Source organism: Cervus canadensis, chromosome 10 (genome assembly GCF_019320065.1).
Source record: "Cervus canadensis isolate Bull #8, Minnesota chromosome 10, ASM1932006v1, whole genome shotgun sequence".
NCBI lineage: Eukaryota > Metazoa > Chordata > Mammalia > Artiodactyla > Cervidae > Cervus > Cervus canadensis.
Window position 1 is genome coordinate 49,692,983 of NC_057395.1, and position 264,037 is coordinate 49,957,019.

The 264,037-nt window shown below is 41.2% G+C and overlaps 3 protein-coding genes and 1 long non-coding RNA gene across 12 annotated transcripts; all 4 read right to left on the reverse strand.

Moving 5' to 3' along the window:
- Positions 1-20,748: 20,748 nt before the first annotated feature.
- CHGB (chromogranin B) lies at positions 20,749-35,958 on the reverse strand. Its single transcript, XM_043480259.1, has 5 exons — positions 35,724-35,958; positions 30,762-30,808; positions 30,218-30,311; positions 22,114-23,780; positions 20,749-21,232 (listed from the first exon to the last, which is right to left on the reverse strand). Exons 1-5 carry the CDS (start codon positions 35,770-35,772, stop codon positions 21,149-21,151), a joined length of 1,941 nt encoding a protein of 646 aa, XP_043336194.1. The 5' UTR covers positions 35,773-35,958; the 3' UTR covers positions 20,749-21,148.
- Positions 35,959-68,377: 32,419 nt separating this feature from the next.
- On the reverse strand, positions 68,378-69,589 carry LOC122448753. Its single transcript, XR_006271736.1, has 2 exons — positions 69,441-69,589; positions 68,378-69,409 (listed from the first exon to the last, which is right to left on the reverse strand). It is a non-coding gene; the product is annotated as an uncharacterized LOC122448753 (long non-coding RNA).
- A 3,978-nt stretch (positions 69,590-73,567) lies between these two features.
- On the reverse strand, positions 73,568-199,278 carry SHLD1 (shieldin complex subunit 1). Of its 9 annotated transcripts, XM_043479398.1 has the most exons (4): positions 179,715-179,844; positions 168,681-168,862; positions 81,811-81,867; positions 74,344-74,482 (listed from the first exon to the last, which is right to left on the reverse strand). In XM_043479398.1, exons 2-3 carry the CDS (start codon positions 168,856-168,858, stop codon positions 81,842-81,844), a joined length of 204 nt encoding a protein of 67 aa, XP_043335333.1. In that variant the 5' UTR covers positions 168,859-168,862; positions 179,715-179,844; the 3' UTR covers positions 74,344-74,482; positions 81,811-81,841. The 9 variants fall into 9 exon arrangements, with proteins under 9 accessions (XP_043335328.1, XP_043335326.1, XP_043335327.1 ...); XM_043479393.1 differs by lacking the exons at positions 81,811-81,867; positions 179,715-179,844 and adding an exon at positions 199,260-199,278 and having other exon boundaries at positions 73,568-74,482; XM_043479391.1 differs by lacking the exon at positions 81,811-81,867 and having other exon boundaries at positions 73,568-74,482; positions 179,715-179,843.
- On the reverse strand, positions 146,677-148,424 carry LOC122448228 (keratin, type II cytoskeletal 8-like). The gene has a single exon (XM_043479390.1). It carries the CDS (start codon positions 148,355-148,357, stop codon positions 146,903-146,905), a length of 1,455 nt encoding a protein of 484 aa, XP_043335325.1. The 5' UTR covers positions 148,358-148,424; the 3' UTR covers positions 146,677-146,902.
- Positions 199,279-264,037: the final 64,759 nt, after the last annotated feature.

Here is a 264,037-nt window from a genome sequence, read left to right on the forward strand (position 1 = left end):
CAGTCTAGGGGTCTGCACTGCCAAGGCCCTGTGTGCCCATATAGCTACCCTGGAGTTGACTTGTGAACTTAACACAGAAGGTTAAAAGTTAACTTTTACCTATTACTTCTTCTCATTCATGTAACTTACTTAATCTTTGGGTACTGATGATTTAATTCAGTGGTTCAAAGATTTAGTGTGCACCAGAATCCCCTTGTGGGCTTATTAAAACAGATTGCTGGGCTCCACTGAGTTTCTAAGTAAGTCTGGGATGGGGCAGAAAATTCACATTTCTAACTTTCCAGATGACACTGGTGCTGCTGGACCATAACCAACTGTTTGAGAAACATTTATGTGTGGACACCTAAATCACACATGTCTTGTTTGTAAAATGGACATCACCTTTGGAGCAGATAAGTGGGTAATTCTATGGCTACTGGACATCTAGTCACCAGGAGAGTTATGTGAAATAGCACTTCAATGAGTGGCCATCAAAAAGTAAAGACAATCATTAATAATGTCCATCATACTCTTCATTTGATTAGGTTACTTGGAAATACAATGTGTTAATTAGATTTTTTAGCTTAAAGGTATATCAAAATTGTATGAAGCAATTTTTTTCAGCTTTGTTGAGTTGTAATTGACATAATATTTTGTAAGCCTAAGGTGTTAGTATGTTGATTTAATACACTTATATATTGCAGAGTTATTATCACCACAGCATTAACTAACACCTCCACCTGTGACGTAATTACCATTTTGGTGGGGGTGGGGGAAGAACATTAAAAATTTACTCTCAGAGCCTGTACAGGGCTGGCCAAAGCACGTCGGGAGCGGGCTCTGAGGCTGCTGGGCCCCAGCTGCCCCCTTGGACATCAAATTTTTAGAGGTTATCAAACTTCTGTGCAGTTATACCAGAAATTCAGAAACCTGAAAGGAAAATCCAGTTTAGAGAGAAGGTTCTATGGCTTGCTATAACTCTCTTCATATTCTTAGTATGTTGTCAGATACCACTCTATGGAATCATGTCATCAGATTCTGTAGATCCTTTCTACTGGATGAGAGTTGTTATTGCATCCAAAGAGGAACCCTAATGGAATTGGGTATCTCCCCAATTGTTATATCTGTTTGATTATGCAGTTGTTCAGTTCAGTCACTCAGTTGTGTCTGACTCTTTGCGACCCCTCGCAGCACACCAGGCCTCCCTGTCCATCACAAACTCCTGGAGTTTACTCAAACTCACGTCCATCGAGTTGGTGATGCCATCCAGCCATCTCATCCGCTGTCGTCCCCTTCTCCTCCTGCCCCCAATCCCTCCCAGCATCAGGGTCTTTTTCAATGAATCAACTCTTCGCATGAGGTGGCCAAAGTACTGGAGTTTCAGCTTCAGCATCAGTCCTTCCAATGAACACCCAGGACTGATACTCCTTTAGGATGGACTGGTTGGCTCTCCTTGCACTCCAAGGGACTCTCAAGAGTCTTCTTCAACACCACAGTTCAAAAGCATCAATTTTCGGCTCTCAGCTTTCTTCACAGTCCAACTCTCACATCCATACATGACCACTGGAAAAACCATAGCCTTGACCATATGGTCCTTTGTTGGCAAAGTAATGTCTCTGCTTTTTAATATGCTGTCTAGGTTGTTAGCTGGAGCCAAAATCATTGAAATTAGAGTACACAAGACAGAGCCTTGTTCAGTGGAGCTCAGAAATTTGTATGATCATTACCATCAGGCAAGCCATGGTGCATGTATGTCATGATGGGCATGTATGGGGATCCTGCTAAAATGGGTGCTGAAATCTGTCTCATCATTCAGGATGTTTTCTCAGACTTGGTCTCTTACCTGTGCTGTCAGCCAGGCGGCTGTCGTGATGGTAGTCACTGCCTGCATGTGTATGTCAGTTTGGTCATGGTTATTTATATTGTTCCTTATGTCACTGGGTTACGTCCATTGTTGGTACAACATGCTATTGAGTTTAATTGCTATTTAAAATGTCTTCCAACAGTCTGCTGTGATTTGTCATTGAAATAAAGTTACTGTGTGTAAACAGAGGCACAGAGCAAGCCAGATGATAAAGATCTATGTCTAAGGCTAAGCTTTTTTACAAGCAGACAATAAAAATTCTTTGTAATAGGTTAAAAAAAGTTTACTCTGAACAACTTTTAGGTATATGATTATGATTAACTATAATCACCATTTTGTTGTCCAGTCACTGAGTCGTGTCCAACTTTTTTCAACCCCATGGACTGTGGCATGCCAGGCTTCCCTGTCCCCCACTATCTCCCAGAGTTTGCATCCATGTCTGTTGAGTCAGTGGATGCTGTCTAACCATCTCATCCTCTGCTGCCCTCTTTTCCTTTTGCTCTCGTTCTTTTCCAGCATCAGGGTCTTTTCCAGCAAGTTAGCTGTTCGCATCAGGTGGCCAAAGTATTGGAGCTTCAGCATCAGTCTTTCCAATGAATATTCAGGGTTGATTTCCTTTAGGATTGACTGGTTTGATCTTGCAGTCCAAGGGACTGTCAAGAATCTTCTCCAGCACCACAATTCTAAAGCATCAATTATTTATTCTTCTTTGTGGTCCACCTCTCACATCTGTACATGACTACTGGAAAAACCATAGCTTTGACTACACAGATCTTTGTCAGCAAAGTGATGTCTTTGCTTTCTAATATGCTGTCTAGATTTATCAAAGCCTTCCTTCCAAGGAACAAGTGTCTTAATTTTATGACTGCAGCCACTGTGTGAAGTGATTTTGGACCCCAAGAAAATAAAATCTGTCACTGCTGCCACTTTTTCTCCTATTTGCTATGAAGTGATGGGACCAGATGCCATGATCTTAGTTTTTTGAATCTTGAGTTTTAAGCCAGCTTTTTCACTCTCTTCTTTCACCTTCATCAAGAGGCTGTTTAATTCCTCTTCACTTTCTGCCATTAGAGTGGTATGGTCTGCATATCTGAGGTTGTTGCTATTTCTTCCAGTGATCTTGACAGTCACCATGCTCTACATTAATTCCCCAGAATTTATTCATCTTAGAACTAAAAGTTTGTGCCTTTTGTCCAGTATCTCCCCATCTCCTGCACCTGCCAGCTCCTGCAACCACCTTTTTTAAAGGGAAGTTTATTGAATTTGTTACATTATTGCTTCTGTTGTTTTTATGTTCTGGTTTTTGGGGTTTTTTTGGTTCTTTTTTTTTTTTTGGCCACTAGGCATAGGATCTTAGCTCCTTCACCAGAGTTTGAACCCACACCCTCTGCGTTGGAAGGTGAAGTCTTAACCACTGCATCACCAGGGTCCCCAGCAAACACCATTTTACTTTGTTTCTATGAGTTTGATATTTTTAGATCCCACCTAAAAGTGACAGTATTCACTTTAACTTATTTCAGTTAGCATAACACCCTCGAGGTCTATCCCTGTTGTCACAAATGGCAGTATTTCTCTCCTCATGGCTGAATGATACACCATTGTATGTACATACCATGTCTACCCATTCATCTGTTGGCAGACATGTAGGTTGTTTCTGTATCTTGTCTATTGCAAATAATGCTGCAATGAACATGGGAGTGCAAATACCTCTTCAAGATACTAATTTCATTTTCTTCAGATACATATTCAGGTACAAAAAGTCTGCATTTTCACACTCCCCCTACATTTTGTGTTTTTGATATTTTGTCTTTTTCATGTGCTATTTCTAGTTTCACTTTCAAGTACTGAAGCATGTCCTAAAAATCTGATTACTAAGACTTACCTTGTTCTAACTGCTCCTGATTTTGGACTCTATAGAAGGAATCTGATTGCATCTGCTATTTTTTACTTCTGGGCTAGTGATTTGGACCTTTCATTTTCCAACTGCCAGAAAGTTAACAAGGCACTAAAGAAACTTTGTTTCAAAATGTGGGTGGGCTCAATGTGTTGTTTGTTTGGTCTGCTTTGTGTTATCACTCTAAAGCAGCACACTTGGAAAAGTAGAGAAATCAATCCAGAGGGTGGAAGTGAGAGTGGAAAGTCCTTTGCCTTCTGGGAGTACTTTCCCCAAACAAATAAGGGTAAGTAATGTGTCCTCTCTTAGTTCTTTTTCATCACCTGCAAGTGACAGACCAAGGCAAAGAGGAGGCAAAAATAAGAAAGTATATGATTGCTTTAAACTAACAAATCGTACCCAGTCTGGTGCATGCCTTTTTTTTTTTTTTTTTTTTTTTTTTGCTAAAATAGTTTTTTAAAGTTGGGGGGGAGCAAAAGAACAATAATTTTGTGATATGTGAAAATTACATGAAGTTCAAATTGTGGCACCCATAAATGAAGTTTTATTAGAACACAAGTAGACTAATTTGCTCAAGTATTATCTGTCCATGGCTGCTTCTGTGCTATGGCCACGTTGAATAGTTGTGACAGAGACCATATGGCCCTTGAAGCCTAAAATATGTGCCATCTGGCCCTTTCAGGAAGACTGTACTGACCACAAATTTAAATGAAGTGATGAATACAACAGGAGCACAGCATTTCGGAGCGTGGTGGGAACTGGTTTGGAGCAAGTAAAGCAGTGGTGCTCGGGCCCCAGACACGATCTGAGGGGGCAGTCCAGAGGGGATAGCTTTGCCCCAACAACTGGGGACCTACGAGCACTAGGATGCTATCTGGAGAGAACTGCAAACATTCCAAGAACATAGAGATACAGGATTAATCTGGTTTGGAGAAGAGGGTATGACTCAACCAATGTAGATGTAAAAATAAGATTCCATTGGATGCTTCAGTGCTTTTTTTAAATTAATTTATCTTAATTAGAGGCTAATTACTTTACAATGATGTTTTTGCCATACATCGACATCAATCAGTCACAGGTGTACTTGTGTCCTCCATCCTGAACCCTTCTTCCACCTCCCTCCCCACCCCATCCCTCTGAGTTGTTCCAGACCACCACAGCTTTGAGTGCCCTGCTTCATACATCAAACTTGCACTGGTCATCTATTTTACATATGGTAATATACATGTTTCAATGCTGTTCTCTCTTATTGTCCCACCCTTACCTTCTCCCACATAGTCCAAAAGTCTGCTATTTATATCTGTGTCTCTTTTGCTCTCTTGCATATAGGGTTGTCGATACCGTCTTTCTAAATTCCATATATATGTGTTAATATACTGCATTGGTGTTTCTCTTTCTGACTTACTTCACTCTGTATAATAGGCTCCAGTTTCATCCACCTCATTAGAACTGACTCATGTATACACATGGCTGATTCATGTCAATGTATGGCAAAAACCACCACAATATTGTAAAGTAATTAGGCTCCAATTAAAATTAATTTTAAAAAATAAAAAGAACCAACTCAAATGCATTCTTTTTATAGCTGAGTAATATTCCATTGTGTATATGTACCACAATTTCCTTATCCATTTGTCTGCCCATGAACATCTAGGTTGCTTCCATGTCCTAGCTATTGTAAACAGTGCTGCAGTGAACACTGGGGTACATGTGTCTCTTTCAGTTCTGGTTTCCTCAGTGTGTATGCCCAGCAGTGGGATTGCTGGGTTGTATGGCAGTTGTATTTCCAGTTTTTTAATGAATCTCCACACTGTTCTCCATAGTGGCTGTACTAGTTTGCATTCACACCAACAGTATAAGAGGGTTCTTTTTACTCCACACCCTCTCCAGAATTTATTGTTTGCAGACTTTTTGATGGTAGCCATTCTGACCAGCATGAGATGGTACATTTTGGTTTTGATTTGCATTTCTCTGATAATGAGTGGTGTTGAGCATCTTTTCATGTGTTTGTTAGCCATCTGCATGTCTTCTTTGGAGAAACATCTTGTGTAGTTCTTTGGCCCATTTTTTTTCTTGGGTCATTTATTTTTCTGGTATTGAACTGCATGAGCTGCTTGTATATTTTGGAGATTATCAGTTATTTCATTTGCTATTATTTTCTCCCATTCTGAAGGCTGCCTTTTCACCTTGCTTATAGTTTCCTTTGTTGTGCAAAGGCTTTGAAGTTTAATTAGGTATCATTTGGGCTTTTTTGTTTTTGTTTCCATTACTCTGGGAGGTGGGTCATAGAGGATCTTGCTGTGATTTATGTCAGAGAGTGTTCTCCCTATGTTTTCTAAAGAGTTTTATAGTTTTTGATCTTACATTTAGATCTTTAATCTATTTTTAGTTTATTTTTGTGTATGGTGTTATAAAGTGTTCTAGTTTCATTATTTTACAAGTGGTTGACCAGTTTTCCCACCACCACTTATAAAAGAGATTATCTTTTCTTCATTGTATATTTTTGCCCCTTCTGTCAAAGATAAGGTGCCCATAGGTGCCTGATTTATTTCTGGGCTTTCTATTTTGTTCCATTGATTTGTATTTCTGTCTTTGTGCCAGAACCTTATTGTCTTGATGACTACAGCTTTGTATTATAGTCTGAAGTCAGGAAGGTTGATTCCTCCAGTTCCATTTTTCTTTCTCAAGATAGCTTTGTCTATTTGATATTTTTTTTGTATTTCCATACAAATTGTGAAATTATTTGTTCCAGTTCTGTGAAAAATACCATTGGTAGCTTGATAGGAATTGCATTGAATCTATAGATTACTTTGGGTAATATACTCATTTTCACTATATTGATTTTTCCAATCCATGAACATGGTATATTTCTCCATCTATTTGTGTCCTCTTTGATTTCTTTCATCAGTGTTTTATAGTTTTCTGTATGTAGGTCTTTTGTTTCTTTAGGTAAATTTACCCCTAAGTATTTTATTCTTTTCATTGCAATGATGAATGGAATTGATTCCTTAATTTCTCTTTCTGTTTTCTCATTGTTTGTGTATAGGAATGCAAGGAATTTCTGTGTATTAATTTTATATTCTGAAACTTTACTATATTCATTGATTAGCTCTAGTAATTTTCTGGAGGTGTCTTTAAGGTTTTCTATGTAGAGGATCATGTCATCTGTAAACAGTGACAGTTTTACTTCTTTTCCAATCTGGATTCCTTTTATTTCTTTTTCTTCTATGATAACTCTGGTTAGGACTTCCAAAACTATGTTGAATAGTAATGGTGAGAGTGGGCACCTTTGTCTTGTTCCTGATTTTAGAGGAAATATTTTCAGTTTTTTGCCATTGAGGATAATGTTTGCTGGGGGATTGTCATATATGACTTTTATTATGTTGAGGTATGTTTTTGTATGCTTGCTTTCTGGAGAGTTTTTATTGTAAATGGGTGTTGAATTTTGTCAAAGGCTTTCTCTGCATCTATTGAGATAATCATATGATTTTTATCTTTCAATTTGTTAATATGGTATATCACATTGATTGATTTGCGAATATTGAAGAATCCTTGCATCCCTGGGATGAAGCCCTCTTGGTCATGATGCATTATCTTTTTAATATGTTGTTGCATTCTGTTTGCTATAATTTTGTTGAGGATTTTTGCATCTATGTTCATCAGTGATAATGGCCTGTAGTTTTCTTTTTTTGTGGCATCTTTGTTTGATTTTGGTATTAGGGTGATGTGGCCTCATAGAATGAGTTTAGGAGTTTACCTTCCTCTGCAATTTTCTGGAAGAGCTTGAGTAGGATAGGTGTTAGCTCTTCTCTGAATTTTTGGTAGAATTCTCCTATAAAGCCATCTGGTTCTGCGCTTTCGTTTTTTGAAAGATTTTTGATTACAGCTTCAATTTCTGTGCTCGTGATGGGTCTGTTAAGATTTTCTGTTTCTTCTTGGTTCAGTTTTGGAAGGTTATAGTTTTCTAAGAATTTGTCCATTTCTTCCAGGTTGTCCATTTTATTGGCATATAATTGCTCACAGTAGTCTCTTATGATCTTTTGTACTTCTGTGTTGTCTGTTGTGATTTCTCCATTTTCATTTCTAATTTTATTGATTTGATTCTTCTCTCTTTTTTTCTTGATGAGTCTGGCTAATGGTTTGTCTATTTTATTTATTTTCTCAAAGAACCAGCTTTTAGTTTTGTTGATTTTTGCTATAGTCTCCTTTGTTTCTTTTTCATTTTTATCTGCTCTGATATTTATGATTTCTTTCCTTCTGCTAGCTTAGGGATTCTTCTTTTCTTTTTCTAGTTGCTTTAGGTGTAAAGTTAGGTTGTTTATTTCATGTTTCTTTTGATTCTTGAGGTCAGTTTGTATTGCTGTGAATCTCCCTCTTAGCACTGCTTTTACTGAATCCCATAGGTTTGGGGTTGTCATGTTTTCATTTTCATTTGTTTCTTTGCATGTTTTGATTTCCTTTTTGATTTCTTCCATGATCTGTTGATTATTCAGAAGTGTGTTATTTAGCCTCCATATATTTGTATTTTTAGTAGTTTTTTCCCTGTGGTTGACATCTAATCTTAACCTCATTGTGATCAGAAAAGATGCTTGAAATGATTTCAATTTTTTTTAATTTACCAAGGCTAGATTTATGGCCCAGAATGTGATCTATCCTGAAGAATATACCATGTGTGCTTAGAAAAAGGTAAATTTCATTGTTTTGGGGTGATGTGCCCTGTAGATATCAATTAGGTCTAACTGGTCCATTGTATCATTTAGAGCTTGTGTTTTCTTGCTAATTTTCTGTTTGGTTGATCTATTCATAGGTGTGAATGGGGTATTAAAGTCCCCCACTATTATTGTGTTACTGTTAATTTCCCATTTCATACTTGTTAGCATTTGCCTTATGTATTGAGGTGCTCCTATGTTGAGTGCATATATATTTATAATTGTTATATCTTTGTCTTGGATTGATCCTTTGATCATTATGTAGTGTCCTTTGTCTCTGATCATGATCTTTATTTCAAAGTCTGTTTTATCTAATATGAGTAATGCTACTACTGCTTTCTTTTGGTCCCCATTTGCATGTGGGATCTTAGTTCCCTGACCAGGGATTGAACCTGCACCCCCTGCCTTGGAAGCCCAGAGGCTTAACCACTGGACAGCCAGGGAAATCCCAAAGGCAAAAGACTTTTTGAAACTTTTTACAAAGCTGTCTCAGTTTCATATTAGTATTGCCAGAGGGATATTGATGCCATAAACCTTAATCCTGACAGTGCAATTGAGAAGATGAAGCATGATCTTTCCAGAATGTTGAAAAGTGATTGACTTTTTTCCTAATAACCTCATATAATTTAATCAAGGAATTGTTGCTAAGTGAATTCAGTGAAGGAATTGAACTTTCAAAGAACCACTGACAGCTAAATTCAGCTTTGGAGGCAGATCTGGAAACTGTTGCAGCACTGGTTTTCTAAAATATGTGAGACTTTTTATTGGACAAATTCAGTTAACTCACATCAAAGTAAGCCTGACACAAAATCCAAGTGCAAATAAATGCTTAGTAAGCACACAAGATGCACATGTTGAATATAGAATGGGTTGGTAAAAAAAATCATGAGCATGTAAGTGGTTGGGTTTTTAGAGATAAACCAAGAATAATTTAAATTTTTCTTTTGTATTTAAAAGGTAAATATTTTTCTTTCTGAGTGAAAAGTAATTCCTGTAACTACTGAAATAGTTTAAAACTTTAAAGCAGTAAATGAATGTACAGGGGGGAAAAAGATATAAAGTGAAATCTAAAGCCCTTTCTCAGTCCTCTGAACCTGTTGGCAGCATTTGACCCCCATCTGTGACAGTTTTCCTCTCCTGGTTCCCTGCTTCCTTTTTAGCCTTTCTTCCTCCATCTCTGTTTCTGGTCCTTCTTCATCTCTGTCATGAATGTTTAGGAGAACATTAGTGTGCCCCAAGGCAAAGCACTGCACCTTTTCCCTTTTTTGTCTACACTCACTCCTTGGTTGTAGAAAGTTCAAGGGATTTGATATAAGAAAAAGATAGACCTTTGCTCCATCAGAGCTTTGGTCCCCGTGTCTGTCTTTCTTTCTTTCTCTTTCTTTCCTTCTTTCTTTCTTTCTCGTTTCTCTTCTTTCTTTCTTTCTTTCTCTTTACTTTTCTTTCTTTCTTTTCTATTCTTCCTGTCTTTCTCTCTCTCTCTATTTCTGGCTAATTCCTTGGAACACAGAGGCCTGCTGAGCTCACTTTCTTGCCCAGGCTTCTAAGACCCTCTCGAGAAGGCGCACTGTGCCTTCACCCACTCAAGAGGGCGCCTGGTGCCTACGTGCAGCAGCGCGAGCCCTAAGAACAGGATTCTATTGGCTTTCCGCGTAAACCAAGGGATGTCAGCCTCTTTCTCTCTCTTACTCTCGGAACCACCAGGTTCCAGTCCATTAAAGGACCAACAAGTGGCGCCCGAACAGGGACTCTGGTACACGTGGCAAGATTCGGAGGGAGTGACCCCCAGGGCCTATTGAGGCCGGTGGATCCAACAAACTTTTTCCTCTGAAAATTCGACCCAAGGGGGCCCCCGACATTCAAAATGGAAACAACAAGAACCCCGGGAGGAAGAAATTCCAATACAGGCCATGGCTGCTCTAAAGATCTCCAGAAAGCACCGCCCTCAGCGACATCAACCCTATGATCTCCCCACTTGGGGACAAATAAAAACCCTCACTAATCAAGTTAAAAATCTGATTTCTCAACAGGGAATGCCTCAGAGTCCTGAAACCTTATCGCTATGCTCCGTTGGCCTGCCATCCCCCGCTCAAGCCGGATTACTAATTTACTTACCCAACCCCCCTTTATTTCAGGTCATAAAATGGACGAGAAAAGACCCAGCATATCAACCAATGACTCCATGCACATGCCCCCCTCCCTGGAACCCTCACACCCTGGGGAGGAGAGAAAACTAATTAACATTTCTTTAGGTTATGAAGTCCTTCCTTTGTGTATGGGCCCAGCAAAATTATGCATAAACGTCGGCCAACAAACTTGGGCTTTCATCCTGCCTCCAAAAAAAAGACTTGCGGACATTGCTGACCTTTTTCTGTCTGTGAACCATGTTTACTACTGAAACTTTAGGGAAAGAGTTATGGAAAGAGCAAAAAACATTATGTAAAAGGTTACTAACACAACGTTGAAACATTACCATGACAAAGAACTTCTTGGCTGACACCCTCCTCCTCCTCCTCAAATCATCCTCGATAAGCAAATTGGGCCTGAACTATAGACATATAAAACATATGGAAACTTGCTGCCAGCACCAAAGAACTTGGGACTCGGACCGGACATTTCACAGAGACCAGTCGTGGTCCTAGTAACTATTTCTTTCACTATAATCAGTCATATTTTATACAGGCCTGTGTCCCACTTACAATTTAATCTATAACTTGTATTAATTGCCAATTTTGTGTTACTCCTGTTCATTTCAATCATAGTACCTACAACTGGAAACAAATCAAATTTCATTTACATGATAATGACTCTCTGAATGTACAATTACTGCCAAAGAAAATCTTTGAAACTTTTTCTAAACGTCTGCCCTCTTCCACTAATTTGGAAACTTTAGCTGAACAAATTATCTGGGCTAGACCCACAAGGATGGTTTCAAAGTACTACCCACAGCATCTGGAACTGTAACTTTGATGATTGTCTTGATAATTGTATTTGTTGTTTATCGTTGCCTTTCTATAAGGTTGGTTAATACTAACAAAACTCATTTGGTCAAGACCTTATTTTTTTACAAATATAATAAAATAGGGGGAATTGTCAGGAAGCATTTAACAAGAGGCTTCCTGTGTGCTGTTTTGGATCTGTCAGGAACCCTCTGGCCCTTATTGATTCCTGAATATTCAGGAATTAAGAGGAGAGGCACGCCTTTCCAGGGGCTGAGGAATCCAGGCATTTCTCATTACAGTGATAAGTACCCTCTTCCTTTTTATGAGCCAAATGGTAAAAGGTGATTGTTTGCAACTCTCTCTCTTTGATAGGGGTCATCTTATGTTTTGTAAGTCTGGAATTTTAATCTTTGTCTTTGCTGAGAATAACCACCTTGTAAGACAGTATATACGCCCACACCATGTTGATTAAAACACCTTTGCTCCATCAGAACAAAAAAAAAAAAGATAGAACCATGAGGTGGCAGGAGCACACACTTACTGGATGATAATGATACTCTGTTGGGTTTGCAAGGGCAGGGAGGGAGGGGTGTCCCTCACAGCAGGAATCTGTCCAGAAGCTACACCAAGGGGGTTGCTACTGGAGGGGAGGAGGGCAAGGGAAATCCCAGGGAGAGGGGAATCAGAGTGCCTCTGGTGTCTAGGCACTGGTGTCTACATTCAGCAGTGTAGCAGGAAGTCCCTGGGTCAGACAGCTCCAAGGGGCAGGAGTCTCATAGCTTGTAAGGATTGAGATCTGTCTTGTAGTCACATGGCTCTATCTTATCAATGGCCAGCAGATGCCAGGTATAGTTTGGTGTAGGTATGTGAAGCAGATGGGCCTTGAATGTGCAAAAATGTACTTCTTTGGGCTATGTTTAAAATGAACTTTGATGTTCAGTCACTTAGTCATGTCCAACTCTTTGCGACCCCATGGACTGCAGCATGCCAGGCTTCCCTGTCCATCACCAACTCCCGGAGCTTGCTCAAGCTCATATCCACTGAGTTGGTGATGCCATCCAACCATCTCATGCCCTGTCATCCTGTGCTCCTCCTGCATTCAATCTTTCCCAGCATCAAGGTCTTTTCCAATGAGTTGGCTCTTGACATCATGTGACCATAAGTACTGGAGCTTCAGCTTCAGCGTCAGTCCTTCCAATGAATATTTAAGGTTGATTTCCTTTAGGATTGACTGATTTGATCTCCTTGTAGTCCAAGGCACTCTCAAGAGTCTTCTCCAGCTCCAGTTTGAATGCATCAGTTCTTTGGTGCTCAGCCTTTTTTATTGTACAGCTCTCAAATTCGTACACAACTCCTGGAAAAAGCATAGCTTTGACTATGCAGATTTTGTAGGCAAAGTGATGTCTCTGCTTTTTAATATGCTGTCTAGTTTTGTCACTGCTTTTCTTCCAAGGAGCAGTTTCATGGCTGTAGTCATCGTCTGCAGTGATTTTGGAGCCCAAGCAAATAAAGTCTGTCACTGTTTCCATTGTTTCCCCATCGTTTGCCATGAAAAGATGGGACCAATGCCAATGATCTTTATTTTTTGAATGTTGAGTTTTAACCAAACTTTTTCACTCTTCTCTTTCATTTTCATCAAGAAACTCTAATTCCTCTTCGATTTCTGCCATAAGGGTGGTGTCATTGGCATATCTGAGGTTATTGATATTCCTCCCCTCAATTTTGATTACAGCTTGGGCTTCATCCAACCTGGCATTTCCCATGATACACTCTGCATATAAGTTAAATAAGCAGGGTGACAACATACAGCCTTGATGTACTCCTTTTCCAATTTGGAACCAGTCTGTTTTTCCATGTCTGGTTTTAACTGTTGCTTCTTGACCTACGTACAGGTTTCGCAGGAGACAGATGAAGTGGTCTGGTGTTCCCATTTCTTTAAGAATTTACAGTTTGTTGTAATCTACACGGTCAGAGACTTTAGTCAATGAAACAGAAGTACATGTTTTTCTGAAATTCTCAAGCTTTTTATATGATTCAATGGATGGAGGCAATTGATCTCTGGTTCCTCTGTCTTTTCTAAATCCAGCTTGTAAATCTGGAAGTTCTCAGTTCACATACTGTTGAAGCCTAGCTTGAAAGACTTTGAGCATTACTTTGCTAGCATGTGAAGTGAGTGCAATTGTATGGTAGTTTGAACATTCTTTGGCACTGTCTTTCTTTGGGATTGGAATGAAAACTGACCTCTTCCAGTCCTGGGGCCACTGCTGAGTTTCCCAAATTTGATGTCCTATTGAGTGCAGAACTTTAACAGTGTCATCTTTTAGGATTTGAAATAGCTCAGCTAGAATTCCATCACCTCCACTAGCTTTGTTCTTAGTGATGCTTCCTAAGGCCCGATTGGCTTCACATTCCAGGATGTCTGGCCCCAGAGTGTCTCACAGAATCATGATGATCCAAGTCATTAAGACCTTTTCTGTACAGTTCTTCTGTGTATTCTTGCTGGTTCTTCTTAATATCTTCTGCTTCTGTTAGGTCCATACGGTTTCTGTCCTTTATTGTACCTATCTTTGCATGAAATATACCCTAAGTATCTCTAGTTTTCTTTAAGAGATCTCTAGTCTTTCCCATTGTTTTCCTCTATTTCTTTGCATTGTTCACTTGGGCTTTCTTATCTCTACTTGCTATTCTTTGGAACTCTGCATTCACATGGGTATATCTTTCTTTTTCTTCTTTGCCTTTTGCATCTCTTATTTTCTCAGCTATTTGTAAGGTCTCCTCAGACAACTGTTTTGCCTTTTTGCATTTCTTCTTCTTGGGATAGTTTTGATCACTGCCTCCTATACAGTGTTACGAACCTCCATCCATAGTTCTTCAGGCAATCTGTCTATCAATTCTAATCCCTTGAATCTACTTGTCACTTCCACTGTATAATCATAAGGGATTTGATTTAGGTCATACCTAAATGGCCTGGTGATTTTCCCTCCTTTCTTCAATTTAAGTCTGAATTTTGCAATAAGGAGTTCATGATCTGAGCCACAGTCAGCTCCCATTCTTGTTTTTGCAGAGTGTATAACGTTTCCCCATCTTTGGCTACAAGGAATATAATCTATCTGATTTCTGTATTGACCATCTGGTAATGCCCACAAGTAGAGCCGTCTCTTGTGTTGTTGCAAGAGAGCATTTGCTATGACCAGTGTATTCTCTTGGCAAAACTCTGTTAACCTTTGCCTGGCTTCATTTTGTACTCCAAGACCAAACTTGCCTGTTACTCCAGGTATCTCTTGGCTTCCTACCTTTGCATTGTAGTCCCCTGTGGTTAAAAAGACTTTTTTTTTTTTTTTTTGGTGTTAGTTCTAGAAGGTCTTGTAGGTCTTCCTAGAACCATTCAAATGCAGCTTCTTCAACATTAGTGGTTGGGGCATAGACTTGGATTACTGTGATATTGAATGGTTTGTCTTGGAAACGAACAGAGGTCATACTGTCATTTTTGAGATTGCACCCAAGTATTGCATTTCAGACTCTTTTGTTGACTGTGAGGGCTACTCCATTTCTTCTAAGGGATTCTTGCCCCCAGTAGTAGATATAATGGTATCTGAACTAAATTCGCCCATTCCTGTCCATTTTAGTTCACTGATTCCTAAAATGTCAATGTTCACTCTTGCTATCTCCTGTTTGACTATGTCCAATTTACCTTGATTCATGGATGCAATATTGTTCTTTACAGCACTGGACTTTACTTTCACCACCAGACACATCCACAACTGGGTGTTGTTTCCACTTTGGCTCCCCCTCTTCATTCTATCTGGAACTGTTTCTCTGCTCTTCTCCAGTAGCATATTGGACACCTACTGACCTCGGGGTTTCATCTTTCAGCTTCATATCTTTTTGCCTTTTCATACTATTCATGGGTTTCTCAAGGCAAGAATGAAGTGATTTGCCATTCCCTTCTCTAGTGGACCATGTTTTGTCAGAACTTTCTACCATGACCTGTCTGTCTTGGGTGATACTACATGCCATGGCTCATAGTTTCATTGAGTTATACAAAGCTGTGATCCATGTGATCAGTTTGGTTAGTTTTCTGTGTTTGTGGTTTTCATTCTGTCTGCCCCCTGATGGATGGAGAAGGCAATGGCACCCCACTCCAGTATTCTTGCCTGGAAAATCCCATGGATGGAGGAGCCTGATAGGCTGCGGTCCATGGGGTCGATAAGAGTCGGACATGACTGAGCGATTTCACTTTCACTTTCACACATTGGAGAAGGAAATGGGAACCCACTCCAGTGTTCTTGCCTGGAGAATCCCAGGGACAGGGGAGCCTGGTGGGCTGCCGTCTATGGGGTCACACAGAGTCGGACACGACTGAAGTGACTTAGCAGCAGCAGCAGCCCTCTGATGGATGAGGATAAGAGGCTAGTGGAGGCTTCCTGATGGGAGGGACTGGCTGTGGGGAAAACTGGGTCTTTTTCTGGTTGGCAAGGCCATGCTCAGTAAGTCTTTCATCCAGTATTCTGCTGATGGATGGGATTATGCTCCCTCCCTGAGTTTGGCCTGAGGCAAAACTATGGTAGGGGTAATGGTAGTAATAGCGACCTCCTTCAAAAGGACTTATGCCAGCATGCTGGGCCTCCCCGCACTGTTATAGTCAGTGCCCCTGACCCTGTGGCAGGCCTCTGTTGACCGACGCCTCCACCAAGACTCTCAAGCACACACAGGCAAGTCTGGCTCAGTCTCTTGTTGGGTCACTGCTCCTTTCTCCTGGGTCCTGCCTGGTGTGCACAAGGTTTTGTTTGTGCCCTCCAAGAGTCTCTGTTTCCCCAGTCCTGTGGAAGTTCTGTAATTAAATCCTGCTGACCTTCAAAGTCAGATTCCGTGGTGATAAAATGGATGGATATGTAAAATTTGAGTCTGCCACTGACAGGTCTTTGAGCTAACAGTTATCAACCTATACTGAAGAAATAAACAACTTTGGGGATGATATACAAAGGGCATCTTTGACTCATTTTTATAACACTTGGTGATCTCACCCACTTTGGAGGCTTTATACACCATCTCTGGGAGAAGGCAATGGCACCCCACTCCAGTACCCTTTTGCCTGAAGAATCCCATGGACAGAGGGGCCTGGTAGGTTTCAGTCCCTGGGGTCGCTAAGAGTCAGACACGACTGAGCGACTTCACTTTCACTTTTCACTTTTGTGCATTGGAGAAGGAAATGGCAACCCACTCCAGTATTCTTGCCTGCAGGATCCCAGGGACGGGGGAGGCTGGTGGGCTGCCATCGATGGGGTCGCACAGAGTCAGACATGACTGATGTGACTTAGCAGCAGAAGCAGCAGCAGCAGCAGCATACCATCTCTGTGATGGTGACTCCCACACTGTGACTATAACAGACCTTTTCCTTGAGGCCCAGTCCCATAAACCCAACTCAACCCTTCCTACTTGGTGTCCCGTCCAACCTCAAACCTAACAAATCCCAACCTGAGCTCCACACACCTCCCTTCCAAACCAGTCCCTCCTGCAGCCTTCCCCACCTCCATTCTAAGCCCAGTTGCTCAAGCCTGAAACCTTGGAATCATCCTTGACTCCTCTTTTTCCATCCTGCCACACCAAAGCCATTGGCCCTCCATTATCTGCCTCCAAAATAGATCCTGAGTTAGACTACTTTTCCTCATCCCTAGTGCCACCACCCTGCTGCAAACCATCACAATGTATACCAAACCATGTCAGTCTTCTAGAGAATTCTCCAATAGCTAAAGTAAATGTCCTTACCAGGAGCATGCATGGTAAACCAAAACCCTGCATGATTTGGACCCTGCCACCTCTCTATGCTCATCCTCCATGGCTGTCCCCAAGCTGCCTCATTGTTCTCTAAGTGTTCTAACCATATTCCTGTCTCAGGGCCTTTGCACCTGCTATTCCCTCTGCCTTATATGTTTTTTCTCAGATGTCCACGTGGCTCATTCTGTTTCCTTTTGGTCTTCACTTTCTCACTGAGGCCTTTTATGTGTCCAAGTGACTAATTCCTGAGCGAAAATAGTAATTATTGTATTTAGTTAGTTATTTAGCACCTGAGATCTCCCAATTATATGTTATAATAATATACTATGTTGTGTATTTTCATTTTGTAATAAGAGGATCCTTTCTCCCCTCCTGACCCATCACTTGATAAAATATTAGAAACTGTGATAATTAGAATACTCAACTAAGAAAAAGAAAAAAAACTGTAAAGTAACTACAGGTGGCTGCATCTGCAAAAAGATTTGGGAGGAGGAGGCAAAGGCCATCTGTTTCTCATTGTATCAGGTGCCTACGGTACCCTAACAAAGTACCACACCTGGATTTCTTAAAACAGAAATGCAGTCTCTCACAATTCTAGAGGCCAGAAATCCCAAATGAAGGTGTCAGCAGGGCCACGCTCCTCCTGAGACTTCCAGGCAATAATCTTTCCTTGCCTCTTCTGGTAACCCCAGGCGTTTCTTGGCTGGTGTCAGCATAACTACAGTCTCTGCCACTGTCTTCACATGGCCATCTTCCCTCTATGTCTGTTTTCATAGGGCATTCATTCTCCTCTGTGTCTGTATTTAAATTTCCCTCTTCATATTGGATATGGGGCCCCTAATGACCCCAGTATAACTAGATTGCATCTGTAGAAACTCTTATTTCCAAATAAGGTCACATTCACAGGTGCCAGGAGTTAGGCCTTCAACATAGCATTTTGGGCTTCTCTGGTAGCTCAGATGGTAAAAAATCTGCCTGCAATGTGGGAGACATGGGTTTGATCCCTGGGTAGGGAAGATTCCCACAGAAGGGAATAGCTACCCACTCCAGTATTCTTGCCTGGAGAATTCTATGGACAGAGGAGCCTGGCAGGCTACATACATACAGCCTATGGGGTTGCAAAGAGTAAGACACAACTGAGTGATTAAACACACATAACATTTTGAGGCACATGATTCAACTCGTAACACTCACTGTAAGCCTTTTAGGACTACTTGATGATTTACCATCAACATATATTATTTTGATTAAAGGAGGTGAAAACATGACCTGGGTGGTCCTGGACTTCTTGAAGAAAGAGTGGCCCCACAGAGGTCCTAATTGCACTCTGCTGGGCACCACAGCTCAGGTGGGACTCTCTGGATGTCTCCTGCATCCTTGATAGGGCATTCATGCCTGCACATTCCCCTGCCCTGAAGTGTCTGCAAACTCAGATGAAGGGCTGTGCGCAGGACCTCACCAGGCAGTGGGCCAGAAGGAAGCTGTGTGAACCGTCTCCAAGCCTGAGGCATCATGCATTGCTGTGCTCCATTTACCAGCAGCTTCCCCTCATGAGCAGTGCCCACTGCATGTCTGTGAGAGACTTGCCAGGCTGGAATTTGATGCACTACAGTGTTTCTCTCATCCAATAAGTAAACGTCTATTCATTTTGGGCCCATGAGTTCTCTTTATTTAGGAAGTTATTTTATTTTTTATTGGACTGCACTGGAGAAAGGGAGAGACATATTGCATTTTATATATTGCAATACGTTAAGCATTTCCTAGTATCTTCTACCAAGATGCATTAAGACAGGTGGTTATAACTGCAATGTATTATAACTACGGTTACATTATTTGCCATAAAATAAGCTTGCCTTTGAATTTTCTTATGTTAGGGTTTTCCAGGAGCAATCCCTGAACTAAATAGTTGAGGACAATCAGTTTATCTAGGAGGTGATCCCAGGAAACACCAGTAGGAGAAGGACAGAGAGGTAAACACAGCCCATAATGGATGCATTAGTGAGGTCACCTGTGGCACCTGGAGCTCAATCCCCCGGGAAGTTCTGGGAGGCATAGAATATGTGGCTCAGAGTTAACCCACCTGAGGGGTGTGGGAGCTGGCCTGCTTGTTAAATTGTTTAAATGGGTTAGATTTTGCCCCAAGAAAAAGATATGTTGAAGTTCCAAGCCCTAGTTCCTCCAAGTGTGACTTTATTTGGAAATAGAATTGATGCAGATGTAATCAGTTAAGATGAGTTCATACTGGAGTAGGGTGGGCCCTTAATCCAGTATGACTCACATCCTTATAAAAAGAACATTGTGTGAACAGGAGAGACTCATAGAAAGAAGATGGTTATGTTAAGATGGGGGCAGAGACTGGAGTGATGCTGCTACATGTCACAAAATGCCTGAAACCACCAGAAGCTGGAAGAGGCAAGGAAAGATGTTCTTCTACTGACTGGGAGAAGTGTGGCCCTGCCAGCCCCTTAATTTTGAACTTCTGGCTACAAGAGAAGAAATTTCTGTTGTTTTAAACTACCCAGTTTGTCATACTTTGTTATGGCAGCCCCAGGAAACCAGTACAACATTTCTATATCAACTCCTTGCCTCATGAGGACTGCCTTCAGCAGCCACCAAGCACTCTCATTTGCCTCTGCAAGAAGCCTATCACGATCCCATGGCAAGAAAAAAGGACCCTAAAGAGATAATAAGCAGCCTTTGAAAAGTGTATGCCCAGATTTAGAACAATTTGCTGTCAGTTTCATCACACTGATTGGCTTGCTCTCTGTATGTGTAAAAGTGTTACCGAGAGTTAACCTCAGAATAATCTGGCTGAGTCACAGGCCATTCTTGACTTAGTCAAGAGGAGGATAACCAGGCTTTCCAGATGAATAAAAGTCATGGTTGATGCCCAAAAAACAACTCTTTCCCTCAACTACCAAAACAGTAGTAATAAACCAAGAAGAAGCCAACATATGTGAGGAATGAGATGACAAGTAAAAGGAAGAATAGATCTTGTCTGTCAGTCTTGCTGGGAGAAGCTGCAGCCATAGAAATGCTAGCTGCCAGTGTTTCCTACACCATTGCCTTACACCAGGCACTATGCTGAGTGTTTTGCATAAACTCAGTCGTCCTCATAACAATCCAATGAACAGATATCTTTGTTTTACTGATGTACCTGAGCTCCAGAGAGGGAAAGTAACTTGCCCAAAGTCACACAGCTACAGAGTCAGAGCCTTGTCTTCTTAAAGAGCAGAAAGCAAGCAGGCCCTGAAGTTCCAAGGATCTGTCTGGCCTAGCCCAGATATGATTCCCAGTCGGGAGTTCTTCCCACAATCCAAACTTTCTCCTCAGCCCTGAAAAATGACTCTGGGCCAGCTATTCCCTGAGCTCTCCAGGTAATATGATTTTAAAAGTAATGTCTTATAATCATTTTTGAAACAGGTTCTTTACGCCTATTTAACCTTTCTCCAGCCCAGGGGAATAGATGCCTTTTCCTGATCTCTTTCTCTTTATATCCTCCACAGGATCATTTTATTTCAGATGTTTGCTCGTTTCCTTTTTTTTTTTTTTCTTTTCTACTCTGCATCCAAAGACCAACAAACCAACAAATCTTAGTGCTTTATTTTAGAATTTACTTAAGAATGGATCTGAAAGTCAGACTCCTTCCTATTAGCCCAAGGGAAGCTGAGAACACGACGCTTTTGGCCTCAGGTGAATCTTTTATTACTTCAAACTAAGACATTTTTTCAAGGACAGTAGCACAGTCATTGTCACAAGCATGTTAATATATCTACTTTTTGATCAAGAGTATACTACAAGTCATGCTATTCATATTTTCAATAGCATTCTGGCAAAAATTAAAGACATTTCCAATTGGGTCAAACATTGGATAAGTAAATTCTACTTTCTGCCTTTAGGTAAATAAATGGGGTCTTTCAGTGAAGTGGTGGGTAACAGATCATGTGAAGGCTCTCTTAAAATCTGCCCTTTACTCTAATGACCATTAGCCCCTTCGGTTACCACTGAACTTCTCAGCTATTTTCTGTAGTTCCAAATCCATCGCAGCCAAGTTTTCAAGTTCTTTTTCCTAGAAAATACAGAAAAGTGGAGGCATGAGGTCCCAGATCAAAAAACAACCTACCTTTTTGTAGTTTGAGGGAGTATGAACAGAAAAGGGAGTTTTTGATATGTTAGAGGCTATAGAAGATAGCCTACATCAGTGGTTTTCAAAATGCAGTTCCTTGACCAGCAGCATCAGCATCACTAGGGAACTTATCAGAAATACAGGTTCTAGGGCCCTATCTGGGGCCTATGTATCAAACCAGACACTCTAAGGCTAGAAATCCCATATGATTCTGATACACATTCAACTTTGGGAAGCACCAACCTACATAATCAATACTGGGAGAAAAAAAACAAAAACACTGTTAAGGAAGGTAATGCTCCGGGAATGTTACTTCTCCCAGACGTAGACATCTGCATGTTGTAGGCTAGGAGATAATAAAGAGAGAAAAAAGCAGCTAATTTCTGTACCATCTGTTCTTTCCTACCCTGGGAAATAGTGATGAAAAGTCAAATGACCGAGGAGAATACACTAGGTCAGTGGTTTTCAACCTTGGCTGAATACTGAAACCACCTGGGAGCTTTAAAACATCCTGATGCCGAGGCAGCACCCAGTACCAGACAGAACCTCTGAAGGTGGGTCCCAGAATGTCAGTAATTTTTCAAGCTCTCCAGGTGATGACAGTGTGTGGCTGAGGTTGAGAATCACTGCAGTGGGAGGAAGTTGACAGGGATGTGGACAATGGCTAGATGCCAGGTAGAAATCAAACCTAGATTTCTACCATTCCCTCACTAGGCCTACAGTCTCATGGTAATTAATTCCCATCATTTTCCCCATAACATTAGATAATCTTGTACATAACATACTAACATTAACTATCTGAAGTTAGAAGCCCCACACTATACCTCTTCCTCCGTCAGAACTCCTTGGCCAGCCCTCTCCTCTTCATTTTCTGCTGTGTGTCGTGGGCTCATCTGCTCCTCGGAGTCATAGAAGTCTGGGAACTCTGCTGACTTCTTCCTGTAGTGAAGGAGCTGGTCCAGTTCGGCCACTCGGTCATACTGCCTTTTTAGATCCAGTTTGGGGACCGGGTTTCTCGTCTCATACCCCCAGTTTACATCCTCTTCAAAGGGCTTTTTCTCCCACCAGTCATAGTTGTATTCTGGGAAGAAATGCTTCTCATTCAAGGTCAGCCCATTTTCCTCTTCACCCTCAAGAAAACTGTCATCCATGTGGTCTTTTCTCTCAAAACGGCTGCTCTTCCACTGGGGAGGGTCGTAGGATGGATTGAGTAGCTCCCCTAATCTCTTTTCAGTGATGTGATGGGGAGCATACTGTTTGCCTCGAAGCCTAGCCTCTTCCCTGTTCTCCTCAGCGTCTCGCGGGTCTCCCTGCGGCTGCCACTTCCCTCGGGCTCCTTCCTCACCCTTTTCCTCACCATAGTCGAGGTAATTTCTCAGCTCGCCTGGTAGGCGGCGCCTCGCCTTGTCCCTCTGGCTTTCCTGAAAACGGTGGTGCGTTTCACCCAAGAACCGTTTCTGTTCTGTTTGGCCTAGCGTGGAGTAGGCCTCTGCCTCCCCTCCCCGGGCTCTGTAGCTGGGTCCCCGCGCCGGACCCCTCTCTTCCTCGCTCTCCTCGCTGTATCCCTGCGCCATGTTTAGATCCGGGCTGAAGCCGTGTCTCTTGTTTTCCTGCTCTAGGCTCTCCTCGCTGGGAAGCCTTAGAGCCTGGTGCTCTCCACGTCCTCTGGCCCCGAATCGTGCCCCCTGCAAGTCCCCGGGAGCCTGGGCAGCTGAGTGTCTCCTCACTTCCTCCCCATATTCGGCTCCCTCCTCCAAAGCCTTATAGTGGGCTGGATGGCGGGCTTTCTCTTCCCCTGAGTTGGCCGTGCCCACGTGTGACTCCTCCTCGAGGGGAGGATTCCCCTCCTGAGAGGACCTGTCGGGCCTGCTCCTCCCGTGGTGGTGTCTTGGCCTTGAGCGCCGTTTGTCCACCTCGGGGCTGGCATCCTCTTGGCTTTCTCCGGGTGCTTCCTGGTCCTCCGGGCGGCGTTGCAGCTCTTGGGGCCAGTTCTCCTGGCTCTTGGTCTCCTCTCCGCTCTCCTGGCTGCTCCTCTCCCGGCTGTGCGACTTCTCAAGGCCCCCGGCAGACTGTGTATCATATCTGGACACTAACTCCTCTTTCTTAGCCGGAGTCTGGTTTCTTTGGTTGAGAAAAGCCGTTTGTGCCTCTCCCAGCCCTTCAGACAGTCTCTCCTCACTGCCAACTTCCCCACGTTCCCTTTTCTGATATTTTACCATTTCTTCCTCCCTGTTCTGTCCCTCGCTCTTAGAATAGCGTGTCTTTGCTTCTTTGGCCACTTCACTTCCCCGGGGCTCGCCTGCCCGCTCTCGGCTATGCCCACCGCTCTCCCTGTCTGCTACTGTTGGGATTTGGGCATCCTCCTCCCCTGAGTCCTCCCTACTGGAGAGCCCCGGGGCTTCTGAGGTGTCAGCTGGGTCTCTCAACAATCTCACTTCAAACCTTGTGTTTTCATTTTCACTTTTCTCTTCATCTTTGAGCTCTTTTCCATCTATAATGAAAATAAAAAAGAGTATCACTTCAGAATTGCTTGTGGTTCAGTAAGTACCAGCCTCAGTGATCACTACAAACCCTAAAGATCCTGAAAATCCTTGGGTAATTTTTTAAGTTAATTTTTAAAGATTACTTTGGAAAGAAATGGTATGAAAACTCCTTAGCTGTATTTAAATCTGATAAATACTCTACATATTTATTTTTTCATAACACCCAATAAGCATCTTTTTTTTGGCTGCATTTTTGGGGGGGGGTCTTTGCTACCTGTAGGCTTTCTCTAGTTGCAATGAGTTGGGGGTCTATTCTTCCTTGTGGTGTGCAGGTGTTTCATTGTGGTGGCTTCTTTTGTTGCAGAGCACAAGCTCAGTAGTTGTGGTGTATTGGACTAAGTTGCTCCAAGACAGGTGAGAGCTTCCAGGACCAGGGATCAAACCTGTGTCTTCTGCGTTGTTAGGTGGATTCTTAACCACTGGATCACCTGAGCCTCTTTCAGTGACCAAATTGAAACTCAAATATAGGTTTATAAAATACTATAAAAATTCTATAAAATGTTAGAATTTAGAACCAGAAGAAACCTTAGAATTTGTGTGGTTCAACCTCCTTGTGACTACAGAGACATTGAGGCTCAGAGAGGTGTAACTAAGGACCATTCTTTCCAAATGTACTCTAAGTAAACCTTTAAAAATTAGCATTGTTTAAATATCTCCCACTAGAACCCAGCTGCTGCTGCTGCTGCTGCTGCTGCTGCTAAGTCGCTTCAGTCGTGTCCGACTCTGTGTGATCCCATAGACAGCAGCCCACCAGGTTCCACCGTCCCTGGGATTCTCCAGGCAAGAACACTGGAGTGGGTTGCCATTTCTTTCTCCAGTGCATGAAAGTGAAAAGTGAAAGTGAAAGTGAAGTCATGTCCGACTCTTCCCGACCCCATGGACTGCAGCCTACCAGGCTCCTCCGTCCATGGGATTTTCCAGGCAAGAGTACTGGAATGGGGTGCCATTGCCTCCTCCAGAACCCAGCTAAGTAAAGTTAAATAGCCAAAATGGGAAATATCAGATTCAACAGAGGATTAAATTTCTTTTATTATTAGTTTGTTGTTGTTCAGTCACTCAGACTTGTCTGACTCTTAGTTTATCAGACTTTAATTATCCAATCAACTGTATAAATGCAACTTAGCAGTAAGTGACAATATAACTTAATAATTGGTGATAAGCAGAATGTATATTTCTTCCCTGAGAAAACTGCACAGCAGTGGAAGGGACCATATCCTTCCCTCATTCAGGTCCCATCTGCCCCTCCTATTCTCAAACGTTGAGAATGAACTTCAGTAAACTGAGTTATCTTTGTATGGCACAAGTCAACAGTAACAGTAGATGGTGTAACAAATATTTCAACTGAATATGGTTTTCTCTCATCTTTTCCAAATGTTGACAGCTTCTTGTTTTAAGTTATTTAATTTTAATTGGAGGATAATTGATTTACCATGTTGTGTTGGTTTCTACCACATATCAACATGAATCAGCCACAGGTATACACATGTCCCCTCGCTCTTGAACCTCCCTTCCACCTCTTACCCCATCCCAGCCCTCTAGATTATCAGAGAACACCAGGCTGAGCTCCCTGCTGTAAATGGCAACTTCCCATTAACTATCTATTTTACACTTGGTAATGTATATCTTTCAATGCTCTTCTCTCAATTTGTCCCACCCTCTTCTTCCCCCGCTGTGTCCATAAGTGCATTCTCTATGTCTGAATCTCTATTCCTGCCCTACAAATAGATTCATCAGTACCATTTTTCTAGATTCCATATATATGTTAATATACAATATTTGTTTTTCACTTTCTGACCTACTTCATTCTATATAACATAGCCCTAGGTTCATCCACCTCACTACACTGACTCAAATTCATTATTTGTTGACAGCTTCTTTACTAAGATAAGGTCAGGTAAGGTGAAGTCGCTCAGTCGTGTCCAACTCTCTGCTACCCCACGGACTGTAGCTTACCAGGCTCCTCCGTCTATGGGATTTTCCAGGCAAGAGTACTGGAGTGGGTTGCCATTTCCTTTTCCAGAGGATGTTCTCAACCCAGGGATCAGACCCAGGTCTCCTGCATTGTAGGCAGACACTTTACCGTCTGAGCCACCAGGGAAGTCCCTTAACTCAAGGGCATCCCACGAAAGGAGATAATGCAGTTAACACTGAGTTATTAGCTTAGAGGGCTTGGATTTCAGCTGATGTCACTGAGTTCAGATAGAACAACTGAAGTCAAGGCCGCTCACGGCTCTGGGCTGACCTTTGTGCCATCCATGGTGAGAGCCACCAACCCTTTGTGGCTATTGAGGACTTGAAATGTGGCTGTGACATGCCATAAATGTAAGATGCGACAAAATGTCAGATACTTCAGATTAAAGAAAAGAATGTAAGATGTCTCAAATTTTCATATTGATTATATGTTGAAATGATCATATTTTGGATGTACAGTATAATATATTATAAATATATTGGACATATAAAAATTATATTGACAAAATAAATGGGACAAAATTAAATGTATTATTATTTACTTATTAAATTTATTATTATTTATTCTTTTTACTTTTTTAATGTGGCTACTGGAAAATTTGAAATTATATTTGTGGTTCACATGGTATTTCTACTGAACAACTCTTGATGAGTCATTTTGAATTGACATTTGCAAAACAGAAAAAATTGGTCTGTTTTGTAAAAATGTCCACAAAAGCAGTCTATTTCTCTCTGCTTAAAAGCCTAGTCTGGCATAAACATTCTCATGTTTTATGAGGCAACTGAAATGTCCCTGACCATTCACACCCAGACACCTGAGGGCTAGCTCCTCACCAATGCCTCTGCCTTTTAAGAGCCAGTGATGGTGTGTGCAACACTGAAGCAGGGTTGACCAGGTAGGCACAGATAAGCAGGGAGGATCTGAGCAGATACTGACATCATTCAAACAGGATCTCAGCTTCCCTGGGCACAGGCTGTGTGGCCCATTTCCTACTACCTGCTGGTAAGGAAGAGAATTATTTTTATTTTTTCCTGGTTAAATATATGCTGCCTATAGCAGCTTGCCTGAGACTTAGCACTTCTTCCTAAATTTAGCTTTTAGCCCCTTCAGCTGAGATATGAGGAGGACTGTGATTAGCAGCATACAGTTTTGTCAGTCTGAAAATGAAGGTGTGAAGCTCACTCTTGCCTCAAGTAAAAAGGGGAAAAATGCACTTTCCTTTCCTGACTGTCATGTGGCAAAGAGGACCAGATAAACCAGGTCAAATAGATTTTTATACCTGTTAAATTGGACCATGAATTCCCTAAGTTCTCTTCAAACCATAAAACAATGATTCTCCTCTAGTCCCCAAATGTTCATTTGCTCAGCACATCCAGAGATGTGCTGGAGAGAGTAGGAGTGGAGATGGAGATGGTCTGAGGATGGGAGGGAGGCTACATGAAGGAATTTGTCCATCTAGTTGGCAGAAAACTGCATTAGTTTTCTGATAAGCATAAGACATATCAGTGAGAGAGAAAACCAGAATAGGACAGAAGTGTGGACAAAGAATGTCACCTGCCAAGTCAGTAAACAAAGGATGTTATGGTCATCAAGTCATCAGCCACACCTAATTGTGTACCCAGAGGGGATTTAGGAAGGAAAAAATAAGATAAAAGTACATATCCAAGGGATGACTTCAATAATCCCTGACTCTTGCATCTTCCTATACGTATAAAAGTGCTAAATTCATTAACTTAAGATGTCTAGTTATCTTCAATTAACAGTAATCTTTTGAAGTTCTGATTACCGGGTTTTTGTTGCAAAAACTTCTATATATCCTGTCTCCTCCCTTACCTCTTCAAAATGGTCCCTCAGAGCTATCCCAGAGGCTGTTTCCTGGGCTTAAGTCCTCAATATGTCCATGGAATAAAACATAACTGTCAACTTTTAGGTTGTGCTTTGTTTTTTTTTTCAGTCAACAAAAGTTATGAACTGGTAGCCCAGAGGTGAGTTGTATTTGGCCCAAATAACATTTTCAGTAAATTTGAATTCAGAGGCAATACTTAAATGCCAGGAGATATTGCTCAGAAAAATCCAACTTTTAAATTATTGTGAAAAATCCCAAGATGTCTCAACAGAATCCATATTTCTCTCACAATAGTATTGAAGCTGCAAAAAAGCTACTCCCCTTTAGAAGGGGCATGTATCCTCCAGTTTGTGAGTCACTTCCTGTCCTGTTTTACTCCTTTCTGTTATCTGTCTGTCTGGCCCTGACTGGTGTTTGAGTCTCTGCCACCCTGCTGCTGCTGCTGCTGCTAAGTCGCTTCAGTCGTGTCCGACTCTGTGCGACCCCATAGATGGCAGCCCAGCAGGCACCCCCGTTGCTGGGATTCTCCAGGCAAGAACATTGGAGTGGGTTGCCATTTCCTTCTCCAGTGCATGAAAGTAAAAAGTGAAAGTGAAGTCGCTCAGTCGTATCTGACTCAGCAACCCCATGGACTGCAGACTACCAGGCTCCTCTGTCCATGGGATTTTCCAGGCGAGAGTACTGGAGTGGGGTACCATTGCCTTCTCCTCTCCGCCACCCTGGAGGAGCTCAAATTTTCCTGATCTCAGTATTGAATGGCTCTCTGGCTGTGATGTCTCTAAGGTCCTGATAGACATGGGTCATTTGATTTTTACCAGTTTTCCTGGGGATCTCTCAAGAGACCTCAAAAAAACCCAGGGCACAGTCAATGATGAGCAAAAGCTAGAATCCTACCTGAGGGTTAAGAATCTGATCTTGGCAGTTAACAGCAGTTTGCCCTACAATCAATAACTCTTCTAAGTGACTGAACAACAAAAAGCAATGATGGTTCTTTGATGACCTAGTCTGGCAGACCCAGAACTTCTACATCCATCTGGTAAACAAAGAAAGGGGAAGGGAGAGAGCAAGATGGGTTGGCCCAAAGGAGCAGATTTTAGTCCCTGCCAGGAGACCCACCCTGCTTTCACTCATTCCCTGCAATGGTTAATAAGCTCATTCAAACAAGCTCATTCCTGTAACTGCTGGAAGAGAAAGTTGGGGAGAAATCCATAAAAGTATTAGGCTGGGAGTGGTAGGGAAGCTTCCTTCCGCTGTGCATGGGGCTCCTACGGCCTCAAGCTCCCACACCTCCTATGGTTATCCTGAAGCCCCCAGTGGTGAATAGAGACCCCCAGGTTACTCTTTTGGTTAGTCACTAATATTTTTTTTAATATATTTTATACATGGGGCCTCAAGTGCAGCAATGGAAAGAGAGTATTATCTTGCAATGGGAGATTTTGAAGGTGAAAAGAAAAATAAAATCTCATGTTCATAGCCTGACTCAAAATTTAAAAGCAGAGAAAGGTGTTAAAGAGAGCAAAGCTTTTTGGATTTTTTTGAATCAGTTTGACTTTATGCATAGTTTTGTAAAATTTGTCTCTTCAAGTCAACTCCCAATGGATACTGGTTGTATCACTGTTCAAATTTTGTTTTCAGCATCAGCTGTTTTGCAGAGAAACATCCCAGTCTATACTCAGAAGGCCATCGCTCTGACTTTTTGGATGCTCTAAATCTGTCCCCACACCTTCCAATTCTCAGGCCTGAAACTCCTGACACCATTTGGTAGTACCACTCATTCTAACAATGGGCTTCCCAGGTGGTGCAGTGGTAAAGAATCCACCTGCCAATGCAGGAGACTGAGGTTCTATCCCTGGTTCAGGAATATCCCCTGAAGAAGGAAATGGCAAACCACTTCAGTATTTTTGCCTGGAAAATTCCATGGACAGAAGAGCCTGACAGGAGTTGCCAAGAGTTGCACGTGAGCACGCATGCATGCATGCACACACACGCACACACACACACAAATTCTAATAAACTATGCATTAAAATGGCTTAACCAATCTTTTACATAAACCAGCCAAAATTTTCCCAGTCACCTTTCCAAGCTTCTAACTCCTCATTGTCAGGAGAGTAGAACGCAAAGAGAAGCATAACTTTTGTTTTCTTCTATCCTTTCATCTTTCAACACTTCTCCCCTCTGTCTAATCACAAACAAGCATTCCCCATATGTCCCTCCACTAAATAAAAGCCTGTTTTAAAATTCCAAACTCTCAAAGCAAGGAATTTAAGAACTGATAAACATCTCAGAGACTATCATTGAGTTCAACTCCCTCATTTAATTTGAGGATATAGGCCCAGAGAGGAAAGGGGTCTTCCCCGTGGTAACACTAGCTATTAAGTGGCATAGTAAGGACTAAAAGCCATAGCTTACCTCCCCAGATACTGATTGAGCCTGTACCCGTCCCATTGCATCACAACCCTGGGTCATAGGGAAGTAAAGTGGAAGTTGAAATGGAGGGAGCAGGATAAAGGACAAATCTTTGTCCTTATTCAAAGGACAAAGATTTCCTGCAGTGGAGGATACTTACTCTTCTTCAGGACTTGTCGGCACTCGGGAGTGATGGGTGGAGCGCTGGACTTCAATAGGGCATTTGAGAGGACCTCGATGATGCAGTGAGTCACCTAGGGGGGAACCCAAAAGCAGGTTGGCAAAGCTGGTGTCACTGGAATGGACTACTTAACCCAGAGCTGCTGTTGAGAGAAGCTTGACTGTGTGACTTGTACTTATGCAGAATCCTTGGATCAGGAATGTACATTCACAAGGTCTGTACTGAAACCTCCCAGGCCTCTCCACAGAGCAATGCAAAAAGGCACTGGGTCAAGACTATCCAGAGAAAGAAATAAATACCCATTTCTGAACAGATTAGAAGGAAAATGGTGTGATGACAGCTATCCTCATGGGCACTAAAACATCCAGGAAGAAGGTAAAAAAACGAAGGCAAGAGAGACATCACTTACTCCCGTTTCCACATTGTTGTTTCTTTTTTGTTTTGTTTAGTTTGATGAGCTAATGAGTGGGAGAATCCAGAGTCTAGATAAAAGTCTAGATTTCAGAATTCCATTTCAACTTACCATTTCTTCATTGTGGTTCCTGATGTCCACTGGCATAGAGCTGACGGCTTTGAAGGAGAAAAGGAATGGGAAATGATGTGAGTTGATTTTTGGAAGTTGTGTGTCTGCAAGTTCACAAAATCACCCCACCTCTAGCATGTTACTTGGAAGGCGGAGCAGAGTCAGAGCTGAGCAGGGTGGAGACAGTTGGGGATGTCTGCCTCAGGGACCAGAATCATCCCAGTTGCAAGTATACACACACGCATACACAGACACAGCTGTTTTCCCTTAACATGTTGTAGACAAGATTTGGAAATAAATGCCATCTTATATCCTATATAAATCACATCCACAGAAGGAGACCTTCTGGGATGCTGACAATGTTCTATTTTCCATCTGGGTACTGATTACACAGGTGTGTTCAATGAGTGAAAAATTCAGTAAGAAGTATACTTATTTATTTTTTTGGCCATGTGGCATGTGGGATCTTTCTTTTTTAAAAAAAGTCTTTTTGAAAATAATTTTATTTATTTTTGGTTGTGCTGGGTCTTTGTTGCTGGGTAGGTTTTTCTCCAGTTGCAGTGAGCAGGGACTACTATTTGTGGTACTCAGGCTTCTCATTGTGGTGGCTTCTCTTGTGGAGCATGGGCTCTAGGATGCAAGGACACATTAGTTGTGGCGCACAGGCTTAATATAGTTGCAGAACATGGTCTTCATTGCTCTGAGACATGTGGGATCTTCCTGGATCAGGGATCAAAACCATATCTCCTGCATTAGTAGGTGGAGTCTCTAGCACAGAACCACCAGGGAAGCCCAAACTGTAAACTTATGATTCATGCAGTTTTCTATGTATATATCAATAAAAAAAAGAATTAAAAGCAAACCTAGTTTAAAGGAAACCAAGGTGCCCTCTGCAACTGTTCTGCCTACTCAAAATGGGTAAAGATATGTGATTCCTTCTGCCTCTTCAGTCCCCAAGAAAATATTTTCCCTGAAACTCACTTCCTTTACAAAAACATGGTTGTGATTATTTTATATAATTAATTACCTTGTTTTACCCCAAGTCTTTTCTTAGACAAGCATGCTTATGCGGCTGTATCGGTGTTGCTTCCCTTCCCCCATGTTGTCTGCATCCAGGTAAAGAACATGGAAAGTATCTAATTTTACCAGACAGCACCAAGTCCATGATAGCACATGCAAATAAGTGTTTAACAGAAGTCCATGAGATATTGCAAAAAGATAAATTTTCATTTGTTTAAATTAAATTTTATGAGATTCTGTTTATTTTAAACCCATGATTGAGGTGCTTTTGTCTTCTAGGAAACGCTTCAGGTGTTTTTAATTTTACAATGCCTTCTTCAGTTGCTTTGATTTTTTTATCTTTCACTTTGATTTTGTTCTGTCTAAGCCCTTTCCACTGGAGGAGTTCAAAGCATTTACATATAGGCCCACCTCCATAGTTCTCCTGACACTTCCAGTTATTATGGCTGGAGAAGCTCAGTGCAAAAGATTCTTCCAGGAATTTGAAACAAGTGAAGAGCTATTTGGAGCAAGAGCAAAACTCTCAGACATCAGAGATGTAAGCTATTCAAATGCAGCTGCTTATTACCAGCAACCTGACCTTTCCTTCCCAAATATTTGCTTTCAAAGTCTCTTTGACTGCTTCCCCCTAGTCAAACCATAGCACTCAATTTAGAAATAAAACTGCTATTTCATTACTTACCTTAGTGAATTTTCCTTATCAAAGCACAGCCTGGGATCTACTTCAGTTGTTTCAAGGGACTTAAGTAATGCAATGTGTTAATTAAAATCATGGGTAAAATATTTGAGAGGTGGCTAACAAGGTATGACCCCATGATGTTCCTGAAATGCAGTTCAGACAAGCTCTGGATGGCCACCTTTGACATTCAGAGTCCAATATGCTGGGCCATTATTTTATCCCCCAAATGACTGTTATTTGAGAACATTCCTACTTCAGCACTTACTCTTTCCACCTGATATCTGGAAAATCCCCTGAAAAGAAATAACTGAGAGAATTACTCCTGCAATAAACTAGAAGTTGCCTTTTTAAATTCTAGCTTTACTAAACTTTCTTTGGTAATTCATTTTCTTGCTAATAGCTTTTCTCTTTTTTTCCCCCTACAAATGTATAATAGTTGCTATTATTAACTATTTGGGGCAGAGTAATATTTTTCTTTAGTGACTCTAAACAATTTGTAACTTATGTTTGTTTTTATAGAACAGTCATGTTTCCCTGATTGAGGCTCTTCAGATGTGTTTTTTATGGAACTCAGATCTCCTTATGAAAACATATTATGCATCTAGTGAGATATCTAAGTTCCATTGTATTTCTTTCAGTAGAATCTGTGACAACAAATAACCAAAGATATGTTGATACCCCTGACATAGCTTATTTTATTTCTGTATAAGTTAAGATTTAGGGGGCACAAAAGAAAACCCAATGATTATGATAAAAGTGAAGTAATCAAATAGCAGAAAAACTTTCAAATAATATCACATGGTAAATCTGAGAATAACTCCCAAAATATTAGTATTCCATAAGACTAACTGCTGCATTTTCCACGTTTGCTGGCATATTGAGTGCAGCACTTTCACAACATCATCTTTCAGGATTTGAAATAGCTCAGCTGGAATTCCATCACCTCCACTAGCTTTGGTCATAGTGATGCTTCCTAAAGCCCCCTTGACTTTGCATTCCAGTATGTCTGGCTCTAAGTGAGTGATCACACCATTGTGGTTATCAGGGTCATTAAGATCTTTTTGGTAGGAGAAGGGGATGACAGAAGACAAAATGGTTGGATAGCATCACTGACTCAATGGACATGAGTTTGAGTTAGCTCCGGGAGATGATGAAGGACAGGGAAGCCTGGGGTGCTGCAGTCCATGGGGTTGCAAAAAGTTGGATATGACTGAGTGACTGAACAAGAACAACAAATAAGACTAACAAACTAAGGTTTGATCCCAGAGTGAAAATAAAACAGCTATAAAATAATACAGTAAGCAAGCTCTTTTGAATGCAGAAAACATCTTACCTAGTGTAATATGAATAGCATGTATTCATATTAATGCATATTAATTTTTAGGATGCATAGTAACTACTGTAGAAAGGTATAGATCTCCTTCCAGAAGCTCATAATGGTAGGAAATAAACCAGATGGTTTCTGCAGGATTCCTGTGATTTTGGTAAATAACAAACTCTGCTTGAAGGCTACCATGTCTCATTTCCAAGCATTTGAAGGAGGAAGGAATGGGGAATAGAGTTTTTTTCCCTGGGGTGAGAGAAAATGTTCTGAAATGTTATAATGGTTACACAATCTGTGAGTGTTCTAAAAATCACTGATTTATGCACTTTAAAAAGTATAGATTTTATGGTGTGTGAATTATAGCTCAGCAAAAAACTTTTTCAAAGAATATCTTGATTTTAGTTGATATTAAAATATAAACCCTTCTTAAAATATTATCTTGAAAAAGAGCCATAAATATTTTACCACTATAGGGGCTTCCCTGGTAGCTCAGTGGTAAAGAAACTGCCTACAATGCAAGAGACTGGGTTTGATCCCTGGGTTGGGAAGATCCTCTGGAATAGGGAATGGCAACCCACTCCAGTATTCCTGCCTGGAGAATTCCATGGACAGAGGAACCTGGTGGGCTACAGTCCATGGGGTCACAAAGAGTCAGACACGACTGAGTGACTAATACACACGAAGGTAAATAAGTCTCAGAAATGACATTGTTTTTGTGGTCTATAGCACAGATTTAGCCTATTAAGCAATTCCTTTCTGCAAATATTTTTCACCAGGAAGGACTCTAAATATTTATTTGGCTTTCTTCAATTAAATCATGAACATTTGTAGGCAATTTGTAAGAGTGACAAGAATTTTTTGAAAATTCTGAATTTGCAATAAAAAAATTACCACTGGCTTTTGTCTTCTCTTTACATCTGGGATCCAGTAATTACTGTCAATGAAACCCTCATATTCATGGATGGCAATGCTTCAATTCTAGTTAGAAATCTCAATCTTAGATAAGAACAATATTCTATGAGGTCATTAAGACAGTTTAAAAAAAAAACCCTCCAGTTTAATCTGGTGGCAGCATATTGACTTTTCAGTGGAACTCATAGTGACTTCAGCACACAAATACACACACACACACTTCCCCCTGCCCAAATCTCCAAAGATCATTGAGATTCAGAGCAGTTTGAAAGATTAATCCCACAATTTTCAACACATAAAGAAACTGTCAAATATCTACTGCTTAAAATTGCATCCTCCCAAATTGAATAAAGCAATTTATTTTCACTACTCTAAGAATATTTTTGTGGTTATTTCACACACACTATTTTTCTGGAGCACAAAAGTAAAAATATCTATTGCACTTTTCATTTATAACTTAAAGATATATTGAGTGTGAAATTACCTCTGCCTAGAGACAGAAATATAAAATACAGAAAAATATTACATTAAGCCTGTGGATAAATGAACATATGTATGTGTCATTTCTTAACATATATGTTAAGAAAAAAGATATATACATATATACATAAGAGACTTACCTTTATCTCATTATGTTTAAATAATAACAGTCATAGAAATTATACAGTTGCCAACTAATATAATAGGTGTACTCCTGTCTCTCCGTGGTCATCTGGCTTTAAAAAGCCAAACACTTAATTGCAGATACAGAAAAAGACTATAACAGCATTTCTCTAAATAGATGGAGAGGATGTGACATTTTAGACATGAGCTAGGAAGTCCTCTGGCTTTTTCCAAGTCAGATGTTGGGGCGGGCAGTTGAAGGGAAATACTCAGGGAAGAAATTAAGACCCTCAATCAAGAGGGAGAGACCTTCCACTCAACCCTCCCTCTCTCCCAGTATCCACCAGCCAAGATGCCCAGAACTGCCAAGGAGACAGAGGCTGGCGCTGTCCGCGGTGCTGAACGGCCAGCCGCGCCCACTCACCTGCAACCACCGTGGCTCCCAGAAGGCCGAGAAGGGCGGCCGGCTGCATGGCCTGTCTTGTCCAAATCTGCGGGGAAAAGAGGATAGCAGTTGAAGCGGTGAATGAGAAGGGGACGGAAGCGAGATGAAGATGCTCCGGGCAAACAACCGTGTATCCTGGTTCCCGCGGTGTGGGGCGGTTGGCGCAGGCCCTGCTCTTTTAAAGGGCAAGCCAGGGCCGCAGGGCTGGGAGGGGCTGGCACCCAGGAGGCGGCGCCCCCTCGCTCAGCTCTGACGTCATGAAACGGCCTTCAGGGGCGGTGGCGCAAGTAGGAAGAAATTTACGCCAGTGCAGTCGCCTCGGTGCTCTGAGTCTTCAGGCGGGTGGGGAGTTAGGTAGAAAGGGTGGAAGGGTGAGGGGAGGTAGCTCAAATAGGAGTCCAGAGGGGAGAGGAGCGAGTGCTGCTTAGATTGTCAAAATATATTTCTCATCTTCCCCGCATCCCGCCTTCCCCAAACCCCTCCAAACCCCCCAACGTCCCCCCACCCCAGCCGCCAACCTCCGTATCTAGAAACGTGTTTGAGGCTGTGTATGAAAGTGTTAGTCGCTTCAGTCGTGGCCGACTCTTTGCGACCCCATGGACTGTAGCCCCGCCAGGCTCCTCTGTCCATGGAATTCACCAGGCAAGAATACTGAAGTGGGTTGCCGTTTCCTTCTCCAGGGGATCTTCCCGAGCCAGGGATTGAACCCAGGTCTCCTGCATTGCAGGCAGATTCTTTACCATCTGAGCCACCAGGGAAGCTATGTATCTCTTCATTATTGTAGCTGGCCGATAGCCAGTTCCTATATTCAGACTGAGTTTTCTTTTTTTCTCACTATTTTATAACCTATTAAAATTTTTTATATTTTTATTATTTTTGCTTTTGACATTTAGATTAACATGCACAGGGCAGAGGTGGGGGGCGCGGAAGATTTCTCATGAATTCTCTCAAAGCAGGATGACGGAGGAAATCAGTATTTTCTTCATGAACAAGGGCTTTAGAAACATCCTATGAAATAGGGGAATGGTCACTTTTGGGGCGGGAGGCTGAGCAGGAAGCGCAGAGTCTTAACCTCTAGACCTCCAGGAATTTCCACTTTAAAAAAAAAAAGCATAAGTCTATTTTCTATGTCTGTTTCTCCATTGTTGCCCTGTAAGTAAATTCTTCAGTACCATTTTTCTAGATTCTGTATATATGTGTTAGAATGTGGTATTTATCTTTCTCTTTCTGACTCACTTCACTCTGTATAATAGGTTCTAGGTAGGAGTGGGTGAGATGTATGGAAAGAGTAACACAGAAACTTACATTACCATATGTAAAATAGATAGCCAACGGGAATTTGCTGTATGTCTCAGGAAACTCAAACAGGGGTTTCGTATCAACCTAGAGGAGTGGGATGGGGAAGGAGATGGGAGGGGGTTTCAAAAGGGAAGGGATATATGTATACCTATGGCTGATTCATGTTGAGGTTTGACAGAAAACAGCAAAATTCTGTAAAGCAATTATTCTTCAATAAAAAACAAATTAATTAAAAAAATATCCACACCAAATTTTTCTGGGAATTTGTTTTTTTCTTTTTGCTGAAATGACCATATTTCCCACCTGCTGTGTAGGTGGGGAAAAAAAACTTTGGAAAAAACCCAGAATTCATATGTGCATGTTAATGGGTATGTTTCTGGACTCTTCTAGAATATCAATCTGTCCCATTTCAGGGGTCTATTTGTTTGTTCTTGAAGCGATACCACACTTTCTTTATCATCATATCTTTTTTTTCATTTATTTTTATTAGTTGGAGGCTAATTACTTTACAATATTGTAGTGGTTTTTGCCATACATTGACATGAATCAGCCATGGATTTACATGTGTTCCCCATCCTGAACCCCCCTCCCACCTCCCTCCCCATCTCATCATATCTTTTTAATATGTCTTGATATCTGGTGGAAAAGTTCTTCCCCCCTTATGTTTCTTTACAAAGTTATTAGTTATTCTTGGCCCTTTGCACTTTCATATAAATTTTAGAAGCAGTTTTCAACTTTCATGAAAAAATCTGTTAAGAATTTGATAGGAATTATAGAAAATTTATAGATCAATTTGATTACAACTGACATCTTTAATCTGTGAATTTATTTGGGAACAAATGACAATAGCAGACTGACAGTTTTTTGATTGCTGTTATTGTTCTGGATATAATTTTATCTGAACTTGTAAAAAATACTATCACCATAGGAAAAGAAAAGAAGCTACAGGGAAAAACATTTCTCAGGAATGCTCTCAAAGAAAAATTAAGGAGGAAAACAAACCCCTAGAAACCAGGTTTTAGAAAAAAGCATAGTTTGGTACATGACTCCTGAAATAGGTTACCCATCAGGATCCAGCTAGTAAAATGAAACTACTAGAAGGAATTTAATTTAGGAAAAATAGGGATTAGAAAAGCTGAAAAGCAAATAGGAGAAAATGAGGAAACCCAAAGACTGTTAGCTGCAGGTAGCTGGTATGCCCCTAGGGAATGGTAGAATAAAGAAAGGATGTGTCTTTGCTAGACCCCAAAAACATGGACCACCCAGTAAGAGTGGAAACCTTTACAGGCTATGAAGGCTGCAGAATCACGGAGGAAGGGCAGTCTGGTGGGAGCTAGAATCACAGAAGAGAAGCAGCCACTGCTAGAAATGCATCCTCTCCTCCCAAGAAGAGAAATGGGGAGAAAACCCCTGACTTCTCCTCTCTTTAAGTGCAAGTACCTCTTAGTGGCTGAACATAACTGGGAATGACTGACAACAGAGACTAAAAAATATAATTTGCAAGGAAGGAGTCAGAAAGCAAAGGACAAACAAAAGGCATATACATCAAAATCACAGGTTAGAAGTTCAGGTTCTGAATGTTGATTTTTCTCTCAGAATTTATTAATTCATTTCATTTGCTTATATCAAGCACTGTGGTAGATGCATATTCCATTGGCTACAGCAGATTACAGGGTCAGTCCCAACATTAATGGTGAAAGGAAATACACTCCTCTGCCAGCTCTAGCAGAGTTCACTAGTCAGAGAGTAAAGATGATAGAGGTGGAGGGGAGACTCCAGGTCTACAGAAGACGGGGAGAGAGCATGGCATGCTGTGAAAATAACATTACCATGGAACCTGCTGCCCTGCAGGTATACATCTACAGAATTCCCTGTGTTTGTGGTCAATAAGATAAACATTTATCTCTGTGACTTTAAGGGTTTTTTTTTCCTAATAGAGGGTACCATGTCAATAAGTAGTTTTCCTTAGATAATTTGATCCTACAACACATTTAGTACCCGGTTTCTTATGTCAGGTCAGATTCCTAACACACTTTGACATAATTAAGAAATCACAAACCAAATTCTCATCTTAAGAGAAGAAAGAAACTTTTTTAACCCACTACATTATGGGTAATATAAATCCATATAGCTTGTAAGAAGATACATATTAATAAAAAATTAACACTTCTCTTATTAAATGTTAGTTCATTTTATAGCTATAGAAATTAATGGGTGTGTAGTTGTTTTCTGCTGTGTTTCAGAATGGAGTTAACCATGATTAGTTTTGTAGAAATAAAGGACCAAATTTTTGGAGGACTGTTTAAAAAATTAACATTTCCCAAAAAAGGTCAAGAGACCGAGCTCCAACCATTCAGGTGTGACAGAACAGGGAATGTTCCTCTTGAATTTGGAGTTTGCAGAAAATTGGATGTACTAGATGAACAAGTGTACTTATTTGTCTGTGTACTGAAGAGTATGCAAGAAACAGATATTGAGGACTAGGTGGGAAAACTACAATTTGGGTCTGGTGAGTTGATAAGACCATTAAGCTCTTGACAAATCTATTACAGTTAGTAACATATCACATGGTAGGGATTTAGAATGGAGGGTGCTTGCTGGTCTTCACATGTTCCTCCTCCAAACACACACACATAGCAGCAGCAGACACTACTACTTTTCTGCCCATTTCCTTGATTTCCCTCATTCTTACCATTTTGGAGCACACTTCTTTGATTTCCAGTGGCCAAAATCTGCATTTCTTTGCCTGATGGCTTTCTCTGGTTACCAGAGCCAACAGTTCCATGCAAATGGCAACCTGAAAATGCAGAGGAACTGAGGCCCCCAGGAGCAGCCCTCACCCAAAGGTGAGATATATAAAATCCCCAGACTCACAGCTCCCCGCATAGGCTCTGAGAGCTTCCCAGCAAGACTGAGCTTAGTTACACACAGTGGAAGTTTTTGATAGCAAGCTATATATGGGTGACTTTCTTTTCCTGTTTTGCTTTTCCACTCCCCATTGTTGTTTCATGGAATTATCTACAGAATAAGTTATTTGAAGTCAAGTCTTTATTTCAAGGTCTGCTTTTGGGAAAAGTTGAACAATGACACATATATTCACAAACCTAAATAACATTTTTCTTGTTATGTCTGATTGATTATTGGCTGAAGCCTCAGAGGTAGGTAACGTGGGTTTTAAGTACCCACATGTTTCAAAGAGAGGAGCCAGTCACATTTCTACAAGACTGAACTAGCAGAGTGGGTGTCACTATGTAATGGAAGACTACACGTACAAACTTAGAAATGCAAAACTATAAAGGGACTGGTTAGAGAAAGGGCTTTTTTTGAAGAGAGTTTGCAGGGAGCCTTGTACTGTTTTGTGATGCTTCTTCCTATTTCTGCCAAGTCAGGGGCTGCAAAAAAACAGCTCACATAAAGTGGGGTTTTATGCAGGAAGGGAGACTGACATTGCATTTCCTTGCTAGATGCTTGCTGAACTGCAGAAACCCATAGACTTCCTCCAATGCCACTAGAGGAGAATGGGAAGGAGATCATAGGGCAATTTAATTTGTGGCCCCAAGATTTTGAGAGTGAATGAGCAGGAGGCCAGGTGGCATAGCCTCAATGGTGAGCTGGGGAGAGAGGACAGTGGCTAGAGCATCTGCACATGCAGAGATTTTCCCTGGGCCAAGTGAACTCCGTGAAATGTTACTGGTCTCAAGTTATCCCCCAAAGCTTCTGCTTGAAGGAGCAAGGGGATCCCTGGGATGTGCTGATGATGGTAGCTGAGAGGTGTTGTGAGAGGTCAGAGAGCATCATACCTGTCAGGGACTGGGGGAGTAAGGAGGTTGCCATGGAGGACTCTGAAGAATCAACAAAGGTCCCTTGGGAAAGGATCAGCCGGCATCTGGAGGTGTGCCATGACAGAGGGCACCGAAAACCAAGAGAGGACCACAGATGATGCTGGCCATCTCTGACACCTCCACTATTACAGTCATTTTCCACTTCATTCCAAACCAACAGGAGCTGAAGGGATGGGTATGGTAAGAAAGAAAGAAGCAAGGGCCAGTACTTACCTCTTCCTTATGACTGGTTCTGGGTCAGGCAGCAGCTGGGAGATAGAGAGGCTTTGAATTGGGTGAAAAATAGATGTTTGGACTATTGTAAAGATTCAGAGTTAATGAAAAGCTATTGTTTCTGCCTGAGATATTGTCCAAGGATCAGGAAGGCAGCCTTGACAGAAATGCTTAAAAAAAAGAACGAAGATGTTTTCTCAGTGTACCTTCCAAGTTCATCATGTTCAAATGGTTTATGTGTAACATGGGGTAGAAAAATGCTTGCACATTGTTTACACATATGAGTACTGCAGTATAAAGGGGAATGCTCTGATGGGACCAGAAATCATGAAGAATCGTTGAGATATAAAAACAGATGGGTACAGACTGAAAGAGAAAAATCACAGTTTTTAAGACATGCTTAGTCACTCAGCCGTGTCCAACTCTTTGCGACCCCACGACCAGGCTACCCTGTCCATGGAATTTTTCAGGCAAGAATACTTGAGTGGGTTGCCATTTCCTCCTACAGGGCACCTAAGATTGGACTAATAATTGAAGGAGGTTTGAAGTTCTGTCAAGCCCAAAAGCAGGCAGAAAATGTTGGGGTGAATGTTGAGGAGTTTGAGTGGAGTCCCTAGAGGAAGCATATAGATTGCATGACCTTCCCCCTCCTCCAGTACTTGCACTAAGATGTCAGGACATGCATCCTGTTCTGTTGGGTTCTATCCACCTCTTAAGAGCAACCTCTTTCCATCTCTGATGTCTTAATGTCCAGGAGACTCTTCTCTTTTCCTGAAAATTCCTGCTGTATATGACATTCTTCATAGGGACTTTTTTTAAGTTTGGTTTCATTTGAAAATACGTATTTCAATTTGTGGAATTTCTAGCAACAAACCAGAAATAGTGGTCCTCACAGTAACTTCAGGTCAGCATGTCTGATACTGGAAATCAGATGCAGTCCTGGGCTGACTGTTTTGAAGTCTCCCTCTGGTACTCTCTCTGGCCTTTCTCTCTGTGCTCACCCTTAGGAGTCATGAAATGTAAGTTGGTTTCCCCTTGTGGTTCTAAGAAACCTATTGGACTTAACAAGTTCTCTTTTCTCTGAGAAGAGGCATTCTTTTGCTAATGCTGAATTTTTAATTATTTATGGCAAATATTAGAGCATACCAACTCCCAAGCAGGCCTCTCCTCTACAAAAATGTATTCTCCAGAAAAACTCCATGTAGGCTAATTTCAGTTTTATATCTATGAATATTTTATTTCTCAGTAATTCATAATGGTCCTCAAGGAGCCATTACTATTAAGTAAATACGCATAATCAGAAACTTCGTAAGATGTAATTGACCATGTTTTTGTTCTGGGTAGCATGTATATATACATATAGTAGGCCATTTCTTATTCGTTTTATTAAAGGGTTGTTCTCCATGTTTTTTTCCCACTTTCCTAGCTGCCTTTCTTTTCTTTTGCATTCACTCACAAAGCTAAGAAAACAGCCCTGAACAATGTTATCCTGCCATATAAGCACAATACTGCCTAAAATTGTAAATTACCAATGGATGGGCCAGTCTTAAAATTTTTGTCTTTCAGAAGGCATATTATCCTATCAGGTATGAAAACAAATATTGGAAGACTTACTGTATTTGGTCCTTTCTCTCCAGCAATACAATGAAGAGCTAATTTCAGAGCTAACTTAGGAAAGTACAAAGAAACCTTGTAGACATTTGACCCAAGGGGAAAAGTGATACCTGGGTCCTACAGACTAAAGCAGAAGTCTCAGGGTTCATCAGACTGGAGTCTTGGGCCAGTTCTAGCCTACAGGTCGAAGAGGAGGTAAAAGGAGCATCTAAAAGACCCCGCTGAATTTATAGCCCAAGGAGAGGTTGAAGAAAGGTCAGAGCAGGAGGGCCAGCAGTTGCTTCAAGGGAAATAGTTGAGTCACTGAAAAGTGAACTTGAATGCTTCCCACTCCTGAAATCACCCAAAACAGCATGAAATGGACAGACAATATTTCTTCAAAAGCTAAATCAATGGTTTGTTTGCATAATAAGTCAGTGTTTTATTGTGATACTCTGGACACCATTTTAACAGTGGAAATATGGAGGGAGAAAGAAAACAAGAGTATTTAAGAGACCAAGTGCCATACACACAAGTTCTTACCCTCTGGTCTAGGTAAATTCACACATGGGTGTCCTTGGATGCTGCTACATCTTGATTTGAGGGAAAAAGTCACAAAGGAGTAATGAAAGCCTCAGAGAAGGCATCGAAAAACGAACTCAGTCAATAGCCCCTGAGTCTCTTGTTTCCATAGCCTATTTTCCATTTCTCCCTGCCCCTCTACATGAAAGGGAGGTGCAAAGAGAATTTTGGGAGGCTAGGAGGCAGTAACTTGGGGACCATGTTCTGTCTCCTTTTCATTCTGCTTCAGTTTATGCATCCAGACTATCAGCTTCATCATCATCCTGTCCCAGGACCTGATAATATCCCACGACTCTATCTCTAAAAGTGAAATGATAATTTGCATAAGATGTGCTATTACAAAGCACTAATGAATGTTAGGAGGCTCTAGACTAAACTAATATTACTGCTGGAGCCATTTCAGAGCAGCCTGTCCTAGAGACATCCAAGGGGAGACAATCCATGAATAGAATGTCAGACACGATGAGAGGTTCCCCAGGGACCCACTTCAGGGAAGAGCCTTCTCAGTGTCCCTCACCTCATACCTATGGGTTGTGGCCCACTTGGTGTGCCAACTGTGCTCTTGCTCTACAAGGAAACAATAACTCCCGTAAATATATATTCTTGGAGTGGGGGTGGGGCTGCTGAAGTGGACATTTCTGTGAACACTGCAAAGTGGGTGGTGGGAGGGTCTTCCAGAACTCCTGGGAGGGGCACGGGTCTTTTTTATCTCTGTCTCTTGATAGCATTTGATCCAACTTCAGTGATTAAGGAGGTGTTGATCTTGGGGTGTGACTTGACTGCCTCTGCTGATCTCAACTATCCGCAACTAATATAGTTTACCTGCTCCCATGAGCTCAGCCTTGCCTTAATCTCAGGACCTCTCTCAACCTCTGTTGGGAGAGATTCACAGAGTTCAGCATCAGGCCATGTTTCTTTCTATGTGGTTGGGCTCAACCTGGAGTCTGACTTTTTGCGACTTTTTTATTTCTGACTACTCTGCCACAAGTCTTGGGGTCATCCTCAACTCCTCTATTCTCTTACTCCACTAGTTGACCTTTAGAAAATCCTGAAGACTCTTGATTGAAAATAAGTAGAGACTCTAACTGTGGGTTTCCAGCTCTAACTACTAACGCTGCTGCTACAGGTTACCAGCATCCCTCAGGTAGATAAATGCATGTCCACCTCACTGCTCTTCCTGCCCCTACTCGGGTCTCTTTATAGTCCATCCTCCAAAGAGCAGCCAGAAAGAGACTGAAGTGTGTAGTTGTGTCATATCACAACTCTACTTTGAAAATGTTCAACTGGCTCCCATCTCATTCAGCCAGTCTTTCATGATCTGGCTTCCTTTACCCCTCTGGCTTCTCCACCCATGTGGCCCAGCTGTACAGGCCTCTGTGCTCTTCCTAAAACATGCCACGAACCCTTCTGCCTCACCCTTGGTGCTTTCTGTGGATTCAATACCACCTTTTCAGTGAGGTCTTCCCAGAACTACCCCCTCCCACTTTGCCAGCTTTCCTTATCCTTTCTCCTTATTTTTTCTCCAAAGCTCTTACCACCACCAGTAAAACAGCACACTTGTTTTACTTATTTGTTTACTGCCTACCTCTCCCACCTGAGTACAGGCTCCATGAGATCAGGCGGTTTTGCCCATTGTATTCTATACTTTTCCAGGCACCTAGGAAAAATCCTGGTACCTACTGTCTGCTCAGGGCATGTTGAGTGAATGACTGATGCAATACTAGATGGGGGAATCATTATTAGGGAGGACATTCAACCAATAGGGGGCTGGTCTATTATGATCTATTTTTGAGAACATTAAAACTATGACATTGTGTAGTATTTGCTGGGTTAAATTCAAATGTTAGATTATTTTTTAAAAACTACTCAATTATGTTCAACTTCCCTAGTGGCTCAGATGGTAAAGCATCTGCCTACAATGTGGGAGACCTGGGTTCGATCCCTGGTTTGGAAAGATCCTCTGGAGAAGGAAATGGCAACCCACTCGAGTACTTTTGCCTGGAAAACCCCATGGACGGAGGAGCATGGTAGCTTAAAGTCCATGGTCACAAAGAGTCAGACACGACTGAGGGACTTCACTTTCTTTCCTTCTTTCAATTATGTTTACTGACTTCTCTGGTAGCTCAGCTGGTAAGGAATCCACCTGAAATGCAGGAGACCTGGGTTTGATTCCTGGGTTTGGAAGATCCCCTAGAGAAGGGAACAGCTACCAACTCCAGTATTCTGGCCTGTAGAATTCCATGGGGTCACCAAGAGTCCAGTATTCTGGCCTGGAGAATTCCATGGGGTCGCAAAGAATTGCATGGAGTCTATGGGATCACAGAGTCGGACAGGACTGAGCGACTTTCACTTTCATGTTCACTGGCATTTACAATGTTTGGATATTTGCTAGGCCACAGTTTTTTGTACATACTACTAAGCTGTGTTTCTCATTTATTAGAATATTTAAAGAAATTCATAATAATGAATAAAAAATTTCTAATATTTCACTTTCAAGCCCTAAAGATTAATATTTTTGAAAAATTTAGAAACACTATAATGAGTGAGGATACAAAGAGGTTAGTGAGATCTGTTTCGAAACTTTACCCAGGGTCAGTCTTGTTCCTGGAGGACAAATAATGGTCTCCATGAGGCATGGGTTTCCACAGGAAGTATAGATATTTAGTAAATGTCACAGGCTAAAGAAGCCACAGAAAGTTGCTTTTGTTTTTCTTGTCTCTCATGATTTCAACTTCATTTAAAATATAATTTTACTTTGTCTTGGCTGACAATTCAGCTCATATGCTCACGGAGGCTTAAAATAATGTGGCACCCTGAGCTACTGTTTGGTTGTAGAATTAGCAGTTTCTTAACTACTCTGAGGCTGAAAGTGCCCAGGGCAAAATAGCAAGATCTGCAGCTTCTCTTGCCAATTGCATGTTTTCCAGCCCAGACCAGTTTAGGTGGAACAAGATGTGATCAAACCATATCAAGTTCTCAAAGAACAGTGACTGCTCTCTTAAGAATAAATTATTCTTTATCACTATGTTGGAGACAATTGTGTCTGCAGCAGATGCCCTCTGGTCCTGGGGACTGGCAAGCAAAGAGAAGGCATGAATGAAAATCATCAAGCACATGCTTAACTTCTTGCTTCAATCCAAATCAAAATGGAATCTTCTTTGGCTTCTCCTAGCAGGAACCGAAGTTGTCCTTTGAAGCCAGGGCAAAGCCTGCAAAGAGTTCACAACTCTTATACTTTAGCCAGTGTGATCAACACTGGTCATGCTCTATTCCACTCACATTTTAGTATGTGGCTAGAGGAGAGGAGAATTAAAATTAAATTTTAATTTTAGATTAAATGGACCACTCATTTTGATGTAACAAACATTTTTGTATGTGGCCTGTGATATTATGATTTGTAATAAGAAATGTATATTTTTGTCTCTGTCCCTGTTTCTGGCACAGAGCTCCTAAAACCCTTGAAATTTCCTAAGAGTGATAAAGTTGCTTTGATATTCATAACAAATCTCTTTTGATTTGAATTTGTGTTAAGAAGATGACTTCTGAAAGCACCTAAGGATGGGAGCTGGTTTCTAGGGGAACCAACCATCCACATGATTGGAGAGTCAGAACTTTCAGTCTCATCCCATTTCTGAGGAAGGGACAGAGCCTGGAAGTTAAATTCATCATGACTATGTAATGACTATGTTTGACTCTGTAATTAACTATGACTGTGTAATGAAGCCTCCGTAAAAATCCCAAAGCATGGAGTTTGGATAGCTTCTAGTTGGGTGAACCAAAATGCTTCCATGTGCCACCACGCCAAGCCCCAAACTCCATGAGGACAGACGCCCCTTTGTCTGAGACCTCACCTTGGAAACCCTTCATTCGTAGTCGGTCAGAAGAACAGATACTGTAGCAGAGCAGGATACGCACAGCTCTTAGCAGGCAGCCATTGCTGTGCCTCCTCTGCTCCCTGTTACTAGGCAACAGGTCTTGCTCAGCCATTGCTCAGTGCCTCAGTGCCTCAGTGGGCCCTGCCCACAAGCAACCAACTGTCAGCGAGCGACTGTTAATTGTCCTGCTCAACAATTGTTCAGCACCACAGTGGGCCCTGCCCACTGTTAACTGTCAGTGGGAGGCCACTGGGGGGAAGTGACTGAGTCAAGGGTCAGTGTTGTGGTGGTCATCAGGTGGAGAGTGAGGTTAGAGGCAGATGCAGGCCTTCTCCTGGAGGCCCTCTATCTAACCCAGCCTTGGGTCAGTTAGTGAGCTGGAAGGCCCAGAGAACAGACTGGGGACTATGTCCTGCAGGTCTCCAGAGCCCTCACTAAGGCTCTCCACTAGCCTTGGTCCAGCCCTTGAGGCAGTGGTGAACCTCTCCCCTATCCCTGTCTCTGAGACCTAATAAAAGTGGCCTTCTGCCTGGGTCACCATCTGTGAGAACTAGCCTTCCCGTTTGGGTGGCCTGAGGAGACTGAGGGCCAGTTGGGCTGGGGGCCAGGCTCCCTCAGGGATAACAGTTGGGGGCCGGGCTCCCTCAGGGATAACAGTTGGGCACGTTGTGAGAATCTGGCCCCAAAGGAGCTGCCAACTGAGATCTCCCTCCTCTTAACCAGGACTGGGACCTTGGAGGGTGAAAGTTGTGCCTTGGGACTTTGCCCTTTCTTGTCAGGACAGAGAATAACATTTATCTGGCAGAGATTTACAGGAACATGGTTAGCTGACCATGACCTTACCTCAAGAACAGAGGATCTGACACTGAGAAGTCTACAACAATTAACTACGCCCATCCCTCCCCTTTTGCTTTGACAGGGACTTACAGAAAGCGCTCAGTAACTTTGGAGTTCTTAGGGCTTGAGCCACCCATCCCTTTGTATGAATCTGTGATAAGCCTTTCTCTGTTCCAAACTCTAGTATTGATGGGCCTCACTGTGCGTCAGGCACATGGACTTGCGAATTTGCTAACAATACCTACCTAGGCACCTGAAGTGGAGGGCAGCCTTGTGGAACTGAGCCCTCAACAATGGCATCTGATGCTATCTCTGGGGTTGATAATGTCAGAATTGAGTTGACTTGTAAGACTCCTAGTTGTTGTCTTACCATTGCTTAATGGTGCAACCCCCTTCCCCCGCCAACAAACTCATGAATTGGTTCATCAGAATCTTTATGGTCAGAGAAGAGGAGAATTAAGATTAAATTTTAATTTTAGAGTAAATAAACCACTAATTCCAATGTAACAAACATGCTCTGAGCTGCTAATTAGATGTAAAGGTATATGTAGATGTAAAAGATGTAGGTTATATAGATGCAGGTACTGATATAGATTATGTGGTTTATGTAGATACTGTAGTTGCTGTCAATGACACAGATGTAAATGCACATGTAGATTCTGTAGATATAAATACAGATGTAGATAGATATCAGTTAGAGATGTAAATACAGATGTAGATAGATATCAGTTAGAGATGTGCATGACATAGCTGTAAACATGGATGTAGATTAAAAATTTCAACTGTACCACTATTGATATTTTGGGCTGGATAATTCTTTGCTATGAGGAGCTGTCCTAGATGCCAGGGGCCCCTCTCTCCCCTACTCTCAAGTTGTGACAATCAATGATGTTTCTGGATGCTGTCAAATGCCTTTTGGGTGCAAGTTGCTGGGGTTGCAAACCAGTGATGTAGACAATGTAGATAATTGATATATGCAAATATGGATGTATCAATAGATGATGATATAAAAGTAGATATAAATTATATAACTCTAAACATAGATGTCTATGCTTTTGTACTTTTTAAATTTTTATTTATTTATTTGGCTGTGTCAGGTGTTAATTGTGGCATGTGGGATCTTTGACGCATCATGTGGAGTCTTGTGGCACATTGATTGTCTGGCACACGGGCTCAGTAGTTCTGGGGCATGGGCTTAGCTGTTCTGCAGTCATGTGGAATCTTCCCAAACCAGTGATAGAACCCATATCCCCTGAACTGGCAGGCAGATTTTTACCTGCGGAACCACAGGGAAGTCCCTACGTGACATATTTGATATGGACAATGTAGATGGCATAAATATAAATTTTATGATCAAGACAGGAAAATGTAGATGCTAATGATACAGATGACATAGATTAGGTATAGGTGATGAGACAGATATCTAGATAGATTAAAATAGAAATGTTTCTCAATTTGAATTTAAGTTCTTTGAAGGTGATATTCATATCTCTAAAAGCAATTTGAAGCTGTTCATTAATGATCTGTTGATTGGTTAATTAGCTCTACCACTTCAGAGCCACTAAAGTTCTCTTTAGTATTTCATGTATGCTTTCTATTAAGAAAATATTATCTTCAGGAACATTTATGGGAATTTAAAACCCTGAGTTATAAATAAATGTATGTGAGCAGAGAGTAAATACATTTTAAAAATATCCTTCATGTATTTTTCCCAACATTTTATTATGACAATTTTCAAACATGCAAAAAACTTGATGCAAATTTACAAGGGCTGTATACCCACCACATTTTACCATTAACATTTTGTATTTTACCATTAACACTTACTGTGCTTACTTATTTCATGTCTATCCATCTATCCACCATTTACCCATCCATCACCCCATCTTACTTGTTGATGCATTTCAAGCACATCCTGCACATGTTTTTAATTGATTTCCTAGAAGACTAAATTCCTGAAAACTGCTTTGACTTCATATAATTACATAGTATCATTTTACTTGTGATGGTAATAGGCCACTTGAGAGTTCTGCAGAATAAATATTTGTAATATTGGGAAGGTTGTCATAACGTTTGTTAAAAATTTGAAGCTAAAGGGGATATATGTATGTATGTATGTATGTACATGTATGTATATATGTACATGTGTGGCTGAATCCCTTCCACTATTTACCTGAAACTATCACAACATTGTTAATTGCTATCCCCCAATACAAAATTAAAAGTTCAAAAAAAATTGAAGCTGAAATTTAAGCAAGCATAAGCCCAGAGCCTACTAAGGAGAAACCCTGAGATCAGGGAGGCTGTGGCATTTCTCACACCTCTTTTGGGAGACTTTTCAGACCAAGGGTAAGTAGATTCCTTTCAGGAATGGTTTAGTGTAGTGTTGCCTGAAGTGAAGTGAAAGTTGCTCAGTCGTGTCTGATTCTTTGTGGCCCCATGGACTATACAGTCCATAGAATTCTCCAAGCCAGAATACTGGAGTGGGTAGCCTTTTCCTTCTCCAGGGGATCTTCCCAACCCAGGTATCAAACCTGGATCTCCCACATTGCAGGCAGATTCTTTACCAGCTGAGCCACCGGGGAAGTCTAAGAATATTGGAGTAGGTAGCCTATCCCTTCTCCAGGGGACCTTCCTGACCCAGGAATTGAACTGGGGTCTCCTGCATTGCAGGTGGATTCTTTACCAGCTGAGCCACTGGGGAAGTCTAAGAATATTGGAGTAGGTAGCCTATCCCTTCTCCAGGTGACCTTCCTGACCCAGGAATTGTACTGGGGTCTCCTGCATTGCAGATGGATTCTTTACCAGCTGAGCTACCAAGGAAGCCCAGTATTACCTGAAGGCAGAGAAATTTCCCAGATGATCTATTAAGGTCTTTTTCAATAGAGCTAACTGATTCTGAGATCACTCAGTTTTTAATAAAGGTTAATAATCAGGGTAAAAGAGGGAGAAAAAGGATGAAAATTAGAAAGACATCAGACTCAAGCTATCCCTTTATTAATATAAAATCATATGGCAAGACTCAAATGGCCTTTCAACTCATTTGATAAATCTTGGCAGGATATTCATATACCAGACTACAACTAAGTATATGTTTCTGCTTTTACCAATGTCCCAGCCTTTCTTTCTAGATATTGCCAAGTTGCCAACTCATCACTAGCTGACTCATAGTTTACGCTGATACTATCCATAGTCCTAAAGGAATGTGACCTTTTCCCTTGGAGATGAGAAATACTATATCCCCTCAAGATCACATACCGAAATCATCATGTTTAGCAAATGGTAACTCTCTCCAGAAGATGAAAGCTGACAGTTTAGTTCAGATCAGTAGCTCAGTTGTGTCCGACTCTTTGCGACCTCATGGACGGCAGCACACCAGGCTTCCCCGTCCATCACCAAATTCTGGAGCTTGCTCAAACTCATGCCCATCAAGTCGGTGATGCCATCCAACCATCTCATCCTCTGTTGTCCCCTTCTCCTCCAGTCTTCAATCTTTGCCAGCATCAGGATCTTTTCCAATGAGTCAGTTCCTCACATCAGGTGGCCAAAGTATTGGAATTTCAGCTTCAGCATCAGTCCTTCCAGTGAATATTCAGAACTGATTTCCTTTAGTATGGACTGGTTGGATCTCCTTGCAGTCCAAGGGACTCTCAAGAGTCTTCTCCAACACCATACTTCAAAAGCATCAATTCTTCAGTGCTCAGCTTTCTTTATGGTCCCAACTCTCACATCCATATATGACTACTGGAAAAGCCATAGTTATGACTATACGAACCTTTGTCAGCAAAGTAATGTCTCTGCTTTTTAATATACAGTCTAGGGTTGTCATAACTTTTCTTCCAAGAAGCAAGTGGCTTTTAATTTCATGGCTCTAGTCACCATCTGCAGTGATTTTGGAGCCCAAGAAAATAGTCTCTCACTGTTTCCATTGTTTCCCCATCTATTTGCCATGAAGTGATGGGACCAGATGCCATGATCCATGATCTTGTTTTTTGAATGTTGAGTTTTAAGCCAACTTTTTCACTTTCCTCTTTCACTTTCATCAAGAGGCTCTTTAGTTCTTCTTCATTTTCTCCCATAAGGGTGGTGTCATCTGCATATCTGAGGTTATTGATATTTCTCCCTGCAATCATGACTCCAGCTTGTGCTTCATCCAGCCCAGCATTTTGCATGATGTACTCAGGATAGAAGTTAAATAAGCAAGGTGACAATATACAGCCTTGACGTACTCCTTTCCCAATTTTGAACCAGTCCATTGTTCCATATCTGGTTCTAATTGTTGCTTCTTGACCTGCATACAGATTTCTCAGGAGGCAGGTGAGGTGGTCTGGCATTCCCATCTCTTTAAATTTTCCACAGTTTGTTATGATTCACACAGTCAAAGGCTTTAGGGTAGTCAATGAAGCAGATGTCTTTCTTTAATTCTCTTGCTTTTTCTATGATCCAGTCAGTGTTGGCAATTTGATCTCTGGTTCCTCTGCCTTTTCTAAATCCAGCTTGAACATTTGCAAGTTCTTGGTTTATGTACTGTTGAAACCTAGCTTGGAGAATTTTGAGTATTACTTTGCTAGCGTGTGAGATGAGTGCGACTGTGTGGTAGTTTGAACATTCTTTGGCATTGCCTTTTTTGGGGATTGGAATGAAAACTGACCTTTTCTAGTCCTGTGGCCACTGCTGAGTTTTCCAAATTTGCTGGCATACCAAGTGAAGCACTTTCACAGCATTGTCTTTTAGGATTTTAAATAGCTCAGCGGGAACTCCATCACCTCTACTAGCTTTGTTTGTAGTGATGTTTCCTAAGGCCCACTTGACTTCACACTCCAGGATGTCTGGCTCTAGGTGAATGGTCACACCAAAGCTAACAGGGACCTGTCTAAAATACATTGGCTGTGGACTATGGAGTTTCCAAACACCTAGGTAGTTGCTGAATTGGAAGTGGGAGTGAGTCAGTCAGTGAGACTTACTCAGTATTTCCCGGGCTGTGGTCAGGGTCTGAGCTGCTAACATGTTACCAGGCAGGGCTGAAAGAGGACTAAACCACAGAGTGACCCTGTAACATGGGTGGAGATGCACTGAACAATAAATAGTGAAATAAGTAATTTGTACCAATTAGAAATCTGGTTTGGAGTAGAGAGAAGATGTGCACCTACTGGTTGACTCTGGGAAGACTTACTCTGGGCTGAATGGATGGGGAACAGAAAGTTTATCCATGAGTCTGGAGGATGAGAGAACACAGTGCAGCAGATGCTGAGGATGTCCTGCCTGTATCACCCTGGGCCTTGACATTTTGTGCACAGCAGCCTGATTTCCAACTGCCAGCATCTGCCTGTTTACCAAAGGTCTTCATCTGGTGGTTTGAGTTTGCTCTGTTCAGACATGCAACAGGCCAGAAGTGCTGGAGAATTAGTGCCTTCCCAGCTGTAGCCTTCCACCAAACACTGTGGAGTTGCTGCTCTTATATCCCAACTCCCTAACTCCTTGTGCAGGATAACTGAGGCTTACATTCTGCACTGACCCCTAAAGTTCCCCAGTAGGGTTGAATTCCAACTGTGGTGGCAATTTCCTTAAACATGAGCTTCCTACAGGCTTCTGTCCCTCCTATCTCAGGTACCTACTTCCCTACTCAGGCAAAGTACTTGCACTTGAATTTGTATCTCAGTCTAGTTCTGAGGGAACCCAAACTAAGACACACAAGCAGTGGACAAATGCTCTGAAGGTCCCTCTGGCTTTTTTCTTCTCTCTTGTAATCTGTTGGATAAGGATAAGAGGTTTATGGAAGTGTCCTGATGGGAGAGACTGACTGAGGGGGAAACTGGGTCTTGTTCTGAGGGCATCAGAACAAGAGGGCAGAGAGAATGAAAAACTCTGAGGGCATTAGAGGGCAGACAGAACCAAAATCACAATCACAGACTACTATTCACACTGATCACATGGACCACAGTCTTGTCTAACTCAATGAAACCATGAGCCATGCTGTGTAGGGCCACCCAAGATGGACAAGTCATGGTGGAGAGTTTTGACAAAATGTGGCCCACTGGAGAAGGGAATGGCAAACCAATTCAGTATTCTTGCCTTGAGAACCCCATGAACAGTATGAAAAGGCAAAAAGATATGACACTGAAAGATGAACTCCCCAGGTCAGTAGGTGCTCCATATACTACTGGAGAAGAATGGAGACATAACTCCAGAAAGAATGAACAGATGGAGTCAAAGCAAAAGCAACACCCATTTGTGGATGTGACTGGTGATGGAAGTAAAGTCCGATGCTATAAAGAACAATGGTGCAAGGAACCTGGAATGTTAGGTCCATGAATCAAGGTAAATTGGATGTGGTCAAACAGGAGATGGCAAGAGTGAACATCAACATTTTAGGAATCAGCAAACTAAAATGGACTGGAATGGGTGAATTTAACTCAGATGAGCATTATATCTACTACTCTGGGCAAGAATCCCTTAGAAGAAATGGACTAGTCCTCATAGTAAAAAGAAGAGTCCAAAATGCAGTACTTGGATGCAATCTCAAAAATGACAGAATGGTCTCTATTCGTTTCCAAGGTAAACCATTCAGTATCACAGTAATCCAAGTTTATGCCCCAACCAGTAATGCCAAAGAAACTGAAGTTGAACAGTTCTATGAAGACCTACAAGACCTTCTAGAACTAATACCAAAAAAAAGATGTCCTTTTCATTATAAGGGGCTGGAACGCAAAAGTAGGAAGTCAAGAGATACATGGAGTAACCGGCAAATTTGGCCTTGGAGTACAGAATGAAGCAGGGCAAAGGATAACAGAGTTTTGCCAAGAGAATGCACTGGTCATAGCAAACACCCTCTTCCAACAACACAAGAGGAGACTCTACACATTGGCATCAGCAGATGGTCAATACTGAAATCAGATTGATTACATTCTTTGCAGCTGAAGATGGAGAAGCTCTATACAGTCAGCAAAAACAAGACTGGGACCTGACTGTGGCTCAGATCATGAACTCTTTATTGCCAAATTCAGACTTAAATTGAAGAAAGTAGGGAAAACCACTAGACCATTCAGGTATGACCTGAATCAAATCCCTTACAATCATACAGTGGAAGTGACAAATAGATCCAAGGGATTAGATCTGATAGACAGAGTGCCTGAAGAACTATGGACAGAGGTTTGTGACATTGTACAGGAGGTGGCGATCAAGACCACTGCCAAGAAAAAAAAAATGCAAAAAGGCAAAATGGTTGTCTGAGGAGGCCTTACAAATAGCTGAGAAAAGAAGAGAGGTGAAAGGCAAAGGAGAAAAGGAAAGATATACTCATTTGAATGCAGAGTTCCAAAGAATAGCAAGGAGAGATAAGAAAGCCTTCCTCAGTGATCACTGCAAAGAAATAGAGGAAAACAATAGAATGGAAAAGACTAGAGATCTCTTCAAGAAAATTAGAGATACCAAGGGAACATTTCATGCAAAGATGGACACAATATAGGACAGAAATGGTATGGACCTAACAGAAGCAAAAGATATTAAGAAGAGGTGGCAACAATACACAGAAGAACTATACAAAAAAGATCTTCATGACAGAGATCACCAAGAGGGTGTGATCACTCACCTAGAGCCAGACATCCTGGAATGTGAAGGTAAGTGGGCCTTAGGAAGCATCACTACAAACAAAGTTAGTAGAGGTGATGGAATTCCAGTTGAGCTATCTCAAATTCTAAAAGATGACACTGTTAAAGTGCTGCATTCAATACACCAGCAAATTTGGAAAACTCAGCAGTGGCCACAGGACTGGAAAAGGTCAGTTTTCATTCAAATTCCAAAGAAAGGCAATGCAAAGAATGTTCAAACTACTGCATAATCGCACTCATCTCACACTCTAGCAAAGTAATGCTTAAAATTCTCCAAGCCAGGCTTCAACAGTACATACCATGAACTTCCAAATGTTCAAGCTGGATTTAGAAAGGCAGAGGAATCAGAGATCAAAATGCCAACATCTGTTGGGTCATAGAAAAAGCAAGAGAGTTCCATAAAGACATCTAGTTCTGCTTTATTGACTACACCAAAGCCTTTGACTGTGTGGATCACAACAAACTGTGGAAAATTATTAAAGAGTTGAGAATACAAGACCACCTTACCTGCTTCCTGAGAAACCTGTATGCAGGTCAGGAAGCAACAGTTAGAACTGGACATAGAACAACAGACTGGTTCAAAATTGGGAAAGGAGTACGTCAAGGCTGTATATTGTCACCCTGCTGATTTGACTTATATGCAGAATACATCATGCAAAATGCTGGGCTGGAAGGAGAACAAACTGGAATCAAGACTGCTGGGAGAAATATCAATAACCTCAGATACGCAGATGACACCACCCTTATGGCAGAAAGTGAAGAAGAACTAAAGAGCCTCTTGATGAAAGTGAAAGAGAGAGTGAAAAATTTGGCTTAAAACGCAACATTCAGAAAACAAAGATCAAGGCATCTGGTCCCATCACTTCATGGCAAATAGATGGGGAAACAATGGAAACAATGACAGACTTTATTATCTTGGGCTCCAAAATCACGGAGATGGTGACTACAGCTATGAAATTAAAAGCCACTTGCTTCTTGGAAGAAAGGCTATGACCAACCTAGACAGCATAATTAAAAAGCAGAGACATTACTTTGCCAACAAATGTCCATCTAGTCAAAGCTATGGTTTTTCCAGTAATCATGTATGGATGTGAGAATTGGACCATAAAACTGAGTGCCGAAGAACTGATGCTTTTGAACTGTGGTGTTGGAGAAGAGTCTTGAGAGTCCCTTGGACTATAAGGAGATCCAACCAGTCAATCCTAAAGGAAATCAGTCCTGAATATTCATTGGAAGGACTGATGCTGAAGCTGAAATTCCAATACTTTGGCCACCTGATGTGAAGAACTAATTCACTGGCAAAGACTCTGATGCTGGGAAAGATTGAAGGCAGGAGAAATAGGTGACAACAGAGGATGAGATGGTTGGATGGCATCACCGACTCGATGGACATGAGGTTTGAGTAGGCTCCGGGAGATGGTGATGGACAGGGAAGCCTGGTGTGCTGCCGTACATGGGGTCGCAAAAAGTCGGGATACGACTGAGAACCTGAACTGAACGGTAATCTGTTAAGGCTATCAGAAAGCAGAGAAGACAGGACTGCCCAGCACTCTCTCCAGCCCAGAAAACTCAAAGACATCTTTTCTTGGTAACAAAAAAATTCTTTGCCTTTGTGAACAGCTGTCACAGTGTCAGCTCTGGCTTCATATTACTTAACCACACAGTAGCACCTCCCATTGCAAATTTAAGAGACATCAAAAATACACTGAGAGATAGGTAACAGAATCCTAGCTGTTGCTTTAACAAATCTCCTACGTTCCAGCTCATCTCTGCCCCAATCTGATATGTAAAAACATATGAAGCATATTAATCACTAATGGAATCCTTGTAGAAGAAGTTTTAATGCCCTTGTCAGCCACTGTGTTCACATTGAGCATCTGAGTGAATCAGGTGGATAGATTGATCTTTGGTCTCCCCTGCCCCCCAAATTAGGCCAGGAGACAATCACTGAACCACTAGGACACATACAAAACTGTTTTTCTTTTAGTGAGGTTAAAGTCTTTGCAAAATCAGCTCTTAGAATAATGCTATTTGTCTGGGGATGTAGTCCATTTTTGGAGGTAGGAAATAGCTCCATATTTTGGAGAAATAAAATAACTATTGTTGTCTATGTCCTTATATTAGAAGAAGTTCAATTGCAGAGAGAGTGTTTGCATGGGTGCTCAGTCACTAAGTTGTGTCTGACTCTTTGCAACCCCGTGAACTGAGGCCTGCCAAGCTTCTCTGTCCATGGGATTTTCCAGGCAAGAATACCAGAGTGGGTTGCCATTTCCTCCTCCAGGGAATCTTCCTGACCCAAGAATTGAACCTGAGTCTCCTGCATTAGCAGGCAGATTCTTTACCACGGAGCCACCTGGGAAGGCCCACCACAAAGATAGAGTGGTCATCTGCTATCATGGGAGGATAGTTAGCATCCTAACACTCTTTCCTCTATGATGTGGGTCATATGGTAGAAGCTAGCCAAGCCAGATGGTCTTTTCTCTGATCTCTGTCTACCAGAGGACAGTCATAGGATCCAGCCTCAGCAAGTCAGACATTCTTGCCCTGGACTTTTAACTTAGACTCAGAGACAGCTTAGAATTCCATGGCAGCAGAGGCACTTGGGCTGCTGGCCTCAGCTGTGGTGGTGTCCATCAGCCAGAAAGGCAGCAGGACCAGAGTTGGGGCATTCAAATCAAACTGTCCTTGCAACATGATCTCAGCTGTTTCTCATGCCCAGCCTCTCTCAGATCCTGTCTTTAAAATCTGGTTAACCAGCCTTCCAGTCAATTCTGTTAGCCCCCATTATCCTTCTACTAAAGTTAGCAGGTGTCCACTCCTGTTATGTGCCATCCAGAACCCTGAGGGGCACAGAGAGCAATATGCTCATGTGTATAGTCTTCCCTGTAGGTCAGAGACCTGGCTTTTGTCCAGGGAGCATGTAGATGTCTAGGTAACTAGCAAAGGGGCCTTATCTCCTTCCCTGCAGAGAGCTTGATTGCATAACTGTTGTTTCCTTTCCTGTTCTAAAAGTGTTCCTCTTCATGAAGTGTTGTACAGTGAAAGACTCAAAACTACTTGAATTTCTGCAGCCTTAGTGATAAGGAGAGGGTTTCTGGGGCAGGGGGAAGCCATTATGTGAAGCCCATAGATGGATCTTGTCCAAATCAAATAATCAGAGTATCTCAAATCCATATCGTGCATATGTCCCCAAAGAGGTGATTGTATCTGATAAACAATGTTTGCGGCATATCAAGGCCAAGAAAAGGCACAGTTCAGTTAAAAATGTTCACAGGTGTCTGTTATATGAATGGCCCCATTGGCGACAAAGAATCAGAGATGATAAGACAGGGAGAGTGACTGGCACTTATACATACTCAGTAATCTGAATGATTTTTGTAACCTGTAGAGTGGGCAATGTGGTAATAACATGCATACATCATGGGGTTTGGTGGGGAGAGTAGAGATTGTTTGTTTTTAAGCTGTTCCCATGGTCACATTATAATAGTTTTGGGGAAAACCCATTTGAAACATTATGGATCAGGGAAACTTTCTTAGTTAATGATGAAAGTGAAAGTGAGAGTCAGTCAGTCCTGTCTGACTCTTTGCAACCCCATGGAAAAAGTCCTTGGAATTCTCCATGGAATACTTGAGTGGGTAGCCTTTCTCTTCTCCAGAGGATCTTCCCAACTCAGGGATCAAACTCAGGTCTTCTGCACTGCAGGAAGATTCTTTTTTTTTTTTTGCAGGAAGATTCTTTACCAGCTGAACCATGAGAGAAGCCCAAGAATACTGGAGTGGCTGGTCTGTCCCTTCTCCAGCAGATCTTCCCGACCCAGGAATCAAACTGGGGTCTCCTGCACTGCAGGCAGACTCTTTACCAACTGAGCTACCGGAGAAGCTGTAGTTAATGATAAACCAATCTATTTGGAATGGTTCAAAACAGTTCTTAAAGGAAAGGGAGACTATTATAGATTCAAAGAGGCTTAAGAGATATGCCAACCAAAAGCAATGGTAGATCCTTACTTAAATCCTGATTCAACTAAAACTGTAAGAACATGAACTGAGTACTAGATGATATTAAAGAGTTATTGATGATGATATCGTGGGGGTACTAGGGGTATTGTGCTGTGTTTTTTTCCCAAGTCCTTACCATTAGAGATACATACTGAATTTATGTGTGAAATAAAAGAATGCCTTAGATTTGCTTTGAAATACTCTAGCACAGTATTACTGAAAGTGTGGTCTGCAGATCAGTGCCAGTTTTCAACTGTGTGCTATCAGTTTGTGATAAGTGCAGACATTGACAATGAGTATTTAGAAACTGCGATATACCGGAGTGGGTTGCCATTTCCTGCTCCAGGGGATCATCCCAACCCAGGTATCAAACTATGTCTCCTGTGTCTCCTGCATTAGCTGGAAGATTCTTTACCACTAATGCCATCTGGGAAGACCAAGAACCTGTGATAACACTTTGCATTGTCATGGCATCCAAGCAGCAATGAGTGGACTTGTCTCATTGACCAGCGCAGAGCCCAGTTGGGTATCATTGAACTTGCATGGTGAACGGCCTGTGGTCCGTGATAACTGGAAATTAAACAGAAGGGTTCTTGACCACTGATAGCTTAAGAAGAAATGCTTTAGCACACACAGAGAGGGGTGAGGGTGTAGAGTTAGATGAAAAAGTATTGCAAACATCAGGTGACTATTGAAGCTAGGTGAAAGGCATATAGCACAATTCTATTTTTGGGAAAGTTTGAAAATCTACATAATTTGGTTTATTAAAATTAACCCAACATGCTAATTTTAAACACACACATTGTCAGTAAATATATTTATGTCTAAACATACAGTATGTAAGTATAATACATGTGTATTTCACACACATAAAAATGACACATAATATAGAAAGATACACAGAATTCATAGCTCACATATGTAGTTTCATTTTACAGAAATCTTAGGTAAACAAACAAATTAATTTGCTAGATGATAAGCTTGGTGAGCTTTTATTATATAACTATAATAAACTGATTATATAATAGACGCCTTGAGGCCAAGGATCTTGTGAGATACCATTTCTGTGTCTCCACAGCACTCAACCCAGGGTACTGCAGAGTTAATGGTATCCAATAAACCCTGGCTAACCGGCTAAACTCAGGAAATGAATCGTGATGCAGAGTGGTTTAATTCTCCCTGCAATAAGAACATACCACTCAATTCAAGAATCAGTTTCCTGAATCTGCCCTCATGGAGATGTGTCACAGAACATTTGAGACTGAGGGGAACTTGGAGCTTTATAAAATGTCCTCATTTTGTAAACAGAAATGAGGGCCGGAGAAGTTCCATGAGCCTCGCTGGACATCTCGCTTGTTAATGGCGAAGCTATTGCCTCCAGCGCCTACAATTGGACTGTTCCTTCTGCCATATTGTTTCTCAGAAGATACAAATCCACCTCTCACCCCATGCCCTTTGCTCCTGGCTTAAAATTATCTGGTTTCAGATGTAGGAAAGAGAAAGTTGTCAAGCTGACTGTACCAGGAGGCTGAACAGGAGTTGTGACTACAGAACAAGTCATATCATGATTAGTATTTACCCAGCACTGCTCTGTGCCTCTGGCCTTCAGGAACTTTCTGTCTACTGGGGAAGGCAGGTGTACACGTGTCAAGAGAGAGTGGTTTTTCTGCGTAGGATTAAAGCATAAAGGATTAGCTAGGTAGAGCCCTGGGGGCTGGAGAAGGGGCAGAATATCTTAGAGGCCATAGAGCTTGGGCATGAGGTCAGAGAACCAAGGAGAGGGCAGAACTCTGGGTTAGAATCACACGGACCTGGGTTCATGCTTCACCCTGTTGATACTAAAGAGCTTGAGAGGTTTCTGTGGGGAACCAGGTAAGATCCAATACTGGCTGGATTTAAACAGACCAAGTGTGTGGAAATGTCTGGCAGCAGGGAGAACCATGAAAAGGGCCTAAGGAGATGAAAGTGTGGAGCAGGTGATGGCAGAGGGAATAGTGAGAAAATGCAGGTGTGAGAATTTTGACTTTTAAGCAAAAAAACAAAAAGACAAACAAAAAGCCCCGCCAACCCTCCCACCCCCTGCCCAAGACTATGTGACATGCCAGGTGCTGTTCTAACACCATACAAATCCGAACATCCTGAATTAGGTATTATTGTTATTCTTGCTTTACAGATGAAGAAGCTGAGACAAGGAAGGTTAAGTCACATGCCCGAGGATAAACAGTAAAATCAAGATCACACCCAGCAGGCAGTCTGTCTACTCTCAGCTCTTCACTACCACTGCATACTGTAGTGAAGTAAAGGTATTAGAGGTAAAAGTCAGGATGAATCCATCCTGACCAAGCGGCTTAGAAAATGTTAATGCCATTGACAAGTTAGATACATTAAATGAGAATATTCGCTTGGGGGAAAGCATATACATGTAGCTGGTTTTCTATACATTTTGTTTAAGTTGACAAGGCCACATCTGAGTAAAGTGTCCCATGGGAATTTAGAACTATAGGACAGGAACTTGGGAGAGACGTGGTTGCCAGTTCCCTCCTGGCTGTACTTGAAAAATGTGCCTCTTCATTCTGGCCTCCATGATATCAGATAAGAAATCTGCTATTATTTGAATCGGTTTTGCTTGTAACTAACGCATCATTTATTTCTGGTTGCTGTTAACATTTCTTAGTTTTCAGAAGTTTAATTATGATGTGTTTGATGAGAACTTTTTTAGATTTATTGGGCTTCCCTGGTGGCTCAGAGGGTAAAGCGTCTGCCTGCAATGCAGGAGACCTGCGTTCGATCTCTGGGTCGGGAAGATCCCCTGGAGAAGGCAGTGGCAACCCACTCCAGTACTCTTCTTGCCTGGAAAATCCCATGGACAGAGGAGCCTGGTAGGCTACAGTCCTTGGGGTCGCAAAGATTCGGACTCGACTGAGCGAGTTCACTTTCACTTTCACTTCATCTTATTTCAGGTTCACTTAGCTCTTGTAGGTTTCTGTTTTTCACCATTTATTTCAGCCATTATTTCTTTGAATATCATTTAGTCCAACAGTCTTTCTTGTCTCCTGCTAGGATCCTGATGATATAGGAGTGAGCTTTTGTTAAGAGTGTCTGGCAGCAAGGAGAACCATGAGAGCCTAAGGAGATGAAAGTGTGGAGCAGGTGATGGCAGAGGGAGGAGAGAGAAAAGGCAGATGTGAGAATTTTGACTTTTAAGTAAAAAAAAAAAAAGAAAAAACCCCACTATGCCCCCGCTCACCTGCCCTTTTTGTTAGAGCTTTTGTTACTGTCCACAGATGTCAGAAAACCAAGAGTTTTGTTACTGCCCCACAGGTCCCTTCCCCCACCCCCAGTCTCTTTTAGCTATTCCTCAGATTGAGTGAATTTAATTGAACTGTTCTCAAGTCCAGTGATTCCATCTTTTATCATCTTCACTCTACCACTAAACCTATCCTATGAGTTTTTATTTTAATGGTTGTACTTTTCAGTTCTATAATTTTCATTTGGTTCTTTTTTTGTAATTTCTATTTCTTTGCTGAGGTTTTATATTTTCTCGTGTTTCTAGGGATTTCATAATTGCTTGCTGAAACCATTTGACTGCTTTAACATCTTTGCCAGATAATTCCAGCATCTGATTCATCTCACTATTGATGTCAGCTGATTATCTTTTTTCATTCAAGTTTTTATTTTTCTCCTTCTTGGTATGACACGTGATTTTTTAAATAGCATTCTGGACATTTTGCATATAATGTTAGAAGACCCTTGATCTTATATAAATCTATTTTAGTAGGCACTCTATTTAGTTTTTTTTAAGGCTTACTTTTGTAGGCTATCATTTCAATGACAGTTTAGTTTTCTGAGTCCTTGCAATGTTGTTCTGGTCCACTTTGTGCTTCTGGCTCTGCTTAAGCTCCCACTGGTTTACTACATGTGATACTTGTGTGGGTAAAGGTGTTTCCCTGGGCTGCTGGATGTCATTAGGCAGATGTAGGGAGATGCCCTGGGTTACCTTCTGCTACTGCATGGAGGTCTGGAGACAGCCTGCTGGCACTACTAGTGCAAGTGTAGGGCCCTGCCTGCCAACCTGGTGTTGGGCAGTGTATGAGCTCGGTTCCTGTTTCTCTATTTCCACTGATGTGGGCAGATTGAGTCCACTGCTGCTGGGGGGTTGGGTGGTCTGCAATGGGTTGGCCTGCCTGCATTTTGCTTTTGCCACTGCTATGGGTAGCTCAGTTTGCTGCTGTCTGTGACTGTGGGGTGAGGATGGGTTGGAAATTAACTTTTGCTTCTTGATATTGCTATGAGTGGGTTTGGCCTGCTGTTACCATTGAATATGTATCTCCTTATTGAGGCCCTGCTATGGTATTCTTTTCCTGGTCCTTTATCCAGAGAGAACAGGTTTTTCTTTCTTCCTCCTTTCCTTCCCTTTTCCTTTCTTTTCCTTCCTTCTTTCCATCTTCTTTCTTGCTTGATTGCTTTCTCTTGCTCTTTCTTCCTCTCTTATTGCTTTTGTCTTTTTTTACCTATTATCTGTTGTTGGTTTGAAGTGCAGGCTGGCTGGTACCCAGGATCTATGGAAGATAAAAGAACACCCACGGAATTCTCTGTGGTGTTGTTCCTCAAGTCATGAGGTCCCCAGCCAGTCCACTTTCTTCTTTCCATCTTTAAAAGTCTTTAAGAGTATGATTATCTTTTGAATTCTTTCTGTGACCTTTATTTGCTTTCAGAGGGGAGAAGCCAGGAAAAAGAAATCTGTATCATCTCCTGGAACTGGAAGTTGCTTCAGGATTTTGGGCAAGTGTTTTTAGTTTAAGCCACTGTACTGGCTGCTGACTGCTGCTGTAATAAATTACCTCAAACTTAGTGGCTTAAAACAAGACAAATATGTTATCCGTTGTTCTGGAGATCAGAAATCCAGTAATGAATCCATAGAGAAAATCAAGGTGTTAGCAGGGTTGCCTTCTTTCCAGAGGCTCTGGGGGATAATTTATTCTTTGCCTTTTCAAAGAATGCTATCTGTGGTTTCCTTCCAGCAATGGCATCACTCTGATTTGGGCTTCCATCATCACCTTTCCTTCTCTGACAGTCCTCTGTTACAAACCTAATGGATGTACTTTTGGATACAGATGCCCCAGCCTCCCAGCTCTTCTTCACAGAAGCAGCGAGTGTTATGTTTCTTCTGAATGTCTCCAAAGATATTTCAGGGATCCACAAACATTTATCTTTTGCCTTTGTTTCCCCCATAGAAATGGTAATTGACTACATATAGTCTTTTCCCCAATTAATAATAGAGTTTGGAGGTATTTCCACATTTGAGTGAAAAGAACTTACTCATTCTTTTTACAGCTGCATATTGGTCCATAATGTGTACAGGCCATAATCCATCTAATGGCCCCTTACAATGGGACATTAGAGGCCCTGCTGGGATTTGAGGGGGTGACTGACAGTGGCCTTATTTTCAAGGGAGGTTGGTGCTATTTACAGTCATGGCTGAGAGGAGCTTCAGTTGTGCAGCAGCAGGATAGAGGTCAGATCAGAAAGGGATAATGAACCAGTGAGCCCAGAGCAAAAGGGGCCGTCTCACAATTTCACTGTGCTCTCTAATTTACAAAGGGTTTCAGGGACATTTTATATTAATATTGAATGTTGAATATTCACTAACTTATGAGAGCCTCATAAAGACTCCGAGACATAACAATCACCTATTACCTATAATTGGCATGGGAGTAAATTCAGGCCCAGCGAGGCTGAGTGACATGCTTGGAGGTGAACAGCAGTAGAGCCGTCTCAGTGTCTTCTCTGTTTCCAAATTCCAGCATCTTGTATCTTGGCTATTTCCTGGGTCCCAAAAGGAAGAGAGGAGCTGAACAGAGATACAATGATTAAATAAAGGGGTTTTTTTTGTCATTGTTGTTTGTGCATGGATATGTGTGTGTGTGATTTTTTTTTAAGGTAAAGGAAACTTACAAATATGTGATGGAAGATGGAGAGGACATAGAAGAGGGCTGAGGATACAAGACAGTGGAGAGAGAATGTGAAAAATCAGGGGAGGGTTAGGCACTGCAACCTAGCTCCCAGGCGTTCCTGAACCAGAACATCTGAGATCTCCACACCTTATATCCAAATGGACCACATACCTTCTAGAGAGTCAGCATGGCAAGCATTAATCAGGATCCCAGGGGCATCCCATTGCAAAGTAACCAGAACGCTTTCATAGCTTGAATACACATGAATTACATTCTCATGAAATAATAAAGAATGCTTAAGGCATCTGACATTAAGCTGCAGATGCTGAAGGAGGCCAGGGGAAAATAACAGCCAGGGCAGGATCCTAATTCTTGTGTCTTCTGTGAATGCACCATGCAGTGAGACAGCAGTTGGGAAGGATTCTCTTGGGTGGATTTGGAGACTCCTTGCTTCCGCTGCTGGTAAAACCACTTTCTCCAATGCACAGCTTTCAGGTATTTAAGAAAAAAGCAATGAGAGAATAAGGCTGGTGGGTTGCAAGCAAGTAAACAGGCCTGACTCTGGTTCACAAGTCTGCTTGCTGAGAGAATCATTTATGCCAAAGGGGCTGTCATTTGAGTCTCCTTAATATACTGGATCTAAGCAAGAAACTGGGATAGGTTGCCATGGAAACTACTGTGCAGCGATAGCCCAAGCCCACAGGGACAGTTTGGGTTTTCTGGACTTTGTGTTTTTCTGGAAAGGCCCAAGGACTGATTAGCTCCTGCAGGTCTAAAACCATGGCCTGTGGATCAATAACATTCAGAGATGTGGCCATAGAGTTCTGTCAGCATGAGTGGAAACTTGAGCCTCTTCAGAAGAAATGGTACTGCGATGTGATGATGGAGAAATGTAGTAACTTGGTCTCAGTGGACCCACTGCATTTCTAAGCCAGACATAATTGTGATATTGGAGCTAGGGAAAGAATCCTGGATTATTTTGAGGAAAGAAACAAGAAGCTGGTGAACAGATTTGGATTCAAGCTATAAAATAATCAGAGATAGAAAAGCATTTATATATAGAAAACATTCATCTCTTTTTCTGCATCAGAGAATTCATAGTGTGAGAAACTCTTTGAAGATGAAGAATGTGGGAAGGTCTTTACTCCTCAAACCTTGCTTAATACGGAAGAGTTCATATTGGAGCAAACAGCCAGGACTCCAAGATGGCATTAGTCATCCCCTGAAGGAGAAGGAGCTCCTGGATGTCAAATCAGGGTAGCTGCCACACTGGATACTAATCCAGGATTTCATCCCTAAACACATTACTGGACCATTTTGAAGAGGTTATTTCTGGTATTGCTAGTATTTAAATATGAAGAAAGGGATTGTTGCTGGGCTTTCTATAGTGCTGGCAGCTTAAGGGCTTTTCCTAAGCCCTTAAGAACTGCTGTTCTTACAAGGAACTTAAACATGTGAATTCCCTGGTGGTCCAGTGGTTAGGACTCCACGGTTTCACTGCCAGTTGCCCAGGTTTGATCCCTGAGTGGGGACCCAAGATCCCACAAGCTGGTTATTAAAAAAAAAAAAAAAGGAAAAAAATTAAAAATAAAAAAAGAGAGGGAAATCTTCCATAAACATGAGCAGCTAAGCTAGTACCACTAAAGAGGGTGCACTCTGCTTTCCTGACCATGACGTTTCCCTGGCACCTTTCATATTCTAATGGAGAATTAACAGTAAAAGATTGCAAAAAAAAAAATCTCTCAGAAACTTTTGATTATGTAATACAGTATTATTAACTATACTCACTATGCTGTACATTACATCCCCATGACTTATTTTAGGATTGGACATGTATAGCTTTTGACCACCTTCACACATTTCACCCACTGCCTCTGGCAACCATCAGTCTATTCTTTCTATGGCTTCAGTTTCATTTTTTTTGGAGGGGGATTTCATATACAAGTGAGATTATACAGTGCTGGTATTTGCTTTCTCTGATTTCACTTAGTGTGATGCCCTCAAGATCCATGTTGTCACAAATGACAGGATTTCCTTCTTTTTATGACTGAGTAATATTTGATTGTATATACGCCACATTTTAAAAAATCCATTCATTTCTTTATGAACTCTTGTTGATTCCATGTCTTGGCTTTTGTGGGTGGTGCTGCATTGAGCACTGGGGTGCAGATACATTTCAAGATAGTGTTATTGTTTCCTTTGGATGGATACAGAAGTGGAACTGCTGGGTTACATGGTAGTTCTAGTTGTAATTTTTTGAGGAAGCACCAACTGTTTCCATGGTGGCTACACTAATTTGTATTTCTGCTAGTAGTACATAAGGGTTCCCTTTTATCCACATCCTTTCCACACAGAATTGGTAATCACAATTCTTATAGGTGTGAGGTGATATTTGTTGTAGATTTGACTTGCATTTTACAAATTGTAATGATGAGTGACAGCTGTGATGTCACTGATGACTAGTGATGTTAAGCATCTTTTCCTGTACTTATTGGCCATCTGCATGTCTTCTTTGGAAAAATGTCTACTCATATCCTCTCCCCATTTTTTAATTGGGTTGTACATTTTCTATTAAGCTGTATAAGGTTTTAAAAATATATATACTGTGGATTGTAAATCAACTATACTCCAAGAAAAAACAAAAATTAAAGGAAAAAAAAAAAAGGCTTTCTCTGAATGTAAACGTGCTCATGGAGATTGTGTTCTCTGATAGGTATGGAAAGTGGTTTTCTTCTGTGAGAGAAAGTGCAGTCTGAGAGAGTCAACCACTGCAAAGTGACCTGGGGGAAAGGGAACAGAGAGAGAAAATGGAAAAAAAAAATGTTTTAAGTCAAATGCAGACAAAAGCAAACTGGCTTGTCATTTATTTGGAAGTATATAAAGCAGCATACAAATGAAATTGATCATACCTGCTTCATCTTGCTTCCATTTAGGTATTTAAAAGTAAATTACAACCATTACAACATTTTACTGCTGAATTCTTTAGTACACATCTCTAAGCACTAGAGATGTTCTTCTACATTTTATTTTATAAATATAAATGAGCATCACCATTTGCCAGCCTGGACACACTAGGCATGGGTGAACAAGATAGAGCTCTCATTCCTTTGGTGGGGGTGGGAGATGGAGAGGTGGGAGGAGACTTAAGCCTTGTACTACATTGCACATGATTACGTTCATTTGGAGAAATCAAGCTGTGAAGGTGATGCTCAGTGCTGTAGGACTACATGGAAGGTAGCCCCTCTCAGCTGTGGTGGGAGGTGGAGGGAGTACGAAGGCTTCTCTGAGAAAGGCACACTGTGGATGGCCCTGGGGTGGGGGGAAGGTTAGCGTTTTGGAGCAGGGAGCTGAAAAGGATAGCTCGGGGTTAGGTATGGGCTCTGGTACTTCTTCCACTGTCTATTAGCTTTCTGTGCCTGTTTCCCCATCTGTAAAATGGGGCCAGTAACAGGGGTGTTTGAAATGATGGTTAGCCGTATTGAGGAATCCACGGTCTTACCCAAAAACTGTTGGTTAAGGAGGTGGCCAAGTTTAGGAACTGAGAAGTCACTGTGGCTGTAGCAGAGGTAAAGCGATGGGATGGGCAGGACCAGCTGCTAGTCCAAGGGCAACGAGAAGCATGGAAGGGGCATGTGGCAGGGCTGGGTCTATATTTCTAATTTTTCATTACTTACTCAATTGCAAATTGTGATATGTGTTTTCACTCCAGACTGCCATGTCCCCACATCTTTGTTATCAGGATTGATCTTTTCAGTTTCTTACCAATCATATAGCCTCTAAAACGGCAACATTTTTTAAAAACTGCATTTCTGTGATGACTTACATCAAGCAGCTATTCATACTGACCCCTGGGAAAAAAACACGCAACTCAGTTGTGAGTTGTGTTTTATTCAGGGACCTTACTGAGGACTACAGCCTGGGAAGGCAGCCTCTCAGATAGCTCTGGGGAACTGTTCCAAGAGGTAAGGGAGGAGCCTGGATATACAGGAGTTTCTGCTGAAAAACAAACAAACAAAAAAACATGTAGTTTTGGACTAAAGGGAGATCAAACCAGTTGATCGTAAAGGAAACCAACCCTGAATATTCACTGGAAGGGCTGATGCTGAAGCTGAAGCTCCACTACTTTGGCCACCTGATGTGAAGAGTTGACTCATTGGAAAAGACTCTGGGGCTGGGAAAGATTGAAGGCAAAAGAAGAGGGTGACAGAGGGTGAGATGGTTAGATAGCATCACCAACTCAATGGATGTGAATTTGAGCAAACTCCAGGAGATAGTGGAGGACAGAGGAGCCTGGCGTGCTATAGTCCATGGGGTTGCAAAGAGTCAGACAAGACTTAGTGACTGAACAACAACATGTAATATCTGAAAGTATAGATCTGACATAGTAGTTTTATTTTTCCAACATAAATTGAATAGATAACAACGAAAATAAACATTGTCCATCTAGCAGCACCTAGAGTTCTTTTGTATACTACCAGTAGTTTGAGAAACACTGATCTAAGCAAACCATTCTAATTAGTTCTTTGAAAATCTCCACTCAAGGCTAGCTGGTAATATCTGTTGCTTGAGTGGGATGCTGGTTGACCACTGGGTTCAGTTTGTAAAAATCTTCAAGATGTTCACTTATAAACACTCTTCTGTATGACTAAAACCAATAAAAAATTTAAAAACTGAACTTTGAAAACTTTAAAAAGTATCACTGTATTGTTTCTTGTTAATTACCGGTAATATGATCTATTACATACATACGTCATGCAAAGAAACAGACTTAGTAAAGTGAAAAAGAGTTACACAAATATATTAAAATATGTTTCTCCTCCTTATAGTTCGGAGGTTTCTACAAGCAAATCCATCTTCCCATAGACTTCTGAAATGGACCAAAGATGATATCCTAGATAGAATGTTCAATGGCTAAGATGTCAATGAAGTGATCTGTAGGGCAGAATCAGACAATGATGCCACAGACCAGAGTCTTAATATCCTTATCTCTTAGTCTATATTAAAGGAAAACAGAGATAAATGGAAAATGCCATCCTAACAGCATGAAGATCAAATTAAGGAGTGAGACTGCAGGGAAACAAATATTTTGTACCGACCTGTCACAAGCACTTACTCAGACACAAGAAAGCACACCCCACACTGTTGTTTGTTTTTTTTTTAACCCTGAAGTGGTTCTGGCTTTTAGACTTCTAAATTCTCTGCTTTCAGAGTTAACCTTTTTTTCTGAACACCCACAGCACTGATATTAATCAAGGTTACAAAAGTCACTGATACTAAAATCTCACCACCAAATAGAAGTGGCTACTTCTTAGTATGGAAATTCAAATACCTTATATCTTTTGTCCTTTAAGAACAGTACAAAATAATCTAGTTTCCTTCTGTTGATAGCCATGGAAAGTAATCTCCAATACTTCAGTGACTGAATATGCTTAAAACTACAGCATATTAAAAAGTAGAGACATCACTTTGCTGACAAAGGGCCATATAGTCAAAGCTATGGTTTTTCTAGTAGTCATGTACGTATGTGAGAGCTGAACCATGAAGAAGGCTAAAAAGTGAAAGATGCTCAGTTGTGTCTGACTCTTTGCAACCCCATGGACTATGTAGTCCATGGAACTCTCCAGGCCAGAATACTGGAGTGGGTAGCCTTTCCCTTCTCCAAGGGATCTTCCCAACCCAGGAATCGAACTGAGGTCTCCTGCATTGCAGGTGGATTCTTTACCAACTGAGCTATCAGAGAAGCTCTGAAGAAGGCTGAGCGATGAAGAACGATGCTTTTGAATTGTGGTGTTGGAGAAGACTCTTGGATCCCAAGGAGATCAAACCAGTCAATCCTACAGGAAGCCAAATGCGAATATTCATAGGAAGGACTGATGCTGAAGCTGAAGCTCCAATACTTTGGCCACCTGATGGGAAGAGCCAACTCACTGGAAAAGACCCTGATGCTGGGGAAGATTGAAGGCAAAAGGAGAAGAGGGTGACAGAAGGTGAGATGGTTAGATAGCATCACCAACTCAAAGGATGTGAATTTGAGCAAACTCTGGGAGACACTGAAGGACAGAGGAGCCTGGTGTGCTGCAATCCATGGGGTCGCAAAGAGTCAGATACAACTTAGTGACTGAACAAAAACAACAATAGCAGTCAAGGGCATCTATGGATTAACTTCACATTAAAAAACAATAAAACTAGCAACTTCAAAATTCAACCTGTAGTTTTTCAAATATAAGTCATCATGGTTTGAAAATTATTGGGGGGGCCAGTTGAATCGGAAAAGCCCATGGAGAAAATGTAGATAACTGGTTGTCAGAGAAAGATCTGGAGTCTTGTTTTCTCAAAGGACTGTTCATTTCCTATTTCCTTCCTGTTAGGTCTCGTTCCAGTGGTACTGTATTTTGAGGTGGATACTGTTCCCACATTCGTTTCTCCCAGAACTGGAAGCCATAGTGTGTAATTCCAAACTTTTAAAAGGCTTCTCTCTCCAGTCAAGAATCTGCAAGACATCTGGTTTGAGAGGGCACCCTCATTCACTGTTAACATACACATGTAAGCTGATCTATGTGCATATTCTGCTTTCTGGAGACCTATGGAGTCCTATGCTAATTAAATTTCCCCTAGAGTTTCTCAAAATCTAATTGCTCAGTGTTGCTGGCTTTTCTCATAGTCCCCCTGTCAAGTGATAGAACACTGCAGTGCAATTTGTTCCAAGGACCTTTGAGGGAGGGATTAGCACGAGGCTTCCGATTACAATTTCAGGGAGCTCGGTGCTGGGAGATGTCCTTCTACCAAATGAATCTCAAATAAACCTTAAGGATGCAGCTGAAGAACAGAGAACCTATCAGCACAGGCTTGGTTGGGCTATTTAAAAGCCATTTCCCTTAAAAAGGAACATAATAATGCCATTTGCAGCGACATGGACCTAGAGATTGTAATACTGAGTGAAATAAGTCAGGCAGAGAAAGACAAATATCATATCATATTGCTTATATGTGGAATCTAAAAAAAGGGTACAAATGAACTCATCTATAGAACAGAAATAGAGCACAGACATAGAGAAGGGTGCAGGAGGAGGGACAAATTACAATGATTGAGACTGACATGTATACACTACTATATATAAAATAAATAACTAATATTTGTTATTAGCACAGAGAACTCTACTCAATATTCTGTAATGGCTTACATGGGAAAAGAATTTAAAAAGGAGTGGGTATACGTATATGTGTAACTGCTTCACTTTGGTGTACACTTGAAACTAACACAACACTGTAAATCAACTATACATCAATAAAATTTTTTAATTAAAATTTTAAAAAATGAAGCTGCTCCTGACCAAACAAGGGCAGGACAGGGGTGAGGCACCAGCTGTTCAGAGGGTGACAGAGGGTGTGGGCAACAGGCAAGGGGAAGCAAAAATGAGAGGAAGGAGTCCTCTTGGGCAAAGGATTCCTTTTCCGCTTCCACCACAAGTTGACAAGCCTGCACCCATCAGTCTGGCATATCATAAATGAGTTTACACATACTTTGGTGAGTGGTGCACATTTGTTCTTTTCTCACCTCTCACATTTACAATCTGGTGGAGACGAACAGACTTTTTTTCTTTTAATTTGCGAATCTTAGATCTTATTTTAGATGGTTCAAATGTTCCTTCCATACCCAGTGAGTATAAAACAGGAAACTCTGGCATTGGAGAAGCAAAGGTATGATTAAGATGTGATGGACCTTTTGGAACCATAGTTAAATTACTTGGGGACACACGTTCACAGTCACATGGTCACAGTTTTACAACTTGATTGAATTCTTGTATTTGATTCAGCATAAGGCTTTGTACCCTTCAAAAAACCTAACTCATCAAGGGACTTGTTTGGCAGTCCAGTGGTTAGGAATCCACACTTTCACTGCCGGGAGCCCAAGTTCTATCCCTAGTCAGTGGGGCCAAAAAAAAAAAAAACAACCCAAAAAAAGTCATCAAATGGAAGACTGTTCTCTTAGGTCAGATTCTTCCAGAAGTAGACTCTGAGTCAAGGGTTCAGGTATAGGAGATTTATTATGGAAATACTCCCAGGAGACACCAGTAATTGAATGAGAGAAGGAGGGCGGGGAAACGAAGGAGCCAGGAAAGGATGAGATAGTGAAACCCCAGCTTTGACCTGACCAGGAGGGGAGCTCTTGAACTTGAATCGTGCCTCAGAGCATGTCCTTCCTGGAAAGAAAGAAGGTGGACTTCTGGACTCCCAAACCACTTGGTCACTGGCCTTAGGTCAAAGGGATGGCCTAAAGGCAATAAAACCACCAGACACTGCCGGCTCTCCATCTGGGCTGGACTGGCTCCAGGACCAGATCACAGATGCCAGCCTTGGCCTGCAAAGCACTTAGCTGGGGGCTGGGCACACCAAGCCGGCAAGAGACCTGATGGGTTCTGGGAGATGCACCAATGGTATTGGCCACAGGGATACCCCCCTCCTGCCCCCATACACCTGCCCTCACCACCAGGTACCAGTTACTGGTCTTTCATCAAGTTCTGCTGCAAGAGGAAATGAATAATATCTTTTGAAAGTCCTGGCATCAGCTTTTCATCCTGTAGAGATGTACTTCCTTCTCTGAGTGGGTAGAAGTGGGCATCCCTGGAATGTTTCTGTAAGATGGAGCAGCCATTCTGGTTGAAGATGACCCGAGCCATTTGAAAACTGCGGAGGGTGTACTTTTGGTTCTCCTGGTCCTTCAGTTCATTGATTTTCTGAGACAGGCACTGGCAGACAGATGTAGAGAGTGAATTTCCAGATGCTGGCTGTGGATTGCCAAATACTTCATAGAATTTATCCAGAGATTTCCGAAGTCCATCATCCTCTTCCTTGGTTTCTGGTTGGCCCTTCACAGAAAGGTAAAGCCAGGGGTTCTCAGAGGTCCAGGAATCATTTTGCTCAGTATTTAGGTTACTATTGTCTGCAAGACAAAACACATTCCAATCCTCAAACACATATTTTAAAATAGCAGAAAGCAAGGCAAGAGCAAATGATATTTTTTTTTTTCAGTTAACACACTCACTGTTCCTTGGTGCTGGATGAAGCACAAGCTGGAATCAAGATTGCTGGGAGAAATATCAATAACCTCAGATACGCAAATGACACCACCCTTACGGCAGAAAGCAAAGAGGAACTAAAGAGCTTCTTGATGAAAGTGAAAAAGGAGAGTGAAAAAGCAGGCTTAAAACTCAACATTAAAAAAATGAAGATCACGGCATCCAGTCCCATCACTCTGTGGCAAATAGATGGGGAAACAATGGAAACAGTGGCAGACTTTATTTTCTTGGGCTCCAAAATCACTGCACATGGTGACTGCAGCCACGAAATTAAAAGACGTTTGCTCCTTGGAAGAAAAGTTATGACCAACCTAGATAGCATATTAAAAAGCAGAGACATTACTTTGCCGACAAAGGTCTGTAGAGTCAAAGCTATGGTTTTTCCAGTAGTCATGTATGGATGTGAAAGTTGGACCATAAGGAAAGCTGGGTGCCAAAGAATTGATGCTTTTGAACTGTGGTGTTGGAAAAGACTCTTGAGAGTCCCTTGGACTGCAAGGAGATAGAACCAGCCAGTCCTAAAGGAAATGAGTCCTGAATATTCATTGGAAGGACTGATGCTGAAGCTCTAATACTTTGGCCACCTGATGTGAAGAACTGACTCATTGGAAAAGACCCTGATGCTGGGAAAGGTTGAAGGCAGGGGGAGATGGGGACGACAGTGGATGAGATGGTTGGATGGCATCACCGACTCAGTGCACATGAGTTTGAGCAAGCTCTGGGAGATGGTGATGGACAGGGAAGCCTGGAGTGCTGCAATCCATGGGGTTGCAAAGAGTCGGACATGACTCAGCAACTGAACTGAGCTGTTCTTAGTAACTGGCAATGGGTAGAATCACCTGATTTCAGAATCGGTTCCCACTATCTAGGGATTATGCCACTCGTTTCCTCACAATAAGAATATCTTACTTGCATGTATCAGGCAGGGGTTCTTAACCTGGGAGTCCTTATATAGAAATTCAGGGTGTAAATGAACTAGAATGGGGGAAAAACCTTATTTTCATTAACCTCTACCTGAAATTAAGAATTTCCTTCCATAAAGAATGTAGGCAACAAACTTATTAGCAGTAGCATCTGTGGCTCCGTTACCAACAGATCACAGCTATTTTTATTTCATATTGACCTTTGTTGAAGATGATTTATAATATCACTTATGCTTATCACTATGTATGGACCAAACTGTCCCTCCAAATTCATATATTGAAGGCTTAATCTCTAATGTGACTGTAATTTGAGATGGGACTTTAAGGTTATTAAGGTTAAATTAAGTCATAAGGGTGAGGCCCTAATCAGACAGGACTTGAAGGCCTTATAAGAAGAGGAAGAGATCCTTCTCTCCCTTCCCACCTCCTCCCGCCCCCATGTGCAAGAACCAAGGAAAGGACATGTGAGCATGTAAGCACGCAGTGAAATGGTGATCTTCTGTAAGCAAGAAGGAAAGTCCATGCTGACACCCTGATCTCAGGCTTCCAGCCTCCAGAACTGTGAGAAGATACATGCATTTCTTTTGTGTGAGGCCCCCAGCTGATGGTACTTTGTTATGGCAGCCTGAGTAGTCAAAGACACACCGCTCTGAAATCACCATGGTTATTACTTCTGATACTAGATCTTATTATGTAAGTGTTAATAAAAAGCATCATATATTGAGTACAATATCATATCTTTGTTCTTTAAATATTTTAATAACTATATTTCAGTATTTTTTCCTTAGTAATCCTATATACTTTAATTCATGCATTTAAAAACATTATTCTGAGAAGAAGTTGAGAGACTTACCAGACGCCAAAGGAATTCATGGCACAAACACAGCAATGACCCCTAACATACAGTTCTGGGCCTTTTATACAGTTCAGACATTTTCTTTTCTACTCCCTGTAAGAATCCTTTAGACTCTTTGCCTCTAAATTAAAGCTATCATTTTTGTGCTTTTTAAAGGAGGGGTAACAAATAAACTAAGTGATTTAATAATAAAGAAGAAACCAGATCTAAAGACAAATCTTAGTTCCTGATCTAACCTGCTCCTCTCTGGACACCCTAATTCTTAACATAGGCATCTTTCAGGTCATTTGAATCAATGTTCCTATTGATGTGTTCTAGAAAAGACTTTATACAAAAAATTAATTTGCAAGTTGCAAAATTCCTTATACAGCTAGCAGTTTTATTCTTTAAAATTTCATACTTTAAATCAAGATACATTTTCCTTTTTTCACTATGACATAAGCTTTATTAAATTACTAGCTTTAATTCCACACACACCCTACCCTTGCTAACTCAATTAATAGTTATAATAAAAATATTTGTACTTGCTAATGATGAAAAAAGTTGAATGATGCATTGGGTGAAATTTTAGAAAAGGAGGCAGGATTTGATGCTTTGACTCTAGTTTTCCTACCAGGTAGACATGACATCTTTCTGAGCTTTGGCTTTCTCATCTATAAAACAAGAGTTTTATTAAATGATCTCTCTCCCAGAACTTCTATGGTAATACAGGGAATAGAGAAGTATAATCCAAAGCATTAGAGTATACAAAAAGAAAGTAGACATAAGTTTTGTGAGACACATGCAGGGTCACATGTGGACAAGCATTCACTGATTCAACACACATTTAACAGCAATCTAATGATATCAGTGTAACTCATTACAAGTTGCTATGAAATACACAGAGGATGCTGAAGACCATGGCCTTCACCTGAAACTCACACTTCAACTAGACCTCAATTAGAAAGAGAAGACATACTTCTAGATATCAAACAACTGGAAAATACTCACAGGATATGTGTGTGTGTGTGTGTTGTAACTACACAAAGATGGGATGATATTGACTGGGGACAGTGTGGATACAAAGGATAAATGCAATGTTAGGGAAGGATGAGCATGTAGCAGAAATAGTGAGGGATGCCTCTTTGGAGAAGGTTAATTGCAGTCTTATTATGAAGGGAGCAGCAATCAGAGACCATGGAAACAGAAGGAGGGTTAGTGAACAAGGGCCATGTGGCAAGAAGCAGCAGAAACTAAACAACTCCATGGCTGGTGTCAATATCCTCTTCTACTAGTTGGCTATATTTTCAGCAGCCTGAGAGCCAGCATGGAGGCAGAAGGAGAGAGAATTCATAGATTGGCCAGAGAGATTCCTGGGACAGACAACAGAGACCATGACTTTTTAAAGAATTTAGTGGCAGAGATGGTATATCTATTACACTGGATTTCAGCAAGCCTAAAACTATGGCCCAGGCCCCTCAATCATAAAAAATAAAATACAATTTTTTAAAAAGAAAAAGAAATTTCCTTTGTTGTTGACATGTCCAGAACTTCTGCCTAAATTCCCCACAGTAAGCCCCTTACTTATCTGCAGCCTCCTGGATGGGTGGAGTGTGAGGGAGGCAGAGGCTGGCTTCTTTCTGGTCCTGGTGTCAGAGAAACAGCAGGAGATGACTTCCTAGCCACCTGACTTGGAATGCTAAACACACTTTCCAATAGCAACTTTCTTATCCATATAGGTCAATAGGTTCTATAATGTGGAAGGTGACATGAATAGACAGAGTGGAAAGTTTGGGATCATCTAAAGCAGAGTGATTCATAACACAGTTTCCAAAGTCAAGTAGACCCAAATTAAAATCCCTGCTCTGCCAAGTTCAAATTTTGCAAACACTAAGTAAATTAATTAACATCTCTGAGACTCAGTCTGTTCATGTGAAAAATGGAAATACTACCAGTTATCAGCTCATGATTCTCATGTTGTGAGAATTGACTAAGATAATACATGCAAAGCGCTTAACCCAACTTGAAAAATGGTTGATTCCAGGCTGTGATAGGGAAGTATAAGCCCAGAACATGAATCCATAAAATAATTGAAAGTTTGATGAGACAGGCTATTGACAGCTCATAATACCTCCCCATAAGATACTTATTAGTTATGAAAGGAAAAAGAATAACTTTATATATAGTGGAGAAGCATGGCAGGTATCACCATACACAAGGGATCTAACAGCAACATCAGTAACAGGACAAATCAAAATCATGTGTGACCTGATCCGGTGAACAGGAAGGCCCAGCATCACTTCTCGGAGAGTCCTGCCAAAGGTACAGCACCTGAACCAATTACGACGAAGTGGCGGACAAAACCAAATCAAGAGAAATTCTACAAAATGAATGGCCCGTACTCTTCCGAAGTGCCAAGTTCATGAAAACCAAAAAATGGCTGAGCAACTGTTCCAGACTAAAGGAGGCTACAGAGACAGGACAACTAAATGTAGCATGGGACTTCCTCTGGCTCCTTTTGCAGAACATTCTTGGGCCCCTTGAATGGGGTCTGGGGATTAGACGGCAGTAATGTGTTACTGTTACTTTTCTGATTTTCATGGTTTCATTGGACTTTGTAAAAGAATGTCCTTATTTGTAGGAAAATCAGAGGTGGTAGGCAACAAGTTGGCAACTTACTCTCAAATCATGGAAAAAAAAAAAAAAACCTTTATATCATACTTGCAAATTTCTATGATTTGTTTCAAGAAAAAAAATTAAACCTGTGAAGGAATAATTGTTAAAATTTCTTTGGGTAGCCTACTATAAAATTTAAACAATCATAAAAGCCTTAGTGCAGGGATTGGCAAATACAGTTGCCTAACAAACATACTACCATTAGAGAGGTGAGGGGAAAGGGAAAAGGGAAGGATCCCACCATGGCAGGGCGAGGTGCCCCTTTCCACCTTCTTTCCCACAGATGATCTGGTTCTGGGTGTAAAGGCAGGAAGCCAGGGGCTGGGGAGGGTCAATGGGAAGAAGTGGGGAGAGAAGGAGAGCTATGCAGTGACACTCCAAGTAGTAGGGAGTGTACTTATTAAACAGCTGGTCAATAACTTGGATATGCAGATTTAAAACTTCTCATCTGTGTTTCATTTAACTTTTGAAATTCAGTGTCCATGGAAGAACCTAAAAACCTAGCCTGTCACCTCTATTTTCAGGCAAATGTCAAGCAGCTGGCAACTCATCTTCAAAGAGACCCTCCTTCCCCTTTCCAGAAGAGTAATGGCAATATGGATTGCGTTATTTACTACGTCAGTTCTTTTGAACACTGCTTTTAGTTCATTTCAGACTTTAATTTCCTTTTAAAATTTGCTTTTCCACCGACTACAAAGTCACCTCTTTAATCATGTGGCTGTGGTGAACTTTTGGATATATTACTGTTTCTTCACCAGTATACAAAGCCAGCCACTTCTTTTCCTGATGTACCTACACACAGACAGAAGATGGATATCTGATTACTTGGTCAGTTCCTGCTCCGTGGAGCATCCTCACAGATATACTCAAACCCCACCTTATTCTACCTGTTGCTAGAGCTCTGACTTGTAGGGCTCTCAACTGGGGATAGAAATGTCTACTCTAGGGACAGATTGGGGATGCTTTTGTGAGGGGGACCCAGGATGTAAACATCCTACAACGCATGGAAGAATCCCATATATCAGAGAATCATCCTTTCCCCAAATCCCAGTAGTGCCCCACACCCCCAGGGAGTGACTCTGGCTCAAAGGATTCTGGAAGGAGTGGAACGGAATGCTGAATCCCACAGAGTTGTAACAGATTGATTTGCTGAGCGCAGAAGAATTGATGCTTTTGAACTGTGGTGTTGGAGAAGACTCTTGAGAGTCCCTTGGACTGCAAGGAGATCCAACCAGTCTGTCCTAAAGGAGATCAGTCCTGGGTGTTCATTGGTAGGACTGATGTTGAAGCTGAAACTCCAATACTTTGACCACCTGATGTGAAGAGCTGAGTCATTTGAAAAGACCCTGATGCTGGGAAAGATAGAGGGCAGGAGGAGAAGGGGACAACAGAGGATGAGATGGTTGGATAACATCATCGACTCAATGGACATGGGTTTGGGTGGACTCCGGGAGTTGGTGATGGACAGGGAGGCCTGGCGTGCTGTGGTTCATGGGGTCGCAAAGAGTCGGACACGACTGAGCGACTGAATTGAACTGAACTGAACTAAAGGCATTTTTGCTATTGATACCTGCATAGTGAATGCCCTTCTGGGGGTCACCTGTTTGCACCATGCATTCCTTTTCTCCCAGGCTTTGAGAAGGCTTTTTATTTTCTCAGTGAGGGCCCCAATCCTAATAATTCTGGCATTATGTAAATTGGGTGGAATTTCCCTTTTTATTTCAATATACTTTCCATGGTGAGTAGATTTCCTTAGGATTTGAAAGAAGAAAGCAGGAAGGATGGGGCTTGACATCACAATGCTTTTGCATGCATTGCTTCCAGGGCAACTATCTACCAGAGGTAAACTGTTAAATTTTCTTTGACCAAAGAGAGTAGTGATAATATATAGATATTTAAGATTCTTATAGACCTAAGAACTACTTTTATATCTTTAGTTGTTATAGATGCTATTTGAGTTTAGTAATCCAAGACAATCAATTAGTATGGAGCATTTGAGATTAATTGTTGTATTCTGAGATTAATGCCATTAGCCTTCAGAAAGCCAGATATTTAATGAGAGTTTCTCCCAGTGAATCTTCCAAGGCTACTACTTCCGTGGTTGATAAATGCACAGTGGTATTTTTATCTCTATGAAACATTTTAGCTTTCAACTTTTAAGTTTCTTTTAGATGGATTTGATATTTAGAACTTTGCCTCCTCCATGCAGAAGCATCAATAGCCGCCTACTCTGCCTTATTTGTCCAGAGTTTCTTTTACCAGCAACTGCTAATTGGGAGGATCTGTGGCTTCAAGGCTGTATAGAGCTGACAGAAATCTAACCTAACACTTAATAAAAATATGGAAAATGATTAGGATTTAAAGAAAGAAGGAATATGTGGTTGTATAATCTCCTATGTTGCTTGGGCGGTGGGGAGGGGAGCTGCCCCTTTCTCAAGGTGCTGCATGGCACTCCCAAGGGTAGTTCTGTTGCCTCGGTTTGTCTGTTGGAGGCTCACTGGGTTCTGTGTGGCTCTAAGAAAAAGTCACAGGCATGAGAACAAGGAGAATGGGAGGAGGGGGTCACGTCCTGGTTAGGGGTGGTCACTCACTAGCACACTTTGGATGCACTGACTCATCTCCTTCATGACAGCAGTCAGAGGCCTCCCAACGTCCCTACATGGGTGACCTACCAATTTTAGTATAGCAGGGGCTGTGGCCCAAAGATCTGGGGCACCCCTCTGTTAGGCTGCATCTTCCTGTTCCAAACCTCACTTACTTTTCCTTCCTTTATATCCTCTTCTTTCCTCTCATTCTTGCTGCCTCACTCCATACTCAGTGAAGGAAAAGAAGAGTGAGCAGGATCACTGGATGAACAAGAACAAATCCTACCTCCAGCCCTACAGACCTCAAAGAAATCAAACTGGTGCTGACACCTCTGCATCCTGACTTCTTTCCTGATCCCTGAGCATATCAAGAATGCTCTCCCCTCAAAACCAGGACTTCCCTGGTAGTCCAGTGGCTAAGACTCCATGCTCCCAATGCAGGGGACCCAGATTCAATCCCTGACCAGGGAACTAGATCCCATGTGCTGTAACTAAGAGTTCACATGCTGCAACTAAAGATTCCACAGGCAGCAACAAAGATCCTGCATGCTGCAACTAAGATTGGTGCAGCCAGATAAATAAATAAATATTTTTTAAAAAAGAAAAGAAGGTTCCCTCTTCAAAGTCTTTGCACTTGCTGTTCCTCCCCATGGAACATGCTTATTGCACATATCTGCACAATCGGTTTCCACACCACCATCAAGTCTCTGCTCAGATGTTTGTTACCTTCTCAGTGAGGCCTTCTGTATTAGGATGGCCTAGGTTATGCTACATAACAAGCAAATCCCAAATCTCATAAAACAACAAATGATTATTCCTTACTACTTGCACTCTGTCATACTACTAGCGGATCTATATTATCCTTGCCCTTACCCTAGAATCCAGGCCACTACCTCAACATTGCTTAGTGACTATAGCAGATGGAACAGAGCATGGTAGGGCAGACAGTCACTGGAAGAGCACTGTCATTTCTGTTCACATATCAATGCCAATGTTAAGCTGTATGGCCAAACCTGATTTCAAAAGAATGAGGAAGAAAAATTCTCCTATAGGGAGAAGAAGAGATTACTGGTGAACAGTAATTCAGTCTGCCACACTTTTCTGGAGCACACTATTTAAAACTGTATTTCTTTCACTTCCTAGATCCTGGCTGTCCCTATTTCCCTTGTCTGTCTTATAGTTTCCATATAAACCTAACAGCATCTAATAATACATGATTTGTTTGTTTACTGTCGATCTTCTCCTACTCAAGGTTTTTTTGTCATTCTCATTATCTGTTGTATCACCATGGCCAAGCACATGGTAGATACATTAAAAAAGTTTTGATGTTTTGTTTTATTTGATAAGTTTTACTTTCAAATGTACATGTAAATGTGTGTATTACTATGGTGACCAGTATTCACTAGGGTGACTGGGACGTCTGCCCAGGAAAACCTCAGTTTGTGCCTGTTGTCTCAATTATTTATTAATAGTATCCCTTTTCACTCTCAAAAGGGCCCTGGATTATATCCACTATATGAACATATGAATCATGATATATTACACTTATAAGCTGATGCTGGAGGAAGGGGCAGATATATTTTGGTCAACAGTGAGACATTCCACCACACACACCTGGGGGCAAGATAGGGGAGGATTGAGTTTTGATGCCAGAAATAATCCCAGTCTGTGGTATAAATAATGTACCTATAGATTTTTGTTTGTTGGTTTTTACTAAACCTTCTGTGGATTTGTTCTATTGTATTCCAAGAAAATCCTCTTTTTCTACCCCTGCTTTTTCATACCTGGTATTTTTCCTACCCACTTGCTATCTAAGAAATTTTGATTACTGCCCTGCAAGTGAAGGGCTTCAGTTCACTCTACTCTATCAGCAACTTGCTTAGATTCCTCTTTCTGGTTTCATCTGGCTGTCCCCCACCCCTCAAGGAATAGCATCAGCATTGTTATTCCTCATCTCATTAGTAACATAAAATTAATGACCAGAAAAACATAAGCTTAAGCCTCCTTTTGCCCAATGGCTTATACATTTTAGAATCTGCAAACCATTTCTTTAAGGGACATAAACCACATACTCATAAGGAAAGGCAAGGAGATGCTGGTATTAGGATATTTAATCCAAATTAACACTTCAAAGGATGGACGGTGTGGTCAGGTGCTTTTGAAACCACAGTCTAGGTCTGTACTTACATCTTTTTGAAAGTAAAATCATGGATGAATCACCCAACAGATGCCAAGGGCAGAGAACAGAGTCCTGTAAATGGCAACTGCTGAGAAATAAAATAAATGCTGAAAAAATTAAAAAAATACGTGTCATAGGTGAACAGCCCTAAGAGTAGGTGCCCAGAGCAATTAACAAAGGTCAGTCTCTACTGTCTGATTTATAAACAATCTTACTTTTACCTTGGCATTTTATATTTTTTCTGAAGAGATTAAAATTCAAAAATTTCTGAAGAGATTAAATTCTGAAAATTACAGAGAACAATAAAATCCAAGTTCACACCACTCCAGATTGACAATTACCTAATGACATATTTGCTTCAAATCTTTTTTTCCTATTAAAGAAGAATTAAACAATTCAATTAAAGTTGACATATAAGTAGAAATTCCCACATAGAAACTGATTTCTTCTAGCCCATTTTTATACTTTACATATATAAGTATCCATAAGCAAGACAGAGTGTTGCTTTGTGTGTGGTGGTCTTTTCAATTTTATTTTCAAGATACAAAGTTTTGCTTTATAGTATTCTAATGTAGGAATATACTGCATTATTTTTCATCCATTCTCTTGCTGAAGGCCATGTAGATTGTGTCTAATTTTTCACTATCACAAACATGGCCTTAGTGAGCCCTTGTGTACTTATGAGACTTTCTCTGGAAATACATCCTGGAGTGGAATTGCTGAGTTAAAGGAAACATGCGTTTTCAATTTCATTATATCCTGCCAAATCACTTTCCCAAGTGGTTGCAGCATTTATAGTCCCACCAGCGCTGTCTAGCTTTTCCTGTTTCTCCATAGCTTTGCCAAACCCTGATACTATCAGACGCTTCAAGCTCTATCTCCTTAATGGGTTCACATTTCCCTGATTACTCCTATGCTGAGCTGCTTTTCACATGGGTTTCCTTACTGTAAACTGTCTGTTAATGTTCTTTACCATTTTCCTTTCGAGTTTCTCTTTTCTTTTTTTTTTTAATGGCTTATAAAATTATAAAGAAAACAATATCTTTTCTGACTTTTCTCCAATTAATTTTAAGACCAGATTTTTCCAGACTGAAGGAGATTTAAAAAAAAAAAATGTGAGGATGAAAAAAAGACTACATGAAAAGCCTCAAGTCCTGTTTTTGTTTTAACCGCAAACCTGCTTCCCAAGCAAAACAACCGTCTAGGTGTTAGTTTATCACTACCAAAAAGTGATACTGTGTTTCTACTCCATTTAATAAAAAGTCATGACCCAGGGGACAGGAACAAATCCAGCTTATTGAATCTCATTTTCCAGACAAGAAAATTGAGACAGGACCAAGTCTCCAGAGTCACTTGATGAAGGGACTGGCAAATAGAACACACAAAAAAGGCTAATAGGCTCATTATTTTTCTTAATGAGAATCACTTTCATATAACTACCATTTGCCACAATGAGGACCACTGATGGTGATGATGGGCCAGGTAGGGTGTTCAAGAGTCTCCCTAGATGATTCATAATCAACATTTAGAAACCACAAGCTTAGATACTAGAAATGCTTAACAATTCTCTTCTTTACTATGAGACTGAGGCTTAGCCCGAGGCTTGATTTTAAAAACAACTTGAATTTGGCTCTTCTTCTTTTCTTGTTCAGTCGCTCAGTTGTGTCTGACCCTTTGGAGACCCCAGTGGACCCCAGGTGAAGGCTTCCCTGTCCTTCACCATCTCTCGGAGCTTGCTCAAACTCACATCCATTGAGTGGGTGATGCCACCAACCATCTTGCTCTCTATCGTCTCCTTCTCCTGGCTTCAATCTTTCCCAGCATCAGGGTCTTTTCCAGTGAGTCAGTTCTTCACATCAGGTGGCCAAAGTATTGGAATTTCAGCTTCAGCATCTGTACTTCCAATGAATATTCAGGAATGATTTCTTTTAGGATTGACTGGTTTGATCTCCTCACAGTCCAAGAGACTCTCAAGAATCTTCTCCAACACCACAGTTCAAAAGCATCAATTCTTCAGCACTCAGTCTTCTTTATGGTCCAACTCTTACATCCATACACGACTACTGGAAAAACCATAGCTTTGACTCTACAGACCATTGCCAGCAAAATAATGTCAATGCTTTTTAATATGCTGTCTAGGATGGTCATAGCTTTTCTTCCAAGGAGGAAGCCTCTTTTAATTTCATTGCTGTAGTCACCATCTGCAGTGATTTTGGAGTCCAGTAAAATAAAGTCTGTCACTGTTTCCATTGTTTCCCCATCTATTTGCCATGAAGTGACAGGACTAGATGCTATGATCTTTAGTTTTTGAATGTTAAGTTTTAAGCCAGCTTTTTCACTCTCCTCTTTCACCTTTATCAGAAGGCTCTTTAGTTTCTCTTTACTTTCTGCCATAAGGATGGTGTCATCTGCATATCTGAGGTTATTGATATTTCTCCCAGCAATCTTGGTTCTAGCTTGTGCTTCATCCAGTCCGGCATTTCACATGATGTACTCTGCATGTAAGTTAAATAAGCAAGGTGACAATATACAGCCTTGATGTACTCCTTTTCCAATTTGGAACCAGTCTGTTGTTCCATGTCTGGTTCTAACTGTTGCTTCTTGACCTGCATACAGGTTTCTCAGGAGCCAGGTGAGATGGTCTGGTATTCCCATCTCTTTAAGGATTTCCACAGTTTGTTGTGATCCACACGGTCAAAGGCTTTAACATAGTCAATGGCGCAGGAGTAGATGTTTTTCTGGAATTCTCTTGCTTTTTCTCTGATTCAATGGATAATATTTTGTTAAGTAGCAATTAAGTTACTGGAACAGAGAACCTGACCCTTTCACTATTAGAAAAGCCATGGGGAGTCACCTGGTTCAACTCTCCTCACTTTCTGGATCAGAACATTTTAGCTAGAGCTGGAACAAGAACTGTGGTCCCCACAAACACAGAGAACAGATTTGTGGTTGCCAAAGGGAAGGGCTGGTGGGTGAGGGATGGACTGGAAGCCTGCAGTTAGCAGATGCAAATTATTACATATTGAATGGATAACAACAAGGCTTGCTATATAGCTCAGGGAACTATATTCAATACTTTTTTTTTTTTTTTTGCTTCACTGGGTCTTCATTGCAGCACACAGGCTTCTCTCGTTGTGGTGCATAGCCTTAGCTGCCCCGAGACATGTGGGATCTTAGTTCCCCAACCAGTGACTGAACCCTCGTCCCCTTTATTGGAAGGCAGATTCTTATCCATTGGACCAGCAGAGAAGTCCCTGTACTCAATATCATGAGATAAATCATTATGGAAAAGAATATTTTAAAACATATATGTGTGTGTGTGTGTGTGTGTGTGTGTGTGTGTGTGTGTGTGTGTGTGTAACTGAAACATTTTGCTGTACAATAGAAATTAACACAATATTGTAAACCAACTATACTTCAATTTTCAGTTCAGTTCAGTCACTCAGTTGTGTCCAACTCTTTGTGACCCCATGAACCGCAGCAAGCCAGGCCTCCCTATCCATCACCAACTCCCGGAGTCTGCCCAAACCCATGTCCATTGAGTCGGTGATGCCAGCCAACCATCTCATCCTCTGTCATCCCCTTCTCTTCCTGCCCTCAATCTTTCCCAGCATCAGGGTCTTTTCCAATCAGTCAGCTCTCTGCATCAGGTGGCCAAAGTATTGGGAGTTTCAGCTTCAAAATCAGTCCTATCAATGAACACCCAGGACTGATCTCCTTTAGGATGGACTGGTTGGATCTCCTTGCAGTCCAAGGGACTCTCAAGAGTCTTCTCCAACACCACAGTTCAAAAGCATTAACTTTTCGGCACTCAGCTTTCTTCACAGTCCAACTCTCACATCCATACATGATCACTGGAAAAACCATAGCCTTGACCAGATGGACCTTTGTTGGCAAAGTAATGTCTCTGCTTTTTAATATGCTATCTAAGTTGGTCATAACTTTCCTTCCAAGGAGTATTGTCAAAAAGAAAAAAGAACTGTGACCCCTCGGCCTCGTCCACGTTCTGAGCACCAGGAACCCTGAGATGAGATGACCAGGTGAGGCCATCACACAAAGGACCTAAGCTTCTTCAGGAACCTTTGGGAATTATGAGCTTCAAGGTATCATTTAAGACAATCATTTTAAAGTATTTTTTCCCCCTCCCAAACTATTTTAAAAACCTCATTTACATGGGAATTTTCAGCAAATTTGTTTCATATCCAGGCCTAGCTAGTAAGGAACAATTGTGAACAGAAAGGAAAAGCAAATGATTTGGATTTAGGTTGCTATAGCAACATTACTATTTTGAATATAGCTGTTTATTTCAGCAGAGTTAATTTAAATGTGGGTGGCTAATTAAGAGGATGCTTGAAACTTTAACTTCAACCTTCACTGTAAGAAAGAGTAAGCACTTTAAACATGATGCTTGAAGTGTTGCTGGAGACACACTTAGTAAGAAGATCATGCTCCTCTGCTGGAGAAGCAGAAACCTGATCTGTTTTCTTTGAAGAAGGCAGGCCTACTCACAATCTGTCCAAATCCACGAGTCAGTATTTCCTAATTGTGAGATTTAAAGGGGAACAGAATTCCTACCAAAACCGAGCCAGTTCCACTGTTGACATCACTAGCAAGACTTTCTGAGACTGACAAGGAAAGTCAGTTTCTCTACACACAGCAGTATTTTTGTTAGATGCATGTTTATGTAAAGGGCTTCCCTGGTGGCTCAGCAGTCAAGAATCCATCTGCAATACAGGAGACACGAGTTCGATTCCTGGGTTGGGAAGATCCTGTGTGAAGGAAATGGCAACCCACTCCAGTATTTTTGCCTGGAGAATTCCATGGACAGAGGAGCCTGATAAGCTACAGCTGATGGGGTCGCAAAGATTCGGACACGACTAAACAACAACAAATACTTGTGTAAACATATTTCACTCTATATCAAATCAAAGTCAAGTATATCTATGAAGTGACAGACTGAATTGGAAGCAAACAGACCAGACCATATTTATGTATGTAAATATATCACTGAATGTTCCCTCTTCAAAGTGATCACCTTTGGGGGCAAGGGTAAGCTCTTAATTTAAAAATGTTGATGCTGCTGAGACCATTTTGGAGTTTCTTTAGAAAATGTCTTAAAAAAAAAATATATATATATATATATATATATATATATATATATATAAAAGAAAATGTCTTTACTTGCTCTGGAAACTTCTTCTGTATGTCCTTATTAGTGGCAAATCTCCATTCTTGGAGGACAGAACTAGCTTTTTGGAAAATGTCAAGAGGCATTAGGAACAAAAACTGATAAATTATGTAGGTGATCATGCAAGGTAACAGGGCTTAGGTTAAAAAACAAGGTTTATCTCCAAAAGGAAATTACTTTTCTTATGTCTCACATGCTGGTTCTAAAAGCAGTTCCCACAAGGGAACTTCAAAGTTAGTTCTATGCAACGGCAGGCAGCATGGTTTCAGTGTACATATATTTTCACATCTGCTAAAGGACAGACTAATGTGGTTTTAATTTCTGGCTATTGTAAAAAAACTCTCATAATCATAGACCAGAAATCTGAATGCTTTTGTCCTGACAGACAAGACACTGGCAGACTTTGTATTTAGAAGACTTGAATTTGAATCCTATCGTGGCCACTTACTGGGTATGTGACCATGGGAAAGTTACTTAACATCTCTGAATCTCCATGTCCTCATCTGTAAAATGGAAATAACAGCTCCTGCCTCATAGGACCATTGTAAGAACTAAATAATCTTTCAGTATAAAACCTAGTGTGGGACCTCCCTGGTGGTCCAACGGTTAAGAATTTGCTTGCCAAAGAAGGGGATATGGATTCAACCCTTGGTCTGGGAAGATTTCACATGCTGTGGGGCTACTAATTTTGTGTGCCACAATTACTGAGCCCAAGCGCCCTAGAGCCTGTGCTCTGCAACAAGAGAAGCCATCACAATGAGAAACCTGCACACTGCGAAAAAGAGTAGACCCCATTTGCTGGAAATAGAGAAAGTCTATGCATAGCAACAAAGACCCAGCACAGCCATAAATAAACAAATGTTTAAAAAACCTAGTGTGCAGTAAGTGTCCAACAAATATACACTACTTTATAATTATCACAGTGACAAGAGTAATAGCAGCAGCAGAGTTGTCACATGTAAGTATTAAGCTATGTGTCATTTAGCATCTAGGGTTGTGTTTTATTTTTTCGGCCACTCTGTATGTAGAATCTTATTTTCCTGACCACAGATTGAACCCATGCTCCCTGCATTGAACACACAAAGTCTTAATCACTAGCCCACCAGGGAAGTCCCAGCATCTAGGATTTTAAAAAGTGAATTGTAAATGCTGCTGTAGATCTTCTCTGCAGTGATAAATGAATATCATAAGCAAAGTCCAGATGAACAAGCATTCATTTTGGACTAGAAGGAATATCACTTTTAACTATTGCCGTATCCTGGCATCAGAATTAGTAGGATGCATCAGAGTGAACACTGCCCATCTCACAGCAGCGGGACTATGACTACAGAGAGGTCCCAAGTGCATGCTATGCAAAGCAAACACAATCCCATCGTGGGTGGGAACAGCAGGTGCCTCAGCGTGTGGGCATGTCACACACAGAAGCTCAGGCTGCTGGAACCCTCATCTGTCCCCCAAGGTGCACCAGCCCCAGAGTGTGGGTGGGACTGAAATGACTCAACCTCCAGGGAGTCTCATGGAGGAGGGGGGGTGGTTTTGGAAATAGATGGAGATCAAGTGAAGAACTTCAGGGAAAAGTTTATATTAATAAATACACTGAAGAAAGAGAAACAGGCTGCTGGGGAAAAAAAAAAAAAAAGATTGAGAAACTAGGGAAGAAATGATCTGGGTTCAAAGAATGACCCCCAGCTGACTCAGAAATGTAGTGTGACTTAAATTTTAAAAGGGAAGATGAAACTGGGAAATGCAATGAGAACAATTATAAGAGATATTTCTTAATTTCCTTCTCTCTCCTTCCTTCCCCCACTAACAGCTAAATCTAAGAAGGGCAAAGCTTTGAGCCTTCTCTTCTGTAACAAATAATTTCAGAGAACACAGAAAACTCAGCAGAAGTAGGAAAAAAGCCATAAACAAAATTTTTATATAGTATAATATACAGCCTATGCAGAAGATGCTTATAAACAGAAGAGAAAGCTGCAGAAAGCTGAGGCTGACTGAATGACAGAAAATATGGGATGTGGGGGTTTAGGATGTATTTGTGTAGAAAATGTTTCTAACATGGAAACATGAGCTAGACAAGAACTAGGAGGTACAAATATGGAACTGAATTTCCACCTTTACAAGGACATGGCAAATAGTCGCTGTGACCAAACATCTAAAAATGCTGGGTAAAACTTTAAAAAAAAATTTTCTTATAATGCATGACTGAGTTGGGATAAAATAAAGAAAGTCCTGAGAGACCAAGAGGAAAATAAAAGTGGGTAGTCCAAGAGCAAAGTGAGTCCTGAGCTGGTGCCTAGAACCTAGTATATCAGTTTTAATGTCCACACAGCATTCAGGACAGAAAGCCTAGATCATAGGAAGATGGGGGCCTGAAAGGAAGCTCATCGCACAAGGCTGAGAGTCCTGAAGCTCCACCCTCAGAGAAACGATGAACTAGAAAAAAAATATGCCATGAAAAGGGTTGTAGAAATTTCCCTGGTGGTCCAGTGGTTAAGACTCTGAGCTTCCACTGCAGGGGACATGGGTTCAATCCCTGGTCAGGGAACTAGGATCCCACATGACATGCAGTGAGGCCAAAATAATTTTTTAAATAAAAAATAAAAATAAAGAAAAGGGTTACACTTTAAAAAAAAAAAACAAAAACAAACTTGTCTGTCTTGGCTTTGCTTTAAGTGGAGAGAAAAAAAGAACCATCTCACCAGAGATATAACCGTGAGCCAGACCTCACATATACATGTGGCCTGAGTTGAGATTATTTTGTAGTCAAAATCCTCTAAGCCAGGTATATATTTTAATACGGTTCCAGACTGAAGTGCACTCTTATGTTTGGAGAAAGCAAATGCAAATCCTTTTAGAAGACTGTACTCTCAACTCCAAATCTCAAAAGAAACTTACATAAAGTTCCATGGAATATGAGTTTCCAACAAAAACAACACTCAAAAAATACATATTGAAACAAGGCACCTTTATTGAGAGGGGAAAAACAAAAGAAACAGCACTGGAATGAAACTCATGGAAACAGATCACTGAAATTAGCACAGAATATAAAATAAATATGCTTGTGTTAAATAAAATAGGGAATAGGAAATTTGACTAAAGAACAAGAGACTGAAAAATAAACAGGTAAATCAGAAACAGAAGTTTAAAAGCTTAGGAAAATGTAAAATTATAATAATATTTATTTATACTTCAGTAGCTGGGTAAAAATAGAAGATTAGACACTGCAAAACAGAGAATTACAAAATGGAAATCAGATTTGAAGATATTACTCAGAATTTAGCACAGAGACACAAAGAGAGAAAACAAAACAAAAGAAAATTAAGAGATGTGTAAGTCAAAGTGAGATGTTCTAATTGGAATTTCAGAAAAAGACAATACAGAGAACATAGGAAAGGCAATGCACAATAAGTTAATGGGTGAGAATGTCTTAGAACTGATAAGAGCATGAATTCTCAAATTTAACAATCACAATATTTGCAAGCAGGCTAAATAAAAAAGATACTATTCCACTGCTTTCTTGCTTGCATTGCTGCTATTGAGACATCAACAATCAGCTTAATTATCATTCATTTATAAGCAATCTGTCTTTTCTTTATGGCTAGTTTTAGGATTTTTATTTTTGCCTTTGATAATCTATTATCTTATATCTATTGGGCTCTACATTTTGTTTCCCAAAAATTTCATTCCGTAATGAGTTAATTATGCAAAGTCATTCCACTTCAAAGTTGTTCTAGTTGGTTTTATTAAAAAATGTAGATGCTTTTATTAACAATGTTTTGCAGATGTTATTTTCTCTCTCTCTAATCAACTGTTTTCATATGTTTTTCAAAAATTACTAATTTGATCTTCGTAGGTCAGCTCATGCTGCTACTCTAGTGCCCTCAGCATTACAATACTAATTGTACAGCCACTGACCTACAGACCAAGCACCCTTTTAGAAAAAAAGGAAAATAATTAGTTTTACTGTTTCATGATATTCACTCTCTTTGAAGAGATCATATAAAAGAAGCAATATAGCTTAATTTTAAGAAAGTAAATTTTTGGTGCTTCCCTGGTGGTCTAGTGGTTAACAATTTGCTTGCCAATGCAGAGGACGTGAGTCTGATCCCTGATCAGGGAATTAACATCCAGCACACAGAGGGGCAACTAAGCCCATGCGCCACAACTACTGAGGCTGCCAGCAGCAACTACTGAGGCCTGTGCACCCCACAGCCTGTGCTCTGCAACAAGAGAAGCCACTGCAGTGAGAAGCCCAAGCACACATCGCAACTAGAGAGTAGCCCCTGTTCAACCTAACTAGAGAAGACCTGAGCACAGTGATCATGATCATGATTAAAAATAAAAAATAAAAATTTTTTTAAAGAAAGTAAACTTCCTTTTAGCTAGCCAATGAATTATGCCAACCATAAGAAGATAAACAGAGACAAAGGTTATGACTCACAAGTTATTAGTGGTAACATTTACAGCTTTATTGATCTTTTTGTTACCTAAGGTCCTTCTTAAATTTATTCCATTTCACATATAAATGAAATAATTTTCTTCATAAACCTAGGAAGGGGTATCAATTTGTAGGCGACAATGAAGAAGGAAAAAGAGGAAAATGACCTAGTTATACTGGTCATTCCAGACAATTACTTTTTTGACCTCTGAGTGGCAAAATCTCAACTGTATTTAAAACTTCAGCTCCTTTTAAAAGGAGCCCCACAAATCCCATGCACACAATAAATTTTTCATGCACATTTCTGTTTTCCTATACCTTGACCTAGGTAGTAGCTAATTGGGTATATATATATATATATTTTTTTTTTCTTTTTACGTATGTAAAATCCACCAAGCTGAAACACAAAAGACTCATGTACTTCACTGTATAGAAACTGTATCTCAATTAAAAAAATATTTACACACACACACACACACACACTCCCTGTCTTCAATAAGTCTTGAATGTGGCACAGACATTAAGTTTTTTAAAAAAGATTCACAGATGATTCTAATGTTTTTTTTTTTTTTTTTTGGCTCCATCAATTTATTTTTGGTAGATATTAGTTAATCTCATATATTAAAATCACATATCTGGAATCTGGAAAAATGGTATAGATGATACTATTTGCAAAGCAGAAATAGAGATGTAGATGGAGAGAACAAAGGTATGGATACCGAGGGGGAAAGTGAAAAGTGAAAAGTCAGTTGTGTCTGACTCTTTGCGACCCCGTGGACTGTAGGCTACCAGGCTCCTCAGTCCATGGCATTTTTCAGGCAAGAGTACTGGAGTGGGTTGCCATTTCCTTCTCCGATTCTAATGTTTAACATTTCATGTTTGGTTAGTTTCAGCTGCCCCAAGACACCTAGAACATGTGTTAATTAAAATAGCCACCCAGCAAATAATTGTTTCAATAAACATATGAATGAATGAATGAACCAACAAACTAATAAATATCTACGTTATTCATGGTTGTAGGTATACCATTGATTGAGGTCAGAAAAAGCTCTAAGAATGTCAAAAAGGGGAGGCGGGGCATGCCACATGTTTTGGGCTTCCCTGGCGGCTCAGTGGTAAAGAATTCACCTGCAGTGCAGGAGATGCAGGTTCGATCCCTTGGTAGGGAAGATTTCCTGGAGGTGGAATGGCAACCTGCTCCAGTATTCTTGCCAGGGAAATTCCATGGACAAAGGAGCCTGGGGGGGCTACAATCCATGGGGTCACAAAGAGTCAGATATAACTGAGCAACTTAAGCACGCTACATGCTTTAGGCCCGTTAAATGCCTTATTGCCCCGCATTACAACTCTATAAGGGAAGGTGACTGTTCCTGATCTTTAGTTGCAGCCAACATAAGTCACTTTGGCTACCTTAAACAGAAAGAGAGGTATAATACAGCTCATGACATTGTTGGGAGAATCGCAGAGACAGACTCTAAGATGAACTTTTAGGAATTACTCTTCAAATCACTCAGCAGAACTGGACAGACAAAGGTGCTGCTGAAACCTAAAAAACCAGGAAGCTGCTGCTACAAATGCTGCTCCAATCTCAGTTTCTGCTACAATTTGGAAGTTCTCAATCAGGAAGCTGCCTGTCCAGTCAGGAAGCTATTACTACAGCAGCTGGTTTCGGAACCACACTGCCTCTGCCATTATCCACACCAGCTAGAAACGAAATGAAGGTCCAGGCCCCATCTCCCACATAACCTTCCCACATAACCTAGGCCTGAATTCAGAGGTTTATAGGAATGTATTTGATTAGCAGATCTAACTCCAGAATACTAGCTGTAAGATCTAGAAATGGAAACTTCCAACCCTGTGTAAAGCAAGAGAGAATGCTAGGAGGAGGCTGGAATGGGCATTAAGTGGGCTAATTAATAGATAAGGAAACTGAATGAAGCACAGAGATTAAGAAACTTGGTCAAAGACACACAGCTAGTAAGTGGCAGGGCCAGGATTCAAACCCAGGAAGTGGAACCAAAGACTAATAAGGCATGGGAGGAGGAGGAAGAAATGTTGCTGTTTTGTCTGAGTCTTTGCGGCCCCATGGACTGAAGCCCACCAGGCTCCTCTGTTCATAGGATTCTCCAGGCAAGAATACTGGAGTGGGTAGCCAGTCCCTTCTTCAGGGGTTCTTCCTGATTCAGGGATTGAACATGGGTCTCCTGCATTCTTTACCACTGAGCCACCTGGAAAGCCTGAGACTAAAAACCTGAGACTAAAGCTGGTGGAATATTCTCTGTTATCTGATACTTTATTTCCACACATTCTTAGCATAATTCAGTTTGTTAATCTGCCTCTCTGTCTCTCTCTCTCCATCTAGTCACCCACCTATCCATTTCTCTCTATGAGAATGACCCTGATGGCAGAATAAAAACACTAAACTGTATCCAATATAAATACATCAATAAGTATGGACTAAGGCTGAGAGGAGTGAGAAGGGTCATTTCCAAATTATAGGATGGACATGTTGAAAGTTCCCCACAAAGGAGTGTGTGTCAGCTACTTTTTAAAGACTGTAAATTCAGAAAATTTCTGTAATTCAGAAAACGCTTCATTTGACATGACAAGTTATAAACTACAAATCAGTTTGGGAAGGGTAGATATTTGCTGAAGATTAAGTGCATGGCAAAGGTACATCATTAAATCTGAAGTAATTAAAAAGTTCAGTTTGGTATCATATACATCCACTCCATCTTTAATGAGCACACAGCCTCAACAACCATGAGCCATAGTCCTACCCATGGTAAAGAAAGAAATGATAAATGTCTTCAGCATGACTTCCAATAAAGTGAGCCTGAATTAATTATTTTGTGTGCAAGTGCAAATGGATTTGGTTAAACAAATGAGACTACCCACCAAGGACATCAGCCAGATACTGGACTGAATTCACATTAATCAAATGTACATCAGACTGAATCAGTGACATATGCATAGAAGCAGGGCTGCTTAAAACTCATATTTTGATTCTTAATTTTTATGTTTTTAAAAGTAATATAGGCTCAGAGCTTTTATAAGTCAGATGAGGCTAAAAGTCTGACAACGAGCAACAATACTTCCTGTCTCCTTCAGCATCCTCCCCATTGCTCAGAGTCGACACTCCAATTTGCCATTCCTTCTGGTTTTTAGAATCTTTTTATGTCTAATGAACATGATCCTATATGATAACTTATCAATCTTAAGACACTGTATGTTGACATTAGGCCCCATCACACACATGCCCCTGTGCAGACTTATCTTCCCCTGTTCTCTAAACACAATTATGCCCAGTTTTAAAATTAAATCAACATTTAGTTTTAAGTTATGATAACTATATAAAGTTGTCATTGATTTATTGTACAATATTACTATTTTTGTGCTTGTTATTCCTCTTTTACATTTGCTTGCTTTGCTACCTACACTCCCCAAGAGCCTCTCAGTGTAACTTCCACATGTCCATTTGGCAGAACAGCCTCAGCTCCCCAGCCTGCTGAGCACTTGCCTCAGCAGCTCTCCACCCTCAGGCTCCAGACCTGCTCCATGGCTGTTGACCCAGGTCTCCCCCTTGTTGCTTTCCTAAATTTTTTGTATTATTTCAGTGATGATTTCCTCTACCCCACTTTCTGTTTTATTTTTTGCAGATTTCTTCTGCTCCATCATTATCACTTTCTTCTGAGTTCTTTGTTTCTTATTCATCTTGGTTTCTACATTTTATGATGGAGGATTTCCACAAATATCTGCTAATCATTGGCTGTGAGTTCATAATTTAAGGGTGAGGCATTAAAATACTAACTGGAAGCTCTTGCCATGGGTAGGGCTTATAGACTGGTGGACTTCATGTAGGGTGACTGATATTCATTCAGGTTTTCCAGAGATGGATCCACTCATCTCCAAAGTGGCCATGAGGATGCTGTTTTAGATGGAAAGGCCCAGACAGTCCTTTCTGAGGAGATGGCATTTAACTAAGAAGCCCTACATGCAAAGAGAGAGGAAGTAATGCGAATATCTGGGGCAGATGGGTTTCAGACAGAGGAAATGGCAAATGCAGATTCCCTGAAACAGAGACAGGTTTAATTAGCCAGCATGAGGACCAGCCAGGAGGCCCCTGTGGCTAGAGCAGAGGAAATAATGGGAAGACAGAAAGAACGATGTGCATTTATAGCTTATGGAAACAATTTTCACATAGACTTTGTCAGAGACTATTAAAAAGCCTAGTATCAAAATATTTCATTATAGTTTATAAAAATGAATCTGAATCATTTTTACAGTACTTGACATCAGACAAAAAAAGATCATGGTGACTTGCCTTTGTTTGGTTAATCAGGCAAGCTAACAGATATGTGAAATTATTTATCCCTATTCAACCTTGTGAAGATTATGAAAAATGAGAATCTATACCTCATAAACACTTACACTAGAGACACTGAATAAGATATAAATCTGTTCACACATCTGAGCTAAATCAAAGGAAGCAGCTCACATTGTTGAGAAAAACTGAAAGCGTAAAAAAAAACCCAACCGGTTGCCAAGGCAACAACAACAAAAAACTAGACAGAAAATATATTTCCCATCTTAAGCACAATCACATTCAAAAGCTCAGTATCTTCCTGCCCTGCTTTTGAAGTTTTATTTAACCTTCATTCAGTTATTCCTGGAGATGGGGCAAGAATTGAGAATCCATAGAACTTGAGTCTTTGTCAAAGCTGGGTGGCAGCAATGTACTAGTAAAAAGTATTTTAAGGGAGGGGAATAAACCCTCTGGTTCACAGACTAAGACATAAGAACTACCTTCTTGAAATTATTCTTTGATTTTTCCTGGATGACACGATTTTGCAGAGAACTTCCACTTATGAGCTGGACACCAAATGGTTACTGAGAGACTGGAAGGTCAAATAATGTGCTGGAGAATTTCCAGATCCTTCCCCTTGAACTTGTGCAATTTCAAAGGGTGACTCAGAGCTGACATTAAACACCATCTGTGCTTCTCCACCAGACACCCTGCTAAAAGCCCTGCTGTCCACAGGCTGCCAAACTCGGTCTTGACTCTCCCCTCGCCAGCTTTCTCTATCCAGAGGCTCCATTGCTTCCTGGAGTCCCTGTGCTCCATCCTCTATGAAGCCCACACAGGTTCCCAGGCAGAACTGACCCGCCCACCCCACAGCCCCCGGGTCTAGTATACAGCACCCAGTGGTTCTTCCACATCTGCTGAAAGCCTGTGTGTAGCTCTTTTCTCATCTGACTGTGGCTCTCTAGAGACAGAGACCCTGTCCTAGATACTGTGGTACATGTGCCCCACACAAGCCTGGGGAAAATGGTTTTAGTGAATAAAACAGAATGAATTAATATACTGCTCTAGATTTTAATGCTAAAGAACAATCTCAAAACACCATCAAAACAAGTAGCGGGAAGAATCTGGTAAGCTGGTCATGGGTAGAGGGAGGCAACTGTGTCTGGCTCCAGCTCAGGCCCTGGCCGGCTGTGTGACTAGTTGAACCTTCTTGTTTTTCAAACTGTGTCTGCAGAATGCCACCTGTGTCCAGAGGGTAGCAGGTGTTCATAAAAAAGGGGGCTTGAAGTTCAAGGTGGTAGGGTTGAAAGCATAAGGTAAGTCTTTTTTTTTTTATTTAAGGCAAGTCTTTTTACTGTAGACCTTTGTGCAACAGTGTCTTACCTGGAGGATGGAAGGAAGCAGAACAGGCCAGACACTTGATAAACACTGATTCTCATTTTGTTGCTCTTCTCATCCATCTACATACTGTAGATGGTACATTCTGCACCTCCTGGCAGGTGGTTCTGTTCTGGCCTCCAGAGGGCTTGGGGTTGAATAGTAGCTCTCAATCTGCTTTCCCCAAAACTGAGCACCACCTTCCTGACAATGAGGGCATAAACACCACATGTATGAACTCACCCTTAAGCAGATATCTGCATTCCGTGGGTCATAAAGATGAAGGGAATCAAACGTAAACTCATGAAGTTTTGTCTCCTCAGTGCCAAAAATAGCAGGCACACCTTAGATGAATGGGGTTCCAGGCAAGAGAACAATAGAACCACTCTGGTCAAGGGTTAGACAAAACAGAAATGATAATGGTGCAAATCCAAACTTTAACCTTTTTCTCTTTTCTGTAACTATTTCCATAAGAACTAACTTTTCTATAACGGTGAGTGTGTGTATTTCTCTGTCTCTCTCACACACACACCACAGGACCCATATTAGATGGACTCTGTTCAAGACAATCATTTATAATAACAGGGTGAAGCAGAGGCCCAGAGATGATGCAAATGTCATGAGACCCCCCAGGCAGAGCTGAGCTGAACAAACCATGTTCCCATTAAGTTATTTTAAAGGTCAAAAGAAACTGTCAGAGTTAGAGGCGTGATTTTTCTTACCAATGAACAATCTCATTTAGATGAGTATAATTTAAATACTTTAAGAATCTAAAGAGAAACTTGGGACAAAACTCAGAGGAATCTGGAGGAAAAAAACTGAAGCAGAAGGGTCTATTTTTAGGACTATTTTAAGAGGAAAAAGAAAGTAAAACACTGTATCTTAAGAGTCCCTTGGACAGAAAGGAGATCAAACCAGTCAATCCTACAGGAAATCAACCCTGAATATTCATTGTAAGGACTGATGCTGAAGCTGAAGCTCTAATCCTTTGGCCACCTGATGCAAAGAACTGACTCACTGGAAAAGCCCTGATGCTGGGAAAGACTGCAGGCAGGAGGAGAAGGGGGTGATAGAGAATGAGAAGGTTGGATGGCACCATTGACTCAATGGACCTAAGTTTGAGCAAACTCTTAGAGATAGTGAGGGATAGGGAGGTCTGGTATGCTGCAATCCAGGGGGGTTTCAACAAGTCGGACCTGACTGAGAGATTGAACAACAGACAGCACCGTATGGTGTGTACCCCCAGGGGAGTGACGGGTGGGGAGTGGGAGCTCCAGGTGTGACAGGAGGACAGACCCACCAGCCACACAGCACAAGGGAAGGGAAGGCAATGACCACCTGGTTCCAGAAGCAAAGAACAGCATAGACTGAGACAAGTGCCTAGACACCTCAACCTGGAGAAGCAGACCTTCTCTAGGACTCTTGAGCAGAGAACTAGGATTAATGGGATGGTAAGGTCTAAAAGATGTTAAAGTCTGAAAAATCTAAAAGATCTCATCCTCCTTTCAGGATGAGACTGAGAACAATACTATTAAGTATTTTAGTAAGCAGGATGATGCTATCCTGGAAGAACTCTATGTCTTTTCAGTGATTGGGAGTATAATGTACCCACCAGCAATGCTGACCTCAAAAATAAAGCAGTGGATAAGAAGCAGCTTGAGTTAAATATCATGACATACTCTTCTATGGCCCAGCACTTCATCTAACCTACCCCTTCACACATGGAGAGTAAAGAAAACCAAAACAGAAACACATGCCACTTCTACTCTATCCAAGAATCCTTTAGAAATGTAGAGAAGTCTCTCCTAGACTCATTTCCATTACTCTTAGGAAATTAAAAAAAAAAAAATAGCGGGAGAGGAGGACAGGAAACTTGAAAGCAATGCATTAGAAGAAAAGCAAAAGAAGATAGTATAGCAAAATAGCAAGAGTTTCTCTTGTGTGCTTTTATATTTTCCATCTTCTACAGTAAACATGTAAACAAGAAAATGTTTAAACAGAGAGCGATCAAAGGGATTAGAGAAATCAAATTGAGACAACTCAAAGGAAGCAACACAACTACTGCGACTTAAAAGCAAATGCTTGCTCTGGCTCAGGCATGGTCTCTGTTCATCTTCCTATCTCTTCAATGACAACAGTCATTTGTCAAATATTTACTAAGTGTTCTTTTTTTTGGTGGTACACCGAGACATGTGGGATCTTAGCTCCCCAATCAGGGATGGAACCTAGACCCCCTGCAGTGGAAGCACAGTCTTAACCACTAAACAGCCAGGGAATTCCCCTCAAATATTTATTAAGTGTGCATCAAATGCCTGACCCTAGGTAGAGAAACAAAAGACCCTGGTGGAGCTGTTGTCCTTGACAAACTTGTAGTCAAGAAAGATACAAAAGAAATACAACACCGAGAGCACTATAAAAATATTAAACCACGTTCTTTTGATGACTGCTGTAATCAGAGCTTCCAAGAACAGAGTCAGAGGGGCCATAAAGAATTCACTCAACCAGGACCCCAGACCCAGCTTCTAAAGGAAATGGGGATGTGGATAAACTCCCATGGTTCTCCACAGAATGATCACAGCTAAGTGGTTTCAACTTGGTAGCTCAGTGGTTTCTCTGAATGAATGAGACACACATGTATCTGACAGTGGAACTGCTGGGTTACAGAGTATACAAATGTTCAATTTTTAGAAATCCTCAAAGTAGGTGTTATAGCATATATGAGAGTGAAGGGCCTGACTCTGGTTTGGCCTGTTCCTGGCTATAATGATGGAGTCTTATATCAGGTCTGTCCAAATCTGATCTATCACCAAAGACGGTAAGCCCTCAAACCACTTTATTTTCATCTACCTTAAAAATATTGTCTTCATAGACATTGCCAGCACTTATTTCTTCCTAGAGAAAAGGCTGTTAAAATTAAGAGGGGCAGAAGAAATTGCACTGTTGTTAAAGGCAAATTATATTATAAAGGACAAGCTGTCTAGTAAAACAAACTTGTAATTATAATTATCTTCAAAATAAATCAAATTATCTGTATAAACCCAACCACTCACTGGTAAATTAATGGAAAAACATGACAATGCTGAGCTTTTAACTGCCTCTATTGCAAAACCCCCAAACCTAAACTTCAATTATCAGGCAGAAAAGAGGCAATTAGTTTGCAACAGATGTATCAGTAAAAACCTGTTACAGTGGAGCCCCAGAGTTACTAATTCCCAAATTTATGAAGTCCATCTGTGCAATTTTTACAGGTTTTCACTTTAGACAATCCTACTTAGATAGTCCCTCCTAACTAATTGCTTTTTATTTTGCTTTTGAGTCTTAAAAAAATATTTCCAGTATATATGCTTCATATGAGCTCTGTTATCTCAAACTCCAAGTTTAATTTCTTTTCCAGAACATTTTTTTTTCATTATATTAAACCTCAGGAAAATACCAGACGACAAGATTATTGAGCAATGATAGGGCTTAAACAAATTAAGGCTTCCAGGCTGTGTTGCTACTTCTTGTTTCCAAAAATCAATCTTTTTCTGGTTATCAAACATCACTTGTGACCTTTAAAAAGAACTCCTGAAGTCATTCATTCTTAAGAAAATCTGGTTAGACTATTATAGTAGTGAATAACGTAAAATGATGCCAATGTTCAATTATAAGACCTGCTAATGATTACTACATATTTTCAGTATTACTGAATAGGATTGAAATGGTTCAAATATCAAATATATTTTGCTTGGTACCATCAAATGAAACTACAAATAAACACAATAAGAGAAATGAAAAATAGAATAATTTCAGGGAAATAAATTTCCCCCAGTAACCCCTATGAATATTGAAGGAAAAAATAATTTGTTCTTGGTACAAGACCTGCTCCCATTCAAGTAGAAAGGGTGGTTGCTCTACTGATGGGAGAGTGGAGTCATAAGGAAATAATCCCTTAAAGTAGTGAGGAATGACTTGAAGAGTATGGAAAGGAACTTCATGGATCCTTCCACGGCACCTAGAATCCCTACTCTGCTGGCCTCCTGAGATTACAACATACCACAGAGTACTGTTACCAATATGTTTATTCATTCAACAAATATTTGTGAAGGATCAATTATGTACCATACCCTGTCCTACAGCCTGAAGATTCTGTAATGAACGACACAGATAAAGCCCTGATGGAGCTAAAGATCTAGAAGAGGAGGTAAAACAAGGAATAGGTAACTCCACAGATAAATTCTAACAAGTGACATATAGGGTGCCCCAGAGAATATGACAGCAACTAAATCTGGATACTGTAGGGAGATGGGGTTGGAGATGACTCGGTTATATACGATATGGGATACAGTTAACCAGGTGACAAATATACTAAATCCATTATTCATAACTAATGCCATCTGTATCTAGGTGATATTTGTTGCATCTTTCCCTTAGTCATTTCAGTACAACTAATTTTTTTGAGCACTTTTAAAAAAACTTTTTATTTTGTATTGGGGTATAGCCAATTAACAATGTTGGGATAGTTTCAGGTGAATAGCGAAGGGACTCAGCCACACATAGACGTATACCCATTCTCCCCTAAATTGCCCTCTCATCCAGGCTGCCACATAATATTGAGCAGAGTTCCCTGTGAGCACTTGTTTTTATTTCAACTACTTGGAGGTACCACAAAGGAATGCAGAGTTGAGCATAGTGCGGTCTCTCCTCGAAGAGTGGAAAATCAAGTCTACAGAGCAAGTGGTCCCACAAACAACCCTACACACCACAACATGAACTGCACTTGTAATGAGGCTGTAAGGGAATCTAACTGGAGGCAGGGGAACACTGCAGAGAACAAGCAAGGATATCCAGGCCAGACGCAGGGAAGATGCAGCACTTCTCCAGACCTAGGAGGAGGGAAGAGCAATCCTGGGAAAGCGAATGAGCGTGAAAAGTTTAAAAATGGTACACAGGTCATGGCATGTTTTATGGGCAGCCAGCAGACTGGACAAGTAGCAGGGAAGGGACCAGAGTGTCCATGTTTATGGACAAGTGGCAGGGGAGGGGACCAGAGTGCTGGGCATGAGGGCAGAGACAGGAGGGCTCACGGGTGGAGAGATGGGTGTGGGCCAGACAACAAGGCGCCATGACTCAAGGCCATGTGGGAGCTGCAGAGCAGAGGGGCCAAGGGCTCTATGTGGACATTCTCCACCCACCCTCTGGTCTAGACGCACTCTTTAGCTGGCTCCAGCCTGCTCTGCCTCAGGAGGCTGACCACGAGGACTGCACAGAGGGGCACTCTTGCCCTCTGCCTTGGAGTTGAGAACCAAAGGGAAGCCGAGAAGGAGATGCAAGGAGGGAGAAAGGTGAAATAGGACCACTTCCCTGGCTCCCTTCCTGGGTGGCTGTCATGGGCTGACCACAACCCTCCTCCAAGCTCACAACTCCTATCAGGCACCCCACCTACCACAGCTCTCGGGCCCTGGCCATGCTTCCCCTGTGGTTTCCTCACCCTTGCTCACAGCTTTATTAAGCGCTCCTCAGATTATCTGGTTGGGTTGAGTTATCTGTTCCCCTCCAGGACCTGAACTAGTGCAGTCATGCAGCAAGGAAATCGGAAGGTGACTGAGGAAGGCATCACAGGCAAATGCAGAGAGGGAGAAGCTTGTGGCAGAAGGAGAGGACCAGGGGGTGGAAGGTCATGATGACGGAGAAGAGTCAGTGGTCAGGGAGGTGGGATGCCAGACTAGCCACAGACCACAGCACGTACGTGAACCCTGCCACGTGCCAGGCACGATTTCACAGGCTCTAACAAAACTCACTTCACTCTTACAACTTCCTAATGAGGCATGCCAAACTAGTAAGTGGTGAAGCTCAGATTTAAATCCAGGCAAGTCTAGTACCAGAGTCATGTTCTCAACCTCTGTGCTAGACTGACTGCTCTGGCTGGCAGAGAAGGACATTTCAGAATTCCAAACCATGGAGGAGGCAAGACAATGGTGGTAACAACTCTGAGGAAAGCCATCTGGGTAGACTGCTGAAGTAAGGCTACTGAAGAAAACCTTGCAACCCTATGCGAACTCTGCCTCAGTGACAATGTAGAATCTTGGGCAGAAATCCTAAAAAAATAAAAAATGACCATGTCCAAATAAATTACAGTCAGTTGGAAATTCCCTGGTTGCCTAGTGGCTAGGATCCTGGGCTTTCACTGCCGACGGCCCACGTTCAATCCCCAGTCAGGGAACTGAGATCCTGCAAGCCTTGTGGTGTGGCAAAAAAAAAAAAACAAAAAACAGTTTTCTCATAAAACCATAATTATTTTATGTTCTTAAGAAACCTCACATTATCCAAACATATATCACATAGTTATTTCAGTATGGAAAAAGGAGAATTGTGGTTAGAGTTGGTAAGATTAGGACCTTTAACAATTGAGAGTTTAGTTATATTTTGTTACCATCTAAAAAGAATAAATGACTTGATCAAACACCAACAGAGAACCAAAAGAGAAACCTGAGCAGCACAGAAAAACAACCTGTAGCCAAGTTCACAACCAATGAAGACAAAGAAAAGCCATGGACACCAGCTGGCCTTGGGCCTCTCACAGTGTGGCTGTGAGCCTTGTACCCACAGGCAGCCGCTTCCTTCCTCCAGCCCAGGGGAACCTCCAATGGCAATTACATCTCAACTCCTACTGGCCCAGAAAACGAAAACTACGATTTCAATAACCAGTTTGCAGAACAAACTTATACAGTAAGGAAAATATTAGTCAATAATGTTTGTTTAGGGCTTCCCAGGTTGCCCAGTGGTAAAGAATCGATCTGCCAATGCAGGAGATGTGGGTTCAATCCCTGAGTCAGGAAGATCCCCTGGAGAAGGGAATGGCAACTCATTTCAGTATTCTTGCCTGGGAAATCCCATAGACAGTGGAGCCTGGTGGGCTACAATTCATGGGGTCGCAAGAGTGGGACACAACTCAGCGCCTAGATGAACAACAACAATTTGTTTGTTTTAAGTCTCCTGCAGCAGATAAGGTCATGAAATCAACAGTGCTCTGTGATGTGTAACTATAACAGGGCACATCCCATGACTTCTTTTAAATGGCATCTCACCATCTTAACTCTATCCTTGCTTAAATAACTTCCACAGCAACCACTTTCCTTTCCTTAGGGAGAAAGAAAGGAAAGGAAAATGCTCCCCAACCAGACTTTTCATTTGCCCGGTGGGTGGCGACATAGTAAGGATGAGTGCAATAACAAGCTCTTAGAAATGTTGCCTGGGGGCCTGCAGCCACAAGGTGGGTGTCAGATTATAGCTGCTGACTACACTGATGGGCCTCTCCCTTATTCTGTTCTTCCTGAACATCCTCAGGTGGGGTTCCAGGCACAGGAAAGATGGGGCTGCAGAGAATGATCCGTTTCTGCAGTTGTTTCCTCAACATTAAGGCAGGTTGCCACGACTGTGTGTACACTCAACTTCTTGCAAGACGAGGCAGTTGGCATATGGCACTGGTTAATCAGTAATGTTCCATACATTCATATGAACAGGAGCCAAGAAAACCTATACTACTGTGAATATTTATCCTTTCGGGTTCAATCTGCTAATTTGTTTTAAAGGAGTACACCCTCTCTTTGGGGTATAACAGGAGATTCCATAAAGGACTTCGAGAGGGATGTGGTTTAGCTGAGTGTATTGCCAATTTTTAAACCTTCCTATTTTCCTGATGCCTCAACACCCCCAAGCACAGACCGCAAGCACCTGCCAGGCAACCAGATGCAGTGTGACAAGGCTGGTCCCTTCTTGCCTTCCCTCGACTGTGACCAAGTGACATTCAAACACACCAATAAAATCCCTTCACACCTTTCACTTGTGTGGGGCCCATACCTGACCCTGGGTGCGCGTTCGTTCTCAGCTCCCGACCTGCTTGCTCAGTCTGCTCCCTGAGTGCTCCTCCCACGTGACCCCTGCCCAGCATGCGGGCCTCCCTCCTCTAGCACTGTGAGTATAATAAACCCTCTCATTCCATATGCACCTCAGAGTGTGACAGTGTGGACATCATTCCTAAGACCCCACAAGGGGCGCTGACTCCCCATTTACAACACGCTAAGCAATCTGGTGGTTTTGAAAAGGAAGATAAGGTCTCTGATGACTGCAGCAGTTGTGAAAACACACACTTCAGTCCACATTGTAGAAAACTGGAGATTTCATCATTAAATTCTTTTATAGGAACATATTCCCTTAAAAATCCCAGTTTGGGAAAGAGATTTTTTTTTTTAAGGCTGGATATGGTCAATTTATGGAGAAGGAAATGGCAACCCACTCCAGTATGCTTGCCTGGAAAATCCCATGGACAGAGGAGCCTGGTGGGCTACAGTCCATGGGGTTGCAAAGTCAGGCACGACTAAGCGACTAACACCACTCGGTCAATTTATATACCAAGGTATATAATTTTAACTAAATTTGTTTTTTATGTTTCTGATCTATTTAAAATATTGAATCTGGATTTCTTTTAATTTCTTTTCAATGACTGGTAATATTGCTCTTTCAGTTACCACTTGTTTTCACCTCACTTGATTCCCTAAGCCCTCTCCTTTTCCAAGAAGAAGTTCATTTCACTTAAGCCATGATCATGGGTAAAATTCATGTAAAAATTCCAGTCCACTTTAAACTATATTTGACAGCCACTGTACAGAGCAGCATCTCCAGTTCTCTCGACTAAAGGGCAAAACTAGGCAGTAGATAGCTGTAGGCTTTAGATCCCTGCACAAGATGGTAACTTGGGCTGAATCTTGTAGATTCTACATTGCTACTGCTTCATTTAGGAAATGACACTTTAGATCAAGGCAAAAAGTAGACACACAGGTTAATAATTCATCCCAGATCTCTACTGTAGTGTTTAAAACATACTTCTTCAATTATGGTGGAAGATGGATATTAATCCAATCATCACTTAACACAAATTTCTTGAGCAGCTGCTTTGTGTTGGGCATTAATTCTAGATATTGACAATTCAGCAGTGAATAACAGAAATAAAGTGCTTACTCTCATGGAGCTTATGTTCCCACTGGTAAAACAGAAAATAAATGAGCAGAGACTTTAACTGGAGACAGTGATAAACCCCAAGAAGAAAGATAAAGCAGAGGAACTGGGTAGAGAATGATGTAGATGGGAAGGCCAGGATGGAGGGGATGGGCCAACAAGGCTCCTGGGAAAGTCACATTTGAGCAGAGATCTACAGGAAACAAGGGAACAAAACATGTTCCAATGGAAGAACATTCCAGGCTAAAGGGCCTGAAAATGCAGAATCTCAGAGATGGGGATGAGCTTGTGTATGGCTGTTGAGAAGTGGGTAAGGAGGAGGGGATATAGCCAGGCAGGGACAGGCCAGATCACGTGGAGCCCAGAGGCCAATGGAAGATATTGGGATTACATCCAAAGTGCACTGGAAGCGTTAGGTGGCAGAACTGAGTTTAGGAAAAGGTTGCCCTGGGTGCCAACGGAGAGCAAATCACGGAGGGCAAGAAAGGGACTGGAGATTAGTTAGGAAGCTACTGCAGAGTCAGTGTAAGATGGTGGCTTGGGCATGGGTAGAGTGATAGACGTGGTGAGATACTGCCATACTTGGCACATATTTGGGAGATAGAGCCTGTGGGACTGCTTGTATTGGACACAGAGGATAGGTCTGAGGACTGAGGAACTGGGTGAAGAGAAGAAAATCAGGTGAGAGGTTGAGTTGTTCACCTGTTTGAAAGGGATCAAGAGCTCTATTTGAACTTAAGTTTGAGGTGCTTATTTATTAAATGGCTGTCTAGAGCTATGGAGTAGAGAGCTGAGTGTACGTGTCTTGGGCTCAGGGACAGCTAGCACCACAGGAGTTAAAAGACATCATCATGGGATGAGGCAGATGGTGAAGGGGAGAGGCCTGAAGTCTGAGCCTGAGATACTCCAGGGGTTGGAAGCAGTGAGAAGAGCCAGAACCCAACAAAAGAAGCTGAGAAAGAGCAGCCAATGAAAGGGGAGAAGAAGCAAGAGGAAGGGGTGTCCCAGAAGCCGAGTGAAGAACAAAAGAAGCTGAGAAAGAGCAGCCAATGAGAGGGGAGAAGAAGCAAGAGGAAGGGGTGTCCCAGAAGCCAAGTGAAGAATAGATGTCCAGGAAAGGGATGACCAGCTGCATCAACCATGCTGTTTGGTTAAACACGATGAGGACTGAGAACTGACCGTGGGACTTGAGAGACAAAAGACACCACAAGTCCACAAGAAGAGCAGGGGTGTGGTGTGTGGAGGGAGGGGAGGGGAGGGCTGGTGGGGAGGTGAGGCAAAAGCCCGACTGAGAGGGTTGAAGAGAAATTAGGAAGAATTAAGAGAGTGGGTCAGACAAGCTAGACTCCTCCTTCATAGCCCTTTGCTATAAAGATGAATAGAGAAATGGGAGCAGTAGTTGAGGGCAATAAGGAGTCAAATTAAACATGAGAGATTTTATGCTGCAAAGAATGAACCAGTCAAGAGGGGGAAATAAAAAATGCAGGAGAGAAGAGATAACTGGAGGTGTGATGCCTGTGACCAGGAGAGAGAAGATGGGAACTGCACATGAGTGGAGGGAATAGCCTTAAATAGGAACACAGACAATTAGTCACTGTAACAGACTGGGGCATCTGGGGACAGAGGCAGGTGGTAGGGAATGAGAAAGTTCTTTTTCTCTTTAAATTTTCTCAGTCAAATGAGAAGCAAGACGCAAGGCCACTTTATGACTCATGGGGGTAATCCTTAATAGAGGCCTAAACAAACCTGCTTCCTTTAGACCCAGGCAAACAAGCGGCCTCAGGATGGACCAATGAGGGCTCCAAAGCCCACCGGGCAGCCCAGCTCTCCAGGTGAGAACTGCCAAACCCAATTCTTTTTCTCTGTTTCTTTCTCTCTGTTTTAGTTTTTGTGATTGACTCCCATTGTGGAGTTTGTAAACTGAGCTACAATAAGTTTCAGCAAAACAATATAACGTATAACATTAAATTAATGCTGTTAAGTAAAAAAAATTTTTTTGTTTATTGTTTTGGCTTTATACTTGTATAAGCACAATAAACCTGAATTTTTTTTAATGTTAAGCATTGTTGCCACACACACGAAACTTAAATTAACTCTGTGAGGTACTGAATGTGTTATTTTCATCTTGGTAATCATTTCACAGCATATATCAAATCATCACACTGTACACTTTAAATATATATAATTATATGACTGTCATTTATTCCTCAATAAAGTTGTAAAAAAAAAAAAAAAGCTGCGCCTTTTTTTAAGGAGAGGAAACAGCTGGGAGAACCTGACTTAGCACCCAGAAGAAGGCATAAGAAGGCAAATCTCTGAGGAATCAAAACCAGGCAGAGAAAAGCCCCTAATCCTTCAGCTACACTTTAAAAATTCAGAAGTCTTTGATCCACTTGCTCTCAATTTCCCTAGTGAACCCCTCTTACTTAGTGAGGTGAAATACTCATGTTCCAATAAGGAAAGCAGGTAAGGACATTTACAAACAATTTATAGGTGAAAAATGGGAACTACCAATTCAGACCCCAAAAAATGTTCCATTTCACTGGTGGAGGTAGAAAGTAGACTGGTTGCCAGGTGGGGGTAAGGGAAATAAGGAGTTAGTGTTTAATGGGTAGAGTTTCAGTTTGGGAAGGAGAAAACGTTCTGGATTTGGATGGTGGTGATGACACCACAGGACATGTTGCCACTTAACAGTGCATTTTATTAATAAAAAAAAGGTTAATATGGAAAATTTTTATGTTATGTGTATTTTACCACAAATGAAAAAAATACTGCACTTCATTGGCAAAGAAATGCAAATTAAAACAATGAGACAGAAGTTTGTACCCATATTCTATCAGCAGTGGGCATGGATGGCTGTGGAAGAGGTGGATGTCATCCAGGACGCAGGGAGATCAGCCTCCTCACAGCTTGCTGGGTGGAGGAAAAGCAATGTCATCTTCCCAGAGGGCTAGGGGACTCAAAAGCTTTGACACTGTCATTTGCCTGTCAAGAGCCTATTCTAAAGAAAGCATCAGCACCCAGACTGAGAATATGAAACTAACTGCATACATATGCATTCACTGTATGCTGGAAGGCCAGAAGGGTGTCACCAAGGGATGACAACTTGGAGGAGTATCTGGAAGACAGAAAGCACAGTGGGCAAGACAGAGCATAGAACTCAAGGGTGCCAGGCACCCATACCTGTCCAACTGAAAGAAAATGGCATGCAAAACGGAGTTTTCTAGCAGAAATCAGAAATGATCCTGCAATCAGATGCAGGAGGAACTGGAAGGAGAAAGTGTGAGGCAGGGAGAAGAAGGAGGTCTCTCTGGATATTATTTAAAGGGATCAGGACAGTTGACCCAGCTTTTTCATGCTCCTCTTGCACCCTCATCAAGAGGCTCTTTAGTTTCTCTTCACTTTCTGTCCTTACAGTGGTGTCACTTGCATATCTGAGGCTGTAGATATTTCTCCCAGCTATCTTGATTCTAGCTTGGGATTTATCCAGCCTGGCATTTCACATGATATACTCTGTATATAAGTTAAACAAGAAAGATGACAATATACAGTCCTGGGCTCCTTTCCCAAATTTGAACCAGTCAGTTACCTTGAAATCAACATTAAAAAAATGAAGATCATGGCATCCAGTCCCACTCAGTTCAGTTCAGTTGCTCAGTCACGTCCAACTCTTTGCAACCCCAAGGACTGCAGCATACCAGGCTTCTCTGTCCATCACCAACTCTTGGAACTTACTCACACTCATGTCCATCAAGTCAGCGATGCCATCAACCATCTCATCCTGTCATCCCCTTCTCCTCCTGCTTCAATCTTTCCCAGCATCAGGGTCTTTTTCACTGAGTCAGTTCTTCACATCAGGTCCCCAAAGTATTGGAGTTTCAGCTTCAGCATCAGTCCTTCCAATGAATATTCAGGACTGATTTCCTTTAGAATAGACTGGTTGGATCTCCTTGCAGTCCAAGGGACTTTCAAGACTCTTCTCCAACACCACAGTTCAAAAGCATCAATTCTTCAGTGCTCAGCTTTCTTTATGGTCCAACTCTCACATTCACACAAGACTACTGGAAAAACTATAGCTTTGACTAGACGGACCTTTGTTGGCAAAGTAATGTCTCAGCTTTTTACTATGTTGTCAAGGTTGATCATAGCTTTTATTCCAAGGAGCAAGCATTTTTTAATTTCATGGCTGCAGTCACCATCTGCAGTGATTTTGGAGCCCCCCAAATAAAGTCTGTTACTCTTTCCTTTCCATTGTTTCCCTATCTATTTGCCATGAAGTGATTGAACCAGATGCCATGATCTTTTCTGAATGTTGAGTTTTAAGCCAACTTTTTCACTCTCTCTTTCACTTTCACCAAGAGGCTCTTTAGTTCTTCTTCGCTTTCTGCCATAAGGGTGGTGTCATCTGCATATCTGAGGTTGCTGATATTTCTCCTAGTAATCTTGATTCCAGCTAGGGATTCATCCAGCCTGGCATTTTGCAAGATTGTACTCCTGCATGCAAGTTAAATAAGCAGGGTGACAATATGCAGTCTTGATGTACTCCTTTCCCAATTTGGAACCAGTCTGTTGTTTCATGTCCAGTTCTAACTGTTGCTTCTTGACCTGCATACAGATTTCTCAGGAGGCAGGTCAGGTGGTCTGGTATTCCCATCTCTTTCAGAATTTTCCAGTTTCTTGTGATCCACACAGTCAAGGCTTTGGTGTAGTCAATAAAGCAAAAGAAGATGTGTTTCTGGAACTCTCTTGCTTTTTCGATGATCCAATGGATGTTCACAATTTGATCTCTGGTTCTTCTGCTTTTTCTAAATCCAGCTTGAACATCTGGAAGCTCACGGTTCACATACTCTTGAAGCCTGGCTTGGAGAATTTTGAGCATTACTTTGCTAGCATGTGAGATGAGTGCAATTGTGTAGTATTTGAACATCCTTTGGCATTGTCTTTCTTTTGGACTCGAATACAAACTGACCTTTTCCAGTCCTGTGGCCACTGCTGAGTTTTCCAAATTTGCTAGAATATTGAGTGTAGCACTTTAACAGCATCATCTTTAAGGATCCAGTCCCATCACTTCATGGCAAATAGATGGGGAAAAAGTGGAAGTAGTGACAGATTTTATTTTCTTGGGCTCCAAAATCACTGGATGGTGACTACAGCCATGAAATTAAGACACTTGCTCCTTGGAAGAAAAACTATGACAAACCCAGACAACATATTAAAAAGCAGAGACATAATTTTGCTGGAAAAGGTCCTTATGGTCAAAGATATTGTTTTTCCAGTGGTCACATATGGGATGCGAGAGTTGGACCATAAAGAAGGCTGAGCACCAAAGAATTGATGCTTTCAAATTGTGGTGCTAGAGAAGACTCTTGAGACATGGATAGCAAAAAGATCAAACCCGTCAAACCCGAAATCAACCCTGAATATTCATTGGAAGGACTGATGCTGAAGCTGAAGCTCTAATGCTTTGGCCACCTGATGGAAAGAGCCGACTCACTGGAAAAGACACTCATGCTGGGGAGATTGAGGGCAGGCGGAGAAGGGGGTGACAGAGGATAAGATGGTTAGATGACATCAGTGACTCAATGACATGAATTTGAGCAAACTCCAAGTGACAGTGGAGGACAGAGGAGCCTCGTGTGCTGCAGTCCATGGGGTCACAGAGTCAGACATGACTTAGCGACTTAACAACAATGATGCCAACAGCTGACCCAGTTCTACCCCAACACACACCATAAACATGTTCCTTCTCAGAGCTGCCATCTCTGATGTGAGTCAGCAGGATGCAAGAGAAAACACATGTGACACTGATGTGCTCAATGGCATTATCTGCAAGAGTAAAAATATTAATAATAGCTGGCAAAGATAGCTAATAAATTATAGCATATCTATACAATTCCATGTTTTTCAGTGATTAAAAATTTATTTTTGAATTTAAATGATATCAGAAAAGGCTCATGTCGAAAGGAAATAGACAACTGGCAAAAATTGAATTGGGTCTGTGGAATAATCCACAGTCAAGCTCTGTATTAATGTTGATTTCTCTGACTTTGATAACTGTACTATAGTTATATAAGAGAATGTCCCTTTTTTAGAAAATATACACTGTACTACAGTATTTATGAGTGAAGGAGCATCATATCTACACTTATTCTCAAATGATTAAGAGAAAAAATAATATACAGAAAGAATGATGAAGCAAATGTGGTAAGAATATTTTCAGTGAGAGAATATGGATGAAGGGTATAATTTTTTTGAAAAGCAAATAACCCAATTAAAAAAAATCCAGTGATAAGGACAGATAATTCATAGGAGAATAAAATGTCTAAGAAAATTAAATAGAGTGATGCACAAACCTTACTAGTAATCAAAGAAATGCAAATTAGAACCATGAATTCTTGTTTTTCACCCATGTCAGCAAGGATGTGGGAACACAGTCGCTCTCAGACATTTTTGACAGTTTTTTGGAGCGTTAGCAGCACTTATGTAACAAATTTGGAAAGGTGCCTGCCTTTTGATGCAGTAATTCCACCTTCTAGGCACCTATTCTACAGAATGGAAAAAAAGCTGCATGCAAAATTATACATAGAATGACTCTTATTTGGTTAAAAAAAAGCTACAAGTAAATCACAAAAATGGCAACAATGATTAAGGATTATCTCCAGGTTTTAAAAAGAAGGGTTTCTTCTCAGTATTGCTTTTTATTTTTTTTTTTATTTTTATTTTTTTTCAGTATTGCTTTTTAAAAAATACATGAAATACTCAAGCAAGCAGGAAACATACAAAAGCAAAAATAGCAAACCTTCATGTACCCAGGAACCATAGTTAAGTGATGTGAACAGTTATAAGAAAATAAGTCATTAGATGTGCTTGAAGACCATCCCAACTTCTTTCCACCCTTTTCATCTAGAGTTTCTTCTTTTTAAGCTTTCTTCTTTAAGTTTGTCTGTATTTTACAATGTTAACTTACTACCCTTATAATAAGAACAACCCTTCTGAAAAGCAGCATTGAATGGAAACAGAGAGAATGATGAAGCAAATGTGGTAAGAATATTCCCAGTGGGAGAATATGGATGGAGGGTATAACTTTTATGAAAAGCAAATAAGCACATCATTTGCACACTGCTCAGAATGTCTGGGGGACTTTGGTAACTCCCCCTGACTATTTGTTACTGGAGAAATCAGGGTACTGCCATAAGACTGGCTACTTACAAGTCTCTGAGTGGAAATAAAATGCCACTTAGAAACCAGAAGCTTTCACATTTGAAGGCTCAGTAACTCTTCAGTGGTCAAATACCTGCTGAAACAGCAGCTGCAACATGACTGAACTCAAAGGAAGGCCGGTGCTAATAAATTTTTCTTCTAGCCCAACCATTTTGTAACACTGAGGAATTTAAATCCTAGAGCAAGCATGTAACTTGGCCAATACCAGGCCTGGATCTCATATGGAGGAGACCAGACCAGCAGCCGGACACCGGATCCCTCTTTCCCTTTGTGGAAAACGAGGGCTAAAAGGCACCATGGCTTTGATGTGATCCCAGGATGTTCCACTGACAACAGGTTTCCTCCTTGATTCCCCAGACCTGGAGCCTGGTCAGTGTCCCCTTCAGTGGACAGACAAGAAGGGGTTTTTCCCTTGTACTGGGTCCCTGGTCTTGCCCAGGTTGAGACTGTTCATCCAGTCTCAGAAGTCTGCCAGTGATCAATCCGTGCCTCTCAAGTGTCAGCTCTTTCGCCTGACGGATGATAAGAAACTATAGAATTGGCCTCATGGCTGGGATTCAGGGACACACACATGCACATGCACATTCACAACCTCTCAGATCTGGATTTTCACTTTGTATCTCTCAAGAAGACAAACAACAGAAGCAGTATATATTAACTCACCTGACCCAACATGATGGACTTTTAAACGAAATTTTGTCTGATCAAAGCCGACATGGTAGCCAAGCCTTCAACACGACCCCTAAAGGTCCCTATCTCCTGGGGTTCATGAAATTCTGGAATAGCCTCCTCCCATGCTGTAGCAGGGTAGGCCCGTGTGACACGCAGAATATGGTAGGAGTGATGGTCTGTTGCTTCCAAGATCAGATTATGAAAGGCACTGTGGCTTCTGTTTTGAGCACCCTCCACCTCTCTCTCTCTCAACTCACATGGGGAGAAGTCACCTTCCATGTCTTGAGGACACTCAGCAGCCCTATGCAGGGGCCTGGAGAACTGAAAACTCCAGCCAGGAGTCACACGAGTGAATCTTCTTGGAAGCAGATCCTCTAGTTTCAGCCAAGGCTTGACTGCAACCTCATGAGACCCCTTAAGCCAGAAACCCCTAGCTAAGCCACTCCCAGATTTTTGACCCCCAGAAACTGTGAGATAATGAATGTTTGTTGTTTTAAGCTGTTGAATGTTGGGGGTAATTTGTTATCACTCCCAAACTGAGTGATAACTCAGGTAACTGAGGTAACTGAACTCACTGTCCCTCAATACTCAGTATGCTACAACAAAGTTTTTACCAAGCTATGTTTTAGAGTTTAAAAAATGTTGGTCACATGCAGACATAGAGAACGGACTTGTGGACACAACAGCGGGGAAGGAGTTGGGGGTATAAATTGAGACAGTAGCACTGACATATATACACTACCATATGTAAAGTAGATAACCAGTGGGAATCTGCTATATAACACAGGGAGCTCAGCTCAGTGCTGTGTGATGACCTAGAGAGGTGGGATGCAGGAAAAATGGAAGGGAGTCACAAGAAGGAAAGGATATATGTATACTTACCGCTGATTGATGTTGCTGTACAGTAGAAACTAACATGACATTGTAAAAAAACTAAAATTTTAAAAAAATATATTGGTCACAGACTTCCACATAATTTTAAAGCCCTTTATTTAACATATCCATAACTGATGGACCCATAATTTCTTATTTTCTCAGTTGATTAAACTCTGATAGTGAATGATATTCCAAAGGATTACAAATTGCTGCCATAACCCAATACCCAGGCAAACTGTGCCTTTCCAAGTAGGATGGGGAAACTCTATTTTATGAGGCTTTCAGGTTGATGCCTCCCAGCAGGCCCCCCCCGAGTAGGCTGCAGAAATCCTCTGTGTGGCTCTCAGACAGCTTGATTTGGGACAATATATCGGGCTCTTAGGGATGGCCTGGCTGGCTTTGTCATCCCCAGTCTCTTTCTTCAGAACAATGTAAATCAAAGGCCCAGGCTAAAGCTTATACATCAAACTCAGAGATGAAAAGAAGACAAGACCAAAGGAGACATACATAAAACCTTCCCTGTGAGACAGCATGATAGCAGGCTAAGAGATCATTTAACATCAGCCTAAAGTAACATGTTCCCATCTTTATTTTATGAACTTTACTTGGACTTCCACAACTGTTCCTTTTTAAACCTACCTATGACAAACAATTCTGAGTTTACTGGTAAAAATATCAAGGTGGGAAAATGTCTTCTAATCTGGACGTTTCAGAAATGGATTTTGTGGGTTTTCTATCACTAAAGGGTAAGTCTTTCCAAGACAGGAAAGACTCTTTCTAGCTCACACTTCCTCCCCAGGAGCTAGCACAGAGCTTGTTCAATGAATAGTTGGTGAATAAATGTACCGAATTTACTTTCCATCTCTGAAAGCCTACAGTCAAAAGGTATCAGCTGAGTGCCTATGGATATAGCATGGTGCCCTTGCATTGCTCCTTAGCCGTGAGGGCCATGAAAGTTAACATGGCATAGACCTGAAACTGAAAAAGTATAGCAGGCCCCCATGTGTGTCCACTGGAATTCAGTAGCTCTTTAGGCATAAAAACAAATGTGTGACTTTCTTAGCAAACTAAGTGCTTCTTTAAATATTCTATAGAGTTCTGATGGTGCCTAAAATCAATAAACATTCATCAATAAATACCACATTATATGTGGCGAAGACAAAGCAGTTACAAAGGTGAGCATTACAGTTAAAAACCAAAGTTTGAGATTGAAAATAATGGATAACGGTAAGTGTATAGATGATTTTTGTCCTTCTAATGTTCTGTATTTTCAAAGTCTTCTACAATTAGCATGTATTGGTTTTAAAAATAAGAAGAAAATAAATGGTATTCCTGTAGGGGCAGAATCAGGTGAAAGGGGAAAAAATACTAGGCAAGTCAACAAAAATGAGTCAGGGAAAGGTACCCTCTGCTGGTGAACCATAACGATGACTAGAACAAACTTCAGAGTCTGCTGTGCCCTGTTCAAATCTCAGCATTGCTGAGCATCTTAATCACTCTTGGCAGCTCTATGTCATCTAACCTATAAAGTGGGGACAAGATCTCTGCCTTTACTTAATATGGAAAAATAGTAGAGAAAAAAATCTAAATCACCTCTCACAAAACTTCATGGCAAATAGATGGGGAAAAAGTGGAAACAGTGACAGACTTTATTTTCTTAGGCTCTGAAATCACTGCAGACAGTAACTGAAGCCATGAAATTAAAAAACACTTGCTCCTTGGAAGAAAATCTAGACAAACCTAGACAGCATACTAAAAAGTAGAGACATCACTTTGCTGACAAAGGTCTGTATAGTCAAAGCTATGGTTTTTCCAGCAGTCATGCACAGATGTGAGAGTTGGACATAAAAAAGGCTGAGAACCAAAGAATTGATGCTCTCAAGTTGGTGCTGGAGAAGACTCCTAAGAGTCCCTTGGACTGCAAGGAGTCAAACCAGTCAATCCAAAAGAAAATCATCTCTGAATATTCACTGGAAGGACAGATGTTAAAGCTGAAGCTTCAATGCTTTGGCCACCATATGCGAAGAGCCAACTCACTGGAAAAGACCCTGATTCTGGGAATGGTTGAGGGCAGGAGGAGAAGGGGACAATAGAGGATGAGATGGTTGGATGGCATCATTGACTCAAGGGACATGAGTTTGAGTCAACTCTGGGAGATAGTGAAGGACGGGGTTGCAAAGAGTCAGACAAGACTGAGCAACTGAACAACAAAAACCTCAGGCAGTGATAAAATTATCTGGTACCAAACTTGCCCTTCTGCTGTAAATAACCAGAAAATAGGACAAAATGTATGGAACAACTCTTTTCAAATACTGGACACAGGTGGTATAGGATCCCTGAGAAAAGGGAAACAAAACAAGATGAGCTGGGACTGCCCCAGTTTCCTGCCTGGAGGCATTTTCTGGACCACAGTGCAGGAGTGGGATCTAAGCAGAGCCCAGTAAGGAGGTAGATACGAGTGTAAGGTACTTGGAATTTGTGAGGCTAAGTCCTAGAGAGGAGGGCGCTACACAGGGAAAGAGCTCCAGAGATTGGAATAGGTATTCTTTTTGCATCTTTTACTGAGCACATGATCTTGATTTATTTTGAAGGCAAACCATTCAACATCACAGTAATTCACAGTTTTTGTCCCAACCACTAATGCTGAGAAGCTGAAGAGTCGAACAGTTCTATGAAGACCTATAAGACCTTGTAGAGCTAACAAACAAACCAAAAAAAGATGTTCTTTTCATCGTAGGGGATTAGAATGCAAAAGTAGGAAGTCAAGAGATACCTAGAGTAACAGGCAAGTTTGGCCTTGGAGTACAAAATGAGGCAGGGCAAAGGATAACAGAGTTTTGTCAAGAGAAGACACTGGTCATAGCAAAAACCCACTTCCAACAACACAAGAGATGACACTACACATGGACATCACAAGGTCAATACTGAAATCTGATTGATTATATTCTTTGTACCCAAAGATGGAGAAGCTCTATACAGTCAGCAAAAACAAGACCGGGAGCTGACTATGGCTCAGACCATGAACTCCTTATTGCAAAATTCAGGCTTAAATTTGAAGAAAGGAGGAAAATCACTAGGCTATTCAAGTAAGATCTAATTCAAATCCTTTAAACTTAAATATTGGAGTTGATGAATAGACTCAAGGGATTAGATCTGGCAGACAAGACTGCCTGAAGAACAACGGACAGAGATTCATAACATTGTACAGGAGGCAGTGACCAAAACTATCCCAAAGAAAAAGAAATGCAAAAAGGCAAAATGGTTGTCTGAGGAGGCCTTAAAAATAGCTGAGAAAAGAAGAAAAGCAAAAGGCAAAGGAGAAAGGGAAAGATATACCCAACTGAATGCAGAGTTCCAGAGAATAGGAAGGAGAGATAAGAAGGCCTCCTTAAATAAACAATGCAAAGAAATAGAGGAAAACAATAGAATGGAAAAGACTAGCGATCGCTTCAAGAAAATCAGAGATACCAAAGGAACATTTCATGCAAAGATAGGTATGATAAAGGACAGAAATGGTATGGACCTAACAGAAGCAGAAGATATTAAGAAGAGATGACAAAAATGCACAGAACTATGCAAAAAAGATGTTAATGACCTGGATAACCAGAATGGTATGATCACTCAAGTAGAGCCAGACATCCTGGAGTGTGAAGTCAAGTGGACCTTAGGAAACATCAGGAAGTGATGGAATTCCTGCTAAGCTATTTCAAATCCTAAAAGATGATGCTGTGTAAGTGCTGCACTCAATATGCCAGCAAATTTGGAAAACTCAGCAGTGGCCACAGGACTGGAAAAAGTCAGTTTTCATTCCAATCCCAAAGAAGGGCAATGCCAAAGAATCTTCAAACTACCATAAAATTGCATTCATTTCACATGCCAGCAAAGTAATGCTCAAAATCCTTCAAGTTAGTCTTCAATAGTAGGTGAACCAAGACCTTCCAGATGTACAAGCTGGATTTAGAGGCAGAGGAAAACCAGACAAAGATGCTACAAAAAAAGAAAACTACAGGTCAATATCACTGATGAACATAGATGCAAAAATCCTTAACAAAATTCTAGCAAACAGAATCCAACAACATATTAAAAAAATCATACACCATGACCAAGTGGGCTTTATCCCAGGAATGCAAGGATTCTTTAATATCCGCAAATCAATCAATGTAATACACCACATTAACAAATTGAAAGATAAAAACCATATGATTATCTCAATAGATGCAGAGAAAGCCTTTGACAAAATTCAACACTCATTTATGATTAAAACTCTCCAAAAAGCAGGAATAGAAGGAACATACCTCAACATAATAAAAGCTATATATGACAAAACCCACAGCAAGCATTACCCTCAATGGTGAAAAATTGAAAGCATTTCCCCTAAAATCAGGAACAAGACAAGGGTGCCCACTCTCACCACTACTATTCAACATAGTTTTGGAAGTTTTTGGCCACAGCAATCAGAGCAGAAAAAGAAGTAAAAGGAATCCAGATAGGAAAAGAAGAAGTGAAACTCTCACTGTTTGCAGATGACATGATCCTCTACATAGAAAACCCTAAAGACTCTACCAGAAAATTACTAGAGCTAATCAATGAATATAGTAAAGTTGCAGGATATAAAATTAACACACAGAAATCCCTTGCATTCCTATATACTAACAATGAGAAAACAGAAAGAGAAATTAAGGAAACAATACCATTCACCATTGCAACAAAAAGAATAAAATACTTAGGAGTATATCTACCTAAAGAAACAAAAGACCTATACATAGAAAACTATAAAACACTGATGAAAGAAATCAAAGAGGACACAAACAGATGGAGAAACATACCGTGTTCATGGATTGGAAGAATCAATATTGTCAAAATGGCTATTCTACCCAAAGCAATCTATAGATTCAATGCAATCCCTATCAAGCTACCAACGGTATTTTTCACAGAACTAGACCAAAGAATTTCACAATTTGTATGGAAATACAAAAAACCTCGAATAGCCAAAGTAATCTTGAGAAAGAAGAATGGAACTGGAGGAATCAACCTGCCTGACTTCAGACTCTACTACAAAGCCACAGTCATCAAGACAGTATGGTACTGGCACAAAGACAGAAATATAGATCAATGGAACAGAATAGAAAGCCCAGAGATAAATCCACGAACCTATGGACACCTTATCTTCGACAAAGGAGGCAAGGATATACAATGGAAAAAAGACAACCTCTTTAACAAGTGGTGCTGGGAAAACTGGTCAACCACTTGTAAAAGAATGAAACTAGAACACCTTCTAACACCATACACAAAAATAAACTCAAAATGGATTAAAGATCTAAATGTAAGACCAGAAACTATAAAACTCCTAGAGGAGAACATAGGCAAAACACTCTCCGACATAAATCACAGCAAGATCCTCTATGACCCACCTCCCAGAATATTGGAAATAAAAGCAAAAATAAACAAATGGGACCTAATGAAACTTAAAAGCTTTTGCACAACAAAGGAAACTATAAGTAAGGTGAAAAGACAGCCCTCAGATTGGGAGAAAATAATAGCAAATGAAGAAACAGACAAAGGATTAATCTCAAAAATATACAAGCAACTCCTGCAGCTCAATTCCAGAAAAATAAATGATCCAATCAAAAAATGGGCCAAAGAACTAAACAGACATTTCTCCAAAGAAGACATACAGATGGCTAACAAACACATGAAAAGATGCTCAACATCACTCATTATCAGAGAAATGCAAATCAAAACCACAATGAGGTACCATTACACGCCAGTCAGGATGGCTGCTATCCAAAAGTCTACAAGCAATAAATGCTGGAGAGGGTGTGGAGAAAAGGGAACCCTCTTACACTGTTGGTGGGAATGCAAACTAGTACAGCCGCTATGGAAAACAGTGTGGAGATTTCTTAAAAAACTGGAAATAGAACTGCCATATGACCCAGCAATCCCACTTCTGGGCATACACACTGAGGAAACCAGATCTGAAAGAGACACGTGCACCCCAATGTTCATCGCAGCACTGTTTATAATAGCCAGGACATGGAAGCAACCTAGATGCCCATCAGCAGATGAATGGATAAGGAAGCTGTGGTACATATACACCATGGAATATTACTCAGCCATTAAAAAGAATTCATTTGAATCAGTTCTAATGAGATGGATGAAACTGGAGCCCATTATACAGAGTGAAGTAAGCCAGAAAGATAAAGACCATTACAGTATACTAACACATATATATGGAATTTAGAAAGATGGTAACGATAACCCTATATGCAAAACAGAAAAAGAGACACAGATGTACAGAACAGACTTTTGGACTCTGTGGGAGAAGGCGAGGGTGGGATGTTTCAGGAGAACAGCATCGAAACATGTATATTATCTAGGGTGAAACAGATCACCAGCCCAGGTGGGATGCATGAGACAAGTGCTCGGGCCTGGTGCACTGGGAAGACCCAGAGGGAGCGGGTAGAGAGGGAGGTGGGGGGGTGCGGAATGGGTTGGGGAATACATGTAAATCCATGGCTAATTCAAGTCAATGTATGACAAAAACCACTACAATATTGTAAAGTAATTAGCCTCCAACTAATAAAAATAAATGAAAAAATAAAATGAAATTTTTTGAATAGGCAACTAAAAAAAAAAAAAAAAGAAAAGGCAGAGGAACCAGAGATCAAATTGCCAACACCTGTTGAATCATAGAAAAAGGAAGGGAATTCCATAAAAACATTTACTTCTGCTTCATTGACTACACTAAAGCCTTTGACTGTGTGGATCACAACAAACTGTGGAAAATTCTTAGAGATGGGAATACCAGATCACCTTACCTGCCTCCTAAGAAATCTGTATGCAGGTCAAGAAGCAACAGTTAGAACCAGACATGGAACAATGGACTGGTTCAAAATTGGGAAAGGAGTAGACAAGGCTGTATGTTGTCACCCTGCTTATTTAACTTATATGCAGAGTATGTCATGTAAAATTCTGGGCTGGGATGAATCCCTAGCTGGAATCAAGATTGCTGGGAGAAATATCAACAACCTCAGCTATTCAGATGATATCACTCTAATGGCAGAAAGTGAAGAGAAACTAAACAGCCTCTTGATGAAGGTGAAAGAGCAGAGTGAAAAAGTTGACTTAAAACTCAACATTCAAAAAACTAAGATCATGGCATCCAGTCCCATCTGTTCATGACAAATATATAGGGAAAAAGTGGAAACAAGGGCACATTTTATTTTCTTGGGCTTCAAAATTACTATGGAAAGTAACTGCAGCCATGAAATTAAAAGACATTTGCTCTCTGGAAGAAAAGCTATGACAATCCTAACCACCGTAATTAAAAAGCAGAGACATCACTTTGCTGACAAAGGTCCGTCTAGTCAAAGCTATGGTTTTTTCAGTAGTCATGTACAGAGGTGAGAGTTGGACCATAGTGAAAGCTGAGCACCGAAGAATTGATACTTTTGAATTGTGGTGCTGAGGAAGACTCTCAAGAGTCCTTTGGACAGCAAAAGATCAACCCAGTCAATCCTAAAGGAAATCAACCCTGAATATTCATTGGAAAGATTGATACCGAAGCTGAAACTCCAATAGTTTGCCCACCTGATGTGAAGAGCCAACTCATTGGGAAAGACCCTGATTCTGGGAAAGATTGAGGGCAGGAGGGGAAGGGGCATCAGAGGATGAGATTGTTGGATGGCATCGCCAACTCAATGGACTTGAGTTTAAGCAAATTCCAGGAGACAGTGAAGAACATGGAAGCCTGGTGTGCTGCTGTCCATGGCGTGACAAACAGTCATACAAGACTGAGCAGCTGAACTAAGTTGTGCACATTTATGGTGAAACTCCATAAAGCCAGGCAAAGCCAGGGAAGTTGAGCTGAACAAGTCCAAAACCTTGTCCAGGGCTGGAAGACTGCCGTGTTCTGGCAGCCATAAGGAACTATTGCCATAAGGAACCAGCCATAAGCTGACCATTCAGCAGTGATCCAGTAAGGCCACAACTTGGTAATAACCTAAACTAAGCACTGAGTAAAGGCTACACCAAAATCTCCCTAATGAACTTTAAAAACAAGCCTGAAAAATAGCAAATTGATGAGCAAGTAACTTAACTGTCCACCAAAATGAACTTCAGTACTTTTTAAAGACCGCAAAAAAAAAAAAACATTGATGTCAACAACGTAATATCATGAAGTCCAAGCAGCTAGTAGAACTTAACTAGACATGAGAAGTAGAAAAATGTGACCTATATCCAGAAGAAAAATCAATCAGTAGAACTATATCTTGAAAGGAAAGAGATGATGGAATGAGCAGACAAGAACTTGGAATAGCTATTACAAATATCCTCAAGGTTTTAAAGGAAAGCATGAACACTGTGAGTAAAGAAATAGGAAGATCTGTGATAGTTTTGTTTCTTTATATATATAATTTTATTTATTTTTGGCTGTACTGGGTCTTCATTGCTGCATGGGCTTTTCTCTAGTTGGCATGAGTGGGGACTATTCTCTATTTGTGGTGTGAGGGCTTCTCATTGTGGTAGCTTCTCTGGTGGAGCATGGACCCTTAAGGTATGCGGGCTTCAGTAGTTTTGGCTTCCAGTTTCCAAGCGCAGGCTCAGTAGTTGTGGCACACAGACTTAGTTGTTCTGCAGCATGTGAGATCTTCCCAGATCAGGGATCGAACCTGTCTCCTGCATTGGCAGGCTAATTATTTACCACGGAGCTACGAAGGGATCCCTATGATAGTTTTAAAACTGGCCCTTTTATACTATCAAGCATTTTAGTCACAATACTGGATCTTCAATATGATATCATAGAAAAAGTATGAACCAGGAACCAAATCAGAAGAATAAGTTTCAGATCCACTTCTATCATTATCTTGCTATGGCACTCAGGCCCCGATTTGCATTTTCTGGAGTCTGAGATTCTCATCTGTGAACTGAAGATGTGGACCTAAGTAATATTAGTTGCTCAATTTTTCTGATTTTAAAGTCACAATGCCTCCTGTTTACCCATAGGGAATGGATCCTTAAAGCACAAAATTCATTCATCCAGCATTTCACTTGAAATCAATACTTAAGGTAATTCCACGGCAGAGCAGTGGTTAAGACTCCATACTTTTACTGCCAAGGGTACAGCATCAATCCCTGGCTAAGATCCCACAAGCTGCATAGCACAGCCAAAATATATGTGTTGTTGTTGTTGTCCAATAGCCTAGTTCAGTCTGACTCTGCGACCCCATAGACTGCAATATGCCAGGCCTCCCTGTCCCTCACCATCTCCTGAAGTTTGCCCAAGTTCATGTTCATTGAATTGGTGATGCCATCCAGCCATCTTATCCTCTGACACCCTCTTCTCCTTCTGTCCTCAATCTTTCCTAGCATCAGGAATTTTTCCAATGAGTCAAAAAAATATATATCAACTGTTATCAGTCAGGTTGTATGTGACAAACCTAGGCACAGAACTTTTCTGTTTCTGAAGAGGAATCCTCAGTGGTTCTTGAATCTATCTGCCCAGGAAATCCTTATTTAAAACCAGAATATTGTGATTCAAGGAAAATGTATCTTTTTGGTGCTATAATAAAATCAATTAAGAATTTTTTAAAAAATATAATTAGAGGGCAGAAATTTCTTTTAAAATAGTAATACTCCTATTTGTAGCCAATTCAACACTCAGACGGTAAAGCGTCTGCCTACAATCCCAGAGACCCAGGTTTGATCCCTGGGTCTGGAAGAGCCTCTGGAGAAGGAAATGGCAACCCACTCTAGTACTCTTGCCTGGAAAATCCCATGGATGGAAGAGCATGGTAGGCTACAGTCCACGGGATTGCAAAGAGTCAGACACAACTGAGTGACTTCATTCTTTCTTTCTTTCCCTGACCCGAAACTCATGAGCTTCAAATTCTACTAGTTATGCCATTTTGTTGTTGTTATTCAGCTGCCAAGTCATGTCCAACTCTTTGAGACCACATGGACTGCAGCACGCCAGGCTTCCCTGTCCCTCACCATCTCCTGGAGTTTGTCTAAGTTCATGTCCATTGAATGGGTGATGCCATCCACCCATCTTATCCTCTGTTGCCCTCTTCTCCTTCTGCCTTCAGTCCTTCCCAGCATCAGGGTCTTTTCTAATATGTCAGCTGTTTGCATCAGGTGGCCAAAGTATTAGAGCTTCAGCTTCAGCATCAGTCCTTCCAAAGAGTATTCAGGGTTGATTTCCTTTAAGATTAACTGCTTTGATCTATTAGCTTTCCAAGGGACTCTCAAGAGTTTTCTCCAGCACCACAGTTTGAAAGCGCTAATTCTTTAGCACTCAGCCTTCTTTATGATCCACCTCTCACATCTGTACATAACTATCTGCTAGATCATAGTTTTGACTATATGGACCTTGGCTGGCAAGTGATGTCTTTGCTTTTCAATACACTGTCTAGGTTTGTCATAGTTTTCCTGCCAAGAAGCAATCATCTTCTAATTTCATGGCTGCAGTCACCATCCACAGTGATTTCAGAGCCCAAGAAGAGGAAATCTGTCACTGCTTCCACCTTTTCCCCTTCTATTTGCCATGAAGTGATGGGACTGGATGCCATGATCTTAGTTTTAATATTGAGTCTTAGGCGGGTTTTTTCACTCTCCTCCATCACCCTTATCAAGAGGTTCTTTAGTTCCTCTTGACTTTCTGCCATTAGAGTGGTATCTGTATATCTGAAGTTGTTGGTATCTCTCCCGGCAATCTTGATTCTAGCTTGTAACTCATCCAACCCAGCATTTCGGATGATGTCTTTGTTCTGCGCGTAAGTTAAATAAACAGAGTGACAATAAACAGCCCTGTCGTACTCCTTTCTCAATCCTGAATCAGCCAGTTGTTCCATACAGGGTTCTAAGTGTTGCTTCTTGACCTGCATGTAGGTTTCTCAGGAGACAGGTAAGATGGTCTGGTATTCCCATCTCCTTAAAGAGTTTGTTATGCCATCACTTTTATATAAAAACAAATTCCCAAGAACAGAGAAAGAAGTGCCATAAAGTGAGGAATGCCACTTATGGCATGCCATAAAGTAAGATAATACTGAGAAGGAATTTTCAATGGTTATAAGGAGGTTTATCAAAGGTCTGTCTTCTAGAGCAGAGGTTAGCAAACTTTTCCTGTAAAAGGCCATAAGACGATACAAAAGCAGGCCTTGGGTCAGGCTTGGTCCATAGGCCATAGTCTGCTAACCCTGGCTCTACAGTCTTATTTAGACATCATTGGTCTCTACCTCAGACTTCACTGAATTAGAATCTACATTTTAAAACAGACTGGTGACTGATATGGACATTACATTTAGAGAAGAACTGCTCTAAAGGCAGTGGTTTTTAAGTTTAGCTGCATATTGGAACTACCTGCTGCTGCTAAGTCACTTTAGTCATGTCTGACTCTGCGACCCCATAGATGGCAGCCCACCAGACTCCTCTGTCCCTGGGATTCTCCAGGCAAGAACACTGGAGTGGGTTGTCATTTCCTACCTGAGGAGGTTTTAAAAACTCCTGATTCCCTAGGCTGCCCGCCGTACCAATTCAATCAAAGCTGCTGGCAGCGGGTCCCAAGCATCAGTAATATCATTAAAGTTCCTTCCCAGGTGATGCTAATCATCTCAGTCAATGTTAAGAATCAAGGCTGAAGAGGCTCACTTAGTACAATCAAATCAGCCACCAAGCTCATCTGCTAGCAGACAAAGAAGCCCAATGCCCCACCAGGCCTGCTCCCTGTCAAGAGATGAATGTATTCCAGAACTACAGAAATTCCCAAGGAGCATGAATGGTGACAACCAACCTTAGATCAAACTCGATGTCTCCTCCAATCCTCTGGTGGTGTGTAATTAGAAAGAATTGTCTTGGAAGCGCAGAACTTATTTAAAAGGATGTTACCAATTGCAGCCTCAAAAGTTGAACATTTAGCTAAAAGCAGAAAATTCAATAATCTTTTGTGACTTTGGAATTATGTTAAGGAATTAATTCTATAGGGCTGTGCTCAGAAGCATTTAAAATTCAGGAACATTTACCAGGAAATATACAGATGTTCCTAAATAAACCACCATTGAGTGCTCGGTACTTTTCTTTGAGCTTCTTGGGTCCCACAGATGAGACTTACTTTTTCCAATATTAATAAATAACACCTTTAAAGATGCTTCCTGGATTGATACTCAGGCTGCCATGGATGAGAAGCAGTAATAGGTATTTTGAAAAAAGCTGGCTCAATTCTTGGTATAAAGTCCAAAACAACCATCAGTCCTTTTTATTTGTTTCTTTTTGCTTTGTACTTTGAGGAGACAGTGCTATAAATATATGACTATTTCTCTAATTGCTATTTTCTGATATTTGCATTTTCTCCTCTTCCAAAGAAAAGTATAGAAGAGACTCTTTATCACAGAATTAACTGTATAAGCAAAAAGAAATACAGCATTAATTTACTTCACTAATACTTAAATTCTCCCAGCCTCTACACATGTCACATATCAGAGGCCTTTCCTAGCTGCGGTGTTTAAAATGCACCCCCATGCAGCAAGCCTTTTCTTCATAGCATCAATTGATACAGTACTTATTTCTTTGTTTTATTGTATATCTATCCCTTGTGTACCCCCTCCAACCAGGACCCTAGTGCTAGAATAAAAGCTCCTTGAAGGCTGGGTCTTTATTTTGCTCACTGTGTATGCCCAGTGCCAAGCGCAGGGCCTGACACATAGCAGACACTCAATAAACATTTCTTGACTGGATGAATGAACAACATCTACTGCATTTTAAAGAATCCAGTCATTGGGGGTTCAAGTAAACAACCCAATACAACATGGAGAAAACAGAAAAGAAATCAGCATATTGGTGAGGTATTAACACCTAGTAAGAAAGATATACTTTTTTCACAAAATGATGGGAAATTTGTGGAGTGACTGATATATGCTGTTTTTAAGATCTTTCCTTGGCAAAATAAAGAGATGGCCTGATCTCTGTTGGGCTTCAAAAAAGGAGAAAAAAGGAGGAGGAGGAGAGAGGAAGAGAAACCAAACCACCCAAACACTGCCAAATGTTCCCTGGGGGCAAAAATCACCTCTGGTTGAGAATCACTGCTGCTGCTGCTAAGTCACTTCAGTCGTGTCCGACTCTGTGCGACCCCATAGACGGCAGCCCACCAGGCTCCCCTGTCCCTGGGACTCTCCAGGCAAGAACACTGGAGTGGGTTGCCATTTCCTTCTCCAGTGTGTGAAAGTGAAAAGTGAAAGTGAAGTCGCTCAGTCATGTCCGACTCTTAGCAACCCCATGGACCGCAGCCTACCAGGCTCCTCCATCCATGGGATTTTCCAGGCAAGAGTACTGGAGTGGGGTGCCATTGCCTTCTCCGTGAGAATCACTGGTGTGGAGTAAAAACTTGAGTTACCTAAACAAAAGAGGGAAGACGGATGCATTGTTATAAGACATAGAATTATAGTAGAAGAAAATCTGTCCTGGCCTGGAGCTGGAGCTGCCAAGGGTCATTCTTGGTGGCAGAGTGGCAGTCCATTCAGGAACAAGCTGGACTGTGGCCCTGGGGACCCACCTCATGTGAGGCACACAGCTTTTTGAACACGGGCGCTGCTAATCAGACAGACATCTGACAGTAGGGCTTTGCCCACAAAAGGAAAAAGGGATTTAAGTGCGAACTCAGATTGTTCTGAGTTTATTTGCATGAATCTAATTCTAAGGAATCTGTTTAAGGAGAGCATCTCTGTTAACAATATCAAGATTTACTTTAAACAGTAGTTAGTATTCATTTCATGGAATTAAAATGGGTTGCCCATTTTTGTGCAAACATGTCCATTCAGTTCCTTACTCCTGTTTACTCATACATCTACTTCTTTAGTGAGTTTTTAAATAGCTGTTTTAATCACTTGTGAACACAGTATTAGAAAGAAAAATCCACCCCAACATTTCTCACTTCCTTTTAAGAGAAATTCTTTCAGAGTTCCACCTCTGGAAGAACATTCTAATGATGTATGTGCCACAACTCTGTATCTGCCACTATGGAAACTCATTAAAAAATGTTACTCCCTTAAATTCCTTCATGGCATATTAATTTGATGTTCTAAAACAAATATTTTACCATGAAATAACTCCCAGAAAATATTAAGATCAATCTAACTAAACTGGCTTCTCTAGCCCTTCCACCAATTGTAAATGTGTTTCTTATACTTTCTTAAAGGGATCATTTTTTGGTCATTGTATGTGTGTTAGACACTCTATCATGTCTGACTCTTTTTGCGACCCCATGGACTGTAACCCGCCAGGATCCTCTGTCCATGCAATTCTCCAGGCAAGAATACCAGAGTGTGTTGCCATTTCCTTTTCCAGGGATCCTTCTCAACCCAGGATCGAACCTGGGTCCCATAGGCTTCATTATAAATATTCTTCACTAATACCTACTAAATCACTAATATTTAAAATAAAGAGTGGGGTCTTCCCTGGTGGTATAGTGGATAGAAATCCTCCTGCCAATGCAGGGGATTCAGGTTCGATCCGTGATCCGAGAAGATTCCACAAGCCCAGTAGCAATGGAATCCATGTACCACAACTACTGAGTCTGCACTCTAGAGCCTGCAAGCTGCAAATACTGAGCCTGCATGCCCTCGAGCCTGTGCTCCTCAACAAGAGAAACAACCTCAATGAGAAGCCCGTGTACCTCAATGAAGAGAAAGCCCTCAGGCAGCAATGAAGACCCAGTGCAACCACAAAGTAAAATAGATAAACAAATAATTTTTAAAACTAATAAAATAAAGCATGAGACTTCTCTGATGGTCCAGTGGTTAGGACTTTACCTTCCAATGCAGGAGGTGCAGGTTTGATTCTGGGTTAGGGAGCTAAGTATGCCTCATGACCAAAAAACTAAAACAATTTTTTTTACAAGCAATGTTGTAAAAAATTTAATAAAGACTTTAAAAAATGGTCCACATCAAAAAATTAATTAATTAATTAATTAAATAAATAAAGCAATATAGTTCTCAAGATGTGATTCAACTAACAAGAGTATTCACCCATCAAATACACTGAGTAAGATATGTATGAGGAAACCTATAACAAGACTGTGAGAGTTAAAAAGTGGAGACAACCTAAACATCCACCAACAGACATCACATTCCATAAATTATGGTCCAATCACACAATGGGATACTATGCAGCCACCAAAAATATGAGATCTATGTGTATTAACATGGGAAGTGCTGCAATATGGCATTATGTGAAAACAGTAAGATACAAAATGGTATGTATAATAAAATTCTATTTGCATTTTTTAAAAAAATAGATATATGAGCTATTTGTGTGTGTGTAATACATGTGGTGTATGTGTATTGTGAATACATATGTATAACTATATATATATGTAAGTTTATAATTGCAGAGAAAATGTCTAGAAAGATACATAAAAGTTATTTACAAACACACACACACACACACACACACACACACACAAAGTTATTTATAATCATCTCTAGGGAGAAATATTGAAGAGACACAGGACTTTTCCTTTCATACCCTTCTGTGCTATTTATTTTAATAACTTTGTAAAAAGGATGATTAAAACTTCATCACTAGTATCATAACTATCATACATATTCCAAAGTGGGAACCTCCCTCCAAAGATGAGGGAGTAAGTCTACAAGAAAGACACACTTTGGATTTTCTCTGTTGCTCATTGTCTGAAATCCCTAATGGCTTCTAGGGGGCACAAATCCTGAAGCCTGACAAAGGAAGCCCATATGTCTAAAAAGGAAGTCTTCAGGGCACCACTTTTTCAACAGTGTTCAAGTAATTTTAGGATATCTGGCTTGCCAAATTGGGAACATTCCACAGAAGTAGGACTCTAAATTATGAAACTGCTTTGAATAATGAAGTATCCTATATATTATTTTCAGAAATACTTCCAGAAGTTGGCAGTTACACTATATTTCTGGATTTTAATTTTTCTAAACCAAATTGATATCTTTGTTCCCATTCTAAATCACAATTCAAGCACAACCAAATGTGGCCAAGAGCTGCCCTTGGCCCAGAGTAGGAAAGGGATACGAAGCAAAGGCTGACCAAAAAGAACACAGCCCTGTGATGCTCCAGCTGAAAGCAGGGCGCACAGGCCTGGCATGTGGCTGCCAGCCAGCTGATTTCTAAGCCAGCATGCTCATGCACACAATGAGGAGTCACGGTGGAAAATTACAGGTGATGGTTACAGAACCCCCACTTGCTCCCAGGTACTAAAAACAAGTCTTGCAGTGAAGGACACAATGTGTGGCATTCCAGTGGACAGCAACAGAGGGCTGGCAACCATCACTGCCACTCTGCACCCTCTCCCACCCTCAGGTCACTCAGTTTACATCCCCTGGACGCACAGAAACAAAAGCAGGGACACCAATAAGGAACGCTGGTAGCTTAACTAATCAGCACAGCACAGGCAGACAAGATGGCTAGCTAGGAAAGCCAATTCTACCACCACACTGAAGAGACAGGCTGACGCTCAGTCTCTCCGTCCATGGCCAGAGGCAGATGCCAGTCACCTCACCAGCTCCAGGGACAACGCCGTGTGCCTCTGTTCCATGTCCATCAAGATTACCATTTGATTTCTTTTAGCCCTAAACCCAATTCCTTCAGAACTTGGGAAGTAGTTTATCGAAACTCAGTCCTGACTGGTAAGAGTGGAAATGGCCACAGGCATTTGTGGCGGTTAATCTATTTTCTTACAGTAATATAGGAAAATGATCAATGCTCTTAACCATCACAAGATATGCAATATATGGTTAAGAAAAAGAGACAAGCAGATATCACTTCAATATGGAGGAAGAATGTATAATCCAAAACTCTATACATTATGAACCACTGAGTCTGATGCTTAAACAAGAGTTAAAGTGTGGGGTGGGGCTGCCATTTGTGACACTTATTGAGTCTCAACCCCACTGGTTATGTATTATTATCCCCATAGAACAGATGAAAAACTGAGGCTCAGAAGTTCTTAACATGTCTAAGGACACCCAGTAAAAAGTGATAAAGCCCTTTAAACCCCAACAGCTACACTTCCTTCCCATTCAACAGAGAAAAGGAGGTTGCCAGGCCCAGGTGTCCGTCCTCCCGCAGGAGGCTCATCTCTGTCTGATCACAAATTAAGCAGAGAGTTCAAGTATTTATAGTCCTACTTTGTTGTCTGCCCCAAACTACCTTTTTCACTATCTTAAGAAATTGAAAAATGTTCCACTTGCAGAAAGGTCAAATTTCTTTATTTCAAGAAACTAAAAGGGGGATGGGACATTGATTGAGGGACATTGAGCGAGGGAAACACACCCATGTTACTGCAGCTTTGTGACCGTTAGGCCAAGAGCTGGGCACAAGGTAACAGCTTTCCTAAGTCTGGCAAGACAACACTATCTTCTGCAAGGGAAAGGGGGCATTTAGAGTTAGTGTTATAAGACTTTTGTTTTTCCCTCAGCTGATCACTGTGGAACACTGCCAGGGTTCCTGCTGCCTGGACTTCACAAGAATTCCTGGGCTGAGCAAAGGCCTTATTCACCACCAACACATAACTCTTTTCAGTAAATACACTGCCAAAGAGTCAATATATGGGATCTCTTGGGTTGTCTGGTGATTTTACCCCAACTGCCTTCAAACATTTCATTTCCCAAGTCAACAGGAAACAACTCATAGAAAATCCTGCTTCTAAACATAAATTCCTGTTAGATGCACCAGCACATGTATTCATGTATCCATGCCAGTAGCAAAATGTCAAGTGCACCAGTCTACAGGGTTAGGGGACAGGCACTTCCATCCAGGCTAATGTCTGCGGTGGAACTCCTGTTAGGCCATCACAAAACAGTCTCTGCCAGACCAGCTCCAAGATAGCAGAAGATTATACAGGACGTGGCAGACCCTAAACATACAAAACTAGCCAGCAGCGACCTTAAAGTCAGGTAAAAAACACACAAGAAACTGAGTGGAAGATAGATTATTCTTTCTGGGAACTATATTAATGTTTTGCATTAATTTTAATGATCAAATCATAGGGACAGGCAGCTTTTGCTTTTGACTGAGGAGGCAGGAGATAGGCTCCCACTCCGACCCCCCCCCCCGCAAACAGCAAGCCAACTACCACCTCTTCTTGTCATCATTGTTTTATTCCTTTAAATGTTACATTCAAGGCCTAGGTTCCTAGTGGGGATTCCCCCAGAACCACATATTACACTTGAGGTCCCCCTCTTCCTCTACTGGGAGGAAAGTTTTTATTTGTGTATATATATATATTTACACTTACTGTGTGTGTGTATGTGTGTGTGTGTGTATATACATCTATATATATATATACACATCTATATATTCTTTTTCAGATTCTTTTCCATGGTAGGTTATTACAAGACATTGGATATAGTTCCCTGTGTTATACAGTGGCTTCTTGTTGTTCATCAATTTTATACATAGCAGTTTGTATATGTTAACCCCAGATTCCTAATTTATCTCCCCCTCACCCTTGCTATCCCCTTTGGTAACCATAAATTTGTTTTCCATGTCTGTGAGTCTATTTGCTTTGTAAATGAGTTCACTTGTATCAATTTTTAGATTCTACATTTAAGTGATATCATATGATATTTATCTTTATCTGACTTACTTCACTTAACTCTAGATAAGTTCAAGGTCCATCCACCTATCTGCAAATGGCATTATTTCATTTTTTTAAATGGCTGAGTAATATTCCTTTGTGTGTGTGTGTGTGTACACACACAGCACATCTTTGTAAATCTTTCAGATTCTTGAAGGGATCTTCAATCAAACAAGGTGAAGAACAAGTGTCTTCAAGCCTCTCTGGTCTTTAAGAATGTTGTGTTGAAATTCAGCCCCTCTTGAGTAACAAGTGTTGTGGGCTTATTGAGCACATGCTGAGGATACTTATGGGCTTATTAAGTGTGTGCTGAGGATGAGAGTAAGCCCAGTAAAGTGAGAAGAGAAGGCCAGTGCTGGTGATCAAGCCAGATGGGATTCAAAGCAAAATGTCACCCATTTCCCCTTACCCTGGCCCTGGCTGTGGAGTAAGACAGAGAACTTGATGGTGTAAGTATTGGAGGAAACCCTGAGAAGCACTGCTGCTTGAGGGAGTCACTTGGGCAGTATTGTGTATGTGGTCATTGACAACCATACACAAAGGCGGTCTGGAGTGTTGGTTAAATAACTTAGCTGGGTGTCAGTCTTCTCAGCTCTAAAATGGAGATGAGGTTTTCCCTGGCAGTCCAGAGGTTAGGACTCTGCGCTTCTATTGCAGGGGCACAGGTTCAATCCCTGGTTGGGGAACTAAGATCCCACATGCCAGCTGGCCAAAAAAGACAAATCTCTACAATGGGGATGAAAACAGTATCTCTCCCCTTACTTATTGAAGGATTACCTGAGAAAGGGCCAAGAAAACAATAAATATCAGCTATTGTGATGACTATTTGCAGGTGACTTTATACTCCCTTTGTAAGCATTTTTTTTTGGTGTGACCTTTGCAGTGAGCACTTCCTGAGGGTGAGAGATGTATTATAATGACTATGTTAATTCTTTAAGAACTTCCAGCTACATGTCTCAAAAGTATATTCTTAACTCTGGTACTTAACTATTTCAGAACTCCTATCTTCAAAGAACCAAAGCAAGTTTATCTCTTCCATGTTTTTCTAATATTTTATTTTCTGTAGATAGCACATGAAGTCTATGATAATTTGAACATTTCTAAGCTCAACAGACAAAATGACAAAATGATTTTCCAACCTCTGCCACTGATAACACTTAGTGGCTAAAAATGTCTCATATGTATGATGCTTTGAATTTCTTTCAGTGCTTTCGTAAGTACTCTGTATTTTATTTATGTGGTTCTTTACTTACTTATACCCCTACTTTTCCCCATCAAGTTCTGAAGGTGGCTTAAAGGACACACAAAATCACAAGATAGAATAAAATAAAGACAAAGCTAAGAAAGAAAACAAAGAAGAAAGAAGACCATAATCCCTGGGAGTTAGGAAGAAAAAGGCACTGTTCCAACTTCTCAGAAAAGGAAACCAGGGCACAGAGCCACTAAATGACGTTTGAAACTTTGTGGGTTAAAAGCGAGAAAATATCTGAGACTAAAGCAGTCCTAAAAATGATAACTTGGGACTCTGGAGTATTGGGAAATTAATTCAAAACAAAACAAACTAATGTCAAAGAGACCACCATCCAGGTGAGTGAAACTCTGCAGAGAGTCCTGGGAGTTAGATGTGGATGGAGCTTGGAAGGAAGGTAGTGTAGACAGCCATGATCATAGTCATTGGTAATAACAAAGTGCTGGGCACCATTCTAAGACCTTTCTAACCATCACCTCATTTAATACTCACAGTGACTTATGACATATGTTCTAATATTATTCAGATCTTGTAAATGAGGAAAATGAGACCCAGAAAGACAAAGTAATTTGCCCAACATCACAAAGTGAGTGAGTTCATGGTGGATTTAAACACAGACAATCTGACTAGAGCCCACTCCCAACCTCCCTTCCCTCCACAGACCCAATGCAGACAGAGGCCACCAACAGGGAGGCGTGGCCTGGAGAACCAGGGACATCCCTTCTCAAAGCTGAGAGGGCAAGAAGAGGAGGCATAGTGGGTGGGTCAAGAAAGTTAAGAGAAAATGAGGACTCAGCTAGGAAAAAAGGGAACTCGGGATCTATAGCTGAGAATAGAAGAGAAGCTAAAAGCAAAGGAGAAAAGGAAAGATATACCCATCTGAATGAAGAGTTCTAAAGAATAGCAAGGAGAGATAAGAAAGCCTGCCTCAGTGATCAATGCAAAGAAATAAAGGAAAACAATAGAATGGGAAAGACTAGAGATCTCTTCAAGAAAATTAGAAATACTGTTAGGGGAAGTACACTGACTGAAACTGTACATCCTGGCCAGACACCATAATAACCATCTGCATGAGATGTTTTACGACAGGAAGTCCTGGTAAGGAACATGGAACTAATAAGCCACCACCAACCAGAAGAGTTCAGGAAAAGTCAAAAGGAGACACCACACGTCCGACCAGCTCCCAGAAGCCTTCTCACTGGCATTCATCTTGGGTGAGCAAGGCGTTGCACCACCAGGAAGGACTCTGAGTCAGATCATTGGCTAAAGACAACCCAGAAACTGATCCCATCACCATAAAACCGGAGACTACAAGCCATGAGGCAGAGCAGCTTCCCTGGGTTCCCTTCCTTCCTGCTCTCTGCCCGGGCACTCTTTCCCAATAAAATCTCTTGCTTTGTCAGCACATGTGTCTCCTCGGACAATTCATTTCTGAGTGTTAGACAAGAGCCCACTTTGGGGCCCTGGAAGGGGTCCCCCTTCCTGCAACAATACCAAGGGAACATTTCATGCAAAGATGGGCACAATAAAGGATAGAAACGGTATGGACCTAACAGAAGCAGAAGGTATTAAGAAGAGGTGGGGAGAATACACAGAAGAACTGGACAAAAAAGATCTCAATGACCCAGATAACACTGATGCTGTGATCACTCATCTAGAGCCAGACATCCTGGAGTGTGAAGTCAAGTGGCCCTTAGGAAGCATCACAATGAACAAAGCTAGTGGAGGTGATGGAATTCCAGCTGAGCTCTTTCAAATCCTAAAAGATGACGCTATGACAGTGCTGTACTCAATATGTCAGCAAGTTTGGAAAACTCAGCAGTGGCCACAGGACTGGAAAAGGTCAGTTTTCATTCCAATCCCAAAGAAAGGCAATGCCAAACAATGTTCAAATACTGCACAATTATACTCATTTCACATGGTAGCAAAGTAATGCTCAAAATTCTCCAAGCGAGGCTTCAACAATACATGAACAGAGAACTTCCAGATGGACAAGCTGGATTTAGAAAAGGCAGAGGAACCAGAGATCAAATTGCCAGCATCCACTGGACCATAGAAAAAGCAGAAGAGTTCCAGCAAAACATCTACTTCTGCTTTATTAACTATGCCAAAGCCTTTGACTGTGTGGATCACAAAAAACTGGAAAATTCTTAAAGATATGTGAATACTGGATCACCTTACCTGCCTCCTGAAAAATCTGTATGCAGGTCGAGAAGCAACAGTTAGAACCAGACATGGAACATGGGAAACATGGGGAAAAAAGTACATCAAGGCTGTATATTGTCACCCTTATTTAACTTATATGCAGAGTATATCATGCAAAATGCCAGGCTGGATGAAGCACAAACTGGAATCAAGATTGCTGGGAGAAATAACAATAACCTCAGATATGCAGATGACATCACCCTTATGGCAGAAAGTGAAGAGGAACTAAAGAGGCTCTTGATGGAAGTGAAAGAGAAGAGTGAAAAAGCTTGCTTAAAACTCAACATTCAAAAAACTAAGATCATGGCATCTGGTCCTGAGAGAGTAACAGGCAGGAAGGCTAGGGGTCTCCAAATGGAGGAAATAGGCTGCAAGTGTCAGACATTTTTAATTTCTCTCTTGAGTAGCAGGAGGAAACAAACTACAAGTGTCAGATATTTTCCCCTTCTCTATACAAATTTAAAAGGAGGTTTCTTTTAAAATTCTGTGTTGCCATGAAACATAGGGAAACAATGAAAACAGTGACAGACTTTATTTTCTTGAGCTCCAAAATCACTGCAGATGGTGACTGCAGCCATGAAACTAAAAGATGCTTGCTCCTTGGAAGAAAAGCTATGACCAACCTAGAGAGCATATTAAAAAGCAGAGACATTACTTTGCTGACAAAGGTCCATCTAATCAAAGCTATAGTTCTTCCAGTAGTCATGTATGGATGTGAGAGTTGGACCATAAAGAAAGCTGAGCGCCAAAGAAGTGATGCTTTTGAACTGTGGTGTTGGAAAAGACTCTTGAGAGTCCCTTGTGTGGTGACCCAAGGACGAAAGAGCAGGTAAAACCAAGGAGAGTCTTGGAATTCAGGAACATAAAAACCAGACCCTTATCGTCCTTCCCTCTCCTATGTTGTAACTATTAATGGAACAGTATAACCTGTCTCCCCTCCTATCCCATAGGGAGAAGGTATTTGCCCTACTCTTCCCCCACATTAGCAAATGATCCGCAAGACCCCTATCCCACGCCTTGTACCCTGGGTATAAAAGTGGACTAAGGACCCCTGTTTAATGTTGGTTCTCCCTTGAGCTGGCCCGCTGTTCTAACAGCATCTCCCACTCTAATAAACTTTATTTCCCTCTCATTCTCTCACATCTGGAAATTCTTTTCCAACTCGCACCTGGACCACGACAGCTTGAACTGTAAGGAGCTCAAACCAGCCAATCCTAAAGGAAATCAGTCCTGAATATTCATTGGAAGGACTGATGTTGAAGCTCCAAGACTTTGGCCACCTGATGCAAAGAACTGACTCATTGGAAAAGATCCTGATGCTGGAAAAGATTGAAGGCAGGAGGAGAAGAGGATGACAGAGGATGAGATGACAGAGGTTGGATGGCATCACCAACTTGATGGACAGGAGTCTGAACAAGCTCTGTGAGTTGGTGATGGACACGGAAGCCTGGAGTGCTGCATTTCATGGGGTCACAAAGAGTCAGACACAACTGAGCAACTGCACTGAACTGAGAATCTAAAGCCCTAGGCTTCAACGCCCTTCATTTGGATCCTGCCAGTTGCTGGGTGGGAGAAATTCCTTCAAGTGATTTCACAAGGGGTCAAGACACTGACTTGTTTCCAAAACCAAATTTATCTCTGAGATAGGATAACAGGGTGATGATGACAATAAATAATAACAACAATGATTGCTTTTTTCCTGTGGTAAATTTAGAGCCATCATTTAATCAATTATTATTTATTGAACACATACTATCTACCAGGCACTGTATCAGACACAGTGACTTTGGACACAGGACTTTATAGAGGAGACTTTTTGTCATTTCTTTAGCACATGAACTGTGTCCCCAGGCGGTCCAGTGATTAAGACTCTGCCCTTCCAATGCAGAGGGCACTAGTTCAATCCCCCATCTGGGAACTAAGATCCCATATGCTATACAATATGGCCAAAAAAAAAATTTTTTTTCCCTAAATTTAAAAATAGAACACCCTACTTCTTCCAGCTCTAGGGCATGGGTAGCTAACAATCTCCCAGGCTATCCCTATTACAAGACTCCAATAAACTGCTCTGTTTGTGGCACAGGTCCCCTCCTCCTCCATGTCTACCTCCACAGTTCCGCCCTGTGCCCACTCTGAGCTGTGGTTTCTTCTTTCCATCAGATCTGCTCTACCTTGGCCTTTTAGGGATCAGTAAGGCTATATGTCAAATACATCCGGTTCTCCCCTCTCCAGGCCAATGACAGGACTGCACTTCCTGGCTCCTTTGTGGAAATGGGGCCACATCATTAGTTTGGGGACATGGACTGTGAGTATAATTCTTGATGCTTGTCACTTTCAGCAGGGATCATTTAATTGCCAATGAGAGGCTCTCTGGAGTTCTTTTTTCCCTCTACATAGCAACAGCAGCATGCGAGATGGTGGTTAGCTCCCGGGGTGACGAGCCAGCCTGACTGCCCAAAATGAACATGTGACATGTGTGAGAAACAAATTATAGAGTTTAAAATAACTCAGATTTAGGGATTATTTGCTATCACAGCATAACTGACTGAGTGACACAGCCTTTCAGTGAGGCTCAGTTTCTGGTCCATAGTGATCACTCCTTCGTCTTCTCCAGGAAAGAGACAGAGGTAGAGATATACAGTCATGTATAGATATAGACACAGATATAATTTTTCCTTATTATTTCTCAGATTCCAAAGTGGGAGGAAGAAAATTCAAAAGAAAGAGGAAAGAGGGTGGAAAGAACAGGAAAAGAGTGGAAACCCTACTGGCCACCTTGATCCAATCTCTGTATATAAATTATTTAAATACAAAAGTAAATAGAAGTTGCAGCTTTAAGCGCCCTTAAAGAAATCTTACAATTTGAATCTGGAAATATTCAGGTAAAAGGTTTTACTAATCTATAAAATGAAAGGCACAATAGATGTCTTGGAGAATAAAAAGCAATGCACTCTGGGGATTTCCCTGGTTAAGAATCCACCTTTCAATGCAAGATACCACATGCGTTAGATGCTCAGTTTCATCTCTGCGACTCTGTGGACTGGGGCCCACTAGGCTCCTCCGACCATAGGATTTCCTAGGCAAAAATACTGGAGTGGGTTGCCATTTCCTTCTCCAGGATTTCTTCCCAACTCAGGGATCAAACCTGGGTCTCCTACATTGCAGGCAGATTCTTTACTTTTGATCCACCAGGGAAGCCCAAGATACCGGCCTCGAGCCATAACTATAGAAAGTCTGCATACCACAAGGAAGACCCAACACAACTAAAATTTTTTTCTTTTTTAAAGCAATGTGCTCTGAATGAACTTACAAGACAGTATGGGGGAAATCTTTGCTCTAGTTCAGGGTTTCTCAACCTCTGAACTACTGGCATTTGGGGCTGGAAAATTCTTTACTGTGGAGGTAGGGCTATCCTGTGCATTGTAGGATATTTAGCATCACCTCTGGCCTCTACCCACTAGGTTATAGAAGCACTGCCCCCAAACCATTCTTACAACTAAAAATGACTCTAAGTGTTGCCAAACATCCCCTGAGGGACAATGTTACCTTCAGTTGAGAACTTCTGTGCTAGTTATAGTCACAAACAGGCTTAAGCTTCCCTTTCTGACTGGATCCCTTGAACAGCAAGGAGATCAAACCAGTCCTTTGGAAGGACTGATGCTGAAGCTGAAGCTCCAATCCTTTGGCCACCAGATGCGAAGAACCGACTCACTAGAAAAGCCCTGATGCTGGAAAAGATTGCAGGCAAGAGGAGAAGGGGATGACAGGGGACGAGACGGTTGGATGGCATCACTGACTCAAAGGACATGAGTTTGAGCAAACTCTGGGAGATAGTAAAGTACAGGGAAGCCTGGCGTGCTACAGTCCCAGGGGTCGAAAAAAGTGGACAGGAGTGAGCAAGTAAACAAACAGACTGGATAACAATTTTCTTTCATAAGAGATTACATAGTATCAAGTTTATATATTGACACAACTGGACCCAAAACAAACCAAAACAGGTTCTGATGTTTAGGCCAATGATGTCTTACCACCTTTTTCACAATTACTTCAGGGACCTGAACCTTGAGCCTGTCAGGGTCCTTTTAAAAGACAGGCTCACTGAAGGCAAATTTAAAGCAACGTAATATTTACCCTGTTGCAATATGGCCACTCATCAGCTTCTTCCCTGCCCTGTATACCATTCCCGAATCAAGAGTGGAGTTGACTCCTTCAACCCCTTGAGTATGAGCTGGCCTGTGACTGCTTTGATCAATAACACAACACAGGTGAGTCACGTTTTTGAGAGGACTGGAAGTTTCTGATTTTTTTGTCTTGAAACACTCATTGTTAGGATTCTCCCTGTAGGAACTCAGCTGCCATGCTGTGAGAAGGCCAAGCAACCTGGGCGTGGAGAGGCCACATGCAAGTGCTCCGGCTGACAGCCCACCTGAGCTCCCAGGGGATGGCCATCATCAGCTGTCAGTCATATGGGTAAGCAAACTTGAATATACCAGACCATCCAAGCTCCCATGTAACTGCAGTCCTAGCCAACATCATTTGGAGTGTAAGAATCACCCATCTGAATCAAGTCAACCCACAAAACTATGAGAGATAATAAAAAGGTGGTTTCAAACCACTAAGTTTGGGAGAAGTTGGGCAGCAACACAACCAAAACATGACCTCAGAGCCAACTGCTGTTAGTGACAGAGACCAGAAGTGTCACATATACATGTGAGAAGGACATCAAGTCCAAGGAGTGGCCCAGGAAACAGTGAATGGAAAAGCCTGTGACAATGGCAGAGTCTAGGACTGCAAGGCCAGGAGTATGAAATTTCCCAACTATCTCAGAGATGTCGGTGAAATCAAGTAATTGAATGTACATGAGCGGTAAAGTAGAAAGTGACTTGCTAAACAAATGTAGACAGGTCTTCAGATACTATTCCCTGGAACGTGCAATTTTACACGATCATCATCATGGCAGATACTCTCAATAGTGTGTCCAGCACATGTGAACACTGTACTGTGTACTTTACGTACATTATTCTTAATCCTTGAAACAGTCTTGGAAGATAAGTATGCTTTTCTCTTCCTCCACTCTCTACCTTCCTTTCTGCTTCCTTCTTTTACCAAGAGGGTAGTTTAAAAAAATTTTTAATCACATCATATATTGTCAGATGAAGAAGTTTCCTGCTAATACTTTGAGCAAAAAACCAGAATCCCATCCAGAATTTTGTTTTTGTTCTTCTTCCTAGGCCTTAATATGTTGAAAGACACTCAATAATCCTTCTTTTCCTGGCTAGTTGTAAACAACTTCAACTTCTCGTGCCTGTTGAAGGTTGAGTTAATATTTAAAAAGTCATATGTAAGTTTGTGGTCTAATACTGGAAGGGACCAAGTATCTTTCAACTCACCTCCTTTGTTCTAACTCACCATGCAAATGTTTAATGAGTATCTACTATGTGGGTACACACCATGTTGCCTCTTCACTAGATTAAATCTGGAAACAGATCACAAGTAGGAAGATTCTATCTGGATGGATTTAAACAGCCTCAGGTAGCGGCAAGGGTGGTGGCCACAACTTAGCAGAAGGAAAGACATTTACTTTCTACCATTCTGTAAGTGATAGTCACTCAGTTGTGTCTGATTCTTTGAGATCCCATGCACTGTAGCCCCGAGGCTCCTCTGCCCATGGAATTCTCCAGGCAAGAATACTGGAGTGGGTAGCCATTCTCTCCTCCAGGGGATCTTCCCAACCCAGGGATCGAATCTATGTCTCCTACGTTGCAGGCAGATTCTTTGCCGTCTGAGCCACCAGGGAAGACCATTCTATAAAGCTCCTGGATATTCAACACAAGACACAGTATTCAGTCAGAGCATGCACTTATTCAATGCTTCCTGGATGAATAAAAAGCATTAAATAGACAGAAATATGAATATGTGGAAATGATGTAAAACAACTGTGTTCACTGTGTAGAATAAGTATGATCAGCTGGTATTATTACAGGTCATACTGACTCCACAAAATTAAGCATATTTTTAAAATTCTCATTTATAGCATTATATAGCCAATTCCAAATTTGCTTTCCCAATTTTGGAACCGTGCTAATTTCTACTTTTGCTCAGGCTGCTACTATCTTGGGATGATCGCAGGGAGTTATCACATAATCCACATCCATCAGTTCCAAGTTTGATAAATAGCACATTTCAATCACTCATTCTTTGAAGGTAGAAATCACGATTAGCCATGGACTTGGCCACAAAGATTAATGATCTTCATATTCACAAAATAACTCAAATTCAAATTTAGGAAATTAGCTGAGAGTTTATAGGCAGAGGTAAAGCAGTGGGGAACTATAGGGTACTTCTGAGATGTACCATGAAAGGAAAAACTCAGCTGGAATCACTTTAAATCATAACTGAGAAACTACCAATTGCTTATTATAACTATTTCCATACATTTTTACTAATAATATATTAAAAATAACTATTACCAACAGAGCAATTAAAAAATAATTTAAAACTCCACAGGTAATTTTGAGAGTACTCACATTGAAAAAACTGAGGTCTACTAGTAAAGTTATAAAAAAATTTTCCTCTAAGATCTGATTAATTTGGTTTAATTTACTGTTCTTTTAAATGTAAAATAACATGCTAATTTCTAATGTTTGAGTAATATTTTTTAGTATCTCCAGAATGTAATAGATTCAACAGCTAATCTTTTCATAGAAGATTCTGACATGGGAGAGTAAGAGACATCTGCTCTTTTCTTGAATGAATTTGTTCATTTCTACATGTTCTGTGCAGCCATGAAAGTTATACTGCCTGGTTTTGTTCTCTCTTATTTTAAGTTTTATTTAGAACTTTGCATATTTTATTTTCCCAACTGGACCATCAACCCTTTGTGTATAGGACTCATCTATTCTGAGTATTTTATATCACTCTCAATCTATAGCATAGAACTTGATACAGAGACAGCAATCTGAGAAACTGCTTCATTTGACTGGTTAGACCTATAAAAACCATGCCATATAATATATTCTCACAGACTCAGCTCTGCTAAAAGCCACCCCAAATTAACTGAGAACCTTCATCATGATTATTTGTAAAGGCTACTTAGGAGCATCTGCAAATACTAATCAAAGCACTCTGCAAATGAGAAGGCATCCACTGACAATCACATTAGAAATGAGGAGTTTATATGAGAACAGGATTAGATGATTTGCCTAACAATATGTTCAAAGTTAGTAGAAAACATATATATTAATAGCAAATGCTAGGAAGTAATTCTACAGATACTTTGGGTCAGTGTTAACAACTTCTCTGTAAGGGCTCTGTCCCACTACAAACCACATTTTTGCTCAGTACTGAGCAACATGAAGAAGGGCAAGGCTTGGTCTACTCCTGAAAGGAATTGGGTAAAGAAGACATGGGAGTCCAGAAACACCCCGAGAGGCGGTACTGGTTCTAACAGCAGCAGCAGTAAGGGCGGCAAGCCTTATTCAGTGTGATAAGCTGCAGGTGCCTCACTCAATTCTCAGGACAATAGGAAACAGGCAACCATACTCATTCTACCAGCGAGGAAATCGAGCAAAGCAGAGCAACTTGTCCAAGGTCAGGAAGCTAGGAGGTATAAACTACAAATCAAAGACAAACTACTTCAGCTCCCAAAATAAAAGAATGAAGAATACAGTCTTCTTTTTTTTTTTTTTTTTAGCGGGTTGGCAGAGCCAACTGAAGCTTTATTCTGAAAAAAGATACTCGAATTGGATTTATTCTGAAAAAGACGCTTACGTTGGCTTTTAGTTGGGGTCATGGGCAAAAGGGGCAACCCCAGGCAGTCGACTCCCCCCAGGTGTGGGCGGAGGACAGGGGCGAAACCTCAGGTCTCCCATGCACATGCTCCCCCGCACAACTCTATCTGCAGGAGCCAGTGAGCGGGGGAAGGCTGGGAGGGACCGCAGGAGCCTTTCACTTGGACAGGACATCAGAGGACTCAGACACCAGCTTCCCATCGCGGGTCTCAATCTTCTTCACAACCACAGCCTTGGAACTGGTGCGGCTGAAGGAGCTGGGGCCACCGCCAGACCCCAGGCTCAGGCTGTAGTTGAAGCCAGGGGTCCCGTAGGACGAAGTCAGTCCACCTGCGTAGCCACTGGTGGTCCTGGTGTGGATACTCATGTTCTGCATCCCAGACTCCAGCCGGCTCTCCTCGCCCTCCAGCAGCTTCCGGTAGGTGGCAATTTCCACGTCCAGGGCCAGCTTGACATTCATGAGCTCCTGGTACTCGCGCAGCTGCCGTGCCATGTCCTGCTTGGCGTTCCTCAGAGCGGCCTCCAGCTCAGCCAGCTTGGCCTGAGCATCCTTAACAGCCATCTCACCACGCTGCTCAGCGTCAGCGATGGCAGCCTCCAGGGAAGCCCTCTGGCCTTTGAGGCCCTCGATCTCTGCCTGGAGACGGCTGATGTTCCGGTTCATCTCAGAAATCTCTGTCTTCGTGCGACGGAGGTCATCCCCATGCTTCCCAGCCAGTGTCTGCAGCTCCTCATACTTGATTTGGTACATGGTCTCGGCCTCAGCCCGGCTGCGGTTGGCAATCTCCTCATACTGGGCCCTGACCTCAGCGATGATGCCGTCTAGGTCCAGCTTGCGGTTGTTGTCCATGGACAGGACCACGGACGTGTCAGAAATCTGAGACTGCATCTCACGGATCTCCTCTTCATACAGTTGCCTGTAGAAGTTGATCTCATCAGTCAGCCCCTCCAGGCGGGACTCCAGCTCGACCTTGTTCATGTAAGCTTCATCCACATCCTTCTTGATGATGACAAATTCATTCTCCATGTCTGTGCGCTTTTGGATTTCTTCCTCATACTTGGTCTTGAAGTCCTCCACCAGCCCCTGCATGTTGCCAAGCTCCACTTCCAGCTTCAGCTTCTCCTGGGCCAGAGTTTCCAGCTGCCGACGGAGGTTGTTGATGTAGCTCTCAAACATGTTGTCTATGTTGCTCCGGGCAGTTTTCTGCTGCTGCAGGAGGTTCCATTTGGTCTCCAGAACCTTGTTCTGCTGCTCCAGGTGCCGCACCTTGTCGATGAAGGAGGCAAATTTGTTGTTGAGGGTCTTGATCTGCTCCTTTTCCTGGGTGCGGACGGCCTGGATGTTGGGGTCCACCTCCAGCTTGAGGGGGCTCAGCAGACTCTGGTTCACGGTGACAGCTGTGATGCCCCCCAAACCTGGGGCCCCACCGTAGCTCCCAGCCACACCCATGCCGGTGCCCAGGCCGCCCCGAAAGCTGCTGCCGCTGCCCACTCGGGAAAAGGCCGAGGAGCTGATGCGGGAACCGGGCCCACTGGTGTAGGAGCGGCTGCTGAAGGACCTTGGGGCGGAGGTAGACACCTTGTAGGACTTCTGGGTCACCCTGATGGACATGATGGAGGCTGAAGAGGAGGCGAGGAGGCCGAAGCTGAGTAAGAGTCGAGGAGTTGAGAAGCTGCTTCTCGGTATACAGTCTTCTAAAAAGTCAGGGCAACATTTGAAAGCAGAGGGAAAGGGTAAAAGTAAATAAATAGCAAAAAGACAACTGGCTCCCATTTGGAATTGCCCCATGCCTTTCACCAAAATAAAGATTTCAAAGTAAACAAACAAACAATTCCTTAAAAATGCCAGGAGGGACTTCCCTGGCAGTCCAGTGGTTAAGACTCCAGAATTCCACTGCAGGGGGCACGGGTTCCAGCCCTGAGAGGAGAACTAAGATCCTGCATGCCATGCGGCACAGTCAATAAATATAATAATAATACCAGAAGTCAATAAATATAATAATAATACCATCTAATTATATAATCTTGGGAGTGAGAATGATTTTCTAAATATTATACCAAAGTAGAAGCACTGATCAATAAAACTGACTATATAAGAAGCTAAAATCTTTATACACACACACACACAATGTATTTATCTGTAATTATCAGAATTTGGAGGAACAAATGGCCAATAATAGGGAGATAGTTAATGAACTCCCCTGGTGGTACAGAGGTTAAGAATCCCCCTGTCAATGCAGGGGACATGAGTTCAATCCCTGGGCTGGGAATATTCCACAGACTGTGGGGCAACTAAGCCCGCACGCCAGAACTACTGAAGCCCACTCGCCTAGAGCCCATGCAGACAAGAGAAGCCACCGCAACGAGAAGCCTGTGCACCACGATGAAGCAGCCCCTACTTGCCACGACTAGAGAAAGCCCTTGTGCAGCAACAAACACCCAGCAGAGCCATAAATAAATAAATTTAAAAACTGGGAGATAGTTAATATATTATAGAATATTTGCACTCCAAAACACTATGCAGACCTTAAAAGGACTGCGATATTAACATTTAATAATGGCTGTGATAGAATGTGGTATTTTAAAAGACAAGTTGCAGAACAATGTTTTTGTCAGAGATATTTTGGGTAAAAATAGTACATAAACAACTGCACTAACGTACATACATTCACACGCATAGATTTACCCACACTGAGACATGTTTATGGGTACACCACCAAAAACCAACTACTAGTTGCCACCAGGACATAGAAAGGGGAAGGTGAGACTGTAGAGGATCCCATTTCTACTTCCTTTTGGCCTGCAGTATTTTACTTAAAAAAAAAAACCATATTATTTTGGTCACTTTAGAGAAAACAAACTTTAAATAATCAATACATACATTTAATAACCAATAAAGATATGCAGATGATAACATTCAAATGGCAGGAAGTAAAGAGGAACTAAAAAGCCTCTTGATGAGGGTGAAAGAGGAGAGCGAGAAAGCTGGCTTGAATCTCAACATTCAAAAAACTAAGATCATGGCATTCAGTCCCATCACTTCATGGCAAACAGATGAGGAAAAAGTGGAAGAAGTGACAGATTTTATTTTCTTGGGCTGCAAACTCACTGCAGATGGTGACTGTAGTCATGAAATTAAAAGCTACTTGCTCCTTGGATGGAAAGTTAGGACAAATCTAGACAGCATATTAAAAAAGCAGAGACAATAAAAAAAATAAAATAAAATAAAAAAGCAGAGACAAAGTACTTATGCTTCAACTAAAAATAAACAAATTAAAAGAAAAAAGAAAAAGCAGAGACATCACTTTGCAGACAAAGATCTGTATAGTCAAAGCTATGGTTTTGCCAGTAGTAATGTACAGAGTCCCAATTTTCATTGGAAGGACTGATGCTGAAGCTGAAACTCCAATACTTCGGCCACCTGCTATGAAGAGCCAACTCATTGGAAAAGACCCTGATGCTGGGAAAGTTTGAAAGCAAATGGAGAAGAAGGCAACAGAGGATGAGATGGTTAGATAGTATCACTGACTCAGTGGACATGAATTTGAGCAAACTCCAGGAGATAGTGGAGGACAGAGGAGCCTGGTGTCCATGGGGTCACAAAGAGTCAGGCACGACTTAGCTATTTAACAACAACATTAAAATTAAAAGGTAAAACTGGAAAAAATAACTGCCCTCCTGATGTATAAAGAACTTCCATAAATTAGTAAGAAAAGATGAAAATTCTAATAGAAAACAATTCATAGAAGAAAAAACTTGTCCAAGAAAATGCAGAGAAATGCAAATTAAAACATGAAATCCTCTATGGCCATACCACCCTGAACATGCCAGTCTCATCTGATCTTGGAAGCTAAGTAGCGTTGGGCATGATTAGTACTTGGATGGGAAAACAAGAAATCATTTTTGGCCTGTGACAAAATTATCATAGTATTTTAAAACTGTAATATTAATGTTGATATAAGTCTGGGGGAAAAGTGACTTTTTTGGCCCCAAAAGCACTGTAGATAAGTGGTATCAAACTGTTTGAATCCTTCTGCAACTTGTTTTTTTTGCTCACTATTAATGACCTGGACTTCCCTGGCAGCTCAGACAGTAAAGAATCTGCCTTCAATGCAGGAGACCCAAGTTCGATCCCTGGGTCAGGAAGATCCCCTGGAGAACAGAACGGTTACCCCACTCCAGTATTCTTGCCTGGAGAATCCCCATGGACACACAAGCCTGGCAAGCTACACAACTGAGCAATTAACACTTTCACTTTCAATGATTTATGTAAGTTGACACTGTGTGTGTGTAATAATTACACAGGTAGCTCTTGTTTATTCATCTTAACTGCTTCATCATATGCAGTTATACATTCACCTTAATTTGTTTATCCATTCTCCTCTGGTAGACATTACTTTGTGTTCATTTTTTTTCTTCTGGTTTAAGCAATGTTGCAATAAATGTTGCTGTAAATGTATTCTGGAGTGCAGGTGCTGCCATTTCTTTCTTGAGTATTTACTGAGAAGAGTAAACTGAATGGGTGGCAAAGACTGTGAGCATCTTCTCTTTGCTCTCCAAGGGCTCACAGAAACTGACCCTACCAACAGCTGTAAGAATTTTATTCCTCTGCATCTCCAGCTGTATTAGCAGAAATCAACTTCAGCTTAGCGAACGAATGTAAAATGGTATCTAGTTATTGTTTTATTTTGCAATTTCTTGATTACTAGTGGGGCTGATTTATATGTTTGCTGGTCATTTGGGTTTTTTTCTTCTATGAATTGCCTCTTCTTATTTTTTTTTTCAAGAGATTTTTACCCCTTTTGTTCTGGAGAACAAACAAGCAATATATATATACATACATATAAATATAATTTATTGTGATACAACAATTCTTCTTATAGGAATGTAACTTGAAGAATAATTTAAGGGTAATTTAATATACAAGGGTTTAATAATTAAATTTAAAAATTAAATAATTTCATTTAATATACAAGATTTAATCAGAAGGATGTTGAACACAGCTCTTTATAATAGCAAAACATTAGAAACAGTGAAAATAATCAAGGATAGGGAACTGTTTATTTGTATAATGCTTTTAAAAGTTCTTTCAGAGAAATATAAGGGACAAGGAAAAGGTGATCTGACAAGCATTTTAAAAGAAAAAGGATCAGTGTTTCTTGAGATGTCCAACAAGTTTTTTCCTTTGTAAGTTTTACTGAGATAATTAAAGATTCAAATGAAGTGCTAAGAAATATATAGACAGATTTTGTGAACGTTTACCCTCTTTCACCGAACGTATTTCAAAGGTAGTATATTGACATAGATAAATCTAACCACCTTATTTATAGTTCCCAGTTTTCCTTAAAATCATTTATGTGTATCTACACAGTTTTATCACATGCGTAAGTTCACATATCCGTTCACAGTCAAGATATAGAATACTTCCCTCATCACAAGGATCCCTTATGTTGCCCTGTATAACCAGGCCCACATCCCTCTGTCTACTCCAGCCTCCATGTCATCCACTAATCTGTTCTCCAATTTCTAAAACTAATATTTCTAAAATTCTATATAAATGGAATACAGTATGGGAATTAGCTGTTTTTCCCACACAGCCTAATTCCCTGGCAATTTACCCAAGCTGTCGTGCATATGGCTAGTTCATTCCTCTTTATGCAGAGCAGTGTTCCATGGTGTGAATGCACCACAGTTTAACAATTCTCCTGTAGAAGGACATCTGAGTGATTCAAGTTTTTAGCTATTATGAATAAACCTGCTATGAACATTCCTGTATGGGTTTTTGCACAAATCTAACCTTTCATTTCTTTCAGAATTTTTTAAACGTCCAAGAATGCACATGTGGTAACTGCTAAAACATTTTCCAGAGTGGCTGAACCATTTTACACCCCCACCAGCAATACACGAATGACCCAGTTTCTCTACCTCCTCATCAGCATTTGCAACTGTCATTATTTTCTATCTTAGCATTCAGATAGGTATCATTATGATTTTAATTTATATTTCCCTGTGGCAAATGATGTTGAACATATTTTTCACATCAGAGAAATGTCTCTTTTGTCCATTTTCTAATTGAATTATTTATTTTTTTTCTGTTGAGCTTTCAGAGTTTTTTTAATGTACTCTAAAGATACTACTCCTTTGTCACGTATCAGAATTGCAAATACTTTCTCCCTGTGTGTTTCTTTTCATCCTCTTCATATGGGCTTTCACAGAGCAAAAGTTTTTAACTTTAATGAGGACTCTGTGGGAGAAGGCGAGGGTGGGATGTTTCGAGAGAATAGCATCGAAACATGTATATTATCTATGGTGAAAGAGATCACCAGCCCAGGTTGGATGCATGAGACAAGTGCTCGGGCCTGGTGCACTGGGAAGACCCAGAGGAATCGGGTGGAGAGGGAGGTGGGAGGGGGGACTGGGATGGGGAATACATGTAACTCCATGGCTGATTCATGTCAACGTATAACAAAAATCAACTCATCAATTTTTTTGGCTATTGTATTTTTCATTCTACCATTTACATTTGCTTCTTTTTCTAATTGTTTGCTAAGATTTTCTATTTTTCATTTATCTCCAGAGAACCTGTAATTGATTGTCAAGCATTTTTATGTTGCTTGCTTTAAAGCCCTTGTCATTTAATACCAAATCTGTGATTCATCTCACTGTTGGTGTGTCGTTGTGACTTTTCAGCTCTTGGTATGAAAGGTGATTTGGGGTTGTATCCTGAACATTTTCTCTGTTATGTTTAAAGAATATTTTTTAGAGAAGCCTCCCTTTCCTTCTTTAGGAGATCTTCCTGACCAATGGATTGAACCCTGGTCTCCCGCATTGCAGGCAGATTCTTTACTGTCTGAGCCACCAAGGAAGCCCTAGGGAATCTTGGTCCTATTTCAAAATCCTTCATTTTAGCAGACAACCCTTTTCTTTAGGTTCAGCATGCAGGTTCTGGCCTGCTTTCTGTGGACTGTGATCTGATTTTCAGATCTTGCATTTCATTTTGGTTTGTCTGGTGCTGCTGAGGACACGACAGGTCCCTGCCAGTATTGTCTGAGGGCCTGGTCTGGCCTACAGGTGTTCCTTGGCAGGGGGAGATCTCAGGCCCTGTGGCAGGCTGCTTGTGGAGATAGGTTCCCCTTTCCAGTGCCCCCTTCTTTACTGCTCCCCAGCTGCCCTAGTGAATGTGGGTGAAGGAGGGGAGTCTCAAGCCCATAAAGATAAAGAGACTTCCCAGGCTGGGTCACTTACAGTGCTAGCAGAAGCCCTGTTTATGCCTCCTGGATGCCTAGGCCTGGCTTAGTAGGGGAGGGGCATCTTGTGCCCAGTGGAGGAGAGTGCTTATCTTGGTTATTTACTGTTATGGGTCCCCTATAGATGGCCCCTTGCTGGGAGCTGGGTTTTCCTGACACTCTTGGATGGACAGTCAGTGAGTTATAGGGAGAGAAGATCCTATGTGACCCCTTCCTGTTGCTAGATGTAGGTCAGGGTGAACCAGTCCTGGCACCTTCTCTATGCTGCTCCCTCAGTCCAAGGGCCTCCAGACCAATTCGTCCTCTTCTCATCACTGTAAATGTTCTCCTTCAGTTGTCACTTGTGTTTCCAGGGTCTATAATTACACTCAGCAAAGAAAAGCAGGATGAAATGGATCTACACCATTTTGTCAGATTACAGATTTTAAAATTTCTTACCTTTTATTTCTCCTATAATGTCATCAACAAGGCATACTTAAATCCTTTGATTTTATCATTTTAGAAAAAGACACAACTTTAACTTGGCAAATGTGCAAAATAAATCAAAAAATCAGACAGCATTCTTTGTATTTGTATTCTACCCTGTGAATAATCAAGACATGTGAAAAGATGCTTAACTAGGCCTAATTAACAAGTTAGCTTCTTCTCAGATTTCAAATGAGTAAAATAATCTCTTAACAACTTTAAGTTTCAAGGTGCAAAAAACTGCAAAGAATGAATTACAAAGGCATGCAAAAGACTGCAAAGAATGAATTACAAGGGTTTACAAAGGCTTAACATATCGGTACTATGCGTGCATGCTAAATTGCTCCAGTTATGTCCAACTCTTTGTGAGGCCACGGACTGTAGCCTGCCAGGCTCCTCTGAGACAAGAATACTGGAGTGGGGTGCCCTCTTCCAGGGAATCTTCCCGACCCAGGGATCAAACCCTGGTCTCTTTATGTCTACCTGCATCGACAGGTAGGTTATTTATATATGGTATATTTAAATTCTTTTTCTCTGCAAGGGTCAGAAACATAAAAAAATAGCCACTAGAGGGCAGAAGACTCCAACTCTCCCCCACAGCAAGAGCTTGCTGGGCAAACTGCCACAGCTCCAGAACCAGAGCAACTGCTTAAACCTTACTGGCTAAAACCAAGGGATACTATTTTAATCCATTCTTCCCCAAACTCTACTTCTAAAATGGCATTGGCCATGGATAACCTCCTCATCTTTGTATCTATATTGTGCATAACATGCCGTAATGTTTCCCAAAAAGTTCTTTGTAACTAGACATAACAATTACTGAATATATTGTAGAGAAACACAGCTAAACTTCTTTCCTTTTTTTAGTTTTTAGAATTTAAATTTTCAAAAAAAAAATAGAATTCAAAATTTCCACTCAGTTGTATTATTTTGTAGGCAGGAAAAAACTCACAATACTATAACATACATTTTCTTTTAAAAAAAAAAAAGAATGCAGTTTTCTTAAAAAAAAAAAAAGCTTTAAAAGGCATTCGTTAGGAATATCCTTAAAACTGTAATCTCGTGTAATACAACTAGATCTTTGCTGAAAAATATGAAGGAAACAGCTCTACTTGAAACATACTTCATGATGAGAAAATGTGGTGATAATTCTCTACTCTCAGTAGCATTACATCTCCTCACAGATGTTCATTTCCATGTGGTTTTCTTACCAACAAAGTAAGAAAGAAGGAAAAAAAAAATAAAAGGAAAAAGAAAAAAAACTGAGGGCTTTAGAGAGAGACCAGTTTGGGCTAATCTGAACACTTTCTTTCTTTTTTTTTTTTTGCTATGCCGTGGGGCTTGCAGGGTCTTAGTTCTCTGACGAGGGATTGAACCTGAGCCCTCAGCAGCTAAAGCCCAGAATCCTAACCACTAGGACACCAGGGAATTCCTTGAACACTTTTCAAATCAGAGTTGGGCAAATCTGCAGGACTTACATGAGAATGCATGCTATTTAACATAGACTATTTCTTGTCCTATAGTACCCATAAACTCAATCCCAGCTTAAAGTTGATGGTAAAGTTATAAACTGGTGGTTGAGGTACTGTGATACGTAATATCTATTTTAAAATCTTGTCAAAAAATAAAATAAAATAAAATCTTGTCAAATTTCACTTAATGTGTGTTCATTCATTCAGCCAGCCTCCACTGAGGAGGCTCCACCTACTATGTGCCAGTAACTGTGCTTTAGACCAAGCAGAGAGCTAAACCAGGAACCCAGAGAGGCAAGCATCAGAGTCCCAGAAATGAATTAAAGCACACTTACCCTTAACAGTTATGTTCCAATAAGCTGTGTTCTTATAACTTTGAGCATATTAGCAAAACCCAGCTCTATCAAAATCTCCAAGGAGCTTACAGCTCAGGAAAGGGCAGTCACTTGGCCAAATATATATATATATATATGATATATATATATATATATATGATTTACAGCTTCAAAGGGCAAAGAGCCTAGAATATGAAATGTTCCGTGGCCAGATAAGAAAATTTTTCTGGGCAGAAAGAGCTATCAAGAGTTCCATCCATCCCAGCAAAGTTAAAAATCCCAGCTTTGTTTTCCTTCGGTTTTAACATTAGAAGATGGATCTATCCTTGTGTAAGAAATTTATTCAAAAAGGCAATGCTTTCTTTCCAATTGGTCTACAGATAGTTAGAGCTTCTTCAACAACGGAAAGATGAGACTGACAGGGGAACTCAGCAGGCAGTGGACACAATGCTGGTCAACAAACCAGAGTCCCAGGGGCCTGAGAGTGCTGAGACTGGTGTGAAGATACTTAGAGTTAGCAGAAAGAGGTTCACACGGACTCTGCAGAAGACATAACTGCAAATATTTAAGACAAAATTACTTAGCAGTTATTCACACCTTGATGTTGGCATTTCTTTAAAGTTCTGCCTTAAAGTCAACATGACCCAGCTTTGAGTCTTAGTTTAAAGGCAGAGGAACCAGAGATCAAATTGCCAACATCCACTGGATCATTGAAAAAGTAAGAGAGTTCCAGAAAAACATCTGCTTCTACTTTATTGACTATGCCAAAGCCTTTGACTGTGTGGATCACAGGAAACTGTGGAAAATTCTGAAAGAGATGAAAATACCAGACCACCTGACCTGCCTCTTGAGAAATCTATATGCAGGTCAGGAAGCAACAGTTAGAACTGGACATGGAACAACAGACTGGTTCCAAATAGGAAAAGGAGTATGACAAGGCTGTATATTGTCACCCTGCTTATTTAACTTATATGCAGAGTACATCATGAGAAACGCTGGGCTGGAAGAAGCACAAGTTGGAATCAAGATTGCCGGGAGAAATATCAATAACCTCAGATATGCAGATGACATCACCCTTACGGCAAAAAGTGAGGAAGAACTAAAGAACCTCTTGATGAAAGTGAAAGAGGAGAGTGAAAAAGTTGGCTTAAAGCTCAACATTCAGAAAACTAAGATCATGGCATCCGGTCCCATCACTTCATGGCAAATAGATGGGGAAACAGTGGAAAGAGTGGCTGATTTTATTTCTGGGGGCTCCAAAATCACTGGAGATGGTGACTGCAGCCATGAAAATTAAAAGACAATTACTCCTTGACAGGAAAGTTACGACCAGCCTAGACGGCATATTAAAAAGCAGAGATATTACTTTGCCAACAAAGGTCTGCCTAGTCAAAGCTATGGTTTTTCCAGTGGTCATGTATGGATGTGAGAGTTGGACTATAAAGAAAGCTGAGTGCCGAAGAATTGATGCTTTTGAACTGTGTTGGAGAAGACTCTTGAGAGTCCCTTAGACTGCAAGGCGATACAGCCAGTCCATCCTAAAGGAGATCAGTCCTGAGTGTTCATTCGAAGGACTGATGTTGAAGTTGAAACTCCAATACTTTGGCCACCTGATGTGAAGAGCTGACTCATTTGAAAAGACCCTGATGCTGGGAAAGATTGAAGGTGGGAGAAGGGGATGACAGAGGATAAGATGGTTGAATGGCATCACCGACATAATGGACATGAGTTTGAGTAAACTCTGGGAGTTGGTGATGGACAGGGAAGCCTGGTGTGCTGCAGTCAATGGGGTCACAAAGAGTCGGATACAACTGAGCGACTGAACTCAACTTTCCATATTTTGGGGGGTAACATATTAATATGTTACATACTGACCTTTCTATGGCTCTGTTTTCTTATGGGTAACACAGAGATTATAACAGTTTCTATTTCTTGGGGTAGTTCTGAGAATCAGAAGGAACCAAGCATGTAAAATGCATAGCACAGTGCCTAGAATGCAAGTGTAAATGAATGATAAACTACTGATCTTCCTGTCTCCTTTTAATTGTATACAGTCTTCTCTGTCCTACAAATACATGACGATGAACACAACTAGTGATAGTGTATGTTCGTCTCCACTGAGTTGTTTCCTCAAACTGTAAGAAGACACAGCTGAGTGACAAGTCATGAATGAACATTCACTTGGAAAAGCCCCTGAAGAGAGCTATGCGTCAGACCCTGGGGCCACTTATGTATTGCTGAACTGAAGATATAAATGCATCTCTCAACAGGATCAAGGCCTGTTTTTTAAAACTGTAACTGCAGGCAGAGTGCACAGAAGTAAACAAATCTCTTCTCCCCCTGCAAATGTCCTTGACACTCAAAAGTAAGGAGACTACTGTCTCCAGTCCTGACCTGTAGCTCCCAAAGGGCTGCCTGGAGCATAGTTTGGGTACTCTGGCTCATAAGCTGTACCATTCTCTAACCTTGTGGGGCTTAATCATGTACACTTATGGTTTATCCTTCACTCTCCGGGCCACACAATTAGGACACACTGCTGCCTTCCAACAGGGGCAAGAAGTTCAAAACCCATTTGGAACTTGAAAATTAAGCATAGATGGCTCAATCTGCAAAACTAAATCCAGGAAGTGGTAACAAATGGAGAGATGCATTGCCATGAAGAATACTCAAACCTTCCAAATAAAACCCATCAACTTGACATGTGATAGGAAGTTTCAGATTTTGCTCTATGATTTCTCAGAGAACGGGTTCATCAGTCTCCTTCCTTCCCTCCCTGACTGTATCTTAGATCCAATTTAGAGGATGCTGAGCCATTAGCCACTAGGTTGGGTCCTATTTAAGGCAGCTATAAAGAAAATGTCTTTAACATTATATCCATGTCTGAAATATACCCTGACTCCTGTTTAAAATGATAATACCACATCCAGAATTCTATAATTACTATGTAAATTCTATTTTGAGATTTTAAATTTAAGAGCTTATAATTTCTTATGGAAATAAAATTTGCAAGAATTATAAATGAATTTTGCACACAGGAAAAAGATATACTTATCTACTCTTAATAAATTCCTTGGATGAAATGCCTAACTACAGAGGATATAAAATGGCCTTTGAAGATTGGGATGTTGACAGATTGCAAAAGAAGAATAAGAAGCATCAAACCACTATTTACTTTAAATTTATAGCCACTTGTTAGCAGGGCCTTTAATCATCAAAGACACGGTGTTTAATATTCAACTTGCTGTATACACTCAACCAATTTCCCCAGCAACTGCTCTTGGAAGTTCAAGTTGAGGAAAGGACTGAAGTTTCCCACATCCACACTGCAACGTCAAAGCAACAAATGCAGAGCGCCTTGCATTAGAATGCATTGTGGGTGCTCTCCAGGACAAAGGTTTTCAAGGGCCCTGATGACACAGGCCACATGAGCTACCCAGAGTTTATCAAGCTAGACTGGTAAACACAAGACTGTCTCCAGGAAGTCTTGGTGACCTTGAGTTTGAGAGGTTTCTCCAAGACTATTTGCCATTAGATTTGGGCTTCCATCCTGTTTACTGTATGCCTTCTTTGAGCCCAGTAACAAAAGACAAAGGGAACATGTATCTAAGAGGCAGGGAGCTCAAGTTCATCAACTCTAACTGACAGGTTCAATTCATTAATCTCTGGAGTGGACTGGTGCTGACCAGGGACGCAAGAGTACACTTCACAGAGAGGAACAATGCCGCTGAGGCACTAAGGCCTGACTTAGCATAAAAACAGGCCTGACAGGAATGGCAGACTCGTGTTAATGAGTAGTTAGGCGCCAGCAGGGGCCTGTAGTCAGCTGGTTTGTTCCCGCACAGCCTTGCCACTTGTTAAAATACTGTAACACTGCTGAATTGGTTGTTAAATATTGTGAACAAATATCGCAGACGTCAGATTACACAGTCCTGAAAAGGAGGTACAGAAGCCTTGAGAGGAGCTGGCAGGAAAGTGGACCGGGACATCTCAAGGGGTCTTAAATAGAGGGCATGAAGGAAACTTTATTTCAGGAGGACCTTCGTGACATGTGGGTCTTCTGCCTGATCTCCCCAGGAAGTGCAGAGAGAGGGAGTTTTGTAATCCTGTGCCTGGCAGAGGTGACAAGTTGTTGTTTGCTCCCGGCACTTCATGGGAAGTGGCTCATTGGTCACTTCATGATAGACAATCTCTGTTTATTTAGACAGAGCCAGGCCTCACCTGCCTTAGATACCCAGATGGAAACAACCAAGGCTTTGAGATTTTTCTGACTAATGCTCTAATACTAATTTTTCCTGACTAATACTTCTTGGAAATCTATCTCAGTCCTTTGCCACCAGCCTCCTGCCCCAGGGCACATGCAGTGAGATGGCAGCTGGGCGTAAAGAGATAAGGGCAGAGGACTATCCCTTCTGATTCGTGAGCAGGAGCAGTGGGGGTGCAAGTCACAGCCCAGGAATGAGGAAGAGTCTTGTGTGAGGCGAGGCGGGAGGAGGGAGAGCAGGGCCTCCTCCAGAAGCCGGGTCAGTGACAGGCCCCCAGCAAGGGCAGCTGCACCGGGACGCAGGGTCCTTACGGAAGGAGCCACGCTGGAACCACACAAGCGCAGCTCACAAGGACAGTGAGCGAGTGGCAGGGTGGGTGCGCCCGATGCAGGTGACCCTGGTGACTGTAACTGGAAACCTTTGCCCGTTCACCAGTCCCTGGAAGAACAGTTTCCTAACAACACACAGAAGCAAAATGCAAACCAAGAATGACGTCAGCTTGGGAAGTGGATGTGCTGAGGAGCTGTGACAGGATGACCACCATAAGGATATTCGCAGATACCGGCATGCAGACGGGCCAAGATTCTGACAAGCTGTGGGTCCAGAGGTACTGGGCCAACACATGGACCAGAGTCTCCAGAGGGCTGTGGAACCACAACCAGCAAGAACATGCAGCGAAAGGAGGAACGGGACTCAGTTTATCGGTAGAAAATGCACAGCTCAGGTCAAAGCAGAGCCCATCAGGCTGGGCACTTTCTGAAGCAGTGGCTCCCCCAGAGGTGGGGGCTGTCCACCTCACGTTCATAGCCTGGTAACAGCCAGACTACCAGTGACAACCTAAGTTTACTTTGTAGAAAATCTCACAGTAGGCAGCTCTGGAATGTTTACAACAAAATAACCAGTTTTCCATGTAAGCATCTCTCAGTGATGTTAGAATGAAGTCCTTCTGTGGTGGATAAACCTGAGCTCAATTACTTCCCTTTAGCATAAACTATTAGATGCGGGCTGTTAAGCAAACAGATGGTTGCCTCCCGTTGGACCCCAGCGTACTGTCCCCTGTTTCTTGTAGGCAAGACTCCAGCTTCCATGACTTTCCTTGACTTCCAGAGAGCAGATGTGAACTTTCTCAGAGGAGGAGCAGCCAAGAAACCTGAGGCAAGATTAAAGGGACCAAGGAAGCTCATCAAGATTAGCAGACCTGAGACACTGCATACACCCTAATCTTGTCAGCAACCAAACACTGAAGTACTGTTATAAATACTTTATATTTATATTTATATATTTACCATCTGAGCCACGAGGGAAGCCCACATGGTTATAAAACTCCTCATCAAATCCTCTCCGGTCGGGACATATACTTTTTTGAGGCAGGAGCCTGCTGTGTCCCTCTGTGCCTAGCAAAGAAATAAAGCTTTGCTTTTCTACTTAACCCAAAACAGTCTCTAAAGTTGGATTGGGCACTTGTGTACAGACAGGCTAAGCTATGGCATCAGCTTCACCTAATTCAGTGTTGCCTATGGCTCCCAGCACTCACACTGTCATCCACAATCTTCCAAGTCATCCATGACCAGCCTTAAGCAATGTGTGTGGGGGAAGGGAGGAGGGGAGTGGAGACATTTTATGTTATAATCAACTTCAGTGCCAAATCTACAGGGCCTATCTCATAATGAAATCATAATAATAAAAGTTAGCATTTATTTATCCATTTTGAAAAAAATTTTTGTTTTTGAGGGTTTTCTTGTTAAGAGTGTGCTGTTTTGTTTTTGGTTTTTTGGGGGGGTTTTTTGAGGGTTTTTATTTTTAAAACCTGCCATTCTGAAATTTATGTTCTAGTTGGGGGAGACTAATAAACAACAAAATACATAGGGTGCCCAATGGCACTATGGGCTATGGAAAAGAATAAAGCTCCAAAGGAAGAATAAAGGGAAGGATGTGATGAGGGAGCGCTGGCAGGGAGAGGCAAGGATGGGCCTCTCTGAAGGGTGAGCATGGAGGGCAGCAGCCCAGGCCACTGTGGGGGTGGGTGGGATGGTACAAGGTAAGGTCAGAGAGGCCAGGCCCAGGACCCAGGGGCATGGCTCCAGGTAAGTGTAGTGGTTTTAGTCGCGAGCGAAGTCGCTCAGTCTTGTCTGAATCTTTGCGACCCTGTGGACTGTAGCCTACCAGGCTCCTCCATCCATGGGATTCTCCAGGCAAGAATACTGTAGTGGGTTGCCATTCCCTTCTCTAGGGGATCTTCCCGACCCAGGGATCAAACCCCGGTCTCCTGCACTGCAGGCAGATGCTTTACCCTCTGAGCTACCAGGGAAGCAAGTTGTGTCCAACTCTTTTGCAACCCCATGGACTGTCCCATGAATTACAGCCCACCAGGCTCCTCTGTCCATGGTATTTCCCAGGCAAGAAAACTGGAATGGGTTGCTGTTTCCTTCTCCAGGGGATCTTCCTGACCCAGGGACAGAACCCATGTCTCCTGCATTTCACAGGGATTCTCTACCACTGAGTCACCTGGGAAGCCCAACTCCTGTTAAGTCTGGATTAAGTTCTGAGCCAGATAAGAAGCTACCAGGGACTAACATAATATGATTTACATTTTAAAAGGATCCTCTGGTGTGTTAAGAAGAAACTGTAGGAGGATAGATTAGATGTGGGAAAAGCTAGTTAGGAGATTTAACAATAACCCAGAAGACAGATGACAGTAGAAGGGACCAAGATGTAGCAGTGGAGATGACAAAAAATGTTTAGTCTAGATTTACTCTGAAGGCGAATTGACAGGATTGGCTGATGGACTGGATATGAGATTAAAGAGGAAGAAAGAAGTTGAGGATGACTCCTAGGATTCTGCCTAAGTGAGCAGAAGGATGGAAGCACTTTTCTGAGGTGAGAGAGTCTCAAAGAACAGGTGCATATATGTATATACATAAAGGGGTAGAGGAATCAGGAATTTGGTTCAGGGTATGTATTGTGGCTCAGTAGGTAAAGAATCCGCCTGCAAAGCAATAGACCTGGGTTCGGTCCCAGGGTTGGGAAGATCCCATGGAGAAGGGAAAGCCTGGAGAATTCCATGGACTGTATAGTCCAAGGGGTCACAAAGAGTTACACACGACTGAGCAACTTTCACTTCACTTCATGTCAAATTTGGAAACTCTAACAGAAGTCTAAGCGATGAGGTCAAGTACATAGTGAGTCTAAATGTCAAGCCAGAGATCCAAGCTGGAGAGAGAAATCTGGAACTCAGCAGGGCTCTGAGGGCATTTAAGGCCCTGACACTGGATAAAATCACTCAGGAAGTGTGTGATGACAGAGCAAAGAGCTGACAACTCAGCCCCAGGCTCTCCAACACTAAAGGGCTGGAGAGGAAAGAATCAGGCAAAAGAGACTAAAAACAAATAGACAAGTAAGAAGACGTTGCTTCCCTGAAAATGCAAGGAAGAAAGAATTCAAGAAGGAAAAAAGTCAATGCTGCTGACAGATCAAGAAGGAGAAGGCTTAGGAACTTCCCTGGTGATCCAGTGACTAAGAATCCATACTCCCAATGCCAAGCAGTATGGGTTTGATCCCTGGTCAGGGAACTAGATCCCACATGCTGCAACTAAGGGTCCCATGTGTCAACAGCTAAGACCTGGCGCAGCCAAATAAATAAATATTAAAAAAAGAAGAAGAAGGCTTTTGATCTAACAATGACCTTGATAAGAGCTATTTCCATGGAGTGATGGAGCTAGAAGCCAGGTTGGAGGGTTTTAGGAGAAACAAGGAAAAGAGGAACTAGAAACAGCAAGTGTAGATGACTCTTTTGAGGGTTCTTCTGTAGCAGAGAACAGAGGAATGAGACTATAACTAGAGGGGGATTTGGGGTCGAGGGTGGGTATTTTTTGAAGATGGGAGCTATTAAAACACGTCTGTACAATCATGAGAATGACCAGTAGAGAAGAAACCAATGATGCCAGAGATTACCAGAAGTGCAGATGCTGGGCAGATGAAAGTAGACAGGAAGAGAAGACTAGGCAGGGGTAAATCTCCCACAGAAACAAGAGGGAAGAGGGAAGGAAGCTGATGGGTGTGGGGTGTAAGGGTGTGCTCATCCTCTTCTGAGAGCTTCTGTTTTCTTGATGAAATAGGAAACCAAGAACAGCTGAGAGAAAGGTTGAAGGAGGTAATGGGGATTTGCAAAGAGAGGAGAAAATACTATACAGTGACCCAGGAGGGTGAACATGTTGGGGAAAAATTGTGCGATGGATGGGCAATAAGGAGGCTCCACTTGAGGTAGGAGGTTATGAATTTAAACAGAACTTGTCATGAAGATGTAGAGAAGAGGGAACCCTTATATGTTCTTGATGAGAATGTAAATCAGTGCAGCCACTAATGTGTGGAGTTTAGCCACTCCACACTAAAACAGTATGGAGTTTTCTCAAAAAACTAAAGCAAACTGTCATATGATCCATAAATTCCACTCCTGGGTATACATCTGAAAAAAACAAAATCAGTAATTTGAGAAGATATATGTACTCCAATATTCACAGCAGTACTACTTATAATTGCTAAGATATGGATGCAACTTAAGTGTCCATCAACAGATGAATGAAAAAAGAAGATGCAGTATGTATATACAATGGAATACTACTCAGCCATAAACAAGGACAAAATTTTGCCATTTGCAACAACATGAATGGACTTGGGGAGTATCATGCTAAGTTAAATGTCAGACCACTTATATACATAACATTTGAAAAATAAAACAAACTAGTAAGTATAACAAAAAAGAAAGAGACACACAGATATAGAGAACAAACTAGTGGTTACTAGTGGGGAGAAGAGAAGGAGGGGTAAGATGCAAAGAGGATTAAGTGGTACAAGTTATTATGCACAAAATAAACACACTATAAGGACATACCATATAATGGGGAATATCACCAATATCTTATACCAACTGTAAATGGAGTATAACCTTTAAAAATTTTGAATCACTATGTTGTGTACTTGTAACTTATATAATATTGAATGTCAACTATACTTCAAATTATTAAAAAAAAAAACAAGGAGTCTCGTCACTGTGGCAGTGTGTTAAGAGGCCCAGGAGATAAACGCATGAAGAGCTGGGTTTCCAAAGCCCACCATGTGCCAGGCATTATGCCTCATACACTTCGACTCTCATTATGGCTGCCCCATGACAAGGTAGGCATTACTATCCCCATTTTACAAACGAGGGAACCTACACAGAGAGGCCAAACGATGTACCCAAACCACAGAAAAAAGCAGAACCAGAATTCAAGCCAGGCAGTCTAACGCAGCACCACCACCACCCATGCTATGCAAAACAGTTCTCTCAGATCAGAGTACTCCTTTCCATTTTCAGACCTTTATGATGGCTTCCAAAATAATCTTTTTTCCATGAAATGTCTAGATTTTAAATCCAATATAAACTTTTCAATGGTCACCTCAGTTCACAGTAGTTAACAGTTGTTCTCTTTGGGATGAGAAGTAATGCAGAGGCAGCAGGATAGGAGGGAAAGAGGAAAGGTTAAATGAACCACAATTCTGAGCCTAAAAGAAAAAGGATAAGAAATAAGTTAGTTCTTGCTTAGAACTAAAGGAGGCTGACTGATCCCGATTACTAAGTCCTAAAAATCAGAACAGATCTTCAATAAACGGTGTTGGGAAAACTGGACAGTTAAATGTAAAAGAATGAAATTTTTTAGAACACTTCTTAACACCATACACAAAGATAAACTCAAAATGGATTAAAGACCGAAATGTAAGACCAGAAACTATAAAACTCTTAGAGGAATACATAGGCAGAACACTCGATGACATAAATCAAAGCAAGATCCTCTATGACCCACATCCTACAGTAACAGAAATAAAAACAAAAGTAAATAAGTGGGACCTGATTAAACTTAAAAACTTTTGCACAGCCAAAGAAACTATAAGCAAGGTGAAAAGACAAGCCTCAGAATGGGAGAAAATAATAGCAAATGAAACAACTGACAAAGGATTAATTTCCAAAATATACAAGCAGCTCATACAACTCAATACCAGAAAAACAAACAACCCAATCAAAAAGTGGGGAAAAGACATAAACGGACATTTCTCCAAAGAAGACATACAGATGGCTAACAAACACATGAAAAGATGCTCAACATTGCTCATTATTAGAGAAATGCAAATCAAAACTACAATGAGATATCACCTTACAGCAGTCAGAATGGCCCTCATCAAAAAGTCTACAAACAACAAATGCTGGAGAGGGTGTAGAGGAGAGGGTGTGGAGAAAAGGGAACGTTCTTACACTGTTGATACGAATATAAATTTATATAGCCACTATGGAAGACGTATGGAGATTCCTTAAAAAACTAGGAATGAAACCACCATAGGACCCAGCAATCCCACTCCTAGGCATATACCCTGAGGAAACCAAAATTGAAAGAGACACATGTATCCCATTGTTCATTGCAGCACTATTTATAATAGTGAGAACACGGAAGCAACCTAGATGTCCATCAACAAATGAATGGATAAAGAAGTTGTGGTATATATGCACAATGGAATATTACTCAGCCATAAAAAGGAATGCATTTGAGTCAATTCTAATGAGGTGGATAAACCTAGAACCTATTATACAGAGTGAAGTGAGTCAGATAAAGATAAATACCATATTCTAACACATATATACGGAATCTAGAAAAATGGTACTGAACAATTTATTTACAAGGCAACAGTGGAGAAACAGACATAGAGAATAGACTTATGGACATGGGGAGAGGGGAGGAGAGGGTGAGATGAATGGAAAGAGTAACATGGAAAGTTACATTACCATATGTAAAATAGATAGCCAACAGGAATTTGCTGTCTGGCTCAGGAAACTCAAACAGGGGCTTTGTATCAACTTAGAGGGGTGGGATGGGAAGAGAGATGGGAGGGAGGTTCAAAAGGGAGGGGATAGATGTATACCTATGGCTGATTCATGTTGAGGTTTGACAGAAAACTGCAAAATTCTGTAAAGCAATTATCCTTCAATAAAAAATAAATAAATTAAAAAAAATCAGAACAGAACCATAAGGGAGTTTAAAAGTTTTTTTTTCCCCACAGAATTCTTAAAGACAATGAAAGGTACACAACTTACTTACTGGCAACACTGATGATGTTACCAGATGATGAACTCATCACCTTTACGGCCAACATTTTCTTAGTGCCTGAGTGCTCTTTAAAGATACATATTTGGAAATAAATACAATTTTCCACATTAGAAAAAAATACTATTTGGTTTTCTTAATATTAAGAACAACAGTAATAACAGCACCAGAATAACAGCAACTGACTATCTATGATGGGTCCCTTATACTGTTCCCTGAGTTAAACCTACTCCATGAGGCAAGCATTCTGATTCCCATTCTGTAGACAATTCTAGAGTCAGAGGGGTTAAGAAATATGACCCAAGTCACATAACCAGTAAGTGGTAGAACTCTGAATCTGCGAATATCCGGGCCTGGATTAGGCAATAAACAAGGAAGAGACAGGCTTATAACCAGAAATAGTCACTAGCTAGGTCAAAGAACTGTCAATAAACTTAAATAATAGACTTTTAAGCAATTCAGTCAGGGAAACTTACAGAAGGGTTGTTACCTAATTTCAGAGTATACTTCATAAGAGGAACACTAAAGTCTCCATGACACACAACAGGCTCACATGACTATTTTCTGAAGTTTTTTTTTAATTGGAGGCCATTTACTTTACAATATTGTCGTTGTTTTTGCCATACATTGACATGAATCAGCCATGGGTGCACATGTGTTCCCCATCTTGAACCCCTCTCCCACTTCCCTCTTTCTGAAATTTTAAAAGAACAAAACAAAAAAAAACAATTTCACTCTCTCCCTATTGAACCAAGTGTTCCCTGCCTCTAAATGTATTTGGATGGAGATCAGAAAGAGACGCAGACAAAGGGGCCTCCAGGAAACCACTCCTTGCCCTGGTTTCACCAGGGAGGCTGTCCTTTGAAGTCTCTCCCAACAGTTTCACTTAGATGTTTTTCTCTCTAAGACAAGGAATGATTCCTCAGAGATCCACCACTGGAAGGCAGAGAAACAAACTATCACATACGTGTATGTCAGGAGTTTTTTGTTTGTTTAATATTAGTTTGTTTTAAACTTTGCTTCTTACCTGGATCCACATCAGAAGAGCAAGGAATAGAACAAGCTTCCTCAGAACTAAAAGCCTCACTGTTGGTCTCCTGCCTGGGTCTCTGCAACACATAATCCCTTATGTCATAAGCTGATGGCAGGTCCAAAGCATTGCTCTCCTCTGTCTGGCTACCTGGAGTGGTCTCCTGGGTTGCCATAGTCCTACATGAAAAAAATGAGACAATTCAATATAGACGGCATTGCATGAGAGAAGCCTCCATTACAGCCATGGCTTAAAGCACCTTAAAGGCCAAACAACAGTAGAATCAGAATAATTTACTTTCTTGTTATTAATGGTTTTCCTTGTCTTCATTTTAGACCCAGTATTTGTTCACTATGTCTCTCCATTATGAGAAATAAATAATTCTCAGCACAGAAAGAAACCATGAATAATTTCAGCTAGAAAATGAACTGTGTGTCTGATAAGGATGAAATACTGTGCAGCAGTACAATCCAAGGACTGAATAAATATTTAACAATATGGGAAACTGTCCATGATATATTAAATGGAAAAAGATTTAAAAACTACAGGTAGGGTTTCATCCAGATTTTATAAAATATCGTGTGTGAGACGCCTGTGTATGAAATATACAGACCTACAGCTAGAAAGGGCTTCCCAGGTGGCACTAGTGGTAAAGAACCCACCTTCTAAAGCAGGAGACATAAGAGACTAGAGTTCAACCCCTGGGTTGGGAAGATCCCCTGGAGGAGGGCATGGCAACCCACACCAGTATTCTTGCCTGGAGAATCCCAGGAACAGAGCCTGGAGGGCTACAGTCCATAGGACTGCAAAGAAGAGGACACGACTAAAGCGACTTAGCATGCATGTACACACCTACATAGCTAGAAAAAACAAGTCCGGAAGGGTATGAAAAGTGAAAGTGAAAGTGTTAGTAGCTCAGTCATGTCCAACTCTTTGTGACCCCATGGACTGTAGACTGCCAGGCTCCTCAGTCCATGGAATTCTCCAGTATACTCCATCTTAATTCCAGTGATAATTCATTCAGTGGTTTAATTCCTGGGTAGTGAGATTACAGGTGACTTGCATCTTCTTCTGTAACCTTCAGACAACAGTTAACAAGCCAGACCTCGAGGATACAAAGGTGAGTACAATAGATACTTCCTTTGAGTTGCTTATGCTTGGATGATCCAAACACAGACAGACAATGCTAACACCATGATAAGGTGGAGAGACACTCAGAGAGGGGCAGTAGGCCTTCTGAAGGAGACTGTCCCCAGGCATGGGGCAGGCCATGGCTGGCTCCCAGAGGAACCAGCTTGGGCCACTCCAAGTAGCAAGGGGTGTTGGCAGTGTGAAGTGAGAGTCAAGGACAGTCACACATTGGTTAACTGGGGAGAGACAAACCTGTGGTTGCAGATAGATGGCTGTGGGACCTCTGCTCTTCCTTACCAGCTCTAGGAAGGACTGCAAGGCCTGGGCTTGTCAACAACTTGGATACACACATCCTCTAGCTGAGCTCTGAAGACCTCAAAGGTGGCTTACTGGATTCAGCATTTGGACATTTCTTGTTAAAAACTAGGTGTCCCTTACCCCACCTGGTTGATGTCTACCGAAGGCAAGACAAGGCTAGCCTTGACAAGGTGGAAGGCTCTTTGCCAGCCCTGCCCACCTCTCTGTAAAGTAATTATGGGCCTGGGGAGATCATGGACCCTCTGCTACTCTCTGCCTCATCAGCGGTCATCAGTAAACCTTATTAAGGTCAACATTATGCCTTGTGACTGCCATGGGTCATCAAGCACCAGGAAGAGGAGACACATGGTCAGATCTGCAGATTTGGCAGCTGAACAGCAAAGGATTTGCAGGGCCTAAGTAAGCCCAGTGGCAGGCAATTTCAGAAGCAGCAGGAATTCAATCACCTGCTGTGGTCCCAGGGAGGAAAAGCGTGTGAATGAGGGCAGGACACTAGCAGCCAAGAGCAGGGGGCAGGTTAAGAACATATTTAGGAACAGAGATGAGAGTCAAACTTAATAACTAAATGGATAAAGGGGCTAAAGAGGAACCAGGAGTCAATAAAGAGTGATAGCTTCAGTGATGGGGCTATATTATCAACTGAGTTAGAGCAGACAGGAGAAACACAAGCTTGGGAGGAGGCAGTATTCCAAATTATGGAATACTATCCAGCTGTTAAAATGACAGTCAGAACTTGAAAGATGTATGTCTGAATGACAGAAGCAATTTCAGAATAGCATGAACAGTATACTAATATGAGAAGTTAACATTTATTGAGTGCTTATTGGATGCCAGGCATTGTGCTAAGAGCTTCCTCCACAACAGTCCTATGAGGCAGGTAATCTTATTACATATCACACTCATTTACCGTCAGATAGTCAGTCCCCAAACACAGGAGAAGCAGAGTAACTCGCCCAAGGAAACCTGTGTAGAAAGTACCAACCTAGGATGAACCCAGCTCCAAGACCTGCCAGCCTTCTGTGCCTGCAGAGCCTCCTGACTGCAGCCCAAGCTACCACCTGATCAGGCAAAAATAGGGAGGTATAAAAACAAATCAACAGAGAGACATGGCGAGATCATTCTTGTCTGAGGGCACCTAGTCACATGCCCTTGTGGACATTCCTTCAGGCAGACAGTGAGCCAAGACATCAGCTGATTGTTTCTGAAAGGAGTAATCAAGGTTCCCAAAGAAGTAAGAACATCCTGTCTTTGCACAGGTGCTGAATTAGGCTACCAAGTCTGAAGTTTCAGCAAACATATCTGCTGCAGGCATCTGTGGCTCCTCCTCCTGCTCTCATTTTACCAAACACTGCTCCAGAGGCTTCTGGAAGGGAACACGGAGGTCAGTGAATGACAACCAAGTATCCTGCTTGCCTACAAAGGTGCCTTGGAATCAGCCAAGGGTCTCCTGCATTGCAGGCAGATTCTTAACCAACTGAGCTATCAGGGAAGACACACATATGCAATGTAATATTCTGCCATATAAAAGAATAAATCTTGCCATTTGCAGCAATGTGAATGGACCTAGAGGGCATTATAAATGAAATGATTCAGAGAAAGACAAATACTTTATGATCTCTCTTATACATAGAATCCAAAAAAGCTTTATATGTATATATATAATGTATTCACATGTGACTTCCCTGATAGCTCAGTTGGTTTTGGTTTTGGATTAAAAAAATCACTGCCAAGACCTATGTCACCTCTATTTTCTTATAGGATTTTTACTGTTTTAGGTCTTAAATTCAAGTCTTTAATCCATTCTGAGTTAATTTTTGTGTATGGTGGTCCAGTTTCATTCTTTTGCATCTGGCTGCCAATTTTCCCAGCACTATGTATTGAAAAGACTATCCTTTCCCCATTGAATATGCTTGTCTCTTTTATCATAAACTAACTCATCATATATGTATAGGTTTATTTCTGAACTCTCTATTCTGTTCTACTGACTTATGTGTCTGTTTTTATGCCAATACCATACTGTTTTAATTATTATAGCTTTGTAATATAAATCAGGGAGCATGATACCTGCAGCTTCATTCTCAAGATTGCTATGGCTATTCAGCATCTTTCATAGTTCCATAAATTTTAGTGTTTTGTTGTTGTTGTTTTATTACTGTGAAAAACGTCATTGGGATTTTGATAGATATTGCATTGAATATGCATATTGTTTGGGGTAGCATGGACATTTTAATATTAATTCTTCCAATCCATGAGCACAGAATATCTTTTCATTTATTTGTGTCTTCTTTAATTTCTTTCATTAATATCTTGTAGTTTTCACTATACAGGTGTTTCATTTACTTGATAAAATTTATTCCTAGGTAAAAACATAAAAATTTTAAGAAGAAAATTTATTCCAAGGTATTTTATTCTTTTTGATGCAACTGTAAATGGGATTGTAGTCTTAATTTCTCTTTCCAACAGTTCACTATGTAACAGATTTTTATGTGTTGATTTTGTATCTCACAACTCTGATGAATTTTTTTATTAGTTCTAATAGTTTGTTGATGGAAGTTTTAGGGTTTTCCATACATATCATGTCATTTGCAAATAGTAACAGTTTTACTTCTTTTCCAATTGAGATGCCTTTCACTTCTTTTTTTTTGCCTAATTAATCTCACTATAGCTTCCAATACTACGTTGAATAGAAGTGGCAAGTGTAGCCATCACTTTCTTATTCCTGATCTTAGCTGCGGGCTTGTCACACACGGTCTTTGCCTAGATTGCACAATTACTATGATTCTCTTTTTCAGATAACCAGCTATCCAACCCTCTATTACTCTATCAATTCACCTTATTTTTATACATATTTCCATTTAAAAATTGATAATAATGAAAGCTTCTGAGAGGACGCTTAAGATATAATCAGTTTGCATTTTCAAAGGTTCACTCTGTCAGCTGAGTGAAGCACGAATCAGAGGAGAGTAAATATGAAGTAGGGAACACAGCTAGGAAGATCTACAGAAATGTCCTAAGATGTGCAGGGGCTCTGGAGTTGGAGAGACAGATCTCACTTTTTAGCTGTCATCCTGGGCAAGTCACTTAAACTCAGTTTCCTCATCTATAAAAATAGTTGTCATAAGAATTATACAAAATTTAAGCACATAAAATGCTTAGTATAGTGTCTGCACTCAATAATGGCTAGCTCCAAGAAGTAAAAATAGTAATAATTAAAAAACAAATGATAAGCTCCTCTCTTCCCAGACTATCACCAGCCCATTTGCCCCTCTATTTCCCATTCTGCAGCCATCTTGCTTCTTTCATTCTTTACCAGTATATTCTCTCGTCCACAATCTTATTAATACCCTGATCTTCCCCACCCTGCCCATCCTGTCTTTTCCTCCAACTATCTACCTACTGGACATGAGAGTCATCAAACAGGTGAGGGCAGACAGACTCACTCTAAGTAGCTGAGTACCCACATATAATGGGCTCTCTGGCCAAATAAATCCTGAGATGTTTATCTCATAACTTCCTCTCAGGCCCCTGCTTTTTAAAAATATTTATTTATTTGGATGCCCCAGGTTTCAGATGCAGCATGTGGAATCTAGTTTCCTGACCAGCGATCAAACCCAGGCCCTTTGCATTGGTAGCACAGAACCTTAGCCACTGGACCAAAGGAAAGTCCCTCAACGCCCTCCTTGACACTTTCATATTTTCTCTACTCTTCTTCAATTGGACCCTCCCCATCACTCTCACAACTTCCTCTTCATTTCAATAGATCATGTTACTTCCCAACTGACAAGGAAACAGAATCCAGCAGAGGAACTTCATCTCCATCAAAACATAATAAAGGCTCCCATATCTGCACTCAGTCATGTCCAACTCTTTGCAATCCCATGGACTTACAAGGCTCTTCTGTCCATGGAATTTTTCCGGGCAAGAATACTGGAGCAGGTTGCCATTCCCTTCTCCAGGGAATCTTCCTGACCTAGAAGGATCGAACCTGGGTCTCCTAAATTGCAGACAGATTCTTTACCATCTGAGCCAAGCTGTCCCTTGTGTGGCAAAGGTCAACCACTATACCTGGGCTTTAGATTCAACTCTCTGGACCTTTCCAGAAGCCCATAATGCCATCCAACCATCTCATCCTCTGTTGCCCTCTTCTCCTTCTGCCCTCAATCTTTCCCAGCATCAGTCTTTTCCAATGAGTTGGCTCTTTGCATCAGGTGGCCAAAGTATTGGAGCTTCAGCTTCAGCATCAGTCCTTCCAATGAATATTCAGGGTTCCTTTTCCTTTAGGGTTGACTAGCTTGATCTCCTTTTCCTTTAGGATTGACTGCTTGATCTCCCCCTATCCAAGGGACTCTCAAGAGCCTTACAAATAGCTGAGAAAAGAAGAAAAAGTGAAAAGGCAAAGGATAAAAGAAAAGATATACCCATCTGAATGCAGAGTTCCAAAGAATAGCAAGGAGAGATAAGAAAGCCTTCTTAAGTGAACAATGCAAAGAAATAGAGGAAAGCAACAGAATGGAAAACACTAGCAATCTCTTCAAGAAAATAAGAGATACCAAGGGAACATTTCATGTAGAGATGGGCAAAATAAAGGACAGAAATGGCAAGGACCTAACAGAAGCAGGAGGTATTTAGAAGAGGTAGCAAGAATACACAGAACTATACAAAAAAGATCTTAATGACCTGGATAACCACAATGGTGTGGTCACTCACCTAGAGCCAGATATCCTGGAGTGTGAAGTCAAGTGGGCCTTAAGAAGCATTATTATGAACAAAGTTAGTGGAAGTGATGGAATTCAAGCTGAGCTATTTAAAATCCTAAAAGATTATGTTGTTAAAGTGCTGTACTCAATATGCCAGCAAATTTGGAAAAACTAGCAGTGGCCATAGGACTGGAAAAGTCAGCTTGCATTCCAATCCCGAAGAAAAGCAATGCCAAAGAATGTTCAAACTACCCATAATTAACATTCATTTTGCATGCTAGCAAGGTAATGCTCAAAATCCTTCAAGCTAGGCTTCAACAACATATGAACTGAGAACTTCCAGATATATGTATATGTATAAGAGAGAGAATGATAAAATAAATGGGGCAAGTGTATCTGGTGAATCTGGAAAATGTTATTTGAGAGTTCCTTGTACTAGTCTTGCAATTTTCTGAAAGGGTAAAATTATATCAATATGAAAAGTTGTCAAGAAAGTAAGCAAAAAGAAAACCTTTGACACCTGCCTTCCTTACAGCCAATCTCCTCTCACTTCCACAGACTTCTCAGGAGTCTAGAATTGGCTCATTTCCTCATCTCCACCAGCTCAGTCTCTCCACCATAACCTCTAGAAACTCCTTCTTCTGACATTCTTTCTTTACTTTTCAGGGAGCCACTCATCGGACTGACATCCCATCACTGCCTGCTCTGTGGTTCATCTTCCATCTCCAACTGGACTTCTTCAAGGATCAGTCCAAGGCTTTCTCCGCTTCTTTACACCTCTGAAACATTAATTACCACTCAGAAATGTCTAGTCTAGTTCCCCAACCTCAGAACCCTTTCTTTCTATCAGGTTTTCCAACAAGCCCTGCTTCCTCCCACTGCACCTATCCTTCCTTCTTGTAGATAACTATTCTAAAAAATGGAGGAGGAGGGAACACTTCCAAGTTTACTCTATGAGCCCAGTATTATCCTAACACCAAAACTAGACAAAGACATCACAAGAAAACTATAGACCAATATTGTGAATACAGACAAAACTATCAACATATAAAAAGGATTATACTCTGTGATCAAACAGAACTTACCCCAGAAATGCTAAGTTACTTTAACATCTGCAAATCAATCAATGTAATACACTATAATAGAATAAGGGACAAAAACCACAACAGACACACACACACAATCAATAATTTGACAAAGTCAAATACCCACTCACTATCAAAACACTCAACAAGCTAGGAATAGAGGGGAACTTCCTCAATCTGATAAAGGGCAATCTTTTTTTTCTGGCCACTCCTTGCAGCATGCACAAATTCCCCTAACCAGGGATCAAACCCATTCCCTCTAGCCACTGGACCACCAGGGAAGTCCTAAAGGGCATTTTTTTTTTTTTTTAATGAGAATTTTTGAAAAACCTGTAGCTAGCATGGAACTTCATGGTAAGGCAAAAGCAGTAACTGCTTTCATCATTTCTATACAACATTGTACTGAAGGTTTTAGCTGCACAATTAGGCAAGAAAATGAAATAAAAATTTTCCAGATTGGACAAAGAAAAGTAAAACTATTTCTATTAGTGGAAGACATGACCTTATGTATAGAAAGTCCCAATGACTCCACTTAAAAAAACTAGTAGAATAATGAAACAAGTTAATCAAGGTTGCAGGATATAATATCAATACAGAAAAATCATTTGTATGTATACACACTAACAGTAAACAACCTAAAAATGAAATTAGGACTTCCCTGGTGGTCCAGTGCTTAAGAATTCATCTGCCAATACAGCGATACAGCTTTGGTCCCTGGTCCAAGAAGATCCCACATGCCTCGGGGCAACTAAGCCTTTGTACCACAACTACTGAGCCTCCACAACAAAAGAAGTCACCACAAGGAGAAGCCCATGCACTGCAACTGGAAACTAGCCCCAACTTGTTGCAACTAGAGAAAGCCCACGCGAAGCAACAAAGACCCAGTGCAGCCAAAGATAAATAAAATAAACAAAAATAAATTGTACAAAAAAGATAAAAATAAAATAACAATATAATTCCATTTACAAAAGCATAAAAAGAATAAAATACTGTAGCTCAGTCAGTAAAGAATTTGCCTGCAATGCAGGAGACCTGAGTTCTATTCCTGGGTTGGGAAGAACCCCTGGAGAAGGAAATGGCAACCCACTCCAGTATTCTTGCCTGGAGAATCCCAGGGACAGCGGAGCCTATAGTCCATGAGGTCTCAAGAGTTATACACAACCTCACAACTAAACCACCATACATTTCATGAAAAATATGTAAGGCATGTACATTGAAAACTATTTTAAAATGTTGAAAGAAACTAAAGATCTAAGTGTATGGAAAGACATCCTATGTTCACAGACTAGAACACTTACTATTTTAAAATGACAATATTGCCAAACTTCATGTATGGATCAATACAATTCTTACAAAATCTGTTGGCATTTGCAGATGCTGACAAAACTATTTTAAAAATTCATATGGAAATGCAAGGGGCCCATAAAGCCAAACAATCTTAAAAACAAAGAACACGAAGTTACAGTATCCATACTTTCTTATTTCAAAACCAACTATCAACTATAAGGTTTAGTAATCAAGGCTGTAGTATTGAAATAAGGACAGTCATAGAGGTCAATGTAATAAAATTGACAGTTTTGATGTAAAATTTTATATTTATGGTCAACTGATTTTCTCCAGCAGCCAAGACAATTCCACAGGACAAAAACAGTCTTTTCAACACTGAGACAACTGGATATCCACATACAAAAAAAGGTAAAATAGCTCAAGTACTTTGGAAAACAGTTTAGCAGTTCCTCAATTGTTAGAGTTACACTTGGATCAGGCAATTCCATTCCCAGGTATCAATATATATGTTCAAGAGAAATAAAAACATGTGTCTGCACAAACTGTACACAGATGATCATGTGTGCATGCATGCTCAGTTGCTTAGTCATATTTGACTCTTTTGAGATCCCATGGACTGTAGCCCGCCAGGCTCCTCTACCCATTGGACTTTTCAAGCAAGAATACTGGAATGAGTTGTTATTTCCTCCTCCAAGGGATCTTCCCTACCCAGGGAGCAAACCTGGGTCTCTTAAGTTGTCTGCATTGGCAGGCAATTTCTTTACCAACGAGCCACCTCAGAAGCCCCCACAGATGTTCATAGCAGCTTTATTTATAAGAGCTAAAAAGTGGAAACAATCCAAATATCCATCAACTGGTAAATGGATGAATAAAATGTGGGGGGCACTAGTGGTAAAATGCCTTATGGCAGAAAACAAAGAGGAACTAAAGAGCCTCTTGATGAAGGTGAAAGAGGAGAGTGAAAAAGCTGGCTTAAAACTCAACATTCAAAAACAGAAGGTCATGGCATCTGGTCCCATCACTTTATGGGAAATAGATGGGGAAACAACGGAAACAGTGAAAGACTTTATTTTCTTGGGCTCCAAAATCACTGTGGATGGTGACTGCAGCCATGAAATTAAAATTTCATTCTTCCTTGGAAGAAAAGCTATGACAAACCTAGACAGCATATTAAAAAGTAGAGACATTACTTTGCGGACAAAGGTCCATCTAGTCAAAGCTATGGTTTTTCCAGTATTCATGTATGGATGTGAGAGTTGGACCATAAAGGAAGATGAGCACTGAAGCATTGATGCTTTTGAACTGTGGTGTTGGAGAAGACTCTTGAGAGTTCCTTGGACTGCAAAGAGATCAAATCAGTCAATCCTAAAGGAAATCAACCCTGAATATTCATTGGAAGGACTGATGTTGAAGCTGAAGCTCCAGTACTTTGGCCACCTGATGCAAACAGCCAACTCATTAGAAAAGACCCTGATGCTGGGAAAGATTGATGGCAGGAGGAGAAGGGGATGACAGAGGAGGAGATGGTTGGAAGGTATCACTGACTCAATGGATATGAGTTTGAGCAAACTCTGGGAGATGGTGAAGGACCGGGAAGCCTGGTGTCCTGTGGTTCACGGGGTCGGAAAGAGTCAGACACGACTGACCGACTGAAGGACAACAACTAGTGGTAAAGAACCCGCCTACCAATGCAGGAGATGTAAGAGATGCTGACTCAATCCCTGGGTGGGGAAGATCCCCTGGAGAAGGGCATGGCAAACCACTCCAGCATACTTGCCTAGAGAATCCCATTGATAGAGAAGCCGAGTGGGTTATGGGACACAGGGTGGCACTGAAGCAACTTAGCAAGAACACACACATATGAATATAAGGAATATTTTTCTACAGTAAAGGAATTAAGTTCCAATACATGATAGCACAAGAACAAACTTTTAAAACATTATACTTGGTGAAAGAAGCTACTCAAGAAAGACCACACATTGTAAGATGGCATTTATATCAAATATGCAAACAAACCTATAGAGACAAAAAGTAGACTAGTAATTGCCTAGGACTGGGAGGCCCTTCTGAATAGAGAGTGACTGCTAACTGGTACAGGGTTTTTCTTAGAGGTGATGAAAATATTCTAAAATTAGACTGTGGTGATGCATGCACAATCCTGGGGGTATATGAAAAACCACTGAATTTTACACTTTATAACATGTGAATTATAGTTTGGAAAAGTTATTTTAAAAAAAGAACCGAAGCTCATCTAGACACACTGCACGCAAATTCTGGGGCTTCCGCAAAGGCTTGGCTGCAAAGGCCGTGCCAGGTGGGGGTAGGAGGAGTTTGGGAGCTTGCCAGGGAAAGTGGCCATAACTTCCCAATTAGGAAAGAACGGTTTCCTAATTGCCTAAAGAATCTCCGCGAGGCATCGCGGAGAGCCCCCTCTCTCCCTCCATCCCCACAATCGAAAGCCTTCAAGAGTCCGCAGAGAAAACTGACCCAGAAAAGGTCCCAGTTGTACTCACCGCCCGGCAGTAGCCGCAGTCTGGAACCGGAAGCGGTTGCGCCACGTTTGTTATGGGAAAAGCGAGGTTTGAAAGGAAGTCACAAGAACCATCTTTACTTAGGGCAGGGAAGAAAGGGGAAAGGCAATTACGGGCATCTTGACTGAGGGCATTGACCCTGTCGATGATGCCTTCCTGGAAGAAGTAGTTTGTTCAATTTCTAAAGGTTTATTGATCAATGTACTTGATAGTGAAAGTGAAAGTCGCTCAGTCGTGTCCGACTCTTTGCTACCCCATGGACTATACAGTCCGTGGAATTCTCCAGGCCAGAATACTGAGGTGGGTAGCCTTTCCCTTCTCTAGGGGATCTTCCCAACCCAGGGATCAAACCCGGTTTCCCGCATTGCAGGGGGATTCTTTACCAGCTGAGCTATAAGGGAAGCCCAAGAATACTGGAGTGGGTAGCCTATCCCTTCTCCAGCGGATCTTCCCGACCCAGGAATCGAACTGAGGTCTTCTGCAATGCAAGCAAATTTTTTTACCAAATGAGCTATCAGGAAAGCCTGCTGTGCTTGGTGGATAGGAAATGGCATAGGGAAAATGTTTTAAATGTTTAAAAACCTGAATGTCTACGTTAAAAAAAAGAAAAAAGTAGAGTGAAATTAACAAAAAGAATGTTAATATTTCAACATGTTGCATTCAGGTAGCCGTACACAACTGCTAGAATTGCAGGATCGTGCAAAAGGCAAATGAGTTATTGTTCCATTCTGTCATCTTGAAAGCATTCTGTGCACTCACAGCCTCCTATAGATGCCTACACTGGGATTTGTTGTTTAATAGCAAAGTTGTGTCCAACTTTGGAGACCCCATGGACAGTAGCTAACCAGGCTCCTTTGTCCATGGGATTTCCCAGGAAAGAATACTGGAGTGGGTTGCCATTTCCTTCTCCAGGGGATCTTCCTGACCCAGGCATTGAACCCGAGTGGCAAGAGGATTCTTTCCCACTGTATGTTGGGATAGAACCCTATAAATTAGGAGTCTACACTTGTGAAAAATTTAAATAACACTATCTAATCACTGTCAGATACCTTGAGCTTACCACAAGTAAGCTGACTGATATAGTGACCTTTTGAAGGCAAGTTTAAAGATACAGTTAGAAGTAAAACTAATTGTGAACTTTCCTTCACATTCAGACAAACCTAACACAGCAACTGTAAGTTTTACTTTTACTTCCAGCTTTGTACTTCGATAATCAGTGTACCATTTTGATTTTCACATTTTTCTATGTAATATGGCTCATAAAAACCTCTCTGCCAAAGTAGCATGATAGAGTGTGATTAGAGAAAACCTGGAATGCTCAAAACCCTTCATGAATATGCATGTACCCTTAACTTAAAAAGTCCTTAATTCCTCTCCTCTCCATTTTAGAAATGAGAAACTCAAATATATTTGAATGAAATTAATTGTCTGATTATGCAACCATTAAAAATGATTTTAAAAATAACAAAAGGAAATTCTGGATCATGCACTGCATTGTCATTTTTCATGTCTCTTTAGTCTCCTTTAACCTCTGTTTCTATGTACACAGATGTTTGTGCATCTTCTTTGTATTCTTGGCATTGATTTTTTTTTTTTTTGACCATGCTAGGTCTTCGTCGCTGCGTGTGGACTTTCTCTAATTGTGGAGCTCGGGAGCTACTCCCTAGTTGCGATGTACAGGCTTCTTATAGCGGTGGCTTCTCTTGTTGCAGAGCACAGGCTCTAAGCACGCTGGTTCAGTAGCTGCAGTTTGCCGGCTCTAGAATGCAGGCTCAGTAGTTGTGGCCCAAGTGCTTAGCTGCTCCTCAGTGGGTGGAATCTTCCCAGACCAGAACTTGAACTGGTGTTCTCTACATTGCAAGGTGGACTATTAACCACTGGATCACCAGGGAAGTCCAGCATTGACATTTTTGAAGAGTACAGGTCAGTTGTGTTGTCGACTGTCCCTCAATCTGAGTTTGTCTGATGCTGCCACCCTGTTCTCAATGGCATTAAACATTACTGATCACTCCCATCCTCTGGAAAGTCCTTGTCTGTGAGTGTCCCTGATAACACCTTCTCCCAGTTTTCCTCTTTCCTCTCTCAATCATCTAAATCTCCTTTACAAACTCTCTCTTCAGTGGAACCTCTCTCAGGGTTCTTAAATCTCCTTCTCTTTTCTCTCCTGTGCAGATGACTCCCAAACCTCTAAGCCAGTCTTATTCTGAGATTCGAGTTAACATATTCTCCAGCACCTTTATCTCAGCCTCCAACACCTCCCAAACAACCTGCTCTTGTTACCCGAAAATTGGATTTGTCTCTTGATGGATATCAAACCAAAAGATACAACCAAGCCAAAAATCAGAAGGAAGGATTGATTACTTGCAGTGAATTAGGAAAACACCTGGGGTCTTTCCCAAAGTAGTGTTTCCCTAAGCAGCAAAATTAAGGAATTTTTAAGTTAAGGGTACATGAGTATTCATGAAGGGGTTTGAGCAGAGGAGAATTCAACATAGAATTGAGGAGAAGGTCCCAAGTTGCTTTTTTAAAAAAATATTTATATATTTATTTATTTAGCCACCCCAGGTCTTAGTTGCAGCATGTGGGATCTAGTTCCCTTCTCAGAGATGGAACCTGGGCCCCTTGCATTGGGAGCATGGAGTCTTAGCCAGTGAATCACCAGGAAGTCCCCCAAATTTTCATTGTTTGAAGTCAGGAAGGTCAGTAAAAAGCAATATCTTCATCCATTAGTTTCCAATAGATCTGGTGGTTGAGTGCTGGGGCAGAGGGGTAAATTCTGCAAAATAGCTCAAGAAATTGCTTTAGGCTAATTTTTAACATTGAAACAGAACTAAGAGTCTTTACAACAGATTTATTATCTTTGTTATTATTACTTTTCTTGACTGGTAATAATCATTGTTCCTGCATTCTTTTGTCCCCCTAAGATCATTAATTTCTGAGGCTTGTTCAAGGGTAAGCTTTCATTCAGACTTAGATCACAAAATGGCTTAGGCCAGAAGTGGCTCCTCTTGTGTTAAGAAAGCCCTTCTTGGGTACTGCAACCCACTCCAGTGTTCTTGCCTGGAGAATCCCATGGACAGAGGGGCTACAGTCTATGGGGTTGCAAAGAGTTGGACACGACTAAGCAACTAACACACACACACACACACACACACACCCTATCTGCTTACACTCCTACACCAGAATCTCCTGTTTCAGTGAGTCAAACCATTTAGTTGCCAATAACAGAAAATTTTTCTCCTTCTTTGTCAACATGTTTCATGTCCATCTGTAATCAAAGCATCTTGCAGATTCTTTTTCTTAAAGATCTATTGACTAGATCTTAATTCTCTTCATTCTCACTGCAACTTTCTCAGTACAGCTCACCTGTGTGGGGGTAGCGTTAGTCACTCAGTCATGTCCTACTCTTTGTGATTCCATGGACTCTAGCCCACAAGACTCCTCTGTCCGTGGAATTCTCCAGGCAAGAATACTGGAGTGGGTAGCCATTTCCTTCTCCAGGGGATTTTCCCAACCCAGGCATCAAACCCGGGTCTCCCGAATTGCAGGCGGGTTCTTTACCATCTGAGCCACCAGGGAAGTATCCACTACCTGTATGACAAAAGCTTTCCATCGCCCCTGAAGCTTGTTTTCTTTTTTGTTTTTTCCCTTTTTGGCTGTACTGCACAGCACAAGTCCTCACCACAGGATTGCCAAGGAATTCTTCAGAGTTTTGTTTTTCTTTTTTAAACAATATCTATTTATTTCTGGCTGCTGGGTCTTTGTTGCTGCTCATGGGCTTTCTCTAGTTGTAGCAAGTGGAGAATACTCTCTAGTTGTGGTGTGTAGGCTTCTCATTGCAGTGGCTTCTGTTGTTGCAGAGCACGGGCTCTATCTAGCAAGTGGGCTTAGTTGTGGCACTTAGGCTCAGGTGCAAAGGGCTTAGTTGCCCTGTGGCATATGGGATCTTCCCCAACCAGGGTTCAACCTGTGTCCCCTTCATTGGCAGGCAGATTCTTAACCACTGGACCAGGGAAGCCCAGAATTTTCTTTTTAAAAGCCCAGTTGTTGTTTTTTTTTTTTCTTTTAATCACCTCACTCTCTTCCCCTCAGGCTAACACTCAAACTTCTTAACCAGATTTAGAGGATTCCTTACCTCCTGTTGGTGGTGGTGGTTTAGTCACTAAGTCGTGTCCAACTCATTGCGAGTCCATGGACTGTAGCCTGCCAGCTCCTCTGTCCATGGGGTTTCCCAGCTAAGAAGTGGGTTACCATTTCCTTCTCTAGGGGATCTTCTCGACCCAGGATTGAACTCAGGTCTCTTGCACTGCAGGCGGTCTCCTGCTTGGCAGGTGGATTCTTTTCCAACTCAGCCACCTGGGAAGTCTTACTTCCCATTCAGTTCAGTTCAGTTGCTCAGTCGTGTCCGACTCTTTGCAACCCCATGAATCGCAGCATGCCAGGCCTCCCTGTCCATCACCAACTCCCGGAGTCCACCCAAATCCGTGTCCATCGAGTCAGTGATGCCATCCCACCATCTCATCCTCTGTTGTCCCCTTCTCCTCCTGCCCTCAATCTTTCCCAGCATCAGGGTCTTTTCCAGTGAGTCAACTCTTCACATGAGGTGGCCAAAGTACTGGAGTTTCAGCTTCAGCATCAGTCCTTCCAGTGAACACCCAGGACTGATCTCCTTTAGGATGGACTGGTTGGATCTCCTTGCAGTCCAAGGGACTCTCAAGAGTCTTCTCCAACACCACAGTTCAAAAGCATTAACTTTTCGGCACTCAGCTTTCTTCACAGTCCAACTCTCACATCCATACATGATCACTGGAAAAACCATAGCCTTGACCAGATGGACCTTTGTTGGCAAAGTAATGTCTCTGCTTTTTAATATGCTATCTAGGTTGGTCATAACTTTCCTTCCAAGGAGTAAGCATCTTTTAACCTCCCATTACTATCCCCCAACCCTCCACCTATACACTCTTTTCTTTTCCTTAAATACTCTATGCTTGCTCTCTCTTGTTCTTCAGTGTCCAAGTCCTGTCTGACCTTTTGTGACTCCATGGACACCACTCCTACCTCTGAGCTTTTTATATCCATGCAGTTTCCTCCTTGGAAACACTCTTCTTTCCTTTTGTTTCTGTCATGCTTCTGAGTTCAGGAGAAGGGGGCGACAGAGGATGAGATGGTTGGATGGCATCACCGACTCAATGGAAATGAGTTTGAGCAAATTCCAGGAGATAGTGAAGGACAGGCAAGCCTGGCATGCTGCAGTCCCTGGGGTCACAAAGAGTCAGACCTGACTTAGTGATTGAACAAAAGCAACAATGTTTCTGAGTTCAGCTTTAGGGAGTTCTTTCAGGAAACCTTCTCTAACTTGTCAAATGTGAGTTTGTTATCCCTCTCAGGAAAGCCCACTTTCCTCCATTTACCCTCATGTTTCACTCACTAGACTATAAGTGCCTTGAGGGCAAGTACAGTATTACCATGTCTATTTCATACTTTTGTCCAGACCCCGCCTAATGACTCACATGTAAGTGTTTGAGAAAGTGCTGTTATATGCAGGAATAACTAAGTCTCTTCCCAGGTCTCCTCCATTCCCCTCCCCACACCACCCCCACTCAACCCTTACCTCCTCCAAGAAGTCTAAAAAACATGACTTCTCTCTGACCTTTTATCAGTAAAACAACACTTGGAGCCTCTTGTCACTGTCACTCTTTCCCTGAAAAACAAGTTTGTTCACTTATAAACTAACTCTTATTTATTGCTACTCTCTAGTTGCAGTGTGTAGGCTTCTCATTGCAGTGGTGGAGCACGGGCTGGGCACGTGGGCTTCAGTAATTGTGGCACACAGGCTTAGTTGTTCCAAGGCGTGTGGGATCTCAGTTCCCAGACAAGGATCAAACCCATATCCCCTGCATTGGCAGACATATTCTTTTATCTACTGCGCCACCAGGGAAGTTCAAGATTTATCTTTCTAATGGGAGCGATTTCCTGGAGCAAATTTCTGAAGTCTGGAGTGACTTTCTTTGCCATATAGCATGGCTCAGGCCACCTTTTCTTATCATTTTCAGTTGGTCAGTTCAGTTCAGTCGCTCAGTCACATGTCCGACTCTTTGCGACCCCATGAACCGCAGCATGCCAGGAGTGCACAGGAAATGAAAACTAATCAAAGTCATCATTAAAACAAAATAGTTTATAATTGAGACCTTCAATCTGCACAGGTAGCAAAATAATTTGTTGCATTACAAAAGGTCCAAAAGAGAAAGTTGTTTTGCCATTGACTGTATAATGACTGGGTAAATAGATTCATGTCACAGTCTGATGAAACTCTTATAGTTCATAGTTGATTTTTCTGCCATCAGCTAAGCTACTTCAGCCAAATCTCTTTCAGCAGAAAGTCTTTCAAAGTAGAATAATATTATTTGCAATGACCTTATCTCTCCCTGTCATTCTGAACCTTGATCTAATTGTTCTTCCTTCTGGGGATTTAGCTTTAAGCTAGAGCTCATCTTGCCCTGGAGAAAGAATAAAGGAAACCTTACTTCAAGGGTTAAGTAATTGATGAAATTCATGGTATCTTACTGTTTTTCAGTCATGCAATGTTATAAAGCCATGATTAAGCAGTAAGTTGATAACCAAGAAAAGAATATCAGATAGATAATTCCCTGACTAGATTGGAAGATCCATAAATGTGGAGGTGTGGGTTTTATTTTCCATGAATACCCAGCACCAGACAATGTGTCACTCAGTACCTTTGGGGGAAGTTTATATAAAGAACATAAACTTGGACCTTAAGATCTAAAAATCAGTACTGGCACAATAACAGGCAAATGGTAAAGGCTTTAAAAATACTGCTAACAACTGCTAACTGCCATTCCATGATACTAACAAAAGGCGTCTATTTTTGGCACCTTAAGCCTATGAAAGCTTAATGAATGACATGTGATTTCATGATAAGGTGGACTTATATGACTGACCTAAGGCCTAGAGCCACAGGCACCTAAATGTGCTGTCAGGAGATGGCTTCAATCTTAACTCTCTTACTCATCAATTCTATGACTATAGCCATTAACCTCTGTGAGCCTTAATTTTCCCATCTCTAAAAAGTGAGCAATAAATGCTTTCCAGGACTATTGAAAAAAAAAAAAAAACCGCTTGTTAGGGTAATTGACTGGCTGACGGCCAACAATTCTAAATTCACTTTTCTCTCAAATTAATGGTTTGAGCAATACCAGTATAACCAAGCCAAGGTTCATGTGTGGAGCAAAAAGCCAAACTCTGAAAGTGAGTGTTTGCAGCAAATTAAGGGTTTATTTGCAGCACACAAAGCAAGGGAGTGGGAAATAAACCTCAGATCCACTCCATCTTAGTCTCTGAGTTGGGAATGTTTTAAGGGGAAGAAGACAGAAATTTATATTAATCATAGTCTTGTGATATTTTTGAGACATTTCTTAATTGTAGTTTTGGGAGTCAGGATGTCTCTGATTTAATATTCTCTGGTCAGGTCATCCATAGCTTGGGGGTCTACGAGCTCATTCTGCCCTGGAGAAACAACCTGAGTTTGTACATTAATGATTATGCCTATTATAGCAATTTTAGTACATTAATAATGATAGTGACAGTAATGAGTTTAGTCATCTGACTTTGGTTGATTAGAATCAGTTGCCATAGGACTGAGGTCAGAAGAGACAATAAAGGGATTGAGGTCAGAGAAAATAAGCAAGGGAATAAAGTTGTGGATAGATTACTCATAGGCTGGGAAAGGGAACTTGTCTTTAGGGGGTCTTGGTCTTACCAGATATAATGAATGCTTTTGCATATCAACAGAAAACAAATATAACTTGAAGAAACTGATATGTTTCTGAATACTAAGGAAATAATTTGACCCTTACACATTTATTGGAATGTGAGGCCTCAAGGCTGCTGCTGCTTCTTTTTTTTTCCCCCCACACTGTGTAGTTTGTGGGATCTTAGTTGCCTGACCAGGGATTGAAACTAGGCCCTTGGCAGTGAAAGCGTCGTGACTAACCACTGGACCTCAAGGAATTCCTGGTGAGTGGGATGCCTCAGCTCTTATAAGGAACTACTTACAAGGCTTAGAAATCAGCAGATACTATATGTTAAGGATTTGTATATGCTTAAATTCTGCCAAAGAATGATTAAAGGAAGTGAATAAGTATTTTACTTGGGAACTTCAGAAAACATATAGTATATTCTAATTACTATTGCTGCAACAATAAATTACCCCCAAACTTAGAGGTATAGGGGAGCAGAATTTGTCACTCCAAAACATACCTCTGGCATATTAATTATTTTAAACAGTTTATTTTCTAGAAAACAGTAGACTGGGGAAAACTCTGAAAACCAAGTAGGAGTTACCCTTTTTAAAGAAATATTTAACTCTAGAAACTCTTATCAATGGCACTGATTTAAGGCACTGACTTAAATCTACACAACAACTTTACCCTCATTTGCTGTGCTTTTCCTGTAACTTTCCATAACTGACTCACCCCATCTCAACACTCTCTTTAGTCTTTAGCTGAGGGTAGTATTTAAGGTGAAAGTTTGGGCTGTTTTGGTGAATTACTCAGTTTTCCTGGGTTTATTCCCATGTACACATTTTTACACTTTTATTTGATTTCCTCTTGTTATTCTGTCTCATGTCAGTTCAATTCTAGACCAGCCAGAAGAAAGAACCTAGAAAGAAAGAGGGAAATGTCTTCCTCCCCTACAGAGGCTTATTATCACTTAGGGTTCCCGTGGGCCAGTTATCTGGCGTGTGCTAAGTTGCTTCAGTTGTACCTGATTCTTTGTGACTCTGAGGACCATAGCTCGCCAGGCTCCTCTGTCCATGGGATTCTCCAGGCGAGAATACTGGAGTGGGTTGCAGTGGAATGATTAGATGCAATCATGTCCATACTGGCCTCTCCACAGAGCTGTGTGTGTGTGTGTGTGTGTGTGTGTGTGTGTGTGCTCACTCACAGCAGGGTGCCTGGATTCCTCCAAGCAGGGGTAGTAAACTCTGTAAAGGACCAGGTAGTAAATAGTTTAAACCTTGTGGGTCACCTCCAGGTTCTGCTATATATTCTTCTCTTTTTAAACTATATTTTAAGATTATAAGAACCAATCTTAGCTCAGTTCATACAAAAACTGCCTGCAGGGCTTCCTTGGTAGCTCAGTGATAAAGAATCCATTTGCCAATGCAGGAGATATGGGTTTGATCTCTGATCCAGTGAGATCCCACATGCTGCAGAACAATTAAGCTCATGTTCTACCGCTATTGAGCCTATGCTCTAGAGCCTGGGAGCCACAACTACTGAATCCCACACAGCTAGAGCTGGTATTCCACAATAAGAAAAGCCACCACAATGAGAAGCCCTTGCAGCACGACTAGGGAATAACCCTCAAAGCAACGAAGACCTGACACAGACATAAATAAATAAACAAATAAGATATATGTATATATATATAGACACATATGTATATATATACATACAAAGAATCCAGACCTAACACCAAAAAAAATTTAAAAAAGGAAAAGAAAAAACTGCCTGCAGGCTGAATTTTGCCCATAAACCCCAATTTGCTGGTCCCTGCTCTAGATACAATCCAAGAGACCAAGATGGACACTGCCACCTCTTTAAAGGCCTAGCCTGTGAAGTCACACACTGTCCTTTCCACTGTATTCTATTAGTCACTTATGGCTTGATTTCACTGTGGGAGAGGAACCACACAAGGGTTTGAAGACTGCTGAAGGCAAGGATCATCTGAGGCCATCCTGAAGGCTGACCCACAAAAATGTCTGAGGACGGGACTTCCCAGGCGATCTAGGAGTTAAGACTTCACTCTGCCAATTCAGGGGGCACCAGTTCAATCTGTGGTCAGGGAGCTAAGATCTCACATGCTGCCATGGCATGGCCAAAAGTTTTTTAAAAAGTCAGAGGAGGACTTCCCTGGTGGTACAGTGGATAAGAATCCACCTGCCAAGGAAAGAGACACAGGTTTGGTCCCTGGTTCAGGAAGATTCCACCATGCCAGGAATAGCTGAGTCCATGTCCCACAACTACTGAGCCCATGCTCTAGGGCCCATGAACTGAAGCCCATGTGTCTGGAACCTGTGTTCTGAGACAAGAGAAGCCACTGCAATGAGAAGCCCATGCACCACAACTACAGAGTAGCCCCCACTTGCTGCAACTAGAGAAAGTCCTTGTGCAATAATGAAGACCCAGCACAGCCAAAAATAAATAAATAAAGTCTGAGGTGCATACATTTGACCGAGTCTCCAAATGATTTTGTTATTATCTTTGACAATGACCTTCTGACGTAAGGAGATAACATAATAAACCACACAGAGGATTGTGCTTGCCATAAAATATAAAATAATCTGCTTCTTATTGCTTGATATTCTTCTAAATTATTCCTGAAAAAGTCTAGAAAATAGCAAAAAATATAAATGACTAGATAGTGAATGGAAACTATAATTAAAAAAAAAATTAATTTGGCCATACTCCTCAGTATGTAGAATCTTAATTCCACAACCAGGGATAGAACCCACAGCCCCTGAAGTGGAAACACCAAGTCTTAGTAACTGGACCACCAGGGAAGTACTGAGACTGTAATTTTCTATCTTCAAAAACCCCACAACTCCTAACAAAATTATTTTGAAATAAAAGTCATTAAATAAATGTTTGTTGAATTAAAAAGTATACATCTCTTTCTGCAAAATAGCTCTTATTTTTTTTTAAATTCTACCCAATTATTTGGTACTCTGCAAGTCAAATATTAAAGATTATTTACCTATTTTTCAGCCAGTTATACTGACTTTATACATAGGCAATATGATTTTTTTCTAAGCAAAAAGAAAAATGTAGGGAAAAGCATGTCTTAAAAAAGTAGAAGTACATCATTGTCAAAATATAATGTCACTCATTATTTTTCTTTCTAAATATCCACTTGACTTTTTGACTCTTGAGAGTTCCTTGGACTGCAAGGAGATCAAACCAGTCAATCCTAAAGGAAATCAATCCTGAATATTCATTGGAAGGACTGATGCTGAAGCTGAAGCTCCAGTACTTTGGCAACCTGATGGGAAGAACTGACTCATTTGAAAAGATCCTGATTCTGGGAAAGATTGAAGGCAGGATGAGAAGGAGATGGCATAGAATGAGATGGTTGGATGGCATCACCGACTCAATGGATGTGAGTTTGAGGAAGCTCTGGGAGTTGGTGATGACAGGGAAGCCTGGTGAGCTGCTGTCCATGGTGTAGCAAAGAGTCAGACATGACTGAGCGATTGAACTAAACTGAACTGACTCCTTGACAAATATTTTTGAGTGATGTTCTCAACAGTAGATCTCAGTTCCCAGACATGAGCAAGTATGCAGAGGTCTTGGTGGACCTTTCCAAGAACTTCGGGGGGACTTCCCTGGTGGTTCAGTGGTTAAGAATCCACCTTGCAATGCTGGGGGCATGGGTTCAATCCCTGGTTGGGGAACTGCGATCTCTTGTGCCACAGTGCAACTAAGCCCATGCACCACAACTACTGGGCCCACATGCTACAACTAGAGAATCTGTGTGCAATGAAAGATCCCACGTGATGCAATGAAGATTCTTGAGTGCTGCAACATCCAATGCAGCCTCAAAAATAATTAAGTATAAAAAAAAAAAAAAGAACTCTTGGCTTTAGGTGGCTTTATTAGTAACTTTTGAGTATCCAAAGAGATAAGGTAAAACCACTTTCTTGCACACCATGATGGTTAAGTCACAGGTTCAACTACATCAAGCACCGGAAAGCTGACTTCCTTCTTCCCAACACCATGATGTATAAGAATCCTGTAGGGTGGAATTCAGAGACTTGTGCAAAGTGTGTAGGTGTCCTCAAGCCTGCATTTCTCATTCTTAAATTAGCTGAAGGTAACATTCCCCACAACACCCCAAAGCATAGCAGTCATTTGCTCTCTTCCAGTAAAAAATAAAATACACTCACATTAATGGATCACAAAGTTTTATTTTGAAACTGTTGTCAACCCAAGTTTGGATGCCCAACGGACACACAGGGTACCAAATGAACTGAACCATCAGAGTTCAGAGCAGAGAGAGGTTTAATGCAAGGGCCAAGCAAGGAGTATAGACTGTGCTCAAAAGACCTGAACTCCTTGATTCGCGGAGTTTGGGGAGAAGAGTTTTTAAAGACAAAATTTAGGGTATGACTTTCTTCTGATTGGTTAGCGGCGAGGAAACAAGGTAGATTCTCAGACTCTTGCTCAGCTTGAAATTACCATCCTCCACTTTGGTGGGAGCCTTAGTTCCTATAGAACTAAAATTGCACCAGATTGTTCCATATATCCATTGAGGAGAACCTAGGACTCTGCTTTTTTTTTTTAATTTCTTTTTTAAAAAGTTTATTTATTTTTTAATTGAAGGATAATTGCTTTACCGAATTTTGTTGTTTTCTGTCAAACCTCAACATGGATCAGCCATAGGTATACATACATCCCCTCCCTTTTGAACCTCCCTCCCATCTCCCTCCCCATCCCACCCCCTAGGCTGATACAGAGCCCCTGTTTGAGTTTCCTGAGCCATACAGCAAATTCCTGTTGGCTATCTGTTGCATATGGTCATGTAAATTTCCATGTTACTCTTTTATACATCTCATCCTCTCTTCCCCTCTCCCCATGTCCAAATGTCTATTTCCTCTGTCTGTTTCTCCATTGCTGCCCTGTAAATAAATTCTTTGGTACCATTTTTCTAGATTCTGTATATATGCATTAGAATACAACATTTATCATTCTCTTTCTGACTCACTTCACTCTGTATAATAGGTTCTGGGTTCATCCACCTCATGAGAATGGATTCAAATGGGTTCCTTTTTATGACTGAGTAATATTCCATTGTGTATGTACCACAACTTCTTTATCCATTTATCTGCCGATGGACATGTCTCTGCTTTTTGGGTGCACTATTTTTTCTTGACTACTTTTTCTCTGTTTCCATATTCCCTCACTACCGTAACTAGTAACTGTTTAAATCTGCTTTTTGGAACTCAGGGAAGATCTCGGAAGCGAAGGTGTTTTTCCTACAGATAAAAAATGGGGAACACAGAAAGGCTTTTGTACCTGGGAAGGTCCTGCAGGGCTCAGCTTGGTTTCAAAATCATATCCCTCTAAAGCTAAATTCTATTACCAAGCTTGTGATTAATCTCTTTACCCCAAACTTTATTCCCTTTCTTGTCCCTTCTGAACCTCAGCCCTGTGGCAACTGAACACTAACCAGAGTCAGATGACTAAAATCGCCATTGTCAATAACATTATTAATGTACTAAAATTGCTATAATAGGTAAGATCATTAACATACAAACTCAGGTTGTTTCTTCAGGGCATAGACACCCCTCCCCGCCACTCCCATGGTCTGAGAATTGTAAACTGGAAACATCCTGACTCCTAGAACTGTGATTAAAAAACATCACAGAAACATCAAAAACAGTGATTAATCCCAGCCTTTTTGTTCTCCTTAAAAAAGAAATCACTAAATCAAAGACAAAGATGAAGTGGATCTGAGGTTTATCTCCCACTCTCTTGCTTGGCTCCCTACAGTCAATGCTCTTCACCGAAACCCTCGTCAGTAGATTGACTTTGCTGTGAGTTGGGCAAGTGGACCTGAGTTCAGTATGGTAACAATGTATGTCCCAAAAGTTCTCTATGCTTAGTTGCTCAGTTGTGTCTGACTCTTTGTGACCCCATAGACTGTAGCCCGCCTGGCTCCTCTGTCCATGGGGATTCTCCAGGCAAGAATACTTTACTGTCTGAGGATTTTTTACTGTCTGAGCCACCAGGGAACCCCAAGGTGGTAATAGTCACCTTATTAACCACTGAAAAGTTCTCTGGAGTTGTGTAAGTCTTCATTTTCCAGGGGCTTCCCTGGTGGCTCAGATGGTAAAGCTTCTGCCTGCAATGCGAAAGACCTGGCTTCAATCTCCGGGTCGGGAAGATCCCCTGGAGAAGAAAATGGCAACCCACTCCAGTACTCTTGCCTGGAAAATTCCATGGACTGAGGAGCCTGGTAGGCTGTAGTCCCATGGGGTCGCAAAGAGTCAGATGCAACTGAGTGACTTCACTTTCACTTTCATTTTCCAGTCAGTCCTGAGAAGTGTATTTCTAAGTGCTAAACACTGAGAAGATCTTCCTAAGCATTATATAAATCTCAGAAGGTGTGAGGAAAAGAGTGAGGATTTGACTACATAGAAGCATGAAAGGCACCCTAAAAACATATTGGAAGAAAAAAAAAAATCAGACAAGGAGTTAATATCCATATTATATAAAGAGGTGGCTCCATGGGACCTGTTCAGGAAGAATGTCCATGGTTAGTTGTTAGACATAGAAGCAAAGTTCTAAGGCAGGTACATGAATGTGCATAGAAAATTGCAGTCAATATGGAAGCTATCTCTGAGAAATGTCTCTAGGATGAGGCTGAGTAAAGAGTGAATAATATCAATTTTACTTTGTAAACATCTATATATTTTAGATATTTGTTTACAACAAGCACAAATTACTTTTGTAATTCAATACAACTATAATGTGTTAATAATAACTAAGTTTGGTAGAGAATTCTTAGAGTATTAATGAAATGGATTTCCTCATTTAATCTTTATAACAATGCTGTGAGTAAGGTATTATTATTGTGCCCTTTGTATATATGAGGAAACTGAGGCACAGAGAATGTAGGTAACTTGTGACTGAGCTCATAAGTAGATGGCTAAAAAGACATTAAAATATATAAACTGCAAAGAATACAATTCACTGTCCTAAAAGGAACCAGTTACTATTCTCTGCCTTAGAGAATAACTTAAAAGTAAGTTTTAATTAAACCAAATTGAACTGGAGCACACTGAACTCATAAGTTATTTTTTAAAAGCATTATTAAAATGCTAAAGCAGATACAGTCCTCTACTGGCTATCTGTGACACAAATCCTTTGCGTGTTTTAGAAACGTCCTGGCCTGTGCTATAAAACCCCCATCAGAGTGCCTCTTTGCTAACATGGTCTGTTTAAAGGACAAGAGAGGAAAAATCATTAACCAAGCATAAATGAGGAGAAGTGTGTAATTACAAAGAGTAAATTCTCCAAATCAATTGATGTTGAAAATAAAAATGTAAACACATTCTTTTTATTGGGTTTATTATCTTAAATTAGTTCCCTCCTTTGTTGTGAGAGGCATGGTGCTCAATTCGTGAGTCAGCAAATTGAGTGCTGACTCCAAGTCAGCAATCCCACAGCTCCTGATGATCCTGTTCTATAAAAAGGAGGTAATAAAACCCAACTTCCCCAAGGGCCTCAACGCAATGTGGGAACACTCTTCCTTTGTTTTCAAAGCAATTGTCATGGCTCCCACCCTGTTCTCTGAGAGAAGGTCTTACCTACTGTCTGCTGCTAACATCCAGTTATAAATACCCATTATCGGGAAGTCCTTGGAGCAGACTGACATCCACTACCTCCAAAGAAGACAGTGAGCCAGGCGTTCCTGAAGTTTCAAAGGGCAGAGCCAACATCTCAGGTGAAATGGGAGGCTACCTATTAGGTCATATCTTTTGTCATGCTTTGTAGGTGAAGTTCCACCATTTGAAATACCTTTGAATCCTGTGGAGTTTCTCCTTCAGAATGAAAATACCCTCCCATCAACTCTCCACATGGGGCACATGGGCAGTCAGTTCCAAGTTGAATCATTGGGAATAATGCCCACAAGGCCCCTGGCCCGAGTCCAGAGGTGTGAAGGGCCTGCCCAGGAGAGAGACACAGACCATCTTGCCTTGGGTCACACTAGGATCCCACGGGCTCTAGACGTTCTAGGTCAGTGTGTCCCAACATAAACAAGGTCAGGCTGACAAGCTACTTTCCAACCAAATGGAAACCTCCAGCTTTGACTGGCTTCCCTCTGAAGTCACCTCCCTCCCCACCAGGGAACAACAGTTCCCCAGCAAATAATCACCAAGCAAAGCTGACTGTGACTAACGACATCCTTCCCCTTCTAGTCTGAGGCCCTGGAGAAACACAGCGCTGGGCTTGGGCACTGCTTAGATGCAGGCACAAGCTTTCCAGACAGGACACTTTGTGACTTTTCCTTCCTCTGAATCGAAAGACTGGCTTTTTGTTTTTTCTTTCTTTCTTTTTTTTTTTTTTTAACAAGTCATCTATCAGTCTTTATTTATTATTATTATTTTTTGGTTGTGTTGGGTCTTCGTTGTGATGTGTGGGCTTCTCACTGTGATGGCTTCTCTTCTTGAGGAGCACGGGCTCCAGGGCATGCGGCCTTCATTTGTTGTGACTTGTAGGCTCTAGTGCACTGGCTCAGTAGCTGTGGCACATGGGCTTAGTTTCTCTGAAACATGTGGAATCTTTCTGGACCAGGAATTGAGCCCATGTCCCCTGAATTGGCAGGCAGAATCTCAACCATTGGACCACAGGGAAATCCCAGTTTTTTCTTTCAAAGTATATTGTCATTACAGACTTCCTAATCCTTTCTACAGAGAATGAGTCAATATTCTGCTCTGATGAAGGATCTTTAGGGGACTTCCCTGGTGGTCCAGAGACTAAGACCCTTTTCTCCCAATGCAGGGAGCCTGAGTTCAATCCCTCGTCTGGGAACTAGATCCCACATGCTGCAACTAGATTCTTGCATGCCACAAGGAATATCAAAGATCCCCTATGCAGCAATTAAGACTCAGCAGAGCCAAATAAGTAAATAAAACTAGATTTTTTTTTTTTTAAGTGATCATTAAGTCCTCAACAAACATGCCTTTCCCCCTCTGCAAAAGAACTAACTGCGTCCACATTCTTTCTCTGGGCACGTAGCCTATCATCATCTAAGCTCCAGCACTGCTGAACTAAAGGCCATTCTCCCCAGTTTGGGTGGGAAGAGATTTTCATAGCAGAACATTAATGCACATTTAATCTATAGAGTGCATGGGACTGGGGGGACAGGAAGGCGGGAACTAGCAAATTGCAGATGTTTAGATGTCTACTGTCCCACAGTCAACCAGCCAGCTGAGAGGCAGACACACTCCACGTATCAGCCCTTTCAGAAAATCATCTCAGATATTAATATTAAAAGCAGTAGGAAGCATTAGGACTTTGAGCTCTGAACAAAGGTTTATTCACCCAGCCATGTCACAAAAGGCAGCAAGAGCCTGTTCAGGTTGAAAATTGATAAGATAAACTTGTTGCTAGCCTTCTTCTAACAGTTGTCCCTAACGTTCCTCCCAGAAGCTTCGAGTTTCTCTGCCTCTCTCTGCGGCTGACACCGCTCACCTGTTTTACTTGACAAACAATGAATTAGACATAATATTTTTCATGTAAATTAACTGCTTCCTGCTGACTGGTCCTTCTTTTCCTCCCTCCTTCTGGATTTCCAGGAAAAAAAGGCCCTCTTTTTTTTTTTTTTGCCTCAGGATGTTCTTTCTCCAACCAGGGATTGAACCCAGCCCCAGCAGTGAAAGGACCGAGTCCTAAGCACTTGTCTGCCAGGGAATCCTCCCAAAAAAGTTCTCACAAAGATGGAGTTGAATTAGAAGAACTTCTTTCACCCAGGAGACAATACAAAGTCAAATAACTCAGTTTTCGAGGACTGCCAGGGAAAGGCACTCATGAAGCACAATGGCTCCTTTGTAATTCACCATCACGAACAGCACTCACCCCAAGGGTCTGGTCTTGCCTCACATTTCTCTGGTCAGTGAAGGCTCCTCCCTTTCATTTCATATATCTCTCCTCTTCCTCTCAGCTGCTAACTTGCTTCCTAATCCTATTAAACATTGAACCCCACCAGCTCCTCTTTCCCTCCATTTAACAAGGAAGTTGCTGACAGTCCCTTGTCTATCTTTGCCTGGTCCTCTCTCCACAGGTTCATAAGATATCACCCTAGTGACCTTCCCTCTCCCCTCTTCCTTTCTCGATCAGTTTGCTCCCTCTTGACTGGTCCTTTACATCTATATCTATGTATCCATTCTTTTGCCTGTAATATACATAATATACAGAATACATTTTCTCGAAGTTTGTCACTGGTTTTTGTTTATGATTTTTTTTGTTTGTTTGCTTATGTATTGTTTTTAGCCATGCAAAAGTTTATTTTTAGAAAAATAATCACATTTACAATCTTTTCTTTTATTGCATTTAGATTGCAAGTTAGAAATACATTTCTCTACCCTCAAAATATGAGGGAATTTACACACATTTTCTTCTGGAACTTGTATGCTTTTCTCTTTACATTTAGATATCCAGTCCATTTGGAATTTATTCTTGTATATGATGAAATGTGGATCCAATTTTATAATTTCCACATGACTATTTAGGCATTCTAACATGATTTATTAAAAAGGTATTTTAATATCTTTGTATTAAAAAGATTTGAGAGACTTGAGATGCCCCCTTGTGTGTGTGTGTGTTCAGTGGCTCAGTGATATCTGACTCTGCAGCCCCACGGACTGTAGCCCTCCTCTGTTCATGGAATTTTCCAGGCAAGAGTACTGGAGCAGGTTGCCATTTCCTACTTCAGGGAATCTTCCCAACCCAGGGATCAAACCCTTGTCTCTTGCATCTCCTGCATTGGCAGGCAGATTCTTTACCACTAGTGCCGCTTGGGAAGCTAAAGATGCTCCTTTATTATATTCTAAAATCTCCATGTGTATTTGAGCCTATTTATAGGTTTTGTTTGCTTTGTAAATGGGCTGAATATACAGACTATTCATGTGTCTGCCATAAAAGCAAAGCAAAACCAACCAACCCTCAGTCCTATTTTCTTTTCTAGCTTTTGCCTTAGCTCTCCCTCCCTTTCACAAACTTTTAAAAAGAATTTTCCATACTCTGTTTCCATTTTCTTACCATTCATTCCTCAGTTCCCTCCAAATCTTGCTTTTACCCTCATCATTCCATCAAAACATTTGAGCTTGAGTCACTGCCATGATGCAAAATTCCATGGGGAGTTTTCAAGCCTCACCTTATTTGACACTGTTGAACACTCTTTCTTTGAAGCACTCTCCTGATTGGCTTTCAGGCCTCAACCAGTTCCTGGTTTTCTTCCTTCTTCCTCAGCCAGTTTCTGGTCCAGTTTCTATTGCAGGTTTTGTGCTACCCTATCTGGCCATTCAGAACTGGTGAATCAAAAAAACTCACTCCTTACCCCTTTCTACATACTCTCTCCAGGTGATCCCCTTGCTGCCACAGCTCCAGTTCTAACCAACCCACAGACACCTGTCTCCCCACTTTTCACTTGTAAGTGGATCCAAACACATTTCTCCAACTCCCTTTATGACATTTCGACTTGGATATTTCAAAGTCTTATCAAAGTCATGGAGAAAGATCCATTTCATCTTACTCTTATCTTCAAATCTGGTTTATTTTCTCCCTATCTCACTGAGAAATATCAACATCTGTCAGGTGAAGAAACCCAGGTGTCATCCTTGACACCTCTTTTCTTACATTCCAGATCTGAACCATTGCCAAGTCTCCCTAAAAACTCCTATTTCTCACCACAGCAGGTCTTCCTCTGGGTTATCCTTACCTCAGAGATGAATTCCTCCCATAGGCACCAAACTGGTCTTCCTGCTTCTGACTCTTGCCTCTGTCCCCTGTATTTCACTGTTCATTCAACAGTCAGAGAAATCTGTTTGAAATCACTTCACTTGCTTTCCATTGCCATTAATATAAGCCAAAATTGCAACACAGTTTGGCCCCTCTCTGCCTCTCTTGTCTCCCCTTACGTCACACTGCTTTCGTTTTGCTGCCTGAGTGCCACTGAGCAAGCTGACTTCCTGTGCCTCTCTTGTTTTCCTCTATTGAGGGGCCTTGCCTTTTCCAGGCCACCGCCTGCCTCCCTTCCCCAGCCCAGCTCCTTCCATGCTCTCCCAAACTGGAATCATTACTCCCATTATATCCTCTCTGGATACCATGTACCTTTTCTTGGAAATGTTTTAACCATAGTTAGCCTTTTATGTTTACATGGGAGATTTAGCAACTATAAGGACAGGACCACATCAGTCATTTATTTCCAATTTATCCTAACGTATACCTCTGGGCCTGACATGCAGTAAATAAATGAACGAACTTATACTCCAATTCTTTCAAAGATTTTATTTTCTACACTTTAAAATTTTAAATTGGAAATTCCCTGGTGGTTCAGTGGTTAGGACTCAGTGCTTTCACTATGATCCTACAAGTTGCATGGCATGGCCAAAAGCAAACAAACAACAATAACAACAACAACAACAAAAACAAACTTTTAAATAAGATTTTGTTTTCCAAGATGTTTATATAAAACAAGGGATGGCAGCCAAGTGTGGAATCTGATATTATGGCTAGGATGTTGGGAATCAGAAAACTTGAGTTCTAATTCCAATCTAACAAACTTCTGTGTTGAATTGGGGAAAAAAAAATTTAAATACTGCATACTTCTCCAAAGCATGCAGAATATGGCTTCCTTACTTTTATCTTCATTATGTTAATCACTTTTATATTCCTCTCTCCTACTGGATTGTCAGATTCTTAATGGTATACCTCACGTTTTACTGATTTCTGTGTCTCCATGGTGTCCATCACTTCAGAGCACATAGCAGATGCTCAATCAATGTTGAATAATTTAATTAATAAAATGTAACATAGGATGGCATGATTATTAATAGCACTGTGACAATAATGCAGGACTAAAGATAGTTGAGGAAGAATCAAGGAAATTTCCATTGTAATTTAATCAGAAGCAAAATATAAGCAGAATTGCCCCCAATATGATACGCTGTTGGAAAGAGATTTGAACAAGCAGAGCTGATGTCAGGTCAAACCATGGGTATGTGTTCAAAAAATACATTAGAGGAAGCTGAAACAGAAAGTTGAGGAAGACAGAGGCATATGAAATTGACAGAATATCAATGTAGGTGAGAATCTCCAAGAGAGCAGTGAGTATGGACAATGTAGAATTAGCTTCAGTTATATATATAACAGAAAGTTTACTTAGAATATTTTTCTTCATGCAAATGAAGTCCAGAGGCACTGGTACAGTGCTGACATACTGGCTTTATGATTGCCTGGGACCAAAATTCCTTCTATCTTACTGCTTTGCCATCTAAACATATAGGCTTCCCCCTCACTTTCCAAAATAGTTCTTGGGTACAAGCCATTTTCTCTGCATCCCAGCCAGGGAGAAACAGGAAGAGAGAAAGATAGCAATGCTGAATCCTTTAAGGACACTTGTGTGCATGTGTGCTAAGCCACCATGTATTCCATTAGTCATATAGCCACATCCAGTTGCAAAGGAAGCTTGGAAATGTAATCTTGGAAATCCACATGCTCAGTTTAAAAGTTAGGGAAAAGACATAAAAGGGTCAAAAAATAGTCTCTGTCCCAGCATGTAATCAGAGGAACTAAAAGAGGAGATTGTATTGCAGGGAATGAAATCATGAGAAACTTCATGGATTGAACAAATGTTTGCAATTCTGTTCCCTACACACTGACTGCCAAGTGCTATAGAGCTGCACAAGTAGTGGCCAAATGAGTGATCATGGAGACTTACATGGGTCTCAGCATCCCAGTTAATCCCACACTGAAGCCTGATCAACACCCTCCTTCACTCTAATAGAAGCTATTCCAGACCTTCACCAATCTTTTAACTGTTCTCCCACCTCTCTGACCTTTGTCAACCCAGAAGAAATGAACATTGGGTACATCAGTTTTCCATCCCCATATCTATAGCCTTATCTCTATCATTCATCCCCAAAACACTTATCCTCTAGGTTTCTTGTTTGTTTTCTTTCTTTCTTTATTGTATCGTGCCCTTTCTTCTCGTGAAGATAATTCCTACCCCTCAGGAACCTCTCTCTATATTGCAAAGATCTTGAGATGGAGAGGTTATCCTGGATTATCTTGGTGGAACCAATGTAATCACAAGTTCCTTATAAGGGGGAGGTAGGAGAGTCAGAGAAGGAGACAGAAACAGAGGTGAGAGAGAGACAGAGACAGGGAGAGAGAGTTGAAGGTGCTACTCTGCTGGCTTTGGAGATGGAAGAAGGTGTTACAAACCAAAAAATGCAGGCAGCTCCTTGAAGCTGAAAAAGGCAAAGAAAGAGATTCTTTCCTAGAGCTTCCAGAAGGAATTCTGTCCTGCTGACCCATTTTAGAATTTGACATCCAAAACTGAAAGGTGCTAAGTTTTTTAAACCACTAAATTTGTGGTGATTTGTTAAACAGCAGTTGATGCAAACCACTGTGGTTGCTTGTTTCAGAAACTAAACAAGACTTTTGGTAAAAGCAATTGGGGAAAAATTCTTTCTACAAATATTTACAGATTGAGATTGGGTCAACATGACAGGAGTTTAAATGAAGCCCTGGACAGTGACTTCTGGCAGCAATACATGAAGATACGGAGAAGAACAATCTGAGATTACTGTTGGAAAACCAACTTTCCTTCTGCTTAGGTCACAGCCACTCACATTGAGTTTAACATAAATACACCACATTTGCATGTGAACTGGTTAAGCTTGTTGTGACGGGCCTGGACTGCATTTATGTAAATCAAAATAAGCTTTAAATTTGTCCAGGAGTTTATTGACATTTCTGACCCTAGGTGTATGATGAATACCAAGTTTCAATAGACTATTCAAATCTCCTGAATAATACTGTGAAAATGGGCATGCCTAAATGCTGTAATTCCCTGCAACTAAAAAATTGCATAATTTACTTTTTCATAATCTGTGTTGGGGTATATGAATAACAAGATTCTATTGAGAAATGTCTGAATCACATCTTTCATTTGCTCTTCAGATTAATTTGCCATCCTGCTCCACCCTGCTTTAAGCCCTGGGAGGCTGGCCTAACATAGACTGATTTCACAGGCACCCTGGACTTCCTTGCCTTCTGGCTTGGGAGTTGCAAATGAAGCTTATGGCCAAAGGAAGTAAGAAAGGTGAAGAGTTGTTCTTCCAGTTTCCTCCCAAATCATCTAGTTCTTATTTACAACAGATTTTTAGTTCTTGATTCAGAGTCTGCTTCTGGGGAAATCCAACCTAAGACGGCATGGTATCAGGGAACTGTCCTCATCTTCAGGGTGGGCCCCGATAATTGTGCTTGTACTACTCATAGCTAGCTGGACCCAAGCTGCACCCATCAGATTCTCTTTCCTGTTAAACTGGTATTGGAGAAGAGAGGATGTTGGTCAGTGTCTACAGGAGACTGGGGTGCCTGCATGTGAACTCAGGAGTTTTGCAAAGTCATAGTTTACCAAGTGGATAGAAGAAGCAGAGAAAGGCAGAGTGTAGGGTGGCGTGGGAGGCCAGGAGAGACACAGAGAAGAAAATGCACCTGAGAATCTAAGAGAGATGCTCTCTGTTCCAGGCTCCTTCCCTTCCTAAAGTCTTCCTTTATCCACATCCAGCTCCTGATTGGTAAATTGTGCTGATATAGGTGTAATATGGGTATAAATTCCACTTTGTGTCTTAAGTTAGCTCAATAACTTCTCTTTTTTTCCCTTCTTCTTTTGGCTGTATTGCGCAGCATGCAGGATCTTAATTCCCCAACCAGGGATTGAACCCATATCCCCTGCCTGAATTGCTAGCACAGAGTTTTAACCATTGGACTGCCAGGGAAGTCCCTAGCTCAAGTAACTTCTATACATACTCATACATACTCAAGTAACTGCTATACTTCTATACATACTACAAAGAGTCAGTTAATCCAGAAATCTGTATAAAATTAAACCCACACTCTCAGTGAACCAGAAAGTTCTGCTCCACTACACAGCCTGTTAGAATTTTCTGAAAGCACAATGATTGTTAATCTCCCCACAGGTGAATGAACAAGTCTTCAGCTACCCTCTGGCATTCACAAAACCTGACCTGAAGGCCTGGCTGTTACATAGAGCAAGATGTTTGTGGTCCAAGACAACCTAGAATGGAACAATTTATTCCCTAATTACTCTCACTGGAGCAGCACCAAACTGCCCCAGATTTAGTGATATGTGGCAGGAGGAGGAAGTTGGAAGAGGTCAAACAAGCATAAGCAGGAACAGACTGACACCAATTCTGCAAGTCCCCAGCTTCCACCTGCTGCCTGCCAGGGTTCTGAATCCTCAGCCTCTCTATCTGTACTACTGGGCTACCTGTGTTTGGACGTCACAGGTGTTCTTTTGAGGGAGCAGCAGTACTCTGTTCAGAATGTATCCTCTTTCTAGCAGCCTATCATAGTTCATAAAAGTCTCCTTATTGACTTGTGCTTTGGTTAAGGTATTATTTCCAGGATATCACTGCTAAAGTATGGATATTCTGTAAAAGTACAGAAAAAAGACTGAAAATATAGTCATAACTGATTGCGCTCTGCCATTCTGGGTAGACCATGGAGCAGCTCAGTGATCCCAGGCTTTGTAACCAAGATCCTCACTGCCGCTCCATCCCCCATCCACACAGATCTGTCCCACTGAGGTCCTGCCACCTCTCGGGAAATCTTGCCTGGACGGGGCCTAGCTCTATCTCCTCTTCTTCTCCCAATGAGAAAATGGAGTTGAATGTGGTCAGAGCGGGGAAATCCAACCTCATCCTTCACCTTATCCTGGAAAAAGAAAACCTCTTTTGGGAATTCCCCGGTGGTCCAATGGTTAAGACCCTACACTTCCACTGCAGGGTGCATAGGCTTAATCCTGGTGGGAGAACTAAGATACCATATGCTGTGCAGTGCAACCAAAACAAAACAGAAATAAACAACAACAACAACAAAAACCTCTTTCTCTTCCCTCTCTGGGACAATTGATATAATGCCCCAGTGGACCACCTCTTCTAAACTGGAGCTGGAGACTGGGGAATATCTTCAACCCCTATGTTCCTGGTCAAAGGAACCTAGAAGTGCGTCGCTGCTGTTCAGGTAGGGAGGCAGCAGGAAGATTTCTTTTCATACTTTTTGGTGATCGGGAAAAGGATTGCACAAAAGAAAAAAGCATTAAAGGGTTTTAATTAGATTCATTCATTTGTAGAACAAGGATCTGTTAAGTGCCTACTCTTGGCATTGGGTATACAAGAAACAGGCTCCTGCTTTTGTGAAACTTAGATACTAAAGGAGATGGATATTGATCAAACAGTCACTCCAAGGTAGTGTTTCCAACTGTAGGCAATGTTGCCTTCCAGCAGACACCTGGGAATGTCTGGAGACATTTTTGTCACAACTGGAGGAGCTGCTACTGGCATCCAGTGACTAGAGGCTAGGAATGCTGTTGAACATCCTTTAATACCCGGATCAACCTCTCCATAGTACAGAATTATCTGGCTCAAAACATGAGTTGAAGCAATGATGAGAAACCCTGTACTAAGGCAGTTGTTTTCAAAGTGTGGTCCCTGACAGGCAGCATCAGCATTATGTGAAAACTCTGTTAGAAATGCAAATTCTTAAAGAAAGAAAGAAAAGAAAGTGCAGTCACTCAGTCATGTCTGACTCTTTGCAACCTCATGGACTGTAGCCTATAGCGCTCCTCCATCCATGGGATTTTCCAGTCAAGAGTGCTGGAGTGGGTTGCCGGCCTTACCCTCAACTACTGAATCAGAAATTCTGGGGTAGAAGCCAGCATTATGTTCTTTAAGGAGCCCTTCCAAGGAGTCCGATACACACTGTTTGAGAAACACTGAATTAAGGAATGAGAAAATCTATCATCACAAAATGAGGCAAATTTTGTGATAGAAATAGGAAAAGGAAAAGAACTCTGGACCAGTACAACTCAAAAAGTGGTTTACCCACTACTGGCAGCATTAGCATCATCAGAGAGCTTATTAGAAACACAAAGCCTTAGGCCTCAGCCTAGACCCACTGAATCATGGGAAGATATGTAGGGGCTAAATAAAGAAAATCACTGGAGGCCATTCTAAGTAACTAAGACTTTACATGAGGGAAATTGGGGATCTCTGAAAAATTCAAGTTCAGGCAATAAACACAAATATGTTGGAGAAAAAAGATTAGAGGTGGGGAAGCCAGTTGGGTGGTTAATGTGGTGGCTCCATGGCCATGTGAACCAAGGCAGAGGCAGCCGGGATAGAAGGAAGTACATGAGAGAAAGCCTCAGGAGGCAGAGTGCAGAGGATGTGATGGCTGATTGGGCTAGGGCATGGCGGTGTGTCAGGAATTCTTTTGATTGCAAGTAATAAAAATTCTCAAGATAGAATGGCTTTACAAAAGGAGAGTTTATTCTTCTTTTATAACAAGTCTACACTGAAGCCACTGCTACCTTTGGTTTAGTGATTTAACAACACCAAGGTTGGAGTCCCTGTGATTCTCTTGGTCTTTCCTTAATACGTGTTACCTCATGGTCACAAGATGGTTGCTGCCTCTCCAGATATCTTGTCTGTATTCAAGGACAGAAGGAGGAAATAAGAAAGACAGAGTTTATTCCTTTTAACAAAAAAGCAAAAGTTTTTGCTAAACCACTTGCAGATTTCTATGTATTAGGGTGTTAGAAAGTGTTCATCATCAACATCTTCATAGCAGAGAAAGTTTGGGGGAATTGCTATTAAGCTCTGCAACCTATAGTATCTATAAGGGAGAAAGTGAGGTAGAAGACAGTGGGCTTCTGGGCCAGACACCTGGTGGTCGTCAAGTGGAGTAAAACTGAGCCTTGTTCTCACCCAGTGACTCCAAGGACAAAGCTAGTGGCAAAAGCTGAGCCCTGCTAAAGCTAAGATATAAGGTGCCCACTCCTGAGGTCAAAGAAGACTTTCCTGTCTGCACAGGCACAGGAAGGCTTCTTGGCAGTGAAAAATGAAGGGGGCTCCCACCACATAATAAGTATGGACTTGTACCCATAGGTCACTACAGTGAGATCCATCTTAGCAAAAAGTTACGCATGCATCTTAGGGAGGATCCATGGACCAGTCAGGTGTGAAGAAAGAAACAATTGGCCAAGGGTAAACAAAAACCCGGAAGGACTGTCCTGTGTAAGTGATTTACATCACCTCTGTATTGTACTCTTCCCCACCCAGGAGGCCCAGACTCCTCTCAGGCTGTGTGTCTTTGCCTAATGTCTGACTTACAGCACTCTTCCTCACCATACCCTTTCTCTCTGTGTATGTATCTCTGACCTGCTTCTGAGTTGAATAAACTGTTTTCCTGTGTGCTCTCCCATACACTGTGCTGTCTCTAATAATAAACTTTGTACCTGTTTTTACAGCTTTAACCTCCTTGAAACATTCTTGCTTTCAAACAGGGGCAAGAGCCAGGGCCACTTTGCTTCTAGCCTCTAGGCCCTGGTGGTCTAGTGGCTAGGACTCTTGGTTTTCATCCAGGTTATCCAGGTTTAATTCCTGGGTAAGGAACTAAGATCTCTCTTCAGAAAGATCTCCCCACTCACTGCTCTCCCTCTGTGATCAAAAGGATTAAACTAGAATAACTCTGGCTTGAGTGAACGGAGGGACACTGGCACCATTCCCTAGCCTAAGCAAGACATGAGAAGGAACAAATTTGGAATGAGAAGAAGCAACTCTGCAGATTTCTTTTGCCAGGTAAGAACACATATTCAGGGGTCTCAGGGATAAAGAGATAGATATCTTTGAGGGTCATAACTCCACCTACCACATTGTTATTTATCAAGGAAATAACTTCGATATTACAATTTATAAACATTCCAAACTAATTAAGGAGGAAGGGACTTCCTTGGTGGTCCAGTGGTTAAGAGTCCTCCTGCCAATTCAGGGGACATGTGTTTGATCACTGGTCTGGGAGGATTTTACATAACTTGGAGCAACTAAGCCTGTGTGCCACAACTACTGAGCCCACACTCTAGAGCCCATGGGCTGCAACAACTGAACCTGAATGAATGCTACAACTACTGAAGCCTGCACCCCCTAGAGACTGTGTACCACAACTAGAGAGTAGTCCCTGCTCACTGCAATTAGAGAAAGCCTGCATGCAGCAACAAAGATCCAGCATGGCAAAAATAAATAAATAAACAAACAAATTTTAAAAAGAGAAAAAAAAGAGCTCTATCACTATAAATTTTCTAGTCACTGTAGGAATCCCTTTGGTGTTTGCATCTACCAGCTAAAATTTACAGAGAAGGTAGTGGGCTGAGAAAGCACTGCCTCCCAGCAACTCACCAGAAGTGCTTCTCCTTTTGGAGTTGAGAATGAATCTGGAATAGAGTTGGTGCCAGAGAAAGTAGGAGAAGAAAGTGGAGCAAGAGAAATTGGGGCAGAAAACACTCTTTCAGCCAGATGCGGAGAACACTTGCATTGAGCCTCTAAACAGGTAGAAAATTTGGCTCTGGAAGTGAAAAAAGGATGTTAAGCATTCAGTTCAGTTCAGTTGGTTAGTTGTGTCTGACTCTTTGTGACCCCATCGACTGCAGCATGCAAGGCCTCCCTGTCCATCACCAACTCCCGGAGCCTACTCAAACCCATGTCCATTACGTCGGTGATGCCATCCAAACACCTCATCCTCTGTCGTCCCCTTCTCCTCCTGCCTTCAATCTTTCCCAGCATCAGGATTTTTTCCAATGAGTCGGTTTTTCCCATCAGGTGGCCAAAGTATTGGAGTTTCAGCTTCAGCATCAGTCCTTCCAATGAAGAGGCATTAGTGCTGCATTTAACCCAAGGATTCATTTGTTAGTGTGGGATTGATTCTCCAGATACTTCCTGCTTCAGTGATTTTTGGCTTTGCCAAATTTTGTTTATCCGAAGCTTCTCCCTGAGTCTGCTGTTGATCTGATCAAGTTTCCCATCCCACTCATTCTAATTCCTCTGTTTAGATTTAATATAGTCCCAGGTTTGAAAGAGGACTTATTAATTATTATCAAAGTTTGTGTGCTGTGCTTAGTCACTCAGTCATGTCCGACTGTGACCCCATGGACTATAGCCTACCAGGGGGGATTCTCCAGGCAAGAATACTGGAGTGCGTTGCCATGCCCTCCTCCAAGGGATCTTCCCAGCCCAGAGATAGAATCCAGGTCTCATGCATTGCAGAATTCTTTATCGTCTGAGCCACCAGGGTACTTACCAGTCATTCTCCCTTTTTCTACCTTGGCTCTTTGCAAATAAAAGGTTATATTTTTCCCTTCACCAGTCTACAGGAGAAAAGATATTAATTATTTTAGTTTAAGCAAATAGTCAAAGGCCAGAGATATTTTCAGTCTCTATGCTACCATACAAGAAAACTTAGAATGTATTTTATGCCCTATATGGCACCTTGTATTTTCCAAAGATGGTCACAATTAATAGCTCCCTTCTCTCTTGTTCTTACAAGGCAACTGATACTCCTCCCCTTAAGAAGTGCAGCCTGTCTTCCCTGCCCTTCAATCTGAGTGAGCATGTGACTGTGGTAGAATTGATGCTATGTGTGGCATTTAAGGCTAGATCATGAAAGATAGCCCAGCTCTGCCCAGATTCTCTTGGGATACACATGCGTAGAAGCCAGCCTCCTTGCTGTGAGGAAGCCCAGAGCCATGGACAGACCACATGTTGGTGTCCCAGCCCCAGTCCAGGCCAACTGAGGTCTCAGCCAACAAGCACTGCCAGATATGTGAGTAAGCAAACTTCCAGATAACGTTAGGTTCAAACTAAGTCACTCCCTGACGTCTGAATCTTCCCAGATGAGGCCCTAAGCATTACGGAGCAGAGACAAGATATCCTTCTGGGCGCTTTCTGAATTCCTGATCCCTGGGATCCACAATTATAATAAAATGGTGGTTATTTTCTGCTATTAAGCTTGGAGCAGTCAGTGTTGCAGTGATAGTTATTGGAACACTCAGGTTAGACGCAAATGTAGAAAGATACATTCTTGCCAGCAAACACAAACACAATAATCTTAACAAGATGCCCGAATCTTACCATTTTTCCAACAGTTTATTTCTTAAAAATAACAAATGTCTCAACTTCATTAATCTAATCCAGGCTGGCCTTTCCTTCTTCCTCCAACGCAATTCATCTTTTCCAAGAAATTGATGTGGCTGGAGCTCAATGCTGTAGAGATTTCATGAAGTCTCATAGAACCCAGAAACAAATCTTATTTAAAAGAATACACTTAGTTTTTTTCTTAAAAATTATTTTTGTAAAATGTGGTTAATGAGGCAACAAAGCATGAAAGAAACTCCTTTTGGAGGGGGAGGTTTGAAGGGGAGAGGGAAGGAACAAGATGATAAATGCTGAGAGTGAGGTTTCAAATGATAGTAACTATTCAGTAGAAAAAGATAATCCTTATTATTCCTTTTCTGAGCTTTCCCCATCCTTAGAACGCTGGTGATTACAGATCTGTTGAAACAGAGTCCCTTTCTGAAATAATTTTTGGATCCATTTTGCTAGGTTAAATCTCCCTTCCACTGTCCACCCTTGAAAAATATCCGTAGACTCTGAGTTCAGCGAGTAATTGTTTCCTGATAAAGTGTTTTGTGGGCTTCCCTGGTGGCACATTGGTAAAGAATCCACCAGCCCATGCAGGAGACTTGGATTCATCCCTGGGTGGGGAAGATTCCCTAGAGTAGAAAATGGTTTGTGAGGTTAGTTATAGGGAGGAAGCCCTTCGTTCTTTCATTCAACAAATATTTGTGTTGACTCTGTCCCTGGGAGGGATGATGAGGGGAGATGGTGGCTGAGATGGACATTTAGGGTGAGGCAGATGGATGATTTGATCAACCTTAAACAAAGGGTGTAATTTAATTAAGTGTTTCAATGCTGACGCTAAGGAATTTGCTTATTTCTTAGAATCATTTAAACTTACTTTGTGTTCTTTGAAATTCTTTTAAAGAGTGTGAAGTAGAGAATTGGCTTACTTAATAACGTCTCTTGAATAATTATATTAGATACTTTTTAATGACATTATTTTTAATGTCAACTACTTATTCTTTTGAATGTGACTGCTTTTTTGATGGATAGCTTGAGAAAGCAAAGGCTGGCTTTTGTGTGTGGGTTGATGGATACAGACTGTGATTTCGTAACAGTTTTTTAATGCTTGACTTCACTCAAAAATTCAGCTTATGAACAGAAGAGATTGAGACACTGGATGATGGAAATCTTTGATATTTCCTAAACCACAATACTGACATTGCCACTTCTTGCCTGCAGCCTTACACCGCAGAGAGCTATCTGCAAACATGCAGAGTGCTGGTTCACCACACTTCTCTCCCTGAGCTGCTGGTGCTGCTGCTATTTCAGCAAGACAAAGGTGATGGATGGTCTTTTTGATGATGCCCGGGGACACCAAAAATTGTCCTCATGACACACCAGAGTTTCTAAGAAAGCTCCAGATTGTGTCTCATTGCTTCTATCCCAAGCAGTGGTCAGAATTACAGGAATATTGACTGATTTAGTCCACATAACAATTATTAAGGATAAATTAAATTATTACATCTCATTTAGAGATAAGGAAGCTGAAGCACAGATAGGTTAAGTAACTTGTCCGAGATCGCAGTGAATGGAAAAGTCAGGATTTGAACCCTAAACTCTGGCTCCAGAGTCCAAGCTCTTAGTCATTACACAATGATGCTATTAAGAGTTCATGTCCTTCTTTATTTAAAAACAAAAGCGTACCCCTAAACAAAAATTCTAAGAGGCCAAATAGCTGATGCATTTGGTCTTTCTTCTAGATTCATCCATCCAGTAAGTGATAGGAACAACACTTCTAACCTTTTGCAGTTATTTTTACACAAAGAACATTTTAAAACATACTGTTTGGAGAGTCTATTTTTGGAAAGGATACATTTATGACTAGCAGATAGCAGGATCTGATTTGCACAACATTTTCCAGTGAAACAGTCAGTTTTCAGAAGCTGCCAGGGCTTCTAAAACAAAACCTGGGACAATGTTCATAATGGAAATGTGCAGAGGCCAGGAAATGGCTAACCAACTTCTCACGATCATCTGAGGCAAACTGCGAGGACTCAACCAGTCATTTACACATATGCTCTCATTCCATCATAGCTCTATAACTTTTATACCCCCAACTTAGTGGTTGTACATTTATTGCTAAGGCCAACTGGAAGTTTCAAAATAATTATAGAGAATTCAGTTTATTTATATTATCAACATTAGGTGCCTTGTCTGTGGCATTCCCCTTGAAAATCTCCACCATCACCTCACTCCCCCAACCCCCATCCCCACCAACATACACACACACTCTCTCTCTCACACACACAATGATTTATTGAGAAAAAAATAGTCTTGATGTGCTGTAACTTTTCCCATCAAGAGATGGAGTTTTTTTGTGACTTGATTCTGGACCTAGCTATTTAACTTTCTTTGTCCAATGTTACATGGCAAATAGGATGCAAACAGAGGCTCGAAAAGTACATTGCAGTGGGGCTTATCTCTGGTGCTGGAAGCCTTTTCTGCCATCCAGTAAACAAGCCCAGGCTACCTTGCTGGATGATGAATAACATATGGCAAATCATCCAGTCACCCCAGCTGATACCAAAACAAGTACCAGACATGTGAGTGAACTGCCTTCCCCTGCTCCTCCTTCTACCCACAAACCAATCAGCCTACCAACCAGCAGACAATTGAGTGAGGCCACCCTAGACCATCCAAGCTCGACTTAGCAGGCCCAAGAAGACAAAATGTTCATTTGATTAGCAGAACTGTAAGCAAATAAAATGGTTGCTGTTTGGGAATGATTTATAAAATAGCAAAAGTTAACTGATACCCATCTTTATTGATTCACATGGCTATTTGGGAACCTGCTTTTCCTTAGAAGAGGGAATTAGACTCTACTTTTTGATGATGAGTAGCAAAGGAATTGCAGCCATTTTAACCCATTATGATAACTTTCTGATTTTAGCAGATGTTATTTAAATTACAGCTTCAAGTTGTATGGTATTTGGAGATTCAAGGTAAAGAAAACCTAAATTTAAAGAACATTAATGACCAATAAAAATTCCCCCTCAGCCTCATATTTCCATGATCTATGGATTTTATTCTAAACTGGCACCAGTTTGAAAAGGTCTTTAACAGATCTTCTGTTAGCTATAACTTTCCCCTCAAAGTGCATTGTTCATGTACTTGTATGTCTAAGATTGGACTCCTTCACTAGTCTAGGAAATTTGAGAAAGAAAATGCCGTGTCCCACTGCCACACAGTGTCTCCCTGTAACCTGATAAATGTTCCTTAAATGTTTCTTGAATGGATGAATGCATTGATTCTAAATCAAAGGTGATTTTTCCCCAAGGAGGACAATGGGAAGGTCTGGAGACATTTTTGGTTTTCACAACTAGATGGGGTGTGACTGTTGGCATCTTGCGGTTAGAGGCCAGGGGTGCTGATAAACATCCTACAATGCACAGGCCAGCTCCCCACAACAAATAATCATCTGACTCAAAATATCAGTACCGCTGAGTTTAAGAAACCCTGGATGAACAAATAACAATGAATGAATAGGATATGAAACTGACTGTTGTCATAGCCTAGTCTATTTGGAATCTACCCAATCCATAGATTCCCAGTCTTGTTTGCATTATCCCAGCTGATTACCCCTAGTTTCTAGCTGATAACATTGCTGCCACAATGAGAGAAGAGCTGATACTAGAAGCCTTTACTGGCCGGCCACCTTCTTCAGGGGTCCTCACTGCCCTCATTCTGCTCCAGCCTCAGAGTGTTACTCTAAATTGGATGTGGTCACTCACCTAGAGCCTGACATCCTGGAGTCTGAAGTCAAGTGGGTCTTAGGAAGCATTACTACAAACAAGGCTAGTGGAGGTGATGGAATTCCAGCTGACTATTTAAATCCTAAAAGATGATGCTGTTCAAGTGCTGCACTCAAAATGCCAGCAGATTTGGAAAACTCAGCAGTGGCCACAGGACTGCAAAAGGTCAGTTTTCATTATAATCCCAAAGAAGGGCAGTGCCAAAGAATGTACAAAATACCGTACAGTTTTGTTCATTTCGCATGCTAGTAAGCTTATGCTCAAAATCCTTCAATCTAGGCTTTAGTAGTATGTGTACTAAGAAATTCCAGATGTATAAACTGTGTTTAGAAAAGGCAGAGGAACCAGAGATCAAATTGCCAACTTTCATTAGATCATAGAGAAAGCAAGGGAATTCGAAAAACATCTACTTCTGCTTCATTGACTACACTAAAGCCTTTAACTGTGTGGATCACAGTGAACTGGAAAATGCTTAAAGAAATGGGAATACCAGACCACCTTACCTGCCTCCTGAAAAACCTGTATTCAGGTCAAGAAGCAATAGTTAGACCCTTACATGGAACAACAGGTTGGTTCAAAATTGGGAAAGGACTACAAAGTTGTATGTACAATGTATTGTCACCCTGTTTGTTTAACTTATATGCAGAGTACAACATGAAAATGCCAGGCTGGATGAACCCCAAGCTGAAATTAAGATTGCCAGGAGAAATATCAACAATCTCAGATATACAGGTGATATCACTCTAGTGGCAGGATGTGAAGAGGAACTAAGGAGCCTCTTGATGAGGGTGAAAGAGGAGAGTGAAAAAACTGGCTTAAAACTCAACATTCAGGGGCTTCCCTGGTGGCTCAGTGGTAAAGAATCTGCCTGCCAATGAAGGAGATACAGGTTCGATCCCTGATCTGGGAAGATTCCATGTGTCGTGGGGCAACTCAGTGTGTTTGCCACAATGACTGAGCCCACGTGCTCTAGAGCCTATGCTCCTCAAGAAGACAAGCTACTGCCATGAAAAGCCCATGCACTGCAACTAGAGAAAAGCCCACACAGCAAGGAAGACCCACCATAGCCAAAAACAAATAAATACAACTGTAAAAAAAAATAAAGTGCAGTATGATTAAAGAAAAAGAATTAGCCATCTCTGGATTAGAAAGTCTTTAAAAAAACAACAACAATAACAAAAACTCAACATTAAAAAAACTAAGATCATGGCATCTTATCCCATTACTTCATGGCAAATAGATGGGGAAGAAGTGGAAACAGTGACAGATTTCATTTTCTTGGACTCCAAAGTTATTGCTGATGTTGACTGAAGCCATGAAATTAAAGACGCTTGCTCCTTGGAAGAAAAGCTATGACTAACCTAAATGGTATATTAAAAAGCAGAGACATCATTTTGCCAACAAAGTTCTGTCTAATCAAAGCTGTGGTTTTTCTAGTAGTAATGTATGGATGTGAGAGTTGGACCATAAATAAGGCTGAGTGCCAAAGAATTGAAGCCTTAAAATTCTGGTGCTGGAGAAGACTCTTGAGAATCCCTTGGACTGCAAGGAGATCAAACCAGTCAATCCTAAAGAAAATCAGTCCTGAATTTTCATTGGAAGAACTGATGATGAAGCTGAAGCTTCAATACTTTGGTTACCTGATGCAAACAGCTGACTCACTGGGAAAGACCCTGTTGCTAGGAATGATTGAGGGCAGGAAGAGAAGGGTGCAACAGAGGATGAGATGGTTGGATGGCATCACCGACTCAATGGACATGAATTTGAGCAAACTCTGAGAGATGTGAAGGACAGGGAAGCCTGGCATGCTGCAGTCCATAGGGTCACAAAGAGTCAGGCATGATTGAGCGACTGAACAACAACAAGGACACATACCTTATATTTGCTCCTCCAGGTCCAGTCTCAACCCTTCTCCATTCTGCTCTATGCCCTAGAAGGTGGGCCTTTTTGGACTGCTTCAGTGAGCCCTTTCCCTCTGGCTTCACTTTAGATTCAGCCAACAAGGGAAGTAACAGAAGGTGAGTAAGACTGAAGAACTTATCTTCCTGGATTCCTCCCTGGGGGTTGCTGTAGATGGGCTGCATCCTTCTGCCGAAAGCCAGAGCTTCTCATGGAGTCTGCTGCTCTCTAACTGACTGTAATGTGCCTGTTGACCCTTCAGGCCTAAGGCTGTGAGTGCCTCCTCACTCTTGCTAGCTTCTCTACACTGCACATCCATTTTTACTTCCCTTGACCTGCCCACATCTTTGTAATCATTTGTGAAATTTTCCTCAGTTACCCATTTCCTTCTGGGAAGTACACTGGGGATTGCAAGACCGCCAGATGCTTTACTTCAAAGAAGACTTTCCATCCACAGAGAACTGCTACCCTTTTCACTTGTTGGTTTTGATCACCTTGGATACCAGGAAGTGCCCAAACTGAGCCAACTGCTTCATGCTCCTTTAATAATGCATAGTCTTTGGTGTTTCTCCACCTTGAGTTGAATCTCGAGGTCAGTCCCCCTTTCTTTCCTTACTACACACCATTGCATCTCAGCACTTCAGGTCACAGGACTAAATAAAACCAGATCCTTCCCTTTATCCAAGTGCATTATGCTACTGACCCTGGTGAACACCAGGGACCTGTTCCCTGCTGACTTGTGTTGGCCCTGAATGACCCGTGTTTTCCTCACCGTTTGCCCAGGTCTGAACTCTTAGCACCTGCCTGCTGGCACAAAAGTTGCTGCAGCTTTGCCAGGGATGATTATCTCTGCCTGCTCCCTTGCCTCTCTCTGCAGTTTATACATATGATGTAATATTTGTTATAGTTCCTTTCAAATATGTGGTCCTTATAGATTCCCAATATTATCAGATGCTTTCTCTGGCATCTTAATAAATTATTCAGAGTAATCTCAGAAAGAAAAGAAGAAAAGAACTAATTTCTATAGCTACATGTCATATCTTGCTTTATCAATTATTATTACTACATAAAAAAGTATCTCAACATTTAGCAGTTTAAAACAACCATTCTATTCTGTTTCACAGATTCTATGGGTTGGGATTTCAGGTGGAGCGGGAGTGATTTGTCTCCGCTCTGTGATGTCTGGGGTCTCAGCTGGGAAGACTTGAAGGCCAGTGATGATGCTGTACTTGACAACTCCTGAAATCATCTGGGGTTCCAGTCACTCACCTGTCTGACTTTTGGGTCAGAATAATGAAAGATTGGAATTGCCAACTTGAGGGCTTACATGTGGCCTCATTATGTGCTACACGTGATAGCCTCAGCATCCTCAGGCTTCCCACATGCTAGCCCAGGGCTCTAGGAGTGAATGTTCCAGTGAATAAGACAGAAACTGCATGACCTTTTGTGAACCAGCCTCAGAAGCCAGATCATATCACTGTTGTTTGCTGTTGGTTGAAGCTATCACAAACCCACCTAGATTCACAGGGGGAGGAATTAGACTGTGCTTCTTGATGAAAGGAGACTTCCCTGGTGGCTCAGACAGTGAAGAACCCACCTGCAATGCAGGAGGTGCAAGAGACCCAGGTTCAATCCCTGGATTGGGAAGATCTCATGGATGAGGAAATGGCAACCCACTCCAGTATTTTTGCCGGGATGATTCAACAGACAGGGGAGCCTGTCGGGGTACAGTCCACGAGGAAGCAGAGAGTTGGACATGACTGAGCAACTAACACTTTCAGTTTCTTAATAAGGAAGTAGTGATGTCATGTTGTAGAAAAATAAATGAGATAGAAGATATTGTCCAGCTGTCTTTGGAAAGAGCAGTCTATTCCAAAGACCTTCAAAGTAATTGTTCTTTTATCTCAACAACTCTGAGAGATAAGTGATGGTTCTCTCATTTTGCAGATGAGGAAACAGAAGCAAATTGGAGAGGAACTTGCCTAAAGGAAGGTGGCAGACAGGAATTGATGCTGCTTATTGAATTATGAAGCATTTTTTTTAATATACCAAGATTACACACACACACACACACACACACACACCCCTATATCATGGATATGGGTTTAAACTAGGATAGTTCATATAAAGCAAAAACTTGTATATAATATTGAAATCACATATATTTTTGAGATTTTTCCCCCTTTAAGTATAGTGTTAAAGATCTGGATTTCTATGTTTTCCCTGGCTTCCTATATAACATTATAGCAATTTGTATTTTCCAAAAATAGTCAGAACCAAATTGCCAGTCCCACATGCTCTTCTTGAACTTGCAACTCTGCTATCCAGTGGTAGATTCTATTTTCCTTCCTCTCGAATCTGGGGGCTTGTAACTCTTCCAATCAGTTGAGTACCGCAGAAGTTGTGCTGCTGTGTGGCTGCCAAAGCTAGGTCATGAAAAGCTGAGGCCTGCTCTATCTTTGTGGGATACTTACTCTGGGAAATCCAGCCACCACGCTACGAGAAGCCCAAACTGGCCCAATGCAGACCACATGCATTGTGCCAGTTTGAGGGTACTCCCACCCTATCTCTGGCAATCATCAATTTATTCTCTGTATCAGTTTTTTTTTGTTTTTTGTTTTTAACGATTCTACCTATAAGATCATACAGTATTTGTCTTTCTCTAACTCATTTCACTTAGCATAATGCCCTGAAGCTCCATATATGTTGCCACAAAAGTCAGGATTTTCTTCTTTTCATGGCTGATTAATATTTCATTGTGTGTGTGTGTATTTCTATAACTATTCATCCATCAATGGACTCTTGAGTTGTTTACATGTCTCAGCTATTGTAAATAATGCTGCATTGAACATGGGGTGCCAATATACTTTTGAGTCAGTGGTTTCATTCCCTTTGAATAACTATCCAAAAGTGTGATTACTGGATCATATGATGTAGTTCCAATTTCTAATTTTAATTTTAATATGTATTTATTTACTTATGGCGGGGGCAGTGTGGCAGCAGTAGGTCTTAGTCGCAGCACACAAAATCTTTGTTGTAGCATGCAGGCTCTCTACTTGTCGTAGTGCTCAGGCTTAGTTGCCCCCCAGCATATGGGATCTTAGTTCCCCAACCAGGGATCAAACCCATGTCCACTGCATTGACAGCATGGGGTCTTAACCACTGAACTGCCAGGGAAGTCCTCTAGTTTTTATATTTTGAGGAACCTCTACATTGTTTTTCATAGTGGCTAAATTAATTTACATTCCCACTAACAGTGCAAAAGTGTTCTCTTTTCTTCACATCCTCAAGAACACCTGTTATCTCTTGTCTTTTTGATAACAGCCACTCTAACAAGTGTGAATAATATCTCACTGTGGTTTTTATTTGCATTGCCCTGATGATTAGTGATGTTGAGCATGTTTTCATGTATGACTTTAGAAAAACCTCTATTCAGGTCTTCTGCCCATGTTTTAGTTGGGTTGTCTGCTTTTTTGTTATTGAATTGTATCAGTTCTTTATATATGTTGGATATTAACCTTTTATCAGATATATAATTTGCAAAATGAAAAGACTGCCATTTCATTTTGTTGATGGTTTCTTTTGTTGTGCAGAAGTTTTCTAGTTTCCCTAAAGCTTCTTCAGTGATTATCAGACAGAAATATCTAAACAGCAAAGTTGATGAACAGGATAGAAACCAATATCAGATTTAACCATCAAGTAATACTCAACTGCTTCTTATCCAAGAAGGCCAGGCACATACACAGCATGAGAATTTTTCAAAAGTGATAGTGTAAATATAAACAGTTATCCATGGTTATAAGAGGTGAGAAGAATTTGAGACACTGAAACCTAAAGATAACAGTTTAGAGCAATTTGGGCTCAATTTGCCCAGGAACCCTCTGTGAAAGTGTGTAGAACATACCTCAAACACATCACTCTGAGGGATGGGGAAGCTTGAGGCCGGTATGTGTTGTTACAGACTGAATCTCTGTCTATAGAGATTCAAATAGCAGAGTTTACACAACATTTTAAAGCAATTATCCTCCAAAAAAAAAAAAAAAAGCTGAGTTGAAAAGCTCTAACTCTGGGTTTGGCTGTATTTGGAGATGGAGCCTTTAAGGAAATAATTAAGGTTAAATGAGGTCATAAACATGGGGATTACTAATCCTAGTAGGATTAGTGTCCTTATAAGAAAAGATACTAGAGCTCTTCCTCTCCCACTCCCTCTGCCCACACTTGCTGAGGAAAGCCTATGGAGGGACATGGTAAAAAGGCAGCCATCTGCAAATCAGAAAGGGAACCCTCATCAGGAACTGAATTGGCCAGAATCTTGATCTTGAACTTGTATCATCCAGAACTGCAAGAAAATTGATGCCTGTTTTTTAAGCCATACACTCTTTTGTTACTATTTTGTTATGACAGCCTGAGGAGACTAAGACCTGGGCTATCTTCCATTCTCAATGGCTGATGGTTGCCCTTGAAGGTGCTGCAATTGGCTTGAGGTAGAAAGTTTCTCAGCACACACAGAACTTTCCACCTTGACAGCAAGTGAACTTAAAGGTGAACCATGGGTCTATGCCAAATCCAGATGTGTCTGCTATACCATTGTTTCCAATCTTTGACTTAAACAACACACTGCTGCATTGACTATTTTTGTACATATGCTATCTTACACGTGTTGAAGAATAAACTAGGACTATAAATTTGCTCGGGCTTCCTTCATAGCTCAGTTGGTAAAGAATCTACCTGCAGTGCAGAAGACCCAGGTTCAATCCCTGAGTCAGGAAGATCCCCTGGAGAAGGAAATGACAACTCACTCCAGAATTCTTGCCTGGAGAATCCCATGGACAGCAGAGCCTGGCAGGCTACAGTCCATGGGGTCGCAAGAGTTGGACACGCCTTAGTGACTAAACCAAACCATAAATTTGCTCATTCAATGGTATGGGCAATATAAATTGCTATCAGTTCAGTTCAGTCACTCAGCTATGTCCAATTCTTTGCAACCCCATGGACTGCAGCACGCCAGGCCTCCCTGTCCATCACCAACTCCCAGAGTTTACTCAAAATCATGTCCATTGAGTCAGTGATGCCATCCAATCATCTCATCCTCCGTTGTCCCTGTCTCCTTCTGCCTTCAGTCTTTCCCAGCATCAGGGTCTTTTCAAAACAGTCAGTTCTTCACATCAGGTGGCCAAAGTATTGGAGCTTCAGCTTCAGCATCAGTCCTTCCAATGAATATTTAGGACTGATTTCCTTTGGGATTGACTGGTTTGATCTCCTTACAGTCCAAGGGACTCTCAAGAGTCTTCTCCAACACCACAGCTCAAAAGCATCAATTCTTTGGCACTCAGTTTTCTTTATGGTCCAACTCTCACATCCATACACGACTACTGAAAAAACAATAGCTTTGACTATATGGACCTTTGTTGGCAAAGTGATGTCTCTGCTTTTTCATATGCTATCTAGGTTGGTCATAGTTTTTCTTCCAAGGAGCAAGAGTCTTTTAATTTTATGACTGCAGTCACTGTTCTCAGAGATTTTGGAGCACAAGAAAATAAAACCTGTCCCTATTTCCATTGTTTCCCCATCTATTTACCGTGAAGTGATGGGAGCAGATGCCATGATCTTAGTTCCTTGAATGTTGAGTTTTTTCACTCTCTTCTTTCACTTTCATCAAGAAGCTCTAGTTCCTCTTCACTTTCTGCCATAAGGGTGGTGTCATCTGCATATTTGAGGTTACTGATATTTCTCCCTGTAATCTTGATTCCAGCTTGTGTTTCATCCAGTCTGGCATTTTTCACGATGTACTCTGTGTATAAGTTAATTAAGAAGGATGACAGTATACAGCCTTGACGTACTACTTTCCCAATTTGGAACCTGTCCATTGTTTCATGTCCGGTTCTAACTGTTGCTTCTTGACCTGAAGCAGATTAAAGCCTGGGAAACCACAATGAGGGTGAGATTAGGAGGTAATAGTGCATACTGTTGGGTAGCTAGGTTTGTGAGCTCATGCTAATTACTCCTGCCCTCTCCCAGGAGAGGTAGAATCATAGACAGAGAAAGGTTTTCCTGTGTGCTGTTATAATGTTCCTGTTTTTGTATCTTTATATTGAGTTTACAGTTATTTTACTGGGCTTTATTAAAGATACTATATTCCTCTAGAAGGGAGAAGAATCATAACATTCAACCAATTGAAAACATTATTTGCTGTCACCTCCACTATTCCTGCCCATAAATCAGAGATGGAGGGACTAACACTAGAGAGAAGTCATAAAGCCACCCTGGCTAGGACTCCCTTCTTTCCTCTAGATGACATTGCTGTCTGTAGATTGGAACTCATGTCCCCATATTAACTAAAGGGATTCTATTCAACTTGTGTTCAGAAATATGTGCTGTATGAGTCTGTTTTTAGTGACACAAAAACAGCAGTAGAGAACCAAGGAACACTGGCACCTTTGGGGAGAGCTCAGGCTCCAGGTATCAGTAACATTTCTGAGGCTGTTGTCTGCTTATTCCTGGAAGGCCCTGCAGGGTTGCCAGCCAGAGGTGTATTTTTCCCTCTGTCTTCTCTTCTCTGATGCATGGTCCTTGTTCCATGGTGATCGCATTACTATAGTGTTCTATTTTTATAGACTAACCTTGAATGACTTGGGTTGCCTCGCTAATACAGATAAAATAATTGATTTACTTACAACATGACTTCTGCTTTATTTGCCTCATCAATGAGGGAGACTGTCAAAAGAATACCTGCAGCATATGGTGAGAAAGCTGAAAAGCCCCCTCTGTTTTCAGGAAAGGCAGCTACATTGTAGTCTGTGCCCAACAGATGCCTGTGCTCCTAAAATCTGCATGTTCTGTAATTTAAAATAACTGTACTGAGCTGATTCCAGGAAAATATCATCTGATGCAGAGAAAGGAACAAGCTCTTCTTGCAGCTCAACCACAGAATACAAGAGTATTCCAATTTCCACACCTTCTGGAGCTTCCCTCAGCAGCTGCAGGACAGTTGGCCTCATAGCCGTTCCCTCTTTTTTTTGTCTTTTCCCCACCTTCACCATCCCCAGACATCCCTGTTTTTCTAGACAAAAGTTCTGATATTTAAGTTTAAGGATCCTTGTGAAACTATAGCTAGAGAAGAGGTGGCAAGGTGATTTATTCAGCAACAATTCCTGCATTGTTCCCTTTTCCCCAAAAAGTCCTTTAAAATTTTTCTAGTGAGGAAAAGGTTTAGTCCCAAACTCTTCATTCAAGAGGAAGTCAACAATTTTTAGAAAAATTGTGCAAGGTTTTTAAACTTAATTCAGGATAAAGTTAGGTTTGTTCATCTTTTCTGAGCATAACTTATGGAATGAATTACAGTGTGCAAATCACTTTTGTGATTAAAAGATTTTGTTCTTAAAAGAAATTAAGAAGAGTTTGACCAGACCATGTGGCATTGACTATATGTCCCTTTGTCGTCACCCTCTGATACTGCTATTACCAAATTGTTAACAACAGTAATTTGATTCAACCATACTCTGAATAAAGTCTGTATTATAATTTTGTAATAAATGCTATACAACTAACTACACATGGCATCAGTAATACAATATTTAGTGTTATATATAATACAATATGGGCTTCCCAGGTGGCACTAGTGGTAAAGAACCCACCTGCCAATGCAGGAGACATTAAGAGACACTTGCAGGTTTGATCCCTGGGTTGGGAAGATACACTGGAGGAGGGCATGCAACTCACTCCGGTATTCTTGCCTGGAGAATCCCATGGACAGAGGAGACTGGTGGTCTACTGTCCATGGGGTCACAAAGAGTTGGACATGACTGAAGCAGCTTAGCACACACGCACATAATACAAGACACAGTTATGGTAGATTCAGTGCCCATAGATCATAAGCCAGTAATTGAAGAGAAATGCAGAATAAAGGGATGAAGGAGAGAAAAAGCTAACAATGTGTCAATTTCTTAAAACTTCGTATTTTTTTAGGCTTCTTGAAATGGTGCAGGAGGTCATTAACCCACCAAGTTAGTGCTGAATAAAGCCAAGGCAGACCATTCTGCAGGCTTTCCAGCAAGGATTCAACGACTGTAACATCATCTTTGTTTCACTGATCAGGTAACTGATAGAGAGGTTAAGCTGATCATCTAAGGTTCTACACTGTGAGTCAGTTACAAAACCAGCATTTGAACCAAGTAGCACCTGACACTCAGTGGGATGTGCCAGTTAGATCTGTGAATCAACAACTTTGCAGTATTCTGAATGTGACCCTTCTTTTTCTCATATTCTGAATGTTAATGTAACCCTTTGTTTTTCAAGTTTCTTCTCCAGAGAATAAAGAATTTGAATACAGAATAAAATATAAGTCCCACAAGGCAAGGTTTCTCCTGAAGGAACAGCTCTTAGGAATGGAAAGACTTCAGTAAAATCAGTCTTGACCTCCCATGTGACTTTTTGTCCTGATGAAATCAGATTTAAAATTATGTCAGTTTTAGCCCTTCAGGTCAGTTTTCATTCCAATCCCAAAGAAAGGAAATCCCAAAGAATGCTCAAACTACCGCACAATTGCACTCATCTCACACACTAGTAAAGTAATGCTCAAAATTCTCCAAGCCAGGCTTCAGCAATACGTGAACCATGAACTTCCAGATGTTCAAGCTGGTTTTAGAAAAGGCAGAGGAACCAGTGATAAATTGCCAACATTTGCTGGATCATCGAAAAAGCAAGAGAGTTCCAGAAAAACATCTATTTCTGCTTTATTAACTATGCCACAGCCTTTGACTATGTGGATCACAATAAACCATGGAAAATTCTTAAAGAGATGGGAATACCAGACCATCTCACCTGCTTCTTGAGAAACCTCTATGCAGGTCAGGAAGCAACAGTTAGAACTGGACATGGAACAACAGACTGGTTCCAAATAGGAAAAGGAGTATGTCAAGGCTGTATATTGTCACTCTGCTTATTTAACTTATATGCAGCATAACATCATGAGAAATGCTGGGCTGGAAGAAGCACAAGCTGGAATCAAGATTGCTGGGAGAAATATCAATAACCTCAGATATGCAGATGACACCACCCTTATGGCAGAAAGGGAAGAAGAACTAGAGAGCCTCTCTATGAAAGTGAAAGAGAGAGTGAAAAAGTTGGCTTAAAGCTCAACATTCAGAAAACTAAGATCATAGCATCTGGTCGCATCATTTCATGGGAAATAGACAGGGAAACAGTGGAAACAGTGGCTGACTTTATTTTGGGGGGCTCCAAGATCACTGTGGATGGTGATTGCAGCCATGAAATTAAAAGACGCTTACTCCTTGGAAGGAAAGTTATGACCAACCTAGACAGCATACTAAAAAGCAGAGACATTGCTTTGTCAACAAAGGTCCGTCTAGTCAAGGCTATGGTTTTTCCAGTGGTCATGTATGGATGTGACAGTTGGACTATGAAGAAAGCTGAGTGCCAAAGAATTGATGCTTTTGAACTGTGGTGTTGGAGAAGACTCTCGAGAGTCCCTTAGACTGCAAGGAGATTCAACCAGTCCATCCTAAGGGTGATCAGTCTTGGGTGTTCATTGGAAGGACTGATGCTGAAGCTGAAACACCAATACTTTGGCCACCTCAAGCGTAGAGTTGACTCATTGGAAAAGACCCTGATGTTGGGAGGGATTGGGGGCAGGAGGAGAAGGGGACAACAGAGGATGAGATGGCTGGGTGGCATCACCAACTCGATGGGCATGATTTTGAGTAAACTCCGGGAGTTGGTGATGGACCCGGAGGCCTGACATGCTGCGATTCATGGGGTTGCAAAGAGTCGGACACGACTCTGCGACTGAACTGAACTGAACTAGCCCTTCAGGGCTGAAAAAAAGAGAAAGAGATTGAGAGAGAAATAGCCCTTTGGTTTCTCTTTTTTCTCCCATAGGGCAGGCAGTTTATGGACTGAAAGCCACATTCCAGGAGAGCTACCGTTTGGTGAAGACTTAAAGGAAAGTTTCCTCCCACGGGTCCCCATCCTGATATGTCCTACCCTAGGCACATGTATGTATTGAGAAAGTACATGTGTACATATTTTTGTAAGCCAGCTCCTTGCACTATGTCCTGCAGATGAATTCAAGTCGATTAAATAATAACACAAGTCCAGGTACTCCCACCTGACCCATGACCCTGTGTGTGACACCCACGGGTACTCAGGGTGCAACAGGCTGCTGCAGCCTGAGACACACAAGACCTCAACTTCATAGGATCACAGATGACTGAGTTGCAGTCTTCCCCCCAACCTTGAGAATCTTCTCTTCTTTCAAATCAAGAACTTGAAAAAAGACAACTTCTAGCTTGGTTACCTCTTGGGTCAATCATCTCCCTCAGATACAGTGAGCAACAAGCCAGTTAAGAGAAGCAACATAAACTTTACAGTTAGAGCAAGGTTCAAATCCTGCCCCTGTCACATAGTAGTAAGGGACTTTGGGCAAATTACTTAATCGTTCCAGTGTCCTGGTTTGGGTTCATTGGAAGCAGATTCTGAGGCCAAAATTCAAGAGCAAGTAGTTTATCTGGCTGATGATCCAGGAAATACTAACAGGGGAGGGGAGAAAATTATATCAGAAAGGGAAGGCAGACAAAATTGGAGAAGGTGTTGTTGGAGAGGAAGATATTTTCCTCTACCTTCTATGTTCTTCTGGCTGGGCTAAGAATTAAATTGACATGAGATTAACAGGAGAAAATCAAACAAAAGTTTGATAACATTTTTACATGGGAGAGACACAGAAAAACCAAAATGGCTGAAGCCCTCACCTTAAATACCATCTTCAGCCAAAGAAAAAGAGGATGTTTAGGCAGTGGGTTGGGCCTTCAAAGAGGAGGAAGGCGATTCATGAAGATGGAAAAGCAAACGTTGGGTAAATAAACATTTGCTGGTCCAGGCAGAGACAATGGACAGAGTGGACTCTGATCTCTAAGTCCTGTTCCCCCACAACACCCTACCTGTATTCTTTGCAGAGATCTCCAGAGATAGCTCTAGTCCCAGAATAAGCCCTCCGTCAAAAATTTTTCAAGGCAATTAGAGGGAAAGTTTCTTCTCAAGTCTTTTGAGCCATGTTGATTGTTTTCAGTTTGAAATAATCCCACATCAAAGAGACACCTTAGGGTGGCAAGTTGTGCTCACCTACAGTGTTTTATCAACACGTCACCACTTGAGACAACTGGAGCTTGACTTCACTGGGGACTCTGAGAGACCATACGGGACACACACCTAAGAGTTTACCCAATCACAAGGCAAAGGGATTGGATCTTTATCAGGCGTTGACTGAGGGCTGCCTGGGGGCCAGGGGAACATTGATTCCTTGGCACTTGTGTTCTGTCCCCCTCCTTCCGCATGGAAAGACAGATTCTGGCAGCCAGAGAACACCCTTGGGCAGGTAATGTTAGTGTGGGCAGTTGGAGCTCTGCCACAGATAAGTGTGAAGAGACGTGGGCAGAGCACACACAGCATCTACTACACCCAGCTGTGTCTCCTGTCTCTAAAACCCACCAGGGCCCACACATAGCACACTTTAAGCCATGCAAACCACTATCACTATAGCCAGAATCGAGTGGGGAAGCTAAGGGAAGGTGTGGTAAACTGAGTAAGCCCCCTCTCCCAAGATGTTTACATCCTAGTCCTCAGGACCTGTGAGTATGTTACATTACATGGAAAAAAGGGATTTCACAGATGTGATTAAATTAAGAAACTTGAAATGGAAAGATTATCCTTCATTATCCAAGGGGGTCCAGTGTCATCACAAGGGTCTTTGTAAGAGGGAAGCAGGGGGTCAGAATCAGAAAGGAGGTGTGATGATGGGAACAGAAGATCAAGTGATACGGGGCCAGGAGTCAAGGAATGCAGGCAGTCTCTGCTGCTGCTGCTAAGTCACTTCAATCAAGTCCAACTCTGTGCGACCCCATAGACAGAACCACCAGGCTCCCCTGTCCCTGGGATTCTCCAGGCAAGAACACTGGACTGGGTTGCCATTTCCTTCTCCAATGCATGAAAGTGAAAAGTGAAAGTGAAGTCGCTCAGTCATGTCCGACTCTTAGTGACCCCATGGACGGCAGCCTAAGAGGCTCCTCCATCCATGGGATTTTCCAGGCAAGAGTACTGGAGTGGGGTGCCATTTCCTTCTCCAACAGGCAGTCTCTAGAACCTGTAAAAGGCAAAGAAATGTGAGCTCCCCTAGGACCTCCAGAGGAGAGGAATGCAGCCCTGCTGATCCATTTTAATTAAGCAAAGAGGCATTATACAGGCTGCCTCTCATATTTTAGCACCCTACGTAAGCAGACCAAAACTTACAGCTGTAAATGACTCCTGGTTAAGAAATCAAAGTCTAAGGACAACCTATCACAAACAGCCGGCTAGTCTTTCCCAACTAAGGCAATCACTTAAGCTCAACTAATCAAATCATCTCCTTGCTTTACTTTCACCTTTTCTCTGTGAAAGTCTTTGTCTGAGCCCCTGCCATGGCAGCGCCCTAACCACTTCCGGTTTGGTGCTGGCTAATTCGAATTTATTCTTGCTCAAATAAACTCTTAAAATTTCTAACACACCTCAGTTTATCTTTTAACAATTCTGACATGCAGCACTCTAAGATAATAAGTTTTTGTTGTTGTAAGCCACCAAACTGGTGGTAATCTGTCACAACAATCGTAGGAGACTTAATATAGAAGGACGCACTAGGGATAAACATAGATAACACATAACATTTCCTATGAGCAGACACTAAGCCCTTGAAGTTTAACTTCTTCAATCCTTGAAACAACTGTAGGTATATTTAACACATGGACTTTAACTCATTTTACCATATCAAGTGTCCTCTTATACCTGTTCTTTTCTATAGCTTAGTGATAAAAACCTTTAACTTTATCATTATGGTTTCCTGAGGCATACAACCAATTCTCCTCAGGAAAAACATCTGATGGCAAACCTTCTTCTCCCTGCCAACAAAAGAGAATGAAGGCTGATGCAGTTTCACTTGATGCAGGTGGAATAAAAATTGGCCCAAGCTCCTTTAAATCCTCCTGATTACAGGTGAATGTATTTTCCCTTTGCAGTTTGCTCTGGCTTGGTAAAGTCATTTAATTATTCAGAGAAAGGCTCCACAGTATTTTTACTGTAGAAGTTGCAGCTTAGACAAAAATCTACTTCCATTGTCTCCAATAATGAAGTTTCCAGGCTGAAGCAATGGAAATGTCAGTGATGTGACATACTTGGAATCCATTCTCTGTTCTGAAAGAATGGTAGAGTTGAGTTTGTTGAAGAATGAAGATCTGCCACTAAAGCTGCATCACCAGGAAAATCCACCAGAGACTCTAGGTCAATGAACATATTGATGTGGTAAAATTACCATGACGCTAACAATGAAACTTTTTCATTCTGGGAAACTTCTTGGAGTTTGGAGAAAGAATCTCTATTTACTTGCCAATCAGTATGCTGTTATATTAAAATCTCTTTCTCTCCCCCTTTGTGGTTCACCTGTTTCCAAATAATGCTAGCCATAAGGGGGAAAGACAACTGTACTAACACTTCATTAAGAAAGAAAGAAAGAATGATGACTTATTATCAGGAAAGTCATTTAGCCGAGATAAGCAACACCATAAAGAGGGAAGCAAAGGCTTATTTAACTTTGGGTTTTATGGAAGATTCAGGGTCTTACTGTATCAGTTTCCTACCTATTACTTTATCTGTCTTCTTTTTTTGGCTGTAAATTCCTCAGGACAAGTCACCAGCCTTATTTATCTTTGTGTCTCCAAATCCCAGGCAGTTCCGGACACAAAGGTGTTTACTGAATGGAATAAGTTGACTGTACACATTCACACATGAGTACATAGAAGTTCAGACTGTAGCTGAGTGCCCAGTGCAGAGCTTGGCAGAGAGCCTAGTGATCACTTGTGAAGTATCAGTTTGACAAGTAAAGCTGTGAAACCCAACAGCCCCTCCTCCAGAACTCTCAGAATAGCCTGCCCTACTTTGGTGAGTTCACTAGCCCACATGTTACTGAACTCCTCCATTCTGGTTCCCCAAGTAGCAAAGCCAAACTGGGTGTTATGGGCGTTATGGTGAAGGAAAGCACAGAGTTTATATGCAGGATACTAAGCAAGGAAGTTGGAAACAAGGCTTAGATCCACACTAATGTGGTCTTTGAGTTAGGAGGCGTTTAAAAAGGAACAAGAAAAGAGGCTAGGATTAATAATTTTCTTGTGACATTTCTTAATCAAGATTTGGGAGTCAGGATATCTCTGGCTTTCAATTCTTGGGCCAAGTGGTCAGCCAAGGCTCGGGGGTCCATTAACTCATCTTGCCCTGGAGACAACCTGAGTTTGTATGTTAATAATTGGTGTCTATAATAGCAATTTTAGTACATTAAATGTGTTATTGACAATAGCAATTTTAGTCATCTGACTGGTTTATTAGTATCCAGTTAGTATAGGATTGAGGTTAGAAGGGACAAAGAGAGAACACAGTTTGGGGTAGAGAGACTAATCATAAACTCATGGAACAATGGACTGGTTTCAAATTGGGAAAGGAGTGCTTCAAAGCTGTATATTGTCACCTGCTTATTTAACTTACTTGCAGAGTACATCATGAAAAATGCCGGGCTTGATGAATCACAAGTTGGAATCAAGATTGTAGGGAGAAATATCAATAACCTCAGATATGCAGAAGACACCACCCTAATGGCAGAAAGCGAAGAGGAACTAAAGAGCCTTTTAATGAAGGTGAAAGAGGAGCGTGAAAAAGCTGGCTTAAAACTCAACATTCAAAAAATGAAGATCATGGCATCCAGTCCCATCACTTCATAACAAATAAATGGGGGAACAATGGAAACAGTTTTCCAAACTTATTTTCTTGGGCTCCAAAAGCACTGGAGATGGTGACTACAGCCATGAAATTAAAAGATGCTTGCTCCTTGGAAGAAAAGCTATGACAAACCAGGTAACATATTAAAAGGCAGAGACATTACTTTACCAACAAAGGACTGTATAGTCAAAACTATGGTTTTTCCAGTAGTCATGTACAAATGTGAGAGTTGGACTATAAAGAAGGCAGAGCACCAAAGAATTGATGTTGGTGTTGGAGAAGACTCTTGAGAGTCCCTTGGTCTACAAGGAGATCAAATTAGTCAATCCTAAAGGAAATCAGTCCTGAATATTCATTGGAAGGACTGATGCTAAAGCTGAAGCTGTAATATTGGCCACCTGAAGAGTGGTCAAAGAAGAGCCAACTCACTAGAAAAGACCCTGATGCTGGGAAAGACTGAAGGCAGGAGGAGAAGGGGATGACAGAGGATGAGATCGTTGGATGTCATGATTGACTCAATGTACATGAGTCTGAGCAAGCTCTGGGAATTTGTGATGGACGGGGAAACCTGGCATGCTGCAGTCCATGAGGTTGCAAAGAGTTGGACACGACTGAGCGACTGAACAACCACAAGGGAACTGGACTTTGGTGAGACTGGATTTCACATGCTTAGTCATTGCAGTGCAATTTAACAACTATTTCTTGTGCTCCAAGGGAGACGTGAAGAATGAGATAGCTATTCAGTTCACAACCTGCACAAAATAGTTTGACACCAAGCACCAAAAGCTTTTGCAGGGGTGTTCTGGCCCACTTCATGCATGCCTGCCTTCACAGGTAAACCAGTTGCAGAACAAGTAAAACACTCTCTAAAATACTCTTAGAACAAGAAATAGAGGCATAACAAAAACAGACAGGTTGTTAAGGAAGAGAGTGCTGATGAGGAAATACTACAGGCAAGGGTTTAACCTGAAATTGAAAGGGGAAGAGAAAACATGCTTTCTCCTTAAACCTAGAGTAAGAAAATGTTTTCAAAAACAGAACTACAGAAAAGATTGTACATCTCCAGTTTGGGAAGGTCACAATGGAAAGAGAAGAGGTTTTTTGGGTTTTAAGACCCAGGGATCTCTAATATCCTTGGGGGTAGTTCTGAGGTGCTTCTAGATAAGGTCATGATTTCTCAAGTAACCATGGAGATGCCTCCTGGCTGGGTCACCTTGGGTGAGTTACTTGACCTCTCTAAGCCTCCACTTTTGCATCTATATACATCATGGAGTTGTTATGAATTGATATCTGTAAAGGGTTTAAAATGATGCCTACCACACAGTAGGTATACTGTAACTATCTGTTATTTGTTGCTGTTGTTGTTAGAACAACTGAGCAAAGTAAAATTTCAGCCAATTGTTAGGCAACATTATCTCACACTTAAATCAAACAAGCCAAACAAATAAATTAAAAAGGCAGAACACTAGAAAATTTTCATCATTGGCCTTTTAAAACATCTATACAAATATTATACTACTTATAGTTCAGCTAAATACACTGTAGGGGAGGAGAAACTTCTACTCTCTTATGTTCAGTACCTAGGTACTATCAATTAAACTGGCAAAAACTAGATTACATGATTGAAAAAAAGTTCAACTTGTATGCATACAGAAGCCAACAAAAGAAATGGTTAAAATTAAAGGCTCATATACCTAACTTAGTAGGGGAAAGGAAGGAAGAAGAAATTGCTTCTCTTTAGGGAAGACACATGGATTTTTAGAAGAAGAGATGGGAGATAAGTTTGGATAATGTTTGTCTGTACAGACATAAGAGGTCTCTCTGTCTTCTTCAAAGCCACAAAATTCCCCTGTCCCACACCAGGGGATTTATGATAACCTCAATTCCCAGACATTGTTGCTTTTAGTCAGATAAGAGAAGCTTGAAAAGGCTTTTTTTTTTTTTTTGCATCTGTTTAATCTTAAATGTCTTCAGCCCAAAATCTTTATACTAACTCTAGGGTTCCAAGTGGGTCCCCAGAACACACATACAAAAAGTTAATGGATGCTCAGAATAAGATTTTTTTTTCTTCTTTGAGATAATAATGAACATGGTCACACCACAAGTAAAGTCAGAAGTAAGACAGAGAATGCTTTGAAGCCTTGTTGGTGATCCAAGATGATTAAAGAAAGCTGACACCTAATACAAACATAAAATGTAAGTTTAAAATACCATTAAAAAAATCCTTTTCAAACGTTAAAAAAAATTTATTGGAGAATAATTGTTTTATAATATTGTGCTGGTTTCTGCCATAGATCAGCATGAATCAGTCACAGGTATACATAATCCCCTCCCTCTTAAACCTCCCTCCCATCTCCCACCCCATCCCACCCCTCTAGGTAGTCACATAGCACTGGGTTGAGCTCCCTGTGTGAGATACATGTACCCCAATGTTCTTGTTGCAGCATTTCTTACAATAACTAGGACATGGAAGCAACCTGGATATCCAATTACAAATGAATGGATATAGAAATTGTGGTACATATACACAATGGAATATTACTCAGCTTTTCAAACTACTTTTAAGGAAAAAAGCAGAGCCTTGGAACTTTCAGTTCTTTTTTCCTCCCTTGTTGCAAATTCATGTTGTGGTTTTGGTTGGGTGGCAGATAGCATGTGTCACTATTGGCAGGTGGTCCTGCCAATAGAGGTCAGACAGGCGAGAATTTCCTCCAAGGTGATGTTGGAACTGAGGGTGGCCACCCCTAAATATGCCACAATATACTGAAAATTTTGCCTTGATATTGCTTGAGAAGTAGTCATTGCAATAAGGAAACACTGAACCTTCTCTGTCTCCCTGCAAAGCAGAAAAGAAATCTCATGTGAAAGGTGTGCTCCCTGGATCTAGAGGTAAAAGGACACTCTTATTGTCAGTGATGGGGAATTCAGGGCTGAGAGCCTGTGCAAAAAAACCTTGTTACTTCTTTAATTCTAAGTTATAACAAGCCCAAACTATGATTTGATTATTCACCAAATACGAACCCCAAACCTAAGTTTCTCTGTCCTGTCAGTTCCTCACAAATTCATTGTTTCTCTGTTGAAAAGTATAAAAACTGCCTGCTGTAGCCACTTCCTAGGTACCATTTCTATGGAAACTTCATGCACATGAATTAAAATGTATTTTCTTTTCTCCTGTTAACCTGTCTTGTGTTGATTTTGTTATTAGTCCATAAGAACTCAAGAAAAGCAGAGGGGGTTGGAAACCTCCTCCTCCCTGACAGTAATCACATTTAGATACTGAGACACAGGTGGAAAGTGACCGGGTGAGTGGGTCACAGTAGCCTTTCTCTTTTCTCTTTCTCTCTCTCCCTGTCTCTGACTCTCTCCCGACTTCTCCTTTGTTTTCATCTAGTCGTCCTCAACAGGGTCAGCCTCATCACCCGGTTGCCATAGTTGCCCCAGCCTCCTTACCTTCATCTCCATACTGGTCCTCACCATGGCCATCTTCTTCCTTCAGTCCCCCTCCTGCTCCATCTCCCTCATCAGCATACCATTAGCAGGGGTGTCTCATTCTCTGCCTCCTCTACAACTCCTTCTCCTTTCAGTCTTGGGCAGTGACCTTGGAGCTAGTGGTGCACACAGAGAATCTCAGGCAGGTCGGAAACTCTGCTGACAAGAAGCCCAAAGTGGTGGCTGTGGAAGCTGGACTTGGAAACATCTCAAAGATGGCTTTGCAGAGTGACCACTCTAATACAACTCTTTCCATAATCGTCAGACCTCATACGAGAATCATTCAGAACATCTATATATGGACTTCTCACTTAAGGGTTTTTATGTTAGGGTTCACCTTTAAGGGTACAGCCCACAACATCCAGGAAAGAATATCCAGTGCCCCCCCACTTCTGCCCTCTTAACCCCTTTAGAGATTTTTGGTGGTGGTGGTGGTGGTGGTGTTCAGTCGCTCAGTCGTGTCTGACTCCTTGTGACTTCATGGACTACAGCATGCTAAGCTTCCCTGTTCTTCCCCATCTCCTGGAGTCTGTTCAAATTCATATCCATTGAGTCAATCATGACATCCAACCATCTCATCCTCTGTCATCCCCTTCTCCTCCTGCCTTCAGTCTTTCCCAGCATCAGGGTCTTTTCTATTGAACTACTCCACCCTATTTATTGTGAATTACTAATGTTAACATTAATGTGAAGATCAAATAAAACCATATCTGTGAAAGTGTCTTGAAGGCTTTTAAAACACTCATGGACCAGGGTAATTTACTGAAATGCAAATTTGTTTTTCACTTTTCATTTTTAGTCAGTCCTCAGCACCTGTAAGGTAAAAAGCAGCTCTTCCCATTTCCAGGGAAGGTTGAAGGTTGCTGAAGTTGGGGGTGAGAATGTGAGTGTCTTTGAGAGGCCAGGGGGCAGTAGTACAGGGTGATTGTATTGGACGGGCTTTACCTAGATCCCCTCTTCAGGATCTACACAATCATCTCCTCGGCTGTCAGATAACCTCAGATAACCTTTTCTCCTCATTTTTAGAACACAGACCTTTCAGTACATGGCCCAATAGAATTTCATCTTAAGCTATTTATATTCCCTACCCACATGTCTTAAACTGAAACCTCACAACCAGCCAAGAAGGAAATGTCAGGGGCGGTCACTTATGTCATGGTGATGACTCGGACCTCATTAGTAGGAGATAACCTGGGTGGCATAGGCACCACTCAAGCAAATGGATGCCAGCCAGTCAAAACAGATGCCTGTAAACAAGCTGTACTGGTTTATCCTGGCAGCGTTCTACCCTGCAGAAACCTGTATCACCAACTCTCCATAAAATCTCAGTGATGAGCACTGCCTTTGTTAGGTTACTCCAAAAAGCAAAATTTGAGAGAAAGACATGGGTGCAGGTCATCTATCTGAGAGGTGATTCCTGGGAGCATAAGTGAGGGAATGGGGAGAATGAACCTAGGAAGGAAAATAGCCAGCACGAGGGTGTTACTGAGCCCGTTGCCACTACGGGCAACAGAGGCTCAGCCTCGCTGAGACCTTCTAAAGAAAAAGAGAAAGCACATCAGAAGTGATCCACCGGACAATGGAGGATGTGACCTTTAACCATTGACCCCATTCCCCTTCAGATGCACATCATCTCCCATCACTTGAGCTCTGCCTACTATCAGATCAACGGTAGCATTAGATTCTCATAGGAACATGATCTCTACTGTGAGCTGTTCATGTGAGGGATCTAGGTTATGCGCTCCTTATGAGAATCTAATACCTGATGATCTGAGGTGGAGCTGATGAGGTGATGTTAGGATTGGGGAGTGGCTGCAAATATAGATTATCATTAGCAGAGAGGTTTGACTGTACAGAGACCATAGTAAATCAATTGCTTGCAGACTCATATCAAAACCCTATCAGTGAGTGGCAAGTGACAATTAAGCTGCATCTGTTGGCAGGCTTTATAATGGCAAGTGAGTTGATGTACTTCAATTATACAGCTGCATCTGGTGGCAGTCTTTAAGTCATAATCCCACACCTATTTTAGTCCTTCTGTGACCTGCCTATTATTTTATTTACTACTTCCATCTGTGCCTCTTTTGCACATTGCACACTTGTCTCCATCACAGTTTTGGTAAGCCCACAAGCTAACCCTAGCCAAAATGAGTAAAAAACAAATGTCTCTGTAGAGCTTCTTTGAAAAAGAGGAGAGAAGCAGCAGCAGAAGACTCTACGACTGCCAACAAAAAGAAAGCTGCGTTTAAAAGAAAATACAGAGTCCTACTTAAATTATGGGTTCATCGCAACAGGTGATTCATATTCTCCAAGCTTGCTTTGTATAATATGTGGCAACTGGCTATCCAACAAAGCCATGAAACTTTCAAAACTGCTTCGCCTCATGAAGACTAACCACGCTGCTAAAAGATAAGCCTTAGGAGTTTTTCAAAAGAAAAAACATGAACATGAAAAACAGAAGCAATTATTGAAGGCCACCACTTCATCAAATGTGTCTGCACTGAGAGCATCATTCTTAGCGGCTAACAGCAATGTTAAAGCTAAGAAGCCCTTTACTAATGGTGAGGAGTTGATCCTGCCTACTGCTAAGGACATGCAACATGAGCTTGTAGAAGAGGATGCAGTTCAAAAGGTGGCATATGTTCCTCTTTCAGCTAGCACCATAACTAGATGAATGGATGAAATAGCAGAGGATATTTAGGCACAACTGTTAGAGAGGATTAATGAGTCACTATGATATGTGATCTGGGCTTCATAGGTGGTGCAGATGTAGGAGACTCCTGCCAATGTAGGAGACTCAGAAGACTCAGGTTCAATCTCTGGATTGGGAGGATACCTTGGAGTAGGAAATGGCAACCCACTCCACTGTTCTTTCCTGGAGAATCCCAAGGACAGAGGAGCCTGGAGGATTACAATCCATGGAGTCACAAAGAGCTGGATGTGACTAAGATGTATCCACACATGGTATGAGATCCAGGTTGATAAAGTTTACCGACGTTGACAAGGCAGCAGTGCTTGATTTGTGAGATATATTTCTCAGGAGAATGTGCATGAGGATATATTATGTGCACTTTTTTTGCCAACCAACATCGCAGAACTACTCAAGACTTTAAATGATTACACATCAGAAAAACTGAATTGGTCAGTTTTTAACTGACCCTTAACTCACGTCTATTTGTGCAGCTCTGTGAAGAGATGCATACAGAGGACACACATCTTCTCATATACAGAAGTAAGATGGCTTTCTAAAGGTAGATCACTGACCAGAGTTTTTGAGTTATGAGAGCCACTCCAGAGATTTCTTTTAGAAAAAGTCACCACTGGCAGCACATTTTCAGACACAGAATGGGTCATAAAACTTGCTTACTTGTATGACGACTTCACCCACTCTGTGAACTGACTCTCTCTCTTCAGGGGAAAATGATAACTGTGTTCAAGTGGGCAGATAAAGTGGCTGCATTCAAAGCCAAACTGGAATTATAGGGGTGACAAGTGAACTTTGGGAGTTTTGACGTTTCAAACATTAGCAGAGGGCCATGAGCCAGGGCCTTCTTTCTCTCAGCTAGTACACGATCACCTATCTCAGCTTTCAAGGGTGTGAGCATTACTGCCCAGCCACAAAAGACCCCCAAACTGGGGAGGAATGGATCTGTGACCCACTTCTGAATAAGCCAGATCAATTGACTTTGTCTATACTAGAAGAGGATCAACTGCTTGAGATTTCAGTTAAAAGTATGTTTGAAACAACTTCAAATTGTTACTAAGTCCAAACTCAGTGTGGAATGTTAAATTCATAAAATAAAATACATAGGGATTCAAAAGAAACCAATTATACTGAAGAACTTTTATCAAAACATTTAAAAATGATCAGATGTTTGACATATATGCTTATTCATTAATGTATTAAATATAAAAATCTAACTTCAGACCTAAAAATCAAAATCTGAAGGAGCAATGAGTCTGCAATCTGGAAATGTGTATTTTACCAGTGACAAAGTCACAATTTGTTGCCTCCTTCATTATTGAAAGAAAAGTTCAATTTCAGTTAGAAGTTATGAAAAGTTTATGAACCTCCTGAATTTTATCCTCGAACATCTTAGGAACCATGGACCCCCAGATTCAGAAGTCCTTGATTATGATTCTGTATTCCCCCCTAAATAAGTCTGCATTTTTTTTTAGATTTATTTATTTATTTAAACTTTCATTTAAAACTTTATTTTTTATTTATTTATTTATTTATTTTTTGAAAAGGATTAGTTTTTTTTTTTTTTCTTCTTCTTTTCATTTAAAACTTTAAAATCCAGACTACAAATGTAACTTACACCTGCTATCCACCTTTCTAGTCTGATGCTCCCACTGTCCCCCTCCCCCAACCCCCATTCACTCTCCTCTTAGACACAGTCAGCTAATCAACACTGACCAAGTATGGTACAGTGCTAGTGTTTGTCATTACTGAGAGCCGACAAAGCACCAAATCCTTTTAATTCCTTTTTTTCCCCCCAATTTCTTTTATTGCAGTAAAATACACATAACATAAACTTTACCATCTTAACCATTTTAAATGGTATTAAATGGTTTAAATGGTATTAAGTGTGCTCATATTATTGTGGAACCATCACCAGCCATGCATCTCCATAGCTTTTCATCTAATAAAACTGAAACTTTGTACCCATTAAAATCATAATTCTCTATTTCTCCTGCCCTCAGGACCTGGCAATCACCATTTCACCTTTGGTCATGATGATTTCAAGTATTTCAGGAGCCTCCCTAAATGGAATCATACAATATTTTTCCTTTTGCGACTGGCTTACTTCACTTGGCATAATAACCTCAATAACTAAGGTTGAATAATATTCCACTGTGTGTTTATACCATGATTTACTTATCCATTCATCTCCTGGGGGACATTTGGATTGCTTTCAAATGTCCTTTTGACTATTGTGAATAATATTGCTATCATGCGTGTGTACAAATACTTCTTTCAGACTCTGCTTTCAGTTCTTTGAGGTAAATACTCAGAAATGGATTTGCTGGATATGTGAAATTTATTCTTAATTTTTTAAGAAACTGCCATACTATTTTCCACAACTGTTGGACCATTTTACATTCCCACTAACAATGCGAAAGTGTTCCAATTATTCCACATCTTCACCAAATCTTGTTAGTTTTTGTTTTGGTATTATAGCCATCCTAAATGGGTGTGAGGTGGTGTCTCATTGTGGTTTTGAGTTGCATTTCTCTAATGATAAGTGATGTTGAGCATCTTTTCATGTGCTTATTGGCCATTCATATTTCTTCTTTGAGAAATGTCTATTCAAGTCCTTTACCCATTTTGAATTGGACAGTTTTTTTGCTGTTGTTGCTGAATTTTACGAGCTCTCTATATATTCTGAATATTAATCCCTTATCAGATACATGACTTGCAAATATTTTGTTCTATTCCATAGTTTGCCTTTTTACTCTGTTGATATTTTATGCACAAAAGCTTCTAATTTTTATGAAGTCCAATTTGTCTATTTTTGTTTATGTTACCTGTGTCCTTGGGGTCATATCCAAAAAATAATTACCAAACCCAACATCGTGAGGATTTTGCCTATGTTTTCTTGGAAGAGTTTTTGTAGTTTTAGCTCTTATGTTTAAATGTTTGACCCATTTTTATATAGGGTGTTAATTTTCATATAGAGTGTTACATAAAGGTCCACCATATTGTTTTAAAACATTAATTTAATCCTTACAATAACCCAAGAAGGTAGATAATATATATACCCATTGTACAGATAGCAAGAACAGTGCAGAAACTTGTACAAGAAGACACAGCTAATGAGGAGGTGGAATCAGGATTCAAATCCTTGTTGGTCTGACTCTGAACCTGACACCATCACACTCTTTACAACTTCTCTGCTCGTGTTCTTGCCTCTGTGTGCATACCTCTTCCTGGAACACTTGCTCTGGTCTTTGCCTGGTAAACCTTCTCCCCTTGCAGCAGATGTGACAGATGTCTCCTTGCCCCCATTGGTTCGGTTCATGCCAGCCAGACTTCCACCTGCTGGCACTTGCAATTTTTTTGCCTGAGAGTTTCTGGAAGTTGCTGGCACCTGCTCTGCACATACACTTAACAGGCCGGCAGTGCCAGGGAACTGATGCCTCAGGAGAAACTCTCGGCCAACAATGAAGGAAGTTCATCATCACCCCTTTGCCTTTTTGTCCCTTGAATGATTTTTCTCTGCAACCCCCAGAAGGAGTAAGCTGCATTTGATTATGGTTGTTAGCTTGACTGATAATTTGTTTTTATTGATTTCTTTCCTTTCTGTCTCACTTGGTCACTCCTCTACTGGTATTTCCTGATTATCACCTAAAGAACTACTTTCTTTCAAATCCTTGTCTCAGGGTTGTAATCTGACCTAAGATGGTGCTCCTTCAAAGCCCGCCTCAAATTCCTCCTCCCCGATGTCTTCTCTGCTTTCCTCCAGAGCAGGTTGACTCCTGCTCTGCCCATTACTTGGGGCACACTCCTTGATGGTCACATTACTCACATTGCAGTAGCCAATTTGCACAGCAGGTGCAGATTTTCTACTGCTACTGTGACAAATCACCACGACATTAATAAAACAATCGCCATTTATAATCTCCCAATTCTGTAGGTCAGAAGTCTGGGTACAACATGGCTCGATTGAGTCTTCTGCTCAACATCTCACAAAGCTACAATCAAAGTGATGGCAGGGCTTCATTTCCTTCTGGAGGGTTCTAGGGACAGATCATCTTTCAAGGCCATTTAGGTTGTTGGCTGAATTTAGGTTCTGTGATTGTAGGACTGGGTTCTCAGTTTCCTTTCTGATGTCAGGCAAAGGCCAGTCTTTGCTCCTTCAAGACTCCTTGCATTACTTCTTGTGCTTTCCATGTGGCCACCTCCAGCAAAAGCAGGTCAAGTTTTTCTTGTACTTCAAACCTCTCTGACTTTTCCTTCTGCCACATCCCTCTGACTACTGCTGGAGAAAGTTCTCTGTAACGGTTTGTGTGATTAGATTGGGCCCAGATAATCCAGGATAGCCTCTCTATTTTAAAGTCTTCATTGGTTCCATCTGGAAAGTCCCTCTCATTATATAATATAGCATGTTTATAGGTTCTAGGTATTAGGATGTGGACATCTTTGGGGGTCATCCTGCCTACCACAAGTCTTCCTGACTGTATCAGTTACTCATTTCTTCATAAAGAAACCACCCCAAAATTCAGCAGTTTAAACCAACAACCATTTTAGGTGCTCAGGATTTCACACTGGTGCTGGGCTAAGCTTTGTATTTCTTCTGTTGAAGTCCCCAGTGGAACCTAGGCTCAATTGCCTACAGCAGGAAGCCATGCTTGAAAATTTTCCTACCTTCTCTTTCTCATACCCTCATTTAGGTTTTCTGTGAGCATCTCCTAAAGAAAGGGCTTGGACCCAAGTTTTTACTGTAGGACTGTTGGCATCACAGATTTAATATTTTCTTTTTTATTCTTGTTACTTCTCGGGTTGTCTTCTTAGGGGATTTCAACCTGGTCTCAATCCATCTGAATGTATGTTACCTTTGCAAAATGTGTTCTGTTATTATTAAAAATATAACCAGACCCCACTTCTGCCTCACTTGATGGTCAACATTTCATGTCTTCTTACGATCAGAAATCAATCTTTCTAACTAGGTTTGTCCTGCTCCAGCCATTTGTTGCCTTGCTATTTGAGAAAAATTGTGCAATAAACTAAATAGATTTCATGCTGAGGCTATAGATTTTCATTTCCTAATTTTCTCTACTACATTCTGTATCTTCTTATTTTTTTCTAAACTCCTGGTCTGAACTTGAAAGCACTGGTTGGTAACCAATTTCCGTTCCTTGATGAAGAAAGCCTTGTTTACATTTAGAGTTTCCTATTATGTTACTTAAGAGGCTAAGAGTCATTTCCTCCTTAAGCTGTAGGAGCAGTTTATATCCAGCTGCGTCTACACACAGCAACAGAACACTTACAGAAATCTTAGGATCATAATCCTTCTGCAGAGCCAGATTCTAAACACAGAATGTTCTCAATTATGTGGAATCTAAAAACAAACAAAACCCAAATTTATAGAAAAAGAGAGAAGATTTGTGGTTACTGGAGGTGGAGGATGGGGAGTGGGGTAATTGGAAGAAAGTGGTCAAAAAGTACAAATTTCCAGTTATAAGATAAATAAATACTAGAAAAGTAATATATACAAATGACAACCATAGTTAACATGCTATATGGTGCATATGAAAGTAGTTAAAGGAATAAATTCGAAAAGTTCTCATCACAAGGGAAAAAAATTCCTTTTATTCTTTTTTTTTAAATCTATATGAGATGATGGAGGATAACTAAACTTTTTGTGGTAAATGTTTCACAGTACATTTAGGTAAATAATTATGCTGTGCATCTTAAACTTACACAGTGCTGAGTGTCAATTATACCTCGACAAAACTGGGGGGAAAATGAAAATGTTAAGTTTTGAGGGGCCACAATTTACCCTCTACTTTCAAAGAAAATATCCTGGTGTGGTAGAATTATGAGTAATTTATGTTTTTTTCTCTTTAATTTTCTATACTTTTCAAAATTTTATAAAGGTCATGTTTTATCTTTTTAGCCGGAGAGGAAAAAAGGGGATTTCTTAAAAACAATTTTTAATTATCCAATCAGTCCTTCTAACACTTAATCTTAAAAAAGATCCTCCTTTAGACTGATTGACCTCCTTCCTGTTAACCTGTGGCCAAAAGGTCACTTAGTGGCTGCTAGGGCCACTAATTCCTGGAATAACTCTACACCTAGATCTTGTCTTAAAGTGGAAACTCCCAGAAGCTGACTCTGAGTCAGGACTTAGTAGTGGTTTATGTGAGATTTCCCAAGAAATCTCAGTGGAACAGACGGTGGCCTGCACAGGTCGTTATCAAGTGGGCTACCAGAGCGGCCTTTGGAAGCTTGGGCACAACACAGCTTGGAGGGAGAAGGAACTGACCTGTCAGCCAGACGTCAAGGGCCACCCCCAAACGGGTGGGCGGTTCCTGAGCACTCTGGCCTATCATGTGAGCCCTGGCTGCAGAGGCAGCCCCAGGCCCCGCCCCCAAAGGAGTCAGTGAGGGCATGCTGGTGGGCAACAGCTTCTGGCACAGGTGTAGCAGGAAAGAAACGAAATCGTGAACTTTGATCCCTGAACTAGCACCATCACAGGACGCTTAAGTCAGCATCTTTGGAAACCTGATTTCGGGTAACACATCGCCTCCAAGAAATTATTTGTGGGAGTCCACACATTAATTCATGTCACTCAATAACATGTATGTCAGAATTCTTTGATTGAAGTGACAAAACCCAATTCTGATTGGTGTAGACACTAAAGTGGGGGTGAGAGATACTATTTTTTGTAATTCATCAACACAGAGTGAACAGTAGTGTCCTCTGTGATAATTGTCTTGTCCTGACTTCAGTGTCACTGCTGGAGATTATAAGGTATAGGAATGTAAAGAGTGCTCTTCAGTAGGGAGATGCAAATTATAATAACAATGAACTCTGATTTCTGAGCCTTTAGATTGGCAAAATTTTCAAGTCTGAAAATATCAACTGTGGTGAGAGTAGAAAATCAGCAACAGGGCTGTTACAGTTTTTTGCCAATGGGAGTGAAAATTGGAATAATTGCAATAGGGAGTAATTTTGCAGTACTTAATAAATTAGTGTGTGCATAATGTCAACTCAACAGTTTCCTATGCAGTTATATGTATGACCAAGCAAGGTTTTTGCACATATGGGTCAGGCCATGTGAAATAGAAGGAAACAATAGAATGGAGAAGACTACAGATCTCTTCAAGAAAGTTAGATACCAAGGGTATATTTCATGCGAAGATGGGCACAATAAAGGACAGAAACAGCAAGGACTTAACAGAAGCAGAAGAAATTAAGAAGAGGCAGCAAGAATACACAGAAAAACTACACAAAAAAATGTCTTAGTGACCTGGATAACTACAACAGTGTGGTCATTCACCTAGAGCCAAACATCCTGGAGTATGAAGTCATCCTGGGCCTTAGGAAGCATTACTACAATCAAAGCTAGTGGAGGTGATGGAATTCCAGCTGAGTTATTTCAAATCCTATTTCAAATGATGCTGTGAACATGCTATACTTAATATGCCAGCAAATTTGGAAAACTCAGCAATGGCCACAGGGCTGGAAAATGTCAGTTTTCATTCAAATCCCAAAGCAAGGCAATGACAAAGAATGTTCAAATGGTACTGTGCTCATTTCATATGCTATCAGGGTAATGCTCAAAATTCTTTAAGCTAGGCTTCAGTACATGAACTGAGAACACATCTGGAAGGTGTACAAGCTGGATTTAGAAAAGGTAGAAGAACCAGAGATCAAACTGTTGACATCTGTTGGGTCATAGAAAAAGCAAGGGAATTCCAGAAAAACATCAACTCCTGCTTTATTGACTATGTTAAAGCCTTTGGCTGTGTGGATAACAAGAAACTATGGAAAATTCTTAAAAAGATGGGAATACGAGACCACCTCACTTGTCTCCTATGAAGCAACAGTTAGAACCTTACATGGAACCCTGGACTGATTCAAAATTGAAAAAGGTTATATATTGTTACCCTGCTTATTTAACATCTATGCAGTGTACATCATGCAAAATGCTGGGCTGGATGAATCCCAGGCTGAAAACAAGATTACCAGTAGAAATATCAATAGCCTCAGATATGCAGATGATACCACTCTAATGGCAGAATGCAAAGAGGATCTAAAGAGCCCCTTGATGAGGGTTGAAAGAGGAAAGTGAAAAAAGCTGGCTTGACACCCAACATTAAAAAATGAAGATCATGGCATCCCAAGACCGTCCCATCACTTCATGGCAAATAGACGGGGAAAAAGTGGAAACAATGACAGACTATTTTCTTGGGCTCCAAAATCACTGTAGATGGTGACTGTAGCTATGAAATTAAAAGACACTTGCTCCTTGAAGTTATGACAAGCCTAGATAGCATATTAAAAAGAAGAGACATCACTTTGCCAACAAAGGTCCATATAGTCAAAGCTATGATTTTTCCAGTGGTCATGTACAGATGTGAGAATTGGACCATAAAGAAGGCTAAGCTTCAAAGAATTGATGCCTTCAAATTCTGGTGCTGTTGGAGGAAGGGGGACCCCTTCCAGGGCCTGAAAGTGGGCTCTTGTTTAACACTCAGAAATGAATTGTCCAAGGAGATACATGTGCTGACAAAGGAAGAGATTTTATTGGGAAAGTGTGCCCAAAGAGAGAGCAGTAGGGTAAGGGAACCCCGGAGAGCTGCTCTGCCACATGGCTCCCAGTCTTGGGTTTTATGGTGATGGGATTAGTTTCCAGGCTGTCTAGCCAATCATTCTGACTCAGAGTCCTTCCTGGTGGTGCACGCCTTGTTCAACCAAGATGGGTGCCAGCAAGAAGGATTCTGGGAGGTGGTTGGACACGTGGTGTCACCTTTTGACTTTTCCTGAACTCTTCTGGTTGGTAGTTATTAGTTCCTTGTTCCTTACCAGGACTTCCTGTCATAAAACAACTCATGCAAATGGTTACTATGGTGCCTGGCCAGGGTAGGTGGTTTCAGTCACTATGCTTCCCCTAACAGTGCTGGAGAAGACTCTTGAGAGTCCCTTGGACAGCAAGGAGATCAAACCAGTCAATTCTAAAGGAAATCAACCCTGAATATTCACTGGAATGACTGATGCCAAAACTGAAGCTCCAATACTTTGGCCACCTGATGCGAATAGCCAACTCGTTGTAAAAGAACCTAATGCTGGGAAGGATTCAGGGCAGGATAAGAAGGCGGCTACTGAGGATGAGATGGTTGGATGGCATCATCAACTCAATGGACAAGAGTTTGCGCAAACTCCAGTAGATAGTGAAGGACAGGGATGGTTTCAGTACTGGCATGCTGCGGTCCATGTGGTTGCAAAGAGTCAAACAGAACTTAGCAACTGAACAACAGCAATGTGTATATAAACCTCTTCACTATAAAATTACTTGTGATAGTGAAGTGATAGACGACTGCAGGGCAATTACAATCAATGTTTGAATTAGAGCTCCATTTTTTTTTTCAGTGAAAATATCAAAAATATAATGGTGAGGGACTTCCCTGCCGATCCTGTAACTAAGACTCCACGCTCCCAGTGCACTCCTAAGACTTTTCATGCCAAAATGAAGATGGAAGATTCTGTGTGCTGCAACTAAGACTTGCCAGAGTGAAATAAGTAACTAAATAAATGACATGCATATTCCGTAGACAGAATGCATCTCAAAGGTGACAGTGCCCCCAAGTATGGCATGATCACTTTTTATGGGCTGAGTAATTGCATATACTAATGAGTGAGATGACTATTTCAACTATTTGGGGTGGGGGCATGGATGTCTAGGAATTGAGCCAAATTTTGGCCTTTTATGATTGGCCTTAGAACTGTCATGGCACAGATGAGTGTGTCATTTAGCTAATAGATTATAATGAGCATATAATGAGGCTCAAGGTCTACTGTAAGTCTAATCTTCTGCCATCGTGGGCCTAATCTGATCTAACTGGTTTTCATCATATCCTGTGTTTGTCAAAGACTGTGTCGTCTTTTTGATGTTGTGCTCTGCCCCCTTTCTTCCTATCTCAGCCGTATTTGCACTTTTAAAAAAAAATAAATTTTAAGAAATCACATCAGAAACTATTGTGTAAAAATATCTAGTTCAGTGTTTTAGAAAGACTTCTAAAAACATTTTATTTTAATAATAAGCTTTAGAGAGTGAAATGCTTCATCATTCAGGATGACACAAGAGTGTCACATAAGTCCCAAGGCACAGTGCACCTGATGGAAAGTTCTCTCTCATCCTGGACCCTCTCTTCACCAGCATTTCTTCCAAAAACACAAGATAAATTCTGCACCACTGGATGAGGCCACTCCACCTTTTTCATCTGGAAGTTGTGAGAAAGTGCGGAGGTGCAATTTTAAGATACTGAAATGGAACAGGACACTGTGGGGTCCTCTCGGCTACAGATCCTTTCCATATCCCCGGTTTCTAGGACTAGGAGATAGTCTTCTTTCAGCCTCTTTGACCTTCCCTGATTTCCAAAGGGCAGGTTCAAATAGCCCCTTATCAGGGAAGGGAAGGAATATGGAAACAAGGAGGAGCAGATACTTCAGAGATAAAGCAGGGTCTTGCTTCCTCCTCAACAAATATACATAACAATAGTTTTGAGTTCTTCTGCAGAAACTAAGGCCCCACCCAGGTAAAGGATGATAACTTCAGGCTGAGCACAAGATTCCTGGAGCACCACCCTGTTAACCTCACTTCCAACCAATCAGAAGAAAGTCACATATTCTGTTCATCCCCAATTTTGCCTTAAAAACTTATCCCCAAACCTTTGAGGTGTCCAGGGATTTTGAGCATGAGCCATTGTTCTCCTTGCTTGGCCCTGCAATAAACCTTGCTCTGCTCCACACTCTGATATTTTGGCTTGTTTGACTTCACTGTGTCTTAGGGGTACAAACCTATGTTTGTTAACAATACCTGATGAAGGTTATGCAAAATTGGCCCCGGTCAAGTCTAGAGGGCATCATGGTTGTTAACAGAACAGATCATTTGTACCTTCCTATTTCTACAAGGTATTGTTAACCAAGGCTTTGGCGCATTTGTTTTCATATTGCTAAGGAAGTTACTTATAAAGCCCTAATAGACACAAAACAGTATTGAAAATTGCACAATTGCTTGACTTCTTTAGGTAAAACATTTTGTAAGTCTTATCTTAGAGCTTAGAGTCAAAGCCTTTATTGCCTTGCTTTAGGTACAGCTGTGTGTATGTGTGTTCATGTGCAAGTTTGCGGCTTAAAGATTTTAAGATATTTTAGTTGATTTTTATAGAATTTTCACAAGTTACATTTATTGTTGTGAAAAAATAATCAATACAAAGTGTAGAGTTGACGGAAAAAGGCCCTTGGCTGTCTTAGCCACACCTGAGCCCCTCCTTTATCCAAAAATAAACATTCTTATGTAATGTGGTGTGTTTTCTCCAAACTGTTATCTATGTAAGTATAGACAGGTGCACATAGAAATATTATCTTTAATATTAAAGCTTTGATATTGTCAGTTACAAATTGGTGCTTGCCAAGGGCAATTGCCAGGGCTTCCCAGGTGATGCTAGTGGTAACGAATCTGCCTGCAATGCAGGAGACACAGGAGCCGCAGATTCAATCCCTGGGTTGGGAAGGTCCCCTGGAGGAGAATCCCATGGACAGGAGCCTGGTGGGTTACATGGCAGGCTACAGTCCATAGGGTTGCAAAGAGCTGGACACGGCTGAGGCAACTTAGCACACATGGATGCAACAGCATTTGCCATCTGCCTCTGTGGAGACTGAATCTATGCTGTTGACCTTTGACACACCCTGAAGGGAGTTCCAGGTGGAGAATGAGGCACTTTGTGCTCCCAGAAACCTGGTGGAACAGGTCTTTAGATAGTTAGATTTCATGATCCCAATCCTTGCATCTCCTCACATCTGCAAAAGCACTAAATCCCTTCATGGTGACAGAAGCTCCTCATGACTAGCAGAAACTTTTTAAGTGTTTGATTGCGTTGAACTCCCCCTTCACCAAAATCACACATACTGACCTTCCCCCACTACCTCTTTGGAGCAGTTTCTCTGAGTTATTTGAAGTGCTATCTCCCAGGCTGCAGTCCTCATTTTTCCCGAAATAAAACTTAACTTGCAACTCTCACATTGTGCTTTCTTTTTTTAAGTTGACAATATCATTCTTGGTTTTCTACCACTTGCTTTTCTCAACTAATAACATATGGCAGCTAAGAGTATTGATACATTTCTATGAGACAAGCATACTTCAAAATTCTTTACACGCATTGATCTGCTTAATTCTCAAAGAAGGGAGAAAAAAGAAAAGAAAAACACCAGCTTCCCTGGTGACTCAGATGGTAAAGAATTCACCTGCAATGCGGGATACCTGGGTTCAATCCCTGGATGGGGAAGATCCCCTGGAGGCGGGCATGGCAACCCACTCCAATATTCTTGCCTGGAGAATCCCCATGGACAGAGGAGCCTGGCAGGCTACAGCCCATAGGGTCACAGAATTGGAGATGACTGAGTGACTAAGCACACAGCACAGGAAGCAAATACTATTACTTTTCCCGTTTTACAAATGGGAGAGTGGAAGACTGGAATACTTAGAGTATAGACAGGCAGGAAGGACCAGCACTATGGTTTGGATCCAGGCCAGCTGGTGTTAAAGCCTTCACTGGTTACTGCTGCACCACGCTGCCCTTATCCTTAAGCTCTTGTCGTGTCACTATGTATAAGTCTTCCTAATTTTTTCAGTTATAGCATGGTTTTCAACAGCATGGATGAATCGTAGTTTACATAGCCACTCTCTCGTGCTGAACATTTGCATTGTTTCCAGTGTTTTATGACTCATGCTATTTCTTGTACATACTCTCTTGTGCATGTGGGTAACTATTTCTCTGGGCTAGGTACCTAAAATTGGAATGCAGAGTATGCACATTTGTTGATGTGTAACACTAGGTTCTCTTTGGGAAAAGAATTTTCAATAGTACATATCCTCGTAGACATTAGATACTATGACTTTTAAATTTTCTAAGAGAATTCACGTTCTTACAGACTCTAGATATTACCAATTTTTAAAATGTTTCTTAAGCTGGTAGGCAAAAATTATATTTCTTATTGGTTGTAACTTCTATTTCCTTGGTTTTTAGTGAAATTGAAACCTTTTTATTTGTTTATTAGAAATTTTAATTTCAACTTCCATAAATTTCTTTTATCTTTGTCTGATTTTTATCAGATTACTTTTTCTTTTTGATTTGAATCATATATATGTATATTAAAATTATTTTCCTGCTATACTTATTGCAAATATTTTCTCTCAGTCTATCCCTTGTCTTTCAAATTTATTTTTGGTGACTTCTGACTCAAGCAATATTCAATATTTATAAAGACAAGTTCTTTTTGATTTTTGAGTCTTTCTCACTCCCCATCTTTAGAAAAAATATACATAAATGTATAATACATGTTTGTTGTAGAAAATATAGACACTACAGATAAAAGTTAAAAGTAAAAATCAAGTGTAATTCTATCCCTCAGGAACAAACAAAAACTGCTAATGTTTTGAGTATTTTCCATTAATATTTTAAATAGGAGAACAGATACAGCTACATTATTTTTTAAGGACCGTTTAAAAGAATATATGTTTATTAACTTATTTAGGCTGCGCCGGGTCTTAGTTGCAGCATATGATCTTTAGTTGTCGCATGTGGGATCTAGTTCCCCAACCAGGGATCAAACCCAGGCCCCTGCATTGGGAGCCTAGAGTCTTAGCCACTGGACCGCTAGGGAAGTCCCTAAAGGGCAATTTTTAAAAGATTTTGATGTAACTACTTTTTATGTCTGGTGAACTATTTTAAGACATTTTCAAGACTGTAGGGGAATTAGCATATACCAAGGAAAACCCTGTGTTCTTAACAATCTGGGCTGGAAAAATGCAGAGAGGACATTTCCAAGCTGTTGGTAGAATTCACCTCTTATTTCAAGAAGTGAGGAGGATACCCAGAGGAGTACATGCAGTACTATTTGTTGGGGAGATGTTTCTGCTCCCACCAGGACCCTCTACCTCCAGACATCTCTGGTTACACTTGTGATATAAATGAGTAACCAAGGCCCCTTGGGTGTAACCCTTCCTCTCTCCATATGATCACTTAAGTCTCGATGTCATCTGAAAGCCTGAGCCCTAAATTCTCTTGGGTCTCATTTGCTGTCTTGCTCCAGGCACTAAGGAGACTGAGCATAAAGTTTCCATTATTTTCAAAGAAGACTTTGCACTAACTGAGCTCTGCAGGCCATTGAAAAATAGGACTTTGAGCCTCTAAAGTTAAAGATGGAGGGCATTTTTTTTTTTTTAAGTTAAATACAAGTAAGCATTTTAGGAGCATTGTTTTACTCTGAAGTCTAATTACTACACAAACATCATTATAATGACACAAAGGAAAGAAAACATCATTCATTGCTCCTCTATCACCTGTTTTCACATTTTAATGGCTTCTAGCAAATGTGAAGTGAAGTCACTAAGTCGTGTCCGACTCTTTGCGACCCCGTGGATTGTAGCCTACCAGGCTCCTCCGTCCATGGGATTCTCCAGGCAAGAATACTGGAGTGGGTTGCCATTTCCTTCTCTAGGAAATCTTCCTGACCCAGGGATCGAACCCAGGTCTCCCTCATTGGAGGCAGACGCTTTAACCTCTGAGCCACCAGGGAAGCCCTATGTTTAAAACAAAAATTCAATTCCCTCCTTCTCACCTCAAATCACTCATAGTATAGGACAGATTCTCTGCTGTCTATGTCCATTTCTCCTACACATGTGACTGCTCTCGGGCTAATAAGTTCTTCACAGTTTAATTCACATATACTGTCAACTCTTTAGGAAGTCTAAGGCAGAGAGGTATTGAAAATTTTATTTTCTCTAATCACGTTTTTAACCATGATCTTTTGAGACTCTTTTCCCATTCCTGAATGTTATCTATAGCAGGTGCTATTTACACCTTGATCATACAGCTCTCGTCATTCATACCAAATGCTTTTTGATGCAAGTGCTTGGGTTTTCCACTTGAGCTAACTCCAGGGAGGGCAGGGAATTAATACCTCTGGGAGCAGCCCTCAAACAGTGACTGATAAGAGCTGGTGGATAAGTACCCCAGCTCCCTCACCCCTCAGGTTGGACAGCTCTGAGGTGTCTCTTCACCCTCTCCCAGAGGTCTTTGTGGAACTGAGACACAGTTGCCAACCCTTTACTATTAATAACATATCTATGGCTTCTTTCCTTTCCCTATGTCACTTTCCTGCTCCCCTACAGGTGCTTCCTGGGATCATATCCCAAATAAACTTCCTGCATGCACATCCTTGTCTTCTGGTCTGCATTGATGAGAAGGCCACAGCAATGATCTTATAGCACATTCCCAACATCTGGCTATTGCTGGCTAAACCCAAGCTGGGTTTCTGCCTGTGCTGATCTGATCACATCCTTTCTCCCTAGAATCTTGTATTGGGAGAGAGAACATGCCAATTGTCTACAGGAAGCTGGGGCCTCTCTCATGCAAACTAAGGAGATTTGCAGGATCATAGTGCAGTGGTGGGTAGGAGAAGCAGAGAAAGTCAGTCTGCAGGGAAAGAAAGGGATGAAAGGAGGAAGGGAGAGAGAGAGAGAAGAGAATGGACAAGAGAATCAGAGATGAGAGAGAGGTTCCTATTCCAGTCTCCCTTCCTCCCTAAAGCCCTCCTACATCTGCTTCTTGATCTGGGAGTTAAGCCAATATAAGTATCATAAATTCTCCTCTTTCTCTTAAACTACCTTAAATAACTTGTTACATACCTCCAAACAATGGGATAACACAGAAGATCATCAGGAAGTTAGACTCACCCTCTCAGAGAGTTGGAAATCCATGTTCCAGGATTCTTCCCCTCCCCACCCTGAACTCTTCCCATGAGGAGATGAGGCTCTGCCCTCTGACTTTCTCCTATGACTGGCCTCCCAGGAGGACTCCCTCAGCTGGTGACCCCCACATAGTTGGTGGGCTCTGCTGAGATGGTGCATGTGGTGCTTTTGGAGTGCTACATAGAATCATCTAGAACATTTTCCTCTGAAGACCCCTTCAGGCAGTGGCAGTCTTGTGTCCGCTTGGCTTCTGCCAGCCCCAGGTTGCAGGCCCTCTATAAGGTGAAACATTTCCTTGCTGGACAACTAGGGCAGCCTCTTGACATCACTTTCTACTCTACCCTGTGCTCTTTCATCAAAAAGACTGGGGATCCCTTGAGGTTCTTGCTCATGCCCTTATGCTGAGAAGCAAGGTGAGGAAAAGGCTCCACTCCTTTCCTCTTGAGGCACATTACAGTGTGGTCACTTCCCACCTGGTAGAGACTGCTTCATCAGGGTCTCCCTGTTTCAAAGTGAGAACATTTAGGAAGCACTGCCAATCTCTAAGTTCATGAGCACCCCATATTCCAGGGGACATATGTCAACTCTCTCAAGAGTCACAAATATCCAAATGTCTTCTCAAATGTCACCTTGGCAATGAGTCCTATCTGGACTTCATTATCTAAAATGTCAGCCTCTCCTTTCCCCTGCTTTTGTTGCTTCCCCTGAACTTTTCTCTAACATTTTTCCGTACATTTGTCTTGTTGTGAATTTTTTCGTTTGTTTGTTTTCCCCAGTAGAATGTAAGCTCCATGAATTATTGCCCATTTTATTTAGTGCTGAATCCCCAGAACTTAAAACAAGATATGATGCACAGTGAGAACTTGTATTAGTCAAGATTCTCCAGAGAAATAAACTCAAGTATATTTACAGTTGATCCTTGAATTTGAACCACCCAAGTCCATTTATATCTGAATTTCTTTCACTAAATATGTATCAGAGTACAATACGATCCACCATCCATGGTTGGTTGAATCCATAGATGCAGAACCATAGATACAGAGCACTTACTGCAAAGTTATATCTGAATTTTTGACTGAGGAAAGGGTCTAGGTCCCTAACTCCTGCATTGTGAAAATGCCAATTTTATTCATGTGTGTGTGTATATATACATATATAAATTATATATACTAGGACATATATATCTTAGCCCATTTAGGCTGCCATAACAAACTATCCTAGATGGGAGGATTAAAAAACAACAAAAATTTTATTTCTTACAATTCTGGAGGCTGGGAAACCCACGGTATGTGCAGATTAGGTGAGAGATCTGTTAAGAATCCGCCTGCCAGTGCAGGGGTAACAGGGGAAGATTCCACATGTCTTGGGCCAACTAGGGCCATGTACTACAATTACTGAGCCTGTACCTTAGGGCCTGTGAGCCACAACTTCTGAAGGCTACCTGCTCTAGAGTCCATGCTCTGCAACAAGAGAAGCCACCAGAATGAGAGGCCTACACACTGCAACTAGAGAGTAGCCCCTGCTCACCGCAACTAGAAAAAGACCCTGTGCATCAACAGAGACTCAGCACAGCCAAAAATAGATTAATTAATTAAGTTTTTTATAAAAGAAGCTAAAGAAGACCAATGTCCTAGCTCAAGGACCGTCAGGCAGAGTGAGAGCAAATTCTTCCTCCTCTGTTTTCTTCAGACCTTCTGTGGATTAGACAGAAAGGAAAGGAAACCAGTTGCTAAGTCATGTCTGACTCTTGCGACCCTGGACTGTAGCCTGCCAGGCTCCTCTGCTACTGGGATTTTCCAAGCAAAAATACTGGAGTGGGTTGCCATTTCCTTCTCCAGGGGATCTTCCCGACCCCGGGATGGAGCACAGATCTGTCTTTACCAACTGAGCTACCAGGAAAGCTCATTAGATGAGGATTAGATGAGGCCCATTAAAATTAAGGTTGGCAGTCTGCTTCACTACCAATTCAGATGTTATTTCATCCCGAAACAGCCTCACAGACACACCCAGAATAATATTTAACTAAGTATCTGGGCACCCCATGACTCACTCAATTTGACATAAAATTAATCATTACCGTGCCCAAGAAATATATGGTTAACAAATGGTTGAGCTCCCATCATCAGTCTCCTCTCCAGATTTATAATCTAGGCAGCCAGGATTAAGATGTTTATCTCTCCTTCCTGTAAACCATCACTTTGTTTAAGCAATTCCTTTGGAGCCTCCCCAATCATTTGATTTAAGGATGGGGAAATGCACCCCTTCTCCACTCCATTCCCCACTAAGCCACTTCCTTCCAACACGACTCACCGGGGGAAGCACCCGGTCCCAGAGATTGCCAGCTCTCCTTAGATGAGAAGTGTGTATGTTTACTGTTTTCAGCTGCTCCCCCTGCCAACAGGATGGCAACATAAGAGATCCCTCTTACAGAATGTTGTTGCACAAGAGTTTCCTGTCTGGCAGATTATGAAAAATGGCCACAAATTCCTCCTTTCCAAGCTTTCCTTGTTTAATTTCATTTTTATCCTATGTAATCCTGCAATAGCCTAAGGAAGTGGAATTTTTCTCATTTTTCAGACAATGGAACTGAGACAATGTAAGTTGATAATGACCTGAAGCTCATATAAGTAACTGACAATTTACTAGGTTGTGTTTAATGTCCAGTTGACTGACTCTTGGTCTGATACTGTCTTCACCAACCCCACTGCTTCTGGTCATTCTCATCTCTAAATATACTCTGCACAATAATGTAGCCCTAGAGTTCATGATGGCGGTGTCCTTGCAGGAATGAAGTATGGAATAATACATTTTCTAAGACTTTGCATAACTACACTATAAATAATACATTCCTGTTACCATTTTTACGAACAGTAATAGTGGAGCCAAGAATTCTTGGGTCACAATCCTGGAACTCCTTTCCTAAGTAATTTTCAAGGTAGTGGGAATTATCTATAGATATTAATAGAGGCATAATGTTTGTTAACAGGAAATATGGATGGATAAACAGAGATAAACCATTTATTTTTTACTAAATTACTGGGCTTTGTAAATTTCAAAAGAAGTATGTAGTTTCTAGCATTTCTCAAGCATGTATCTTTCTTTCAGAACATACCCATCACAGCCTCCCAAGACAAAGATAGATTTAACATTCTCTTAAGAAATTATACTATAGCATTTACCTCACTTTCTTTCTCAGGAAGAAATCAAAATCCAGACTGAACTTTTCTCAATATGTATGATATATGAACTCTTCACCAGGATGCATTAAAATATTTGGGCCTTTGTTGTTATTTTTTTATGGAAGCACAATTCAATTGTTTTAATTTTCATCATTTCTCATCTCTGAAAAATATTATTTGTCTTTGATTATTGCTCTCATTTCATTTTTGTGTTGGGCTTCATGCTGTCTCTTCAGAATTGTCATTCTCTCTTATCAATTTCATCTCTTTGAGCTCTTACCTGGCTTTCTGGGAGATTTTCTTAAATTGCCCCCTCCATTTTATTTCCTACAATGTCATTTGGGTTCTTTACTATTTTCAATGCATACTTTAACTCTGCTATTGAGCTTTTGTCTTGCTTGAATAGGTAATACACAAATAGGATGCAAAATTGAAAAGGGGAAAAGGAAAACAGTGAAAAGTAGGTCTTCCTTCCAATCCTGTCCGTGACACATTTCTCTCCATAGAGGTAAACACTGTTACCAGTTTTTTAAATCCTTCTAGAGATAATCTATATATAAGCTATACACACACACACATATATATATATATATATATTTCTTTATGTTTTAGTGGTAAATCCCTATACTGTTAGGGGTGATAATAGGTATGACAAATAAGTATATTTTCTAAACTTTCCAGCCTTGGGTATCAGTTATTACAGTTGTGGATGCAAAAAACCAGATAATTCAAATTAGCAAATAACTATTAACTATTTTCCACAACAGGATGGCAGCTTCAGGAGTTGTTGACTGAGCAGCCCACACAAGTCATCAAGAACCCAGATCCCTTCCATCTTTTTGTTCTTCCAGGTCCAAAAAATTATTTTCTTAATATGAGTCTTTGTAGTCCCAAGATTAGTGCAGGAGTTCCAAGCATTATACAAGAAACAATAATTTCTAGAAGTGAAAAAGTGGCTTTTATGTGTTTTTTTATTAAGAACTAGAAAATAATTCCAAGAAGACATCCTTTTGCTTTCCATTAGACAGAATTTCATCTCATCCTTATACCTAAACCAAACATTAGGTACAAAAATAGGACTTTTGTGATGGCTTTAACCAGTTATGACTCACTTCTCAGAGCTATGGAAGGGACAAATACAAGGTTTGATGATAGAGAAGGCTCTTTCAGAAAGGCAGAATGGGATGGGGCAAAGTACACTGAGGAATGGATGTTGGATAGGCAGTCAACCATGTCTCATCACCACACATTCTTTTTTTTCATTCTTAAAATTATTTTAAAATTATTTCTTTATATAATTATATTTATAAATTCAATTATAAATTTAAATATAAATTATATTTATAAAATTATTCTTAAAATTATTTCTTTATATATTTTCCTCATACTCAGGTTAATAAATCATTTGTTATTTATATAAGGCACATGCACATTTGTTGGTAACTAGACAGAAAATGTATTAAGTTTTCTCTAATTTTATTTAGCTTTTAAATGTTTTTTTTTCATTTATTTTTATTAGTTGGAGGCTAACTACTTTACAATATTGTAGTGGTTTTTGCCATATATTGACATGAATCAGCCATGGATTTACATGTGTTCCCCATCCTGATCCCCCCTCCCACCTCCCTCCCCATCCCATCCCTCTGGTCTATTTATTTTTAATTGAAGGATAATTGCTTTACAGTGTTGTGTTGGTGTCTGCCATACATCAATACGAACCAGCCATACGTATAGATATGTCTTTTCCCTCTTGAACCTCCCTCCCACCTCTCACCCCATTCCACCCCTCTAGTTGTCACAGAGTACCGCACTCAGCTCCCTGTGCTATACAGCAACGTCCCATTAGCTATCTATTTTACATGTGGTAATGTATATGTTTCAGTGCTACTCTCTCGATTCTTCCCCCCCTCCCTTTCTCCCGCTGTGTCCACAATCTGTTCTCTATGTCTGCATCTCTATTCCTGTCCTGCAAATAGGTCCATTAGTACCATTTTTCCAGATTCCATATATATGTGTTAACATGCCATATTCGTTTTTTTCTTTCTGACTTACTTCACTCCGTATAACAGGCTCTAGGTTCATCCACCTCACTAGAACTGACTTAAATTCATTTCTTTTATGGCTGAGTAATATTCCATTTTATATACATGCCACACTTCTTTATCCATTCATCTGTCAATGAACATTTAGGTTGCTTCCATGTTCTATTGTAAATAATGCTGCAATGAATAGTGGATTACATGTGTCTTTTAGAATTGTGGTTTTCTCAAGGTTTATTTCCAGTAGCGAGATTGCTGGGTTATATGATAGTTTTATTCCTAGTTTGTAAAGAAATCTCCATACTGTTCTTCATGGTGGCTGTGTCAATTTACATGCCCACCAATAGTCAAGAGGTTTCCCTTTTCTCCACACCCTCTCCAGCATTTATTGTTTGTAGAGTTTCTGATGATGGACATTCTTAGTCATATCAATTACCAACATAAAAACTCCCAAATCCTCAGCTAATACCTTTCGGCACTTACTTTTGTGATGCAAACCACCACTTCTCTCTGCCCTCCTAAACACATTGACTGTGTCCTCCTGTACCACAAAACTCCTCTCAGGACATTCCACTGACCTCTTGCTTTAACCTAGCTGCCCCCTAAGACACTGCTTCTCTGAGGCCCTCTCTAGGGGTTATCTGTTTCACTTTTCACATCCCCAGAATCTCAGACTTGGATAATTCCTATGGACTGTTTGTGTCCCTTACCTCCAAATTTCAATGTTAAGTTTTAATTCCCAGTGTGATATTATTAGAATGTGAGGACTTTGGAGGTAATTAAGTCATGAGAAAAGAGCTCTCTTAAATGGGATTCGTGACTTTAAAAGAAGAGACATAAAACAACTTGCTTGCCTTCTTCCTTTCTTTCCCCCACAATGTGAATATATGAGAAGATGGTCATCTGCAAACCAGGAAGAGGACATTTACCAGTTCAGTTCAGTTCAGTTCAGTCACTCAGTCATGTCCAACTCTTCGTGACCCCATGGACCACAGCAAACCAGGCCTCCCTGTTCATCACCAACTCCCAGAGTTTACCCAAACTCATGTCCATTGAGTAGGTGATGCCATCCAACCATCTCATCCTCTGTCATCCCCTTCTCCTCCTGCCTTCAATCTTTCTCAGCATCAGGGCCTTTTCAAGAGTCAGCTCTTCACATCAGGTGGCCAAAGTATTGGAGTTTCAGCTTCAACATCAGTCCTTCCAATGAACACTCAGGACTGATCTCCTTTAGGATAGACTGCTTGGATCTCCTTGCAGTCCAAGGGACTCTCAAGAGTCTTCTCCAACACCACAGTTCAAAAGCATCAATTTTTCAGTGCTCAGCTTTCTTTATAGTCCAACTCTCACATCCATTCATGACTACTGGAAAAACACTTACCAGACACCAGATCTGTTGGCACCTTGATCTTGGACTTGTCCAGAACTATAGGAAATAAATGTTTGTTGTAACCAATCTTTGGTAATTTGTTATATATAGCAGCCCAAAATTACTGACAGTAGTCCTCTTGCTTCTGGAACCTGGTCTCCTCACTGGCTTATTAAAACTCCAGACCCACTGAGATTCATGTTATATGGCATTGCCACTCTTTCCTGCTTCTCACAGCTGCCATCCATCAACTTTCCTAGTCACTCTTCCCATTTGCTGACAATTATAGCACCTAATGACAGTCTTTCTCTCATTTCCAGTTCTTGGGATTTCAACATCCACAACTATGACTCCACTCAAAACCCTAGTCTTAACTGTAATACTTCCTTTTCCACTCATCAACTATTCCTAAGTCACACTCTAGACTGAAGTGACTGAGCGACTACTCAGTCACTTTAGCCATGTCCAGCTCTTTGTGACCCCAAGAAACATAGCCCACCAGGCTCCTCTGTCCATGGGATTTTCCCAGCAAGAATACTGGAGAGGATTACCATGCCCTCCCCCAGGGTATCTTCCTGACCCAGGGATCGAGCCCACATCTCCTGTATCTCCTGCATTGCAGGCAGATTCTTTACTGTTGAGCTACAGGGAAGCTCCCAACTCTAGACTTTGGCATCACACCAATAATTTCTGATAAACACTTATTTTTTAAAAGCTCTCTTGTTTGACAATACCTCAGAAAATTCACATATGTGAACTTTTTGATGCAGCAATCTCACTTCTAGGAATCTATCCCAATGCTGAACTAGCAAAAATATAAAAGTATGTATGAATAAAACTGGTCTTGGTAGCATTCTTTTACATAGTGAAAGACTATAAACAATCTGCTGCTGCTGCTGCTAAGTCGCTTCAGTTGTGTCTGACTCTGTGCGACCCCATAGACGGCAGCCCATCAGGCTCCTCTGTCCCTGGGATTCTCCAGTCAAGAATACTGGAGTGGGTTGCCATTTCCTTCTCCAACGCATGCATGCATGCTAAGTCGCTTCAGTTGTGTCCGACTCTGTGTGACCCTATGGACAGCAACCCACCAGGCTCCTCTGTTCATGGGATTCCCTAGGCAAGAATACTAGAGTGGGTTGCCATTTCCTTCTCCAAGAAACAATCTAAAGATAGAAAAATATGGAAGTGGTAAAATTAGTTACAGCTCGTCTATACAATGAATTAAAATGCCACTATAAAAGGCAACAAGCAAATCTCTATATACAATTAAAAAGTGATTTTCAAATACTTTACATCCAAAAAAGAATCAAGGTGTAAGACAATGTGCACAGTTTGCTGTGTATAAGAAAGGGAAGAGAAAGAAAGACTGTACGTCTATGTGTATGTGTCTAAAAGGTAGGTTCTTAGTTAATTTGAGTTGTTTTAATACCAAAACCATAGAATAGGTGGCTTAAGCTACAAACATGTATTTCTCATAGCTTTGGAGGCTGGAACATCTAAGATCAAGACACTGGCAAAGCTAGGGCTGGTGTGAGCCCACTTCCTGATTTGTAGACAGATGCTTTCTTGCTATATTCTCACATGACTGAATGAGAGAGAAGAAGCAAGCTCTTTCATGTTTCTTCTTATAAGAACACTAATCCAAATGACCTTCTAAAGTTCTACCACCAACTATCACCACACTGGTGATTAGGGTTTTTCAACATATGAATTTTGGGGTAACAAAGCAAAAAAATAAGCCAAAAACTAATTTAATGGCTAATAACATGGGAAAAGAGAGAACTTGGGAAATGAAATTTTGAAATCATATAAATATTTCATTTTTAAATAAGTTATTAATTCAAAAAGAAAATATGCATTTCTGTAAGTCAAAAGTAAACAAACAAATGTGAATGTTCACAGTGGCTTTATTTATTTTTTTAGGTCTTAGGATTGTAATTTTATTTTTTTATTTTAACTTTTATTTTGTGTTGGGATATAGCCAATTAACAATGTCATGATAATATCAGGTGAACAGTAAAGGGATTCAATCATACATGTACATGTATCCATTCCACTCCCCCCAAACTCACCTTCCATCCAGACTGCCACATAACACTGAGCAGTTTCTTGTGCTATACAGTGGGTCCTTGTTGGTTAAGAAACATAGTATTTTGATGATACAACCCTAGTAAGTTACATTCTAAAGACAAAATGAACCACAAAGAAATCTTAAACTATACACAGTGGTCTTTTTGTTGGCAATAAAACAATGAATTAAATTAAATTTAATTAAATTAAATAAATGAATTTTTGTTGATGTCTTCATTTCTTATTGCTGCTCTAACAAATAATCAGATTTAATTTTTAAAACAACACAAGAGTATAATCTTCTACTTTTGGAGGTTGGAAATATGAAATGAGTCTCACTGCATTAAAAACAAGGTGTCAGCAAGTTTGCGTTCACTCCTGAAGGCTGTAGGAGAGAATCCAATTCCCAGGGGCTGCCCATATTCCTTGGTATTGTGGGCCCCTCCCATCTTCAAAGCCAGCAATATCCAGTCTAATTTTTCCTGCCCTCTCTCTGATTCCAACTCTTCTTCCTTCTTCATCTCCATTTAAATACTTTTTGACTCCATTGGGCTCACTTGAATAATCCAAGATATTCTCTTTGTTTTCAGTTTTGTTGATTATCGAAGTTAATTCTCTGCAGACTTGATTTTCTCTTGCCATGTGATAAAACATATTTACAGGTTCTAGGGATTAGAAGTGGACATTTTTGCAGGATCAATATCTGCCCACTAGCCCCCAAACATTCACAACTATTCCACATGAAAAATGTATTCATTCCATCGCAAGGTCCCCAAAGTCCCAATTCACTACAGCATCGAGTCTAAAATCTCAACTGAGTATCATTAGTTCAAAAATCTCAAATCTCACCATCTGAATCAGGTGTAGGTAAGACTCTGGCTATCATCCATCTTAAACACTATTCCTCTCCATCTGTGAGCCTATGAAACTCAGGAGACAAGTTATCTGCTTCCAAACAACAGTGGTGGGACAGGCTATCTGATTCAAAGAAGAATAAGATGGATGGAAAAAAGGAGTCACACTCCCAAGCAATTTCAATATCCAGCCAAGCAAATTCCATTTAGAACTATGGTCAGGGAAGAACACCCTCTAGCTCAAGGCTCAACCCTTAGAGTCATGCTCACTTTCTTTTATGAAAGGTCTCAGATTTGCAGCTGAACAGATATAATTGTTCTTTCTGATATAATTTTAGGAGTCCAGCAGCCTTTTTTCATTTTCTTTTTTCTTTGTTCCATTTGAGCCAGGTGATGGACAGGGAGGCCTGGCATGCTGCGATTCACGGGGTCGCAAAGAGTCAGACACGACTGAGCGACTGAACTGAACTGAACTGATAGTGTTTCTGCTGGCATAAGCTCTCAAGAGCCTTGTGAATTTCCTGTACATAGCTCAAGGAGTCACTCCATTAGGCAAGAGGCGCCCCTACAAAAATTTCCTGAATGATCCCACCTCTAATCCTGGCTTCTGTTGAGACAGCTGAGGGATCCACGAGTCATGCACCTTCAAGAGCCCTCTGTAAGATCAGAAACTCTAAACTTTGAGCTTTTCAAGGCACTAACAAAAGTTGCTGATCTATAGCTTCGATTTCTCTCTAGACTGTGATTTCCTAACATTGAATCTCCTAATTTTAGCCTCTTTTGCCCTCTGGGTAAGCTGACAACTTCCCAAATGATCAAGTTCTGGTTCCTTTTCACTTAACAATTATTTCCTCAACCTATATCTTTCTTTAGTATTTTGCTATAAGGAGCAAAAAGAAATCAGACCACACATTTAGCACCTGGCTTGGAAACTTCAGCTAAATATCTAAATTCATCATTTGCAAGTTTTGCTTTCCATGTAACTGCAGAACACAATTCAGTAAGCTTTTAGTTAATCGCCTTTCCACTGGTTTCCAATAATATGTTTCTCACTTCCATCTGAGCCCTCACCAGCAGTACTTTTAATATCCATGTTTCTAACATTCTGTTCATGGAGACACTGTACTGGGAAAGATCCTCAGAGTTCTTCTTACTGGCTGCAAGTAATAAATCCTTCCTTCTCAAACAAAAACAGAAAAACAAAAAAAAACTTCTGCTCATGATGATTTATATATCCTCTAAGGCTTCCCTGGTGGCTCAGTAGTAAAGAATCCATCAGCCAATGCAGTTGACAGAGGTTCAATCCCTGGGTCAGAAAGATTTCCTGGAGAAGGAAGTGGCATATACTACTATATATATATATATATGCTTCCTATTGCTACTATAACAAATTATCACAGATTTAGTGGCTTAAAACAATGCAAATTTATAATCTTACAATTTTGGAGGTCATATGTACAGAATTAAGCTAGGCTCCAACAGTATGTGAACCAAGAATTTCCAGATATTCAAGCTGGATTTAGAAAAGACAGAGGAACCAGAGAACAAATTGCCAACAGCGACTGGATCACAGAAAAAGCAAAAGAATTACAGAAAAACACCTACTTCTGCTTCATTGACTATGCTAAAGCCTTTGACTGTGTGGATCACAACAAACTGGAAAATTCTTAAAGAGACGGGAATATATGGCAAAAACTACCACAACATTATAAAGCAATTGCCTTCCAATTAAAATAAATAATTTTTTAAAAAGGAGATGGGAATACCAGACCACCTTACTGCCTCCTGAAAAACCTGTATTCATGCTAAGAAGCAACAGCTAGGACTGGACATGGAACAATGGACTTGTTCCAAATTGGGAAAGGAGTTCATCAAGGCTGTATATCATCACACTGCTTTTTTAACTTATATGTAGAGTACATCATGAGAAATGTGCACTGGGTGAAGCACAAACTGGAATCAAGATTGCTGGGAGAAATGTCAATAACCTCAGATACCCAGATACCACCACCCTCATAGCAGAAAATGAAGAGGAACTATAGAGCCTCTGGCTAAAGGTGAAAGAGGAGAGTGGAAAAGCTGACTTAAAACTCATTCAAACTTAAAACATTCAAAAAGCAAAGATCATGGAATCCAGTTCCATCACTTCACGGCATATAGTTGGAGAAACAATGAAAACAGTGACAGACTTTATTTTCTTGGGTTCCAGAACCACTGCAGATGGTGACTGCAGCCATGAGATTAAAAGATGCTTGCTCCTCAGAAGAAAAGCTATGACAAACCTAGGCAGCCTATTAAAAAGCAGAGACATCACTTTGCCAACCAAGGTCAGTATGTATAGTCAAAGCTATGGTTTTTCCAGTAGTCATGTATGGATGTGAGAGTTGGATCATAAAGAAGGCTGGGCACCAAGGAATTGATGCTTTTGAACTGTGGTGTTGGAGAAGACTCTTGAGAGTCCCTTGGACTGGAAGGAGATCAAACCAGTCAGTCTTAAAGGAAATCAATCC

Coding starts and splice junctions, on each gene's coding strand:
- CHGB (XM_043480259.1), bottom strand. CDS start 35,772: ATGCAGCCGGCCGCCCTTCTCGGCCTTCTGGGAGCCACGGTGGTTGCA. Junction 23,781..30,217: donor CCGACAAGTCCTGAAGAAGA/GTAAGTATCCTC, acceptor TTTTCATTATAG/ATGGAAAAGAGCTCAAAGAT. Junction 21,233..22,113: donor GAGTTCTGACGGAGGAAGAG/GTATAGTGTGGG, acceptor TGTATTTTCTAG/GAAAAAGAACTTGAAAACTT.
- SHLD1 (XM_043479393.1), bottom strand. CDS start 168,858: ATGGCAACCCAGGAGACCACTCCAGGTAGCCAGACAGAGGAGAGCAAT. Junction 74,483..168,680: donor CTCTTCTGATGTGGATCCAG/GTAAGAAGCAAA, acceptor TTTGTCTTGCAG/ACAATAGTAACCTAAATACT.
- LOC122448228 (XM_043479390.1), bottom strand. CDS start 148,357: ATGTCCATCAGGGTGACCCAGAAGTCCTACAAGGTGTCTACCTCCGCC.